General features: G+C 47.6%; 7 protein-coding genes and 2 long non-coding RNA genes across 30 annotated transcripts in view; 6 read left to right on the forward strand and 3 right to left on the reverse strand.

The window, feature by feature from the left end:
* Nucleotides 1–1,579: 1,579 nt before the first annotated feature.
* Nucleotides 1,580–59,746, forward strand: SH3PXD2B (SH3 and PX domains 2B). 6 transcript variants are annotated; one of them, XM_015876205.3, is made up of 15 exons: nucleotides 1,580–1,795; nucleotides 13,074–13,154; nucleotides 29,573–29,648; nucleotides 37,553–37,629; nucleotides 39,346–39,437; nucleotides 46,828–46,853; nucleotides 47,215–47,250; nucleotides 51,144–51,278; nucleotides 52,775–52,879; nucleotides 53,566–53,649; nucleotides 54,562–54,679; nucleotides 55,855–56,081; nucleotides 56,301–56,350; nucleotides 56,639–56,764; nucleotides 57,561–59,746. In XM_015876205.3, exons 1-15 carry the CDS (start codon nucleotides 1,724–1,726, stop codon nucleotides 58,989–58,991), a joined length of 2,736 nt encoding a protein of 911 aa, XP_015731691.2. In that variant the 5' UTR covers nucleotides 1,580–1,723; the 3' UTR covers nucleotides 58,992–59,746. The 6 variants fall into 6 exon arrangements, with proteins under 6 accessions (XP_015731691.2, XP_015731693.2, XP_015731692.2 ...); XM_015876207.3 differs by lacking the exon at nucleotides 53,566–53,649; XM_015876206.3 differs by lacking the exon at nucleotides 47,215–47,250.
* A 116-nt stretch (nucleotides 59,747–59,862) lies between these two features.
* LOC146757931 (uncharacterized) lies at nucleotides 59,863–61,153 on the forward strand. The gene is made up of 2 exons (XR_014935618.1): nucleotides 59,863–60,003; nucleotides 61,051–61,153. It is a non-coding gene; the product is annotated as an uncharacterized LOC146757931 (long non-coding RNA).
* An 813-nt stretch (nucleotides 61,154–61,966) lies between these two features.
* Nucleotides 61,967–166,009, reverse strand: NEURL1B (neuralized E3 ubiquitin protein ligase 1B). Of its 3 annotated transcripts, none has more exons than XM_015876212.3 (5): nucleotides 165,859–166,009; nucleotides 68,950–69,510; nucleotides 66,001–66,708; nucleotides 65,401–65,526; nucleotides 61,967–65,077 (listed from the first exon to the last, which is right to left on the reverse strand). In XM_015876212.3, the coding sequence occupies exons 1-5, from the start codon at nucleotides 165,902–165,904 to the stop codon at nucleotides 64,890–64,892; spliced, it is 1,629 nt and encodes a 542-aa protein (XP_015731698.2). In that variant the 5' UTR covers nucleotides 165,905–166,009; the 3' UTR covers nucleotides 61,967–64,889. The 3 variants fall into 3 exon arrangements, with proteins under 3 accessions (XP_015731698.2, XP_015731696.2, XP_015731697.2); XM_015876210.3 differs by having other exon boundaries at nucleotides 61,967–65,134; XM_015876211.3 differs by lacking the exon at nucleotides 165,859–166,009 and adding an exon at nucleotides 87,663–87,815 and having other exon boundaries at nucleotides 61,967–65,134.
* A 16,904-nt stretch (nucleotides 166,010–182,913) lies between these two features.
* DUSP1 (dual specificity phosphatase 1) lies at nucleotides 182,914–185,504 on the reverse strand. Of its 2 annotated transcripts, XM_015876382.3 has the most exons (4): nucleotides 185,036–185,504; nucleotides 184,767–184,915; nucleotides 184,439–184,658; nucleotides 182,914–183,929 (listed from the first exon to the last, which is right to left on the reverse strand). In XM_015876382.3, exons 1-4 carry the CDS (start codon nucleotides 185,403–185,405, stop codon nucleotides 183,559–183,561), a joined length of 1,110 nt encoding a protein of 369 aa, XP_015731868.2. In that variant the 5' UTR covers nucleotides 185,406–185,504; the 3' UTR covers nucleotides 182,914–183,558. The 2 variants fall into 2 exon arrangements, with proteins under 2 accessions (XP_015731868.2, XP_085375321.1); XM_085519195.1 differs by having other exon boundaries at nucleotides 184,767–185,504.
* Nucleotides 185,505–197,437: 11,933 nt separating this feature from the next.
* LOC116654065 (uncharacterized) lies at nucleotides 197,438–208,836 on the reverse strand. The gene is made up of 2 exons (XR_004308936.2): nucleotides 205,470–208,836; nucleotides 197,438–201,244 (listed from the first exon to the last, which is right to left on the reverse strand). It is a non-coding gene; the product is annotated as an uncharacterized LOC116654065 (long non-coding RNA).
* Nucleotides 208,837–209,693: 857 nt separating this feature from the next.
* ERGIC1 (endoplasmic reticulum-golgi intermediate compartment 1) lies at nucleotides 209,694–259,110 on the forward strand. Of its 2 annotated transcripts, XM_015876083.2 has the most exons (10): nucleotides 209,694–209,815; nucleotides 227,214–227,275; nucleotides 232,196–232,268; nucleotides 240,713–240,807; nucleotides 241,409–241,533; nucleotides 244,161–244,265; nucleotides 248,186–248,246; nucleotides 248,945–249,045; nucleotides 251,719–251,841; nucleotides 255,700–259,110. In XM_015876083.2, the coding sequence occupies exons 1-10, from the start codon at nucleotides 209,796–209,798 to the stop codon at nucleotides 255,805–255,807; spliced, it is 873 nt and encodes a 290-aa protein (XP_015731569.2). In that variant the 5' UTR covers nucleotides 209,694–209,795; the 3' UTR covers nucleotides 255,808–259,110. The 2 variants fall into 2 exon arrangements, with proteins under 2 accessions (XP_015731569.2, XP_085375326.1); XM_085519200.1 differs by lacking the exon at nucleotides 232,196–232,268.
* Nucleotides 259,111–259,763: 653 nt separating this feature from the next.
* Nucleotides 259,764–262,858, forward strand: RPL26L1 (ribosomal protein L26 like 1). Of its 5 annotated transcripts, none has more exons than XM_085519204.1 (4): nucleotides 259,764–260,190; nucleotides 260,831–261,003; nucleotides 261,187–261,327; nucleotides 262,687–262,858. In XM_085519204.1, exons 2-4 carry the CDS (start codon nucleotides 260,836–260,838, stop codon nucleotides 262,813–262,815), a joined length of 438 nt encoding a protein of 145 aa, XP_085375330.1. In that variant the 5' UTR covers nucleotides 259,764–260,190; nucleotides 260,831–260,835; the 3' UTR covers nucleotides 262,816–262,858. The 5 variants fall into 5 exon arrangements, with proteins under 5 accessions (XP_085375330.1, XP_085375328.1, XP_085375329.1 ...); XM_085519202.1 differs by having other exon boundaries at nucleotides 259,764–259,948; XM_085519203.1 differs by having other exon boundaries at nucleotides 259,764–259,938.
* Nucleotides 262,859–263,256: 398 nt separating this feature from the next.
* ATP6V0E1 (ATPase H+ transporting V0 subunit e1) lies at nucleotides 263,257–271,506 on the forward strand. Its single transcript, XM_015876082.3, has 4 exons — nucleotides 263,257–263,428; nucleotides 264,721–264,768; nucleotides 268,605–268,737; nucleotides 271,025–271,506. Exons 1-3 carry the CDS (start codon nucleotides 263,325–263,327, stop codon nucleotides 268,696–268,698), a joined length of 246 nt encoding a protein of 81 aa, XP_015731568.1. The 5' UTR covers nucleotides 263,257–263,324; the 3' UTR covers nucleotides 268,699–268,737; nucleotides 271,025–271,506.
* Nucleotides 271,507–272,734: 1,228 nt separating this feature from the next.
* Nucleotides 272,735–284,336, forward strand: part of CREBRF (CREB3 regulatory factor) — a 19,560-nt gene continuing 7,958 nt past the window's right edge. For 4 of the 9 annotated variants that reach the window (XR_014935620.1, XM_015876077.3, XM_032447500.2 and 1 more), the window contains exons 1-4: nucleotides 273,040–273,167; nucleotides 280,247–280,424; nucleotides 281,264–281,389; nucleotides 282,136–283,213. Coding sequence is in view for 8 of the 9 variants with exons in the window: in XM_015876077.3 (XP_015731563.1) it covers nucleotides 280,416–280,424; nucleotides 281,264–281,389; nucleotides 282,136–283,213 (1,213 nt within the window). In the remaining variant the exon portion in view is untranslated. Of the gene's footprint in view, nucleotides 272,779–273,039; nucleotides 273,320–275,945; nucleotides 276,042–277,198; nucleotides 277,303–280,246; nucleotides 280,425–281,263; nucleotides 281,390–282,135; nucleotides 283,214–284,336 lie in introns of those variants that run through there. The other 5 variants (XM_015876079.3, XM_085519196.1, XM_085519198.1 and 2 more) reach the window with 5 other exon arrangements.

Raw genomic sequence — 284,336 nt, forward strand, 5'->3', positions numbered from 1 at the left:
AGCAAAGCTCCCCAGGCAGAGCCTTGGCCACATCTCTTTGGGCTGCTCAGGCTCAGGTTTCCCTCTCAGGGTCAATTGGAGCTGATCACTATCTCTTGTGGCTCCTAGTGACCAGGGCCAGCATGAAAGGCAGGGTAAACCAGCATGCAGGGCACCAAAGGGCCTGACTTGTCCTGATGCTGAAAGCAGCAGAAAGAGCTCACTGCACACATGGTTTCACACCACTGCTTACACTCACTGGCATCCCAGACATGTGCAGGCTGATCCCAGGGTCCATAGCAGTGAATCCAAGGTGTGTGGGTGATGGCCTCTGTTGTCAGTGTACAGATGGAGCGAGCAGCAGAGCTATCAGCCTGGCTGTGTTGTTTTCAGTGTGCAAAGGATGTTGGGTCAGTCTGTTTGCTCTGTTAAATCAAATTAACAATCAAATGCAGAAGGCCAGCTGTGAGTGCAGATGACCAGCATCCCCAGCACCATCGCATCTGCAGACACCTCACATCCTGCAGTTGCTGCTGAGCTCAGCAAAGTGGCACCCAAAGCAGGAGGGACAGCAGCAGATGTAGCATTTCTAACTCCCCATCTCACTGAATTCCCCTCACCTTGCAGGTTAACATCTGTTGTCTGCACCTCCAAGGCTCTCTGTGGCAGCAATAGCAAAGTTAGCAGCGTAAGAAAGCCACGTTTAAGGAGCTGCTGAGGAGTGAGATGAGTTGTTTATGATTAAATTAAATGCATATGAAAGTTAATGACCTGCCAGTGTGATGCTTGGGTAACTCTGTAATGTAATTAAAAGCCCATTGGAGAGGAGAGCTGTTGGTTATGCCACGCACTGAGTCGCTGCTGGGAAGAAGTTGGTGATGGGTTGAACAGCGAGTTGCTGCCTTGTCTTCTCCCCTGCCAAGGGCATGGCCAAATAGAGCGGGCTGCTGGGGTAGGGGTGTGATGCCTCTGCCCCCAGCTCTGAAGGGTGCAGAGGTTTTCCTGGATAGGACAGTTCTGGAGATCCAACCACACCAATGCTCAGCAAAACTTCTGTTCTCTGCTCAATTCTTTTCTGATATGCTGTAGGGATGCTGCTGTCAGTGCCCGAGCCAGCAAAACCTGGGAGCAGTTGTTGTGGCACACGAGCAGGGTCAAGGAGCCCACCCCCAGGTCCCCTAAGCCAGAAAATACACATCAAACTGGACCCACCTGCATGGCACAACCACCCCCCATCCCAAGCAGGGTGAGCAGCCGCAGCCTGCGCTGTGCCACGAGGAAGCCGGGCCGGCTCTCACATCGGCATCGCTTCGGAGCGCTGCTTTGCAGAAGAACAGAAAGGGTGAAGAAAGAGTGCGGCACGGAGGGGCTGGCGCTGCCCTGCAGAGCCTCTTCCACTCGCACCCTTTGGAAAAGCACCCGGCACAACTTTTGTTTTCCCGTGCCAGCTGTGCAGAGCCGTCCGGTGCTTTTCCACGCCGCTCTCTTTGCCACTCCGACACCCCTCGAGGTCGGGCTGTACACTCGTGGTCCGGGCGGTGCCGCTCGCCCCTTTAAGCGGATGGCGGCGGGTCCGTCCCTCCGGCTGGGATAGGCCGGGGCGGTGCGGGGCCGCCTCCCTCCCCCGGCAGCGGGCGGGCGGCTCGGCCGGGCTCGGTGCGGCGCTGCAGGCTCCGGTCCGGGCTGCGTGAGCCAAAGCCTCCCCCAGCGCCGCAGCTCCCCGCCGGGCTGCGAGGGCAGAGGCATGCCCAGGAGGAGCATCGCGGAGGTGAAGGTGCTGGACGTGCAGAAGCGGCGCATCCCCAACAAGCACTATGTGAGTGGCTCGGTTCCGCGCTGCTCTGTGTTGCTCCGTCGCGCTACGGCCCGGCCCTGGGCAAACAAAGGCCGGGCGCTGTCGGTCCCCTCGGAGCTCCGGGCAGGAGGAGGGTAACGCTGCCGGCTCTGTGCCGCTCCTCCTGTCGGGGTTGTGCCGGGACGCTGCGCGATCCGGGGTGATGGGGGTGGGTTTGTTGAGTGTCCGCGTCCCGCAGTCAGCTCCGGGGCAGCGCATCCATCCGCCGTGTTGAGGGTGTGGGACCTGTTGGCTGCTCGGTGTGAAGGGATCCCGGCTGCTGCCCCCCGTGTCCGGGACGGTGCTGCTGTGATCTACCGAGCTGTGCTCTGTGCCCCTTCTGTGTGGGGAGCACGTTCCTGCACGCTCCAGGGCATCTTCCAAACAGTTGTGGGTTTGCCTCTTTTTCGAGGGGGTTGAGGTTTTTTTTCTTTTCTTCCTGTTTTATTTATTTCTTTATTTAATTATTATTTACACTTCGGCGTGCTTCCAGGCATCCGCAGAGGCTTTGTGGGGGGATCTTGGCTATAGCTGTAGCGCATAAACCCTAATGTTCTCCCCGCCCCACTCGCCTCGGAGCAGGGTGACCCAGTGACACACAGTGCTCTGCGCTGTTGGCTTACGGGAACGCAGCATTCCTCTGCTTGTGCCAGGGGAGCTGGGCAGCCGCAGTCATGGGCTTTTTGGGGTTCCCCCGAATGCTGTGTGGCAGCGAGCAACAGTCAGAGGAGAGAGGTAGCCAGGATTTAGGGTAAAGAGGGCTGATAGCATTCCCCTTGCATCCATCCCCTTGCCTTGGCTCTATAGAGTGGCTGCTGCCCCACAGCCCCTTGCCACCCCTTCCTCCTGTCCTGCCCTGGCTGTAGCTCTGTCAGCCCGGGATCCAGCCGTGCCCCCTTCCTGCTGCATCCGTCCCAGTGTTAGTTACTCATCCTGGCTGGGCAGTGCATCAGATCCGGAGCACCATGTATGTGAGGCGGTTTGATGAGCTGCGTGCAGTTGTGTTTGTGTTGGCAGAGCTGTTGCATCGCCCTCGGGTCCCGTAATGGGTGTGTTGGGGTCACCTGGGGCTGCTCCTCCCCTCTCCCTTCTGGGCCTTCCCATATTTTGCTGGGGCTCCATGCAGCCCTTGGGCTCCTGCTGTCCCTCAGACCCATGTTCCCATTGCTGGGACTTGTAGCCTGAGCACTGGGTGCGATGTGTGGGGCAGGGCAGCCGGGCACAGCATGGGTAATCCCATCAGGCTGGAAAATGGGACAGCAGCACTTTACAAAAGAGAGACGTGTTGCTGGATGGGCAGCAGCTCCTAGGTCTGGATCCTGGGGAAGAGGAGGCGACAGCAAAGCATTTACATGGAGCTCATGACAGTCAGCTGTGCAGCCAGGGTGCTCAGCCAGCTGCTGCCTGCTCTGCTGGCGGCTCAGCCCTCTGCCTCCAGCCTTCCCCTGTACTCATCTTGGACCCAAGTGTGGCTGTATGAGCCAGCACGAGCTGAGCATGGGGAGGGCAGGGAGGGGCGGGCAGCCGCCTGCCAGAGCAGCGCTGGAGTGAATGGAGCACTCGCCTTGCTGGAGGGGATTGATCAGAACAAGGCAGACTCACAAAGCCAGTTAACTGTATGGAATCAATCCTTCTTTTTTTCTTATTTTTTTTTTTTCTTCCCCTCTTCCTGCAAAGAGTGAGAGAGGAGGGGCAGCAAATCATGGCTGAGTCATCTCTTTAGGCTGTATCTGCTGGCAATCTGCACAATCTGCAAGCCCAATTCGGCCGCTAAGTGTATGTGCTGAGCCTTTGCTCTCTCGCATTTGTTTTCTGTGCACGAATGCTTGGCGCTGTCCCTGGAGGCAGCGGCTCTGAGAACCCTTCCACTGTTCTCCATTGCCCCCACTCTGCCCGACCTGTGGCTGACCTGGAACGCTCCCGTCTGGCCTCTGCTCTTCATCCAACAGGCTTTTCTTTGCCTCACAAAGGTGCAGTTGTGTTGGCTGTGTGAGGCCGCAGCACAGAGCCGTGGAGTTCCAGTTTTCCAGAGGAGTGAGATCAAACTGCCATTTCAAAGTCCTTGTTGATCCCTGCAGTGGGGCAGGGGGAAGAGACTGGCTATGCTCAGGCTTTGCCCATCACTTTGGTAATTGGTACAATAAGTATTGTGTAACCAAGAGAAAAACTTGTGCTTTCACAGCACTGATTTGAAGCAGGATGTGTTTCCCCCAGGCTGGGGGAGGGGCTGGTTTAGGAGTATTTGTGTCTTCTCAAAGAGTGATCAGATGCCGTTTTGGTTTTGGGATGTTTTGGGCATCAGAGTTCTCAGTTTTCCCAGCTCTGCTCTCCCATAAGCACAGTTCACCTTCTGGCCCCATCTCAGCCTTTCACCCTCAGATGCCTCCGGAGTTTTGCAGCCCTGCTAGAGATGTCACATCTAACAGTTTCCAGGGACAGAGGCTGCACAAGGCCTTTCCATCCTTCCTAATCCACAGGGATTTCCATCCTTCCTAACCCTTTGTGGCCCATTCCCAGCTGGCTGAGGCTGCTGGGAGGGGCTGGGGATGCTTGGATGGAGATAGAGCCACGAGGAGCATCATTCCCTAGTGCTGGGCCTTTCTTTGCAGAAGAGGCTTGGTTGGGTGAGCATCCAGTAAGGTGCATGGAAGCACTGGAGTTACCCACTGGGATTAATGGGAGAGCCTAACACAGCCCAGTGCCTTCTCCACAGTGCTTAAATGTGTCTTCGTGTGCTTCCCAATCCAAGTGTAAGAGTGCCAACCTGGTGTGCTGCTGCCTCGCTGCTCTCACCCCTGCAGCCAGCCTTGTGCTTCTGGAAGGATTTTACTTCTGTGGCATTGGCATGGTGTGGGGCTGACACATCTGCCTCCTGTTCTTGTCAAACCAGCTCAGATCATACAAGCAGAAAGGCCAGGAGGGGATGGAGAGTGAGGCTTCCAAGTGGTAGGAGCCTCCAGTTTGCTCTGCCAGCTGCAAAACAGCTTCTCAGCCTCCTGATCTGCTAATCCTGGTGTTTAAATTGCAGTTGTGTCATTTGCACCTTTATGCTTTTTTTTTAATTGGACTGTAAGTGGAAGAAGGGGCAGCTGGAGAAATGGTCCTGGGCAGGTGTGCGTTGTAGGCTGAGCTCTGTGATCATTGCAGCCTGTTATTGGAGTGAGGGAATCATAGACTCCTTCGAGCTGGGAGGGACCTTTAAGGGTCATCTAGCTCAGCTCCCCTGCAGTGAGCAGGGACATCCCCAGCTCAATCAGATTGCTCAGAGCAAATGGATCCCCTTCTGTTAGGCAGCTGGGCAGGGGGTCACCCTGTGGTGATGCATCCCTGCAGTTACAGTTGCACTGATTGCAACTCATGTCTCAGTGCTCAAGAATGCTGACAGTGAGAGCTCCAGGTCTGCAGGAGTGAGGCAAACTCCAAAAGCAACGTTTAAAAACATTCATTCTGGGTGACAGGGTAGCGGACTGTCACTTCTATTGGCTGGTCAAGTCTCGCATTCTGATAAATGAATGTTTATTCAGAAAAGACCCAAAACAAAACCAGACTAAATTTTCCTTTAAAGGACTCCATGTGGGATCTTTTTATAGCTCCATGTTTGTTATTCTCTAGCAGAGGTCCCCAAAATGTGGCTTTTGCTTACTCAATATGGACCTTGGTCATTTTCTTGCAAGCTTCAGGAGCTTTCTTCTTAATACAGCCCCAGTTTGCATGTTTTGTTCCCTGTGTTAATAGCCACAGAATTGAATTGCATTCTGGTTCCACAGTCCTACTCACCAAGAATACCTCCTTAACTCATATGGTTCTAAACGTCTGCTCCCGAACACAGAATTGCTTATACATTGGTCAGGAAAGAGCGAGCAGCACGCTGCGTGTTTTTGCTGGCTTTCTGGGCTATGCTCTTACAGAACTTCCTTTCCCAACCTCAGTGCACACGTTTATTGCTTTGAAAAAGGGAAATTTCAACCAAGTGTGCAGCATATTTTGATGCTGCAAGCTCAGTTAACAAGATGGCAATCTGGAAACAAGGTGGTACCCACGTGTGTTTAACCACCTCATTGGGATCTGCGGGTGACTTATCAAAGTAATTAATGGTGTTGGAATTTGATGTTTAGATTTATAGAGTTGATAGGCTCTATAAAAACCAGTTTGACTGAAACCACATAAAAATGTGTGTTATAGTTTTAATTGGGAAGTTGCAAAGTGATAGTGGGTATCTTCTCTGTGGTTTAATTTAATTGCACAGCCAACCCCATTGCTTGTCTGGAATTGATTATTGAGTGTTGGAGAAGAATGCTCAGCTGGCGAGAGGAAGAGAGCTGGTGATCTACAGTCTATTGTTCCTCTGTGCTTTGTATGTATAGAGCAGAAGATGTCTACTGGAAAACTTGCATCCCATGGGCTTGTGTCACAGCCACCCAGTGCTGAGTTGGTCATTGGAGCAGAGCTCCAAAGGGACCAGGCCCTACTGCACTGTGTACAGCTGCTATATATTTCTCTCTTGTGAATCATACTGGTTGCTTGGAATAAAAAGAGCATTGGGGGATGACTCTCCCCAGTGTGATGCTCTCTGCGGAGGGTGACCGTGCTGCTGGCATGGCTGGAATGTCCTGTGGGGAACAGGGGAGGCAGGAGGGTAAAATAAATGGAGTGAAATCCATCCGGTGGCTATTAGCTAAGCTGGAAAAATGAAAATAGACTGTATGAAACAAGGCTGCACCTGGAATGCTGGAGTCTCTTTGAAGAGTTTCTGAGCATCCGGCTGTGGCCTTGAGAGTTTGAGGGCTCTGCATCTCTGGTGTTGTTTTGCTGCTGTATCTCCTCCTGTTCCCTTTCAGCTGGCTTATGCTCTCCTGCTTGTGCCAGGCCAAGGGCAGTGCATTTGGAGCTATAGATGGGGAGAGATTTGGACCCATCCTTGCATCTGCTGTTGCTCTGTTGCACAGCATTGAAGAGCTGCAGGGAGCCTTCCCATTCCTCACTTCTCAAGAGAGTTGGGGCTTCAGGGAGCACAGCCTTTGCAGATGAAACCAAACAGTCAAATGCAAAGTCCTTCATTTTCCTCCAGTTTGTGTTACTTATGGCTGAAGAAAACTTTGAATGTCACAGTTCAGAGGAAGGGCCAAATCCTGCCTGGCAAGTGTCTGCCAAAGCCGGTGCAGATGGTGGAAAGCTGATGTGCAATCCCAGCTGTGAGCCCCAGCTTCAGGGCCAGTGCACTGCCTGCTCCGAGGTCTGTGACTTGATCCTTCACAGCTTTGCTTTGGAGGGCATCTCTATTTTCTGTCTCCTTCATGTAGCAGTGGGAAATAGGAATCAAATGCATCCATATGTTTGACCTTCAGCATGACTCAAAGCAAACAAGCTGATGTGCGTGCTTTGTGATGGGAGCCTGCATCACAGCTAAGCAAGGCTCGGTGTGTTGTCTTTGGGGTCCCTGTGTCCTGTATGGCCGTGCACTTGTGCATAGCATTGCACCCAGGTGACCTTTATGACAGCAGGGCAGGACAAGCTGTTGATGTTGTTGAGGAGGGTACATTGGAAGGGGTGGCTCAGAGCTGGGGGATGTGGTTGGTCTGTAATCAGGCAATACCTGTGTGTGTGGGCTTTGGATGTTTGCTATGACAGTAGGGATGTTCCCGTCCTCATACTGCCTGTGACTACATTACACACTTCTTCCATATGCTCTGCTTTGCTGCTTCTTTCTCTCTCCTCTGCTAAAACAGAGAAACCATGGTGGCATCTGGGATGTCCCACACCTATTGCTTCTCTGCACTGCTCCCAGTGCCATCTGAGCCAGTAGGGCCCTTCTCCCAGCTGTCCCTATCAGCAGAGCAGGGCTGACATGGTCTCCAAGGATGGAGCTGGGGCTGGGGTCCCTCCTGCTCCCATCTCTGGTGTCTGTGGCACAGCAGCCCTCACTCCCCTCGGCAGCCCTGCACTCCTGCTGCAGGGAAGGCTGATGGAGAAGGGCCAAGCACAGCAGCTCGCCGCCAAGAACTTTCTTTGTTTCCAGCCACCTCCCTCTCTCTCTCTTTCTCTTTTTTTTTTTTTTTTTTCCTCTTTTCCTTTTACAATTTCCCACTCCCTTTTCTCTATTAAATTCTGCTTTGTTACGGTTCGTTCCCTCCATTGCTTTGGTTTCACAGCCTGTTTGAATCTCTCCTTGCAGCCAGGCTCTGGGCTCCCCATTGTTTCACCATGTCTTGGGGTGTGGGAGAGGGCGGCTGGAATAAAGAGTCTGATGCTTTTTCCCCTCTGCTGGCGAAAGATGCTTGAAATCTGTGGAGTTTTCCACAGAGAGGTTTATTGTACGTAGTCTCTCTCTGGACTCAAGACCACACAGGCTCAAACCCATTTGAAAGGGCTATGCAGACAGCTCTGTCTGCTGGAGGCTGTTATGTCTGGCTGTACCCTTGGAGCTCTGTGGACAGATGCTGATGCCTGCTATTGATGGGTGCACAGATCTGGGTGTCCTGGAGCCCCATGGAAGCGCCTTTCCATCTGACAGCAGCGTTGCTTTCCAGCCTGCTGCTGTTCACGTGTCTCTGTCTGGCATGGACATCAGAGAGCCTCGGAGCATGAGGGGGAGCTGGCATGGTGCTACCCCACAAAGACATTTTTGGGGCCTTTCCATGTGCCCCCACAGCCAGGGCATTCTTCAGGTCTCCTTGGAGAAGCTGTGGGAGGAGGTAGGCTGCAGCCCTGGGCTTTCCTGCAGCTGTACTCTGCCTTTTCCACGAACTTAAGCAGTCCAGGCTGATTCCTGGTTGTGCTCTGTGCATGTCCTTAGTGTGTTTACATAGGGAGTCCAGAAATGATTATTCTAGGAGGTCACACGGCCTCGTGTTTCAAGAACAGGGAACTATTTTTATGTATTTGTTTTTTGTATCTGTTCTTAATCCCATTGCTTCAGCTTGAACCACCCGCTCTCTGTAGCCCTGTGTGGGACAGCGTGCCTCTTGGCAAGGCGTAAAACTGAGGTTCTGAGAAGTCTTCAAAGTGCTCAGGCACTTCTTGCTATGCAGATCACCAGAAACTGCTGCTATCTGCAGCACTGAGGCTTCTTATGAGTCAGGGAGAGCCCTGTTGTGCTGGCCTTGCTGGCTGCCCTTCCCCAGAGGGGCATCCCACCACAGCCTGCTCCATAGAGAGGATGGATCTCCATCACAGAGCTGGAGAAGCATTCGCCAGCTGCCAGCACGTTTCCCCTGCAGTTGCCAGAGCCCTTTGCTGCCACGATGGCTGGCGGGCGGCTTTTGTTGACAGCTCTGTTACGGTTGGCCAGGTGCCATTTGCATTGCTTTTAGCAACCTGCCACTTCTGACAGTTCCCGTATGAAGGGTTTCAGTCCCACTTTCCACTGGCTCAGTCTCTCTCTGAATTGCATCTCAAGGAACACTGGAGTGGGGGAGAGCTGAGCTGGACGCTAGGCTAAGGGAGAGGCAGAACAGTCTTGGAGAGCTAAAGCATCATTTTTCTGCCTTTATAATTCCCCATTTAGGGTGCTCAGTTTCAAACACGACCAAGAAGAATCTGAGAATGTTGGGGTCCTGATGGTAAACTCCTTGATCAGTCATTTTTATATAGTTGACATACGGCCAATTTCTTGTAACATAGAGCTCTGCAGGAAGTCTAGAGAGCCAAAGCACAACAGTGTCTGTCGGAGTTCAGCCTTCTACATCTGTTGGTTTCCATTCTCTGTAAAGGATTTGTTCCACGCCATCCCTCCAAGGGATGGGAGCAGATGGTGCGCTTTGTGTTAGTATGAAGTGCTGTTCTTCTCCAGTGCTAAACAAGACCCACCTGTACCTCTGAGACTGTCCTTGTAGCTGCTGGTCTCCCTGCCACCCATGGGAGGCCCCGTGGGGGTATGGTGGGCTTGTTTCCTTACTTCAGTGGTGGATGTGGATGTGATGGAGTTGCCCATGCAAGTGCTACTTCTGAAGCCTGAAGCTCAGGCTTGTGGGGATGGCCTCATGCTTAGGTTTTGCAGAGTATGGTGCATGAGTGACCCTGAAAACTCCACACTCTTTGTCTGTGCCATGTTGTAGCTGGACAAATGCTGCAAATTGCATTTCAGCAATATCTGAAGCAGGAGCAGGAGTTCCAGCACCGTTCCTATTACCTGTGGCTGCAGTTCAGTGGGAGGTTTCAGTCCCAGTGATATCTGCAGCCCTGCGCCCTCAGCCATCCAGCCTGGTTCCATATGATGTGCGTGGGTTGGAGCCAGGCAATGGATGGGGGCTCTCAGGGTGGAGCGCAGTGAGGTTTCCTTTCCTGTCAGATGGCAGCTGTTGGTTCCCAGGTTTCACAGAGTCAGCTAGATCCCCTGCACCATGCAGAAACCACCGCTGGCCTGGGCAGGACTGTAAATATTTAGATAGTGTTGCCTGTTGGTTTTGGCCACAGCCCAACCCAAACGATGGGGTTGCAGCCCCCTCCTGGGCCTGACTGCCCACCATCTGCTGGGCTCTCCCACCCCTCCATGGAGCCAGGCCTCCCTGCCAGCAAAGCAGAGCTGCAGAAAAACCATGAAATAACAGTTTCCATGTTGCCCTCAGCTGCACAGCTGGGCCTGGAAAAAGCCTGTCCTTGGGGCAGCCTCTGGGGTAGCAAGCTGTTCAGTGCCACACCTGCAGCTGCAAGGACAAAATGGAGTTTGGGGCTCGAGAGCTCTCATCCTTGTAAAAGGCTTTATGGAGTGACCAACTGCACCATCCATCCCTTTCAAATACTGCAGTTTCCTTGCTAAGTAAGGAACACCTGAGCTTTTTTTCTTCTATTTTATTTTATCTTATTTTATTTTATTTGGTCCTCAGAGCATCACTAATGAGAACTGTCAAAGATGAAGATCTGTGGCATCTTTAGCCAGTGGGTGGGATGGGGCTGTTGGAGTTATTCACAGAAAGTCAGAAGGAGAGAGGAAGTCAGCTTTGCAAAGGCGGTATTTTTATGGATGTTGAGGATTTCCCTTTTCTGCAGGTTTCTTCATCTCTTCTGTGTCCCCAGAGACCTGTCAGCTGTTTAAATGGGATGAGCAAGAAACCATTATCCAGACTCCAGGGAGATCTGCATTCCAGCAAAATAGGAGCGAGCTCATCAGCTGGGAGAAGTGCCCCTTCTCTCCATTACAAGGGTGTAATAAAGCTTGGTGTGCCCTCAAATCTCAGGGCTTTATTACTCTTCTGAGCATTGAATTCATTTTAGCTTCAGCAAATCCACATCCTGATTAAAATCCTAGTCTAATAAGCTGTTGACTCCAAATAAAGGCAGGATAGGAATAAACAATGAAGAAAAGTTGGCTCTTCCCCCTGCCCCAGTGGAAGGCGTTCTCCAGGCGGGCGGCCAGTGGTGATATAACCCTATGAAGTGCTGCAGACTGGTAAGGAACCTGGGATATCAGCTGAGCTTCCAACCAATATGAGCTCATGCTGGCCTGCCGGCAAGTCCTGGAGTAAGGGTAAAGGCAGCTCGGATGATGCTTAGTGTGAAGTTAACGCTTGGTTTGCTGATGGTATGATCCCTGAAATGTTAGCAGCAGGTGCAAGCCTTGAGTTCAGCCAGGAAGAATATTTGTGTCACTGAGGGATGGTACCTGTGAAGATGCTCACAGAGATTTCAGAGGCCACATTGTCGAATGATGGTCAGCCAGGTTGCCTCGCCTGTTAATGTCTAAGTGTATATGCTCAAACATGTGTTGGTCTGGTCTGTTGTACTTGCTAAGCCACTTTTGGTGTTAAGTATATTGTGTGAGCCCCTCTTATTACATATTATACATGCAGGTCTTCACTGTTGCTTTAAGTGCTTTATTGCAGGAGCCCTCTGTTGTCTTTGTGTTAGCATGGTGAAAGTGCAGGTCCTTCAGTTAAAAAAGGTATTTGTGGATGGAAGGAGAGGATTGTGATTAACTGAATAAGGCCCAGGAGGTAAAGCTGGGAGAGTCTGAGTTTGCCTGTTGGAAGGTGATGGTTGCAGTGCCCAGTCAGCTCCCTGCAAGACAGCAAAGGAGCAGCTGTGCTTGAGCTGAGCATCTGCTTGAAAATGAGCGGTCATTGAACTGCTGGCTTGAAAGTAATGAAGTTATTACACTTGATTCATGTCACTGCTTCCTTCTCTGTGTTAGTTTGGAATTGATTGAGGTCTGTGGCTCCTTAGGAGTCCCCTCACCTTGGTAGCTTGAGCTGCATCAACCCTCTGAGAAGAGAATGGATTTCCAGTAGAGTTTTGGTGTGGCATTCGAGTAGGTTTGATTAGCTCAAACAGTTTAGTGTTATGGTACCTGTGTAAGTCTCCTGGTAACTGAGTTTGGCTATTGGACTGGGATGCTGTTCATGTGCCATTGGGAAAAATGTGTGTCTCTTTGGGAGGCGTTTTGAAACTTAAGAGATTGTGTTTCACACACCAAAACGTCACTGTTCTACAAGCCTTCATTCTTGGCTGTGTTAGTCTGAAGTTCCTGGTTGGTCTCTTCATCCAGGCTTCTAAATGGTTTATTCCTGTGTCAGTGAGTTGATATTGGAATTTCTTTGGAACTATGGGAGACATGAGAATAAAAAGAAGAAAATGAACGTGCCCTTGTGCTGCTTATTCAATCTGTTATCAATTAGTGAAGGCTGAGGTTTGCAACACTTGAGAGTTATGTTGGCATCTCACCAAGGGTCATCTCTGGTTTCTGTGAATAACAGGCAAGGACGTTAAATAAATAATTGCCCAACTCTGTTATTTGCTTGTTATCTTTCATGGAAGAATAGTACAACTGGGGTGTTTTCTACCTTTTTTCCCCCCTCGCTGATCACCAGTGAAAGCCTGATTGCATGGTCTGTGAATAACTGAGGATTGCGAGGATTACTTGTGTAGCATTTCACGTAACAGGAGGGTAATTTGCACCCCAGCAGGCTTCAGAAAACAAAACCTCAACGTGACAGCAAAGCTGTTTATGGAAAACCAGATGGAGTTTTGAACTGTGTAGGCTCGAGTTCTCCTCGCAAGTCTCATTCTGGCGTGCAGGATTTGTTGTGTACCTGTAGTTAGGGGTAGGGAGCTGTCTTAATTCCCAGCTTGGAATAAGCATCTTGCAGTCAGCTAAGTCATAGCAATGGAGCTTAGTAATTTAAGTTTGCTTATTTTCTAGTGTTGTTGAAACTATTTTAAGTGCTCCCATGCACTCCCTGGTTGATGCTCAGCCATTTTGCAGCCATTGGAGCGTCAATGGGTTATTTTGTCACTTGTATCTGATTTCTTCCTTTGTTCCTTACAGGTGTACATTATCAAAGTTACCTGGTCCAATGGGTCCACAGAAGTCATCTACCGACGGTACAGCAAGTTCTTCGACCTGCAGGTAAGCATTTCTCCAGTTTCTGTGCTTTGGATTTCAGAGGGTTGAAAGAAATGGGGAATGGAGGAGCATGGTTTGTTTTGTGCTTAGAGGTGAGCACTCCTGGTGTAATCTACCAGAAAATGTTTAGATTTGAGGGAATTTAATCACAGCTTTGGACATGGTGAGAACTATTGGTGATAGGTGGTTGGTTGGACTGGGTGATCCTGTGGGTCTTTTTCAGCTTTGGTGATTCTATGATTCTATGGTTCTATCCTTGGGAAAGCAAGAACAAAGCAACCTCAAGAGCTGCACTCAGTGCCATTTGCAGTGCCGTGTGAGGATTTTGCCTCAGTGTTAAAGTTCATCTCTCCCTCCCTGAGCTGAAAGTGCATAAGGGGTCATAGGTGTGTTTGGGTTCCTCCAGCTGAAATCGATGCAAGTGGTGGTAGGTTGTTCGTTGTTTGTTTAGGGAGGTGTTGTTACAGTTCATCCCAAATGCCATTCCTGTGGAGCTAATCCTGTGCCTTTTCCAAGTGCTAACACACCAAAATGGAGCTGCTGCTGAGAATCACTGGTTGCCAGCATTTTGGGGAGCAGGTAATTGGAAGCTCCATTTAACTGGCACTCACTGGGTTCACTGCCAGCCTGGGGGGGCAGCAGGCAGCAGCCACTTCAGTAATTATCTCCTGGTGTGGAGTGGAGTGTGGAACTGGGAGGAATATGGGGAAGGAATGGAGGCAGGAGGCTGGAAAGGCAATCTGAGACAAACTGGGTTGCAAAAATCTGAGCCAGTGCTCTGGGTGAGCAAGCAAAGGGTGTTCTCCACCCCCTCCTTGTACTGTGGAGATGAGCCAAAGGGTCTGCCTGAGCTTTATGAGCCAAAACATAAACTGAGCTGCTGGAACAGGCTATGTACAGATGCAAAAGGAAAATGCACTAAGTGATCTATGGACCTGCCAGAGAGCTCACTGGCACATCCCTCTTGCCTGTGTGTGGAACTGGGGAGGAAGCTGGGCACCCTTCAGTTTCCTGCTTGCATGAAGCTGCATATATCTCTGCGTTATTTCAGTGGCTGCTGTGCTTCCCTGGGAATGTGGATAGCTCTCTTTAAACTGCTGGGGTTTGGATGCGTCCTGACACAGATACGCTGCTAAAATAACAGCACATCTGGGCCTGCCTAGCAAAGTGAGCCATGAGGACTGTGGATGACTTGGTTCTGTTGGTCTGATGGCTTCAGGTCAGCTTGGAAAGCCTTTTGTAGGCTTGGGTGTGCGGGTGGGTTTCTGTGAGATGACTGCTCCTATCCATGGTGCCCTGCTCCTACCCAGCAAGGCTCTTGAAGAGCCATGAGCATGATCATGGGGATGTCAATAGTGAGAATCCAAGTTGCCCTTCTATGCCCATGCTATTGGTTCACAAATTGTGCCGGGCCAAGGCATGGTGGGCAGTGCTATGTGCTACCATTGGTGCAGGGAAGGGTTAAGCTATGAGCAGCTGCCGGTGTAACCAAGGAAATATGAAAATAAATAAACAGGGAACAGCTGTTGGGCAGTGGCCAGGGCTGGAAGGAAATGGAACTCAGCTCTTCCTTGTCCTCAGCATCTCATCTTCTTTGCCGGTGCCCTAAGGTTGTAACCAAACTCAGGATGTCCTTTGCTGCAAGAGGGACAGAATTTGGGGGTTTGTGTCTGCCAAAGCAGCTCCGGCCTCCAGCTGTGCTCTTTCCCACTTGTTGCATGGTCTCCCTGTTGCTTGTGGAGAAAACAACACGGGGGCATCGTGTCTCTCCTTCCACCCTTCCTGCTTTTGCATCTTGGCTGGAGCTGTGCGTGCTCATTGTCCCCATGGGTTGCTTAGGGATGGAGCTCCGCTGTGAGCACAGGTCTACAAAGCACTCTTGAGCAGATCTAGCAGAAGAAATGCTTTATATATAGTGTGATCCATTTGGGAAAGCTCAAGCCAAACCTTCCCCTTCCTGCTGCCTCAGCATTTTCTTGCAAAAAAAGAAAAGAGTAACCACTTTTTTCTGGCTTTGTTGAAAGAATGAATGAAATTGTGGTTTTTCCCTTCCTTCCCCCTTATCGCACATGCTTCCTGGTGTCCTTACTTTAAACTTGTGGTGCAGTACAGTGGAAATTGGATTGAAAGGAGAGAAGTGAAACAGATCCCCTTAGCGCAGTGGAAAAAAAAGCTGCTCTAGGTAGGCTGCTGTAGTTGCTGGAGGCCTTTATTGAATGACTGCTTTATGATTCTATGCCAGTTTTAGCTCTTTGGGCAGAAATGTTCCATGCTGGAAATTATTCCTGCTGCTGGTTATTAGATTAAAAAAAGGGAAAACAGCAACGCAAAAGAAGTAATTGGCTAAAAGGGTTTGGTTGCTTCTGAAAACATAGAAAGAAGGGTTTTGCTGTGTCCAATCCTGACGATCTTGGTGCACTGTAGGAATAACTGGAGTCCCAGGTGATCTTCAGGAATCTGGCTTTGTGGTTTCCAGGCTTCTCATACTCACAGCTTTGAGAAATCTGGGTAAATGTGTGTTTGGATAGAGAGATTTGTTAATGTAATAGCTGCATTCCCAGTGATCCTGGCTGCATTTTCCAGGCTCCAACCAGAAGCCCAGCAAAGGCTTGTGTTGTTTGTTTTCCAGCAGCAACTCTGGCTGCATTGGGGTGAATGTTGGTGCACCCTCTCACAGACAAGTAAGCCTCCTGTCATGCAAGCAGGGATGGGGAGGAGATGTTCTTGGGTGTCAGAGTGAGGGCAGTGGGACCTGTGAGGGGGCTGGGTGTGATGCTGGTGTTTCAGAGCAGCCCCAGCACCGTTCCATGAGTGGTTGGGGATTTTCTCTTGGTATTACCCTGGTGGGCTCAATGCTGAATCATTTGTCACCTTCTATTGTGGCCAAACAATTGTTTTAGGAGTTGAGCCAAGGAAAACTCATCCACACTTACTACTGACAGCCTCGCTGTCTGTCCTGCTCCAACTGCAACCAGAGGCACCTTCTGTGTCCTTCTGCTTTGTGAGATGAGTGGAAGAGACCCCTGGTGTGTTTGGGCCAACAAACAGAAGTGTCCCCAGATGCTGAGCCCTGCACGACATGTCCCTTGTGGCACTTCTGAGCGTGGCCAGGTCTGTGACGATGGAAAGCCATGGCAGTTCAGTATTAGCAGTATGTAAGGTGGTAGAATAAAATAAAGAAGCAAATGCAGTAGTAAAATAAATAGGTTAATATCTCAACAATAAAGATCTTGCTGGCTAATTAGTGAAGTGAGTCACTCCATGGCCTTGGGCAGTGCCAGGCAGTGAAATTGGGAATGTTTAAACTGAGTAATACCTCCCTCCTCCTATTTACTATTAATTGCAGGAGGAAACCAGGGCATTCGGTTTGTGCTCCAGTGTTTTTCTCCTCTCTGTAGATCTCTGGGTTCCTACCCCATCTCCTCATTGTTTTCTCCGTAAATGTTTTGCATCACTCAGCAATTGATGTAACAGCAACGTTTTAGGGATGAAAACAAAATCGAAACAAGTAACCCTACGTGAATGTATAACTCTGGAATTTGAAACCTCAGGTAACAGTGTGATCTGTAGTAAATTTGTAACTTCAGATACTAACCTCAGTTATGCATGGGTCTCTTGGCTGGAGGAGTGCTTTCCTTCGAACAGGATCAAGCTCTTTTGTAATGCGTGACATGCCAGATGTGAGCTATTGGGAGCAGATGGATGCTGTTCCTAAGAAATATATCAATGAGACTGTTGCTTTCAAGAATGCCAGTTGTGTTCTGGATGCTAATTGAGCCTGGCAGGTACGTTGGAAACTTTGGCTGGCATGGAAACTGGTAATTGAATCTATGAAGGGCTGTCTCTGGTAGACAGTGATCAAGTGTGAGGTTGTGTTGTGCCACAGAGGTGCTCCCAGGAATGCCTGTGAGCAAGGAGGAGGCTGTGACTGTGGGACCCCAATGGGTCACATCAGATGCATTGCCCTGGAGGCATTTAGCAAACCTTTGGGAAGGATCCTCTTCAAACTGTTGTCTGGACTGACAGTATTGCTTAGGGAACAGACGGTGGCTTGCATTTTGTGTTTATTGTGGAAACCCAAAGAAAGAAACACTTTTTCCTCTATTTGTAATTATGAGCTCATCAGCTGCAGTAGTAGTAATTTCAGGTCCTCATGTGACCAAGAGCCACCTTGTCTTGCTATACTCATGATCTGCCCTTATGCCCAAACTCAGCCCTTCAATGCCAGCCATGCTCTTACCAGCAGCTGCCTGTGCTGGCACCAGGCAGGGCTCTATGGCACTGTCCCCTTCCAGCTGCAGCCACCCTGGGTCTCTTCAGCCCTGTTGCCTTTTGCATCTTGGACAACAGAATGGATGTTCCTGCAATTGAGAGAGGATCCAGTGTGTCAGGAAGCCAGATACCAAACCTCCCCTTTGAGCAGGCTTTGCTATTCACACTGCAGCCTGCCATCTCACCACCAAGGCAGAAGCTTCTTTGGCAGGTTGCTGCAAGCCCTTACGTGTCAAACTGTAGTGCAGGGGTACCCTCCCTGGGTGCAGGTTACCCCTTGCAGTCAGAAACTTTTCCTCTAGCTCTGCTCCCTAATGAAGGCTGAAGGAAGAAAGGGTGATGCCCTGTGGCTGCTTCTCTGCACAAAGGTTTAATTGTGAGCCAGGGGAAGGAGACATGACAAAGTCTGGAGTAAATGTGCTTGCTGCATGGTTCAGAGGCAGACAAAAAGAGAATGTTAAGCATACTTAAAAATGGTTCTGGCTCTCACTTGCTGTGTGCACATCAAGTGCGTTTCCCAGTCCTCTGGTCCATCCATATGTTTAACAAATCCTTCAGGTTCTTAGCTGGAAACTTTCAGCCTTGACCCACCTGGAGCTATGTCATCTTGGAGAGAGTCCCGCATCCCTCAGGCCAACAGCTTTGTGTGTGAGAGGGGGGAAAAAAAAACACAGGCTGTTGAAGTGGTGCCTACTTCTATGAGAGAATTGGCAAAAGGCAGCAGTGTGTGCATGTCATCTCTATGGGAAAGGCAGATTAGCTGTTCTAGGGGGGTTTTCACCTGCCGTGCACGTGCAGGAGCGAGGCAAAGAAGGAGCGGGTGAAAAGTCAGAATTGTGTTGATTTAGACTGCTTTAAAATGAAATGTTACATGGAAATGTGCTCAGAAGATGCTGGTTGGCACAGAGGTGAATTGTTCTTGTCAGCCTGTTGGCCTGAACAAAAGAAAATAAACTAAATAAAATCAGGTAAGCCTGGTGCATTGCTTCCAGCACTGTGAGATGCACCATTGTGGGGTGCAGACTCCCCACTAGCCTTCCTCCTCCTCCTCGGGCTGCAGCCCACAGCCAGGTAGGGTGCATTATCTTCCTTCTCCAGATGTAGGAAACAGAGCAGTTTGTCCCCACCATCACCATGCTCCTCCAGGTGTAGCACAGCCTGATTTCTGCTCCATACTTCATGCCTGCTCCAGGCTGGCAGTGCTGTTTCTGACCATCTCTTTGATGGAAAGGCCCTAAGGCAGTGCAGGCACTTTGCTGCTGGAAGATGGATGTCTTTTTGTGTCCAGGGATTGTAAACAGGGCTCTTTCGATAGCTATTTCATAACATGGATCCTATTTCAACACTTTGGGAATTTCTGTTCTCTGGGGTTTGCAGAGTTCAGTGGAATTCAGTGCTGTGTGTGCAGCGACTGCACACAGCCACAAAAATAAACCAGCAGGATCTCACCCTCAGACAGCTGCTTTGTGAAAGACAGGCACTTGCGTGACCAAAGATGAGAAAAAACCCACAACTTCCTATGGTGAGGATCCTGATGCAAAGCACCAGCAAGGCCCTCTCTTTTGTTCCTCTGCCGTCCAGATTTTGCCAGGAGCCACAGACTTATGCACCACACGTAGGAGTACAGAAAAGGTGAACTGTTGTAATCTGACTCGAAAAGAAGAAACAATTTCCATTAAGAAAAGACGGTCGCTGTCTTTGTAGAAGAAGCAGCCTGGATTTTTCCAGCAGCACATCAAAGGTCTTACTCATTCTCTCTCCTCTCTCCCTCCACAAAGAACACGTACAGCCCCGTGCACTTCAGCCTAGTTAAAAGTTGGCTCCCTTCATCCTTTTCTCTCCAAACGTCTCCCATTTATAGCTTTCCAGCATTTGGTAGCGGGTAGCCAAGCACATTCCCCGTGCGTGTTAGCGCCAAGGCAGGTCAGTTGAGTTATAATTGGCTCTTGCTGGCACTCTGACTAGCTGCTAAATTCTTTACCTGGCAGCTGATCAGGGCTTTGAGCTGCTGAGAGCTGTGCCTGATGCTGGGATGCTGCAGCCCGTCCTCCCTGGGCTCTTCTCACCTCCTGATCTCATCACTCCCAGCTGTGCTGAGTTCATCTTCTCAGCTTTACCCCTTCAAGCTGCCAGAGTGGCCACATGGTCCACCTTTATTCAGTGTTCTTGGCACCTGCCTATGGAAACAGGACAGGGAAAGGATGGCACTCAGCTACATATCACCCCATGGGTGTGCTGTCACTTGTGCAAGGAGGAGGCCCCAAGGTGGGGGTGGTTAAAGCTCTCCTGGATGACTTGGAGACCAAGCTAAGTTCACTTGATGGCGATCCAATGTGCTTTTATTTGGCGCTGCTTTCAGTAATGTGGTGTTTAAATGTTGCCCTGTAGCACAAGAAGATGGGCTGCACCCTTCTTTCTGCCTGCCTGGAGGGCTGAGCTCGTGTCCTTCAGCTTTCTATAGGGTAGACCTTGCCATTGGCATCATGCAAAAGCAGCCCTGGGTCTGAAGCATGTTGTTTGATATGAAACCACTACTGGTGCTGCTGGGGAGGGAGGAGATTGGTGCCAAGAGTCAGTCTTTGCCTGCTGAATTCTTAGTGAGATGGCTGGGAGCCATACGCATTGCTGAATGTATGTGATGCAGTGAAGGGCAAGTAGCAGTTTGGAAGTCCAACTGTGAACCAAGGTGTGGGTCTCCGGAGTGATCCTTGCAGGGTCCTGATGGAGCCTGGGGATAAGTGAGGATTTTAACTACCTGCTCTCCCTTTCCATGCTGTGATCCGTCCTAGAAATGGCGCTCTTCTCCTTTTACTTCCCTTGCACACCTTTTCCCTTCACCTCTGACTTTTCATCTCCACCTCTGGGACCCAGCATGGACATTTCCTGTATGTATGGCACTATGGAAGACAACAGCAAAGAATAAGGCAGGTCTGTGCCAACCAGGCTGCTCCATTGGGTGGGGGAGGATGTGTGTGTGGGATCTGCCCTTCATCTGGCTCATGCCTTCCTTCTGCTATGTTGGGATAATATCTTGAGGCCTTTACAATGGTGTTGAGTCACTGAGCAGTGAATTACAAATGATATTTATGGCTGTCTTTACCTGGAAGCATGGGAATCAGAACCTAGACGTTAGGTTTGGTAGCTGTAATTAAGGTTGCTGGCTTTCTTGTTTTAATACTTCTTTTGGTAAGAAGTTTAAAGTTTGGGCAAGAAATAGCTATCATTCAGATGTCCCTTGCTTTTCCAGTGTTGGTACTATCATAAATTAGCCAGGTGAGGTGTGTTCTGATGCACGCAAGAATTCTCTGTGCTCGTATTTTCTTTGCAAGCTAAGCTGGCTAATCACTGGCCATCAGCCAGCACCCAACCCTCTGGAAACTGAAAGTATTTTGTCATAACACACATTGTGAAATGCCCCTCAAAGAGCAGATGTAGGACGGAGGCGATGCTCTCTAAGGCTGATGGATCTCAGTGTGCAGTGCTGCATCACTTGAAGGTGGAGGACCTTCCCACCTGCAGAGCTGCCCACATCCCTGCAGGCTTAGGGCAGCTCTGAGGGCTGGGAATGAGGAAGAGGATGGAGAAGGTGGGACCCCTCCTTGTGTTCTGCTGCAGGCAGAAGTTCACTTGGTTCAGCCGTGTTGTGCAACTCCAGCTTGTCTCAGGCACTGGCGTCTGGAGGGGTTTGGCCGAGGCTTTCAGCCTCACAGAATGCAGCTATCATTTATCTGTGAGTGTTTCTAGGGTTGAAAAAAATGAAGGAAATATCCCTTTATAGGAAGCTTAATTTGTGGCTCTGAGAAGCTGTGTGTTGGGCATCCCCCTTCTCCCAGCTCCAACTACTGGTGCTGGTGGTGGAGACTCAGTTCAGTACGCGTGAAACATTTTCTTGTTTTTAATTTAAAATTAGGTAATAGCTGCTATTAACTGTTGCTATTAACTGTTAATTTAAAAAATAACCTTATTATTGATGAGTCACGATGTAAAATTCCTTTCAATTTTTATGGCTGGATTCTGCCACTTAAATGGCAGTGTTAACTGAAATGGATACCCATCAGCATTTTCCAGCTCCCCACCTCCAGGAACAGAGGTCCCATCCTGAGGAGCTCTGAAGCTTCTGCCTTGGGTTGGAATCTTCCCACCTGCCAGCAGTGCCCCCAAACCATGATGGTTCTTACAGCCATGTACAGGTTCTTACAGCTGGGTTTGGGCAGAGCCTTTCCAGTTTTTCAGAGTCTGGTGAGGCTTTGCTTAGAGAAGAGCTCTGACATTCCCCAGATTTGGGTACTGTTGGGATCTGTGCTCCTTTAGGGGTTTAGTTGTGCTGACAATTCTTGGCATCGCTTCCTCTTCCCCTATTCCTGCTGGGTCCTAGAGGAGCAGATGCAATTCCAGCCATGTGGTTTGTGTGAGCTGTGTGTGTCTGTGGAATCTGTGCTCTCATGAGCACAAAGCATTGGAGCTTCTGCCTGCTTCAAGCTTTGTGCTGGCAGGTCCCAGTGCCCTGGAGTGGAATGAGCATCCCAGGTCAGAGGTGCTCTCCATGTCCCATGCAGAAGCAGTGCTCTGTGTGCTCCTAGAGGCTTCCCTGTAAAGTGCATTAGCTCCTCTGTGAGCTGCAAGGCTGCTCTCCCCCACCAGCTATCATTTAACAGCGGTGCTCTGGTTTTGCAATAAGCAGAGCTTCTTGGCGAGCTCCGGCCCTCTGGCAAGGGCTGTCTGGACTCCGAAGCCCCAAAGCACGTGTGTGTGTGCTGGCTGCTGAGGCTTCCTGCCGAGCTCGGGTTTTGGGCATTGCTGAACTTGGCACCTTTAAATTCCCTTTTCTGTAAGCAGAGCAGTACAAGGCAGCCTGTGGTGCTTGTAGCCACCCAGCCCGGCGCCCTGTGTTCCCCAGGAGAGATGCTGCTGGTGGAAAGAGGGGGGGTGGAAAGCAGCAGGGTCATGCAAAGAAGACATATGTGGTTAATATGGAAACTTTGGGCTTTGGCAGCTAGACTTTAAGGGTTTGCCTTATCTCATTTTTCTGTCCCATCTGTGTAATAGTGGCCCTGGCTCCCATGGAGCTGCTGGTGACAGGCATCTGCATGAGCCCGATGAAGATGAAATCTTCCCTTGCATGGACAGAAAACAACTCCTTACAGGCGTTCTGCTGATTGTGCTTGCTCAGCTGGAAAATGGGGTATGTGTTTAGGGAAGAAACAGCAGGGAAAATAGCTGGTTAGGAAGAAGTCTGATGCAACAGAAAGGTCACGAGGCTTCTGTTTCTGACCAGCAGTGCTCTCCCAAGCGGTTGGACTGCAGCTTTGGCAGCTCAGCCTGTAGCTCAAATGCCACCTCCTTTGCCTCATCACGTTTGGGCCTGCCACAACTATAAAGCTGCCTTAAATTCAAGAAAGGAATGCGTGGCAGTTTGCTTTACCTTGTGTGCTGGAGTGGGGAAGATTTTTGAGAAGGGAGAGGTTGAAATTGCATTGTGAGTTATGTAGGGGAGAAGATAGTGAGCAGCCACCCGGAGGTTTGGGCAGGCACATGGTTGGAATGAGGTGACATGCACACTGGGCAGCTCCTGGTGGCTGGGAGCTGGAATGCTTTGCTGGAGGCTGCCTCTCATTGCAGGGCATGGCATTCAGTGTGAAGTGAGATCTGCCTACAGCCTGTGGGCTCTGCCCCCTCATCTCAGCTGCTCATCAGGCGAATGCATTGGTTGGAGTCATTTGAGTTGGAAGGAACCTTTAAAAGCCATCTAGTCCAACTCCTCTGCAATGAGAAGGATATTTTTCCACCATTGTTTACCTTTCTCCAGCAGAAGCTCAATCTCATGGCTTCATGGTCTTCCCAGCAGATCTGCTTGGGATGCTAGAGGGATGTTGAGTGAACGTGAACAGGCTCTGCAGCCTTCCTTATGGCCACTGCATCCAGAACAGCTCAAGTGCTGGTGTTTCCTCAGTGGGCTTTGGGCTAATGCAGGTGGCACAGCTCTGTCCTGCTCCCACGCCAGGCTCCAGCCAGGGCTGACACATTGTGGGTTTGCTGAAGGGAAGTTCCCAGGGATGGGATCTGGAAAAGGAAGCGGTGCAGACCAGCATCACCCCCGGGTATTGCTGCTCGGTTCCAAAGCATGTCTACTGGTAGGAGTCATTTCCCATGGCTGGGTTGCACTTGGTGAATGATGGATGCTTATTGATTGCTTGGTGGTGTTAATGCTCTGCTCTCGGTTTGCATGTGGAGTGTGCAGCTTTTGGTGCTCTTTGATGTGGCCTGGGACCTGCTGACCTGACATAATGACAGGTAGAGTCTGTGCTGCAATTATCAGAAATGGTGGGAAATGTTTTTAGTAAAGTACTGTAAAGAGAATTATGGCTTCCAGGATGTACCACCTCCAAATCAGATGTAAAAAGCTATAAATATTAATCACCCACTAAGCAGCCGGAGAGAGGCCAGCAGCTCAGTGAGGAGGCCTTGTTAATGGAGCTCAGTGCTGTGGGATTGCTGGGGGCGGAGGCACCTTGCTCTTCTCCAAATGGGAGGTGTCTCTTCTCCCCTCTTCTCTCTTTTCACAGTTTTTAAAGCTTTGTAATCTCTCTCAAGTATATTCTTGGCAGCTCAGAAAACAAGCAGTGAGTGCTTCTCTGGAACTATTTGGGCTATCATGATGTGGGGGATAATTCTGGATCCTATCACTTTGGGGTGTCTCACCTGGTGCCTCACTAAAGGCAGGCTCTGGGAAGGTGCACATCTAATGTGCTTGGATTAGCACTTTAAAAGTTACTGCAGGAAGCAGGGCCTGACCTGACTGAAGCATGTATATCTGAAGACCAGGGTATTCCTCATGCTCCCTTCTTGTCTTGGTTTCTGGCCCATCTGCTGCAGTCATCGCGTGGTGTTGTTATGGGGATACTAGTGACAAGCTCCCATCGCACAGGGAGGACGAGAGCAGGAGGTCTGGGGTGTGCTGGGGCAGGACATGTCTGGGGGTGCTTCCTGCCTGCGCCCACTTCCCTTTCCATGCAAGCGAGTTATTCCCAGCCACTGACATCTCCCTCTGTATAATGTTTCCTGTGATTTCATAGGAAATTTCTCTTGCAGAGGCAGCTGCTGCCAATTTGTGTAGCCCTATTCTCTGACCTCAGTTAATTCTTTTTTGTCGTTGCTGAGCCATGCTTAAAGTTTTCCATCAGGTTTTCACAATCTGGCCTCTATGATGCCATTTCCTAGTGCTGAGGAGGTCAGGATTGCCCTGCCCAGTAATGCGTAAGAAGCATTTCAATCTATCCTTGCACTAGAAGGGCAGGAACTGGACATCATCAGGACACTGCTTAGTTGTGCTGCCCATCAGCTGCAGTTTCTCCTTGAACATCCTTCAGCTCACGCCGAGTGGTCACAGTGAGCTGAGTGTTCTGGGACCAGTGTCTATAGAAGGTCAAAGTGGTGGTGCAGCACCAGCAGAGGCCTGCTGCCTCCCTTTCTCTCAAGGAATGGGGCTGAGGGGTATTTGTGGGGTGAGAGCACATTTGGCTCAGGCCCATCTTTTCACCAGCTGCCTCCTCTCATCGGGAGGCGGTTGCTCTCACAAAGAGGCTCCTGTGACTGCTGCCCCTGCACAACCGGATTGTGAAGACTTTTGTTAAACTATTTTTTTCTTTCTTTTTCTTCAAACTATTTCATTGGGACGTTGTCAAGAGCTGACTGCTCTGCTCTGGCTCATGGCTGTGTCTGGTGCAACACGGATTAGGTCAGCTCTTCCTTGTGGGACCAAAGTGGAGGAATGTGGTTTAACTCTGAACCTCCATCTTGCAGCCAAAGCAAACCCTTCCGATAAGAGAAGGGGGAATTTCCCTCTCCCCACAACCACAGCTTGCACACTGTGTCCTGATCTTATGCAAGAGTGGAAGAGTTTGCTTGCCTTGCCTGAGTATTTCATCACCACCATCCCGTGCTGTTATATCATGCTGTTTGGTGACACGCAGCGTCCCCTTCAAGAGCTGGCAAAGATTTGCTTTCTCTTCTGCAGTCCTGGTGTGAGCCACACAAGATGCAATCCTCCGGAACAGAAAACCCAAGCTTGGAGCTGGCACAGCAACTCAAAAACAGCAAAACCCACACTGCTGCAAGAGTCATTTCATGCCCTTCTGCTGCACTGATATCAGGGAATGCATTCCACCTTGACAGACATCTTTCTTTCCACCAGATAGTGCCTTACCAGCTACCAGTGCTCTGTCTTGTTTGCAGACTCCTCTGGATCTGTCTGGAAGTGAGAAGCACCATCACAGCCCCGCTCCTCCAGCAACCATCCATCCCTCTGGCATTGCACTGTCTGCATGAGCAGCTCCAACTTGGGCAAAGCTCATCCTGAATGTTCTGCTTCCTGGGAGTACTGCTGAGTGTGTACGTTGTCCCTCCCCTAGGATCACCAGCAGCCTGCAGCTCTGATAAATGATTCAATTAGGATGTTATCTTACGGGTTTCCTGTTAATGAAGAAGCTGCCTGGCAGCGTGCTGGCTGTTGCTGCAAGCAGCTGGGGAAGGGCTCCTTGCTCTCCCTGGGTACCCACTTTACTGCCTACCCTGTTAATGGGCCACTCAGCCACGGGCAGGCGTGGGAATGTGGAGCCCCAGGAATGTGGCTGCACAGGCAGTTCTGAGTTAATAGGGAAACCAGCGAACTGATAAGATAAGGCAAATTGGTGTGGGGCAATAAATGCAGAACCACAGCTCTGTGCCCTGATGTGCTGTCAGGAGGAGCCCGGAGGTGCTCTGCTGGGATACCCATGTTGTGGTGCTGGCACAGGCAGCAATGTGAGCACCATCCAGCCCAGCCATCACTGCTAGTGAACCAGTGAGAAGTGCCATGGGAGAGTTCAACTTTGTGCCTAAAAAAAACACACCAAAGTGCTTTGAGCTGCACCCGCTGTGATTCTTGCTTTTTTTGTGCAGGTTTTGTCTCCAGTACTTTTAAATAGTCTCAAAAGTGGAGAAACAATAAGGTTATTGTTTTTGTCCTTCGTTTTCTTTCTCAGTGTGGCTGGCTGCATTGCTGGAAGTGAGGCTGTTTCATGGCCCTGCTCTGTCTTGCTCCACGTGGGTAGTGGTGTTCCTAAGGGCTCTGCAGCTGCATGCTGCTGTTCTGCCCCATTTCTTTCTCCCTCCTGGATCTTGGCTGACTGGAAGAGTTTTCCCTTCTGGGAATGTGATGTGATCGCTGTTATTTGGAGCTTGGATGGAAACGCTGCCTGCTGACATGATTTGTGGGAGTCTCCCCATGCTGACTGCCCGTGTTCCAAATTCCTTGTCTGCTTGGAGTGTGTTTCCCTGCTGGGGCTGAGGAGGAAGGTTTTCTGCAGAGAGCTGCCTGGCCCTCCTGCTGCGTACCTCACTTTCTGCAGCTCATCTACTGGTGTGTCTGTGCATCCCACCCCAGCACCTGTGGGACTGCTGTGCTTTTACCCATCTTCTGTCCTATTTCCAGGGCTCCTGGGCAAGAGTGGTGGAACAGTGTGTGCTGTAGTCCCTGTCCTGCAAAATCAGCTGAGATGGGATGAGCCAGAAATGGCCCAGGGAGCCTTGAAACACTTAGACCTGCAGCTGGGCTCCTCCAGGACTCCAGCATCACTTCAGCACTGAAGCCAGCTTTTTTTCCATGGCTGTTACAGCTTCTCATTATAGCTTTGTATGCTGCTACAGTGGAAGGACTCTCAGCTCGTGACCCAGAGGCTGGGTTTCTGCAGATGTGTGCTGTTGTATCACTAATGCGAGCTGCCTGCCGTGGTTGGAGGAGGCTCTGGGGCTGTTTTCTTTGGAGTGGGTTTCAAGCTGTTCCTCAGCCACAGGCTGATGTCTAGCAAAACTGATGAACCAGCATGTGCTGCTGCCTTCCATGGAGCTGTGTGATGTGGCAGCCAGGCTGGGTGGGATGGGATGAGGGACACTGTCTGCTATGCTCCTTCCTCATCATCCTATTCTTCCTTTGCTGCAGGATCTCGTAGCATCTTTTCCTTCCTTCTTGCAAGGGCAGAGCAAGCAGGCTGTGCAGAGCATCGGGGGAGCCCCAGGCTTTGGGCAGCCACCACGAGAGGCACTTCATTCAATAAGCAGCAGGAAATGGGGAACTTCTGGGCTGGAGTTCTGGCGTTGTTTGGTGGGATCACGTGGCTGGGAGCAGCTCTGGCCAAAGTCACTGTCCAGGCACATGTGCATGGGGAAGCTATGGCCTGCACGTCCGTGCCTTGGAGACTCCTGTTGTTCAGATCCTCAGCTTGCATTCAGAAATGAGAGGAGGGGAACGCTTCCAGTGACTCAGGGATTGCATTGCTAACAGCAATCAGATGTCAGCGTTGGTGACTTGTTTTGTTTTGCTCATCCTGCGCCAGTCACAAGTTCTGAGGGGCTGTTCCAAACAGGAAGAGCAGGGTTAGGGCAGTCAGACCCCATGGTGGCACAGTGCTGGGGCTCACAGGGTGATGGGGCTGTTGGGACATCCTTTGTTTTGGCTGGTGGAAGAATGGGAGGTGACTGCACGCCCGAGGAGCTGCAAACTCACTAAAATTTATAGTGGAAAGAAGCTGTAGGCACAGCACAGTGTCTGGTTTGGAGATGGTTTGTTTTCATTTTGAAGAGAATATTTGAGAGCATTTCTTGGTTTTCCTGTTACGTTTGGGGACTTTTGTTTTAATCACAGTGTAGGAAAAATACCTCCTTCCTTCTGCCCCCTCTTCACTAAACCTCAAGAATTTTATCCTGGTGCATTTGAGATCCAGGAAATAAAATATTCAGTCTTTGCATGTGCCAGAGCTGAGGTGCTGTATGGACAAGGGGGCTCAGTTGCACAATACTTTATACAAGCTTGTGATTCATAGTGGAAGAACCAACAGCCATTAGCTAGGAGCAGACACCCCCTGTAAGCGTGGAAAAGTAGGTGCTGAAGATCAAGATCCAGGAAAACCACGGAGCCAGGCAGGAGGACCTGCCCTCAGGGTGCTGGGACCCCAGTGCCTGATCTTTGGTGGGCAAGGGGAAGGATTTCCCAATGCTTTGTGCCCAAGCAGCAGGTACGAGGGAGCACAGCTGTCTGTCTGTCTGCTCAGTGCTGTCCTCCCTCCAGGGCTGCCCACAGATGTCTCTCATGGGGCTGCCATGGAGATTGGATGATTGTCTCCCTGGTTGTTTTGCTTCCTCTTTGCTTTAAATATTAATTGTGCCAAAGGAGAGTAAGTGTAGTGGCTTCATAGATACTTAGGGCAGTTCCTGGGCAGATTGTCTAGATATTTACATAGAGTGCAGTAGGTTGAAAAGGAGAAAACCAACTTTGGATACCCTGGGGACTAGGGTGCAATTCAGGTGATGGGAGACAGTGCTCAGATCTGTGCCCCAGAGAAAGCAAGGGAGAACTTTTGTCTACGTCCCATTCCTTCCAAAATAGAGAGTAGTGGAACTGCAGAATGGATGGATCAACATAGAACCATAGAATCATTAAGATTGGGAAAGACATCTAAGGCAATCTAACCAAACCACCAGCACATCCCCCCCATGCCCACTCACCCACATCCTTCAGTGCCACGTCTTCTCATTTCTTGAGCACTTCCAGGAACAGTGATTCAACCACCTCCCTAGGCAGCCCATTCCAATGCATTACCATTCTTTCTGAGAAGAAATTTTTCCTTACATCCAATCTGTTAAGTGCAAAGTCCGATCCAAATGGTGTTTTCCATCATGGCCAAGCAAAGGAAGTGCTGCAGATGTAGATCCTGCTGGGTGTTAAGCTCCATGGCAACTGCAAGGGTGTTGTGTGCATGCCCTTGAAGCACCAGTGCAAATACCAAATGGACACCAGCAAGAGTGGGAGTTGTCTGTGACCTCCTTTTGCCAACTGTGCATTCTCTGTGCAGTTGCATTCGATCGAGACATTATTTGTTCTGTGTTGAGATTCTTTTAAACCAATCTCTGAAAACTGTGTAGCACAAAACGTTCTCCAAAGTGCTTCTGGCACTTTGGGTTGTGCATCACTGTATCCTGCCTGATTGCGTTTTGTACAATGTCTCAAGGCACTGTTGGTTTGGAGAACAGTCTCTTAGCCTCCTCATGGGGAGCGAGGCTTTGCATTGTGTGCAGATTTCTGACTTTAATCACCTTTCTTGCATTTGTTTTTCTAGATGCAAATGCTGGACAAGTTTCCGATGGAAGGAGGGCAGAAGGACCCCAAGCAAAGGATCATCCCCTTTCTGCCAGGTAGGAGAGTATGCTCCTGCAAAAATCATGCTGGGTTTGGCATGGCTGTGAGCTTTGTCTCAGTACTGTGCCCACTATAACATCTGTGTTTGTTATCACGGTTCACAGTGGGTGTTAAACCCCTTCCTTCTCTCTCCAGCAAGCATTATTGGGTGACATCAGTCTCTTGCACAGCTTCTGCTCGGAGCAGCCCTGCAGCACTTTGCAGGAGGGGCACAACACAGGGCTGAGTGCAGCATGAGGCTCCCCAGGAACTGCTCATTTGCTGTATTTCCTGTCCCCTCTAATTCGAACTGCTGTCCAGAGGGGATGAAATGACAATTGAATTCCACATATTAAATCAAAATGGTTGACAGCCTCAGCTTCCTCCCATGACGTTTTGTGTTGCACAAAGAAAGGGTTTCTATGGCATGACACGTGCCCTACAGCCCAGCCTGCTGCTGAGGATTTGTGTGCCCAAGTAACAGATGCAATGGCCCATTTCAGATGCTGTGGTGGGGGGGATTGCTTGTGGCTGCCCTTTGAGGCTGATGTTATGGGGGGAAAAAAGAGCCCTAATGTGCCATGCAAAAATATCCGAACTGAGGGCACCATGGGAGTCTTTTGTGCACCCATAACTAATGGGTTTGACCACAAAGTTGTCCTTCCCCCTTCCGCAAGTAGCTAATGGGCATATTTAGAAATGTCACGGTACCATAATCACTTCCAGTGACTGTCAGGCTCATTTAATGTAGCCCTTTGTACTGTGTTCTGCCTCCTGGCTTTTCAAGAAACACAAAGGCATTCAGTGGGGTTGAGTTTTTTCAGACTGGTACAGAGAAAATCATTTACACCCCGCTCTGAGTAAGGGAATCTTGTCTGGATTTCCCACAGGGGGATTAGTGATTCTGGCTTGTCCTTGAGCTGTAGCATCAGCAGAGCACACCTGACATTAATACAGAGGAAGAGCCCTTGCTGCACCACTACTTCTGCCAGCAAACTGAACTGCCAAAGGGCATAAGTTGGAAAAGCTGGACTTAATGTTTGGCTATGCTGTACTTACAAAGAATCCTCACCAAAATACTACTGGTTTTGGGAGGTAGCATTGGGCTCAGGAGGCCTGATTGGGATCTTGCTTTTCGCAGCATGCTCATCAATATTTGCTTCTTCTTCTGTGTGTTGAATTTCTTTGTGTTGTTTTCCTCATCTAAGAGGCTGTGGTTTCCATTGGAGGAAGAAGGGGGTTGAAGTTGCTGGGAGAATAAAGCCTGCGTGTTGTGTGATAAAGAGGTTGGGGAAGTTAGGATGACCGTGCTCTGTAGGAGCTTGTGTCCCCTTTTTGCAACAGGATTAAGTAGTACAGCTTCCCTGTTTGGAGCATCAGTGGGTTTTGTTGCTTGCAGTGGAACCAGGACTTCACCTGTCTGTGCAAGGGGTGATGCCACCTGATTGAGCTCGATGCACAGCCCTGGGTCTCTGTCCCTGCAGAATGTGGCTCTCATATGCTCACATATGAAGATATTGGAGGCTTTTGATTATGTTCAGCTCCCGAGAGTAACATAGTTTTCTTCCAGACCCATTTTGTGCAACATTTTTAGCATCTGAATTTCATTATGAGTGGAGATTTGGCTTTGGAGGCTCATTGAAAGTGTGCTGCTGCCTGGGAGATGGTTGTAGGGCAGTGTTAGACGCTGTAGCCATTGAAGTTCTCCAGAGCCTCTCCTGTGACTTTGTGCTTTGTGCAGCTCTGGCTTTCCTGGCTAAACCTTCAACCTCCCAAACTCAGGGTCACCCCCAGGACATGAGGAGGTGCCATCTGGGTTCGTTCATCAAGCTGCTTTCCTGGAATGGGAACTCTGTGACTGCTCCATAGTTACGAGATCCAGCCCGGAGGAACTCTGTTTGCTTTGTGTCACTTTGTTTCACTAGTGCTATTGGTTTCGAGGATTTGAAGTGTATCAGAAAACACGTCTGTAAGTGCCAAGTCCTTCAGCCCACTCAGCTCTTTCGAAACAAAGCCGTAAGGCTGGGTTCTTTGGAGGGGAGTGGAACCAATTACAGTGTCTGAGGAGTTTGGGGCGAGGATTGTCCATTCTCATATGTGAGCACCAGGCTTCTCCATAGCACAGCTTGGTTGGGTTGAGTTCAGCCTCTCTGCAGCTGCAGCACTGTGCCTGGAAAGCCTCTGCTGCCATATAGGGGAATGTGAAGTGGACTTTTGGCTACTTCTGCTGGCTTTGAGTCACCGGTATAGCCTGCCCAGCATCGTGTGGTGCTGAGGATGGCCCTCTGAAACAGTGCTGGCTGCACCCAGCCTGTGCATGGGATTGCCTGTGGTCCCTGGGGCAGAGCCAGCAGCAGCTGGGGGGAATGAAGGAATGAAGGCCCCAGGGGATGCTGTGTCTGCCTGCAGGACTTCCCACTAAGGGTTACGTGTTTGTTGGCTGGGGAGATGGTGGGATGGAGACCCCAGGAAAGAATGAACTAAAAAAACATATGAGCTCAGTTGGGCCAGTTGTGTAAGAGCTGCGCCAGATCTTTCAGGAAACAGCTTTTATAAGGAGAGCAGAGCCTTCCAAACACCGTACAGCCCAAGTGGCCTGGAGCTGATCCTGGCCAGCTTGCTTTGTTGGAAACGTGAATCAGGCAAGGAGGGGTTGCCTGAGGCTGAGCTCACTTTGGCATAAAATTGCTTTTTAGGAAGCTTTAGCTACAGACGATAGCAAACTCCCAAGAGAGAAGGAGAGGAAGGAGGATTTGGAGGGATCATTTTAAAAAGCAGAAGGATGCCTCCTTTCTATTCTCTTCCCAGCCTACTAACCTCGTTGGCACAGGTGTCACTGTTACCCGCATCCTTTAGGGCTTTTCTCCCAGGACAGCTGTGAGGTTTCTAACAGCTCCCCACAAGGCCTTATGAAGGAGACGGATGACATCCCTTGTCCAGCTATGGTCCCTGACTTTCCCAAGTCCTACTGCAAGCTGATCCAGTAGTGCCCTGAAGAGCTTTACTGGTTTAGTGCGGACCAGAATCCTTCTTCCTATACCCGCAGGAGTCTCAGATGCTCCTCCCTCTCTTTTCTGCCATGGATCATCTCTTCAGATCTATTCTTCTGACCATCTCACCCCATTGCTGAGGCTTTGCCAAACAGATGCTAAGTACAGAGCTCCTGGAAATGCCATCTCCCACACCTGCTTCCCCGTCCATCCTCAGAATGGCCCACGTCGTTGCCTGCTCCATGGGCTGGGACTAATTATGTGCATATTTGGGGCTGCCTTTTTCTTTCCCTCCTTTTTTTTTTCTTCGAAGTGAGTTTGGAACCTGTGCCAGGGAAAATCTGGATGTGATTTGAAAGGTGCAGAGATGTGAATTCTTTCCGAAGCAATGGGGCCGGGGGAGTCCTACAGGGCAAAGCAAAAAGGCACTGATGTTTTTCCAGTCTCCAAATCTCTGGCTTCTTTCATGGCTGTGATCAGCAGGGTGAAGGCTTTAAGGTTCCCTGCCCCTCCAGCTTGCTTAAGATCCAGTAACAGCCTCTGGTTCAAAAAGACTCTCAACTATTTTGCTATGAAATTCCTCTGCATCCTTTTCTTCTGCTCTTTGCTCCTGCCCCCTTTGCCTGGAGAATTCCCGTGGATGGGAGTAGTTAGCACAGCTCTCCTTCCCTACCTGTTTGCTTGGAGGGATGGATCCCTCTCGTGAGCTGCCTGCTCTGTCTCATACCATGTGGAGACTCACATCCTTATCAGCCCCTTCCTCAGCTCTGACACTGTGCAGTCCCCAATGAATCAGTGCTGTGTTTCTCCCCACCCCTCTCCTGCGCTCCTGCAGTGCCCTTTGCTCCCAGTCCATCAGATAAGGAAGGCAGCTTTGATTATCCACAAAGAGTTGGGTTGTTGTTTTTTTTTCCAATCCTGGGAGAGCAGAAACTTTCTGTGAGCGGACAGTGTGTCACATTGCTAAGCCATGTTGTGGGAATGCGTGAGGCTCACAGGGATGCACTGGATGGAATTACTGCCTATCCATTGTGTTAGGTGAATTCCTGACAATGTGTGGTTTGCCTCTGGCCAGGGTGGGTGGAAATGAGTGGCAGCACTGGAGGGCAGGAATGTCCTTGCAGAAAGGGGGAAGAAAGGAGCAGCACATCTACACAGAGCTCTGTAACCAGGGAGCATCATGTCCCAGGAGGCTGTGAGCTGTGCTCACTGAGGGAGTCTGAAAACAGCGTCAAGGCTCTCAATGGTTTTCCAGCCTTCCCTCCCAGCCAGGCAAAGAACAATATTGGCTCCCTCCTGTCTGCCGAGAGCTTAGGGAAGGGAAGGAAGAAATGGAAGCACTGGAACAGAGCTGATCAGATTGTATCAGCAGGTCCAAACAGGAGAGAGAAAAGGTCAGGCACAGCAAGGGGAAAGAGCAGGAGGAGTGCCTGCAGCTGGCATCAGGTACCCTGGGTAGTTCTCCCTTTTGGTGAATCCCCTGCCCAGGGCTGCCCCTTGCTGGGGTGTTTGTGGGGACAGAGGGCAGCTGGGGATGCTGCGATGGTGGTCCCTCATTTGTCCCAGCTGCTTCTGTGTTATGCACAAAGCACCCAGTGGGTGCTGGAAAACCTCGCATAGAAAGCCGAGTACTTTCAGTGTCTTTATGGTGAAGTTTGATTTTGTCTTTGATGTCTTGTTGATGTAAATATTTACGGTGTCTTCCTTCTAATCTAATCCTTCTTGCTTCAGAGCAGTCCTATAATAGTAACCCATTCTGCACTGCTCACTCCTCCCCAGCAGATGCAAGGAGCCAGTAAGTGTGTGAATGTGGTATCAGGTGTAGATGGAGACATAGGCAGGGAACATTCTCCCACCCCTGCACTGCAAATCAGTGAAAAGAGACTTCATTTGCTTTGATTTCCAAGGGGTTGCTAATATTTCAGCTTTCTTTACAGTTTGATTCCCTCTAACTGTAAAGGATGTGTTGTGCTAGTCAGGTATCTTTAGTCAGAATACTAATTAAGAATAATAATGCTGCCAGGTTACTCTTAAAGAACATATGCTTTCAAGACACCAAACTTCTGCTGTGAAGCAAATACATATCAAGGAAGGCAGGTGTGATGCTTCAGAGCAGCTACGGTGATAGTGAGGTAACGTGGCACTTCACAAATGTATTCACTGGGATAAAGTGAGGTGAAGAAAAACACTTCCTAAATTACCAACTTGCTCGACATATTCCCAGGTGATAAAAATCTGCTCGCAGCTTTGTGTGCATGAAGGGCATTGTGTTCTACTGCACTTCCTTGTGCAGTGACCTTTCTTGTGCAAACGAATCGTTGCTCTGTTTGTGCATGCATTAACACTGTATGCAGGTAAATAGGTAAATGGAATCAGTTCTAAGTGCTGGAGATGAGGCAGGAGTGAGGAGGTGGAGACTGCAGCAGCCGTCAGATAGATGTGCAGAACTGCCTTCCTTCGTGTTGTCCCATTTGTACTTGTCGTGCTGGGGCTGAGGGCAGGAGCTGTAGCAGAGGGATGCAAATAGACACGAATAATGCCTTGCACTTCTCTTGCACTGTATGGTCTTCAGCTACATGAAAGGCCCCGGTGGCAGCACTCTTATTCCCATTATGAGGGTAGGGTCTGTAGGAATGCCCAGGAAAACGCTGCATCTCATTGACCAGGAGGGAAGCAATTTCCTGCTCTCTCTTGCTTTTCAAGTAAAGGATTTAGACAGCTGTATTTGGCAGCACTGGAGGGCCTATAATTATGTTAATTAGGCATTTTGATGGGAAAACAGCTTTCTGTTAGAAAATAAACTTCATTGTTGAAGAATACTAGATCTAGAGCCAGTCAAGCGACGAGCTGGGTTTCCTGCTGTTTCAGATGCTCTGTGCCTGGGCTAATTTAAGATCACTTCAGTTGTTGTGATGTATTTATTCCCTCATAACTATATTCTTTTTATTATTATGCACTAACATCTGTTTGCTAAACATTTAAATATTCCCACACCCAGCGTGTTATTTGAGACATTTATAACATGCACACCCAGCAGTGATTCTGGCAGACCTCAGAACTAAACAGCCATTCTTTACAATTGGCAACAAAACTATTCCAATCAGTTCATCTTTTTAGAAACCATCAGTCATTCAAATAGAGGTACGTGCAGCAAATACACCATGACTGCGGATGACAAAACAGTTGAGCATTTCTGATGGAAAATCATTGCTATCAAGGGAAGGAGCTTTGGCCTGGTTGTGGCTCCTTTCCCTCCCAGTCTTTCCAGACAATTTCTGTTCCCAGACTATTCACCCTTCTAAAAGACAGATCGAATAGAGGGGGATTTTTATTTTCCACTGTATCACAAAGACTGCCAGACTTGGCTGTGGCGGGCTGCAAGATGGAATGCGTTTCAGACGAGAGTATTTCCCACTATGAATGTCTCAGCCTTTTGCTGTCAGTGGAACATAAATGAGGAGCAATGCTGGTATGAGCAGTCTGACCCTTTGAGTTTCACTTCAGGGCAAGCACGGAGCTAGTCCTGAGTGTGATTGCTGTGTGCTCCCTTTGAGAGCCCAGTCTTGAAGGCATTCTGCATTAACTGAGCCTAATAGGAGATTTGGCTTCTCCATAATGTTCTGATTCATGCTCTGTGCAGGCTGAAATTGGGTTGTTTTAGTTCTTCTATGCTTCAAAAATGTGTTGGCAGGCTGCACAAGTCATGTACACTGGAGTCAGGCAGTAGTGGAAGGTATTAAAGCTTTGATAGGCATGGGACCATTTTAACCCATCCTTGTTCACGGGCAGCTTGGTAGCATCCAGCCCTGGTTCCAGTGCTGCCACAGCTCCTGGGATTGCTTGCTGGAGGGGCTGAGGGAAGCCACAGCACAGGGAAGGGCTCAGTGACTTTTCCATTTTGTGATGTTGTGCTGTTGTTTAGCTGGTGGTACCTCCTTGATAAAAGAAGAGGCTGCGTGGACAGACATATCCGTTATACGCAGTGGGTTTGGTGGTGGGATCAGACACTCCTGTAGGGACAAAAAGGGACATAGGTAGAGGAGATGTCAGAAGGTGCTTGTGAGAACTTTATTATTGCCTTCCAAATCACCATTTTTTCATGTTATTCTATTGCAAAAGTGCCAGTGTATGTTCATGGAGCGCTGAAAGTCTGAAATCCTACCATGTACCAGTGCTTTTGATCACAGGGTCTCTGTGTGTATCTGTTTCACTGTCCGCTGATGGCTTTTGTCTCATTAAAAGCCAGAGAAGCTGTTCTCTGTGGGAGCAGCTTGAAGCACTTAGGGCTCATTAGACTTCAAAGGAAACAGGGCCATACCACAGGCAAGAGGGGAAGAAGTGGAGTGGCAAGAGGATCCCATTAATGGAGAACAAAAATAAACCCCAGACAGGAAGGAAAATCCTATAGGTCTGACTCAGGGCTGCAGTCCCGACAGAGCAGCTTCAAGGGCTGATTTGACACTGGAGCTGCACAGGGAGAACCCCCTGGCTTGGCAGCTGCCCACACTGGAGCCAAGTGCTGTGAGTGAACCCAGAGCCTGTGGCCAGCAGTGGGGGATGGATGTCCCTGTTGCAGGGGTGTCCACCTCTCTGTCTGGCTGGAGTTTGTCAGTAGACATGTCTACAGACACTTGTGCATGCCAACAGGCAGTATGGTATCAGGCACATGCTCCTCCTTCATTGCCACACTGGTGAGAGGGAGATGAGGATGCACTTTGCTGCTAATTGGTTCCCCTTCTCTACTTAAACACTCTTGCCATTTTAAATATATTTTGTTCTAATATGGGATTTAATGCACAGGAGGGAATGTGCTGTCGGTATGGTGCTTTTTGTGAGATGCACAAGCAAAAGGTCCTGATGCAGTGATTCAGTAGAAGCTGCCCCCAGGCCTTGCACTGACCTTCTCTTTCTGCTTGTCTCTCCCATTTCAGGGAAGATCCTCTTCCGCAGGAGTCACATCCGTGATGTTGCAGTCAAACGCCTGATACCTATTGATGAGTATTGCAAGGTAAGGGAGGATTTCTAGCATCCACCAAAGATGAAAACACCTGTTTTCAGTGTGCTGTGGGGTTACAAGTGAAAAGCATGGAGAGCCAGGACAGCAGATAACAACAGAGTGATGGAGATAGGGTGCAAGGTGAGCTTAGACCTGTGAGATCCAAACAGCATGACACCAGGAAGCTGATGGTGCATGTCACTGGTTGGCTCCAGCCCCCTGTCATCTGAGTCATTAAAATCCACCAGCTCCACACAGACACACAGCAGTAAATTTAATTTTTGAGAAGTGAAGGTCCCTAAGTGAAAAGATGCTGCAGCTGTCTGTTTCAGAATGATGCCATTAATGGTATAAAATATAATGAATCCATTTGACTTAACAACTGGAACATAATGGCTGATGTTATATGACCCACTTAGAGAGCTGCTCTCTCCTCCTCACATTAATGCATTGCCAAGTAAAAAAATGCATACCGAGCCTGGCCTTCTAGTTGCTGCTGTTAACCATAAAGCTGCTGCTGAGCTCAAAGATGGTCATGGGACCAAATTGCTGCAGAGCTGTGGGATGAGCAAAGGGTCAGTTTGAGCAGAGACAGCTTCTCCAGGGCACATTGTGCTGCAGAACTTGGACCTGCAGTCCCAACATGTTCTCCCTGCTCACGTTATTGTTGCAGGGGCTCATGAATGTGCTGGTGAAGAGCAGAAATGCAGAATCTCCCCTGGCCTGCTGAGTTGAGTGCTAAGCAAATCTGTTGTGAACTGCATAGGGAAGATTTTGCTTTCTTGCTGTCCCCTGGTAGAGAAATGGGGTATGTTCAGTCTCTGGGAGAGCCCTGGAAAATGGAATCCGGTGCAGTGAGGTGTATTTGTCTTCAATAAATGACAAAATTGACTTGCTGTGATTCCAACACAAAGCCATCATGGGTTAGACATCATGCTAGTCATGACCTTCTTGTGTTTGTGGCCACAGCTGCGGTAGTCCATTGGCCAGTTGCATCCTGACGTCTTGAAAAATGAGCTGTGGGTCTTGCCTTCTGTCCTCCCATCGTAAGATGTTTTCTGTTATCATCCCCTGCTATCACAGGGTGTGGAGCCTTCTCCACATTGCAGAACTGGGGGAAATTTGGCACGGGAAGGTGTCTCAATCATGGGACGCTTGGTGCTGGGGAGTGGCACCCCCATGGGAATGGCATCCGTGCAGATCCTGTGCTTCTAATAGCCTTTTTCTGCACACAAAAGCCATGGAGTGAGTGATTTTCTCTCTCCTGTCTCTCTCACATGATCTTGTTTGCAGCAGGGCTGTGATTAGTGGTCTGACTGTCTGCTGTGCTGGCAGTGAGTGACAGTATACTGAATGGCTGGAAGGCTTTTGGGGGCCAGCAATTAGGTCAGGATGGAGCCACATCTGATCTGTGCAGTAACCCCAGGGTTTTGCAGATGTGGCTTTGTCTCTGATACAGATTCAGTTGGCCCTCACTCCTTCTGTGACGCTGCTGTGACAGCACATGGAGGGTGAAACGTCTGCTTTGGGATGAGCGCTGCAGCCCTGCTCCATGATTTCAGATCTGCAGCTGTGTGTCTATTTCCCTTTTTACAGTCACCGTTACTGGTGGCTCTGTTCCTTCCTGTGAGCACAGTGCCCCATGGAGCTGTAACCCGCTCCCTGTGCTCCAAGGCTCTTTGCTCAGGTGGCAGTGCTTCACATCACCAGTGTCTGTTTCACCCACAGGCTCTGATCCAGCTGCCTCCCTACATCTCCCAGTGTGAGGAGGTTCTGCAGTTTTTTGAGACCCGACCTGATGACTTGACTCCCCCCAAAGAGTAAGTTGGTTGGGTGCTGCTGCCACTGGGGTGGTGATGAAATACAAATTGCCTTCAGTTTGCCAGCATCCAGGAGTCCGACATCCCTTTAGAGATCCTCCCAGGACTCACAGATGTGGGATTTGGATGCTTTCTTGGGGAGGGAACAGGGGCTGTGCAGCACAGGTGGACGCCCTCACCTGCTTAGCCAACTCCTGGTGTACCATCCCCAGCTGTAAAGTGGGTGCATCGCTCTGGGACCCCATCAAGTGTTGATGTCCCCCCATGCCAGCCAGGTACAGCGCTGCTTTCTGCTTCTAGAATGCTGGTTTCAGAAGCATGGTCAGACTGAAAAGCCTCATTTCATATGGCAGTGCCCAGGCTGGAACTACTAATATCCTCTGCCTCATTCAAGGGTTCTAACATGCCCTCAGCCATGTTTGTGAGCTCCGTCCGTAATCACTGCTGACTTTTTCCATGCAAAACAGAGAATGTTTGCAAGGAATCTCGCGTGCCTTACGCAACTCTGTGTGGTTATAAGTCTTGTGACTATGAGCTGCTTTGGCCAGGAGCCACCCATCTCTTACTAATCACAAGCAGCATAAATCTGAGCAGCTGCTTCCATCTCCTGCTATGCAGCTCTCTCTGTATGCTGCTTGTGACATAACGCGTAGCTCTACTGAAGGTTGAGCAATGGAGGAGGCTTGATTAATTGTGCAAGGATAAGGCAGTAAATTGATTTGACATCATTCTGTATTGAGAGGGTGTGGAGATAGATACTAGGATTTTGTTTTTCTTCTCTGAGCAGGAACATTGAGCCTTTTGGGTCTTTAGGGAAGTGTTATGCTTGTGTGGATTACATCTTCTCTCTGGGTTTTAGATTTTTTTTATATCTGCTTTAATTCCCCCCTTTTTCTGTCCTTGTTTTGCTCTTTTGATTCCCCTTTCTTGGCCTGTTGTCATTCCTTCTGCATCTCACAGTCACTTGATGAGATTGGTCTGAGGGCCCTGCAGCCCATTAACTAATTGCATGTTGTCAGCCAGTCCTCTCATCCATCCTGCCCCACTATTGCTCAGCACTTAACCTGCCTTAATAGTTGTCTCTCAACAAAGACAGCAGCTCAGGGGCAAGCAAGAGACTCAAGAACAACATGAGCTTGTGGGGACGCTGGGTGGGGATTTTCATGGGAATTCACAGCAGATGGAGCTGTTTCAGGGCACAGGGAGCAATAGTCTGAGCCCTATGCAAGAAGCTGATGAGCTGCTTTACAAAAGGAGTTATATACTGAAGTGGCTGGGGTTGGGACACCAGCACACACAGCTGTAGGGTGCCTGTGCTACAGAATTGCTGTATGTTTGGCCAGTGGAACACTGGGTGGATGAGCGGGTGAGGGGCTGCTGAATGCAGCGATGGGATGTGCTGCCTTCCACTGCTCTCCTGGGAGCTGAGGTGGGTTTGCAGTATGTAGAAAGACATAGCAGGTAACTCTCATCCATTTACCTCCAGCAGCAAAACGCTGCAGCATCTCAAGGACGTCTTTGTTGTGTTTCATATCCCAGCCTGAATGCCAGAGGGGTATTTATTAGCTACAATTCAAAATGCTAATTAATAAAAGTCCTTGGCTCTCTCCTCCGGAGAGATTGGTGGGAGCCCTTTCCTGAGCCCTGAGCACTGGCTTGCAGCCAGTGAACCAATAACGGTATGGGACCAATGATGGACGGCTGGGCTGGATCAGACGTGATGGCGTGTCTGGGGTTTGGCCGGATGTCATCATTCATAAAGAGGATAAATACTTTTCTCTGGGAATTTGAAAGGAAGCCAGGCCATGAGAGGAGAAAAAAAAAAAAAAAAAAAAACTGAAAAAAATAAAGCATTAAAAGAAAAATGAAAGGCAGCTTTTATGTTGGGTGGTTGGAAGGTGGGAATGAGGGAGGAAAAAAAGACTGGTCAGCGTGCTTTGTGCCAAGCCAAGCCGCTGCTGATGTGGCACTGTGGCTGGGAGTGTTCCTGTTCCCTGTCCCTTGGTTTCCCTGGCTGACATCTCAGGGCCTGCCCCAGGTTGCAGAGCAGTAGATAATGATGGTGGTGATGGGAGTGTGCCCTTGGGTGCTGCTGGTTGTGTTATCTGCATCATGCTGAGATCTGAAGCCACTTTCAAGAGCTGCAGCAGACTGCAGTCCATGGAGCTGTTTAACTGCAAAAGGTGAATTAGTCCTTGGATCTGGCAGCCTTTGCACTGAAAAGAGGAGGCTGGACAGCCCATGTATCTGAAGCAACTCCTGGGAAGATCCAAGGCTTTCCTTGTGCTCTCCTACAGTGAAGCTTCCATACAGTGTCTACTGGTGTTGAGAAAACCAATGAAAGCCAGTCACTGGTTACTGATGTGAAAGCTGTGGCTTTTCTCAATCTCTCACTCATTTTTTACAACCTCTGGCACTGCTGTTGGCTTGCACGGCGGGAGATAGAGGAGAAGGAGACTGGATGGAGAGGGAAAGAGTCAAATGCATCCTTTTTCCCCACGCTGCTTCCAACTGGGCAATAGATCATAGCTAAAGGCTAAGCTGAGACAGGAGTCTGCAGCGCTAGGGGGGTGGATGAGGGAGGTGAAGCCCTTGCTCCATCCCCTCTGCACACACTCGCCAACTTTCCAGCATCTTCCTGCCCAGAGGGACCACTTCAAACAGGAGTGGGCTGAAGCTGTGGTGTTTCCACTGGCAGAGATGCTCAGTGGCTTTCGTGACGTGGAGCTCTGTCCATCAAGCTCTGGACTGAGATAACTCAAGGAGCCCACAGAGAGCTGCCCAGCGGTGGCTAAAGAGGGGCTGTAATCTGGAGGGATTGGTTGAATTTGGGAAGAGGTGGCTCTGCAGAGCTGGAGTGGGGGAAAGAAAAGAAATGCTTGTGGAATGAGAAGCATAGCAATCTGTGGGGCTGTGGAGTTTTTCTCCCTGGCATTGTATGGAAGCCCTATGAAAGCCATAGTTTCAAAGGAGAAAACTCATCAAATTCCTGCTCACTGCATATCTCAGCAGGTCTGACCGGCAGCAGAATGCTCAGCAGTTGAGGTGGGAAGTTACTCTGTGTGCCTCAACCACACTTTTTCAGTTTCAAGCAGTTTTTAACCACAGCAGAGAACTGCTGGGATAAGGCTGGGGACATCTGAGCTGCTGGGCACAAAGCCACTGCTGAGCCAAGGCATTCAGCTGCTTGCTGCTCACCCACAGGAGCCCAGGTTAACTCTGTAGTGCAGCAAGATCCCAAGGGGCTCTTCAGTAAATGTGTGCATGGTGCGAGTGAGGAGCAATGGGAATGGAGCTCATGGGCTTCCCAGAGCTTTGGAGGTGAGCTCTGGGATGTGAGAGGCATCTTGCAGTAAAGGCTGTTTTCTGTCTGGTAGCTGGGCATTCTGTCCTGTATAAGACACTAAAGGTTGTTGTTCTGAACCAGACACAGTCAGGCTACGGAGGGGGATCTGGGAGCTCTGCTGCTGGGGCAGAGGTCTATAGGAGGTGTGTGGCAAGGAGCTGGGGCACAACCAGATGAGAGCGTGTGCTGCTAATGAGGTTATGCCTGCAGCAAAAGCCCAGCAGCCCTTCATGATTATATTAATGCTAAGGTTCTGGTGCTGGGCAGTGAGGTGGGGGTGGCAGTGTAGTAGTAATGGGTTGCTTCCCACATGCAGACTGATGAGGACTCCAGGCAGTCACTAGCCCCAGTAAATCAGCAAAGGGAGAGCTGAGCCAAAATGAGAGTCAGTGAGATTTGAGAGCTGGTGAGATTTGATTGTGCCAGCTTGTCTCCATATGAGTGATTGAAAGGTCCTGCTTGGGGCCACTGTGCCAGCAGCCATTGGCCGGTGAAAGATTTGTGTTAGGTCCAAAGCACCAGAAGACAGTGCTAGACAAGCGTATTTCCAGCACTGCAGTAGAGAGCAAATCTGTTGTTTTGCCTTATTTCCATAAATGTGAAGAACAGACTCATAACCGGTGTCTCCCCCAAAGAAGTCTCCTTCCTTCATGCTTCCCTGGAGCTTTTCACCTGCTTACCTTTTCCAGTAATGGAGCTGTCCCAGCAGCAAAAGCTTTCCTCATCATGCTTGCATAGTGTCTCAGGGAATGTGGGCTTGAACTCCTGAGCAGGGGTTTAACAGAAAAAGGAGAGCTTAGGTCCCTGCTGTAGGATGCAGTGGTCGTCCCATGTAGGGAGCCATCCCTTTTGCCCATAAACTCAAGCTCCCTGAGTTGACGGATGTTGGTTTGGATAAGGATGTTTGTTGGCTTGTGGCTTTTGAAGCGTGTCCTGCTCTCCAGACAAATTACAGCTTGTATAAGGAACTGTTTGCTTTGCGGTCCTGCTGGTGCCTACGTGCAGATTCACCAGGAGCTCAGGCTAGATCTCAGCTCCAAAATAGTGGTCTGTGTCATTCTCGGCTGAGAACTGTTCATTCCAGGTGACAGCAGAAAGAAATAGCAATGGGTTTGAAGCTACTATGCATAAACATGGCTTGCTGCATCACAAGCTCCCTCCATGAACAGAGCACTTGATTTTCTGTGCTTACAGGGCACAAGGCAGCCTTCTGAGCCCTCAGGTTTGGCTCAAACAGCTCTCCAGCAGTTAAATACAAGAGCGGTACTGGCACTGCAGCCTGGGAGGGGGGTCTCATTCAGTGGAGCACTTGCTGAACATCAGCTCTCTTAAACAAAGCCTTGTTGTCCCCCAGTTCTCAACCTGTCTTGCTTGCATATACCTTGCTAAGACTTCTAACATCTCTATGCTTGCTGAATACTTACAAGCTGAGCTGCCTCCTGAGAGTTATTTTGATGGCAGTGCTGTGTTATAGAAGGGCTTATTATTATTTACAAGAAATAGACTTTTCTTCAGGAAATGTTTTCTTGGAACAGTGACTTCAGACCTATCTCATTTTGCTTGTTGACTGTGGGCTGCATGGTTGGCATTGCAGCAGCTGGAGTTGCCACCCTTGTGTTTGTGCTCCACTGTCCCTCTCCCGCTTAGCTGTAGCTGTGGGGCAGCATGGGCAGTGCTGAGGTCTGCAAGTGCTGTGTTGTGCCAAGGCCTTTGTCCCCACACCCTGCCATGGGATCTTCCTTCTGTGAGTCTGTAGTGGAAATGCTAAGTCGCAGCCTGAAGCAGTGATGGAGCACCTGGTAGAAAGGCAGGGCCAACCCAGGGGAGCTCAGGTGCACACAGGTCAGCCATGTGATCTAAGGGATGGAACCAGGATCCACCCCTTCCCAGCCCTCATTTAAGGGTTGGCAGTGGTGCTGAGGGCATCTCTTACTGGAGATCCTTTTCTACCTGAGACTTTCTAAAGGTAAGCAGCTCTTTTGCGTCTTTTCTGTGTCCATAGCTGCTGTGTTTGGGCTCCTTCTCGTTTGCTGTAGCCATAAACTTTACCACCCTGCTATTATCATCCTGTTATAGCATTACAGAGTCCCACCCCAAGGCAGGCTCTGCTGCATGCCCACTGCAGAATCACCTCTGTGTTGTGCAGCCACCAGACCCCAGCAGTTGCTTAAAGTCAAGCAAGCTTGTAGCAGCTCTTCTCTAGGCACTGTCATAGCTTTCCTGGTTTTGTAATTAACATTTCATGCCTGAGGTACAACCTTAGAAGCCTGCAAAAACTTTCAGCATCCACAACATCCTGACGTAGGAGATAAACACCTTACACCTACGTATTGCTTAAGAACAGTCTGCTGTTTTGGTTTCAAACCTGCCTGCCTGCAGCCTTGTGCTCCTCGTCTCCTTCCTATCAGTGGCTCTAGGGAGGTGCTGCCTGATGCACTGTGGAAGATTGTGATGGGAATATTTTCATATATACACATTTTATACATATAAGGAACATTAAAAGTATTTACTCATCCTAAGTGTTCTCTGTTAGTAAGTTTTCTTTAAGGATTGCACTTGGGGATTATTATGCTCCTGAAGGATGCTGAACTGAGTCTGCTGCACCGTAATGCTACTTGTCTCAGTGTTTTAAGTGGGATTCCTATTACACAATAACCCATGTTTTCAGTGTCCCTGACACTGCTGGAGAACTCTCCTGGGTGTTACCTCTTGGAGAGCTCTGTGTGGCTGCTTGATGTTGCCATCATTATAAGCTGGTACCTTGTGCCTGTGCTGTGTCTGCCTGGTTCATACACACACTGTGGTGTGGGTGAGAGCTAAATGAGTTTCCCAGCAGCAGGCAGCCTTTCCCTCTCTGCTTGGAGGCATCCATTTCCAGGAGGCTGTATGTGCACTCTGCTGTATGCCTTTCTCCAGCCCATGGGAAACAGAGCAGGAGGAAATGCTGCTGGCAATCTGTCAGAGTTTCCTGTCCTGTCTGAGTTCTTGTGCCCTCTGGGGTGGTGGGCTGGTGTTCAGAGCTCTGTCTCTTTGTATCTGTGCCAGTAGCAACCCGGCAGCAAAGTGAAATTGCAGCTCCTTCCTTGCCCCCTCACCCAGACAGCGAAAGGAAGCAGGGGGGTGAGTTACAGCAATAAGCTTAGCAGATGTCAGGGAAAAGCAGCAGCCCTTCCCATCAGTGCAAGGATGCAGTGCCCACCTGCCACCTCCAGCATTCTTTTTGTCGCAATATGGAGCGCTACAGTTGGAGCTGTGGACAGGACTGGTGTATTTGTTTGGGTTTCAGCCTGGTTTGGTGCCTTCGTTTGTTGTCTGTGGTTGTTTAAGGTTTGTCTCAGTGCCGATTTTCTTGGGTTTATTTGCTTTTTAATCATGAAATACTCCAGATTTTATTGTGTCTGAAGAGGGCTGTGCCCAGTGTGTGAGGCTGTCCAATGGCCGTGTTTCTTGCTGGCACTCTGGTGACAAAAGGGACACAAGACCTCTGGTTTCATCTCATCAGTGTGGCCAGTGCTGTCCATAGTGCCTCCTTGTGCCTGTGAATAGCTCCTGCTTTGTGTTCATCCTTTCAACACTACTTTGAGGCATAAATGCTCACCCCTTCCCCAGCCCTGCTCCCCATCCTTGTCCCAAGGAGAGGACACGAAGCACCTTCTGTATTCCACTCTTGATATTTAAAGTGGTGTTTCACTTCTGTGAGAGCTGTGGGCTATGCTGAGGGGGTTTGGGTTTCCCTTGCTCCCGACTGCTGCCAAATCATCCTGCTCTGCATGTCTTTTCTGAGTGACATCTGTCAGAGCAAGCCACTGAGGATTCGGACCAGTGGCTGAGCTTCACTCTGGGGAAGGGAAAAGCATTAAATTATTCAGTGAGAGGGAGAGAGGTGCAAGGCTGGTTTCTGGCCCATGGGGATGTTAGCTGTTGTGAGGGAGGTCAGTAGCACTGCTGGGACCAGCATCACTGTGCTGTCCTGCATAGGTTTCCTGTGGCAAAGAGCCCAGCTGTCCCCATTGCTCTTCTGACGCTCTTCCTTCTCTTTTTCAGGGAGCCCATTGGAAAGAAGAGATCTGGTAAGCATTCCTCCCCTCTCCAGTTTCACCATCTCCTCCTTCCACCCGCAGCCTTGGCCACTTGGTACTACGCAGGGGTCTAACCCCATGATGGGTGCTGCTGCCAACCCTCATGGGGCTCCCCAACTCTCCATGCCCCATCCCTGCCTCCTGGTGTGCTTCCAAAGAGGGGATGGCATTGAGGACATGAAGGCTGAAGTTCCTCATTGCCCCTGCAGGCATCCCATGGAGGGATGGGGTGGCAGGTGCCTGCAGTTCTCCCCATCTGCTCATTCATTGAGTCATACCACTGCAGTCAACCCCACCTTCATGTCCCTCCTCCCTTCACAACGTGTCTCCCCTCATTTTGTTCCTCCATCAGGGTTTATCCAGAGAACGACCTCTTTCCTGCAGAGAGGTAGTAACCGCCGCACGCTCTTTGGGCCTTGCTCTTGCTTTGCCTTTTGCTGTGGGGCACCTGCTCTGTCTGGGTGGGCAAGCCCCTTGCATCAGCTGTCACATCCCCATAGCTTTCTATGGTGGCTGGCGGACACAGGGTGGTAGCAGTGATGAGGTGCAGCGGGCACAGGGCCATGTCACAGCCTCAGGTGAAGGATAGGGTGTTGTGTCCAGCCCGTAGTGTGTGGCCACAGTGCTCTCAGACCTGAAGGAGCCTCTGAGCTGTGAGGTGACCACCATGGGGCTGCAAGTCTCCTGGTGCAGCAGCACTTTCTGCTTCAGGGTTGCACCAGGTTGGGAAACCTTAGGGTGGATGGATGGATCTGGGATGCTCTGCTCCTCAGGAGAGGGGCATGTCTCTGAAGGCCCCTTGGTTGGTGGGTTTCAGTGGTTATCTGAGGGCATCTTACAGCTGCAGGAATTACAAAATGGCACCAGGATCTTTGGAAAGGGAAGCCTGAGCTGTGGCTGAATGAAGTTGCTGCTGAAATAGCTGTGTGATGGTTTTTGAGTCTGATTTTGCTGTATAAGCAAATTTACTTATAGATGGGTGGGTTTCTCTCTAAGACAAGAGAAAAAGAACAGGGAAGACTTGAAGACTGAATTCCACCTTCTTTTCTGTTGGATCTGGTTCACATCCCTCCCTCGAGAACTGCTGGCATCCCAACCTCTTACTGAGACAAGTTGTAGGATGCGTGTGACAGACAGATGTTGTCTGCTCCAGTGGTGGCTCCTGGTTTTGCTCTGTTCTTCTGGGCTAGTTGTAGCTGGGTGATCTCCTGACTGGCTAACAGGGGGCTGCCAGTCATGATTAAAACCTTTGGATAACATCTCAAACAGCTGCAAGGTATGTCTGGCAAAGCTGGGCCTTGCAAGGGTTCTCACAAGCCTTTTGCAAGCACAGGCAGCAGTTTTCACACTAGCTTTCTCCTGCTGTGTTGGTCTGTCTTACATGGCATTGACAGAGGAGATGTGCTGAAGGTTTTGCTTTAAGCCGAGTTATTCTTTTCACTGTGAGCCCATGTGGTGGCAGAGAGAGGCATTTGGCTGTGGGTGGGATGAAAACAGGCTGTGCTTTTTTCCCCCCCATCTCCTCTCTTTTGATAGAGCAGAGGTAAAATAAAGACACAGAATCCCTTGTCTTGGAAATGTCTTTGGTGTGATGGCTCAGTGGGAGCGTCTGCTGGGTAAGGGAGGGGTCCCTTCCCTCTTGCCCTGTAAGCATGGTTGGCAGATGACACAGTGATGTTGCTGAGGGCAAAGAGAAAATGCTTTTTGGGGTGCTGTTTGCTTAGCACCACTGAGAGAGGGAATGGAGAGTTTGGGTAACTCCCAAGCCAGAGCCCTGTCCTGGCAGGATGGGATGCAGCGCTCCGGCACTAACACATAGTTTGGCTGTGGCATATGAACAGTAAGCATCAGAGAAAAGTGTCTGTGTGCAGTAACCCTGCAGCACTGCCAATGGGGGGGTTGGCTGCTCTTCTGGGAAGGTCAGTGCTTCTGAGCACCTGGCAGGTTGCACAGTGGGTTGAAGTGCTGCCCACAGCCTTCCATGAGGACCAGGAGGATGGAGGGATGTGTGTGGCTGTGGGGAGGCCCAGAGAGCGGGATGCACATGATGTTAATTGGTGAGTGTTATTTCCTGTTTATTCCCCATAGTCTGGAGCTTCAGAGACCAATTTGGCTGACTTAGGCATGCCTGATAGCGATCGTTGTAATCAGTCATAGGAGGACCATTCTAAAACTCCATAGTTTCTGGCACTATTTTAGATGATTACGTTTATCCCAATTTAAGAGACTAAGTCTGCCCATAAATAGGATGTTTTATTGTTAACCTGACTGTGTATTTTTGTGGTTGAGGATGATTATGCCAGGTGAAAGCACTCCTCAAATTAACTCCTACTTCTTCCTCTGAGCTTGGTTTACCAGTTGTGTTGCTGGTTTAATAGGTACATTGGAGGATCCAGAATTGCCTGCTGAAACTACAAATAGCCTCAGAGCACTGTTGGTAATTACGGCTGGGGAGGCAGAAAGGAGAGTATTTCTCTCTTCCTGTAGCTGCTATTCTGCCTCTCCAGGGCTGAGTAAATCCTCTGATCACTATAAGCACAAACCTTTAATTGAGTTGGTAAAACAGATAGTCTCCAAATTTCTGGCTTTCTCCACTCCCTTTAGGGGCCTATTTTTTGTTTGGTGCCCCACCTCTGGGTTATGACATTCATAAGCTTTCATTAGTGGTAAACAGATCCTTTGTGCTTGACCAGCTCACCTGCAGCTTTGCAGAGAGCTGTTTATAGCAGAAGGGCATGGACAATTTGCCTTTTCTTCCTTTAACAAGGCTGTCCTGAAAAAAGACATAGTTCATTTAAATCTTGGTTGTGGTCATTCTTACTCAGGACCAGTTTGAGAGGTGGTGACCTGAGGGAGCAGAGAGTTCCAGCACTGCAATTAGATCCCGTCCATCTGTACTCATCCCTCTTGCTCTGCTCATTGTAGGATTGTACCCTGCAATATGTTCCATGATAGGAAAGATCTCTGACCTCTTAGGTGATGGGGAAGCCGTTGAGTCCTCTCGTAGTCTAGCAATGTGGAATTATCTTCCTTCTGGCACCCTCCTGAGCTTGGGAGGTCACTGATGTATCTGCCATGCTCTGGCATTCAGAGAACAGCAGTGATTTCTGCCTCTGATCCACAACTGGAGGCCCCCACAGCCCCAATAAGTCTGTCTTAACAGCTACACTCAGGAGTGTGAGTCTTCCATGTCACTTGTGCTATAATAATTAATACTGCTCTATTTCCAAAGCACTTGGCAAATATTAATTAATTTTTACTGCACCTGGGAGAGTTGGGTAATATAACAGTATCCTCAGCTGGCAGGCTGTGAAGCTGCAAGGCAGAGTGCTGCACTGGAGGCTTGGGACAGCAGGGAGAAGAATACAGGCACTTCTGACACCTTTTTGCTCCTCAGAGGCTTTTGCAGACAGATGGGCAAGTGCTGCCTGTGCTCTTGAGTAACTCTGCTGTGTGCAGAGATGAACATAAGGGTGTGTTTTTAAGGCAGAGTTCGACTGGACTTAAAAGCCCTTTTATAGCGATGCCTTGGTAAGTGATGCCAAGCAAAGGGTGTGGGTCCGTATTCAGAGCACTCTCCTAAATGAAAACGTGTTTGGAAGGTATAAATGATCGCTGCCTTCCTGTGCCCGGCTGGTCCCTCACCTTAGCCTGCAGTGCCACCTTCAGCCTGGCCAGGTCGGCACAGCCAGACAGGGCTCCCTGGCTGCTTCCATCCCTATCAGGTGTCAGGTCCCTTACTGGCTCAGGGCACGCTCTGCTTTCTGTGTATCCTGTCTGTCTGCCCCTAATGGGGCATTTCTTCTCAGTGGACATGGAATTGGGATCTTCTGCAGGAGCTGAGCAACGTTACTGGAATAAAAAGCTGAGACAGCAGATCACCAGTAAGACATGAGAAGGGCAGTGATGGGGCTGCTGCTGTGCCCTGCAGATGCCCTTCTGCCCGGGTGTGCAGGTGTTCAGCCAGGAGCAGCAGAACTCTGTGCAGGCTGTGTGTGCTGAGCTTGGTCTGAGCAGGTCCATGTGCTGGTCCTATGGTGGTGGGCTCGCTTGGATGGCTCTATGTGTGTGAGCAGGAGGTGGGAGCAAGTGCAGGGCCTCACCTGGCTGTACCCATCTCACCTGGCTGCTGGGTTGGTCCCTCTCCTCACTCTGCCCAAGCCTCTGACTCACATCTCTCACGCTGGGGTGCCCGGTGTGTCCCGGAGTTGCTCGGGAGTGGTGTTCTCAGGAACTGCTGCTGACCTCGGCACGTGGCCGGGTTCTTGTCCCCCTGTGCAGGAGCTGACTCTGCCTCGGTCGATCCCTTGGTGCTGGAGCAGTATGTCGTGGTGGCCAACTACCAGAAGCAGGAGAGCTCCGAGATCAGCTTGTGCGTGGGCCAATTGGTGGATATCATTGAGAAGAACGAATCAGGTACAGAGAGCCAGGCTTGGCAGAGGGCTGCAAGTCTGCTCTGCACCTCAGAGCAGGGACAGGAATAGCAATCCTGTACTGTCAGTGTCTCCTTTAATAGGAAAGGAAGTGAAACAGCCTCAGGGCACCTCACAGGGATGTCCTTGGATGGTCAGCTTAGGTAGAATGTAAAGGAAGCTTCAGTCTTCTGGATTTCTGCATGAATATGGACTGGACTTAAGGATTCTCTCTAAAGGAAGGGTCTGATTACCTGCTGTGCTCTATGTGTCATCCATCTTTTACGCTCTAACTTTATTCTTCTTAGTGCTGAGAAATGTGGCTGATGGGTTCTTTGGCCAAAAGGCAGTCCCAGGGCTGGCAGGCTGGTTTTGCAGATAGGGGATGCTAACCATGGAAGAAGCTGCAGTTCCTGCCCACCTCCAGAAGACAATGCTGTACAGCACTCAGCCCTGGCACAGGGGCACCCAGCCCAGCCCTGTGCTTGCTACGGCTTCAGCAGGCTCTTACCCTCTGCAGAGGGAAGGTGTTATGTCATGGGTCCACCTTCTGGAGTTCATTGAAAAGGGGAGTTTATTTTCTGAAGTGAATACAAGTTGCTGAGGGAGTTTAAAGGTAAATTATGAAAAATGATTTATTTTAAAATTCCTGAAAACCCATCCCAAGAGGATTAATTGAACCACCAGCTTTTGGAGAATGAGAAAAATAAGAGGAACCCTAAAGCAAGTGAAACCTATTAGCACAGCCAATTGAACAGGTATGGCAAATCATTTATTTATGAGATGTCAGCTCTGATTTTTTCCCTTCCATACAGGTAGCTGCTGCTTCCCTCCCTGACAATCTAGTTGTCTTTCTAAATGGCTCGCTGGTGGGATTCTGAGAATAATGCCTGGTTGTTATTCTTCCCTCTGAAGACACAAACAGCCTGTGCTTCTCATAACTGAGGAGCATGCATTTATTTTGATTGGGCACGCAGGGTGGCCCAGGATTGCTATGGCCTCTGTGGAGCTGGCCAGGTTTCCACTGGGAGAGCTCACGTTTTAATCCTGCATTTGCTCTTAGCTTTTAAAATTTGCTGTTTCCACAAATGTAAAGAAGGTGAGAGCACAGCAGGAGTCAGTTATCGATTTGCAGACAGTGTATTCATCTCTGCTAATTAGACTGGGTTTGCTGACCCATGCTGAGGGAAAATGAACCATGAAGGGGGGGAAAAAAAAGGAAAGCAAATGAGGTGGCTGGAGTCATTCAGCTCTGAGTCTGTCCTGGTTTTTGTGGCTGTGGGGAGGGAACCATGCACATAGATACTATAAAGCTGCAATTCTCCTTCGCTGCTGTCTGCATTGCTATTCAGATAACACATGGCTCTGTTGCTTTGGGGTGATCTCAGCCTCTCTTGTGTCAGCATGGAGGGGGCAGAGCCCCCCAGACTCACAGTTGGTAGGAAGGGATATGGATTTGGGTTGCTGCCCTTGGCTGAACAGCTGCTCTTTTCTTCCCAGGCTGGTGGTTTGTGAGCACATCAGAGGAGCAAGGCTGGGTGCCAGCGACCTGCCTGGAGGCCCAGGATGGCGTCCAGGATGAGCTCTCAATGCAACCAGATGAAGGTAAGTAAGAGGTGGCTGTAGACAGCTGTCCCAGCTTCTCTCTGTTGTGCCAAGTGGCTTTCAGGACTATAAGGTTCTGTCTGACCTAGTGAGAAAAGCCCTGGGAGGAACAAAGGCACAGGCGCTGCATTTACATCTGCCCTTAACAGTCCTACCTATGCAGTGCTGTACCAGGAGTGAGGCTGGTGGATATTTGCAGTATAAATGCTGCCTTTTCTGTTCTCCTAGAGGAGCTGAAGGCGCCTCCTGCAGGCAATAACCAGCCCTGCCATCACATCTCCTTTACTCCCAGGGAGCGCTGAAGAAGGAGCAAAGGTCCTATGACAATTCCTGTCTTCTAATCTCATGCAGAAAGCAAGAGAATACATGAGCTCGTGTTGTGAGAATAGCAAAGTTGCAGCTTTTCTGTGCAGTAAAACTGTCTACAGTAAATCCAAATCACTCCTGGAGAACACATCCTTCCCTTTGATCACTGTATGCTCAGAGCAACTCTGTAGATTGCTCAGCCCCTTGCTTGGGGAGGTAGAGGTGGGAGGAGGGCTCAAAATAGGGTGGGCCCCTGGCAGGGTCCCAGTGGGTTCAGTCTCTGCAACTCTGTGGTGTCAGCCCTATCTCCTCTTAGACCTGAAGTGCTGTCTCCTTATGTCCTCTCTTATCCTCCTGCTTCCCTGACATGCTCTCCCCAGTCCCATGGAGATACTGGTCCCTTCCCAGGCATGTTGGTCGCCGTCGGACTCTTGGGGACTTGTACACAAGTGGATGGGGTCAAGGTGGACTTTGTAGAGATGTGTTTTGGCTGTGTTTGTTTTGTGCTTGGAGCCTTGTTGCGTGCATGTTTGATTGCTTTGCATGTGATGAACTTGGCTTGTGTCAGTGCTTGGTAGACGCTGTACATGCTCCTCAACCTTCTATCAGGTGCATTCATGTCTTCTACTCTTTACTCTGCCAGCTAATCCTTCTAACATTTTTAGGCTTGTTTTGGGTACACAAGCTGGAGTTCCTGCTTTCTCCCAACACATTTATGCAGATTTCGTGCAACTGCTGCATTAAACCCTGCATGAGCAGTCCCTGCTGTGAGCCATGGCTCTGGTGTTGGTAGCTCATCTGGCACCAAGAGAAGAGCCTGTCTGGTTGAGCTGAATGGGACAGGATGTTTTCTGCTCTAATTCACTTGCACAAAGTGGGTGAGGAATGAGATCTTCCTACAGTTCTGCTCTCCGTGTTGATGAGAGTCGTAATTGCTTTCCCTCCATACAAGGGGCTAATACTGGAAGAACTGTATGTGTAAAAGAGAAAAGGTCTGGCTGTCCAGTTTGGATGTCTTTTCTAGCCCTGGAGGACTACGTTTTTGGGAGCAGTAGCTATATGGGAGAGCAAAGGCAAAAAGCAACTGGAAATGGAAAGCTTGAGCAATGCATGACAGGGAAGAAAGGAAAACAAGGGGCACTCAGTGCCTCCTCAGGCTGGCTGTCAGTGTTTCTATGAAAGTCACAAAGCTTACATTTCAAAATGCATCCAAGTTTCTTTTGTCATACATTTCACTGACATTTCTCTTCCAAATGGTTGTGTATCTTCGTGTGTTTGCACCTATAAGAATTGCAGTTCATAGAAAGCACGTAACCACTGATAGAGCTCAGCTTTCTGTAGAACGTATCTGTGAAACTGCTTTTTCTTTCCAACAGAGGAGAAGTACACGGTTATTTACCCATATACCGCCAGAGACCAGGATGAAATGAACCTGGATAAAGGAGCCGTGGTGGTGGTGATCCAGAAGAACCTGGAGGGCTGGTGGAAAATCAGGTGCTGTCCCTGTGTCTTGCACTTCACTGACGATGCAGGCTATGTGAAGCATATACCATCTGAGGGCAGAATAGCAGAACTCATTTCTCTCCATCACTACGTATTAGAGTTAACTGAAATTCAGGGCTTCAGCCAAGTGTAGTTGTGGTTAAACATCTTTTAAAATCCCCTGGTTTCCTGTGCTGAGGAGGTGGACTGCATCACAGCATCACATGCCCCAGCAGCACAAAGGGAAGCGGTATAAGGGCATTAATGTTACATCTTGCCTCGCTGATTGGAAAAGCAGCAAGCGTCCTGGAGGCAGGCTGGATCCTCTGGCTGTGTTAGGAGGTTCCTGTGGAGAAGAGCCATTCTCTGGGCCAGTTCTGCTGTGTACAGGGTGTGCTGAGGCCAAACGCTCCCAGTCATCCCAAGCAGATACTTGTTTGCTCCCGGAAGCTCATTTCCGCTTCTCTGTGATCATGCAAACAGCTGGACTTGAGCAGGGTGGGAGCATATGCCACCATTTTCTTAACCTTACGCTGAACTTGTGGTATTGGCAGCAGCAGAGGCCCAGAAAAATGTCCATTGACTGTTTGAGCGCAGGAGAGCTGCCACGAGAGCTCTAAAGGCAATTACAAGCTCAGGAGCCTGTGCCATCTGAGCATAGTGGCTGTAGCTCAGCCAACAGGAGAACCTTTGACGCTGGCGCAAGACCCTTGAGCATGGCAGGAAAGCTCCAAGGATGTGGTTTTTCAATCAGGTCATGGGCTGGTTTTTCTCCTACAAAGTGCAGATGTAGAGCAGGGAGTGGATCCAGGCTGTGTTTCATCCAGCAAACAGGTACATCAATCTTAACGGCAGAGCCCTCTGGTTTTCCCCTTTGCTTCCCCTGCCAGTGCATTTCATTCCTGAACTGGTTCCATTGCTGAGATGAAAAGGAACTTGGGCTTCATGCTGCTCCCAACCCTCAGCCCTCTGGCTGCAGTCATTGCTGCAGCTTTCCAGGTGCCCAGGGGACACAGAGCCTGATTCTGAGCAAGTTCATTTCACCCAGGTCATTGCTTGTGTTAGGATCTGACCCTGGGACACGTGGTGGCCCTGTGCTGCTGCAGTGCAGTGGGTTGGTTGCTCCACTGTGCAGGCTTGTGGTGGTACTATGGCTCCATGCAGTGACACTGCCATTGTCACCGCAGGTACCAGGGCCAAGAAGGCTGGGCTCCCGCCTCCTATCTCAAGAAAGGGAATGGAGAGATGTTCTCACAGAAGCTGGGGTCTGGCTCCTCCACTCATTCCTGTGCCTTGGATCTGGATGGCATCTCCCGGCAGCAGGTCGTCACCAGCCGAGAGAAGGATGGGCTCCCTGGCCAGAGGGATGGGAGGTTTGACAACCGTCCCCTGCCCAACGCTGACATCCGCCGCAGTAAGTGGTGGGTTGGGAGGATGCTGGTGGTGACTGGGTGTCAGTGCAGCCTTTCCTGCATGCTTCCAAGCACCATAGCACAAAAAGAAGGCAGAAAGCTCTGCAGGAAGGTCTCAAGGTGGCGCTGCCTTTCTGTTCCCTTTTTTCACTCCCCTTTTGGAAAATCTTATGGAACCAAAAGTTAGACCCTCAACAGCATCTGAAATTCTTCCTTCACAGAGTCACCGAAGATGAGGCAGAGACCCCCTCCTCGCCGAGATCTCACTATAGTAAGTGTATTCTGAGCCCTCCCAGAGGCTTGGAGACCTGAAGAGGGGAGGTATCGTATATGATACCTCATTCTTGTTTGTTCTCTTTGTTTTTTTTTAAAGTATCTGCTTACTGTTAAAGTCATCACTGGAGAGAGAATACTGGGATAGTCAGTCCCTGCTTTGGACCAGTGCAGCTATTCCTGCTACCAGGCTACCTGGTTGCTCTGCAGGCTCTTGGTCTGTGCACACATTGTGGTTCTACAGAAGGTACAACATACTGATGGGTTTTGTTTTTTCTTTCCATAGCCACGTGGTCTGAACCTGCCTAAGCCTCCTGTCCCTCCTCAAGTGGAAGAGGAATATTACACCATTGCTGACTTCCAAACCACCATCCCTGATGGCATCAGTTTCCAGGCAGGAATGAAAGTAGAGGTGAGTCTGTTGCCTGTGTTCCTCTTCACTTCCTGATTCCCATTGCTCTGGGAGCTCTTCTAGGCAGGAGCTCCCTTCACAGACAGAAAGTGCCACAGTGTTCTGGGTGGTAACCCCACAGCAGGAGAGAAATGTGAGTGAACTTTGGAGTCCCTGGGGTAAAACTATACAATACTATATAGTATATATACTATAGGAGGTATAGATGGCATTCTGTTTCTTATTTAGGTCAGGTGTAACACTAAAAGCCCAGAATTGCTTACTTGGCATAGCTGGTTTTGCAGACAGAATCCTTGTTGTAGATGTGAGTTTGCTTTTCATACACTGTGCATTTCCTATGGGGATTTTTCTTCTATGGTTGCCCTGCTTTGCTCATCCCATGTCCCAGTCCCATTTCAGGAGTACACTGAGCCTGCTGGCTGCTGTTCAGTGCAGTGACATTGGGTTGATCGCTCCAACAGTGCCGCACAGTGGCCACTGCCAGCACCCAGCATCCCAGCTGTGTCTGCTGTAGCATCCTTGACTGTAGCTATTTCAGTCCTCAGTCACACACATCCCCTTAGCAGGATTCCCTCCTGTTTGGATACCAGTCATGTTTTTCATGCTGAGCTGAACATGCAGTTGAAAAAAAATTGTTTTCTGGATTTTCACATGATTATACGGTATTTGGATATCAAGTTAGGGAGGCAAAAGCCTCAAATGCGTGTGTCACTCTGATGTTATTTCAGAGATACCAAGCATCCCCTTTTTCACAGAGTGCATGAGTGAACAACTGAGGTTTCCTTTCCTCCTGCAGGTTATCGAGAAGAACCTGAGTGGCTGGTGGTACATTCAGATTGAGGAGAAGGAAGGCTGGGCCCCTGCTACGTTTATTGATAAATACAAGAAAACCAGCAATGCATCCAGGCCCAACTTCTTAGCTCCGCTGCCCAGTGAGATGGCCCAGCTCCGGCTGGGTGATGCTGCAGCAGAAAGCAGTGCCACAGAGGAAGCAACGGGACCGTGCAGGCCTCTACCAGAGGCTCCTCCTAATGGCATGGATTGTGGTTTGAAGAGGACCAAGGACTGGAAGGGGAAAGAGGCTACTGAGAGCGGGGACCTGGCCTTCACTTGTGGCTATGAGGAGATCTCAGACCGGGATATGGAGGAGAAGCCCAGCCTGCCACCCAGGAAGGAGTCCATCATTAAGTCAGAAGGAGAGTTGCTGGAGAGGCAGAGGCCTCCCCCAAAGCCTCCAGGCATGATTTTGCCCATGATCCCCCCGAAGCAGTCAGCAGCTCCAAAAGACAGCAAGAAGCCAGAGCTGAAACCTGAGAAGGGCAAACTCTTCCAGTTGAAGAACGAAATGGGGCTGGAATGCGGACACAAGGTGTCGGCCAAGGAGGTGAAGAAGCCAAACCTCCGTCCCATTGTCAAGCCAACCAAGCCAAAAGCTGAGCCTATGGAGGACAAGCCTGAGCCGATCACTCAGAACCCCTTCTTGAAGTCAAGACCTCAGATCAAGCCCAAACCTGCCGCAGCCCCTCGGACTGACCCTCCTCCAGCTGATGACAAACTGGACATTTGCAGCCTGCGGAGCAAACTGAGACCTGCCAAGTGCCCAGAGAAGCCCCCTGAGCAGGACACCGCAGCCAGCGAAAGCTCCTGCAGTAACCCTGCAGTTGCCCCAGAGGCTTCTGGAAGGTTTCAGGAACGACTGAGCATGGAGAGCAAAGCCCTTCCCAAATCCCCCCCGGGTCCAGCTGTTGTCCCAGCTGCTCGAGATCCTGCACCGCAGCGCCCAGTTGTGCCACCCCGCCGGCCTCCACCACCCAAGAAAACAACGTCTCCTGTTGCCATCTCTGCACCTGAAGCCAGGGCATCCCCACTGCCAGGGAGGCCCATGTTGGTTCCCCCCAAAGCCAGACCCTTCCTGTCTGCCGCCATCCAAGACGAAGCCAAAGTGAAAAGCAGCGTCAGCCCAAAGGTAATATCCAAAGCAGTGGAGAGAGGGGAAGGCAGGGAGAGGACGTCAGCCCCCTTCTCCAACCCGGATGTCTCCAAGGAAGCTCTCTATGTGGCAGTGGCAGATTTTGAAGGCGACGAGGAGACGAACAGCTTTAGAGAGGGGACTTTGTTTGAAGTGCGTGAGAAGAACAGCAGCGGCTGGTGGTTCTGCAAGGTCCTGACTGGGGGGCCCTGCTGGGAGGGCTGGATCCCTTCTAACTACCTGCGGAAGAAGCCATAGCCTGTCCTGTGTTTACACGGTTGGAGGTTCCCTGTTCTTCCACCTGAATATTTAATTAGCATCTTAATTTATAGTTTTCCATAAGGCTGGCTTTAAAAATAATAATAATTGAAATCCCATACATTCCAGCTGATGCCCCTCTCCCAGCTGTGGGCTCCCTCCCACTGCCCTGAGCTTCTGTTCTCTCGGCCTGGCAGGGCAGCCCTATGCCTGGAGTACAGGGGCCAGCACAGTTCTCCATGCTGGGGAGAGCCTTGGTAGATGGGTTTTGCCACCTGTACAGGGGATTCAAGAAGCAGCATCAGCCAGTTTGGTTTGGTATCAGTGAAGGAAATGTGGCCTCGTGGATAGATGTGCTTTTCACAGAGGCTTGGCGTCATGCTGTATGTCATATTGCTTAGTCCACGTGTATAGCGGAGTCATATAGGAGATGTGGCAACTAGAGGGGACTGTTGCTCAGAATGGTGTGTCCCCATAGCTCTGCATGCATGTGCAGACATGAACACACACTGGAGGCACTCCAGGCTCTGCTTTGCTTTCCCCTGCACAAGCAATGGGACAGTCCCATGGTCCCTCCCCACTCCATGATGACAAGTGTTAACTTAAACATCCTCCTGGTGGGAAAAAAGAATAAGAAGGGAAGAAAAAAAAAAAGAAGAAACACGTACAGGTGGCAGGTCCTCTCTGCTGACCCAGGGCACGATGCAGACTGTACCTTGCCATGTTACAACCAAACAAGAAGTGTTTTGCTTCAGTAGCTGAAGAATACTATGCAACGCACAGAGGACCAGAGTGAGCCCAGAAGCCCTGGGAATGAAGAAGGATGCTTTGCTTCTCTTCTGGCACAGTCTGCCCTGCCTGTTGGACTAATAGGGGACCACCTGTTCCCATGACCCACAGAGCTTCCCAGGGCTGGCAGGCAGCAGCCACGTGGGTCTTCCAGTAGGTGCTGATCTTATCAAGTGCAATCCAGAATGTGGGAGCTCAGCTCCTCATTGCATCCAGTTGTGAGGTATGTCTGGTGCTCAGGTGCTCCCTACTTTGTCACCCCCAGCTTTCTCTTGTCCTGTCCCCAGGTGCTTTCTGCTCACCCTGAGTGTTGGTTGGCTTTGGGGGCACCAGGTCAAACAGAGCCGGTTTTATTTCCATGCTGACACTGCTGTCTGCTGGGCCTGATCCTGCTGGCAGTGGTGTTTGTCCCAGCTGGAGAATGAATGTGGTCTGCTTGGCTGCCTCTCCTTTGTGCCACCTTCTTCTCTTGCAGACTCAGAACCACATTTCTCTCCCTTGAAGACCTTCATGCCCTTTGCTTCTGTGGGTTTGTGGCTGGCTAAGTCTGTGTGCCCTTTCTACTCTAATTGCGAGTGCTGCAGATGCACTTCTGCAGCCATATTGTTTGGCTGCTGGAAACAATTAAGGTTTTCCTTCTAATTTGAGATTGGTGGAGCTGAAGGCACTCTGCATGCCAGAGGAATAATACCCACTCCCCTGTTGCTGCCTTCCCTTGTCCCTGGGAATGTGGACTTAAAGATACAACCTTCTATATGAAGAAGGAACATGGTGGTGCCTCTGGGCAGGGTTGCACTGGGAAGCCAATGGGGTGGTTCATCCCAGCCCTATTGTAGCTATTGAGAAGCCCTGACCATTCCAGTGAAACCAGAAGCCAAAGGTTCACTGGGATTTCAACCCAACCCTGCAACAGAGCCACAGTAAGAGGTGTCAATGTGTGAGTTGCATGGTGCATTTGGGAAGCAATGCTGCCTTGTCTCTGCTCTGGTAAAACTCCTTTGCTGTGGCAGTGAGTGGGGCCAGGCTCAGGTAAGGCAGAGCTGCCAAGCATGTGTCCCTGTCCCCTCTGGCTGCTGGCAGTCACAGCAGGGTGACAGCAGTGTGCCCTTGTCCCATGACAGTGCATCCTTGCTCCTGTCCTTGCTGAATATCCCCATTTCTCTCCTTTCTCTGCTTCATAGACCTCACTAATCCCACTGTTCCTCACCAAGAACAATGCTCTTTCTGTTGCTTCCATTCTAAATGAGGGCTATTTCTGCTTTCCTCCCAGACTGGGCCTCAGAACTGGTAGTGCTTCATTTTGCTGACACAAGTACTGTATTTGGCTCATCGAGCACATGACAGCATCGGTCTCTTGTTCCCAAAGAGCTTCCCAGCATCGCAGAGGTGTCATCCTCAGTATGGCATCAGCAGTGGCCAGTTCTTCTGTCTGCAAAAGGACAGCAGCCCCAGGAGAAAGGTGCCAATTTGGTGGCCACACAAGTGTGCCAGCCCTCTGTGCTTCTGTCTGGCTGAGCCCCCAAATACATAGTAAGAAAGAGGAGGTTGGCCCAGGGTAGGTGGGCAGCTCAGTGGGACCCAGTGCCCTCCTTGCCCACAGACCATGCCGGCTGGGGGGGGGGGACACGGGGATCTGATGGTGGGGGCTGGAGGCCACAGCTCTGTCTCACTTGCTCTTTAAGCCGGTGTTTCTGTCCATGTCTCGCTGTACTACGTAAGCGTGTATAAATCTACATTACTGTGGGCGGGTGGGTGGGGGTGGCAGCGGAAGGTAGATGTAGCTGTGTAAATGCCGTATCTATACTTTCACCATTAGGGGTTGGGTTTTGTGGTTTGGGGTTTTTTTTTGTTGTTGTTGTTGTTGCTTTTTCTTCTTTTTTTTAAATTCACTGGGGTTTGGAATTTTTATTTGGTTTTGGGGTTTTGTTTTGTTTTATTTTGTTTTTATAAGAAATAAAAAGAAACTGCTTGACTGGTTTCAAGCAACCCTTGTGACCCCGTCTCTGACTGGCGTGTGTCTGCACTGCTCCCAGCCCTGGCTCTGCACTGGAACTGCTCTGAACAGGATGCAGATATAAGGACATTGCAAGGGTGGTGACATCTAGGAGCCCTAATGTGCACTGTGTTGATTATTGCACTGGTCTGCCACGTTCTCAATGGTTTTTGAAATGCCAGGCAGCCCTCTGTACTTGCCAAAGTTTTATTTGTTTCATAAACAAGTAAAATTATATTAATGTAAAACAGGTAAATGGACAAAAATAAAACACACACGGCACTGATCACGACGCTATAGAGTACTGACATGAAGAAGTGCAGCTTCCCCACCCTCCCCCCTCCAGTCCCAATGAGTTGCTTGAGAAGCCCAATGCAGAGGTCCAATGTCTGAGTCAGCTTCAGCATGGTGTGCAGATCACAGGACTGAATCATAAAGGTAAACAGAAGTAACTTCCCCCCTTCAGGGCAGGAAAAGGGCTCCCCTCACTCTGCTGTTTCTTTCTTAAGAAAAAAAAATCAACAAAGAGGAGCAAGGGGGAAAAATCCATGGAAATAAACACTATTTTGCTACTGTATTTATATATATATATATAACTTCATATACATATATATAAATATATACAAAGCAGGCTTCTCGGTGAACACAAAACTCTATAAAACTACCATTGAATCTGGGTTATTTTCTCCCCTTTTTATTTTAAAAGTCGCTTTAAAAAGGATAAAAAGTGCACAGACACCCTTATAAGGCACAAACAGATCTTCTGTACAAGTCATGTATCATAGGACTGTTTAAAAAGAAATAGCAATACAAGGACTAACAATTAAATCTATCCAAGGCTGCCTCATCCTGGACATCTTTGTGAGAGGCCTCTGCCACCTGCTTCAGAAAATCCCTGTTGCTCTCTGACAGTGGATGTGCCCAATGCTGCCTATTCCCCACTCTGCTGGATGCTGGCTCTGCTCTTTCCCCCCCCCCCCAACCAAGAGCTCACTGGGTGCTGCCCTCCTGGAAATCACTCACAACTGCAGCAGCAAAAAACACCCCTAAACAACCTGCTCAGTGGCTGCCAGTAGTGGTTTGCTGTTTCTCCTTGATGGCTTAAATATAAGAGCTGCACCAAGAAATGAACCATGCATGCAGTCAGTCAGCCCTGCTTGTTGAAGATCTGAAGTGTCAGCCAACCAAATGGGCCACACACACTACTGCGGTGGGGTACCAGCTCCAAACAAAGCAGGCAGATCTGCAACAGGGAGCATGGGGACAGCCACTGGCATCTGTTAGTCCAGTGTGATCCCAGCCAGCATCCAGTGCTCTGAATTCAGCTTTCCTTGAGCTCCTCCTCATGCAAAGAGTTCTCATTGCATCCCATGCACAGCAAGGACACAGGGTGGGCAGCCCACCTGGCCAGGTGTCACCAAGCAGCTCCGTGCTGTGCCCACTGACTACAGCTAGGCCTTGAGCTATAAAGGCCAGGCTATGCAAGAGTGGGGGATCCAAAGGCAGGCAGCCTTGAGGTCACTGCAATGCTTCAGCTGCTGGAAAACAGCTCTGGCTGCTGGATTATGCAAAGGCAGTGCTGTACAGGCAGGGATGTACTAAGTTCCCCAAAAGGGCACTGCAATACCAGCAGACACTCGTGTCAATGGAGCAGGACAGTGGCTGAGAGATCCCATTCTGAAGCAGCCTCTCATCTATACACTAAATGGAAACACTCATCAGCTCTTTAAGTTAAAACAATAAAAAAAAAAGTTTTCTCTGTGCCCTGCCTGCTAGGCACATGTGGGACAGTTCATTGACCCCAGCAAGGGGGACAGCAGCCCCACAGCCCCCACTGGGCTTAATGACCAGGCCATCAGCAGTGGCAGCAGAGAGGCAGCAGCACATCCATGGCCTGGATGGACATGAGCATCCCTCTGTACTCAGCAGCCCTGCAGCACATAGGTTCCTTTTCTGTTTATGGACTGAAATGTGATAACTGCACCTTTCTTACTCACTTGATGGCACACAATCACCAAGCTAGAATGACATCAGCCCCTCTCTCACCCTCTGGTTTGCATCCTTGTGTGGGAAGAAGGAGCAGGGAGGAAGCCTGCAGGAGGACAGAGGGTAGGGGAGCTCCTGTGGGAGCACCAGGGAGGACACCAAGCCCTGCAAAGCCCTACTGCCTGCCCATACATTTCCCACCTCCTCTGGATTGCTGCTGCTCATGGCTGTCTAACATCACAGCTAATAACCATTTACCTTTTAAGTCTTTTAATAGACTCAGAGCTTTTCTTCCCACCCCCCTTGCAAAGCCACGTTTGAACCCTATTCATCCCAATTACTTCTTGCTTGTGGCTGAAACCTCCACTGGCAGCCAGTATTGTGGGCAGTGGGAGCTGTGCTGGGAAATCCAGAGAGGCAGCAGAAATATAGTACAGTCCCCAGAGAGAAGGTGAGCTCACAGGGACTGGGGGAAGAGACATGAGCCAGGCAGGACCCCATGAGACCACAACTGCCCCATGCTGGGAGGAGCAGAACGAAACTTGGGCTCTGTTCTGCCACAAAAAGCAATAGCTGCTGCAGTCAAGCCTAAAGCAGCTCCTCCACATGCCCCAAATGCCTGCTGAGAACTCAAACAAATGACAGTTTGGTTGTGCTACTATTTTGGCCTTCACTTGTTCCCCTTAAATGGATGGGTATTAAATTCTCAGATCACTTTTGACCACTCCAAACCCCCCCAACTGGGCCACGTTCTAATTTTGCTCCACCACAGCACCAGCAGCACAGAGCTGTCTGGGCAATCCAGCAGCACCCAACAAATGGCAGCGTTCCCTCCTGACCACATCAGCCTCATCCTCTGGAAGATCAAAGAGCTTGGCACAGAGAATTTCCCTTCTGCAGCTGGGTCAGGTCCCTACCACAATTCACTGTGCGGGCATGCAGCCCAGCAGCACGGCCTCATGTGATCCTTAGCTCTATTTGATCCCTGAATTGTGCCCTACCAATCAAATAAGGAAACACAGATTACGAGCCACTTGATTACAACTGACCAGCACGATAACCCATAAGCAGGGACGGAAAGGCATGGTTACTGCTAGCGGCTGTCTCCCTTCCCAAGCCCAAGCCGGGCGCTATGGGCGGTAAATCTTAATAACATCTTTGATGACCCGTCGGCAGATGGGGCAGCAGGCGTTGAGCTGCTTCTTCAGCTTAAGACCGCAGGTGTTGCAGAGGCACATGTGTCCACAGGTATAGATCACCGTGTCCACCTCGCTGTCAAAGCAGACGGTGCATTCCCCGTTCTTGCTGCTGGATGGCTCTGGAGGGGGGAAGACGGGAGAGATGGGAGGGCTCAGGGGAGAGCTGGGAGCAGTCACTAGAAGGAGGAGGAAGAACAAGGTCATTCAGTCACCAGGGTGGTGTACACCTGCCTGATAATATATAACATGTGGGTATGGGTCATGGATTGATGGTTGGATGAGATGATCTCAGTGGTGTTTTCCAACCTTAATTATTCTATGACCATCCCCAGGTCTATATTTAAGGCCCTTCCTCCTAAAGCCTTCCCCATACATGCCCCAGCATCCTCCACCAGCCAGTATCCACAACCCACCTGGCAACTGCCCACAAAGCTCTACTTACCGAGCGAAGACTCCGAGGCAGATGATGACCTGTTGACGCTGAAGGCCATGTCAGAGTCACTGTCGTACTGTGAGCCGCTGGGGGACCCTGAGGGCGAGACGGTCACTGGGCTGGACTGCACAGTGCCTGCAAGCACAGGGAGAAGACTCAGCCCCCTCAGAGCAGAGGGACACACAGACACATAGAGCCCTCTACTGAGCCCCGTGGTGAGCTGATGCCAACCCAAAGCACCAGAGCTGCCCTCACAAAACCCACTGCTCTTAACAAAGACAGGAGTCTAACGCCTGTTGGCTGGAACTGTGGGCTTATAAACAATCTTCTTTACACGCAATTCCTCTGAAAACCAGCCAGATGCACACGCAGCTCTCCTGGCTTCCTTACATGCTGTTCATTTTACCTCTCAGATCTCAGCCCTTTCTGGAGGGCTCACAAAGGCAGCTCTGAGACAGCTGCCATGAATTGCTCCGTCCTGCTTGCCAACACAAGGTTGGGTGAAGAGCTGCATATGCTCATCAGTGACCACCTCACACAAGCAGGCAATGACAGCTCATAGCTCCCTTTAACCAGCCAGGTGCTCCCTGTTATTCTTCAATAACTTACCCAGTATTTTGAGCTGGTTGATTACACCATGGATTGTAAAAAACACCCAGAGAGACTGCGAGGTATCCACACACATCAGCATGCCACGGCTCGCTCCGTTCACCCCATGGTGCACCTCGCCATTTGGCAAGACTGTGAAATTGAGGATGTCACCACTGCTGAGAACCGGGAAGGCCCGGTACACCACCCAGTACTCCTTGCGATCCAGGAGAACGTCTGGATCTGCTGGGAGCTCATTTGTCCTTAAAGTACTTGGATCACAAGAAGTGATGCCAAACGAGAGGGCCCCGTAATACGGCAACCCAAGGTGTCCCACTTCCACAAACAGGCTCTCGCCGATGTGCAAAGGGCGGTCAGAAAACACCAAAGTCCTATTGCTCTCTTGCCAGTTGGTGCAGGCGACCATCCGGTCCTGAGAAAAGGTGATGTCAGGTCCACGGGTGGGATGGAATCGCAGGTCTGTGTCCAGAAAGGCCGGGATTCCCTGGACACGCGGCCGCCGGTTGGGGCAGCAGGGGATGATGTGGTTGTCTGTTGCAAGTCCAGGCACCCGGCTCAGGTTTAGGTTTGCTATTTTGGCCACCACTTGGTTATTCTCCAGTTCATTGTTATTGAAGTTGGCTGAGTCGTGGTTGCTCTGGGGAAGGCAAGTGCTGAGACGGGCGTTGCTGAGGCGAGCAGTGGTCATGGTCTCTGCAAACATGCTATCTGTGAGATAAACCCAGCAATAAGGGGCATGAGAAACAATCGACTACTTTTACCACTACTTGTGTTATTATTTCAGCCTATGGATGACCTGAGTTCTGTTATTCTGAATAGAAAAACAAAGGAAAAATTAGATAGAGGTCAACCACTAACAAACAGAGAGCACTCATGTGGAGCAGGCAGCAGAACAGCTGCATCTTGGTACCAGCTGAGATGTTGCTAAATACTCATCTAATCTGGGAGCTCTTTATACTGGTGAGCCAGGAGAAACTACAAACTAGCACAGTCCTACAGTTTTCTTAGGCCTAATACCTTTGAGGAGGCTTTTTGAAGGAGGAAATATCTCATTATCCCAGTGTCCAAAAGTCTTGTGCAAGCTGAGTCTGCAACACAGCGATAGGTGAAGGAACAGAGGAATCATTGTGTATTTATTTTGCATTTACTAATGCCTTACGACTTCAACATGGTTAGGCACAGGTATGCCTAAGAGAGGTCATTCTACATAAACATTTCAAGCCTCACACCTCAGGGAAGTTGACAGCACTACAGAGACTCTGAATTGAATCACGACACTATAATGTGATGGAAAGCACCACAATAATAGCACAGTGGCAAAGTCTTTGGCTATAGCAAATGAGAACAAGCCCAAACGCAGTGGTCACAGAAACACAAGAAAAGAGCTGCTTACCTTCAAAAAGCCTCAAATAAGCAGGGATCTCCAGCAAGAGATACCCTCAGCACCACTGCCAACCTTTAAATAAGGGCTGGGAAGGGGTGGATCCTGGTTCCACCCCTTCAGGTCACTCAGCTAAATTGCATTCACCTGAGCTCCTCTGGGTTGGCCCTGCCTTCCCACCAGGTGCTCCATCACTGCTTCAGGCTGTGAATTAGCATTTCCACTACAAGAGTTTGTCAAGACAGCTCCTTGCTGCAGCTGTCATAATTAAGGTTTTTTTACAATAAGAGTTATTTTCCCCTTTTACAGCAAAAGTCAGCATGATGACTCTTAACTCATTTCTTCACCTTGGCCATGCCAGGCCCAGGGAGGATTTCGGGATTTGAGGAGGTTCAGGAGTCTTCTTTCTCCATGCCACGTGAAGTGACATGTGACATGCTTCCCCAGAGCTGCAAGCTGCATCCAAGCTTCATGATGCTGAGAGATACATTTTGTGCATCTGTATGCTGGCTGCATTTCACAGCTTTATCAACTTGCAGGATGTGGGGAGGAGGAGTCAGAGAGATGAACAGGTCTGTGGCTCAGCATCACCCTGGAGTCTAGGACAGCTTATGGGACTTGGCACCCCGATCCAAACCACAGCAGAGCTCAGGTGCCCCTGGCACAAACCATCACCTTGCACTTGGCCTCCACAGGCAGGATGGAGTGAGGGCAGAAATAAGCAGGGTTTTATCTGTCTAACTATAACCTACTGAGGAAGAAGGACTGCACTAGTAAAGCAGCTGCAGTGGGCAGTACAGCAAACACCCCCTCACCTCTGTGATGAGCACCAGAGGCTGGAGAGTGTCACAGTTGCAATTGCAAGATAAGCCACTGGAAAGGTTTAATTACACATTTGAGACAGAGCAGGCAGGGCAAAGTGTTGTTTATGCGTAGCTTTCTCGGCTGTAAAATAATTGGTACCATTCTGATGAATCTGTGTCAGAGCTGCCTGCCCCTAGACTAACCATTTCACAGCCTGCAGCTGGGACCTGGCTGTAAAGCAGCACCATGTTTTTCCATGCCATAGTAGCACATCTAGCACAGTAAAAGCTGGGGAAAGTTACATGTAAAGATTTCCATCATACAGCTGCATGTACAATGGAGATTTAGATTAGGGGTCAGTGTGGCACTAGCACTGATACCCAGAGCTGTGGGTGCCCCATCGCTGGAGGTGCCCAAGGCCAGGCAGGATGGAGCTCTGGGCAGCCTGATCTGGTGGGAGGCAACCAGCCCACAGCAGGAGTTGCTACTGGGTGTTCTTTGAGCTCCCTTCCAACCCAACTCATCCTGTGATTCTGTGACTCTTAGGACTTCCCATGACTGACTTCTCTGACTTGTCCTGTTTCCCACATCCCACATCAAAAGAAAAATCATTAATTTGATGAACAAAACCAATCAGAAATCAGTTGTTCTTAAGTGTCCCACAGAAGTAATCAACCAGATAAACCATTAAATGCATTTGTTCTCCATGAAGATGCTGCTGTGGAAAGAGCAAGTGGAAGAGCAAGGCCCAAAGACACACTTACCTAATATTTGCACTTCGTGGGTAATTCCATAGACATCTATGAGTGCCCAGAGAGGACCGGAGACTTTAATACCACAGTGAAACAATATTGGCTCCTCATCATTAATACTGTAGAAGACTCTCCCATGGCGGTCAACCCAGAAGGCCAAGACGTTGTCCCTGACAGCAAACCTCTCTGGCAGAGCTTTGGCCCAATAGCCAGGCCGGGTCACTAGGTCTGGGCAGGCGTACTTTGGTATGTCATCAGAGCTCATCTGTGACGGGTCGTGAATGGTGAAGCCAAAGCGCAGGGCCCCGCTCCAGCCATGGTGCACGGCCACCAGCTTCAGCCGCACCTTCTCATAGAGGTGGATGGGCCGGTTGGTGAAGGTGACCCCGTTACAGAAGCTGTTTCTCCTCGTGGCCCGTCGGGAGTGGGCGTCCAGCCGCACGTTCTTGCCCTTGGCGTGGGAGTGGAAACGTGGCGGCTCTGTGACGGCAAGCACTGAGCGTCGCTCATGGCTGCTGTTGGGCAGGCTGTAGTAGGGACGGCTGGAGACTGAGCGGGTCTGGTGGCCTGTGTCTGCAAAGGGAAAAAACAGCCTGTCAGAAGGGCCTGAGCATGGCCGTGTGTAGGCTCGGCTTTGAAACTCCACCACCAGCCTTCCCTGGCCTGGCACTTAGCACTATGCATTGGGAACTGCAATACTTAGGCTTAAAATGCTGTGCTCGCCCACAGCCTGCTCTTTGTTACAGCAATTTGGCCCTCTGCTTTATGCAAATATCGATGTATGTAAATATAGCTCTTGGGTGGAAAGGTTCGCAGCTTTCCTCTACACCCTGCAAAGCTGGGCAAAAAACTTCCTTTTGTTCTCATTGAATGCATCTGACTGCATTCGGAAAGGCCTGATACTTTCAACTGCAGCTCCCCATTTCCTATGTGAAATGCACGTGTTGTTAAATCATCGTTCCAGCTGGCTGGTGCCAGATTCTCACAATCTTTGAGAATCGTTCTTGTTAAGATCAGAGATCTCAACACGAAAGGCGTAAGGAGGATTTCTGCAAGATGTGCAGCCACTGGCTTCTCTGCCCCTTAATTTTGTAATGATGAACAGAAGCTTTTGAGCAACACAAACAAACTGAGACATTTAGCAGCTGCAGGACTACCTCTGCATCACCAGAGTGTTCTTCCAAAACTTTCAGCCCAGCCCTTGGTTCAGATATCAGATCCAACTGGCACAGGAAGGAACATTTCATCCCGCAAAGGCTCGCCTTTACGCAGAACCACCCATTTAAGCTCAAAGCACTTCATAAACCATGATTGTTTGCAGCTTCACAGCACCACAGATGGCACAGAGATCCTGCCATCCTCCTTTTACAGATAGAAGACGGAGGATTTATGGGTGAGATCTCACAGCGTTTGAAGTCAATAGCAATTTTGAGACCAATTTCATGAAGTTCAGACAAGCATGAAGCAGATATGAAAAAAGGAAGACTTTCAGTATTGAGCCCCAGCTGTACGTTCCTGGAGGCTGAGACTCTCCTTTTGCACATTCTGAAGGTAGGTCCCTGCTCTGGGACACCCGTGAGCACCACCACAGTGTCACCACCACTTTGGTCTCTCCTCTCTCACCCCCCATCTTCCCTTCTTTGTAGATTTTTAAAGCAAAAACAAACAGCATCCTGGGTGCTCAAAGTCACGCTGTTAAATATAACACCACATCACACGCACACTTTTCTATTGAGACTTTTTTGCCACGTTTAAAGCCCTTCCTTCAAGCTGTTTCCTCCCTGTGTGCAGCCCCTGGCTTTGCTCTGGGACAAGGGAAGGATTTTTCCTTCCTTTCGTGGGAAGGAACATCCAAAGACACCAGGAGCTGGGGAAGCTGACAGAGGAGCTTGGCTGGGACACTCTGTTAGCAAGCAAAATCAGCTACAGAAGCCAGAGGCTCCTGTTGCCACTAAGCACAACAGGGTACTCCTGAATTATGACAGGCAAATGCAGTGGCTAAATAGAAGCTCTTTTGTATTCTCCTCATTCAAATTGCATGTAACAACAGCTGCTTAGCACAAGGTAATGGTTAATCCCATCTGAACGCTCATGTAAATAGATACATCCCCACCCTAATGCCAGTAGGCGATTTGCCACTGCAATGCCAAGGACAAGGAGTCCTGGGTCAGATGGGGAGGGGAGTCCCTTGCTGTGGCCGTCCCCACAACATACCTTCTCCCTAGCACAGGGCAGTGCAGGAGGACCCAGGGGAAATCCTCCTCATTTGCTCTCACTCTGCCAGCAGGGAATTTTGGGACAGGGTTTAGGGATTTTTTTGTTGTTGTTTGTTTGCTGTCAAAACAGGAAAGCATATTGTGACTGAACAATAGGAAAGTCTCCAGAAGGAAATGAAGGGATCGTTTATTAATAACAACGTTCCCCCCCACACGAACACCTGCCTGTTGCCACCAGCAGTACAGCCTGACACAGCCTGGGGCAGCCAAGCATGGCCTGCCCACCACAGCATGTTGCTGTGTGTTTTGCTCATTGTGTCCCACAGGGGCCAGCCAGCCCAACAGGATGTTTGTGCATTGGGATTGCCCTCATTTCCTAGTTTGAATCGTGTTTCAGTCCCGCTGCTACTTCTCCAATCTCCCCTCTCTGACCCCACCGCAGGGTAATGGGGACCCATACCCCCAACCATATCTAGTTATCATACATTTGAAGATGCTTTGTCTTCTTTCCAGAAGCCCAGTGCACTTATTTCTTAGGTTGCAAGGAGAGAAAAAAGGCCAAAGGGTGGCAAGCAGCACAAAATCCATTCAGTAACGCTCGTTGCACAAGAAAAAGGGAATTCATCCAGTGCACCGTGCCTTATCTTTATGGTCGCTGCTTTATCAGCAACATTAGGACTTTTTCCTATTACAGCAGATAGGTTACTGTTACAACAACCCCGTTGAATATTAAACGAGGCTTCTGGAGATCGGGGCAGGTGGCTTTTTCTTTGAAACAGGAAAATGCCAACAGGTGGGGACAATGTAGGCAAGCTTAATGTCCCTATTGCACACCTGCAGAGCCACCCTCGTGGCTGTAACAGCATCCATGCACTGTACATCTGCTGCACAAAACCAGCCCTGCTTCCATAACCCTGATCGATTCCATCATGTGCCAATTGGAAAATGCAACCATACAATTAATAAATAGCCCCACTTAAATTCCTGTGGTTTGCATGAGCAGCCCAGAGCCCTGCGCTGACAAAGGTCTCAGTCTCCCACTAGTTACTCTGATCCTTTTCTACAGGCAGCAAACACGGGCAGGGAGTGTGTCAGAGCCCTGCAGAGCCACCAGCGTGTACTTCAAGGCTATTCTTTAAGGCGCTGATGCCCTGGCACTGCTACCCAGAGCTGTGAGTTCCCCATCCCTGGAGGTGCCCAAGGCCAGACCGGATGGGACCTTGGGCAACCTGATCTGGTGGGGGCCATCCTAGGGGGGGTGAAACTGAGTGACCTCTAAGGTCCCTTTCAACCCAACCATGCTGTGATTCTATGACATCACTAAATACAATGTAGGTGTGACTTTGATGTGTGGCAGTTTCAGAACAGTGTCTGCCACCCCAAAATCTCCTGAGGTGTCTGGGGGTATCAGCAGGTCCCCCTGCACCCACTGCATTCTCTCCAGCCATGCATCTCACTCTCGCTGTGTACATGCATGAGATCTGCTGCAAAGTTGGCCCCATCTTTATTACAGCTTTTTAGTTCTCCTGCATATAAATAGCACTAAGAATATGCAGAAGACAACGATTAAGCAGAGGAAAAAAATCTCTTCTCCCCCGTATTATTAGTGAATCTGGGTCAATGAGTCTGCAACTCTAGTACTAAACAAATTCTTAGACTCAGTTAAGGACAGACAGAGCAAGAGCGAGCAGGAGAGAGCTGGAGAAAAGGCAGAGTTTGTGCCATAATCCCTGCTTAAGCGCTTTGGTGCACGTGCTGAAAGCAGCAGTGTGATGGATGGGAGCCCTGGGGTGGCACTACATGCTGCACCCCAGCCCAGGGCTCGTGCCATGGCCACACTTGAGAGCCAAAGAGCTCCAAGCTTTCAGCGATCTGAAAGCTATAGAACATGAGATGCAAAATTAGGCTCACTTCATCTGCTGGTCCTGAACTGTGAGTCCATAAGTGTGGTTTGGGGATCAAAATCAATAAGTAGACATTTGGGGCTGGGCAGCAATGAGCTCAGCTGGGGACGAGGGATGGGACAGAGGCAGCAGAGGGGTGGGAAACCCTCTTATTCTCCTTGGTTTTACTGAATGCATACAGAAATGGGGTATTAACATCTAAACTCCAAAGGACTGCAACACTAACCTATTTTTGTTCCCAGTGGTTATTGCTTTGGGCAAGGCTGGGATCCACTCCCATCTTTCGATGAATCACTTTTGTTAAACCAAGTGCACTGTGCTCACTGCCAGTTAGACCCAGCTTAGGCCAACACCCAACGATCTCACTTTCAGCCACAGTTCTGCTGTTACATCACACACCATTTGCCTTGTGCATTCCCCTTCTCCAGTCTGACTCAAGCACAGTCCCACAGCTCTCTTTTCTCCATTGTCTCCTACAGTCATTAGTCTTTGGCTTGACTGCACAGCACAGCTCGAGTGTGGAGTTTCAGAGACACATTCATAATTTTCATGGCACATTGTACCACTGGGGTCTGTCTCACACATACAGACCACAAGCACAGCCTAAGTATAGCCAAAGACCTCACATCCTGGACTCCCAGTGCCAGCCATGTCCTCAGGCCAGAGGAGCTGTGTCTGCAGGACACCCGTTGTGTCACTGCTTCATCATCCTTCATGGGATCCTACTATGATTTTTCTCACAGACCAGAACACAAACCTGGTTTTGTCTCCTTGCTCCTGGTTCCTCTCCACTCAATAATTCCTAATTTCCAAGGCAACTCTTTTTTCTCCTCCCTCCAGCACAAACTGCTCAGAATTCTTTCTCAGAGCCACGCTTCATCTTTGAAACCCATCGCTTTGAAGTTGTGTTTTCTTTCCCCAAACATGACAGTGATTTGTTAGTTATGGGCACACGTGACTGGCGGGACCGCTGACATTGAGATGCTTCACGTCCCCTCGCTGCCAGCAACGCACACAGTGACCATTAATGCGAACAGCCTCCCTCTTTCCATCAAATCTCCTTTCTTCTGACCAGCTGCACCCAGTCATCTGCACTGAGGGTTTATAAATAGTGGCCGTGCCATTCCAACACTAATGGCTTTTAATGAAATCGGAGAATGAAATGCATTCCCTTCGACTACTCTCAGAGCAGCAGTCTTGTCCTATCCCAGAGCTGCAATATAGGGCTCATGGAAAGAGCGCTGTAGCCCAGCACATCCTTCCCATCCAGCACAGGCAGGAATAAAAAAAAGGGAAAAAATGTTGTTGTCTTGGATGCAGGAAACCCACCCATCCCCTACAGACACACCAGGAGGGCAGCTTGTGTGACAGGAAGCAAACAACACGTGAAAAGTTGTAGAGGTGCCTTAGCATAGCTTTGATTCCATTGTTCCCTGCGTACACCCACAATGTCGGTGTTTATATTGCCTTCAGCACCGATTTCGGGCTGTGTACGACGCACACTTATCCCCCTCCCACCCCCAAACAACCCTGGTTGGAGGCCAGCCAGCATCCAACCATGGAGCAGTGCTGTCAGCAGGGCTGTGAAACCAGCCTGACTCCCAATCTCCAATAAAAACACATGAAAATTTCCCTGTAAGCACTGAGATTGTTCAGAGACAGGGCTGCACAAAGGAAGAAAAAGCACAGGTGAAGGGTGAGAGCAGCACTCAAGTGATGTTACGTGAGTAGAAAGGAGAGCCAGGCCATTCATTTCAGATTTCCATTTTTTTCCCCATGACAAAAGGGATAACCCTGCTTTCTCAGGTTTGTTATTGAAGCCACCATCATCTTTATCCCCTCTGTACACAGTGGTTCTAAGAGTCCTTTTCTTTTTCCCCTCCCTCATTACAACTTCTCTAGACGGAGGACAGGAAAGAATTCAGTTAAAAACGACAGAGCTATTTCAGTCCAAACAGGGATGGATAACCAAGACATCACAGTGGCACCCATACGGGGCTTTCATCTGTCCTAAGGGAGACACAAAACCAAGCAAAGGGGTAAAAAAGGCCTCTAGGAAGCTGTGCTCCCAGCAGTCCTGAGCCCAACATGGTGCAGCGTACTTAAACTCTGTCCATAGCTCCCTTTGTATTTACACACAGTTTAAACAGTGATCTGGCAGAGAGAGGGGAAAATGCTTTGGGAGGAACGCATGGCTGAGGAAGCTAAATAAAGAAGTGGCCAGGTCTTCAATCATCCTATATTTTATATATACAAAGGCTGTGATTTCACTAAGCTTTTCAGAAACAATATGCAAAGAATCCAAAGCAGGGCAAAGAGATGGGAATAACTGGTTACAATTAAATTCAGGGGGCAAAGCACTGCTCTTCCACTGGGCTAGGGGAGTCTCCTACAGAAGAAATTTATCTTAAAATCCAACTGTCCTTCCATTCTTTCTTGTTCCTCATCCTCCCCTGTCCCGTCACTTGCTGGATATTTTAGCAGCTGCTCTAAATAAATTCAATTCTGCAGCACGGAAATGAGGATGGGAGGGCCCTGCTTGTCCCTACCGTTCCCGGTTCTCCTTCCTTCACCGCCTTTATTCTCAAGCCATTTGATGCCTCTGCAGTTTTCCATGGTTTTTATGATCTCATCACAGCTGGAAAGCAGGATCATTTGTTAATTATTTTCGTTACCGTTCAACTTGGGGATTCTTTACTTTTTATAACGAGTCGTTTCCTTGCCTCTTTTTGAAATAGCACTTTTTATGGCAGTGTTCCCAACTGCTCAAATCTCAAAGACAGGGATTGGGTTTAATACAGCCCCAGAGAGGGTCTCTCAGGCCAAGCAACTGAAACTGCTCAGCAGGAAAAGCTCCAGCTATACAACTGTAGACGGACACCTTGTCAGGGATAAGGAGACTTATTGCTGGAGACCTCTTCAGATATCTCAAGCAATGTAATGTTGAATAAAAGGAGCATCTGCCTTTGCCATGATTGTACGGTGTTCAATTTAATCGGGCAGCTCTTCTGAATGTTTGACCTCCTCGTCACAAATGTGCAGATGGGATCTCACCCAACTCACATGCAACTACAGTACATCTTTTTCTGGCGGCTTCAGTTCACGTTCAGCTGAAGCTACAGCTTTTTCTAAATACACATCTTTAGAAACAAAGCCAGAAGTCTTCAAAAGAAGCAAGCAAACAAAAAATAAAAGACGGAGGAGAAAAATAAACAGTGGAGCATTTGTTGCTGGTGCAGAAGCAGAGGAAAATGCTGCAGGAAGAAAAGACCAATCCTTCTTCCCTCGGCTGAAGCTCTGTGAGATGTGCGGCTCTGTGCGGCGCTGCAAAGCAGTGTGAGACGGGCTGTTGTGCAACGCTTGGCTGCCGCGTGGCTGAGCCGTGAGATCCCTTGCCATGATATTTACAGGAATTAATCAGAGGAAACAAGAGCCACTTCAAGACGTTAAACTGTCCAAACAAAAGAAAATACAGTCATACCAGTACTGGACACACAGTGACCTCGACCCCTTCCTTCAGCTCAAACACCTTCAATTATTTCAACACAAGAAGGATTTGAGAAAGAGGTTTATTTTTAAGCCCCCGTGTCCATCTTCTCAATTGGATCCCAACACACCTCAAAAGATGCCTTTCCCCTTTTTCTCTCTCTTTGTGGCACCGCATCTAGAAGACAACAAAGACAGAACCCTGCCTGTGTGAGACATTTCCTCCCCTTACTGAAGATAAAACTTCTTTATTTTAGCCAAAAAAAAGAAGGCTAAGCACTTTGTCATTCCCTCCTTCTAAGAGAGGAATTGCTCCTGAGAGATGGGAGCTAATGTGTGAATTACAGAAAGCCCTGCATCCTCACAGCTCAGCGGGGCAGGCAGAGCGCAGCATGGCTTTGTATCACACTTTCCCACCTTTGGGAGCAGAGCTTGGACCACTGCTCAGCAAAGCATGCTCAGAGACTTCGAAACACTTTGCTGAGGAGGTGTGAGCTGCTGCTCTTTCTTACAGCTGGTTCAAATTGCTTTGTGCTCCTCATAGATCACTTAGGCCGATAAAATCTCACTGTACGGTCAACCAGCACACTCCTTGCTAACTGTGCAACTGGGAATTCCAGAAATCACTAATGAAACAATATAAACAGCTGTCCGAAACCTCCAGTTTCCACCCAGATGGCTCCTGTTTCAATTAACAGAATCAAACTTTAATTCAGAGTCCGTCACTGGCCCTGGTTGGGTTTACTTGGAAAAACACACCTATAAATCACAAGAGAAAAACTGCGGAGGGAAAGAATTTGTTTCTCTCTGGGTGTTGTTTTTTGGTAGAGCACAGTGTTATTGTCAGACAAAGACTGCACACCGCTGTGCTGACAGCTGGGAGCCTCCGCTGGTCCCCAGCACAAGCAAGGCTGTGGCACAGACACATGCTGTCCCTCCACTACTTCAACCCTCATGGCACCAAGTGCCCCCCAAACTGCACATGACACTCTCAGGGTTTTCTGATATGGAAACATACAGAAAAAAAGGCTGTCAAATGCATGGAAAGCCTCAATCCACCAAAACAGGCACAAATGAGGGCTGGGTCCTCCAGACCCAGACCTGCAGATCAGTGGCCTAAAACCATCCTGATAGCAGTGCCATGGCATAGCCCCACCAGAAGCAGTGCAGCCCGGAGGTGACGGTGGTGGCATGGGTCCATAGGGGACATCCAGCACGGTGCTGTCACAGCGTGGTGAGTGCACAGCTCAGTACCTGGCTGTGCTTCCACCCAGGACCCACAGCAAGGCTCTGCCCCCCAGGATGTCCAGCTGAGGGGTTGAGTGGGGTGGAAGGGCAGGGAACATCTCCAGGGAGCTAAGAAGCAACTTTCCATTTGTGTTTTGCTTCTAAAGTGCACTTTACATATTTCCAGGAGCAAGAGATATTTCAAAAGCAACGTGATACCCTGAACGTCATTTCTGAAACGGGGCTAATTTCTAGGGAAAATAAATTTTAGTGGAGAAAAATGTGAGTACTTCTACAAAGTGAGACTTTCCAGCTGTTCCATGCAGGGCCTGCACTGGGGGGAGAAAGCTCTTCCCAGTGCTCCCAGTGTCCTCATGGGACAACTGCTTAGTGCTCCCACTGCCAAAATGGAGTGGAGATGGCTGAATGCTTGGGGGTTCCCAGGCCTGGCAGCCCCATATGACAGATAGGAAATAACCCACAGTGCTGGTGGGAGGGGTGCAAGCTGGCACAGCTCTTGTCTGAGTGGGAAAGGGACTGTTTTAACCAATGAATTATGATGGAGACAAAACAAATGAGGTTCTGAAGTTCGGTTCATAGCTGCCCAAGCTTCCACTGTAGTTCTGCTCTGAGGGATCAAACCTTCCAGACAGCATCTGCCAATCTGATCTGCTGTTAAATGGGAGAGAAAAACACTGTTCTCTCCCACCTGCACAGAACTGCCTGTGCTCGGTAATTTGTTGCCTTGATAAATTCAATTTGCTTGAGTTTCCCTTTCTAGATTTGGCTGGTCAAACTAAACCATGAAGATTATTCATGGAAACGCAACCACAGTTGGTTACTAGGATACAAAAAAATCACTCAGTACGTTTCTCCAATGAATAATCCCAGCAGAACACACAGAAATTCAATAAATTATGAATTTCTCTTTCTCTTTAGCATAAGCAGTGCAGTTGCAGAGGTATTCCTTGGAACCTTTTAAAATAAATTAATATCTTTATTACTATGCAATAGCAAAACAAACAGGATCACCAGCTGAGCCCTGCAGGTGAGCCGCATCCTTTGTCGAGACATGCATGTTATTTTGGAACAAAGCAGGGTGCAGACGGACAGCAGAGCCATCACTCCAGCATCTGCAGTACATGCTCATGTATCAGAGAGGAAAACGTGAGCAGGAGGCTGCAATGATTTGGAAGAAGGCATTCTTCCTTCAGCAAAACCTCTCTTCCTGAACAATTCCATGTATACAAAAGGTCTCACCTAACACTGCTGCCAGGTTGCTGAGCCTATAAGTGAAACACAAGTTCTCCTGCCCAGGATGGCAGCTGGCAAGGCGCTCCATGGGAGGCCAACAGCGCTGCTGCTGCAGAGGGGGAATCACTGCTCAGAGTGCAGCCAGAGCAAGGCCAGTGTCTGGCACCCAGACATCACTGGAAACAACACCCAACTTTAGGGATTGATTGGGGATACTGAACAGCATTTGGTCTTTTTTGGTGTGTGGCTTTATTTTGCTTTATCTTTCCCTCACCCTCGTAACGCCCCTAATAACAGCAATCCATCCCCAGGCACGACGCAGTACAGACCGCTGTTCAAGGCTGAGGTATTTAAAGGCACACCAAAGGCTCTGCTGGCTAAGATCAGTTTTTATAAACTTTAACCGAGATGGATTTCCTTGAATCTGTGACTTGTGAAGCATCTGTCCTTCTCCCCCTCTTCCTTTGATCACATTGGCAGCACTGCTGCTATGCTGCTGGCAAACCGCACGGCAATTGCTATTTCAGACTCACAAATCAGACACCAGCGTGAAGATCTGCCTTGTGTTCTTCAGAGGACATCTCCCCTCCAGAAGAGACCAACCGAAATGCTTGGCATTCCGAAATGGCTGCAAGCCCTCTCCCACTGCATTCTGTTTCCCAGCTGACGGGGTCTTGCTGTGCAGGTCTTGTCCCCAGCCCTGCTGGCACATGCTGACATTTGTCAGCCACTGGCCACAAAGAGCTTTGCTGCTTATGGCCAGGTGGTGCCAGGCCATTCACACCCTCCTGCCATCGTACAGTTGGTCCCTGCAAACCATTGCATGGAAGCCATCACTGTTTTACAAGCCCACCCAAAGGACATAGCGCTATTTACAGGTTGATGCTATAAGTGAAACAACAGGCAGTTAGTAAATGATTTCAAGTCTTATGCTTGGAAGCCCTTTCACTTTTCAGGATGAAGTCATCAGGAGTTTTTGATGGCATCCCAATGAGAGCCACAGAACCACCCTGGCAGCATCCCTCAGGAACGTGGTTAATGGGCATGGAGGTGGTGGTCAACACTTGGACTTAATCTTAGAGATCTTTTCCAACCTTAATGATTCAATGATTCCAAGGCTCACCTGGCTCCCTCTCACCCCAGTGGGCCCAGCTGATGAATGAGTTGTTCATCAGGATCTCAGGGATGCAGATCACTCCAGTCCCATATTCCACCACGGCTTTGCTTTGCAGAGCACATACTCTGAGGTCTGCTCCTGTCCCCTCCCCAAAATTGCAATGTTCTTCAGCATTGGTTGGTCTCCTCCTCCTCTTGGCAGCAATTTGGTCACCATCAGGACACCAGTCTGGGCATCTTAACCCAGTCCCAAAGGCCATCTGCAGCTGTAGAGCAGCAGGAGGGGAGGCAAGTTGGAGCAGTGGGTCCACAGCCTCAGTTCTGCTGAAGGATTTTCACTCATCAAAAAAGAGCTCTGCCCAACCGTGTCAAGTTCAAGACCCCAAGAAATTGCAATTTCCCCTCATTAGGAATTATGCTTTCAACTTCAGCATCGCACCGAGGAGATAACTTCTGAACTTCACTCCATAAATTACAAAGCACGTTAAGCTGAGAAGCCAGAGCCCCATGAGACCACAACAGAAAGCGGGCTGAGAAAAGCTGCTGCCACAATGTAGTTATCACCGAGGAAAGAGAGATAAACCTGAACGAAATTATTTCATTTCTGCTGCCAAATGGGATATTCTATCTTTTATCTTTGGCTTGTCAAGCGGGGTTTGGAAGATGTAACATTCGAGTTACGGAGGAGGGCAAAAATCAAACAGCTATTTTCCCTGACATTTGGAAACCTGACGGAAAACTTTCACTCAGGAAATTCTCCCTTGTCTGCCCACCTGCCCTCCATTGTTGTTGTTACACAGGCTGTGAAAAGCTGAGATTTGCTTTTATGTGATCTACTTATTTATCCCACGTAGCTGAAAGACATTATGCCATCGGGAATGCAATCACAAGGAAACAGGAGTCACCGATGAGGGAATGGTTAAAATGGGACAATTCCTAAAATACAAAAGTCTCATTATTATGTAAATATCCACAGTGGAACAAGAAAATGAAAGTGTTTTATGCAAGTATCTAGAAAACAACTCCACAAACACAACTGCATCCATTTTCCTCTCTGTAAAGAATCAGTAGTTCTTTAAAAAAAAAACCCTAAATGTGATTTTCCTGCTGTACGAAAAGCTTTGAAATGCAGTTAAATGGTTTTATTCTTTAAAGAGTCTTCCTGGGTAATTCTCAGCAGTGAGCGAAAAGTCATTGCTGATGTTCTGATTTGGTTTCTTCATGCCGGTGTTGTTGGTGTAGGAGGGAGAAAGTCATAGGGCAGGGAAGGGATGGGGTCTGCTCCTCCCGGTGGGAGAGCTTTGAGCTGTTCTGCTGCCGGAAGGCTGAAAGGATGGGAGAGAAAATGCTCCCCGAAGCAAAGCAAGCCCAGCTTACACAAAGCAGAGGAAGAAATCTCCCTGGACACAGAGGGAAAAACAAATTAACAAGCAAGAAATCACCTTCCCCTCCCTCGCTCTGCCCTAAAGCCCTGCTTCATCTGTTCAGACACCAGGAATTCAGTGCTCAGAGACAACAGGCAAACCAGCTTTGGAGAGAGGAGCTGGCACAGGTATGCCGAGATGCAGCTTTCAGACAGACGTCTCAGTGCCAGTGATTCATGGCTTTTAATGTATAGGAGAAAAAAACGCAGCCATCAACAAGACACAGAACGAGGCAGAGGAAACTGCGCCTCCTGCCCAGCTGGCACACACCTTAATAAGGGACCTGCGGGGAGCTGACACCCTGCCAGCAGCACTGCCTGTGCAGTCAGGTGGGACAGAGTGGTTCTCAGGGCAGTGGCAGCACCTAGGGGCACCAAAACAGGCACATTGACCGCAGCCCTCCAGGACACAGCAAGCAAATGATGTGCATATGCCTCTGGGTATTGCCTGGAGAACCAGCAGCCACACTGTGCTGTGGTGCCAGAAGCCCCAGACGAGCCAGCAGCTCCTTTGTAGACAGATAGGTGCTCACATGAGGCAGCCAGGAGCAGCAGTGGGCACAGGGAGCCAAAACGCTGCGGGCACGAGGGAGGCGAACAAAAGGGATAGGCAGACGGGAAGCCAAAGAGATGGAGGAGATTGCGCACACCTGCCCCAGGAGGAAGTTGAGATGAGAGATGACGTGGGATCACATCTGGCCTCATCGCACCTCACCACCCCACACATGTCCCTGCTCGTGGCTCCAGCCAGCTCTGCCCCTGCCTGGCACATCCCACCTCGTGCACACCTGCCCTGTGTGAGCCTCCCAGTATGGACAGGTTCCATAAGCAGCAGGAGGTCAGTGCTTCTAAGTCCAACGGTGCAGGAGGACAGCAAATGTCTGAAACTGCAACTCAATCAGCTCGAATGCTAAACGCAGGGGGGGTAATGAGGAGCAAGGTGCTTATTTTCGTCCCTAATTCAAAAGCCACTAAATGTGATATGTGAGAAGGATCCTTACTAGAACGGGAAGAAAAGCATGGCGTAAGCTTCCAAGTGACTCATCCTCTGCACGCCAAGTAAACATTAATTCCTGCACATTCAAACTAGACTGACTAAGATTAAACACCTTAAACACACTTAGGCACCTCCATAGGTTGTATAGCTTTCATGGGATGGGAAGCAGCAATTTCCTTTTCCTATGGTAAGGGCTCTCCAGCAGCTTTGCCTACAACCACAGCCCAAGGTGCACCATGGTCTGATGGCATCATGCAGGTCCTTCCCTGTAGCAATCACCAGAGAAATGAAAAAGTGCCATTTACTGAATGCTCTACCTCCTTCATACAGCAATTCCCCTTCAGAGTAATAAAACAGGAAGGAAGGCACCTGCACAGCACAGCCCAGCATGGAGAGCAGTGAAGCGTGCCCTGCTCTGATGACACACTTGGCAGCGTGCTGCCAGTGTCTGGCAGCCCCGAGGGCTGCGTGCACAGCTCAGCACAGCGCTGCCCTGCCGGGTGCTGGCCTCCCAGCCCCACTGCTGCAGCATCATGGATACCAATGGCAGCGTGGAATTAATCACACCAGTTGGCTGTGGCACATTTTTGGGTATGCGCTGTGCAAGGCTGGTTAAAGATAGTCCTCAGTAGGAGATCAACCTGTTCCAGCTCTAAATCACGGCGAGGGCTGAGCAGTTTCACAGGTTTCCTTTTGAAGAGTGGAAAAGCAGAAAGCTACAAAGGCAGCAGTGAATTAATCTATTCTTTGCACTTCTGTGACCTTTCTCCTGGAGATGCTTCATGTCTGCATGTTAATTAATTAACTCTCGTATGCCCAAGTGAGGCAGCGCTGCCTACCTCCCCAACTACAAAGCGAGACGCAGGGAGATAAAGCCACTTGCTCAAAGGTTGCACAGGGAGTGGGCAGCAAAATCAGTGACAGACTCCAGAAAGCTCATCTCCTGAGATGGGAGAGGCAGGAGAGCAGGCAGAATGGGGCTGTTGTGTGGGGCAGCACAAACATCTGTAATCACAGTGATGAACTGGACCCAAACCACAAACTAGGCTGAACAGCCACCTGATGCACTCAGACCTGAACAACCTGAAGTGTTATTGTGTAGTTTTGCTGAAGTCAAGCTGGAACCAAACCAGAAACCTTACGAAGCTGTCACAGCGCTGATAACTCCTCCTACAGTGTAACACTGGCAATTAAACAGCGAGGAGAGACAAGAGAACAGTTTTAAACAAAAAAAGAAAATGCTTCTTGAAGCTGAGATTTTACCCCTGAAAAAGGCAAAGATTTCTTTCCACCCAGTGGTCATTGCTACTCATTCCATTCAAAAGAACAATGTACATTACTATAATGGGCAGCAGAATACTAGCAAGGATACATAGAAATAACACCTTTTACTTTTACCCACAGGCTGAGAATTGCTGCTGCTCTGCTGTACCTGGGACCCACTCACCATCACTACTTGGAACCCATTCAGAGATGGATGCATCAGCCCGAAATAGGTCAATGATAACTTGCTGGGAAAGAGTTCAGCTTTAAAAGCATTCCCCTTAAGGATACAAAATAATGTCTAGAAAATAAGAAATCGAAGCCATTTCTCCTAAAACAAGCCCCATTCTCTCTTGTGTTTACCAGACACAGATGCCACTCATACTTGGTATTCCTCGCAGTTGTGGGAGAAGCGCTGCACCCAAATCCCAGCCGGATTCTTAAAAGGGAATTTGGCTCCTTTGTTAAATACCGACGGCCCTATTTGGGCTGGGATCAACAACTGCATCCCAACTGCAGTGTCCTCTGCTCGCCTCCTGCCCAGCTGTCCCTGGTAGCACTGCAGGACACTTGCTGCTCACTAACTGTCACCCCTTTTATCTCCCACACCTTCCTGCTCCATATAAGGGCTTCTCCAGGTCAGGGAACTTTTACCCTCTCCCAATCTGCCTGTCGTCATAGGGATCCGTGTTCTTCACACCCTCATCCAGCTGCTAACCCAAGGCAAGCAATTAGCGTGGAGAAATTAGCACCATCCGCAGCAGCCCCAGTATCAGCAGGGCCATGGCACCCCGCAGCAGGGAGCACTGCTCCCAGCCTCCCCACCCACCCTGCAGGTCGGGACAAGTTCTGCCCGTTGGTTGCAATGCTGCACGGCCCGTTTGTCACCTGTAGGAGACAGAAAATCGACGTGCCTCAATCACCAGGAATTCACTCTTGCTTAACCGCCTGCCCGCAAACTATCCTCATCAATGGGCAGGAGCAAGGAGAAGGAGGCACAAAGCCTATGGACATCTGAGTGTGAATTCCCACAGCCAGGTCACAGCGTGCTCCGGGAGGGCTGGGAGGTGAGGAGCAGGCGCCTATTGAGGACTAGCACCCAGCACCCAGCTGTCATCGCGATAAGAGCACTTCCACCAGCACGCACCCCGGGGCCACTGTGCAGCGTGTCTGACACATCTCAGCCCTCTTCCATCCCAGTGCCTCCTCAACCGGTTCAAATATAGAAGCTGCCTCTTGTCAGCCCATGCCTATTACTCATTTCAGTGCCGCTCTGGGTAGAAGCCTTGCTGTTAATTTGACAATGCCTTCATCCATTGTGTGTTAACCATGAGGCACTTGGCAAGCACAAGTTTCCCAAGCTCTCGATACAAATTTCTCCCACATCGATGGCGTGTGCTCTTCTGTCATTGAATGGAAACGTGCACAGAGGGGATTTAGAGCTGCAGCGAGCACAGAAAACCTCTTTGAACACATCCTTGTTTAAAAAAATGAACTGAATTGTGTTCAACAGGATTGAAAATGCAGTTTTACTATTTGAGGACTGTATGTTCATTTATGTCATCATCATTATGTTATTATAAAACCCAACCTGCTGACTGTTCGTCTTCTTCAGGAGCTTAAGGATGAAGGCCCCTCTACAACTGAATAGAAACAAAAGTCATTTCCCACCTTCGTCTATTTATGGTGAAGGAAAGAGTGAAAGTGGAACGGCTTCTGCAGGGATATCAATTAATCAGTGTAACACCACAAGAAGGCAGATATTAGTTTGGAGGAGTTTCATTTTCATTTTATGTTTAAATAAACTATTGAATGCCATTGCACTGGGATGAGTAATTCCTTTTTTAGCTAAAACAGGAGTGAAAATGAAGAGCTCAGTTTGTCAGGGTGAAAAAAAGAGGTGTACTTCAGACAAAGAAGAGGAAAGACTTAATTCTGATTATCTTGGGGTAATTCTAAGCAGCTGTGGCTTGTACAGATAGGACTCCAACCAATCATTCCATCTGCTGGAAAAACTTCACCACTTTCAAAACCCCCATTCCAGGAGCAGCCCTAAGCTCACTTCCCTCCCTAACAACATGTGACTAACGAGAGACAAACAATGCACCAAGAAGATCGATATGAAAAATGGCTGAATCGCATCCAACTCAACAAAAACACATTTTTAGACTTTAAAATAACCAATGTCCATAATCTCTTCTGCAGCCACGGGCAGCAGCTTCTTCTGACCGCCATTACTCCATAGCAACAAGACATGGCTCCATGTGGGGATGAGACACGCTGCCGGCATCTTTCAGCACGTCAGCAAACAACATCCAAGTGCCCTGCGTGGTTTTTTTGCGCAACTTGACAAATGGCTGCAAATGGACTCTCCCCAGTAAGGCAATGCTCTGCAGACAGCCTCCACCTGGCAGGATGGGGCTGAGCCTTTCTAGGCCATGAGCACGATGTTAAGAGTTGGGAGGTCTACATAAATCAAGCCCTAAGTTTTGCTATTTTCTTTTTCCCATCCAACTTTTCCTCTTTCTCAACGACTTCTAAAAGCGCCACAAGGAACTCTTTCATCGCAGGGCTGCGGTACCACTGATGTCATCCCTTTTTTTAACTTCACGTGTGTGAGGCTGTGCATGGGAAGGCTGCTCAGCACAGACAGCTCTAGGAACAGCAGACACAGTGCTCAGCTCCTGCACAACAGCTCACAGCAAGACCCCAGCCTCAGCATCTACACAGATCTTTCCTCTGGGAAGTCCCATCCTGACCAGGGGATCATCCCCTGATCCCAGGACTCAGCCCTTGGCTCTCCAGGCTTTTGGCACACATCCCTTGGTATTGCCTCCAGCTCAAAAGCTGACCCACAAAACGCATTTTCTCCAAGGTCATGCACTCCTTACAACACCAATTTGGGAGGTATTTAAAAAAATATATAAACTTCCTCCTCGTGAAAGAATCTGATTTTCCATTTAAATGTAACAGAGAGTGAGAGGAGATACACAAGCTTGCAAATAGAAACCTAATGGCAGGTTCATAGCCAAACCACAAGCCAGAAGCTTTCTTTTGTGCCTTGAAGGTCCCAAGTAGCCTCTCTGCAAGGCACATCCAAATGCAAATCCATTCCTCCCTTTATTTCTATATTCAGCTCTCTGGCTGATTACAGAGAGGCATGTGTGTGCATTTGATAGGTCCTCCCGCTCCTTGAATAAGTTTAATAATACCCTTTTTATTCACGGGAGCCCAAAGTACAAAGGATGCAATGCAGGAGCAAAGAAAAGCCAAGCAAACTAGCTGAAGATATGGACGGGCAAGGACTCAGCGATTGAGTACTGATGATTCTATAGTGACCACCGTCTTTGAGGAGAAAAAAGCCCAGCAATTACAAACTTCCAAAGGAAAAAGGATCTGCACGGCTCTTGTGTAAGAGCAGAATAAGCTAAAAAAGCAGATTAAACCCGGAGCAGGCTACCGCACATTTCAGCGCTGCTTTCCAACGGGTTTCCACTGGCGACTGAGAACAACTGGTGGCTCCCCGCGTTACAAAGTTGCGTTAAAAGAAGAACCGGCAGCAAAAGAGGAAGAAAAGGAGGAAATGAAGCAGAGAGGCGCTGACAGGACCCGCCGGGCAGGCAGGGATCGCTAGCGGAGCAACGAGAGCAGCTCGGGTGGCTCTCACCCGAGCGAAGCCGTACCCCGCCGCCCGAGCATCCCCGCTCCGTGCCCACCGCACAGCCCACGGAACGGCAGCGCGGCTCCGACCCAGCTCCGAGCGGCTCCGCCGGGGTCCGGGGGCGGCATCGCCCCGTCGAGCCCCTCCCGCACCGGGACGCCCCGCAGCCCCCCGCTACCTGCCAGCGTCTTGTGCACCGTGTTGCCCATCGCTCCGCTCGGCGGCGCGGCGGAGCCCGGAGCTCGGCAGGGCCATGGACAGCGCCCGCCTCCTCCCTCCGCCGCGCTCCGCTCCGAGCCCAGCCCGGCCGCGCCGCCCCCCGCCGCCCCGCCCCGCCGAGCCCCCGCTCTCCGCCTTCCCGGGATGCCCGGGGCCGCGCTCCGCCCCGCGGGGAAAGAGCCGGGGGTCAGCGGGGCTCGGGGGCTTCGCAGGGGGCTTCCAGGCTCTGAGCTCGGGGCCGATCCGTCTATCGGCGGTGGTTTCCCGAAGGGGCTCAGCCCCGCCGCAGCCCATCAAGGTGGGAGGTTTTACCCTCCGTACCATTCGTGAGCCCGAGCGGAGGAATTCTGCGTCTCGGTGACATCGCTTCCCCAGTTTGTGGCACTGAGGGCACTAACGGGAATGTTGTGTGGGCAGTTCATCGCTACCTTGAAGCCCACCGATGCCATGGTGACGGAGGACACAGCAGCCACAGCCCAGAGCGCAGCACTGCCGAGACTTGTGGTTCAGTTCTGCCTTCCCAGCTTAGTGTCAATGAGCGGTGGGCTGCACTGGAGATGAGCACAGGGTCCCACTTTCCTCCTGGCCCCACTCCCGCTGAGGGGTGATGCCACCAGGGTTCTCCTCCCCGAGGCTGTTTTCTTATTTTAAGGATGGAGAAATGGGAAGATCAGAGCCACAAAACATGCTGCAGCTGATGTCAATGTGCAGAGGTCAAACTGTGGCCCATCGCGTGTCCTGACACAGAGAAAGTGGGATAAGAGGGTGAGCCCAGCACCAGCAGCCTGGCACAGAGCAGGCTCTGATCTGCTGCAAGAAAGCTGAAATACCACCAAGCCTTTAATCCCTAGATCGTGCTGAACAGGTCAAGTGTGGCTCAGGAGATGAGAGGAGACAGAAAAACCTAATTTCCAGTAGTTTGTGCCATCGCAGGGATTTGTTAGAAATGGGATTATCAAAGGGGACACTAGCAGCTGTTCTTATAAGAGCTTGCCCCCAGCTGCAGTCGTCTCAGGTTAGCGCGTGTCTCCCAGTGCTTCGGTACAAGAGCTGTGGGAGGGCAGAGCTGTGATCCAAGCACAGGGCTGCCCTGCAGGGAGAAGGGGAGGGGAGCAGAGCTGTGCTCACAGAGGGGAAAGTCCCTGCTTCACTCCCGAACGGGAGGCTTTGGCTAATCCTGAGCAATTTCCCCCTGCAGGGAGTGACAGTTGTTTAGGGTTTAACCAAGGCTTCAGAGCCAAAAGCACCAAGGGCTCTGTGGCTGCCGGGGCAGCAGGCATGCCAGCCCTGTGCCAGCTGTGTGCCACCTCCCACAGTCTGTCCCCAGCAATGCAAGGCAGTCACTGCCTGACCCAAGGGTGTTCCAGCCCTTCCTGCCCCCCAAAAAGGGACAAAAATAGAAGACAATGAAATGGCATTGCGTATCCGTAAGGATATGGAGACAGCCTCCAGGAACGCAATGAGCACTCCTACTTCTTGGCATTGTAAGAACGTAGGGTTTGTTAAAATAACCACTTTGCACAATGCTAAACAATAAGCATGAGAAATAGTTGGGTGAGGATGACTTCATCCTCTCCAGAAACCACAGTGAGGAAGTTCAAGGGAACCAGAGGATGACACCGAGCAGGGACTGAAAGGTGAGGCAGAGTCACCACTCAGCTGCAGGAATCAGAGAACTGAGTTGGAAGGGACCACTCAAGACCATCTGGTCCAATGAGCAGGGACACCTACAGCTCCATCAGTGCTCAGAGCCCCTCCAGACTGACCATGGGTGTCTGCAGGGATGGGGCACCACCACCTCCCTGTGCAACCTGAGAAATGCAGAAGGGACATAGAGTGCACAGAGCAGGGCACCACGGCTAAGAGCTCATTAGCATGTTGAAATTATTTCTGCTCCAGCAAGTTTGGGTAACTATCACTAACACACTTCAGTGATTTCCTCTGTAAGGCTGGCAAATGGCTGCTCTGCTGCAAAATCCCCGTCCCTCTCTCCCCTTCATGCTGACCAAGGGATGGGATGACCTGTGTATGTGTCCTTTGCTTTAGTATCCGCATTCTCACTTCCAGCCATAAAAAAGTAATAGCACCCAAGCTCTTCCCAAGTGCTTTTTTATCACTAGATCTTAAATCATTCTGCAGATGAGGTGAGTGACATCATTCTTCTTTTACAGGTGATGAAATTCAGGCACACACAAGGTCTCCCAGTGGCAGTTCAGAGCAGAGTTTTGACCAGAGCAGCCCCAGACAGACCTCTGTGGGGTTCAGCCCATGGGACCAGCTGCAAAGAGCCACACACACTACTATACTGCTACCTCTGCATCTTCCGGGGCCCCCATAACAAATTCAATTCACGGTGATGACATGAAAAAGGATCTGAAGGGCATTTTGTATTACACTGATGTAACACGTCTCCTTCCCAGCTTGCTTTAGTTGCCTCTAAATCGTACAGTGTGTGGATGTGTAAACCAGGCCTCTCAAATCTGGGACAGTAAAAGGAGCAGACAGACGACCTTCTTCCTGAATCAAACATGGACGAATTCCACCTAAGGGTTGTCACAGGCAGGGATGCAATTCAAACCCTCCTACACCACATCAACCTTTCACAAATGGCAGGGGCTGCACCCAGTGGTAACTCTCATAGAAACATGCTTGTACATGTAGTATCCTCAGAGATGGAAATAACTCAAAGTGTTCCCACTGACTGCTACCAACCTCAGGTGTAACTTCTTAGGGCACCAAATGAGTTGCATTGTCTGTATCAGTCCCTTCAGGGCTTGGGTTTTTTAGGATGAGGGTTGTGAGATGTAAGGTATGGCTGTTATCAGCTATCATCAGTTCATATCTAACAGATGGCAGCAAGTGATGACAGGCTCAGCCCTAGTAGCAAGTTAAACCTGATAGATCTGTCCACCCCTGCCCTGCAGTGTAGCCCCCTGCTCCTGCTGATCCTGCAGCCACGTGCTGGGTGTTGCCAGTATGGCCAGCTCTGCTCTCCCAACACTTCTGTCATGTTCAGAGCTGAGCTCCACTGAAAACTTCTCTCATCTGTATCTCCATCCTTTGCTTTTCTCATCTTTAGGGATTGCCCACATCTCCATCTTTAATGGAGGTCAGATTGCTGCTTGCAAGCACTTGCCTCCAGAGCCATACTTAGTGCTGCTCCACAGCCCCAGGACCGTCCCCTCTCGCTCCAGTTGCACACCCCTACACCTTCAGTTCTGCTCCTTCCTCTGTGGCTGTCAATCTCTATGGACTCTTGGAGCATCCATTCTTTTTCATCCCCAGCTCTCAGGAGCACTGAGACTGTCCAAAGCACTTCCATTTCCATCACATTCACCCTGAGCCCTTCCACTCTGAGCAGAAGCTCCTGGGAATTCTCAGAGGCTACAGAAGAGACCCTAGAAAAATATGTGAGGTGATGGTCAGAGCCTCCAGCATGCAAATATCACTGCATCTAAAAGCGTTTGGACCAGAACACAGTTACCCTGGGATGGCAATGGTGACACAGAGCACACCTACAATAAGCACACATCCAGCATCAACACATCAAGCAGTTTCCTTCCTACAGCAAAAAAAAGCTTGTTTCTGCACTGCTGAGTAGCAGGACGTGCTTCTCCCTATGGAAGTCACTCCTATGGAAGCACCTTGTGCTTCCTCTCTCCAAACTGTTGGCTCAGGCAGCTGCCTGGGGACACAGCACATCTGACTGATAAGAACAGCTATTTCTCATCTCCCAGCCTCAGCACCTCTCCTCTGGAAGCAGAGAACTAACAAGCCCCACTCCCTCTCAGAGAGAAACAAAAAAGCTGTTCCCTGAATTCCCATAGCACGCACTTGGGAGGTATTTGTTTAGAAGGGGTGAGCGTACAGAGCGTCCTCCAGCACGGCACCGCGCCGTCCTGCCACCCACACGTTCCAACTGCTGCAAGCAATCGCTTTCCATTGCTTCCCTCCCTGCTCTCAGCACAAGCACAGGATGAACAGGGGGGCCCCTCAGGTCACGCACAAACTGGCTTTTACTTTCTTTCTTTTTTTCCATTGAAGAAATCAAGGGAAGGGGGAGCTTCCAGAGCAACACTAGGAAGACCCGCACCTTCCCAAGAGCTTTGTGAACCAACCCTGACTGATCGGCCATTGAAACCTGTTGGAAACGTGGTTGCCATGAGGCCCATTTAACAAAACTGGAGATGTTAAAGTACAGTTACTGGGAGACAGAGCAGGATGGTGTTGGACTAGAGGTGATCCATTGGATCTGATACAGACAGGGAAATGCAGCGCACAGAAAGGCCCAGCCCCATGGCCAGACAATCCCACTGTGCCTTTGAAAGGAACAGTGTCCATCCACCCAGCCTGACAGTGCTTGCTGTCCAGAGAATGAAAATGCACAACCTCATGTCACTCCCTGCCCTGTGGTCCCAAAGGCACAGCACTGCTGGGGGTGCACCATCTGCCCAGCCCAGATGGATGCCCTTTCCTTTGGCGGGGGCAGCGGGTGGGTTGGGCCCCTGTAAGGAAGAATTTCCAGCTTAGAAATGAACAGAGGCAGTTCCTATTACTGTGTGTGGAATGTCAGCGTCTCCAATCCCAAGCACCGCTGTCAACAAATGGACTCACAAACGCTCCTTCAGCTTCAGCCAAAATAAAAATACCCCCCCACACCCCATTTCTTTCAAGGAAAGCATCTCTAACTCAGCATTCATCACACACATAACAAGCTCTTTTTTCCTTTCCAACCCAGTCTTGTCCATGTCATTTTAACATAAAGGAACTGGTTGTGGGCTGCGTTATCAAATGAGTCATCATTTTTACAAGACAGTATAATATGATTTTGAGAATTCCTGGCACGCCAGCATGGGTTATGCATTATAATCTCCTAATTTTGACTGCACAGCAGTGACCGGAGTGGGAAGGAAGGAGCAGGTTGTCCAAATTACAACTTCTCTGCTGTGTGACCTTTGCAGACAAGTTACCTGCTGTGTGCCTCGCTTGCTCCAGCTGCAAGGCAGAACCATCCCTGTGTGTAGCAGCAGGGTGAGCTGATGTTTGCACAGGAGATCTGAAGAACATTACTGAAGTGCAAATTATTATTTTAACAGGAGGAGGAAAGCAGAAGCAGTTTGTTTTGGATGCAACAGGCTGATGGCCGGCAGTACCACCAGAAATTCCCAGGACACAAGCTCTGCATGCTGTATATCAGTCACAGACTAATTGGGGGTAATGAATGATTTTCAGAAGCATGAGGAATAGGAATTGCTAACAGGAAACCTACTGATTTGCTCTTGGGGAAATAATTTCTGACAAACATTGACACACAGAAGATAAATAAGAACCCTTGCAGTAGCCCTCTCAAACATTGCATGGTTATACAGTCCAGACTGGCTCTGGAGCTGAAAGCACTTATTACCAAAGAGGAAGAGAGGCAGTGACAGGAGCAGGATGAGCTCCTGCTGCCCCCAGGTGAGCCCTGTCCAGGCCATGGGGGTGAGAATAAGGACTGGTTGCCTGGTTTGGCTTTACCTGTGTCATTCTGCATAGTTTGATGGCTTGCTACTAGCAAGGAGCAGCAAGGAAGTAGAATGTTATAAGACCTAAATCCTATGAGAGGCATCTTGGGAGACTGAGAAATCCTCCCAGAGTGAAAAATCCCATTCAGAAGAACTAAAAAATACAATCTCCATTTGTTGGCAGGAGGGTTTCTTTTGAGCTCTCTGAAAAGCAGCATGTTTCTGCCAAGGCAAATGTGTGAGAGCTGGGAGACACCTGGGGTGGATGGCCACCCTTCAGGGCTCACCAAGCAGCAGCATTCCCAGCCAGCGGGGATGGAGAGGTCACTCATGATGAAGGGATGACTACAGAACAGCACAAACATGGGATGTCTGTCTGTGCTTCAAGCTCTCCTCCATTACTCATTTCCCCAGCCAGGGCAATGACTTTCAAATGCAGTAGGTGGTAATAGACTCTGTCTTGAGAGCTCAAAACAAACCAAAACACCCTTATATACTACCTCTGATGTATTCCAAACATGGAACCAACTTCTTAAGTGCTTACTTGGGAGTTATTCCTTTGAAAACAAATAGGAGAAGGAAAGCAAAAGGACGAACGATGGATAGCCCAGAAAACTATCAAGGCAATAAAGATCTTTCACTCCTTGCTCAACCTCCTCAATCTTTTATTGCAAAAGGGAGCTGATCTTCAATGGCTGGGACTTACTGGATAAGCAGGGAGCTCTGTGCCCAGGAAATCCCATGCTTCTGTGACAGCTGTCCAGAGCAAGGCTGTAGCTGGTGGGGCAGAACAGAGCCCACCAGAACCCACACCTCTGTGCCCATCGTGTCTGGACTGTGCAGGGAACTGCACACATCATTGTGGGAAAATACACTCACAGGGGCCAGAGAGATGCATGGAATGAGCAAAGCCTTTTCTTCTGCACATCCTCTGCGCCCTGCTCAGCTCACCCAGCACAAGTGAGGGGAGATGAATCACGGCTCTCACGCACTCTGCATGTGCCTCTGCCAGGGCTGAGCTCCCGGATGCCCCAGGAGGCAGAGCATCGCTGGGCAGGGGCAGCACTGGGCACAGTGAGCAATGACAGGACTGAGAGCAGTGCCACCAAACAGCCTGTGGTTCTGAGCCAGAGCTCAGAGCATTCACTGCTCTTATGAAAAATCCCACTGGGTAAAGGAGAACCCAAACAAGATGAACTCTGGACTTTCCCGTAAGTGCAAACACATCAGGGCTGTGTGAATGTTGTTCTGCTGTCAGCTCCAGCACTCACAATTAATGTTATCTCCCATTTTCCACAAACTGTCCTTCCGGAGCTGTGGCATCGAGCCCTGACGCCACGTGCAGAACACTGCTGCCTTTATCCCTGGCCTGGAGAGCATGAAATCAGTTGACAAAGAATCCAACCTCAGCTGTCCTCTTCAGGGCAGAACAAGACACGATTTATAGGTTTATATACACACATGTCCATCTATTCATCCTCTTAGCAAACAGTTCATGAAGAGTGCCTTAAGCCTTTCTGAATCGGGCAATTCTCTGTGCAGACAATCAATCCCTAACTGAGAGTCTGCAGGGAAAGACATCATGTTGCAGGAATGCTGCAGAAGCTGTTGCATATACTGTTCCCTTTGTTGAGAATAGCATCTTTGCCTTGGATATACTTTTTTTTTTCTCCTTAGCCATTTAATTCCATGAAACGAGGCCCGGTTCCAGCAGGCAAGAAGAACACAGTTAGATTTTGCTTCTCCTTTCCTGAAAGGCTGAGAAACCAGACTTAAAAAATGTGTTTAGTGGGCGTTTGGTGGGACGAATTCTCTCCCATAGTTTGGGCATTTTTGAGATGGAGCGAGCAATAGTTACATTGCATATGGTGCCTGGTTTTCCTTTCCAAGCAGGTAGCCCGGAGAGCTGTAGCTTCCCCTGCCCCCCAGAAAATCACAGTAGCTGTTTTAATTCAGAAAAATCAAGTTCTGCAAGAGGTTTTAGAGAGGGGAAGCAGGATCAAGGCCAATGTCCCCACCCACATATGAGCTTAAGGGTCTCATTCAGTATAACCATCCCTGTAGAGCTGGCAAAATGGGCAACACAGCAATTCTGACCCACTCCCTGCCCCCTTGATGCCATCCGCAGCAGCGATGGTCCCACTGACCACCCAGCCAAGCCTTTTCTCATTGTACTCAGTAGGTGGAAAAGGTGTTGAAGCTTGGGCATAGAGACCAAGAAAACCACAGTGATTCCATCTTAAACCACTGCACATGGCAGGTGTACAGAGCTGGCTCACTCAACACATAGAATGAATCATAGAATGGCTTGGGTTGAAAAGGACTACAGTTATCATCCAGTTTCAACCCTCCTGCTATGTGCATGACTGCCAACCAGCAGACCAGGCTGCCCAGAGCCACATCCAGCCTGGCCTTGAATGCCTCCAGGCATAGGGCATCCACAGCCTCCCTGGGTTGTGTCATACCAGACAATTGCCCACTGAGTTTGTAGAAACACATAAGGGTGCTGTGAAAATCTCTGGGCACCACTGGGAAAGGGCCAGGAAAGCATATAAGGAACACACAAGGGGAACAAAGCTGAAGGATTCCTAATGAATGACATACCTGTTTTTGTGCATTCTTAGTAGCAAATTAGAAAGGAGAGAAAAAGGTTCTAGAAAGCATTTGTAATTCTCAAAATCTATTGTTTTTTTAGGTACCCATTTTAGAATCTTCCCAGGAGATTCAGACCGAAACCTGCTATCTCAGCTATTAAATGGGATTAAAAAACCACCCACCAGACACAAACAACAAAGCAACACCCCTGAGACTCAGCAGCTTGGCCTGGAGAAAAGAGCACTGCAGCCATGAAAAGCAGCTTGAAAAAGACTCCATTAAACAGCTCCAGTTCCTAAATCTCACCTCTACCCTGCACCTGTTGGGCCAACCCTCAGCTCACAGAGCAGCTCTTTGGCACCAGCTCACTGCTGAAAGCCATCATCTCTTTGACCAACACACACATCCCTGCACAGCTCACCTTGATTTACAGCTATTTGCCTCCATTTTAATTTTTAACAGTTTCTGGTGATGAATTCCAATCCCGTGACTGCTGGGAGCACAGCCAGCTCAGGCAGCACTTAGCTCACAGGGCTGTGTCCCAGCAGATGCTCAAGACATTGAGCTTGCCCCCAGTTGAGACCCAGACCATGCACCTGGTGAGTCTCCCTCCCATAAGCAAAGCTGGGATCTGAATTCTGATGCCTTGCTTTCTGTGACTGGAAGCAGGATCCAGGATCTCTCTTGCATTTGGAGATAGGCAATTGATAGACAGCTACTACAGTGCCACGTGGATTTGGGGATGTTTACAAAACTACATAAGCCAGAGCTGTCTAATAAAGGGAGCACACTGAATTCATTACGCCCCCAGGCTGGGTTTGGGCTCAAAGATATTTCAGATGAAGGGGATGTTATGAAACTTAATAGGACATTAAAGCCTTTATTTTGTGGTGGAGAGAACCAGCCTTTTGTCTTGACATTTAACCCTTCCCTTTGAAAAGCTGGAGCACCATCCCAGACTTTGCACACATACAAATAGTAAGAGCCATCCCAGCAAGTCCCTTAGCCAACGTGTGCCTCAAGAGGTACACACCAAACCAGCACCAAAACAGCCCAGGGATGAGGATGCCACATCCCCTGCTTTTGGCAGATGGATTTGTTCATCATCCACCTATTCCAGCTCATCTCTGTGATGGGGTCCTTTGGCCTGGATTGGGTTTGCCCAGGGTTGGAACTGAACTGAGTTCTGAGAGGAATTCAACAAAAAAACTGTCATTGATTTTCCCATGGCCACAAATACACAGCGTGTATTTTAAAACCATCTCTATTCTTATTCTGAATGGAAGGATCCATTCTCACAGCGCACTTTGTTGCTGAAGGCTTTTATCTAAGGAGAAGAGGAAGCAGCATCTGTTTTGTATCTGTGCAATGAAAAGGAAGAGATGCTTTGCAATGCTGTGATACATCCAGGTACTCAAGAGAACACTTTGCAAGACATCGCCTCCTCTTCCTGGCAAGGGCTGAGCCTTCTGCCTTCACTGTGCTCTTGGCTTACTCTGGCCCATCCATCACCTGCCTTTTTAACTTGCAGTGATGAGGAAATTATGCATGTGGGCAGCCACGTGCAGCACAGGGTATAATTCCTAACATCTCTCAGTAAACATTTTTCCTGATGCCAACAGGTGTTCCAGTCCTTCATCTGGACTTCTATGAGCAATGCTGCTGGTATCTCCCTCCAGTTGCTCCTGTCAGCTGTGTGCTAACTGGGAAAGACAACAGGGATGGTTTCTGGGGCATCCCAAGCATCTAGGGGTGCACTGAGGATGTGCACTGACACCACCATTAGCTGTAGGAGCTGGGGAAGGAGGAAGGGATGGGGTCAGTGGCTCCTCATGTTCCCTTGGACATGCTGGGCTGTGTGTGCACAGCCAGCACAGCACAGGGCAGTGTGCTGCAGCCAGGCCTGAAATATGAAGCCATAGGACAAGAGGGTCCCCACAGCAATGCTTACATATACTGTGAGGCATGGAGCATCATCTCCAAGGCTCCTACCCACAGCTCGAAGAAACACAGTTCAGAAGCACTCAGGTTGCGCCTTTCCATGGAGGAGTTCTCCATGCATCTCAGCACTTTATAATGTACACACAAGCCTCAGAGCACTGCTAGGAAGTGAGGGCTATTGCACTGCATTTCTGCATGGAGAAGCCCAACAAAGAGACATCACATACCTGGCTACAGCCCATAAGCCACCAGAAAGTCTCCCTACTTCTTAGCTGAATATGAAAGGGCTCTGTGCTGGGCATAAGCCTCACACTGGGCTCCAAAACAGCTCTCATTTCTGAGCTGTACCAGCCCCAACTTTCCAAAAACCAAAAGGTCAGACCTCATAACTCTGCAGTGGATGGTAGTTCTGGGTTTGCAGCTGTGTGAAGTCCTCAGCAATGAGAAAGGCAGGGCCCCAAGTCAAATCGCTGATTAACAAAAATGGCATAGGGAAAAACAGGATATGTGTTTACTTTCCTTATTTCTTTCTCTGTAATTGTTCCAGATCCGTCCAAGGAAAGCATCCCTCAGGGCTTATCAGAGCAGCCACCGCAAAGGAGAACAAAGGAAACACCAATCATTTCCAGCAAATCAAAAAATGACAAGCTTTAACCTTCAAGAGGGAGCAGATTCCTGCAAAGGGTTTGGCTGCTCTGTCTTTGAGTTTCCTTTTCCCCAGTCCCAGTTTCCTAGCAGAGGTTTCCTCAAACAATAGAGATCGGCATCAAAAGAAAAAAAAGATATTAAAAAATCAAAAACAACAACACCCCTCATTTCACAAATAGACTCGAAGTGGAAAGATGTGGCTCGTCACTTGGGAGCAATCAGTTACACTGAGTTCACGTCAAGCACTGCAGCCCCGCTGTACCACCACAGAGGGCTCTGAGACGCTTCTTGGCTCCCTCTCCCTGTCTGTGAGCAAGAGAGATGTCAGGGGATGAGGACGTGGCTGCAGAGAACTGAAGGCAGTTCTCCCATTCTTGACACCAATTCCCTCTGCACTTTCTCAGCTCATATGCATGCACTCAGATGTACAACAGATGTACAGAGGTCTCTAAAGGCAAAAACAGCTAAATGTCGATAATGTGGCAATGAGGAATTAGCCCAGACATCACAGTTCTCCTGTCAGAAACCCACGAGATGCTGAGCAGGATGGGCATGAATGGGAATTCAGTCCAACCTGAGAACACACTGCTCCACTACCACCTGAATCAGGAGAGGTAAACGAACTGCATAGAAACACATGTCTGTGACTATGAGAAAAGAAACCATGCAGGGCTGGGTAACCAGGAGGTTCCTTAAGAGACAGATGTGAGATACAGCTGGATAGTAACTGCTGTAAACCTGAACTCGAGGGCCTCTTTTTCATAGAGGGTGCTTTTCAAAGCCCTGCAGAGAACAGAAAGTCCTTTCTGCTTTACTCACACATCTTTCCTCACCTAAGGAAAAAACACTAGGAAACTTCAAGATCTTTTCAGGGGAAAAAGGCTCCTTGGTGCCCCCACCAGTGCTGCTCCTGGGCTTTGCAATGGGCTCAGCACAGGAAGGGCACGCTCTGGGCAGGCTTGTTCCTCATCCCTGCTCCCCCTCCACTGCTTCGCCATCCTTTAATCTACCTGGGTTGTGACAGATAAGAAAGATTTGTTCTCTGGGATGAAATGCTTCAGTTGACTGCATCTGAAGCAAGAACTATGACAGGATAAGCGGCTGCTCTTAGGAATGTGCCCCAGCCTGAACAACGGGCTGTGCAGAAGTGTCTGCTCAGACCTCAGTTGGAGCCAGGAGCTGCAGAGCGCTGTTGGTTTGGCTGTGCATGGTGATACTCAGCAGTGCATGCAGAGGGCTGCTTTGGGCAGGTCCCAGAGCCACGGCAGTTCAGCAACCTGCTTCACATGGGGGATGGGTTCTCACTCTTAAGAAAGATGGAATCAAAGGGATTGTAGCCAAGTGGGACTTGAGGTATTTTCCCAGTCAGCAGAAGCCTTCATGCAAGGAATAACTGAACAGGAAGGAAAACAGGCTGGCAAAAGTGAGGAACGGGTCATGAAACAGTAAGAAACAACCTTAGGTTTTGTCAGTGCCTGCCTGGGGAGGTCCTGGCCACAGCCAAGGGCAGCAATGGGCTTCCCTAGGAGAAGAATACAACCACCCTAACATTGCTTTGTAAATAACCATGTGTTTGCCCTCCTCCAGCAAACCCAGCCACTGTAATCAAGGCACCCTGAGTGCTGCTCAGCCTGTTTGGCAGCTCAGTGTTTGAGATGTGACTCACCAACACACTACCAGCTCACTGCATCGCCCAGCCTACCCAGCACAGGCAGGAACATTTCCTGGCAATGGCCCTGCCAAGACCTAGGGATGCTTTCAGAGCAGCTTCTTCATTTTGAGAGGAAAATATGATGATGGTGTGGCTGTGCTCACTGCAAGTGCAGAGTGGATTGGGAGAATGAGAACAAAGCACTGGTCGTGGAGACTCTTCATCTCTCCTATGGATTCAAGAATCACAGAATCATTAAGGTTGGAAAAGACCTCTAAGATCATGTAGTCCATCTGTCCACCTACACCAATATTGCCCACTGACTTATGTCTCTCAGTACTACACCTACCCTTTCCTTAAACACCTGCAGAGACTCTGACTCCACTGGTTGACCTCCATGCATTGAGGGATGCTTTCTGAAGAAACTTGAGCTTCCCTGACCTATTTGCTACAGTTGTAAGCTAGGGATAAACTGCTGGAGACTCGCTTCTATGCTGTGGAGATTGGCCTTCAACAGAGTGATCTGTCCCAGGGACTTCCCCACAGACAGGTGGCAATGACACTGTCATTAATGCCAGGCTCCAGAAGGTCCAGCATCTCCAGACAACGGCTGTTCTCAGCATTACAGACACCCCAACAGGTCACAGGCTATCTGCAGGACAGGGAAGCACCAGGAAAAAAACTTGAACTTGTTTTGGGTAATTGACCTGAGCACAGCACCCATATCTCTGGAGTCTGCTCATGTATCAGCTGCCAGCTCCTGAAACCCAGCTGCAGGAAGAAAAGTTCACATGAGGGAACAAAGCTCCCACATTTTGCTTTACAGGAAAGCTTTGCAATGTGTCCCAGCATCAAACTCCCCATCCTTCAATATCCATCATCTCCAAAACCAACCACAGATCCACTATTTGCTGCTCAGAGGCTCCACATCTACAACTCCAAAGCCTCAGAAGTCTCTGACGTGACAGTGCTTACAGAAATAAATGCTACTCATGGAGTAAAGCCCTCAAAAGCAGGCTGCCAAATGACTCTATGCTCATCTCCTTACCCAAGCAAAGCCCTCAGTGCATGGAGTCAGTGTGGAATTGAACTGACTGAAGAGAAGTAAGATCCCAGGAAAAACTAACTCACGCTTACACAGTAATTTGTCAGAGCACGAAGCCAAAGAGATGCTCTGCTCACTGTGAGCTTTGGTTTTCCCCAATAACTGTGCTGGAGTAGCCATGCTCCTTTTCCTAGTCCAGCTTTACTTCTCACTGTGGAAATGTTTTTTCCTGCCAGAAGTTGATGAAAATGAGGTGAATTCCCTGTCAGAATGATCAGCTACAAGCCATCCCACAACAATAACAAAGCTTTTGTTCCAGACCTCAGAGGCATTGTGGAAAGGAAAGGCTTTTCATCAGCATTTCATGCACTCTGATATAAACTTTGCTGTTGTAAAATCTCCCCTACTTTGAAGTTGCTGTAGTCTCAAAGGAGACTAAATTATGCTAACGAGAATCGGGGCACACGAGGAAGCCTTTCCATAGCAGTTTTTGCATTGTTTGCCCTGCTGTTCCATCAGCTGTTTAATTAATTAAGATAACCTCAAAATGTCACAGACAGAGAACAAGATGAAGCCCTTTGGTTTTGGAGCACCCAAGCATGGCATTGCTCAGCTCAACCCTACGTCCATCACTGCAGGATCTCATGAACATACAGAGCCAGTGACATAAATTCACCCTTCTTCTGATCTCACGGGTCCTTCCCTCCAGGTTGTCTTTAGCCCAGGTCACTTATCTAATCAGCTCGTGCACTTGCACATAAGGGAGGAGGAGCCAGTGTGAGGGCACAATGAATGGAGACTGCTTATTCCAGTGGCACAGGTGCCTTTTGTCCCTGAAGTGCAGGTGTAACCTTGCCCTTGGGTGCTTTCTGTGCCAGCAAAGGCACCCAGTGTGAGCCTGGAGGAGTGCCAGCATGAAAAGCAACTACAGCCATCACACTGCTGTCCTGAGGGGTCACATCTTGCCATCCTGCAGGTTGGTTGATATGAAAATAAACAGTAATTTTCTTAATTTTATATATATATTTTTCCCTACAGGAACAATTAGGAAATTGCCTCCATTTCACTTAATTTCCTTCAATAAAGACATTTGGAGACCGGCCTGTATCTGAGCCATCGCCCCACTCTCTGCAATGGAGAAATGATCCCTATAAAGGAAATGGTAATTAAGGTGAACCAAAAAGACCAGAAAGACAGAAGCTCATTAATTTTATATAGATGGAACTCTAGGTTTCAGGAGGCTTTGAAATCCCATCCACTGAATTATTAGATTTACAATCTAAAGGCTGTTCTCTTGTTATTTTCCCCAGTATGCCTTTTCCTTTCTAAAGATGTGGCAATGAGCAACTGAAGAGAGAGAAGAGGAGCTGTGAGCATCTCGATGCATGAGGACAGAACACTCGGCTCCTTAATGGACAGCAGACCCTTTGGGAGCATGAGTTGGCTCCTTTGATGTGCCATGAGCACCACAGATAGGCCTGAGTCCAAGAAGAGAGTGCTAGGGTAGCTGCCAGCATTATGATTTCTAGGATGAGAATGGTGTCTAAGAATAGTCCATTTGTTCTCCAAAGACCATCCAACGATCGGAAGGAGAGACACAAACCAACACAGAGAATATTTATACATATATGCCCAGAAAGATGCACTCAAGCATCTGCTTATGGCTCCAGGAAAGGGCAGAGCATTGGACATCTGGTGTTTTTGGTGCCTGACATGCACTTCAGGCTGAAAAGTGCCTGGAATTCAAGGACTGAGAGTCACTGCCCAGAGACATCAAGGGACTCCCTCAATGCAAACGAACCAGGTTCCTCTCTCTCAGCCAAGGACTTTCTGCTGTTTGCTCACCTTGTCATGGAGAAGGAAAATTCAGATGGCATTTAAACCATGCAGCCACTAATTAGGAACAATTGTCTTGCATGCTCCTCATCTCTTGATGCCTTTAATTACAAGGTGGGGCCCTTAGCTCCATTTGTCTACTCCCAGGATAAGAAAAAGTTGGAGAGAGTTAAAACATCTCTTCTGGGACAGGTATCCCATTTTCCCTGAGCCAGTCTTACTTTGGACAACCACCTACAGTGTGTATAACATGCAACGTACAAATCTACATCTCTGAACCCGACAAGTATGGGGTAGCAGTGTGTCTGTGCATCTATTCCTGCCTACATACCAGGCCTGAGTTAACACTGCTCCAGTTTGCCCCTTTTGGGACAGTGATGTGCCTGGTATGCAGGGACTGGAGACGAGCAGCACTGGTATGTGGCATCACCCAGCCCCTGATTCCCTCTGCCAGCTCTCTGTTCTCATTGCACTTCAGGACTTCTGGGCGCAGTCACAAGGCATTCAGCAGCAGTGCGGGGTTCAGATGTCTGCAGTCCTTGCTGCTTATTGCCATCCTTCTGCTCTGCCAAAACGTGCCCATGCCCCATCCCAGTTACTTCAGTAGAGCTGCCCTGGGAGTGCTGTAAATCCAGGGAAAGAAAACTTGTCCAGCTTGGAATAAAGTATTCTCCACTGCCATTCACACTGAAGGTACAGTCAAGTAATCCTTGGTGCAGAAGTGGGAATAACCAGTGGTTTATGATACATATCTGCTGCCTTAAATAAAATCTACAGGGCAGCCCATATGAACAGAGCACCTGCCACGCAGTCCCTGTATGAAAGACATTTCCAATCCAAAACTTAAAGATAGAAAGGACACACCAGGAAAAGGGCAATCTAAATATAATTTGTGAGGTAGGTAGATGTAGAATTAACCCCAAATGTGCAATCCTTGTTTCTCTTAACCCAAAGCATCCATTACCCAAAAAACCAAGGGGCAGGCACACACATCCACCATGCTTGTTTTCTACCCAACTCTTGAATGAATAATTGGGGTTTATAAGAGCATTTATTGGTATGTCCTACAGAGGTCAGTGGGAAAACTAAGGATGAGGCCAGGTCTTCTCTGTTTTAGGCCTAGAAAGGGCTATTATAATAGGGTAGGGTCTGAGCCTCCTACTGGCTTGGGAGAGGTAGAAGACAGTGATACATCACCTGTGGGCTGTGTTCACAGCACACACTTCCACATCTCAGCAGCCTTTTATAGGTAAGCTCAGAATAAGTATCTGGTATTAAAATTAAGCCTGTGAGCATTGCTGGGCTTAAGACAAGATCAGAAACCATGTCAGTCCGGATTTTATCACACTGAGAATTAATGATGTGTAATTAACCTATTCTCAACCAAACAGTAAATTGAGAAGATGGGTTCCTCTTGTTCTGAGCATAAACTGTGGCTGTCACCCTAGCCCAAAAAGCTGCCTGAGACTGACAGATTAACATCAGTAAAAGGCAGAAGCTGGAATCTCTAGAGGGTCAGGGATTTTCCAGAAGATTGCATTGCCCACACCTGCATGACAAAATTGAGTTGCATAACAGAGTTAACTGCATTCACTCACTCATGACATCATTTCAAACCACAAATAGAGATTCAGTGATGTGACTCCTGGGACAATGGGGTTTTCCCCTTCCCCACAGAGCATCCAATTTTCAGTGGAATTCATAAGACCATTTCCTGAGCCAGTTCAGCCCATCCCAGCCCATGAAGGCCAAGCAGGACACTGGGGAATACAACCCATTCCAATGGCAAACAGCTTCTTTGTGCTGGGGGAGAGAAGGCAGCACTGCTCAGAGCTGGGCTGGTGCCAGGCAAGAGTGACTCGGTGGGGAGCAGACACTCCATGCTTCTACACATACAGCCTGTTGTTCTGCAGAGCTGCCTTTCAGACTTGTTAAAGCTACAATGCTCAAGCAGACATGCAAAAGATGGATGGATGAGCTAAGATGTGTGAAATGAATGAGTGCTGCTCTCGTTCCTGAAAATGAGACACTTCGCATTTGGCAAGAACACGCAACCAGTCTCTCAGCTGCTTTCCCTGTGGCCGTACCTGCTCAGAAAAACACCCACACTGGCTGCAGAGTTTCAGTCTCTCCTCCAGAGAACAGCCTCCAACAGAGCACAGGGTGATCCCACACAGAACAGTCTTTGTTTCGTGTTGCTCTTCCTATTTGCAGGCAGATGTTTCTCTCTGCCATCCTTAACAACCCTAATGTGACTTTCTCAAGGCATCACTGCTTCAGCCACAGGTGAAGTGCTATAGGAAGTTGTGTGCATCAGGGCATAAACTCCATAACTTTTCCCATAATGGCAAGAAGAGGCTGTGAGATACTGAAATAGTGTAACTATCAGGGTTTTCAAGAGGAATTCTATTTTGGGATCTAGGAGAACAACTCCTTAACCTTTACTCTTGGAAGGAATTGTTGATGATCTCACTGCATGGCTATCAGTGTCCTGGGCCAAATACTCCTTATGCTCTTGGACTTCTGATCAGCTAAGAAAGCAGATGCATGAACTAATTAAAGAAGCAGAGCCTGCGTCTTCTGCTCCTTACAGCTCTATATTCAGTAGCTGGTACACGACACCTTGTGAGCTGATGCTTGTCTGTCTGTGATCTAAGATGAAAGAAACATTCACAAAATATTCCAGGGGGATGGGAGACCAAACACTCTCTTCTTGGGCTGTATCAACATATGGAGAAACAGAATCAATTACAGGATCCCAAATTCATGGGCTGTAATTCTCAGAAATGCTATTACAAAAATAAGCTGCTCTCCTCTGTCTAAAAGCACTTCATACCTGAGATGACATCATGTGGTATTTGTAATCTGATTTTGCAAGAGGACAGACTGTGGCCAAGTTCCATGGGTCTTTTCAATCTGTAATTGCTATAGGATATTTAATCCTATAGCATATTCCATAGGAGACAAGAGATTATAACAGAGCTACGTTAGCTTGACTCTGAAAGAAGCACAGATGATCTCAATGCCATTACCCTATTGCTGTTTGACATAGGCTCTCAAGGAATTTTTATAGGGCACACGAGGAATATCATTAAAAATAAAGCAAACTAACATGTGACTCAAAAAAAGGAAACCTTCTCTTCTCCTGAGTTATTTATTAACCAGTTAAGAATCTGCCAAGGCCTTCCTAACTATTAACAAACAATTCCCAAGATCAAGATGGAATCTCAGACCGAAAGGCACGATTTAACGAGATGAGATTCTGAAATTTATTGCTCCCCTTTGAGCAAACACTGATCTGCAGCTGCACACAACCACCTCTCCCCCACATCTCTGAGAGGAGGGCAGAGCACGGGTTGCTGCTCTCCACAAATACTGCTCCCAGCACTGCAAGGTGAGGCAGGACTAAGGAGCCATAGAAACTGAAGGCAGACAGAAACACCCGATGAGGATGACATTCTCATACACCCACCATTGAGAAACAGATTTAGCTGAGGAAGATGCATGCGACTGCCTGTTTTAATATGGAAAACATACCAAACATCCAGCAGGAAGGCAACAGACATGACAGGCATGGTAGGGCACATCTTGGGTGAAATAATGACCAGGAAACCAAATCTCTCAGCCTTCTGTGCTTCTGAACAAAGCAACCAAGAGCACTGAGCCCTGTACCATCCCTGCTGGGCTCTCAGATCTGCTCACAAGCAACAAGGCTGATGCAAACGCTGAGGGTATTATGTCATGGGCAGCACTGGATGAAACACAACCAATGTAAGAGAAAACCAATAACATGAGTTTGCATTTCTGGAAGTCAACTTAGAGAAACATCTCATTTCAGCTTCTCTTTTTTACCTACCAATTCTAAGTTACAAGGGCTGCCTGTGCTGGCCTCTGCAGCACAGAAAGGTCCACGCATAGACACAGATAGGAGCTGCTAAGTGTCACACATCACATCACCCTCTTCCCAGTGCTCCTTACAACCAGTTCACTATGTGGCCCAGGTTAGCACTGAGAGAAGGTGTCACTTTGGCCTCCAAATCCAGGCACTGCTTCACTCTGTGCCATCTTATCCACAGCAAAGAAGCATGGCACAGAAGATGACTCTGGGACCACCTGGAGTTCTCTATGCAGAGGCTTCAGAGATGGTGGGCAATATATTTCCCCACCAAATTCTGCAGCTAATGCATCTCTCAAGATGCCCAGCTGTGCTCAGAGAAATATCCTTCTGGGCAGCACCAGCAGAGGAGAATGAATCAGAGAACCTGATAAGAACCAACTGGCCCAATTTCATGTCCTTTATGATAATTGCTTGCATGAGTGGAAAAGAATACTAAGTGAATTTGTTTACCACTAGGTAAGTTCTCTATAAAATAAAGAGGCTCAGTTCAACAGAAGGCTCCTTTGGGCAAGGACATGGCATTTAAGTTATGGCTGTGGGCACAAAGCACAAGTCTAATGTACCATAAAGATGTTCTCTTGACCATTATCTACAAAGCGCAATGAATTAGCATTGCTGGAGAGCTGTATTTTGACATTTCACTCCCCCTGCCTCTCTCACGGGTGTCCTTTGGGCTCATCCCAAATTACAGCTGAAAAACATTCTCCGCTTCTTCCTTTTTCAGCCTTTTATTAGTGTTTGGATGTCTCTGTCCTCCCCATGGGGCATAAATGATCTTTGACACGCACGTCCTCCTCAAAGCCTGCGTTATGGCACAGCGAGCTGTTGTGCTGACTAGCAGAAATCTGCCTTATTTTGGTTTGTCTCTAGAAATTTCAAGCAACATTATCCTAGATTTCACCTCTAAGTCAACATAATCCAACTCAGGTTGGATATTAGGAACTTCTTCTCTGAAAGAGCAGCAATGCACTGGAATGTGCTGCCCAGGGAGCTGGTGGAGTCACTGTCACTGGAGGTGTTTAAGAAATGTGGAGATGTGGCACTGAGGCACGTGGCCAGTATTGGTGGTGGGTGGATGATTGGGCCACATGACCTTAGATGCATTTTCTAACCTTAATGATTCTATGATAATCAGTTATTTTCAGAATCCTTCAGCTGAAAAATGCCCAGCCACATTCCTCCTGGAAAATAGGCTCTCCTCCCCATCATCCGGAATGTGTTCTTCTGAACTAGGAACAACTACTCTTTTCCCCATTGATTTAATGCCTTTTCACTTGAAATAGATCAGCTTGTGCTACCTCCTCCCCTTCTTCGGGACCACATGCCAGCATGGTTCTGCCTCATTCAGTTCTTTTTCCAAGAACATCATCAATACTTCCCATCAACACTAATGGTGCCCTGGAAACAGGTCTTGTTAATAAGTAAAGAGTGCTCTGTGCTGCTCACAGAAGAGAGCAGGAATGCTGCAGGATCCCAGCAACACTCGTTTGGACTGCTGTGATGGTTTGATCCTTGATACCAGGCCAGTGAGCTCTCCTTGGCTGTTCTAATTCTGCATCCTCTAAGCTACTGAAATCTCCCAGCTGTATTCTTGCACCTACAGTCATTCCCTGGAAAAAGGATTCAGTGCTTGGGACAGATGCCCTTACCCCACTAACTGGTGGACACCCACAAGCATCAGTCCATGGAGAGGTATTTTAGTTACCATGCCTGCAATGCTGTTTACTTGGAGCAAAAATCAGACCTTAGCTACACCTGTACAGCTTTGACAAAGTCATCAGAGCTGCTTGGCACAGTGCATGACAGCAGAGAGTGGATTTATAAAGTGTAAAATCCTCATTTGTTGAATGTATCACAGAAGACAGTTTCTAACTGCTACCTCGTACTTTCCCCTGGGGCATTCTTGTTCTCTGAATGAGAGACATGCCTAAGGTTCTGGGAGATGAAGATGCTAATGGAACAAAGACAAGACACACATGTTTTCCTCTCTACAATTGCCAAAGCTTTGCAGTTCCTCAGGACGGAGTTTAAAAGCAATTGGAGGCCACATCCAGCTTCCCTTTCCATCAGGATTAACCCCAAGAGTCACTTTTCTCAGGGAGTTTCTATTTACTTATTTATTTATGGTTATTTATTTTAAGCAGAGGGGAAAACAAAAAGCAGGACCAATGGCAGTGAATTTCCACTGCTCTCCTGCATACTGTTAGACTTCAGTTTGTGGATGCAGGATTTAAGAATACCTGATCAATCACAAATGCAAACTGGAAGGGAAATTCAAGTTTCCAGAGCTCATGACCTCTGGGACCTGACCTGCCATTGGGTATCTGTGTCTTCATGGGAGGGCACGCAGTACTAAGGCACATAAAATGCACAGCTGTTATGATGGAGGAGGATTCTCAGAAAGCAAAGCATTTCCCCACACCTCTGTCCAAAAGGACTTTGTGCTCATTAAGTTCATATTCTGCTGATAATTTCCAAAAGCATTGGGTTACCTGGAGGATGCCAAGCGGAGGCACTGATCACCTTGCTACCTCAGTCACATCCTGGTACTGCTTAGGACCCACAGGATCAAGGGAATGAGAGCAAGTGCTGGGCCATGTCCAACCATCACTGATCTCTCCAGAAGTGAAACCTTTTTGCAGTGTTACTGACATCCCTGACTCATTCTCCTCTAAAGGACACTGTGTAGCTGTGCAGCCCCACCTGATTTCCTTTCATGAGTCTTAGTCACTTTACAGCAAAACAAGGATCCTGCTTCAGGTCACAGTATCTACGCAACTATACTAGGTTTCAGAAGACAGCTTTGTAGCAGTCAGACATGTTTGCTTTCATCTGTGCAATAGCATTATGCACCTCAATTACTACCAGCCACCAAGCATGTGGAGCAATGATATTCTGATTTTACCCCACCAATTTCAGCCCCGATTTGCCTGCTGTGTTATTTTCTGTTGCTTGAGAAGGGGTTTGGATCTCACTGATCCTGGAGGGTTTTATGTCTTCTCTGCCTTAATACCACAGTTCAACTGCTGGCCCTACTTGTATCTAATTGTATGTGCCTTACACTATTAGCCTGTTATAGCAGACCCTTCCCACACCACTGTACATCAGCTTGATCCATATTTGATCCTATATTGCAGCTTTCAATGTGTTTGAAACAGGTTCGGGTTGGCAGTCGCCGAACAGGAAACTATGGACAGGAAAACCACTTCATAGAGTAGAATCATAAAATCATAAAGGTTGGAAAAGACCTCCAAGATCATCAAGTCCAACCATCAACCCATCCCCACCATGCCCATTAGCCACGTCCCTCAGTGTCACATCTCCACATTTCTTGAAAGCCTGCAGGGACAGTGACTCCACCGGCCCCCTGGGCAATCATTTGAACATGAATCACATGGAAATTCAACTGTTCTTTCCCAAAAGCAAACTAATAGCAATGAAACCACCCAGGCCCACAAACACCTTTAACTTCTGTTTAACACAGACATGCTTTGCCTAGAATCCCACAGCTATGCAATATTGTACTGAGGGTCTAAAAACCCAAACCTAACTTCAGAGAGCAGTTTGCAGATTGGATGCTATTCTCTGTGTTATTTTAACTTTCTTTCTAGCATGACAGATCCTCATCCATCAAAAGAAACCCCATTTCTGTACATATTTATCCCTAATCCCCTGCCAGGACTTCAGAAAGCGTTGCTGTGGAGACCGGCGTATGGCCACGAGCTCCAGCATAGCACAGAGAAAAGGATGAAGGCTGTTCTGGCCAGCACTCCATGCTGCTCGGGGCACAAAGCCCTGCCTGCTGGAAAGGCTGTGGTAGAAAGCTCTGGGCTGATACACAGCATTTGGGACCAAGCAGAAAGGATAACTACCCCTGATGGCAGAAAGAGTTGCTGTCAGCCACGTCAGAAGCTCAGGGCTCTTTGTGGGTTAAAACTTGCACAGCTGCAGAGCAGAGAGAGGAGTTAACATCCCTTGAAGTCAATGCCAGGCTTTACACCGGCTTCACCGTGCTCTGGATGAAAGCAACATGCAACTCTTCTCCTTCACCCCAGGGCTTTGAATTACCAGACTTTTTTTCTGAGGGGAAGAAGAAACTTGATTAAATTCTCTGCTAGGAAAGAGACCAAAGAAAACACAGGTTCTGAAACCCTACTGGTGAATGTCTTTACTTCTGTGATGCTGTTCAAATCGAGAAGGGAAAAAATACAGGAAAAAAGATTGTCTTCTAAAGAGTCATCTCAAATCAAGACCCATGTTCTTGTTGCCAAGGTATTTAGGATGTTATAAAAGACAGACTTCAGTGGGTGGAAATGAGCAGAAAGATCAGCTGAGACTCCAGTTCCATGCAGAACACAGAATGAGAGGGAAAAAACGTCCCCATGCAGAGAAACACAGAAGATGTAAGCAAGCTGGCTAGGGAACAGAATGGCCCTGATAACAAAAGATCACCTGCTCCTTAACACTAGTTTGAAGGTTGCATTTCCTATTAGGAATTACCACAGAATAGGAAGCATTCTAAATAACCTGAAAATATATTTTTATATTTGGAGGAGGGGGGAAGAGAGAATATATGTAAGTACAGATCCCTGCAGCCAGTAAGGCTCAGAGCCAAATCCACTTCCTGCTGTGCTCAGTCACTGAAGCACTCAGGACTCCAGACTTGCTAAAATTGGGTACCTCCAAACTAACATTTTAACTAAATCCTATTTCCTGATAGCAGAATACATCTGGGACCTCGGCTGAAAAGCTGCCTCTTCTTTTAGCATACGCGGGTAGCTCATGGAAACCATGGGCTCCATCTTGGGTGTTCCTAGATAAAGGAGGTACTGTACAAAATAGAATTTGTCGTGCATGTGAAATTTCATATTAAAGCAGGGGCAGCTGCCTTCTATTCCATAGCATCATGAGCAAACTAAGAACCCTCTGCAAGCTAGCTGACACAGCCCTGCCTCACATGGATTAGGGATGTCCCTAGCTCAGATTATCGACATGCCCAGAGGGGTGGTGGGTGCTCCAAGCCTGGAGACATTCAAGGTCAGACTAAATGGGGCTCTGAGCACCCAAATGAGCTGCAGGCATCCCTGTTCATTGCAGGGAAGTTGGTCTAGATGACCTTTAAATGTTCCTTCCAGCTAAAAACAATTCGATGAATCTAGGACGTTTCAGGACTGGGGCAGCACAGTCATTCAGCTGCACCCCAATACATCCAATAAGGCAAAAAAAGATCTATACATCAGAACACCCAGTCACTGTCTCATTTTAAGTGACTGGGCTACTGTTTTATTGGCCACTGCAAACCCCATCTCCTTCAAGTCCAAACTGTTGTGAAGGAGCCAACACCGTGCTACTCACAAGCCCACAGGGAGACTGTATTAAGCAATTCCATGGTTATTAATAGCACTGAGTCCAAACAAGGACTACCAACGATGTTTAGCCCACTGATGCTAGATTCAGCAGAGAAAACAAGGCCTTTCCACAGCTTTTACAGCATGCTACTGCAAACAAGGGTAGGTAGAGGGACAGAGAGAAGAGAGAAGAATTGCAATCACCTGAGCCATCAGCCCAATCTGTCTGTTTTGATTCCCCTCCCCTCTATATTTAGTGGCCTCACTGTCTGATCTTAATTCCTCCTCCTCTGAGGTCTCTTTCTTCCCTTTTCCCTCAAACCCTCAGACAATTTCTTGCAAATAACCTGACCTCCCCTCCCAAGCAATGCTATCAGCTGCCATCCAGCATCACGTGCTTCTGCTTTAACTGGATCCCTTACACACCCCACACCACTCTCCCCAAGTCTGTCAGTTATTAAAACCTCCTAACAAGCTGCTTTGCATTTAATCCCATCTGTCATCAGATCCTGTTTAAACACCAAGAATTACCCCTAATGCAGCTACTTCCTCAAACATGACAGCTTTCTTCCACTGATCTCAAAGCACTCCACAAGACAAGCTGAGCTTCTCTGAGCCCCTTCATCGACATGATAATTGATGCATAGAGAAATAGGGCAGCCCAAGCTCAATGAATAGCATGGTGCCAGGAGACACGAGGCCCAGATGTGATATCCCAACCTTAACTTGCAGCTACATCTGGCTGCCCACAGTATGCACCTCTGTTTCCATACAATGGGATACAGGCAGGCTAACAGCATATGAAATCTGGAAACACCGCAGGTCAAAGTTTGTATGCATGCACCAGAAAGAAGGAACCTTTTGGTGCCTGCAGAGAACCACGTTGGCCCATACAAGCACTCCCATAACACTAGAGTACCACTAGAAGCAGCCAAACCCCTGTGGGATCTACATCCCTGAGGCAGCATGGATGGCAGGCTGCAGAAGAAAGCTGGGCAACTGCTCTTGTTATTATTCACTAAATGTACCGGAGATGCCTTATGTGCTAAATGTTCCTACCCTGATGATCTTACCAGCTAATTAAAGAAGACTGATGAAGTATGATAGCAGTAATCTGTTGGTACTTCCAAAATGCAAATGGAAAATTGAGGCAGGCGGAGCATATATACATATTACCTACATGAAATAAGGAGTATGAAATTCAGTACAAAGGCTGGTCCCGTTCCAAGGCTGGTCCCGTTCCTTCAGATCAAAACACTCCTTCCTCTCTTTGAAACTCTGCACTAGCATGACATATCAGCAATGTCCTCCTTGCCAAAGTAATTACCTGCTTTGTGATGCAGGCCAACGGCTTTGAGGAGTCCAGGATTACTGATCAGAGAAACTGGTATCTGGAAGCATGAAGGCTGAGAAAGTTCTGCCAGAAATACAGTAGAAGCTGTCCCCATAGAAATGCTGGCCTGGGGCCACTTTTGGACTTGAACATGAATCAAGCCTTCTGGAAGGGCTTATTTATACTTACACGGGTTGATGACACCAAGTACTGGGATACAATGAGAAAGCTGGTTCTCATGGAGTTTTCCATCCTATATTTGAGTTGTTCAGATCATTCCAAAACCCATTGAAAGAAATCCAGTTTTGTACCTTTTGGGCTTTCTCCAAATAGGAGAAATAGGGATATCTCAAGCTATAACTCCAGTTCCCAATATTCCATCCAGATGAAAAATTCCCAGTTAGGTACTCAAAAAACTAATTTGTTATCTACACATCATAACTTCAGCCAAGGAAAGGATTTCAAATTCCAGTTACACTGTTCAGCCCCTACCTTACTAATGTTGCTATAGTAATCATTATGAATACTCAAAATGTTAGATACTACTGCAATTAAATCTTTGGCATCCACCCTTATGACTGGCCATAAGTCTTGTACAAATACCCTGCGATTTAGCTCCTACTTCCCATCAAACTGGAATCCTCACAGAACAACGACTGTCAGAGTCTGACATCAGGAATTACACATGCTTATGAAAATGGAAACAACAAAATGGCAATTTAGGCTTTTTGTGGGATTGTTGTTTCTTTTTTCTGGATTGAGACTTCTCAAGAGATTTAAGTCGAGTCTGACTCACAAGTCTGGACAGGTTCCGGCTTCATCCCAACCTGCTTGTCCTTAGCATGGCAAAAAGGGCTGGATTCTATTTTCACTGACTTCAAAAGAAGGAATATCAAGCCCAACAGTCACATTAAAAACCACAAATCACATTATATCTTTGGATTCTGGTCTGTCAAGCCACAAAACAAACAAGACTCCATCCACATTCAATGATGTTTGGACAAGCGGAATCACAGTTCGATGTTTATCAGATATTTGATGGTTCAACAGCAAAGTTTCTCTAATTGCAAGCACTGCAGAGCTGCCAAGCTTTAAACAAAAGCCTGCTATGTGCAGCCTGAATAATATGAAGTTTGGATGGAACACAACCTGCTGCTCAATGTGCAGCCACCTTGGCATCACCTCGCCCCACAGCCACTCCTGCACAGAGAAGGACCCTCAGCACAGAGGAGCTTTACCGAGAAATGTGCTACAAATGTCCACAAATGGCTAATGGCTTCAGAGCAGAGTCCTTGTGCCTTGGGGAAGTTGTCCATCACCCCACAAGGACTCCCCAGGGATGCCCCTGGCTCAGCAAGTTCTCAGAGTGCAAAGAGCAATATAGAGCATTTCAGAGAATGGAAAGGCTTAAACAAAACCGAAAGGAAGGTGCTGACATGGAAGCCTCAGGTAGGGCATTACTACCAAATCCAGATGCCTAAAATACTTGGGCTGCTTCTCAGAGCTGTATGTATGCACTGAAGGTGAGAAAAAGGCAGTGGTGGAATGGAGGGGAAAACTTCACCCTGTGGCACAGAGCAATTTGTGTTGGGTCCTGTACAAGTCTTCAGGGGCTGTGACTGTTCGGTATCTGGGTTATTCCCTGGGTTATTCCCAGGTTCTTTTTCAAACTGAACTGAAGTTTCCAGCATTTGTCATTTCAGCTTGGAAAATGTAAACTAATCCCTTGGTTGGTTCTTTCTAAAGAGCCTGGAGGACTTCAGCTTCCTGAAAATCAACTACCAAATCTGGGAGGGACAGGAAGATGGAGATGGCAGATTGGAGCAGTGTTAAAATGTTAACAAATACAAAAGCCCTTTTCATCTCTAGACTGAAAGGAAGTTTACCAAAGCCTCTTCCTCCACTACAGATGGAAAGCCTGGCAGTGCAGTGAGGGACACATTCCTTCTGCTGCCCATGGGCACTACACAAAACCTCAGACACAACGAAGGAGTCAAGAAGGGGCCAACAAACAGCATCACCAGGGACTCAAAAACTGTGGATAGGGGGCTGGAAAAAAATAGGAAATAGAAGCAGGTAGATACATACACACACAGATAGGATAAATAATGACCTCCCCTACCACCTGTCAGCTCAACAACATAAAGTCATAGGCAACCCAGCAAAGGAGGGCTGGTGAGATTGTCCTTGGGTAAGCTCAGCTGAGGGGAAGAGAGAAGCAAGGTACCAAGGAGGGCACAATTCTCTCCAGGTTCACACGTAGCAACAGTGCAAGTTTCTATAGCAACACCAGGCTTATTTTTAGCATTAGTCATATTTTAACAGTAACAACCCAGCATAGATCTGTGGTGGAGGGCTGCATTTCACCCCCTCTGCTCCTTCCTTTCCTCCTGGAGATGCAGAAGCACAACCAGAGAACTATTTAAGTACATACATGTGAACTGATTGCACATGCAAATAAAGATGAAAGGTGAGGGCATCAAGTAGAAAACCCCTTCATTTCCCCCAACATGATGTCCATTTGCTGATGTCCTCTCAAGGGGTCCCATAGCCCTGGTGAGGTGCTGAGCACCCAGCCCACAGAGGACAGTTCTGAGGTGTTCTCACATTTCTCTGTAGTCTTGATGAGTTCTCAAAACATACAGGAAAGAGAAGAGGAGTCACGGGTCCTTCTGGTAGCACAATGAGATAGCTGAGTGATGGCATTTCAGATGGGCTGTGTTCCCAGGAGGGTTTCTCCACCACATTGTCTGCAGGTATTTGTGGAAGGAGGGTAAAAAAGCAGCTTCTGGGCATAGGAGGGTGCAGTGTAAAAGAAAAGGTACAGAGCATCTTCCCCAGCATCGGGGCCATGAAGTAAAACACAGCCCAGTTGTGCTGCCTTGGAGAGCAAACAACAGGATCAACCACAACCTGCAGCTTCTATTTATCATAATATGGATATAAAGAAGGCCGAACAGATACAGCTTTTAGGCTCTATAGGGAAGCAAGCATCCTTAGACAAGTTTGGAAATTCTCTTTCTTGTTCTACAAAACCCAGAGCAGCACAAACAACAATCTTGCTTAACAGCTACAGGAGCTGGTGACAAACAGAGCAGATCCATGACAGTCTCGGCCGTGCAAAAGCAGGAATGCAAATTATAACATCTCCCAAGTATCTGTTATCCACCCACACAGCCACAGACGGTTCCTACTGCCACTCAGAGCAAACCAAATCATTAGCAATAAAAATATGTGCAGTGATAATTAATAATTTCCTTTGCACACAGTCTCTTTCATGCAAAGAAAACCCAACAGTGTTTCACAATTCATATCGTCACTGAACTGCAAGCAGCTTTCAGCTTTTCCAACAGGAGCAGGAGGTGTCCATGCACACCTCAAGGGCACCCCCAGCACTGCAAGGAACCTGCTTGGGCTGGGACCTGCAGGCAGGACCTGCTTGTCCTACAGTCATGTCAAAGGAAGAGAGCAGCATCTTTCCCACTCCGTGGGTCCCGACATACGTTAAGTTTGTTATCACTCTGTCACCTCCAAGATAATATGAGCACGCACTGCACTTCAGGCTGGGAACACTGACTCCTCATACTGCAGGCAAGTGGTCCTGTTTCAAGGCTCATGGATCTATGGAGTTAAAAACAGAACATCACCTCCTATACAGCAGCATACAGACCTAGCGGGACCCACTAAAGGGGGATATATTTCCACTGGCAACACAAACCAAATCAGGTTTTAAACAGCTGCCAAGGGAGCCTGATTCTGATTGCACCCATGGAAAGCATTCTTTGCTCATCAACTTCTCAGACTCCCTTTTGTTCACTCTTGAGCTGGTGCAGAAGGAAAGTCACCATGGAACCCTGCTTGGAATAACGGGGAACCACCTCATGAGCTGGAAGCAAGTTTTCCATCCTTATTTTCTGCACTGAATACCATGTTTGTCATGCCATCTGCATTACTGCATCCAATTGGCCATCCCAGCAGATAGCAAGTCAGAGCCACCACTCATTGGTCCCAGCACCACTAAATGATGTTGCTAGAATCTCCAGAAGAGCACAGTGCCCTGAATGACTGGAGAAGTCGGTCCTTTTTTGCCCACTAGCTTATGCAATCTGTGGATCCCCCACATATTCTACAACAGAAAGCAAGTACAAGTGCCCTTGGGGAAAGGCCAAGTTTGCCTTGCGAGTTAATTGTTTGTATCCACAGCATCCAAAGAAACAGAGAAGTTCCTTAGAGACAAGCCTGCTGCCTTGTGAAATTATGGATGCTGCCTTGCCACTTCAGTAAGTACTCCATGTCCCCAAAAAAGGGGAGGTTGATTAAAACAATTTGCTCTTCAGCCTTGGTCCATCTGCTAAAACACACTGATCTTCCCCCAAGAACACTTCAGCAAAAGCCAAGTCAACAGGAACAGAGAAGATGGGAAATAATTAGGCTGTCACCGCCATAAGGGAGCTGTATAAGCTGGGAGAGACAAAAAGGCTGCCTGGCTGCCTGCCAGCAGGGCTGTCATACCCGCAGGTGAGCTAATATTAGGCTCTGGGAATGGAGTCAGGAGAGGCAGCTTGCTCTGCTCTTATGCTGGCTTCTGCACTGCTCACAACCCTGGCCCACGGAGCTCAGCCCCGGGCATCGTGCTGTGTCGGGAGCATGTTATCCTACAGCTATTTTCAGCCGTGACAATGAAAAGCAGAAGGACCTGTGATGCCCCAGCTGAGTGGCAGCCAGAGGAGCTGCTGTCGTCACTGCATGAAATCCTCAGCACCTGCCACCTCTGCCTTTGGCATCTCTCCCCCAGGCTCCCTACCAGGATGATATCATCTGCATTTCTAACTACATTTCAACATCTACCTGACACTGAGTTATGTAAAACCTCATGATTAAGACAACTCGAGCAGGACCCAGAGAACTTCAGGATGCTCCTGCTCTGGAAGGCGGGGATCACCCTGCTTTTGGGCTTCAATCCCTACCACGGCTCTTGGCTGCTGGCCACAAGCTCGGCGCAGCAGGAGGCAGACCAGACCTCGTTAGTTTTTGGCAAGCTCTGCAAGCACTCTGGTTGGAAACGACTGGAGAAAGACCAGAGCTTCTGGCATTTATCCCTTACTTTCCTTATTTCCCCAGGTCAACAGGGCTCGGCTAGCAAAGAACGTGCATTTTCTCCCTGTTAGCCCAGGGCAGATAGTGGCTGTGCAGGGAGGTTAAGATGTGCAGGACCTGAGTTGTAAAGGAGTCCTACAGTGCACTGTGCCCAACAGGAATTAGTTAGAACTGAATTTAAAACAATACACAACTCAATTCCTACCTGGTGGAGGTGTGTCACTGGGCTGCCTTGGATTTCCAGACAAGCAGAAATCCCCTTCCTGAGAAGCCTTTGAGAGCGCTACCCACACCATCTGGTGCTAAACTCACTAAAACAACAGTTTGTTTTAGAAACTAGCAAACTCCTGTCCCAGCTCTCTCGGCATTCAGCTCCTGCTATGGGAGTTTGGCAGAGGCCGAGCTCCCCTGGTGCTAACTCAATGCAAAGACGAGAGCTGGATTTCAGGCACTCACTCTGGGCTGTAGAAATGGCAAGACAGAGGCTTCTCCTGGCCAAAGCTGTCCAGGGGAGACTGAAGGACAGAGTAACAAACATCCTTGAAGGGGCTGGGAGCAAGAAGCTGCAGCCAGCTTCCATCGCTTTGGACGGTCCAAAAGATACTTGCAATGTTAGAGCAGAGCTGGCGTTTCAGGAAGATGATGAACATGATTGTTCCTACAAGATGTGCAGGTTTCTTGGGGAAAAAGACACTCCACAGACTGGTCTGCTGCTTGTTGGAAAGACCTGGGGGTACCATAGGGACTAGCAGTTAGTTTGTCTGCTCTGGATCTCAGCAAGCATGCTAACCAAGGAAATTAAGTGGTAGTGTTCTTTATTCACTCCCCTATTATTTTACACACATGGGATTTTCTCATGAGCCTGGCAGAGTAAAAGCTCTTTCCCAGAAAGAAAATCTACCTCTTGCTCAATCTGGGATATCCAAGGGAGGAGATCCCAGGGGAGGAAGGTGCCTGATTGCCATCCAGCCTCCATTTCTTAAGATACCCAAATTCTGCTCAAGCTCCCCGGCCTCCATTGCTCAGAATACAAAGCAAAAAGCAAGAAGCAGCACATGTCTATGGAAGGCTCTGCTCTCCCACAGTGCATTTCCATGGGGAAGCTGCGCTGGGCTGATGAGGAGCAGCACGCCTGGCCTGCCCTCAGCTGCAGCACATCTCGTCTTCCCTGAGGAAACAGAGAATTTTTCTAATTAAGCTTTAAAGTGATTCAATTATGAGGAATGCTCTCTTGTTGAGTTAAAATCCATCCCAGACAGGAGTGCAGTGAGGCTGTGGACAACTCAGACCAAGTTTTGCTGAGTAGAGGATCATGAAATATCACATCTCAGAAATGGGATTTTTTTTTTTCCTTTAAGAAAGGTGCTGAACTGCAGCCTCTGCAAGTGTAGAAGACGGAGGATAAACATGAGGAAGTGAGACAAAAAGAATATGTAAGAGACACAGACGGGCTTCTTGAGAAGAAGCATACACCCAAGTATTTTGGGCTTGCAGGCATGTGCTGGGCTGTGAGCTGGGGGTGTGCCCCAGTCCCTCCCAGTCTGCTGTGGACAGGAGGAAGCTGGGATTTGTGCAATTACACAGGATAGCTTTTGCCAACACAGTCCTCACAGCCCTGATGAAACTTTCTAACTGGCACATCAAGCCACTATGACTGACAGCTCCCCAGTTAACGCAGCCTCCTGTTAGCTCTGTGACATCCCATCCACAACACTATTTATGTCCTGAGAACAAGCAGACCCCTTTCCTGCTGGGCTGCTGCCTCTGGCACACACATCACTTAGTGGCAGCAGATTGGAGCTGCTGTGGGGCTTGGTCCAGCCTGGGAGGAGCTGCTGGGCCTGTGTGCATCTCGGCTCTAAGGGGACAGCCCTGTGGCTGCTTTCCCGAGCAGGACTCAGCCCACATCTTCTCCTCCCAGATGTGAGGGTGGAGCAGAAAGGCCACCTGGATGCACTCCCACTGCTGCCAAACCAGCCCTCTCTGCAGGAGCACCGAAAGCTACACTGAAAAACCAGAGAATGCATGCAATTGCAATGCTCAATATGGACTAGGCTTGGAGAGGGGAAAAAAACACATGTAAATCACAGACATTGTCTAGACAAACACAGCCACCTTCCAAGATCTCCCTTCCATCCAATGACTCCATTTGCCTTCACATTCTCCAGCTGGCCCTCCCAGCATCCCTTCCCTGCCTGCTGCTCTGCGTTAATGAAGTCCCCATGTAAGTGTTTGGGGGACTCCTTCCAAGCCAGCACACCATACATTAGCAGGACTAGTCAGATGGAAGCACAACTGTAATCTGTGGAGGCATGTCTGAGCCAGCTCTGTATAGATGAGGTGGTACTGATAGGAGCAGAGCTGTGGAAGCAGAGCTCAGTCTAAAATCTGGCCAAGAAGTTGAAAACAAACAAACAAACAACCTCTTGCAGGCAGTGCCACAAGCCTCATCTGCTCTTCACTGCTATCAGCATCCAGTGACCGAGGTACATACATAACATGCTTTTCCACACCAGCCAGCAAACTGCCCTTGAAACAGCTTGGCCTGCTATAGCACGGCTGGGTACAAACCAGCACTGCTGCACAAGCCCTTCCCCAGCTCTGTCCCCACTGTTTCAGTGAAGCTCACACCCTGGGGCAGCAGTGGGAAGCAAGCAGCTTGCAGAGGGCTCCATAACAAGGCAATAGCAGTGGGTGACCTTCCACGACCCAGGCAATTTGTGCCCTACTTAGATTAATCCCTGGAAATCCTGGACCATAACCTCAAGACCTGCCTGCAGCACACTATGCTAAAATTAAACCTAACTTTTTCCAGTGAGCTTTGCAGACCTCAGGCGTGTATTTTTCTGCTCAGAAGCTTTGCAGTTTAACTGTTTGCAGCCCAGAAAGGTGAGCTGTGAATGGACATCAGCCACATGCAAGAACTGCCTCTGTGGCTGCCTCAGTGTGGGCTGGTTGAGGAGCTGAAAGCCTCAGTAGTGCCACCTGTAAATGGAGGTGATCCTCTACCTTCACAGAGCATCTTATGGGCCTCAGGTGAAGACACAAGGAAATGTCTGAAGGTTATTATCTTGAAGTATAATTACTGTGACAGAAGAGACTCTGAAACCACCACTCAGCACTAAGAAGAGATCCTTTCTGATACATTATCTTGTATTTTCCTTTCTGCCAACCCCCAACCCCTTGGTGCGCTGTTCCTAGTTCAGACCTTTGTCTCTCTCCAGCCAGGACAGAGATGGTTTCCTTCCCAGCTGGAGAGTTTGCTGACCAAGAACCCTGCTTTCTTCCCCCCAGCAGGAAGCAGATGCCATGTTCTCAGGAAGGAACGAACATCCTCAAAGTGACGAGCAGTATCAAATGAACAGTTAGACAAGCCACAGTTTGGCCCAGGTTCAGCTGACCTAAATTCTGCCTAAATTCCCAGCCTAGTGTGGGAAGACCCACAGCTTTCAGCAGCATCTGCCAATAGGAAACATCAGATGGAGACAAAGGTGGAAATTAGGCCATCTGAATCTGGGCCAGTTCTCTTCAGTCTTGAGATCCCATCCCTGCTGCTGGGGCAGGATGCCACCAACCCAGCCATGTGCCATCACAGGCCTCATGCTCTTCTCCTCCACTGTACATGACAAAAGCCAGGCACAGCAAGATGGAGACCTGAAACTTCAGCTGAAAATCAGGAGCTGCCTTTTACAAGCAAACTCTTTCTCCATTCATTATTCATCCATCTCAAGCCACGCATGCTGCTCTTCCTGCCACTGTGCCACATTTCAATCATCTGCAGTAAAGCAAATCAATCATTTACACGACTTACTACTTGGCTCAACCTACACACAGCTGAAAAAGACGAGGGCTCTCCTTGAATTGGGACAATGCATTACTGGAGTCAGGCTGACAAGAACAGGATCTCTTTGGCTCATCTCCTGCTACTTGCTGACAGTGATTTAGAAAGGGCTGTTTGACAGTAATTTCCCCTTCACATTCTTATACTGCCTGACTGCAAAACTACCAGCACAGAAACAAAACAGCTCAGAAGAAGGCAATAAACCATTTGAGTCAGGTGCCTCTTGTTTCTCGGCCTGATATTTTGAGTAATTTTTGATTAAAAGAAGGGAAGAGTTTGAAAAACTTGCTCTCAGCATCCTCCCCTTCTTCCCAGAGATGCTGTGCCTGGTAAGGACTCAGTGTGGCCCCAACCTGCCTCCTGCTCAGGGGTACCTGCAGCACCTGAATGCTGCACGGATGGGGGTACAACACTGCACTCCTTGTGCCAGCAACCTGCCTGCTCAGAGCACACTGCCCTGCTTTGGTTAGACGTGGAGAGCTGATTTTTTGGAACCTGGCATATTCTACAGATGTGCTTCTTTGCTACAAAGTCTTTCTGGTGCTTTGCTATTCTAGAGATCTCACTTCTTGCAGTCTTCTACCCAGGCACTAAGCCACTCTGCTGCTGAGCTGCCAGAGGATTTGCTTATACGACTTCTCCCTGGAACAGCCCCGATATCCATGTCAGTCATGATCACACAAATTCCACATCAGGCAGCTTTCTTCATCTGCCTGAAAGTATTATTTTAGCCTGCTGTCACAGAGACACGGAGCTGTATCAATTTTAGATCAAGCTATTTTAAATACCCCGGTCACCTTTTTAAAGCTTTCTTTCCTATCTAACTGCAAGCAAGACATACACCCTCAAGATGTCTGAAATTTCGGTGCAGATCGTGGCAGAAAACCCACTTCCTTTACTGACTGCGCTTCCAAAAATGAAGGACTGTGCATAAAAACTTAGCCATCAAGCTGCATTGTTGCCACAGAGAGAATTACAACGAGGGACAGAAATGGCTGGGATGACCAGGAAGAACACACGTTGGATGGAATAAACTCTCTTCACCACAGTTTGTGTCCTGTGCAGCCCAATGTGTCTCAGTTACAGATACTGATGAACACAGCACTCCTCAATGGAAGCAGAGTCCTTCAACAGTGATCATGACATAAGAGCCCTTACTGCATCTTTTATGATACACTTGGGGATGAAAATCCCTTATCATCTGCCTATACCCCATACCAAGAAGCTTAATCAGATGCGTATCGATAGCTGCAGAGGTTGTTAGATTAAACCTAGCCCTAAATCTAAACCTAGCAAAAAATCTGCCCGCTGTATTTTCCCTTTGGAGACTCGTCTGTCTGTGAGCCTGGAGCAGGAGCTGCTTGGAGAGGAACCCCACAGCCCCATGCACCACTGACACTGGCACCAGCACCATGCACAGGCACAAGGGAGAGCACTGTGGACCCTGCTGCATGCTGTGCCTCACCTCCTCTGTGCTGCCAGAGGATTTCCTGGAGGAGCAGAAGGAATCAACGAGGAGGAGATGAGTAATGGGAGATTCTGCAATGAGGAGAAAACATCCTAAACACACACAGGAGAAAAGGATGGAGGAGAGCAAGAGAAGCTTTCGTCACTTGTGTACCTTCAAGGCAGACAGTCAAGCTAAAGAGATGTCACATCCACTCTTTCTCTTTGCCCTTTTCAATGAAAATACTCTGGTTTGGTTCTGACATTTATCTCATCAGAGTGCAGAGAATAAGCAGTACAACCATATCAGCCTGTCTTCCATACTCAGAAAAAGCAAACAGAAGGAAACCTTTCACAAACGTGTATGTTTCCCAGCTCCCTTCGCACAGTGCAAAGAAGGGCACAGAGCTCCATGTCTTCACTCTTTCCCAAGTCACCTTCAACACAAAGTGTGTAGCATGCTGCAATCCCGACTCTGGTATTAACTGATTTATGGGACTGTATCATTGCTTCTAGGCCAAACAACCAGTGCCTCAGCACAAAGCAATAGCCTCACTGTCTCCTTGCTGCCCTCCTGCTTGTGCGGGCAGGAGGCACTTCCTCTGCACTCTGCTGTGCTTGGCAGCATCTTGGGAATGCTAAGTCAGGCAGACTGCCTTTTAGGCATGGGAAAATCTTGGTGGAAAACATAAATAGATTGTGCATCTTCATCCGCTGCTTACACTGAGCACGTAAACAAAACGAGCAAAGACACAAACACAGCCCCAGCGCTGCAGTGCAGCTCTCCTTTGCTGCCAAAGAGTGGGCACAGCACAAACCCCAGGCTGAGATCCAGCCAGGAAGGGCAGCAGAGCTCAGCAGTTGGTGATGAGAGAGGGTCTTCCAAAGGGTGACTGGATGAGGAGGTGGCAGAGGAGCAGAGAAGGCAGACAGCAGTAGAGGCTGGGCACCACATGAGCCATGGCAGAAAGTCAGAAGAGGCAACAAACCTTATCCCTCCATTATTATTTTTTTTAATATATTTTTATTTATTTATTATTGTTATTTGTTAATTTTACCCCTCTGCATCTTTCCTCGGTCTCATCTACAGCTCTTTGCATTCGGGCCATATTTCTCAATCCCTTGCCTGGCACTGCATGTTGCTCCTTCAATTTCTCCCAGCTCCATCCTCCAAACATTCCTCACAAACATCCTTTTCCCATTCAGAAGGCACTAAGAAAACACATAAGGGAATGCAGGGGGAAAAAAAAAATAAAATCTAAACAAAAAGCAGGGCATAGTAATCTGAACTTGGGATCACTGACGCTTTGCCATTAGTCTTTCCAGTCCCCACCCTCTCAGCTGAATGTTTCCATTTCAGCTGTAGATTCTTTGGGGGGTAACAATACCTTTTTCATTCTGCCTTTGACGCACTTTTTGGGAAGTGATTGAAATCTGAAGTGGATGGGAACAGACTTGGAGTACACAAGAGCCCAGCATCTCCTTATACATCACAGACAAGGGTGCGAATGGCTGCATGCAAAATGCCAAAAAGCAAGATCGTGAGCTGAGCAACCAGCTAACTGGGGGCACAGCAGCTCTCACGCACCATCTGGAGCAAATCACAACAGCTTGGAGCTGGAAAGTGCCAACTGGCACAAGCTGAGGCCCAGCCCTGAAAGCTGCGAGTGTGGCTCTGTCAGTGAAGACCAGCAGGTCAGCTCCTTTGGCTGGAGCTGGGTACACTTGGCAAATAGATTTTCTACAACAAGGAGCCGATTGGGCTGTCCATGTGCTCAGTTTAATAACAAACTCTCCCAATTCCTTCCCTACATGTAAGCAGTCCCAGTGGCATGCCTTTAATGGGCCAAAGATGCAAAAGAAGATGAGGATGCATGGCATGGGCTGCTTGCAGTGCAAGGATAAGAGAGAATGCACTGACATAGGCATGTGCCTCTGTTTGCTCCCCAGCAACCTTCAGAGGCAATCCTCAGATTTCCTGGTAGCTGTAGCACCTTAGAAGTGGGATGACAAGGAGACCACTTGGGAAAGAGAAGACACCTTTATCTCCCAGCATTATGCTGAGATCCCAGAGCTATCAACACTGGGAATCTAGCAATAAACAGACTAGCGTGCGAGGCTTTCTCCTGGCTGCAGCCAAGCATGAAGATCCCTGAAGGCACATGCATGCTCTTTGTAGGGTGCTTAATGCATATGGCTTGTTTGTGGAAGGTCAGCTATGTAACAACAGCAAATTAAAGTGGATGAAGAGAGTTACTAAATGTTTTGCTGCTCTCAGCGAAACCACATCTAATAGATACAGCTCTTCCTTCTACTAACGAGCATCCTTCCCAGCTCACATGTGACCAGTACTAAATCTCAGCAGCTCCATCAGCCTATCCTAACACACGCCTGACCCCTTGTCACTCCAGGCAGTCTGAGCCCTGGTCCCACTGGCACATACACATCACTCCCTCCCTGCATCTCCCCGCTGGTTTCCTTCTGACATAAAACATCAGCAAGCCATCTTCTCACCCACGCTCCCGTAGCAGCTCCGTCAGTTCTGATCCACAGTCTGCTCTGCCATCGCTTTTCCCCTATTCCTTTTCCCTGGCACTTGGACAAAACTCCTCAGCACTGCAACATTTCTTGGTTCATTCCTTCCTGGTAGGGCTGCCAGTCGAGTCGCACTGACCCACATCACACAGCTATTTCTGTCAGGCAGGAGTGTAGTTTTTAGGAAACCAATGTTATTTTCCTTTGTGATATCAAAAGTGATAGGAGCACAGGTTCTTCCTAGGTGATATCAACTTTATCAGTTACTTACACGGCCTCTTGGTTTTGTCAGATGGAAAGAAACACAGAACAGAAAATCAAATAAACAGTAAAAACCTCCAACAACCCACATTACAGTCACTGCTCTCGGTGCAGGACAGAGCTGGCTACAGATGAGCTACAGATGGTGACCAAGCACAGCAAGTGCAGCATGGACCCGTTCCAGATCTCAACATGATAAATTATGCCCTTAATGAGTGGGCCAGAAGACAATAGTGAACTTGAGACACACTGGATCCTAACCAGCTTTGACAGGACAATAGAAAAAGAAATCATAAATAGAAAATTGCTGGAGTGTTTTCAATTTGTGAGAAACCAATAGAAGATTCTGAGTGACCTGACCCAGAGGAAACCTGGATCAAGGAGAAGGTTAAAAGGACTGAAGAAATAGCCCTGGCCTTCTGATATAGCTCCAGCTTGGATAAACCTGGGAAAGCCACATCTTGTATGGAGCTCTGAAACACATACAGTGTGAGGCACAGCCACACGCTGCAGCCCAGCATTGGATTGTGATGGGTTCCATCACTGCAACTATGTGCATTAACGTGCTGTGCACATCAAAGCGAGGTGGTCTGAATGTGGAGAGTTAAACACATGCTGTAACACATCTTGTGTTCACCTCCACATCAAATCATGAGCCAATAATTCTTGATCTATGGCCTAGCATTCAATTTGCTCGGTTAATTTTGTAGCTTAAAAGGCTATTGAATACCTTGGGGAAAGAGAACTACACAGACAAATATAATCTCATCAGATCCTCTGCCCGCTGGCTGCATGTGAAGCATTAGCACGAACAGTTCAGCTCTCCCTGCTATCCAGCAAGCTCAAGGGGGTTGGTTAACCAACAAAACTGCTGGAAACCTTTGCTCTTTGTTCATGCCCACTCATCCTTCTGCTGAGCATCCTCCTTGCAGAGGAAACCCCAACACACCACTGCACTGACAGAACTACGAGGTCCGGCTTCACGCATCACTGAGCTGAGGTGGCCAGAAGCTGCTCAGGATGTGCAGGCTTCAGCATCCCACTTGGATACCTGGCATGGAGGTGCCTATGATGTGTCACTGTGACACCGGCAGCCTTGCCGAGGCAGGTGGTGATGCAGGACCCAGCAGGGAGCTGGGCACCCATGGCCTTAGCACATCTAAGTGCCACCCACCATCTCATGCACAGCAAGAAACTAACTCCCAACTCCAGCTCTCACAAGTCTGCTTTACCTAGCAGGCCATCATTCCCCTCCAGGAAATGCTAGGCATATTTCCCAACCAAGTAAACTTGAACCCTTTGCATGAGGGAAAGGATAAGAGGCAGCTCCCACTGGGCTTGGGGCGAATTCTTGGCAGAGGTTGTATTTCTCATCGCCAATGCAGCCACAACTAATGTTTCCTTTAGTGAGTTATCTTTACAGCCAGGAAGTGGGTCTTTCCATCTGGACAGTGTCAGTCTCTTGGCTGATTCTGCCTAAATGTTAACAAATCCCTGCTGCTGCCTTTATTTCCCCTCCTCAGGGATACTTGGAATTTTTATTTTTCTTCATAACCACTAAAGAATACATATTTCACAGAGTCCTGTGATCTTCTAGAAGGACTAATGGGGAAACTAAGTCTCAGTGGGTCTCAAGGTTATCTGTTTAGCCTAAAAAAAGGCATAATGCAGATCACGAAGCCGGAGGTTGCACAAGAGATTTGCAAGGCCTTAGGGGACGAAAGATTCATTTACCAAATGGATTTCACAGAGAAATCCCACAAGAGAAAACAGATATAACCAGAATACAAACATATTTGCACAAACAATGCAAAGCTCCTGTTATAAATGAGTATTTACTCAGTTTGTGTGAAGCGAGATGGGGGAAGGCTTATTGGCAAGACTGGGTATTGCAGCTGAGTTGTCGTGAGAGAGTAAGGACCCCATTAACCTGACAGCAGCTCAAGCATAGGCTTCACACTCTGCTTTATGTGCACAGAGGAACCAGGGCTCCCGTTTTCTTCTCCTAGTGTGGGCCCAGAGCCAGGAGAGCAGGGATGGATGGATGTGCAGCCCCTGTCAGGGCTGGGGTGCAGGAGGGGAGCACTTTGAGATGATGGTGCTGCTGGGGTGTGGAGAAGAAGCAGCTGTGCCTGCAAGCTGCAAGTGTTCACATTAATTAGGGATGCGCAAACTGCCTGTCAGCCAGACTCAGAGCAAGGGACCGAGTATTTACACCCACAGCCCATCACTGCAGCTATTTTCTTCCCCACCCTGGAAGACCTGAGGTGCTAAATCAGGAGGTCACACAATGGCAGAGGAGCCAAACTTTCCTTAAAGTAGAGAAAAACTAACATCAGGTTCTAGCCTTTGCCATGAGCATCTGCGAGAGGTTTTCATATCCCCCACATTAGCTGTCATTTAGCTGAATGATTCTCATCAGCATCCTCTCACTACTTCCATCCTTGCTGCCTCCTCAGTATTGAGGAACACCAGTGGAAGAAGACAGACCCAGCTCTGCTATACCAAGCAGAGAGCGTGGCTCTCCAAAGGGAAGTTAACAGGACTCTGATGTATCCTCAGGCACCCAAAGCCCACAAGTTGTCTTGTCCTGTCTTGTCTTGTTCCCCTCAGTCCTTACAGAGGGGAAGTTTTCCTTTCTTTTCCCTACCCCATGGCTAGAGAGCTCAACTGAGAGATGGTCCCATAAACACACGCATGGACCAGGTGGAACTTTTCATGGGGTTCTTCATGGGACTCACTCCCATGGGATCCCCATCTAAGTCTCTTTCACACTTATGGGCAAAGGAACATCCATTGTGCAAATGAATAAATCACAGAAATGCCTTTTATTTCCCAGAGGGAAATGACTCAATAGGATCAAAATATCTATTTTTAAGTCAAGTTCATCTTTGCCACAACAAATATTCCATTCCAAACAGGACCTAAGAGGGCAGGTAGTTGCTATGCAACTCCTGGCAGAGGATGGCAAGTCAGAAGGGCACTTTCACAAAACTGAGATCTTTATAAGAAGTCAAAACATTCCCATAAAGTATTATTTTCATTGTCTCACGTTCTATTTAATAATGATATGAAGTTGGCAAACAAACGCAAATAAATAATGAAGGGAGGATGCTTCTTGGAGCAGATGAACCAGGATGTTTAACTGGGGAAATTCTGCCTTCATGGAGAAATATCCCTATTTTCACAAGATAAGAACTGCACTTTTCTAAAGGAAAAAATACAGAACGGCCAAGATAAGTGCCTTGCCAAGTTGGAGCAGTTCACAGACCCACCCCCAGCACAGGACGGTCAGCACCACTCACTCCATCAGCCCATGCAGCCCAGAGCTTGTGGATCCATAACCCTAAAATCACATCCCTATTGCACTCACACTGCTGAAAGCACTCTGGCTCATTTCAGAGTGGAAGCTGACAGCTCAGCCAGACTTCAACATCGAGGAACATAAAATAGCCAGGCACCATTCAGTGGAAAAAGAACTCTTGTCCATATTGTGCTTTTATACATTAATGGGATTGCTTAGTGAAACATAGCTGCTGTTTGCCCTGTAGGGAGGATCCCTGTCAGTGGTAAGGCAATGCTTCTGCTTGCACAGAGCACCGCAAGCTTTTTGCATACACCATAAGTCATGCCTACCCAGATGGAGGAGTTTGCATTGTCTGAGCCTGCTGGTAGCTTCCCAGCTCCACGGGACTCTGCTTTGCAGAGCCTTCAGGCGAGGTTCCAGCAGAGTGCTGCATCCCATGCCTTCACCTAACCAGCCCTCAGGGAGCACATAAAGACTAACAGACAGCGAACGACAGAAACTAGAGGTAACTCAGTGGGATTTGGGAAAGATAGGAGAAAATGTGTGTTGAAAATAACAAACAACACCACCAAATAAAACCCCCACCAAAAATAGTGAGATAGCAGTGAGGAACAGCTCTACCGTGGCTGAGAATCAGCCACTAACACATAAAGGTTTCCCCAGATTTATTCCAGCCATGTGGACAACACCCATGGGTTCATCCTGGGCCACCCTGCACAAGAACTGAAGGCAGCACACTGGGCAAGGGAACACGACCCCTGAAGATGTGCAGCTATTGGGAAACTTCATCCTTCCCAATACACCGTTCTCAACCTCACTACCCATGTAGGACACAGCTCTTCAGTGCAAAATTCCATCAGTTCAAGGTCAAAACTCATTCCTGGGCATTTCTATGCTATCTCTATGCCAAATTCAAGCTCTTAACTTTAATTGCCTTTCTTATTCCCTTCCATGAATCACAGATATCTATTCTCTGTCATTTCAACAGTCAGGCACAACATGGCATTGTAGACGTGACAGTTACTAGAAGGAATTCAGACTGATCTGGGGACAGGCTGACCCAGATTATTCATATCCTGAAGTGACATAACCCCCCTCAGGAAACGCTGTCGGGGAAAGAGAAGATAGTGCTAGTAGCAGCATTTTGGCTCTCTGAGAAGCATGGCTGCATTGATCCAAATGAATAAATCAGCTACAAATGGGCAGTGAAAAAAAATGTTAACATGATGCAAAATGGCTCTAAGTATGCAGGATTTTGTTGGTATCAGCACTCCACAAGACACTGATTGTGCCATTTCTGCAGGTAGAAGGCAGATGCTTCCAGACAGGTAAGAGTAGATCACCCATGTGATGAAGACATGCCTAAGCCATCACTCAAACACATCTATGGCTGGGAAAGGAAAGATTTGCTGGCTCCTAATCAGTCCCCACAACACACTAATGCATTGTTCCTATTAATCCATCACAATGCAGCAAGTGAAAGGCCTGGCTAGGTCCCACTCCAGCCATGAGCTCTTCTCTGGCTACAAACAATGGAAGATGAGTGCCAGCTTCCTTCTCCAAAATGAAGCAAGGAGAGACAAGAAGGCCCCAGTGCAGGCACTCCAGCACTATCTGGCCAGCTGCAGCCATTTCTTGAATGGCTGAATGGCCTCAGGCCTTCATGTGTACAATTCTAGTGGGTAACCATACTTCTAAGACTGAAATAATTTGTTTGAGGATGGAAGACAGGAATCACGTACAGCAGGGAAAGGCTGTAGGTTGAGGCTGTAATAGTCTTATTTCTGCTCAGCAAACCATGCCATCCATATACTGTTAGTCCCACAGACTTCAGGATGTCAGCACAATGGATGGCTTTTTTTCCCTGCAAGGTTCTCAGAAGAGAAAGAGAGGAAAGCAAGAAGACACAGCCCAGCCTCGAATGCAGCTCTGCTGGCTGCTCCCAGATGGGTTCCCAAACCTCCCAGCAGGATGCTGTTGTGCATTATCAGCAAGGCACAACTTTCCATGTACATTAATGAGAAACACTGCTGCGCTACCAATTTGTCTGGCTTGGTCTTGGCAGTGTTTCTAGGTTGGAAATCCCATAGTTCACATAACTGGTCTATTCACCCCGCTGCTTAATCTGTCTTCACTTGAGGAGATGAACTCCATATATAAACATGCAGTGCTGTATATAAACAGCCCCCAGGCCCACGGACAGCAAGAATTAAGCTTTGCTTTGCATATATGTGTGTACATGTATATGTGTGTGTTTGGGAAAGAGGCTATTTGCTCGTTTATTATAGTACTCTGAATTGTAAAATGGAAAGTCTCTGAACCCCAGGCTGGGCTCCAACCTCAGAGATAAACCCTGAGCACAGAGGGGCTGCCAGGGGCAGACTTGCAGGCGGCAGGATCCTTCACTGCTTGTTGTGGTTGGCAGGTCGGCAGAGATTTCACTCTAAAACAAGATTGGGGTGGGGGGGAGGGAAGGGAAAACAAAACAATCTCACCCTAAAACCCAGAGATTCATCCTGAGTTTTGGAGCGGAAGATTAAGAGAGGAGCACGGACTGTGGGAAACACAGCTCCTCAGTGCAGAGCCCCTCCAGAGGGCACAGCCCCTTGCACACAGCTCAAGCTGCTTCCCATAAAGAAATGACAACAGGGAAGATCAAGTTTTCCTGCTCTGTATTTACAGAATTTGCCAACTTAAATGAAAACAAATCCTCTCCGTTCCTTGAGGTCATTTTCATGCTTTTTGGTTGCTGGTTCAATTATTAGTTGGCACAAGCTCCCCTCAAAAACGTCAGGAACTATCAATAAGGGGGAGAAAAAAAACAACCCTAAAAACTAAAAGTGGGAGGGAGGGAAACCTCAGGGATCAGAATTCATCTAGGTCAACAGAAACACAACTGGCTGCAAAACCCTGCTGGTCCTCATCCGAGGGAGGCAGTTCTGGCTGTGCAGTGTGTGTGCAGAGCACGTACATCTCTTCTTTCCCCACCATGAAGACTTAGAGGGGAAACAAAAGGGATGAGAAACCCCAAATTTGGCAATTCTAACTACTCTGTATTTCACAGGGGGGAGTTACTGCAGACTGCACATGGAGCTGGGGCAGGAGTTTGTCAGCAACTCAAGGGACATTTCCGCTGCTGTTCAGGGACTGAGGGAAGCAGCGTTTTTTCCTTGAGAATTTGAGTTTCCTTAATGGAGCTTACTGTGTCAGGCTTGAAAGGGATTGATTTTTACTCTATTCTGCAGACAGAAGGCAATAAAAGAACTCCAGAAAGGACCTGCTCTCTGTCCCAGCAGCAATGCATGTAACCATCATGCCAAACCCTTGTTCTAGGTGCAAAATAACCCTCCATCAACATTATAAATCACAGTTTAATGGCCCAGTAGGCCCTTTTGCACAGCACACAACAAGACACTGGACCAACATTCATTTGTCCCTTTTAAAGTTGCTGTGCCTTAACGCAAACCCCAGTACAAATCATGAAGATTAAATGCCCTAATGTGTAAAACACGGCCCTGCTGTGCTCTCTGGGCTTATTAACCCACACAACACCTGAACACTACCAGCAAGGAAGGCTCTTCTGCAGTAGGAAGCACAACATAAGAAGAGAGAGAGGTACAAGAACTGCCAAAATCAACCACAACCAACTTGTTCCTGAGTGCCTCCAAACTGCCTTACATAGAGCTCCGGTGGAGCAAAGGGGTCCTGGAGACAACAGAGGGAACAAACTGGTCACAGTTTCTTGCCTGCCTCTCCTTGTCCCTTCCCTGAACAAAGGCTGCACCCCAAGAGCACGCACCCATTGCTTAACCCATGCTTAGTAAGATCTAAGCATCAGCAGTTTCTCTGCAGGAGCCGAGTGCAGGCTGGAGAAGTTGAATAGCAAGTAGCTGAGCCCAGAGGCCACAGCCTGACTAAAATAACACAGAATCCTGCTAGGAAGCTGGAGAAGATGGCTCTGCTCCAGGAAGCCTGGATGGAAGTGAGACCTTTCCACAACTTGCAGCATAGCCAAGCCCCAAGCAGCACCCAGGGAGAGCAAGCAGAGGCAGCCCAGGCTTTCTGCAGAACCCAAATCATGTGTTCCAAAATAATCAGTCCAGCCAGAGGGGGAAAAGTGCAGCTTCTGCCCTAAGGGCTCCACGGCATGTTTTAGTGCTTTGCAAAGATGAATCTAGAAGCAAACAACCAGATTGCCAGCTCACGTGCACCCAGGAAGAGCTATAGCTGTCCATTGAGGCCCATCTGTAGGTTACCGAGTGTCATTCAACTCAGACACGTTACTCCAATTCCAGTGCAACATGTCATATTTAGAGCATAAGGAATGACTTGTCCAATCTGCCCAGCCCCATCCATCACAGAAGGCTGTAAACCCCCCCCCACATACACACAAGGCAGTTTCTACCAGACCAGAAGCTTCAGCAGCACAGTCCAACTGCAAATAGAAGAAGCTGCAAAAGCAGGAGAAATTACATAGGAGTTTTTCCTCCAAGAACTCAAAAAAAAAAAAAACCAAAAACCCAAAACTATTAACATTGTTTTTCCAGACTACCAGGACCTCACTGCTACTGTAAGAAAAGAGGTAGGGGTTTTAAGTACCCTGTTGCAATTGTTATCCAACTGCTATATATGCTGGATGCACGCATTCCCAACACAAATTCTAATGGATAACCATCATGCCAAACCCCTGGATGTATTAATTGCTGTTCAAAGGCAGATTCGGTTTTCCTACCTTGGAAGCTGCTGTACTTGCCCCTCTTTGCCTCATTCCTCAGGGACATTGTACCATACATGTCCCAGTACCTTCCTCTGTTGCTCATTCCTCTGTTGCTCACCACTGGAGCAGCACTTCTCATCTCAGGAGCCTCCTGCTCTCACAGCTGTGTGCCCAGGAGGGGCTCAGCCCTGGCTGTCACCCCCCTGCTCCTGTATCCCAGACTCGCTCTGGAAACCCAACACTCAGGGTAAGACCAGGATCAGATCCCCAAAGGAGAACAGCACACTCGTCCACCATATGGGCACAGAGGGATTAATTACAGCTGCACAAGGGGACAGAGTATTCATAACCCGAGCCAGGGCACCAGTGAGCAGGTTTCTGCACTGAGGGGATCATCAATGATGCAAAGGGATACGTAGTTAGTGTAGCTTGACCCACCCGTGGGGCTATAACTCTCCATCCTATTAACTCCTGTCTGAGGTCTGCTGTCAGCTAATTCAGAGCAGCCTCAGCATTGAAGGTTTCCAATTTACAGTGGTTTTCCTCTCCCAAGGCTGTAAGGATCTGAGCCAAACTTCCACCTGCATCCTCCATCACGATGTGAGGGATCAGCCAGGAGGCAGCGGTGCCCCTTGGGGAAGGACAGAGATATTTTGCATGCACAGCCGTGTCAGTACCTGAGGAGATTCAGTTGAGGTTACCCAAATCTCACTGGAAGTAAGCAGCTCTAATTCAATTTCCCAGTGCAAATATGCATCCACCACAGAGAAGAGGTTTGCATTAACCATTAGAGAGTTTCAGATATAAAGAGAATTCCCTGCAGCCTTTCCATCAGATCATTAAGAAACTTCTTATTCTTACCACTGAACAACTGAGATGCTGCTTCTGCACTGGATGTCTTATGATTTTATGATTTTTTTTTAATACAAAATGACTTTCCAGATGTACTAAGAGACATTCCTCAAAAAACCTCCCTGCCTCAGGAGATCTGGATCCATTCCCAGCTCCCACACCAATTCCTCCATCCTGAAACAGTCCTCCTGCCTTGCTGTTGCTCAGCAAGTTCTTTACAGGTCTCAGTGGTGCTGTGAAGGCTAATTATCTAAGGCCACGCATGTTAGGAAAGAAGGGTATGATCTAGATGTCCACCAGATGGTTTAGAAATCAGCTTTTCACAGGGCAGATCTTACTGTTACATCAGTGAAAAACGTTGAGAAAATATGTTATAAAAAGTCTTAATTGAGATACTTAAAGCCTGACCCATTTTTCTCTTATTCGTGTGGATATGCTTATCAGTCAGATAAGAAGCAATGCAAAGAACTTAAAATGAAAATCAACAGGCATGCATTGAACAAGGCAGACATCAAAAAACATTGGCTGTGAGTATTCCAGAGACGCTGTGCATGTCTGCCTTCTATCCCTGTCCATGAGCAAAGGCCCTGCTGTTGCTTCTTTGCAGCCAAAACCTCCACTCAGAGAGGAGGATGGGAGTATTGCCATGGATTTCAGAGGGTCAAGAAAGTCCTCCAGATGGAAAACTCTTTGCTACTCATGTCACGTACTTTGATGAATGGATATCCTACAGCAATAAGTCCGGACAGACCCATTTTGCTTCAAATGGGTAAGAGGGCTTCACACCCCCAGAAATCAGAGTAATTTACATCTAGGTCGCTAGGATGCCCTATGACTTCAGTATTATTACAGCCCCCTTAGGAACAGGGCTTCAAACAGTAGCGGCTTTGCTTTCCTGCATGCATGCGGCCTGCAGGCAAACCACAGTGACAGGCTGCTGTCTGGGACAGTCAGACTGCACCATCCTGATTCCAGTAACGAGAATCACAGATGTCACAGCTAAATTCAGATCAGTCCACCAAAATAAGGAGAAAAAAAATGTCTGTTTCTCTGAACTAACCTTACCATTTCACATACAGAAGGCAAGGCAGGAGATGCACACGCTCCTATTCATGTCTTTTCCCCTGTCATACAAAACATACACAATTTGGATGAAAGCTTGGACTAGCTGAGCTCAGCAATCTGTGCTTTGCAATCCCTGAGAACATTTCCAGCACTGGTGCAGTTTGTTGAGCGTGTGTGATCACAGACATGGTCCCATCCAGCATCTGCCTCCAGGTATTGCTAGTGAGTGTTCAACCTCCCTCCCTTCCTTTCCCTCTCCCCCTGCCCAACTCAGCACCAAGACTTTTCATCCTGTTTGGTTTCCTACCCCGCTGTCTGTTCTGTGCTTGCATCCTATGTGGGATGGAGGCAGAAGCCCAGGCCAGCACATCAGAGCAATGCATAATTAATTGCGACTACTCTAACAGAGGCTACAATTTGGGCTGTTCAGCCAGACACATGCACTCTAGAAATAATTGTTCCAAATTACTACTCTTATTTAGCGAGCTGTCAAGGTCCTGGCTGTTCTTTAGTATATTAAAGCTGAGAGCATAACATGGTTTTTAAATCAGCCTATGATGCATGCTATGGGTTAGTACAGCATGTAATACTTTATCTAGAGCAACACAACCCAGAAAAGCTTTTCAGTTTACAAGTGTAAGCTACTATTGCCTGAAGAGGAGAATTAAATCCATTAGAGCTGACTCAGAGGCAGGTCCTTATCCAGAATGCCAGCCACCCACTGGCAAAGACATGATCTCTATACGTTCAGTGTACGTGGGTAGGAGTGTAGCTGACTGTAGCGGATCCAGCACGTTGCCTCGCTACTACACAGAATACAACTTCATTAAAACCATACAGAAAACATCAGAATCACCACAGTAATTTAGCACTTGAACCCCATGTATTTTCAAGGTGGATTTAATACCCTGAAGGCACATTAGAAAGCAACATTCTGGTTCCTCTTGACATCTAACCACCAGTTAAAGTAATAAAGACTTTCCATATCTGGAGCTCCAAGGTCACTGAACGATCCAAAAGAATATATTCCTTTGAAGAAGTCTCATTCTGCCTTCAGAGTTTTGGATTAAAACCTCATTCCAATCATATCGCCACCAGGACAGATATCTGACTTTTATCTGCAGCCAATATCCATATCAATAGACATACTACTTGTGGAATTAAGCTGATGTTAGTTAGCAACTTACTCATGCTCTTCATCTCCTACTATTTCAAAGTGGCCTACAGCCAAAAGCTGCTAAGAGCTACCAGAATTAGCATTCCATGGGAAAAAAAATTAGTTGCAAGAGCTGTTTGACTTGCCCAAATTCACATACTGGATAACCAGCAGATCTAGACTGTGAACTGTAAAAAATGGCCAAGTAAGAATGGCATGAATGCCCTTTATTTTATGAGTGCTAGACAATCTTACCAGCGAGCCCTTGAGATTAATTAGCTACAGATGTAATAATTTATAACCACTTGGAGATGCTGATCTTAAGCGACTTCACGTGTGTGATCTGCGTGAAAGAAAAAACCCAATTTCTGTGTCCTTTGGAGAATTGGTTTGTTAAGAATGAAAGTACAAAGGCCTTGCTGAATGATGACCCAGCTGCACAAACTCATGGTCACACAGATCCACTTTCAGAATCAGTTTCTCAAGGACTGACACTGCAGTAGGGAGAGAAGCTTGAGTAGGGGTGAGTGGTTCCTCTGTGTGTATGCTTTGCAAAGGGAATTTGCTTTCCTAAGTGTTAAGGATAGGATTTGGAAGCAGCACATCAGTGAAGAAAGCATCCTGATCTCAGGCGCAGGTAAGGAGCTGGGGCTACTGCTAACTCAGCGAGGAAGAATTGAGAAAGACAGCTCTAACAAGGTTAAGAGTTCCTGAGGAAGGAAAGTGATAGCAAGGAGCTGGAGCTTTCACTTCTTTCTGCACCACCGCTATTCCCAGAAACAGTGATAACATCATGCATTAAACAATTAGTGTCTTCTGACCACACACTCCCAAATATCACCTCAGTATCACCTGGGGCTGAAGCAAACAGCTGATAAAACCCCATTTGGGAAACAAGACACTATCTGAGGATGGGGCAAAGGTCTGGCACGTGCCTCAGGGATCTGAGGGTTTTTCTGGGAAAGGCTGGTCTCAGTGAGGTGGGGCAGCAGCTCTCAGCACAGCCCTTTGGCTGCCCATCTGGAGACCTCCATTTCTATCTGCTCAGGTCAGAGGCAAAATGAGTTCAGCAGCCTCATTCCTCCCAAACACAGCCGGTACAACATGACATAATTCAGTATGACAGATCGCTCTCCTGGGCCAAAGCCCAGAGCTGAGAGCAGATAGAGTGCAGGTGACAACCACAGCATCCTCGAGCAGCGGGTGGAAAACCCACAGCCAGGGCAGAACACTGCATGAGCTTGGGGAGCCCCAGCATGGGTGACACTAGGACAGAAGGGAGGAAGGACACGCAGGCACAGCATCATCCTACACCCGGCATCCCAGCCACCACCTGTCCCTGGGAAACTGAATCCAGCCTGCAGCTATTGCTGCAAGTGGGGAATGCTGCAAAACCTCTGAGCACATCGCATGTGATTCCAGATCATGTTGTCCTCAAATTTGCAGAACAAGTACAGAAAGGACCCTCTGTCCTCTCATCTCTCCAGGAAACTTTTCATGTGTTCTGTTATTGTTTTTCTTTTAAATACTATGCACCCACCAAACAGTTTTGGTTCCAGGCAGATTTTTCTTTCTGAAAGAAAATGAATTAGTTGAGATTTCTGTAAGACCAGATCTCCCAGAGGCTTTCAGGATGCTCAGGACAGAGGGTCTGGGGCATCAAAAATGCAGCTGCACCCCTCCAAAATCACCTCCAAACTGTGTGGCTGTGCTGGGAAGTCTGAGGGAGTCACCGTCAAGAGCTGCAGGAAACACAGCAGAAGACACAGATATCCAAAGAAGGTAACTTGAAACCCAACAGCTGGGAGATTTGCACTTTCTGTGCCAATGGTGGGGGGGAAAAAAAAGGAGAAACAAACAGGAAAACCAGTCAGAGGCTCAGCCAGTAGTTCCATTTTTCATGTAATGAACGGAGCCGAAAAACAAAAAGGAATACCTTACTTGTGACTCGTCGTGTCTGTGTCTCATGAATGTGTCTGGATTGCTCTGCAACTCAAAGTGAGCCTCATCTCGTGCTCAAACCCATTATTGCTGCTTTATTTTGGGGCAGCCACTTGCCAACACTGACCTCCCTCCAATGAGGCAGACAAAGAAAGCAGCTCTGGAAGATAGAGCTGAGGTCATCAGAACATGTACCTGGACATACACAGGTGATGGAATGCATCACTTTACCCCACACAGTCCTTGTCCTCCTGGAGTCACACCTTAGGGCTCAAGACAAGTCCTGGATATAACTGATGGATAAAATCTCATGGTGGATTATAGAGCAGCTGCTATACAGGTTGGCAAATTAGGGCACTGTGCTCAGCTGAGCGCTCAGCTCCACACTGAATTACTGGAGAGCCCATCATCCACACTGGGCAAGGGGCTGTGATGTCCTGCAGGGCAGCACCCCATTTCCACAGCCCTCCAGCCTGTGAATTTGCACCTTCATCAGGTGAAAGAGTGATGTGAGAGTCATCAGTTGAGTAGCATCAGAAAATAATACTACCATTTCTCTTTCCTGAGTACAGAGAATGACAAAAAAGGGCTTATTATTTAAAATACCATTTGTTCTGCAGCACTACTGCTAAAGCATCTGGAGCAGACGCTGTTCTATTAATGGATGAGGTCTTTCTGAACACCACAACCATCCCCCTACCAAAAAAAAAAGGAAGAAGGGGAGGCAAAAGAAATAGAGATGGAGGAGGGTTCAAAGGAAGCATCCATTTCAGATCAGAGAAGAAAGCTGACTGCAAGTAGGACAAAAAAGCAGAGATGAGAAGTCACCAAAGCCTATTCATGAGCATGACCGCCTCTCCTCGGGTGTCTTCCTCCAACCATCCCTAGGGAATGCAAGAACACATCCCAGCCTGCACAGCAATTGCACTAGGGCTCTGGGGTTATTTTTATGATAGAGTTATTACAGCTCTTGTGACTCACTGACTTGCAATGATGGCAGTTTGTTGTTTGATCTGTGCTGACCCAGGCATCCAAAGAAGAAAAAAAAAAAATAGGGACCCTGGGGAAAAAAAATAAGTTCCACTGAAAACAGTGAGGCAAAAGGAAGACGGGTCAGCAGGGCAGAGCCTGGTGCTGACCCACACTCACAGCACCAGTTCTGCCCTTGGAATGCAATTTTCACAGCTCCATGCTGTCTGTGGTTTCCCAGGACCCTTTACAGCGCTGCTCCAAGGTAGTTATTGCATAGAGGTGCATCAGAGAATGTCAGAACTGGCTTTCCAGGATAGAAGGGGTAACAGGAGGCAGCTGGTAAGGAGGAAAGCCAGAGTGAGCCCCAGGGTGCTGCTGTTTGTGCAAATACCAAGGCAGGCTCAAAGTGTTGCATATGACTTCCAAGTGACTTTCCTATATGAGAAGATGCAGTGACACCACATGTACTTCACCCACATCATGACTTGAAGGCTGATTTTCTAATGTTGACATGAAGAAGCCACCCAGTGACTTAGGCCACAGCAGCTTTTTCTTTAATACCACAGAAGCACCCAGGGTTAAACCCAGCACAATGAATTTGCTGGTCGTTCGCTCTTCTTTACTTACATAAAGGTGCAAAACAGAGCTGCCCTGGTTTCTGCTCCATATAAATCATATGGCCAGGGAACGAGGATCATTTTGACAGTGAACTAATACTTTGAGTTGCTATTTCTGTTCCTTTGTTTGTCCAGACACAAAAACTCAGCCCTTTGTAGTTCCCAGATCATAACGTCTATGTTGCATGAGATCATGTTTGTGGTTTTGGACACATCTTTTTTTAAACAGCGCCTATTGAATTCCCTCAACTCAGCACTTTCCTTCCTCTTGCCCTCGGTTGATCAAATGATATCAAACAAAGCCTGGGGGCAGCACATAAACATGTCCCATGTGCTTTTAGAATGCCAGAGGAGGCAGCTTGCTCTGCATGGTAACTTTTCAGGTGGGTTAGTGGAGGACAGAGCGCCTGGCAAAAGCAGCCCAGGGCAGCTGGGACAGAGGTAGGAAGCAAGAAGTGAGCAGCAGAATAGAGAAGTTCTGAAAGAGCTGGCAATAACAGCAAGGACAAATAGGATAAGACTTCATCTAGGCAAAGATAATGAATTCCTTGCTTTGTACATCACAGTAATCCGTCAAGAGATAACGCTGGGCAAGGAATAACGTCACCAGGCTGGGAATACAAAGCAGAAGAAGCTCGAGCTCTTAAACAGAAAGAATTTGCTTTCAGGTAGCTTTGAAGGAAGGGCACGGAGATGCCCTGGGCAGCATGGAGTCAGGAGCAGAGGTCCTGTCCCAAACATTCTGTATGTTCACAGCCACCCTCCTGAAGCTGTGGGAGAGCTAAGCACTCAGACAGCCTTGAAGACCAAGAACTGTTTGGGACAGAACTGGGAGGCTCTCTCAAGTGCTGACACTGCAGAGGTGCAGGGCAGCAAGCCAAAGCGATACTTAGTGTGCAGCAGAACATACAGAGAAAAGGGTTTTAGAAAGACAGAGGTTAATTCACTCAGACAAATCTCTGATTTCCTGGTGTTCCCACAGCTGGATTTTTCAAGAGGAAAGGGGGTCATAAAGCACTGAAGGAACAGAAATCTCATCTCTGGATGCCAGCTCACATCCTCCCCATAGGACCATAAATACCATAGCCTCCAAATACAGTGTGCAAACAGGAAAGCATTAAGTCATGAGATCCAATTAGCAGTCTCCATCCAACACGTTCTTAATGAGTATTTCTCATCAGCATCTCCCCCTGTACATGCAGGGAGGTGCTCTGGCCCCAGCCCCATGCAGGGGCTGCCACCAGCATTGCACAGCAATGGGGACCATTAATAAAGAGTTGATGAGATTCTAAACAACCACTACCAAAAACTTTGACTCGCTCCAACTTTTCCACTGACAGACATCTTAAGTTTTTTTTTCATTTAATTGATACCTTATTAAATCCCCTATAAATAGAGCTCGTGAGCACAGAGCTTGATGCTGGCAGGGGCTGAAGACCAGGGCAGCACTGAGATGCCCCAGGGAGGAGAGAAAAGGAGCTCACTCAACTCAAGTGCACCACTCTCCATAGGGAGTGTGCCAGCCTGCCATGGGGAGCACTTGTGCTACATGAGACCTTCTTGCTCTCAGTTTACCCTGATGTCAGCTTCAAGCAGCCCCAGCCCTGTCTGCACTGAGATGCTGCTGGGCCAAGCTACCATCCTGTAGTGCATGGAGAAGTCCCGCAGCACTCATCTGCAGGAGGGACTTGGCCTCCTCTAAGTGCACACGTCATTCATCTGGCAGAACTCCAACTGACCTCAACGGATGAGAGACACAAAACATCTGCACCCCATCATACACTTCTCAGCAAACAATTTTGTTCCTTAAGCTCTGTGCTCCCGTACCCAGCGCAATGGCCAGGACAACTACCCTCTCCAAATTAACCAGCAGCTCTAAGCATCTTGTAACACCCATCCCACAGCACCTCCCCAAAACCCCATCACATCAGCTCCATACTCAGGACAAGCCTGTGCTGAGGAACCATTTGAATGTTGGGTATGAAACACCATTTCACCTCCACCTTTGCTTTGATAAAGACATGTCTACAAGGCTGATCTCTGTATTTAAGGGTGCAAAGCTGGAAACTGCCTGACTGCCATTTCCTAGGTGGGAAATCAAGGCATAGAGGGAATACGTAGCGCATCCAAGCTCCCAGGGGAAGCAGGAGAAAGAGAAGGGGCATGCTTACAATAGAGCATCCTTCCCCTCCTGCCTTCAAGAGCTTTGCACCCACTTCCCTTCCTGAGAAGAAGAGCATTAAGAAACACAAAACAAACAAATACAAAGGGATAATTTGGTTCCTTTGCATGTACAGCTGCCCTAGCAATGACGGCTACAGGGCACAGACCCCGCAGGGGCTTCCACCCAGAGACTCCTTGCAGAGTTTATAGTACTTCTCATGAGGCGGTCAGAAAGCTACACATAAATAATCACATGGAATGTTAACTGACTGCAAATTGCTTTTATTCTCATTAACCATTGTTGGTTTAGATCTAGTAGAGGTCTGGGGTTTTGTTTTTTTTTTTTTACAGTCGCTATCTGATAACCATATGGAAAACTTCAGAGCGTGTTCCCAAATTAAGCTCTGTGAAGCACTCACTGGAAATTAACATTACCATTAAAGTCATACGCAAAACCAAAGCTGAGAAGTAAATCATTACTGCACTAATTTGAGGCGGAGAACTGCAGCAGAGAAGGAAACTGAGTGACCCAACCAGATGCATGCAGTAAACCAGCTGCAATGCTACATATCGCTATGTCAGTGGCACAAAACTAATCAGCATTTTGGACCGAACGTGACTTCCCTGTCACCCCATCCTCCTGCTTCAAAAACAAAAGTTCTATTAATGCTTGAAGTCCCTGGGGAGGCCAACAAAAGGCCTTAGGGCGTAGACTGAGATAAATTCCAAATCAATTGTAATGTGTTGATATTAACAAAACACAAAGTGACAGCGCTGTGCTGCTAACTAATAATACAGTGTGTGTGGGGAGAGAACCAGTGGCACTCCAGTGGCTTCATGTCCACAGAGCACTTGAGATAAACCAGGTCCTGCTGTGCCATCCCTGCAGTTGGTGAGCCCACCACAGGCACACACGGCTCCTCCAGAGGAAGAGATGCTGAAACAACCAGGGATTAATTGCGGCCCCAAAAATGCACACTGGGAATCTCTACCAAAGCCAAACACAACCACCGATGCTGCGCTCAGACACCCGCTGACCTCCTGCTGCTGCTATACGATCAGCTCCAGGTTTGTGGTGGTTCTTCTAGATTTGAATGAAAATAATCTTTGGCTGCATACACACTGATCACAATGCCATATCCAAAAACACACCCCACTTACAGACAGGCAGTTTTGTTAACACAACTAAACACTCTGGTTTATGCCCACGGGTTGCCTGAACGTATGTTGAAGTTACAGCGATTGCCCAGAGCCCTCCCATCTCACCACGCTCTGCAGACTGTGCTCCCACCACCCCACTCCGCAGCACCCAGGGGTGCACAGGGCTGCCAGCAGCTGCACAGCAAAGCCCCTCTGCTCCATGCAGCTCTCTGGTGCAGCTGCACAGGGAGGAGGAAGAAAAAAGAAAGAGAAAAGTAGGAAAAATGAAAGGAAACTCGGCAGAAGCGTTGATCAAAGGATTTTCCCCCACATCCAGCCTAGTCTTCATGGTCCCTGAGCTGCTTTGCATTCATCAAAATACTCCTTGTGCCAAATCACCTGCTCCTCAGCCATGGCTCTATCTTACACTGGAGCACAAGGAGGGATAGGAGGCCCCAGGTCCTGTTAGCAGAGTCCCCTTGGGTCCATAGACAAGTGACTCATGTTCCCCTCAACCCGCTTCCCTCCATCCACAACCAACACAGTCCCTGCCTGCTGTACAGAGAGGGGCCAACCAAGCCAACTCCTTTATCTACCCATTTTCATTTTCTATCAGACATCTCCCAGCATTCCCAAACCATCATCCTTTATTTCTTTGCCTCACAAGCTGTAAAAATAACCCAGGCTGCAAAGCTTGTTCCATGTTTATAGGGCACTGTGGAAACTTACAGCTCAAGATAATTAACTTTAAATAAAACATTAATCGACAGTAAATACAAAATAGAGTACAGGTTGGGGATATGCTCCGAAATCCGCTGGTGGAAATCAGTGCACTGAGGGGACAAATTGGTAACATCTATTAATGGGAGGATCTTGCAGGATTAGGCAGACTAATAAAAGTGATAATAATTAACAACATCAGTCACATAAAAAAAAACCATAATTGACTTCCAATTGCTTCTAACATTATTTTTCTAATGAAGTTGCTGGAAACTAATCAGAGTTGGCTGGATGGCTTATCAGGGACAGCCACAGCCAGCAAGATTAGCACAGTGTGGTTCAAACAAGGCAGAGCTGTGTGCCCTCCCTGGGGCAGGAAGGGAGCCCCGGGCAGCCCACCCTGCACTGCTTCCATCCCCAGCACAGGGACACTCAGAGACCTGGCACAGGAAAATGGTTTTCCTCTACATCTCCACACTGATTTACTTGTGGCTGTAGGCAAAGGTCCTGAACTCCTCAGGGTCTGTGTCCCTGCTGGTCCATCCAAAACACACCCCGCTATCACGTGAGATGTTTCATTAGCCCCAGGGATCCCCCTCACTCATTTACCAAAGCAGCCGAACTCCCAGCAACCACAGGGGGCCAGGATGATGAGGGTGACATGGAACATCATTTGTCCCTCCCCAGAGGAGCAACACAGCTAATTGAGCACTAACATCCTCAGCATGACACGGTGTCACACGCTGCCATTCCCCTGCCCGATAGCTTTCATCTCACATCACCTTTTTTCCCCATTCAGCAGCAGGAAATCAGCTCCAACAACAGCAGCCCTCATCAGCATCTACCCAGAGAATTAAGAGAGGACATTCCCACCCACCTGCCCCTCATCAACCTCAGGGACCAGGAGGCTCAGACGTGCCAGTCATTGTGAAAATCCCATTCATGCTGGCTCAGGGCACCCCAGGCAGAGCACGCAAGTTTGTTATGGAGAATCCAGATCATATTTTTCCACCTAAACACTATCTCTTTTGCACCCTCTCCACCCTCCTGCCCTTCCTCCCTCCCACAAGCTGCAGGAAGCCCGCTGGGTTTCTCCCTGCCTAAATGTTTCAGCTGATCTTGTTGCTCTGAGACGCACCAGTTGAGTGCTAGGAACAGACAACAAATCCTGAGCTGCATGGCTAACTATCAGCATCTGCATCCTTCATTAAGGAGGTTGGGAAAGATGCAGCCAGCAGGAAAGCACAAATCCCTATTTCTAATTGTTTTGTGCTAGCAGCAAAACATTTATTCCTCAGGATTTCCGAGAGGCAGAAGAGGTGAGCGAATGGATTGCTCAGCACCTCCTGTTTACTGGGAGGAGATAGGAGCAGGGTGAGCTGAGCATTTCTTGTTCATTGCCAAAGCACTAAGAGCTGGAAGATATCCAGCTTTCATCCCTTGTCTTTAAGAACAAAGGGGACCACTCCCTGATTCGGGGGAAGCTCTGCAGGTTGTGACATAACCAATAATGGCAGCAAGACCTTGTGGTGATGAACATCACACCTTGTCTACCTACCATTTTTCCTCCAAATCTCTGCAGACAACAGGGAATTTAGTACAAGGATATTCAAAGAAGCGAATCCAGAGCAACCACCATCTTCTGATAGCTCTCTACTTTTTTTTTCCCCTCTTAACTTCTCATTTTGCACTCACATCCATTGCTTTCAAATGGAACAAATCATCTGTTGACATCCTTGAGGCAAAGGAAGTTGCCAATGGGCAGCTTTTCCAAAGAAACCAGCAAGGCTAACGTGACACACTGAACATTTGTAAGGTCAAAAGAAATAAAGGTATGTGGGGGATAAAAGCCAGCTCTTAAAAATAACAGTAATGTCAGGTTTCATAACAAAGCAGAGCAGCAAGCACAAATTACCCTGCAAGCCACCTTTAGGCTACAGCCATCTATTCTTAATGACTAGGCTCAGATGCACTGTTTATGCCTGTTGCCTTGGTGCAGCTGCCAGGTCATGAGGCTTGCAAATGAGGTAGAAGGAGGAAACCCCACAGCCCTGTGTGATACATCTCCAACCAGCTTCCAGCCCTTACCTAGGCTACAGGGATGCCATAGGTCTACAGAACCACCAGGAAGCCCTGTAGCAGCACCAGCACCCAGTCAGCTCCCATTACCAACACAGGACTGGCTCCATCCATAGGGAAAGCTCACAACACCTGAGCTTTGCAGCCAGAGCCCTGCCAAAAGTAATCATCCCTCTGCACCACCCTCTGTCCTGCTGCAACAGCCTCAGCTCATGTGTTTCCCAGGACAGAGAATCCCATGGGGATGCTGTTTTGCCTCGTACCCCCCCACACACACAAGCCCTCTGCTTGCTCCTGCCAGACCACACAGTGCAGGCATGGCAGGCGTCCCCATGTCCCTGCACAGGGCCAAAGCTCTGATGTCCATTAAGAAGATGTCTGCTTCCTGCCTCTCAACTTTCCTGATTTACAGCTGCTAAAAATTCGCTTCTTCAGGGAGCTGGGCCAAAAGCAGCAAACTGCTGCTCTTTCTCTCTCCTGGGGGCCCAGAGCCCAGCACACAGAGGAGGCATTACAACTATGTAACCTGGGGTCACACTTCACCCTGGACTCAATTAGCAAGGGTTAAAAATGGAACAAGTCTTTACTTTCCCATAGGAAAGTTGTACTCGGCTACCCACTGCCTCCAGGGCCTGCTGACACTTGAAGAGAAGGCAGCAGCATCCTCAACTCCAGCAAAGCAAGGATTATCCCCCAGTCCCACCACCACATCCTGTTTGTGCAAAGCATCACTAGGTTCCTGAGGTCCTGCTGCAGTGGGAAACACCCATCAGCCTGCACACAGCAGCCATTGCATCTCATTGCAGCCCTCACTCCCCCACTCATGATCCTCACAAAGGGGACAGAGCTGGTAAAATATCCTGTAGGATGTCAGACACCTCCCTGCTGATGCTGCACATCCCTGTGGGCAGCAGTTTGGGTACTGCAGCCACATCAAAAACCATCTACAAAAGGGCTCTGGTACCTTGCACCACATTTTGCCCTTCCCTGTCCCACTGACTTGCAGCCACGTGAACAGCAGACTCAACTGAGGAACTTCAAAAACTGGGGCAGATCTGAGAGGAGACTCTTGTCCCAGCACCAGCTGACCACAGGACACGTGGCTCTGCAGTGTCACATCTAGAAGCATACATGGAAGCTTTGATCACAAATGTGGGGGCTCCAGCCCTGGAGGTACCCAAGACCAGGTGTGATGGGGCCCTGCACAGTCTGACCCAGTGGGGGGCAGCCAGCCCACACCAGAGACTGGAACTGGGTAGGCTTTAAGGTCACTTCCAACCCAAGCCATTCTCTCATCCAAATCTCACTCAGGGATTCCATGGAGACAGTGTTTCTGTGTAAGAAAAAAAAAGGGGCAGCCAACACACAGCAGAACCAGAACGGCTCTCTCCCTGTGTCTGCCCACCCCCAAGGCCTCTACGAAATACAGAGCAGGCACACGGCTGCTGCCACCTCCAGATCCCGCAAGGGCATCCAAGGAAGGGATGATCAAACCCACAACTTGTGTACAAGCAGAGCAAACCCAGAGCATACCTAAAGACAGGAAACTGCATGCAGAAAGAGGGAGAAGCCAGGTCCATATATCCAGTTTCCTTATGAGATAGGATGTTGCTCTGACAGTGCACACTCAGCAGCCAGCCACCTCCTTCCCTGCCCAGCAGGACCCCCTGCAGATGCACACCCCAGAGTGCAGAGCCTGGGCTTCAACTCATGCTGAATGGAATCCATTTGGGAAGGTCTGGGCTCTTTGCCACTACCCTGTGCAAAACACAAGCGCAATCACGTTTGCTGTACTCGCTACCACCCATTTACCTCCTGCTGTTCTTGTGGGCTGCTGGCTTCCTGCATCAGCCAGAGCTCCCCTAAACACAACACGATGTGCAGCAGAAGAAAAATGGGAGAAACGTTTTAATAGCACAGCAGTTGGGAGCAGAGTGAGAAAAGGCAGCAGCCCTTTGACTGGAAGGGCTACACAGCAGTTTGGGAGGTTTCCCAGCTGCACTGAGGGGCATTGGAGCAGCTCATGCACAGTGCCCAGACCAAAGGGATTATGTGTGATGCAATTAAGCAGGAGGAAGAAGAGTTCAGTGCACAGATACACAGCAATGAGTCTTACTGAGACATACCACTGCTCTTTCCCCATGGAGCCTGTCAGCTCACACAGCCACATTGCTGCATGCAGCTAAGAAAACCCATGTGTGCCTTGCGCAGCCCCCTACACTCTGCAGAGCAGTTCTGCTTGGGGCCATGCCCCGTGCACACCCTCACTGCAGCAGAGCTACAAGGATGCTCAGGCACAATGACCATCACCTGGCAGAAGGTCCACGGGATCCCCTTACTGGGACAGGGCTGCAGGTGGTCAGTGCTCATTGCAAGTCTGATTTCCAGCAGTGCCAGGTGGCTCCCATGGGACATGTCCCAGCACCCAGCTCAGGAGGCATTTGGAAAGCCCAACCCCAGGGTAGCAAACCCCACAACACAAAAGACTTCAGAAAAACACTTGTGGCAGCACACGATCCTCTCTCCCCCCACACACTGCAGCATATATGATTTCCACCGCAGCAAAGGGAGAGATCCATCAACAATCCTCCTTCATTTTTCTCACTGAAAGCTGCTGGCTGCAGGATTTGGCACCACAGAGCAGTGGCACAGCTCACATGGCTGCACTGAGGGGCTCAAGCTCCACATGCAGCCCTGTCCCCTGACTTCAGTCCCATAGAACACCATGCTCAGTTCTATTGCTCATAAAGAGGGATGAAATTAACCTTTAAAGGTTGTATTCATGTGAAACAAGTCTAAAGCCAAACAATGACTTGGCAAAGAGTGAACTGGATTACTGAAAGCAACGCATTTCAGTGCAAGCCTTATTTCTTCTTTATTTTTTTTCCCCTCCTCCTTTTGAGCCTGATGGTGGATTATTTTTCCTTGACACAATCCCGCCTCCGCTGTGATAGATGACGGCACATTTAGTAGTGTTCAGCCAAAACTTTTTATCTCCATATGGAAGATGGATGGATGAGGACTCTGAAGCCCGTATCAATCCCTACAAGAACAAACAAGGATCCAGCCCAAACCCCCTCCCCAGGGTTGTTTAAAATACACAGAGCACGGGGTCGAGGGCAGGATTCTATGAACCCTCATCCGAAAGCATTTGCAGTGTTCATGGAGCAGAATGGAAGGAAGCTGCCCATGACCTGCAGACATCACAGCAGCAGACACAAAGGACCACTGGATCTTGGGCAGGCGCTGTGCACTGCCTGCACCTTCCCATGCTGGGAGCAAAGAAACCAAATGGCCACTAAGCAAAGCAGCAGGCACCCCACCTGCAGCAGTACTCAGAGGGTGGGCAATGCACCTCATTAAAAACACCTCAAGCTTCTCGTGCAGGGTGCCAGAGGTGTTACCTAAACAGTCATAAAAACTTCTTGGGCCTTTTCTCAGGTACAAAATCCAGCACTTCATCTCATAAAATGCAAAAGGCCCCCCAGTGTTTACACAAAGCTCTGCCAGGCTGTTCAGTGTGAGCTCCGCTGCAGCACTGAGGATGACACCCAGCCATCAGCACCTCCTGCACAGCCCCATGTGGCTGATGGCAGCTCTGCAGTCACTGAGCAGCACCGTGACAGCCCCAGCCCATCTTGGTACCATCCCCAATGATGTGTTACCATCCCCACCACCTGCAGCCACTCCAGCCCACCCAGCACAGCTCTGCTCCCCAGGGCTCCTTCCAAGAGCCAGGGGCTGTGGGTGTCCCATGGCACAGGGATGAGGATTTTGGCCCAGCAATGAGGCATTACACATGGGAAAGCCTCTGGCATCTCCCATTGACAAACGTTATCCCAGCTCAATGGCTTACAGTCAGCCAAGTAAGCACAGCGTGTATTTATTACTCCCAGGAAATGCTTTCGTTTCTTCTCCTCCCCCCCCCTCCTCCATGTTCATTTCAAGACAGCAGCAGCAAGCTATGAAATGCTCCCTCCATTCGGTGCGGCTATAGCCATGGAAAGCAAGCGCGTTGGTTGGGCAGATCATTATCCCTTCATGCACAGGGCTGAGGAAGGGGGTGGCAGTCTATAATGACGCTAATTAAGTCACTAAGTGTCTCAGTAAAAAGCAGGTAAGGCTTCAGCACAAGGCAGAATATTCCATTAAGGAAGGCTTCACCATAGACACAATGCTACATAATGGGATCCTGTAATTATGCCTGCACTGCAGAGACTTTAAAAAAAAAAAAGAACCCTGTTTTACATTCTCTAATGCAAACAGCATGAAATGATGTTGCTTAGAAACCTTTACACTCCTACAGTGTGTGCAAAAAAGTTATTCCAGACATCTGTATTTAAAATCTAATGTAAAAACAATCCTACTGCACACACTCACACAGATTTTGGCTTCACGTTGAGTGATGAAGCCTATGAAATGTCAGAGGAAATTTAAATAATGAAAAAAATGGCACATGCAATTCTGAACTTCAGCAGCTTGTTAAGTCATTTCAGGTTATGTCTGGTACTATTCCACCTCACCCATTCACGTGGGGCTGTCGCTGCTGATTGATGCTGCTGTTCGTACCAACACACACTTGCAGGACTGTTATCACCTACACATTCCTCCTAACATCAGCTAAGTGAGAAAGATGTTTTCCTGTCCAGAGTTTCAATCCAGAGCACAGCACTGCCCAGGTTCCAGAGCTAGGGAACCTTGTGCAGCACAGCAGGCACTATAACGGTATGCACGCGATTTCAGCAAGACCAGCTTTGAAGGAGATGAGCCCCAGATGTGTCCCTGTGGGCTCTGGAGTGATGCAGAATGCAGCATGGATGGATTGCCCCATCACCCCTCCCCAGTCCCACAGCCCATATGCCTGTGCCTTCCTTTGCATTATGCCCTGCTGGCAGAGGGGAACAGGAGGTAAGAAACAGAATCATTCAGGTTGGAAAAGACCACAATGATCATTAGCCAATCACCACTGAACCCACTAAACCATGTTCTTATCAACAGAAATAGGCATGGTGAGAGATGGACAGGCTGGCATTCACCTATTCTACAATATTCTATGATGCCATAGAATCACAGGGCTGTAAGGGACCTTAAAAATGGTCTTGTTTTGACTTGACATGGGCAAGGTTGCCGACCATTAGACCAAGGTGCTCTAAGTCCCTATCTAGCCTGGCCTTGAACACTACCAGTGATGGGGCACCCTATATGGAAAGTCTCCACTGATGGGACACTGGAGCATCAGCTACTGTACCTCTGATACAAAGGAACAACTCAAGTAGGAGATATCTGAGCTGTACACAGAGCAGCCTGTCAGTTCCACTGTTGCTGCTCTCTCAGCCACAGACCCTCGGGGCACTCTGCTTCTGCCCTGTGTCCCTCACCCCCTGCTGGTACCCAAAGAGCGACCAACTGCTCTCACCCAGATGCAGCAAAATCAAACTAAGGATGCTCTGCAAACTTTTAGTAAAATAGGAATGAAAAATATCACCGTTGCAATAGTTTTTTTACTTCATCCAGACAGCAGATGCTGGCCAGCTGCTGAAGACAGAGAGCTGGCAAATTCCCCACCATACACTGCTGATCTCCAAGTGGAGCAAACAGCAAAGCCATCCTTCCTAAGGAGAGCACAGCGAGCAGCGGGGCTGGGCAGCTCTCCCTCTGCTGGCTGCTCTCCTTCAGCCAAGGAGATAACAGCATTAAAGACTCATTCTTATTTTAAACTTGATTGATTTAAAAAAAAAATATATATATATGATAAGTGTGAGCACACACACTCGTTCTGTGCACCACCTAAGCCACCAGCACCTGGGAGATGGAAGGCTGTACCCAAGAAATGATGGCTGTGATCCCACTGTTGGCTGTATCTGTGCCACAGTGTTTAGGAGCTGCTTCAAGACTCAATGCTCACAGCAGAGCAGAACTCTTCCCAGCCAACTCCAGCAAAGAGTTAAACACATGCAACCTGTTGATTAATTTACAGGCAACAAGCTGCACTAATAAAGCCCCAGGGACCTTAATCAAGCTGTTTGCTGGATGCCAGACCACAAAGTAGGAAGATGGGCAGAGCTGTCAGGATGGATTAGTGTTTGCCCACTGGCAGCATTTCTCCTGAATGAGAGCAGGGGAACACAAAGGGGAAATGAAGAGCCCACTGCTGGCTGGCAGAGGGTCACAGGGCCGGAAGGCTGCGGGAGCTCTGCAGCCCACACAGGGCAGTTAATTGCAGGAGATGATTTCGCATCTTGAGTTTTACATTCACCTCCATTGTTTGTAATTCCTTCCGAGAAGTGGGAAGGAGCTATTTCTTGGTGGTGGTGAAAAAATATTCCACTAAATAAGGTTCCCTGGTCCCCGTTCTCTTCCTATTCCACAGTGAGCTGAAGGAACAACTTACAATTACTTATAATTTAACCCCACTTTCAAAACACATGTTGGGATGAGGATATTTTGCACATTCAGTGTAAGTTCAAAAAGAAACATTTCCTTTCATTATTAGAAGGTTTGACCTGGGTGCCTTTTTCTTCCTGCAGCATTTACTGCTCTGACACAGCACCACTGGGTTAACGCAACAAAACCCAACCAAACCCTTCATCCCTTCAAGCTGCAAGGAACCTGATTGGAATAAGTGCTAGAAAAACCCAAGAATTACAGATCTAAACTCTATTCCTGGTTACACAGAGGAAAATCTTCAGTTTAAGTAATTATAATGTATTTAACACAACAGTCCTTTCCATCAGCAGTATGACCCTGCTTGCAACCAGAAAGCATCTTTCTTGGAACAGCCTGTTTAACAGGTTGCCCTGTGTCCAGGTGGGTGTACAGGACTTGTAATATACCCAACTTAAACAGAAATAAGCACAACAGACCAAAAGATCTCTTGCTAATCCCAAAGAGACAAAACAGGAGCAGAGAATTGCTCAGCTGTCTTTTACTCATGTCAGGTATGTTTGAATTAACCCCATTTTCTCCACCAGCTTTCCGCTGTTCCAGCCATCAGGAATGAAATAACCTGCGGGCATTTCTGCACCTGGTTTAAATTCCTACAGCTCCACTCTTATCAGAACAGCTTTGATCACTTGCATCGAGGTTCTTCCTCTCCTGTGTTTACAGCTCCACTGAGCCTCACAAGCAACTCAAGAGACAGGGTTAAGACACTGACTCCCCATGACTTGTACTCAGGGATGAAGGAAAAGACAGATATCAGCACTGAGCAAATGCAGCTGAGGATTAGCAAAAGCAATTATGAAAAACAAGTCATGGAAATAATGATTCATCGAGAGTTAAATCAGATGTTGGGCCCAGTCCTGCCCTCTGTGGATTTGGTGACAGCAGTGAGAATGTTAGCCCTACAGAGGTAACTCTCAAAGCTTTTTTAATGTCCATAGCAGTTGGTGCTAGTTGTATAGCAGCATCTTTTTTGCCCACCCCACCTTTCAGACAGCCTGATACCTTGGCAAATGTTATCCTTTTCACTCTAAAGATATTTCTCTTCTGAACAACATTTTGGGTTGAAAAGAACCACTTCAAAACACAAGTACAATAGGAGAAGTGACAAGAAATTATGGCTTGTGTTAATCCAGAATCCCCATTATAATACCCTGACTACACCTGCATACATCATTGCTCAGCAGATCTCCAACATACTTTACAGAATACTGGCAATGGTCAACGGCATCTCGCTACAAGGGCTGGAAGATCAGGCCCAAAGCTGGGAAAGGGCTGGAGCAGAAACCTGACAAGGACTAAGGAACACCAAACCCTGGGTTGAACCTCTTCACACCAACCAAGCAAAATAACCCTACTCTGATACTGCCAGCTCTCTATCTGCCAGTTTTCACACTAAAACGTCACTATTAAAGAGTAAAGTCAAGCATCAAGTCAGTCACTAAAATAAAGACAAAATAAGAAAGCTCTGCTTGAAGTCCCCATCCCACTCCACAGTCAGCAGCCAAGACATTCCCCACCAGCTACAAGCTTCCTGCATAGCCTGAAAGATTGCAAGTGAAAAGCCAGTAGATCTCTCTTGTCCAGTGCAGCAATTTGATTCCCCCAGGCTGTAAATCCTCCATCCCTTAGCTAACACAAGTCTCTGCCAGGAAGGCATTAACACCATGATGACACACTGCACCTGCCCCACTGTTTCAGCTCCAAATCCCTTGCTGAGGGACCATGCCTCTCAGGAGTAATCTGTGATGCTCTTCTTTGAACTGAAAGAGCTGGTGAGGGATGGTTGTTTGTGCTGCGACCAGTGAGGCTACAATTGCCAACAAAGAGCAGGCTTTGCTCACAGGCTACTTCAGCCTTGAGCTGTGCTGCTCAGTCTCCTCTCATGGCCAAATTATTTCTTGGAGACCGAGGCACAGTGTTCCCAAAGCAAGGGTAGACCATGGGAAGGGCAGAACTGCTATTCCTGTCCGGCTCTGTTCCCATTAAACAGACTGTTAGGCTATTTCAGTGGTTCTGAAACAAAACCCCAGGCAACGCTCTGCCATCAAACAGGAGATAAAGCCTGGGCTAACTGAGGGGGAAATCAATGGTAACAACTGAAATGCAATTTTCCAGCAAAAAGCTAGAATATAAAGATAGCAGAGGGAGTCCATCATAAGAAAAATAAAGACTATTTAGAGGAGACAAAAATCAATGGGGAAAACGGTGGAGGGAAATCCAATATTCAGAGCTCAGATCACACAAAAGAGTAAATAGACAAAATATCTATTTTTCCTTCTTGTAGTCTAGCAGAAAATGATACAAAAACATAGAAAAATAATCTTAGAGAAGCAGTGGAGAGTGCCCATAAATTACAGCTACCAGATAGCTGGAAACAAAGCCAAACGAGGGAGGTTATTTGCAGGAGAATTTTATGTGGCTCTGTGGGTCACCTCGATCTCCAGCAGCTAAGGAAGAAAAGGAGGGGACAGAGAAACTAAATTATTTATGTCAATCAGGCTTTACTGTCACAGCAATACACCTTTCCACCACTGCGCTTTGCTAGGATTAATGATCAGGCTCTATCTGGAAGTAGGCATGAGAAGAAGAAAAGTTGAAGTAATTTGGTGTTGGAATAAAAAGATGTCACCCAGCTCAACTAACACATGCTGGAATTCAAAAGGAAACATTCCTGGACTAGCAGAAGATGCACTCTTAAGGGGAAAAAAACAAACAGCCTTAGAAAAAGAAACTCTATGGGGTAGTGAGAGCTCCAGCTCTACTGGAAAGGGTATCCAGAATCGGCAGGTCAGTTTGCATAGTGCCACTGCCCAATAAACTAATCAAGATGCTAATGAAAAACAGAGCACCTTCCTGTCTGGGGTTCACATAGAGACAAGCTAAAGCCAAAACAACTCTCACCAAGGAAAGGGGATGGGGGAATGAAGAAGGCAATGCAGAAGGGCTGACTGACAGCATATTCAGATATTCACATGGCCCTCAGTGAGACCCTTCAGAAGAGGCTGCTAAAGAAACCTAGTAGTCACAGCAGAGGAAATGGGTTAAGGATGGGATGAGGAGACAAAAATGAGGTTGAAATAAACCAGTTAGTGATGTGCACCATGTGAAATAAGGCTCACAGACCAAGTCCGTGGCAATGGAGCGTAGCATTGAAAACAAAAAGGTCATCAAAACCAGGGGTGAATGAATGCATCCACCTTAAGAAAATTGAGCAAGGGAAGCAGAGTGAGACCCCACTCCACCTCTCTCCTTTCCAAAGAAGTCACTGGTTAAAGATTTAGGCTGCAAAATGAAGGATCTGAAAGTCAATAATTGTCAAATCTCATACCACGAGATCTTAATTCCTGGTTGCTCATCTGGTACTGTGAATGCAGCAGGTGTTTGTATGGGGGGGGGGGGGGGGGGGGGGGGGGGGAAGAATGCATTTAAGGGTAACCTTTGTGTGTTAATCTTTGTGGCCTTTCAGTGTGTTTATTTTTGTTTGGGCGTGGACAGATTTGCTGGAGGAAATGATTTAAAAGACACCATATAATTGCACAAAAGTGCATTGTGTTTCATTGCAATCATCCTCCCATTAAATACATGGCTCAGCGTCAGCAGCACTCAGGCTCCCATAAAGTGATGGGACTCGCTGCTACGCATGGTCGCACCCCCACTGGCTTCCACCTCACCTGTGGTGGAGTAGAGGTGGGCAGTTCTTCTTCCCTTTGGCCCTTCCAGGTTTAAGGGAGCCCCAGATAGAGGCCAAGGGAGGAATAACCCAAGATGCACTGTCTTTAACAAGTTATTACTCCTGCACACTGCCAGGGAAAGCTCTAGAGCAGCAAGGTGCCCACAGACATTTATCACTTGCAGCACAGGTGTGTGGGGACACACAGCACATCTGAGAGCCAGTAAGGCAGCACCAACCCCACGTGGAGCCCTCACAATCACGAAGGGAACAGGCCACACAATTATCTAAATAGCAGGACTAACCACAGCTATAAAGGATGTTGATAATAGGATTTTCCTAAGTGCTTCTAGGGCGGTTACTGCTGCCCTTCAGAAAGCATCTGAGAGATTCCAATGACAATTAGGGGCAGATCACTTCACCCATACATCTATCATACTGTGAACCCTTGGCAGAGGTTGGGGGGTGAAGAGTCCCTGCAGCAATGTGAGCACCTGATGAAAGCTCTGTCCCACAGGCTGCTATGCTGAACAATGTGGGTGGAGGGGGAAGGAAAGGGTCGCTTGTGGTTTCCACTGGCACCAAATGTGCTACTGGCACTTTCATAACTTTTTTTTCCCCCCCATAATCAAGATAGTGAGGCTTTTTTTTTTCTTTAAATAAACAAAGGGCTATAATGAGGCGTCTGTGCTGTGCTATGTCTGGAGCCTCCAGCTTATCAGAACCAGCACGGGACACAGAACTTTTGTTCCTTTGATCAGGAAGAGAAGTCAGCAAAGCACACAGACCCAGCCTGCAGCGTGGGATGGAAGCTCCCCATCTCCAACAAATCCTGGGCTTAGCAGGGCAGCTTTAACTGCAGGATCACGCAGACATTAGCAATCAGACAACTGCTGTGGCCACCCCAAGCTCTGCTGTGAGACTTTGAGCACTAAGTTATGAACAGCACAGAAGGCAGCCACAGATACCATCTCCAACTGCATATTTCTGGCCCTGAGAACACACTTTCCCCAAATACTCTGCCCAAGGGGGTTTCTCAGCATCCTGCCCTGGCTCTCATATCCTTATCCTGGGACTCCCAGGAGATGATCCAGCTTTCCCATGGTCAGAATGGGTGAGCAGCAGGCGCCAGGCATCCAACACCGAGCTGGCACAGGGCCACAGCACTGGGACCAGGAGGGCAGCAAGGGCCACATGGGGGACAGCCCTTTCCCTGTGGGGTCTGGCTGCTCCTGGCCTCTTGCCCACACACTGCTGAGGAGGGGGATGCTGAACAGACACAGAAAAGCAGATAAAACTGTCTGCCCTGAGCGTGTTTACACAAATGCCACTGGTTTACGAGGAACAGCTCTAAGACAACATACAAAGAAACACCCTGTAATATATTTGAAGTTGTTTTTCTTATTCTTTTGAGAAGCAAAAGGTTAGGAACAAAAATAGAATGAGGTAATTTAACAAAACAACTGCTGCTTGTTTCTCTCATCCTGCATCTCTCTCCTCATCCCTCTGCCAACCCCATCTGCCCCAGCACCCATTCCAGGTGGGACATCCTCCCACTTCTTTTGGTAAGGAGCACCAAGGATCTGAAACAAACCTGCAGCCAGGAAGGGGAAAGGCCCCAAACGGCAGTTGTCACAGCATGGCCAGGACAGACTGGCTCACATCTATTTCTGCACATCAGAATGAAGGAAAGGAGGGGTAAAGAAGCTGCTCCCACTGCCCACCCTGGCATCAACAGGGCCCTGAGACATCTTATCATCACTGTTGGATGTAAGAAGATAACAGCAGCCAGCTACCAAGCCCACAGACATAAAGAGAAGTGCGGTTTGTCAGTGAGATGCATCTCATCCTCCCAGACTTCAGGACAGCACCCCAATTCATCACCAGGCTGATGGCAGCTGCTACAACCCAAGCCCTTCCCAAGGGACAGGGACCAGGCTGCACCCCACGTCCCAGCCCATGGCAGGAAATACTCGGGTTATTGTTTCCCTTCTGAATTTAAAGAGGATTGTTTGTCTCAGCCCCATTAACAGCCAGCAAATTACAAATACAAAAAGAAAAAGCAGAGCAGCTCATGGGCTGCAACCAACCTGCTTTTCCAGTTCATATTGTCTACTTTTGTTTGTTGAGAGTCAAGCCTGGGGAGAGTGAAAAACATTTCCTGCCCCTACAGCATCCCACTGCCTTCAGTTCCCTCTGTGGGGCATGAGCAGGTGGAGGGTTCCAGCCCCACCTGGCAGCCCTTGGCTAAGCAGCCCTTCTTCCCCAGCTGAAGGCAAGGAGTCCACATAGGGCCTTGCACTCCCTGTCAGCGCCACAGCCAGCTGTGTTTTCTCAGAGCATTTGGCAGGTGGAAGGTTTGGGTTTGTTGGCATGTGAGTGCCACGCGCAGGAGAAGAGACGCACGCACATCTCTGGGAGCTGGGCTCTCCCATTTGTAAGGCTAAAGCAGAGAACAAAACCGGTTTGACAGAGAACAAATTAATTCAGCACGAAGACTTCCTAAAACAAAGTTTATGTCGCTGACACATGAAAAATAGATAAATCCTTGCAGGAGATTACTTCAATGAGGCCGAACATCCATCACAGTGCTGAAGATAGGAAGCTTTAAAATGCATGCAATATTCTTAACACCCTTAGCTTCAGGAAAGCAGCACAGTTCAGAGATGATAGAAAGGATCCCAGCCAGGACTCCTGCCCCAAGCTTTGAGGGGACTGCTGCCACCAGAATAGAAACCCTCCATTAGAGTCTTCATCCTCATCCCTTTGCCCGGCACCCCTCCTTGCTGGGAAACACAGCCCTACACACCAACACTGTGGACAACCCTCTTTTGCCATGCTCTGCCTTCTTGACTATACTGGTATGGGATTTAACCTTGAAGGACATGCAAGAGTTACTTCACTCAGCATCAGTGTTCTGTTTTAAATGCACACTTACTGCCCCATCTCCTCAGCAGAGCTCTATAGATTTTCAATTGGGTCCTTCAGGATCCCACAACCCTGCTTGGTTTGCAGGCTGCCCCTCACACCTTGTGCAGGTCCCATATTCAGCCAGGTTCTCCCAACCTGTGGGAGCAGCTGCAATTTCTAACAAATCCCTTGTTTCACCCTTTCCTCCTGGAGAATTTGCAGCCTCTGTCCCATGCCCCAGCCTCAGAGATCCCTCTAGTGTAGCCTTTAGCAAGTCCTCTTGCATTCATCCTATTGCCAGCACAAAGATGTTCCAGCTTAACAGCCTCTGGGATAGTTTTGTAGCTGCTTCCAAACAGGGCACATGTTGTGACACTTAGCATCCATATTTATAGCTACAAAGTGTTTTACGTATGTATTCACAGCCTCATTATACAACCAAGGGCACTAAAGGGCACCACCAGTGCAGGAGATTCATCCAAGAATCATACAGCAAGACAGCAAAATCGTGAGTGGAAGATAAAAGCCTCAGCTTCCAGACCCAAAAAGAGCACACAGGAGGGGGCTGTGCAGGTTACTGAATTGTACAAGCTGCAGTGCATTGAATATATCACATCTAAGTACTTCCTATTGCCCAATTACAGTATTTAGCCTCATACTACAGAAATCCAAGATACTTTAGCAACAGCCCAAAGCCTCCATCTCCCAAACCCAAGAGTAGATCATATCTGACCTTTGCAGGCATTCTAAATCTGTAGTGTGAAGTGCACATTGTATTTCGTAAGGCTCCTGTATGTGTTTTCCATAGACACAATGACACAAAAGAAGTAGAGTCTGAGAGCCAAGCCATGGAAAGACGGTGGCTTTAAATAGCCTCTTTGTCTCGCTTTTCCTTGCTGAAATATTGCATGTTTAGAATCAAGCTTCGGATTTATCAGAAGCCCCAAAATAGAGACAATAGAGGGCTGGGTGAATTTGAGCGTCATTTTAGGTCTTAAAGTTTCTCATTGCTTTCTCCCCTCATCCTGTTTCACCTTCCAGACCTTCCAGGGTCCCAGAGCCCAAGGAGTGATCTCTGCCAGAAAGGAAAGAGGTGCACAAGAGAAACTGCACCTCTACAAACACAGGGCTGGATTGCAAAACCAAAGCTGCTGTCCTTGATGGGGGATAAAGCTTTAACAGACTTTCAGTCTGGTACCCAGATGAAGTCAGAAAGGGAAGGCTTTCTGAGCACTAAATTAATGGGAAAACTGTCAGGAGAGTAACAGAAGCAATAAACATTTATGTTCCAGTTCAAGGCAAGAGCAGACGTTTATAACTGTGCTATTTGAATGTCAAACTCTGTGAGAGTCCTCTCTAGTCAGGGCACGGGGATGCTCCTTTTTAGGAATGTGCAGCAGCCTGCAGAGAAGATAAGGCACTTGCCCTGAGTGAAGAGCCCCAGATAGGGGTGTACCAGAGTGACATAATGGGAATGCCCTCCTTGGTGTATTCCCATCTCCTGTAGGCTGTAATTAGTCATTTTATCTGGGTCCTGGTACACTTGCCTGTGCACTGACAAGGAAACGCAGCATGTATTCCCTCTCATAACCATTGTTCATTTATCACAAAGGTAATGTAGATCTATCAGGAAAAATACATGTAAGACTATCATGTACAGCAAGGTCCCAAGGTGCCAGGTAACCCAAACTTAGAACTGCATTTTATAGTGTGCTGAACTGCAGCTCTGGAGCACTCTGTTAATATATGGTATAAAATGAAAGCATTGAGCAAGCCATGCTTAACACAATGAGAATTATCCATTCTCTCCACAGCTAAGTGAGCCCACCTGCAGCCCAGCGTGTGCAGGTTAGCTCAGAAATGTAACTGCTGTTCATCCATGCGTGACAGGCAATGGATGGAAACACAGTTCATGCAGGAATTAACTATGGCACATATTATTTGGGCAGCTGGATATGATGACTTGGAGTTAGCACAATGGTGAGGATAAAACATGAACAGATAAGTTCCTAGTTGTGAGTGCAAGACATCACTCGAACACTGGTCTTAAAAGCACACAGCTTAGCCAGCTTCCCTCTGCTCACCTCATGCATAGCCATACAGGTGAGGAAGGGGCAGCCCCAGACCCTGGAAGGGATTTGGGGTGGGGGTCTGATGGCACCTAAACCATAGGAATGGTTCCTTCACTCTGGCTGTACAGCTTTGCTCAGAGCAAGGGGAGAACAAAACCTTCAGAGACAAAACTCTCTTGTATCTGCAGCAGCAGGTCCACAGGGAACATCTCCAATAGGAGGAACCTGGGAGATGCAAACAATCCAAAGCTGCTGCTGTGCCACAGGGCTCCCTGCTGTCCTGAGGGATGCACAGTGCCCCTGGAGGACACAGCATTTGGTCAGCAGAATAGAAGGATGACTTAGAACAAAAATATATTTTAAAAAGAGAGAAAAAAGAAAAAGGCAAAGACAGGTGGCATACACAGTGAGTCAGAGGCTCTTGTTGAAAGGTGAGTGCCTTTGGATAAAGATATAATTACTCTCTGAGGATCTGTCTGCCCATTGCAAGCTCTTCTCCAGGAACTAAACCAGACACTGGTAACTGACCTTCCTGAACAGACCTCGACTGAATGGCCTCGTCGAGGCATCAGCCCACAGCTGCTCCTATTAAACACTGAACCACGTAAGCATTGTTCTGCTGAGATGCCAAGAAAGGCCCCTGCACTCTGGGCTGAAGAATTAAACATCCACACAGACATGAGCAATGCTCACACCCACAGGATATCAACCACTACATGCAGGCGCATGCACCAGTTAGAACCCACTCTCAGGTGTGCCAGGCTGCCAGACAGCATTAGCACTCCAGCAATAGCAATACCTTAAGTGACTGCTTCTCAGCACCCTTCTCCTAGTGTGGATGAAGCTCCCCCTAACTCCTCCCGGTCGGTCCTGCTATCCCGCTCACAGAATAGATTTTCCTTTCTTTAACGTCGGCTGCCCTCTAGTGAGAATCACCACCGTGGCACCTTGTTGTCACCGGACCTCAACCAGCCACAAACAGGGGAGTCCAGGCCAGACATACCTTATCACCCAAGCCTATGGTCTGCACAACCATCGTACAAAGCCATATTTATAAACCATACCTCAGTGACATCTCCAGCTCTTAAGGGAAAACCATATGAAAGAGAGCAAATGCCAAATGGGCACTGATGCACCAAGCCCTATCACAGCTGGGGCAGACACACTGCTGGCCAGGACACCTCTTTGCACACCTCAGCTCAGACGGAGAACGGCACAAGCAACACAGGATCACAGCAGAAGGGGATGCCAACAGCTGAGATGAATTAGGTAACCCCTGAAATCTCCCTATCCGAGCTCAGGCTGCAGGATCTGCAACATGCAACCCCCATGGAAGCTGCATTACATGCAAGTGGCACAGCTGGAACTTCAGCTATGGGATGTATAGAATACAGTATAGAAACCAGCAGGAAGTTGTGCAGTGCTGCTGGCTTTGGAAAGTTTGATGTTTGGTGGCTGTATTGTTCAGAAATACAATATACAAATTACTGCACGTTGAGAGTTTTACATATTCTTCCTTTCTCAGACCCTGACAATCAACTCCATCTTTGTTCTAGTATCCAATACTGAAACTAAGTGCAATTATTTATCTTCTTTGCTGAGCAAACAGGAATGCGAGCAGTAACTGTTGACACAATGTATTATTGAGGTCTGACTTGCCTGACAGTGCATTAACTTCAAAAACGTTATCTCAGGTGCTGTTTTGCAAAACTCACTTTATAATCAGGACTTTGGATTTCAAATCAAAATCCAGCACTGGGGAGCACGGTCACATATCAGTTAGAAATAATCTCCTACTATAAAGCAAAAAGATAAATCTAATGGGGACCGACAACCCCAAAAAACAAACACAGCATCAGCAACTCTCAGGAAAAGAACTACAAGGAGGAGGGGAACCAGCAACCCAACATTGCCCACGCCCAAGGCACATATTCACTGGGAATGCAATCAGCACCAATCCTTGGCGTTAGCAACACCCTGCAGAGCAGCAGAGACCCTCCCTTTAGTGTACATACACACCTGAGCTCAGTATTGCCACACACACCTGGGAGCAATAGGAAAAGGAAACAAGGATCAAAAGCCATTGGTTCTGTTTCTCATTCTGCACTGCCTGAAGTCACACATCTCCTGAGATGATAAACCTAAATCTGCATCAATTCTCCCAAACCCTGCTCTGCATTCCTCTTTCTCCTGCAGTAGAAACATGGCATCATGTGAAACAGCCAAACACGGAACGCCTGGGCCTCTGCAAAAGCATTTGCTAACGATCAGAGAGGAGAACAGTGTGACCTCAGGCTCCTGGTTCCTGGCACAGCCCCAGGGTGACCGTTCTCTGCCCTCTTGCCACACAGCACTCACACTCAGGTGAGAGCATCCAGCAACGCAGCTGTACATCGCTGCAGAACTTGCATGTAAATCACAACACTTGCATTAAATCACGGCACTGGCACAGTACCAGGAGCCAAATAGTTAATTGTCCCCACAGAGGAAAATAAAAGAGACACTTAAAATGGCTCAAAAGATGCCCTTAAGCCGCATCACCCTGCGAACAGCTGGAGAATCACTCCCATTTCTAACAGTGCCACTAAGAATCAGGTGTGAAGAATGGCAACGCCTGACTTAGAACCGAGCTCACGGCAGGTCACACACATCTGGAAGCAATATGCCAATCCCGAGGGCACCGAGCCAGGGGGCCGTTAAGGAGAAACAAGTTCGGTCTTGAAGTTCGTTGCTTGTCAAGAGCAGCAGTGAGAAGACCCAGGCAGCACACAGAGCGGGCACAATCAGCACACACGTTAATCGAGGCTTCTCTCCTTCCACCCCGCGTTATTTGCTTTATGGAACGCGGGTTGGCTGAGCGCAGTTATCAGCTCCCTTCAAATCCAGCCAACCAGGCTGCCGGCCTTCTTGGCCGCGTTCAGGGCTCATAAAAGGCAACAAAACCCGACACCCGCCGAACAAACAGCGCGAGTCCGAGCGCTCTGCCAGCTCCGTTTCCCAGCTGTGCTCGGCGGGCGGTTTGGGAGCGGAGCGCTTCGAGAGGGGCTCGGTAGGACAACAGCGCGATGTTCGTGGGGACGTGGGAGCCCCACGCAGGACAGCCCGGGGATGAGCAGTAATCACAAACACACGGACAGCAGCACTCCTGCCCTGCTGGCGGTGCACACACAGCTCACCCAAGCACACACCGCAGGCACTCAACCTGCAGCCAGCACGACCGTCATCCGCGCAGCCCACGCTCCGACGGACAACACGGGGCAGCCCGTTCAGCTCCTCACCCTCTGCCCACAGCCAGACCCGACCCCCCGACACGAGCGGTGCGGGGACACAGTGTGGCCGTCCCGCACTTACCGATGCTGACAGCAGCGCCGTGCAGGACGGACTCGACGTTCCCCATGGCAGGACGGTTCGGTTCGGCGGACGGGCAGCGCAGCGCAGCGCTTCTGTCGCCCTTCGGGTTCGAAGCTGCCGCCCGTCCCGCCCCGCTCCGCCACCTCCAACCGCAGCTCGCGGGCGGAGCTCGAGGCCGGTCGGGGCGGTCCGTGTCCTCAGGTTCAGCTGTTGGTGCTGCCGATACCCAGCGCGATCCCCGACGGCTGCTCCTCCAGCATCAAGCGCTCGGTGCTTTGGATGCGCAGGCGGTGGGTGTGAGGCCCCATAGGGAATGAAGGCAATGGCCATCACTCACCCAGTGCTGATTCCCGTTTATAGCTGCATGCAGAACATTACTGGATGCCAGCAGCTCTGAATTGCTTAGGTGAAGATAAAGACGCATCCCACCTTGGTGACCAAAGACGCGATAATGAGGACACAATGTGCAGATGAATGTGCGGCTGCCTTGAGACAGGGAAAGGGTTGAGTTCTAGAGGATGGGAACAGCAATGTGTTCACAGGAACACTGCTGCCATCTTCCCCCCAGCATCACCGTGTCCCTTATCAGACAGCGTGGTTATGTGATGAGAGCCCCCCGAGACACGGATGTCTTGTTTGAGTGTGACTGGGACAAGTAGATGCTCCTTATCTGCTAATGCACTTCTTATCTTCTCCATTAGGTGGGAGCAACACAGCAAGGCGTCTATCGCTCCAGCAACCGGCAGAGCTGCTGGTGCTGTCCTTACACGGCAGTTACAGCCCCTCTCACCGCCAGGTTTGGGGTCACTCGAGCAGTTTGGGTTCCTAATAATAGCGCTTGGAACACAAACAGCAACAGCGCGACACAGAACTGCTGATTTTGTGGCGTCCTTAGCAAGCCCGGACTAGCAGCAGGAGGCGAGCTGGAGCCCTGAGTAACTGCAGCAGCGACAACAAAAGGGTGCCTGGTTCACAGACTTTCTTAAAGCAAAGGAGACGTCTTTCTCTCTTTGTTCCCAGCAGACAGACATGCTGTCATTCCTGAGGAGGGTGAGTAGCACCCTGAGAAGCTTTCCCAGCCCTCTAATAACAGGGACGTTGCAGCTACCTAAGCAGGTGCAATGGGAACCTGAATTCAGAAGCAGCCAGCCCGTGGCTGCCTACTCCCAGGTGATCACCCCACTGCCAGGGAAATGGGCCCTGCAGCCATCTGACTGGCATGCTCAGCATGTTTCATTACTCAGCCATCTTGTTCCCTGCAGTTTAGCCGGGACCTCAGCCCCTACAGCCCCGGTGAGTATTTCCAGATGGATCAGAACAGCCTCCTTTTATCTCCAGTGTGTCCCAGCCCTGCTGGAGCAGCTGGTGGGCTGTCCTCAGGAGGAGCAGGAAGCTGAGCAAACCACTCTCTGTCCCTCTCTCCAGGCGTTTGAGGCAAGCTGAAAGGAGCCCAGCGCTCTGCTCTGAGGGCAGAAACAGAAACCAGCAGGGAAGGATGCAACACCCATCTCCACTGAGCTCCACCACTGAGGAACTGCTGCTGGGACACAGGGTTGCCAGGAGGTTCAGCTGCTGGTCCTGGCAGAGCTGCAGTCTGGAAAGTGATGTTGTGGCTCAGACAAAAGGCTGTCCAGCATCACAGTGCCTAAAACAGCCCCCGTCTCATTCTGCGTAGTTCCTGTGTTGGTGTCATGCTTTGGAAGAAGGCCTGATTAGGGTAGATTTTCAGACGATATTTCCACAGTTACAATATCACAAAGAGAGCAGATTTCCCGTGCAGATTTGGAGCCAAATTGCATTGATCCTGACCTTTTTTTTTATTATTTTTATGAATTCTTCTGTGCTTATTCAAGCTCTGACCTTCCTACAGTTGCCAAGAAGCAGTCTGGCTAGTAGACACCACAGTAATGATTTCTTAAAACATGAACATCTGTCCCCATTGGGATCCAAGCTGAAGTTCACCAGCTCATTTCATACTAAGACCACCGAGCAGCTGTCAGGCAGCGCTAGCCCTCAGCATGCATTACTGGACTGGAACCAAGAGTCTTCAGAAAGGAAAGCTTTAGGTCCCATAAGCAATCACACCTCAGCTCTAGGGATACAGCATCTGCATCACAAGGCAGCCAGCCATTCCAGCTGCACAGTGCAGCCCACAGCTTTCCCAGCAAGAAGCGAGGAGCCTTTGGAGCTCACTCACACACTCAGCCACTTCTGCAGGGGTGGGTCCAGCAGGGACAGGGCCAGCCCCATCTTCACTCCTGCAGAAGCAGAAAGATGTGTTCTGTGGGTTATGTGAGGCCAGATCCCCTGAGTAGCAGGACAGTGAATTACCTCAGCGAGTAACAAAACATGCCCTTTGCATTCTTCTTCCCTTAAGCCCTTGCTCTGGAAGCACTGGAAGAATAACACAGTACAACAAATGAACTGAAAAGAAGAGCAGATCTTACATAAGCAGAGCACTGCAGCAACCACCCAGGGTACATCCATGTCCTCTGTCCAGTCCCTGCAGCTGTGTATGGTTGCACACAATGTTACCGTGTTGCCTGTCTTTGGGTGCCCATGAACTGGCATATAGTTAAGTAGAAGTCACCTTGATTCCATGCCCCATCGACAGCTGAAGCAATAACGATATGAATGCTTAGCTTCTGACATAACTACTTTGTTAGCAGATCTCAAAGCACTCTGCAAAGCTTGATCCCCAAACCACAGGGAGAGTCCCCCATCCCCAGGGATCAGGAGGAGCAATGCTTCCCTTGAGGTCTCTCAGCATCATACAGTATGAAGCCCCATGTCTCCCAGTGCTGTGGCATCAGGGCATGCTGTTGCTCAGGTTTTACATGTTACTCCCCCATGCCCTCAGTAAGATGCTGCTGAAGAGCAAAGAGGATACATTAAGTCACTTCACATTTTTCAGTGTGAAACTCTGTTAAGGGCCACTTGCAGAATGACAAAGAAGTGCTCTTTCCCTGAACACCAGCTGAGTGATGTGACAGATCAGCCTCCCTCCAGCATCTCTTGAGTCCTAACCTCAGATGACTTCACCAAGCAAAGTCTTGCCAGCATTTTCTCCCCTTGAAAGCACAAGATAACGATAACAACAAATCCTGCGCTCAGGATGTTGCGGGAATTAAACGGACACTTATCTTTAAGAACATAAACGGAAAACAAAAAACGCTCTGCAAGCATTGTTGTAGCTCCGTTACATCACCAGCACTCTCCTCCTTGCAGATCAAGCAGGGAGCCAGGCCGGGCCGATCCCCGATCCGACAACTGCCGCTATGTCCGCTAGAGGGAAGCTCGTCCCTACGAACCCGCAGCAAAGTTCTCGAAGAACGAACTGAACCTGCGATTTATGGAGTGAGTTCGGGATGACAACAGTCCCGCTCATCTCTCCGGCAAGTGAAAGAGTTTCTCTTGCATCCTAGCTGATGTCGCTTGGGAGTCGGCTCGTTACATCTGCTGCTTGCCCACAGCTCTGCGAATATCTCAGGGTTCACCTCTACGCATTGACATTGCTGTTCTGGATGCAAAGAACTGATGACAGGACAGCCAGCGCCAGCAGAAGGATGGCATCCGGCCATGCTCCTCACAGCCAAACACCTTCACACTGGTGCAGCACTTTGCAAGAGGGGAAAAACACCGGGGAAGGTTTCAGTCTGGGGCAGCATTCAGAGTAACCACAGTGCTTGGTGAGAGGAGGAAAGACACTGTCAGGTAGATGTGCCTTCCCTTGTGCAAAGTCTGCCCTAGGATGGGAGAGGGCAGGAAGGAAGGAGACATCCCTGCTGAGAGCATAGCAAACTTTTCAGACATGTCTGGTAGGTCAGACATCTTCCCACCCCTAAATGTCATCTGATAGAAGCATGGAAAAACAACAAGAAAAGACCAAACAACCCCACGCAGCTGCAGGCCACATGGAATGAAGTCACTGGCTTTGCCCCCCACATACCAACCAGCTGCACAGAGTCATCCCATTTTGTGCCTCGGATGCAGGAGATGGCAGAAAGACATACAGGGATGGAGAAGAACATGCTGCTAATTGCAAATTGGTTAGTACTTGTAGAGCAGTACCCAAGAGCAGATCTCAATCACAGTTCCAAGTTCTATCAGGCTGAGCATGACAGGATGATATTTCTATGATGCTTTTCACCCTAGAGATATTTCAAGGGTGGACATGCCTATTCCTAGCCCAGGACAAGTGCGTTGTGAAATAAATGCTTTTTGAGTTCCATAGCACAGGGGAATATGTGCTGCTCTGAGGACTACCATGTGCCCTGTGCAGGATGTCCTTATCAAGAGCTGCTCCCTGGGCCCATTCATCCTGTTCTCTCTGTCCCCAGCTGCCCACAGCCCCCTCAGTGACATTGTTCTGGCCTAACAATATCCAGGAATTGCAGATGAGTGTCCTTAAATTCAGCATGGAAAAAGATGTCTATGTAGGAAAGAAGCTCCTTCTAAAAAACACCATGAGCAAGGTAGCCACATTTAAACTCTTGGCACCTATTTATTTATTCATTCTGTGGGAGCTATTTTAGAGCGTGTTGTATGAGAAGGAAACTAAAAAAAAACCCCTCTCAGCTAATGTGACAGAAAAGCTGGACGAGACAGTCCTCTCTGAAGGAGGGATCGTGTCCTCTGTGGGTGTGCTGGCTTCCACCCACTGCTCTGGTGTGAATAGGAACAGTGGTTTGGCAGTAACAACAGTACTGTGCAAGAGTCCATGGTAGGAGAGAAAGAGCATCAAGTCAGATTTGCGAGCATTGGGGTTCTCACAAGTCTTTCTCCAAGACTTAAAACTAGTGTTTGGCATTTTCCTCATAGCACCTTGAAGACAAACTGTTCATCCACCTCTTAGTGCCATGAAAGAGTGGCATAACATTGCAGGTCTCAGTGCAACACCTGAGAAGTATTAGAAGGGCTGGAAGTCCAGATGTGTAAGGTATGTGGCTGCAACTTCTGCTTTGGCTCAGCGTGAGTCATTCAGACTTAGTAGCCTCTCTTTTAGAATGGAAAAAAGTAGTGGAAAATGTGCTGGGGAACATTTCATCGCATGTGGAAGCTGATAAAAGCAGTGGCAGCTGCTGCATGGAGCTGGCAGATGGACTCAGGAGACACAAGCCCCATTTCTCTCTCTCCCCCCCCAAACATCACAGATGATTTTTCACAAGTTACCTCATGACTCAGTCACCTCTTTCCTCTGTGTAAAGCTGATGGAGACTCACCTCAACGAAGCACGTCAAGATCTACACTGATGTGACTACTGTCTGAATAAGAGCTTGAGATCACAGCACCTTGCCGTGTCTCTGCGGTGGTCACTGTGCTGACGCAATGTGTAACAGAGTGGCTACATGTTTGCTGGCAAGCCAGGTACATGCACATCAGGTGTAGTCACTCAGCAGTGCCGCTCTGTGGTGACACTGTTGGGGGACATGCACACCCATCAGAGCTGAGGTTTCCTCCCCAGATTGCCAAATTTGGGCTGAAGAGAGTTACCTGACTCGTTTTTGTTTCATTAGCAGGCTCCAGGTGTCCTGTATCTCAGCATCATCTCCTTAATGTCTCAGCATGGCTTCTGACTACAGCCCAGTGAGCCATAATCTGCTTTTCCTTCCTTAGCTCTTTCTGCAGTCTGCATTTGCTACTAGATTCCAACTGTAAAGCCCTTGAGTTGTCTCAGCACGTGTCTCCTGGGGTCCTGGGATCAGGCAACTCTGAGACCACACGGTTCAGAGCTTCTTACTGACACAGGTGACACAGACAATGGCACCACAGGGACAAGTCTCACCCCGAGCACATGGCAGGAAGGGGCCCAGCCTTGCAACAGGTGCCTTTAAAACCCAAAAACAAAGATCAAGCAGCAAGTAAGAGTAGCACTGTGGGCTGCATTTGCTGCGCCGTGAGAGCTTATTTCACGTGGGAAGGGGAAGTGCTGGAGGTTCTGCAACCAAGGCATGTGGGAGGAGGCAGAGAAGGAAAGCTAAGCAGTCCTGCTCTGTCATGCTGCTTCAGAATATGAGACCCAGCCGGCTGAGGTGGAGGTTATAAATGGCTGGGCAGCTGGGGTGCAGTGAAAGGAAACAGCGTGTCCTGCAGGACTCAGGGAGCTGGAGAATATATGGCCAGAAGGGTCAGGAGAGCCAAATTGTGCAAGTGGGTTCTGAAAGGCCAGCCTGTTTTGCTAACTACTAATAGCACTGGAAGTTACGATAGCATTAATCTCAGCTCTTGCATCAGCCAATCCATCTGCCTCCCGCTGCCCAGCACCGTGTTTGGAGTTGGGCTGGGGCTGGTCATGGTTTCTGTCTGTCCTGTGCTGGATGAGCAGAGGGCAGGACGGTGCCTCTGGGTGCCTCCATGGGACAGCTGTGGGTTGGCACAAGAGCTCTACCTTTTGCCCCAGATGTGGGTTTGGATCCAGAGCTCCCTCAGCACCATGCAGGCATTGCCATGGCTGCTGCCAGGGCCCACGGCTGCCTCAGGCCTCTGCTGACAGGCTGGGAGCCTTCAGAGCACCCAGCCCGGCCCATCCTTTGCCTTCTTCTGCACTGCAAATCCCAGGCAAGCCTGAAGAACTGGTTTGGGTTCTCCCAGTGCTGGTTTTGCTGGCACGGGTGCAGGCCCTGCTGTTGCCGTTGCTATGTTTTGTGGTGGTTAAGCACGGCGTGCTTCCCACTCCAGGCGCTGACGTGAGCCCTGTTAATCTGGAAGGAGTTAAAGCAGCCCTGCTGGGAGGGACAGCACAGGGGCAGCTCCACTGCTCCGCTCCGCAGTACTTGGGGAAGGCTCTGGCCCCAAAGAGACTGAACTGGGCTCAGAACCTTCCCAGAGACAACAAATATGGGGTTGAGGGGTTGTGTGCAGCTCCAGGCTGAGGCTGTGAGCCTGTCCTCAAGTCCAACACCATACAGAAACCAGCTGAAGCTTTCAGGCTGTTTGCTGTCACAGCACGGCAGCGCTGGGGTGTAACTGCTGCATGGAGACCCCCAGGCACTGTGCCTGAGTGGTGGATGTCCACAGCCCTGAGCAGGAATCTCCAGACAGATATCCTTACAGTGTTTCACCACCTTTGGGATGTGGGGGGAAGGGAGCGACAGTGGAGGTGCAGACACGTCACTCCAATGCATTTGTGCTGGAGAGACTTGGGGGTCCCCCCTTCACCTCATCTTCCCTCTTCTCTAACAGGAGAGTAGAAGATGCTCCATCCCCCCCACCCCCTTCTTCCCGGCCCCTCTGCGTGAGCAGGGGGTGGCTGCAGGGATTGCAAAACCTTGAGCTGTGCCATGTTTGAGGCTGGTTTTCGCCAACGTTACCAGGGCACCGGTGACTCATTCTCTCCAAACTTTCAGTTTCAGCCTCAAGCGCTGCCTTCCAGAGGGACCTGGTGTCTGTTGTGTGAGTGAAAAACTCTGAGACATCTCAGCACTGTGGCTCTCTAGGGCAGAAATATCCATATACAGAAATCATCCCAATAATGGCCAGTGCTGCCTTGACCTGGCAGAAGTCTGGCCCCAGGAGGCAGATGTGGAGGGGATGAGCGTGTGGTCCCATCATAGAAACCTCACTGCAGCAGCCAAAGCAATCATTAAGTGTCCTCCAAAGGCAAAAGAAGGAATGAAACAAAGTTGCTGCAAAAAGGAAAATGTTTGCAAACAGAGGAGCAACTCTGTAATGAAATGTTTCTTATGTTCAAAGTGATCTCTGGACATTATTTCAACCAATACCAGTCCATAGGTGTGGGACACAAGGGCACGGGTGCCTTTCTTCATAGGGACCCTGAATTCCAGCCCAACCCCACACATCTCCTTGTCCTCTTTCCCCAGTCCTTCCTCAGAGCTGCAGGGCTCTCTCCTCCTCACGATGGAAAAGTACAGCCCATTCGAGAAGGCTCTGGATGAACTCTTCGGGGGGGGGGGGGGGGGGGAGGGAGCTGCTTCCACCCTCCAATGTGAGAAGAAATACAGGCCTGGAAGCGTGCCACGGCAACAGGCTTCAATAATAGCCTGAACGCCCTGCGGGACGCGAGGGGCCCCGCTCAGCTATGGCAGGAATGTCCCCGGCTCCCTCAGGAACCCGCCGTTCCTTCCTGCCGAGCCAACGTCACCACCGGCCGGCAGGAAGGCTCCTCCGCCCCGGGCCCTGCGCAAACAGCCCCCCCTCCAGGGGCTGCAGGGGGAGAGGGGCACGCGTGGGGTCAGCTGGCCGTGCCCCTATGCTGGGCACCGTAGGATGTTAGAGCTGGCCAGAGATGCAGGCAGCTCCGAGAGGCACAGGGGGAGCTGGTGGTCTCACACAGCCCTCTCTGGTGTGAAACTTGTCCCCTCGAGGGTCCTCACACAGCCAGCACCTCCCAGGAGTTTGGTGAGCCACTTCTTCACTGCTGCATCCAACCACTCCGTTCCTAACGGATGTCTTGGGCTCTTGGAGCAGAGCTGGGTGGGATGGAGTCACAGCAGTAAGGTGGTCACTGGCCCGGTTTGACCTCCCCTCCTCTGTGCCCAGCCCCAGGTGATGCTCCCTGCCCTGACATGGGGCTGGCAGCAATGCACTCCCCACACATCACCTGTGTGCAGGGACAGCTCAACAAGGAAAGCAGTGATGACACCTCCCATGCAGGCAGTGATACCTGCACAGTCATCACAAAGGAGGAGCTGGCTGCTCAGCTGGCAAGCAGGATCTGTAGCCACCCAGGTATCCTTTGCACCTTGCATGGGTTCTGCATCCCTACTGCATAAGCAGCCCCCAGCAGAACAGCATAATGGCCAGGCCATCACTTTTTATAGCCTGTGATCTATGGGACCCCATGTGAACTTTGTAGCAGAGGGAACAGCCATTCAGGCAGCCCAGGATGAGGATAAACACATCACAACAGCTACCAGGCAACAGGGCAAACAGTGCAATGCATCCAGGGCCCAGCCCCATTGCTGTGACAAGTGGCAGCTCAGCCGTGGCCATTGTGCTCATGCTCTTCCAGCACAGCCAAGTCTTGTTGCTTCACTGACTCTCAGAGTCGCAGAGTTGCCCTGAAGTGGAATAGGAAAATAAAAAGTATGGGGAGGGCACAGAACTGGTCCATTTTTCCAGTTCCTAGTCCCAGAACAACTGTTTCCCTGTGGAAAGGAGACACAAGAGACTTCTGACATGGTGATATCTTACACCTGCTTATGTCGTGACGGGAAGGCCAAAATAGGAGAGAATTGATCCACGGGACCCCAGGGGTTAAACTGTCCCTCAGAAGTGCCAGAGAGAAGCAGAGCAACAATGCAGCTCAGGCTGCAATAGCAGGGAGAGGCTTAGGCAAACAGTGACGAATTTCAGGCTCTCCAGCGCTGTCAATAGAATCCTTAAATCACCAACCTAAGATGGCGCATGGCTTTGCAATTTTGCCTGAACTCAGCTTCACGTTCCATTTTTATTTCTGCACTTCCCACTTCCATCAGGAATAAATGTATGGAAAGCTGGGAGTGCTATGAGACCACATGCAGCATCTGCCCATGGGAGAGAAACACCAGAGCTGGAACACCTGCGCACTGCCAGCCTTCAAAGGGCTCTGACATTGAGCAACAGAGATTTTGGTGAGCCTCCCAAAACAGAAGAATAACTTGAAAACAATAGTGCTGCTCTATAATGCAGAACTCTCTCCCTGAAGGTCCCAGCATGGCCGAAGTGGTCAGCTCTGAGAGAGAACCCATATTCCCCACCTCTCACCTTGCTATGACCCTTTCTAACCTGATCTAGGTAAGCTGTGCTCACCCTTGCGTATTAGAACCTCACCTCCCTATATAAGAAGAAAACACCACCAATAGAAAGTGACCTCCCCGCAAGCCAGTTCTCCCCAGCTCCCCTTCAAATGCTCAATGGAAAAAGCCTGGTGGGTGTGTGTTGTCACCAGCTGGTCATCTGCCTAATTAAAGCTGACAGCAGTAAGGCTTAGCATCTCAGTCTTTACTTCAGAGAAAAGTAAACCGAGTTAGAATAGCAGGAGGTGAACTGGTGTAAGTAAATCATGGTAAGAATCAATGATTTCTGATTGTCTGCTAAAGGACCATCCAAAAACTCGACAGACATTTCTATCTCCATCACATCCACACAGATGTGCCCTTCAGAAAGGGATGCATCTTTCAACGTGATGTTGGGCGGGCCTTAGATTGCATGATCAGAATAATGGCAAATTCCTGAAAGCCTTAAGGAAAGGAGCTTCCATCCTTCCCAGAAGCCTTTATGTGCTCAGCAGCCCACCTGTGCTGTAAGAATAGGAACAATTTCAGACCTCCAGTTTCCAACGTAGGTGCAGAGGTTGTGCTGCCATTGGTCTGTGGCCATGCATGGAGACTTTTACCTGCAGAATAGGTTGCTGCACTGAACAGGCTGTGGGTTATGATTCCATCCATCTGCTCAAGCACCTGAAAGCAGGAGCAGAGCCATTCCCTCCCATACCCTGTCAGTGTAACATCCTTACAGTAAAGAAACCTGCAGCACTATTCAGGGCATACTTGATACTACTAAAAGGCATGTAGTAAACAAACTACTTCTGATTAATTCCTTCATTGGAATTTCTTTAAGCTCCGGCAAAAATAAATAAGTAAATAAAGATGTCCTGCTGCCCTTGAGATTCAGTCAATCTGGAGTGAGATATGGGTCCTAAATTGGTTAAAGCAAACAGCAAGTTTATGCTCTGCATTTAGCATCCCTGTTCATCCTTTTAGCCCTGCTAAATGTATTGAAATCTGAAGCTCACCCAGCAGCCTGTTTCAAACAAATGCAAAGCCCTGTGTTGTCCTCAATACACCCCAGCTGTAAACCAAACCCAGCACCTTAAAATTCCTCATCCATGAGCAAATCACTGGCAATGAGCACCCAATGCTGGCAGAGAGCACTGAGCTCTGGGTAAGACCTCCATAGCCACCAGCCCTCCTTGCTTTTTTTGTCCTTCTCTTCCAGTTGCATCCAGTTGTTTCTCTCCCTGACTGCGTGCCCAAACCCACACATTTCGTATGAAAAAATCCCTGCATCCCCCACCCAGGAAGATCATTTTGCACCAGAAATAGAGCACGCTATACTTGGGATGCAGCCCAGGCTCCTTAAAAATAGCTTGGCGTGTTGTTCACAGTACCACGCGCAGCTCTGCCAGCTGCCTGGACAGACAGACAGGGTGCCAGGGGGCAGGTCCTGCCCACACAAAGCCATAAATGACCATGGTACTCTTCAACAAACCAATTGGCACCCAGCAGGGAGAGGTGGTGGGCAGCATCACGCTGCATCCCAATATTGCGTCTTCCTCCCTCCCACCCCCCGGCCATGTTCCTGCCTCTCCTGGAAGGCATCAGCTGCAGATAGCAGCCCTTGGAGCCCAAATGGAGCACCCTGACGTCAGCTGGCCCCAGAGCTTGGAAGGGAAGCTGTACACAGAGGAACAAAAGGCATTTATAAAAGGCCACCTTCCTTTGGCGCTGGTGGACAAGGAAAGGGCGAGGGAAGGTGCTGAAACCCGGGGTGTGCTCAGTGCAGTGTGCTGGCAGATATCCTGCGGCGAGGAAGAAGGGAGACAGAAGAGCAAAAGACAGGGAGTGACAGGGTGTTTTTTTCCTCCTTGCAAACAATTTTGTTCTTTTTGTTCCTCCCGGTCGGTAGGAAAGGGTGGGAACTATTGTTTGGGGCCGTGCTGCACAGCTGGCTCCTTGTGAGGTTTGGGCAGGACATCTTGGGATCCCAACCCTTGGCTGCCTCAGCAGCAGTCCCACCATCAACTGTGCCCATCCAGCTCTGAGCACCCTGTGCTGCCTGTGCCCAGAGCTCTCTGCACACCCTCAGCGCTCTGCACACAGCAGGCCATAGGAGAAGCAGCAGACACACAGGTGTGGCTGTCTGAGCCCACTCAGCCCCCATCCCTCACACTGTGACTATCGACTGGAAGCTCTGATCTCTTGCAACACCAGAGCAGAGCGCGGCGACGCAGGGGGAAATTCCACGTGTGCTCAGACACAGACAGAGTTCGCAACTGCTGCTGTCACAGCCGACATGCGTGTAGAACTGCTGACTTCTTGCTCTGACAGCAAGCAAGAAGAAAACATCCTCTAATGAAACATTTAAACCAGCACTCACCCAATAAAAACCGCAACCCACCAGTTCATGCCACTTGTTTATAGGCAGACCACACAGCCTGGGCAATGGAAGGGAAGATGGGCACTCGAAACCAGTAAGAAGCAGAAATGTTCTCACCTTGCTGGTGGACATCTTATACATATAGGTTGTTTTCAGTCCTGTGTGCATACGCAATCACATAAAATAAATGGCTGACACAGTTCTAAAACATTCATCATGCAGAAGCCCCTGAAAAAAAGCCACCTACAATGATCAAGATTTCGTTGCAGAAAGCAATAAAGAAACTTGTGCTTGGTCTGCAAGTTAATCAGTTAGTTAATGAACATCTGCAGTGTATATCCTCCCTGAATTAGAGCAACCTGCCACCAGAACCACATGGTGCTTGACTCCATGGAAGGCTAATGAACCCAGAACAAGATTTACAAGAACAAGATACTGATGCAGAAACAGATTTATCAGAGGTGATCCTTCAACAAGAAGACGCTGAGAAGAAATTCCCTCTTTCCAGTATATCAAAGACCCCAAATTGTTATTACCACAGTTGTTGGTGGAAGAAAAGAAGCTCAGTTCAAACAAACTGAATTAATATCAGAAGTTAGAACTCTAAATCACACTGTAGTTTATTTTCTTTTTGTACAAGTGGGACTTGTTTTCAGCTCTAAGAAAGACACACACACACACAACTTCTCAAGTATCCCTATTTGTAGACAAGTGGTTACTGAGTTAGACAGTGACTACATCATATCAGAGCCCTCAGGGACTTTATTTTTAAGTATGCCCTACGGTTTGGGAACCAAAAGGTACTGAAATGAGGGGGATTGGTGTCACACACAACCAGTTTTTGAGAAATGAAGCATTTTCTGTGGCACTTGGGATAGTCCCTGCATGGATTTTGGAACAAACCAGCTGTTGAAGTGGCCGGTCCCACAGACCTCAGTCATCCACCCAGAGCACACAGCAAGCACTGAGTCAGCCAGGGAAATGCAATGGGGATGTTAACATCCATGCTCCATCCCCATCTCCACACAGTGTACACGAGCATCCCCTCTTTTGGCTCTGCTGAATGCCCTCAGCTCTTCCAACTCCAGCATGGCACTGAGGGCAGGGCTGCCCCCAGCAGGGTGATAGCAGTGGAAGGGGAGCTGGAAGTCACCTGCGGGCTGTGCCGGGTGTCTCATCGCACCCACTCATCTGCCTCCCAGCAGCACCAGGGAGGGGAAGCCCAGAGCGACTCATTTCTGCCTCGCACAGGAAACACGCAAACGTGGGACCTTGAGCACGCTGTGCAGGAAACCCCCGGCCCGGCAGCATCCTGGGCTTGGCCTCATCCAATGGGCTGTGCCATGTCCTGGCTGTGCCGTGGGTGCTCATAGAGCTGGGGGCACACACCATCCCACAGACGGGATCCTCAGCCCCACAGTAGCTGGAAACCCTGGGAACCACAATCCCAGCATGGGGAATAGCTCTCAGAATAGGAATTATTTACTCATTCCAGTGGCAGAGTAACCGTGCCCCCTCCTCCTGGGTACCAGGGCTGTCCCACAGGTATTGCCCTCAGCACTGCATGGCCTCAGACTGAGCAAAAACAGGACAGAGAGCTGAACTAGATCCCCTGGTGCTCCCTGGCCAGGCTGACAGCCTTACAGCAATACCACATAACTCAGCAGAGCACCAGGCCCTACCTCTCTTTCCCTCCTTTAAGACCTTGGTCCCACTTACCCCCAGTGGGTGCTAACTGTGCCCACCTGTTCTTGGCTGTGCTCTGCACAAAGCAAAGAGCACGTAGAGGGGAGGTCACACGTGTCTGCACGCAGCACAGAGCTCAGATCGTTTGTTCTTTCAGCATCCGTGAGTTTGAGCCTGGGCTTTAACTGTTTCCCTGACCTCCCTTGAGCCTTGGATTGGAGTGGATTTGGGGAAGCCAGGATTGCACTGAGATGCAATTTCCAATTGACTCGCAGTGTCCTTTCTACTGCCCTGGAGCCAGATGGTGAAAAAAAAAACAGGTGCTAAGCAGGTGAACTAGATTTGCCTGTGGAGATCAGGATGTAATGTTCTTCTTCAACCTAAATGCATAACATAGCCTTGTGGCCCTGCTGTTCTGACTGTAGGGTGACTAATGCAGGATAGTCCCTAAGCTTCAGCTCACCCAGCACCTTTCACAGTGCTGATTACAACAGAAAGGCAAAAGCCCTGAGACAAGGGGATTACCCCAGCACTCTAATCTGGAGCTCTGTCTGTTTGTCATGAGATAACCGGGCACTATGCATCCCCTACTCCTGCTTTTTACTGGGGGTGTTACGTGCTGTGTCCCTACAGGGGTCCTGTGCTACCCCTGGGTCATTGGGACCATCCATAGGTCTGTGCTGGTGGGAGATGGTGTATGGGACAGCTGTGTGGGGCTGTCCTTGCTGCACTGACACTGAGGTTCTGTCTGTGCCTGCTGGCTGCTGCTTGCCTTCACGGACAGCCACCAGCTCTGGCCTGGGAGGAACAAAGCCCAGAGCCAGTTCCTGCAACTACAGAGTGTGCTTTTCTATCACTTTGTGACAAATTGGTTTGTCAGCAGCAGGAAGTGATGTTAGCACCATCCCCAATGAAGGGAAACTCCTCGTGGTTTCCATGGGGACATAAGCAACTGTATAATGACAGCTTTACATAAGCTGAAACTCTACACACTCTTGTTGTGTGCTCAGTTCCTGGGGGGTCTCGGGATGGAGAGAAGAGCAGGAGCTCAGCTGAGTACTACCGGCATGCAGAGAGACAGGGAAATGGAAATTCCAAGCTGTAAAGACCACACAAGGTGAATAAATAAGGGAAAGAAAATGGAAAAGATCCCTCCAGCATATTCACAGGGAGTTCAGTTCAGCCACATCCATCCATCTATCTCCTCCAGTGCTATGGCACCGGTGCAGAGCTGCCACTCTCCTTCTTTTGCCTGCTGTTCCCCATTATCCTTCACCTGTGCCAGCCAGGAGCAGTTTGGCCTCCAGCCATGGTCCCATCCACAAACAGTCTGCAGGAACTGGGGGCATCACGGTGCTGGGGGGGCAGCAGGAGGTCACTGCACAGCCCAGGAATGTTGCACTGAGGTGGGGGGCTGCACCTCCAGCTGGTACAGGGCTGTGCTTTGTGCTGCCACAGCTCTGCCCCCATCAGGTGCCTGCTTAGGTTAGAAAAGCTGATCTGCTGCCAGGTAATGAGTTTTATTGTTCCAAGAAACACATAAACAAGCTCCCCCAGCTGACGGGGAGCGGATTTCTGTTTGAACTGTGATTAACAGGCAGGACTTTTTATCAGTTGCGCTGCCAGGGCTGCCAAGGTTGTATTTTTCCACTGAACAAACCCTGCTTTGCTTTGAAGGTGAAAGCTTGTTCCACAGGTGCAGAAAGGCTCATGTTTTCAGATACAGCCTTGTGCATCTTACTGGGAGCACAGACCCATGGAGCAGCTCACCTGGCAGGTGAGGGGGAAGGAAAGGGCTTTGCAGGGTGGGAGAGACCTGGGAGGACAACTTCCAGATTCTTCACACTGCAAAGATAACTTTCTTTTCTTCAGCTCCTGGTGCCTGTGGAGCATTCCTTGCTCCCCTTTGCCTGCTCTGGGTGCTCTATCCTCAGTGTCAGGCTGCAGCTTGCTGGCTGCCAGCGGCTGCTGACGACAGAGCTGCGCATGTGGCTGCGCTTTCAACACAGCAGTGCCTCACAGCAGCCCAGCCTTCAAGGGCACCTTCTCCTCTAAGAAGGCTCGTGGATTTAGCACTGTCAGTGCTCCAGGTAACGTGCAGGGTTTCAGCAGGAGCTGCGCTCAGTGCGTCCTCAGTTATACGATGAGACTGCAGCTGCCTTGTGCTTAACAACCCCTACCTATAAGCTTGGACTTTGGATTGTAAATACTAAGCTGCCTTGAATTGACACAAAGAATCATAACCCTCTGTTGTTTGCCTCAGCAAATCCACTTTTGATGGGGCAAGTGCAGCGCCAACTCTTGAATTTCAGACATGGGAAGACTGATGCTCCCCCAGGCAGAGACAGAGCACCCAGCATCCCGGAGCTCTCCTACATGCCAACAGCTGGCACTGCCATCACCACATTAAGAAAGCAAGCCTCCAGCTGCCCAGCTTTCTCTGGTAAGACATGTCACAGCAGCACTGCTCTCCCCAACACGTCACACAACAACAGTATCACACCCAACCCATAGCAGCTGCCCTGCACTACTGGCTGGCACCCCACAGCTGCTGCCAGCAGTGCTCATCCAGCTTTGGTTATACTGGATACAACTCCTCACATTGCCTCAACTTAAGCACTGGGTGAAAGTCAGCCCAGTGGGGAAGCTGCAGCAAGAGTTTATTCCAGTCTGGGTACAAAATTAGGTGACCGCGGGTTACCTGATCTGTTGTTATGCCCTGGTTTATTTACAGATGGTACAGTAAGCCAAATAACTCACTGTAGGGATCAGAAGGAGTTTGGGTTGCAAAAAGGAATTAAGAGGCAAGACAGAAAAAGAAAACACCCTGGCACAACCTCATACATGCTGGAGATCAGTTGGCAACAGGCTCATTTTTAGACTTAACCTTCAAAGAAGCAATAAGGAAGCTTCTTCCTTCCCAGGAGAGGACTCCTTTAAACCCACTGCAGTCCATGCTCAGCTGGTTCCAACTCTTACAGCTCTGCAGCCACCACCACAGCCAAAGCCACCCCACAGCTGAGATCTGGCCCCAGCTGTCTGCCATGGCATGTAATTATACAGGGACAAAGGGCTCAGGCTAGAGAACAGCAGAACTTTCTAGTCAAGTGTGAGTATTTTAAAGCTCATTTTTTCTATCTAGTTAAGACCCCACTTAATCACATTGCCTGAGGTCAAACTCCATCAGAAACTCAGACTTCTTTCCTTCGGAAGCTTCTAAAGTTAAGCTCAGGGACAGTAAAACACACAAGGTTCTGAAGTATATCCAGCTTTCACTAGAAATATCATAATTTATTCTGTTTGTATAAAAAGTTATTATAATCAAGTAACAAAACTATGTCTTCCTAAGAAGAAATATATTATTTCACATCATAAATAAATCAAACATACAACCCTTGGCAACTTAAGAAGCACTCGCCCAGTGCTTTCATGTCAGTGCTTGGAAACAAGAAGAGCCGACAGATATATACACACAGGATTACAGTACCAAAAAAAATACTGAGGTATTTGGTTTCTCTAGAAATGCAACTTCAGGTTCATGAAGGCAAAACAATGAACTAACAAAAATAAATAAATAGGACTGTCGTGAAAGGGGACAACATCAGTGTTGCTTAAAGTGTCCAGGAATGGGAATACTGGTGAGGCTACTGAACATGCAGCAGGCTTAGGACAAACAGAAGACAAGGGGAACAGCTCAGGAAAACGCAGCATCCTCTGATCTCTGCGAAGGCATCCCAATATTGGCTTCAGGAGCCAGCAACACACAGAACACTGGTTGAGCTCCTCGTGTGTACAACAGCGTTCTAGGACAAGTGGATGGTTCCCCACAGGACAAGTGGCTGATGATACTGTCCCCATAGTTATTGCACTTCTGAGACAAGAATTGTGAGTTCTGGTCACGCTTCTGCCTGCCTTTCAGCAGCTTGGGGAGGTGGTGATGGGGCTCTGAAGGTAGCTTAAAGCACTGGATGAGGTGTGAACAGGGATGGAGACTGGGAAGTTGAAGACTGTGGTGGTCGATGCTCCTCTGTCCAATACTGACATAGCAGGGCTCCCAGCTTCTGCTGAGCAGTTGGGGGCAAGAACCTGCGACTCAAACTGCAGCAGCTGCCCCATGAAGCTGAAGTTTGGGGAGATGATGCTCCTTCTCTGCTTCACAAACTCAAAGGCTTCATCCAGCTTGACTCTGTTGGTCCTCATGAGATAAGCGAGGCAGATGGTCGCCGACCGGGAAATGCCAGCCTGGCAGTGCACAAATACCCTTCCTCCATCATTTTTAACAGAATCTGAAAAAATTAAAACGCCCAGTTAACAAACAAGTCCCACTGCCTCTGGAGGTGGGAAAGCAAAGGCTGCTGCTTTCCATCTCTTTGTTTCATCCCCTCCTTAGGAGCCCAATAGGTGAGCCCTGTGCTTTGGAGACAAAGAGCCTTTGTCCTGAGGGAAGCTGCAGTCTAGCTATTCTCATTCTGGGCTCCAATTCCAATTATACTAATAGCTCCTCCGGGTCACTTTAGCAGTCTTGCAAGATTACTTTAATACTGATCCACTTAAATTCACTAGCACTTTTCTAGAGGATACCATTTCTCTTGGCTCGAGGTTTCTAATGGTTTGGCAAAGCTGAGATTATCCCTCTCTCAGCCCAGAGAAAGTGATGGGCGCATCCCCTAAGAACACCTAAAACAAAGGTTCCCCGATCCCAAACGCAGGCAGCGCTGGGGAGCACAATGCCCTAAAAGCCACTCCCGAAGGGACGTCATCCGAGACAAAAGGATCGCAGGGAAAGCTCATTTACCTATGAAATCAATCGCCTCGTTAAACCAGGAGCTGATATCCGCTTTGTGGTTGTCCTCCACCGGGATGCTTTTGTACTGGTAGTGCCCCTCGAAGTGGTTGGGGCAGTTGGCCGACACGTTGATCAGCGCCGTGATGCCCAGCGCGTCCAGCATGTCCTTACGGGAGGCGTGATACGCGCTGCCCAGGTACAGGAACGGCAGGATCTCCACCGGCCCGCCCTGAAACAAAAGGGGCAGATGCCCGGTTAACATCGCTCGGCGGATTTACGAATCCCGTCCTTTCGCTCACGAGCGACGGGGCAGCCCCAGCCCGGATCCCGCACTCACCTGGTCGTACAATGGGGTTCCGCAGGAGCTGCACCCCGAGTCGGCGCTGCCGGGCGCGCTGCTGGCGCTCAGGGGCAGACTGAGCCCGGTAGGGGCGGCGGGTTTGGTGCACAGCTCGGAGCAGGCGGCCGAGAACGCTTCGTATCCTCCTGCGGGGCACAGGGGAGAGAGGCGCGGGGTGAGCGCGGCGTGGAGCGGGGCGGGCAGAGCCCTCAGCCGGCGATACGGCCAACCCCATCCCGCAGCGGCTTTTGGGGCCGCGCACTCACCCTTAAGGAAGCAGATGCGGGCACCGCGGGTCTCCCTGCACAGCGTGCCGAGGGCCAGCAGCAGCGTGCTGTCGCGCTTGGGCAGCTCCAGGTCGGCGCTGCGCTCGTCCAGCAGCACCACGGTGTGAACCTGCCCCTGGCGCAGCCGGGTGCGGAGCTCCTCGTTGGGTACAACGTGCTCCAGGGCCAGCACGCCCTTAGCGCGGCGACGGACGATGGTGCTGAGCCGCACGTTGCAGGAGCCGCGGATGTGAGCGGCGTTGAACGAGAAGAACGAGCGGCAGTCGAGGACGAGGCACTGAGCGGCGCGCTCCTGCAGCAGCCCCCGCAGCGCCTCGCACTCCAGCGCACACACACGTAGGTTCACCATGGTCCCGTGCTCGGTTCCGTCCGGTTCGGATCGCGGGGAAACAAGGCGCTGGAGCTCGCGGAACAACGGGATCAGACGCGGCTGGACGCGGCTCAGCGCGGCCCCGTGCGAACCCACCCGCCTTATATCGTGGCGCGCCGCGCCGCCGCCGTTTTCTCAATGGGGCCGGGTCACGTGATCCTGGGAGCAGACGTCACCTTGGAGGCGCGCCAAACAGGGCGCGCCCCGGCACCGCCGGTATGACGTCATCGGCGCGGGAGCGCGCCGGCGCGAACTGAGAGGCGCGGGGGCGCGCTGGTTTGTGTGTGTGTAAGAGTATAGACATACACACATAGATAGGGTTACATGTTACACGTGCCTGAACATACACACATATAAATACCCAAAACTATCACATTTCTCTACATACAGGCACACACCATGGATATATATACACATACAAGTGCATAAACACACATATACACACATATAAATACCCAAAGCTATCACATTTCTCTACATACAGGCACACACCATGGATATATATACACACACACACACCATGGATATATATACACACACACACACGTATGTGAGTGTGTTCACATGTCCAACAGCAGCACCGTGAGTGGATGCAGGCGTGGGAGCAGTCCTACAGGTTCTCCTACAGCATAGAGATAAGCGCACACAGACAGGGATTGGTGTTTGTGCATAGGCATATATGCGTGTACGGACACGTCTACACATCAATATATATACATGTGTGCGTATATTTGCATGTATATGTATAATGTAAACGTATTGAGAGCTGTTCTCATGTTTCATATGTAAGGATAATCTCGCAGTAGACCTGGGGAGGTTCATTTTCCGCACAGCAGGTTCCCCAGCAGTCAGGGCAGCCCAGTACCCGGCAGTGAAGCCATTGGAGCTCTGTTTTTCCCCCCTTGGTGTTGTCTCAGCACTTCCCAAAAGTCTGCCTTTCCCCGTGGGCGCTCAGCTTCCACCACAGCACTCAGCTGTTTCTTGCTTTCCGCTTCCCGTCAGCGCCGCATTCACTTCCCCTGCCTCCCCAGCACTTCTCCCCTGCCCCACACGCCAGCACCATCCCTGCCTTCAGCCCTTCTCCCCCAGTCCCTTCCCAGCAATTCCTCTTCCCCTGCTCCACCTGCGTTGCTCCTTCCTCGCACCATTCAGAATCTCCAGCGTTCAGCAGCTTTCTCTCATCACTTCCTTTCAGATTTCCTTTCTTCACCCCAGATCCCCCAGCCATCCTCTCCCACCCCCCTGACAGTTCCCCATCCCCCAGCCCAGCAGCCTGTCGGTTCTCAGCCTTCTCGAATTTTCCAGTTGCTTCTCCACCAGTTTCCACCAATCTTCATCCATCCTGACCTAAAACCAGCCCGGCACCTCATCAGGTTCAGTGCTGCAGGGCTTTCCAGGCTCCCCAAGGGTGTCAGGAGGAGGAGACACAGGGAAGGACATGGGTGAATGAGCACCAGCTCTGAGCTCCTGCTTACTGCAGAGATGTCCCTGCTCTGCTGAGCAACATCGGGGTGTTATTTGCCAGAGCTGCAGTCTCAAAGCAAATGTGTTTTTTCAACGCATTCTTTAAAAATAAACACTGGATTGTGCTTTTCATTCTATTTATTTATTGTTGTTAAAAGAACAGCAGGTTGGAAACAGACTGTGGGAGAAACATCCATATGCTTTCAGTGGGAAATGACTTTGCCTGACCACACAATCACTGCTTGGTTTCTGGGAGGTGGTGGCCCATTGCTGGGTGTGAGTAGTGGGACCTGAGCAGCCCGATGGGTGATACACATCCCTCCACACTATGGAGACATGGGAGGACCCATGTGTGCCCCTGCGATGTGCTCCAAGGCAAACCTTCCCAAAGATGTGATATCTCTGTGACAGTACATGGCCAGATCACACTGATCTCTAAGATCCATCCCAGATCCAAGGAACAGAACAGTAGGAGTGCGGGCTGAAGAGGGCATTTGATACCTTAATGGTGCTGTGCCTTCTTGGTGCAAACCAGCCATGGCTTGCAGATGCAGGCATCCCTGTGCTGCTGACCATGCTTTCTCTAATAGTCCAAAGCTTCTCAGTATCCCATACAGAAAAGAACACTAAAAGAATGTGATTTTTTCGCCCCGTTTGGCAACTTTAACACTCCCATGTTTAAAGCAGCTGCCATATCTGACACCTGCACAGCAAAGCATGGTGTTCTCAGTAGCAGCCACCTTCTGGTTGTGCTGCCAACCAACCTTGTCCTGACACCATATGTACTGTGGGACAGACACCCCAGGCCAGGTACCCAGGCTGCTGTTTGTCAGCACAGGAGGAGTTCATCTGTGGCCTCTGCAAAGGGGAATCTGACTCCATGAGAGTGCACAGCAGTGGCCATCACTCTTGCATGGACTTATTAAATCATGAGTCTTTTGAGTCTGCTCTTGTTTACACCCAGCACGAATCAGGAAGAAAATTCATCACGTGTGGCAGTGTGTACTCAATCACTTATAACCCTGGACTAGCTATTTCCTTGCTTTACTCTATTTTTGTTTTCTTTTCTTAAATAAACCTGCCAGAAGAATGAAGGAAAGGAAAATACAAACCAGAACCAAAGAAGCTTTCAGGAGCTCAGCCAGACCTGAAGGACTTTCTTAAGGGTTTGATTTCCTGTCTTAACAAAAGCCAGGAAGCACAAAATTAACCCCTTCCTCCAAAAGAAATCCATGTTTGCTCCCAGGCCACAGTGCTATTGTGAGGGTAATAATAGCAGCAGCAGCATGAGGCTGAGCCAGGGCCGGGATGTAGGCAATGCTTTTTCTCAGCAGGTGGGACTCTCAATTGGTGTTATCCTGAGCCTCCACTATTCCCCGGGCTTCAGCAGTTCCCATAGAATCATTAAGGTTGGAAAAGACCTCAAAGATCATGAGGTACAACCACCAACCCACCCCCACCGTGCCCACTGACCACGTCCCTCAGTGCCACATCTCCACAGCTCTTGAACACCTTCAGGGATGGTGACTGCACCACCTCCCTGGGCAGCTGTGCTAGTGCTGCATCGCTCTTTCAGAGAAGCTGAAGAAGTTCCCATGTTGCTCTGCCAAAATATTTACATGTCTGTAATGACACGAGAGGCCCATAGTGTGATCCTCTACTTGTGGGATTCTGCTCATCTTGGGAAGCCCCATCAGTGATTCTGAGTGCTGTCATTGTCTCAGCAGGACCTGGACCTCTCTGGCTTTGCTCCTGGACTGTGAATCTCCCGATGTTTGGCTGCGAGGGGAAGGAGAGGGCTGCCCACAGCTTCTGCACCGACACAGTAGTGCCAATTTGTTAGCAGCTTGGTGACAAGCACAGATAAGCCTTAACAAGGAACTGGCCCATTGCATAAACCCAGCAAAACTGGCTGGTCAGGCCTTTAACCACTCACCCATGGCCAAAATCAGCCCGGAGCCATTCCATCAAACACAGCATGACGGCACCGTTGGAGCTGACCGGAGCCTGCGCCTCAGTGCCCGTGGTGTGAGTTCTGCCTCAGTGGAGATGCAGAGCATCGGCCTCAGCCCTTGAGACAGAGCAGAAAAATGCATGTGGGAACACTTGGAAAGCGTGCGGGATGCATTGCTTCTGCATGTGTAACATTTTCTCCGAATTCAGTTTCACAACACAGCATTTCCTTTTGTAAATATTTGGACAGATTTCACATGGGCTCAAACTCAGAAGAAACAGAAGGGAAAAGAAAAAGAAGACGGGAAAGATGGGACAGAGAAAGAACAGAAAGAGAGAAATAGGAGGCAAAGAGAAGGATCAGCGATGGAAGGTCACAGCAAGCTGTGCATGAGCAGCATAGAATTACCGATGAGTCACACTACAATGAAAACAGTATTTTTAATGCATTTAAATCCCAAAATAGAACCTTTTCTTTTTGCCGGAGTTTGTTGTGCTTAAAGCGCCTTGGGTTCTGCGTGCTGAAGGATGGTGTGCTGTCATGGAGGACAAGTCCTGGATATAGATGTATGACTGAGGAATGAGAGAACACGTGGCACCTCCTGGTCTGAGAGCCAAGGGATGGAGTGCTCTGCTATGGACCAACCATCTCTGCTCTGTAGGACACCAGGCAGGAGCTCTGCTTTCTCCTCTCCCAGTGACTCACCGAAGGGCTCAGGGCGAGTTGCTGCTTAGCACTGCGCCTTAACATGATTACAGGCATTAGGCAGCCAGGCTGGGATACCACGGGTTTGATATTCCAAATCATTAAATACCTGCTTCCAAAGGAAAATCGCTGGGAATTAGTGGTGCTGATACAGTCCTCAGCACCGGGCTCAGCTTAGTAGGGCAAGTGGTTTTTAAGCAATTTAATCTTACACTTAATTGCCTCTATTAATCTGCTATGAATCACACACCAGGCCTAAGAGTATTTATTCAATAAAATCACCGTATTTGTTAGGCTCCCATATTTCGAGATGAAAGGTATAAGGTATATAATAAAATACACTTAAGGGAAATTATTCTTCCTCCTGTCAGAGCGGGTGTTTTCTCACCAGCATTGTCTGGTGGCCAGCACTGCAAGGCAGGGCTTCCGTGGGAGGAGGGTGAATTTGAATAGAAAACAAGTGACGTACCCCGCTCTGAGAGCAGGGAGAGGCGTGCTCTGCTACCCAGAGCTGAGCCGCGGGGTTATTGCTTGCCATGTGATGTCAGTGTTTTGTGGGCGCAGTGACTGTGTATGAGCTTCCAATTCCCAGAATCATCAGCTCTCATAAAGATTGCGATAAGGGCTGCCGAGAGGCTCTGCGATTGGCAGGTGGTTCTGCTGCTCTTATCTATGGGATCTTTATGGGGAGATGGAGGCTTTGCAAGCGTGCGTGGCACACAGGCAGGTTGGGTGGATAGAGGCGGCTTGGAAGAGCTTGGGACACTCAGGGCTAAGGCTGTAGGTTTAGCTGTAGGCTCTCACAGTGTGCTCTCAGCACCAATTTTGCCTGACTAATGGCACTGAAAGGGGTCATTAGCTGAGAATCATAGAATAGAGTTGGAAGGGACCCTTAAAGGCCATCTAGTCCAACTCTCTGCAATAAACAAGGACACCAACAGCTCCATCAGGTACTCAGAGCCCCTCCAGTCTGACCTTGAGTCTCTGCAGGGACAGGGCACCCATCACCTCTGGGTAATCTGTGCCACTGCCTCACCTCCCTTGTCATAAAGAACAGTCATTCTTATAGCTAATCTAAATCCCTTTTCTTTAAGTTTGAAACCATTTCCCCTTGTCCTATCACAACAGACCCTGCTGAACACTCTGCCCTCTTCTTTCTCATGTCCCCCCTTTAGGTAATGAAAGGCTGCTCTCTGGTCTGGCTGGAGCCTTCTCTCCCCCAGCCTGTCCTGATAGGGGATGTGCTCCATCCCTTGGATCATTACTGTGGCCCTCCTATGGGCAATAGGTCTGCATCTCTCCTGTACTGAGGACCCCATACCTGGACACAGTGCTCCAGGTGAGGCTTCAAAAGGGCCACAGTTCTCATGTTCTCATACTATGGAGTAACGCTGCACGGAGCCTTAAGAGTACACTGTGTAAGAAGATATAAAAAATACAGAACCGTACAAAGGAAACCAGGCATGAAGAAGTGCCACTGTACATCACATTAACACGCTCCGTCTGAGCCTCTCAGTATTCTATTTTCTGTGCTTTCTTAGAATGAGCTTCTAAACTGTTTATAGCCATTCTTCGTGTTTAATATGTAACTGCTAAAAAATATCCCCGTATCAGTAAATATAGAACTGCTTATTCATTTTCTGCTATGCAGTTTGTTAGAATATTTGCAATATGACACGATTCTCTCATGTGATAGAGTGAGGTGATGCTTGCGTGTAATAGCGGTTAGTGAAAACACACTATTAGTCATAGCACAGAATAACACTTGACTGTTTTGAATGTGAAAACCTTTAGGCTGTGGAAAAAAGACAAATTCTGGCCCATGTGTTGTTTTCAGAAGTACATGAGAACCTATAGGGCAGAGTGAGTCATGGAGCAGTGTCCCAAGTGCCACTCCAGCTGGGCCAGGCTGCGATGCCCGGGAGGGACTCACACAGACACACTTCTTAGGGAGAGATACAAAGGTGAAAAGAAACAAAATCAGAAAGCCCCCACTGGGTTTCAGAGCTGTGCTGAGATGTGCGTTATTGAGGTGCATTGAGTGGAAAGCAGGGATGAAAATTCAGGTGTTTTCCAGAGCCCTACCATAAAGATTTCCTCGTGTTCTTATGCACTCCTGCTGTGAGCAGTCAGCCCTCTCCTGCAGCCAGATGAACCATGATCAGCTCTCGGCCTGAGACACAGCTCTAACGGGCTTGCTGGGAAACCTTAGGGCTGAGTAACTAAATAGAATAAGGAGCTTCTTTAAAGCAAGCTATGCTGGAGTTACCTCTGACACAATCCCTCGCTTGAATACACTGATTGAAAGCACATGAGATGAGGGTCAGGGGCTGAACTCACAGAGTGGGCTCTGATGGATTTAATGATTCAAAGTCCTCTCCTCTTTCTCCTCTCTGCTGGATCACTTCACACTCTGGGTCCCCCAGTGGAGTGGGTGACATCGATCCTCCACACTCCTTTTTGTTAAAAAAGGGGAACAAGAAGTGAAATTAGCTGCAAGAATCAGGCGCATTCTCAGCTGGTAAATACAAGAGGAGCATGAATCATCATATAGAAATGACGAGAAGGGATGGAAAAGGTAGTGGTTTGGGAGAAGAAAGTTGTGCTCTACACGGCTGATTCAGCTCGCCGGACCAAAAATGAATCATCAGAATATTTAAATCATATTACCAGTAAGAACACACACAAACCCCCCCATGCTCTGGAAGCTTTGTTATGGAAGAAAGTTGGTAGCGGGTAAGAAAAGAACAGAAGGGCATCTCCATACCTGCACTGCGCTCGGGTTGGTGTGTGCAGCAGCCAGGCAGAAGCATCATCACAGCACCATGGGCTGGGGTACATTGTGGGACAGGCCTGAGTGGGAGGTTTAACACTGGAAACGGGGCTCTTCTGGTCTACTCATGTCTGAGCCCAAGGTACAGTGTTAATGAAGCTGCAACACAGGAGATTTCAGGCAGGCTATGGCAGAGATAACAGATAGATTAAAGGTGGTTTAAATCCTGTTGTTTTCCTCTCACCCCTATGGTACAGCCGGGCTCAGCTGGGATAGAAGAGCCCTGGTGTGGAGATGTTCCATTCCATAGTGAAGGCAGCACCTCCCGTACATAGCACAGCAGAGGCAGCAAAGCAGACCACAGGATTCTTTTACATAACGAGTTGCAAAGGTTTTGCAGGAAGCGCCTGGTTGCTATAAAGTACATCTGTGTATTCCATTACAGTTTGTCATGTTAAAACTCTCGATACCAAAATAAATGTACCTGTTTGATAGCTGGAACCCTCAGAGGGATCACAATGAGGTAGAAATCCATCTCCAAATATTTTTAGTGTGTTTTCTTGTTCGAATCTTCTAAGTTCCTTTCCACAACCCCAGTTTAGCCTTCAAGATTTAACACTAAGGAACTACAGCTTTCAATCTCTGCTAGCAAGCAAGAATCATAACAAAGATTAGCCAAAATTCTGACAAGCTATTTTTAACATAAACTCTTAATGAAAGAATGTATATTACTGAAGTAAACATGGACAGGAAAGGCAGAAAGCGAGAGTGACGGGCAGAGAGACAAACGCTGCTTTGCAAAGAAGCCTTCAGAACATCTGGAACGTTGCAGAGCAATGTTATTTACCAGGGACGTCAGCCAGTCCCCGCGCAGATGGTTCCCATTAGTGTAAGATCAAGAGACCAGCAAGGCTAAAAATATGTGTTTGCTTTTTTAGAAACTTGGTCTTCGTTTTCTGCGCCTTAAAAATAATAATCACTGTTACGCAACTTCTGTAACTTGGAACTGTTTTCTTGGAATATTGTTTGGCATGCTGGCTGGGCTCAGGCCCTGTGCCATTTCTATTACTCACAACCCTTCTCCCCAAGGACTCCATGATCTGTCTTTTACTTAGAAATAGGAGGATGGCACATGAAGCTGATGCCGATGACTTTTGGTTGCAGCGTGTCATTGACAATATGCTGAACTGCTGCTGAAGCCAGATTCTTGCCTGGGTGTAGTGTTTGCAGCTCTCCTGGGGCCCATCCGAGCACCACACAAAGCCATCAGGGCACTGTGGGGACCACAGGGCTGCATCTCCATCACCAGAGCAGCAGAGAAGAGAATGCTGATAAAGAATCACAGAATCTTTAATGTTGGAAAAGACCTCAGAGATCATCAGATCCAACCCCAACCCATCCCACTGTGCCCTCTGACCACGTCCCTCAGTGCCACATCTCCGTAGGCCTTGAGAACCTCCAGGGATGGTGACTGTACCACCTCCCTGGGCATACGTACAAGCCAGTCTATGATTACACAGAAATGACACAACTGAAACAGTAAAACTTTCAGGATTGTTGAGAAGATGCCTCAAGCTCTTCATGTTTAGTGTTTCAAAGCACCTTACACGCAGCAGCTGAGTCTGAATGAAACAAAGAGCTGAAACATGAATGTAGTCTAAGAAAAAAACTGTTGACTGAAAGATTTGATCTCTCAGTGGAACCAACAGCTACACGAGAACAGATGATCGGATTCTGCCCTAATTGCCTTTTCTCTTGACACGTACTCTATAAACATGAGTCTGGGGGTCTTCATCAGCCTTTTCTGAGCAGGGCAGTGCAGAGTGCACCTGCTGGTCTCCTTGTCTCAGAGGAAATTCAACTCAGTTGGCTGCCGTGATGGCATGGAAGCCTCTTGTCTTGCTGTGATGAAGCAGAGGCAGCCCCAGCAGGCACAGGGGAGCACTTGAGCATATCAGAATGATTTGCGGCCCACACCCATAGCATTAAATTCACCACAGGACAAGAACAGAAGCAGATGCAAAAAAAACCCCAAAAGTCTGAGCTAGCAGGAGGGTGGTCCAGAATGAGTAAATGAATCCCAAAGGCATTTGGTGACAAATTCCAAGTCCTCTTGTAGGTGGATCTCTTTCTTTTTGATCCACCACCATCCCCTTCTCGAAATAACTTCAGCCCCACTGCTGAGTGCCATCCAGGCTCTGCTCTGCTCGGCAAGTGGGCGACCTCCTGTGCCATGTATAATTCAAGTATCCAATACACAAATGATTGCAGACAACATGCAAGTGATGTCCCACATCCTGATGTTAGTCATCCCCTTGGGGGAACTCACCCCTACAAAGCCAGTATCCCAGAACACACTGTGTTTCCTAAGCTTCACTTTCTAAATGTTTCAACAACAGCAGAAATCTCACAGCTCTTCTCTTGACAATGACTCTCACTTAAAGCTGACGGAGTGAAACACTCCAGTGTTTTTCCCCTAAAAATAGCGAATGAATTATCCGTGTTTCGTTTTATTGCTGCATAACAATTAGAGGCATTAGTTTAAAATATTATAGCAAATTACAGAGAATCTTTCATCAAAAGGGATTAAAGCAGCTTGCAGATTAATTAAATCTCAAAATAAGACTGAGCTAAGCTTTATTATGGGAGATACTGAGTTCTGGGGATTCATAGGGGCGAGAGGAAATCAGGACACCTGGCGATTTGGGACATGGGGCTTGTACAATCCCTGCAGGCTCTGTGCCTCAGCTTGTCTGTCTGTAGGAGAAAGATACTTAGCTCTGTTTGCAAAGTATAAAAAAATTCCTCTGGCAAAAGTGATGCTGATTGTTTATGTGGCAATTACAGCGCCTGGGCGTAGCGCGTGGGCAGAGATGAGCTGACAGACGCATCCAGGAGTCGTGAAGCTGTTCTGTCTCCCATCCAATTTCCCAGGCGTGACAGGCTGTAGCCAGCACCCTTCCCCAGACTTTTAAATGCTGGCACTGAGCAGTGCTCGCCATTGCAGCTCTGATATCTCACAGCCTTGGGAAGCGACGCCATTCACAGCGGCTTCCCCAGGTACCATCCTATGTTGAGGGCAGTTGGGGTGTTCAGGAGCTGTCAACAGGAATTAGGTGCAAAGTTCCCTTTCTGTTTCAGTTAAGAGGGACCTTCAGCACCATACAAGAAAACTTCTTCCCTTTCCAGGAGAGACTGGAAGGAAAAACCCACCCAGCTCTTAGAACAGCTCTCAATGGAGAGCTAACCTAGCATTAATCTCAAGTTGTCCCTTTCAGAGCACTGACTAATGGCAGCTTATGAAAACAAGAACTGATATCAAATGCCTTAAACAAAGGTCATCTCCAGTTGTACATTATTTAAACAAGCTCTGTAGAATCATAAAAGTATCGATGACTAAACCTGAGCAGCCCAACATCACAAGACCAGTGATAAAATTATGAGAATCAGAAACAGAAAAACAACCCCAGTGTGGTGTCTGAGTGGATGGGTCAGCAACATTTGATTCTTCATTGCCAAACACATGAGGAACACACTGAAACACTCAGTCCAACCTCACGTGACAGCAGGGCCAGACCAGACAGTGCTTCAGAGAATCAGAGAATAGGAGAATCACAGAATGGCTTGGGTTGGAAGGGAGCTCAGTCATCTATCTCCAAACCCCCCTGCCATGGACAGTGTGAATCTCCACACAAACAGAATTTGTGGTGTCACTGCTAAAATTTGCTGGTTTCTGTTTGCTTTTTAGTGGATGAAGTGGTATTCTGGAGAGAGATCTCAGTGCTCTGTGGTGTGCTGAGTTCTGATTGCTCTCCTACATCAGTACAGGTCTGTGAGTTGGGGGAATCTGTGTTGGCCAATGTCCACTTTTCTTGTTTAATGATGCACTGGAATTAAACTCATTTTCCTCTAAAACAGCCAGGAAGGGGTTCCCATAACACACCAAGATGCCTCTTGTTCTTCTCTTATAAGCTAGATCTTATAAGCTCTCTTATAAGCTCTTTTGGAAGCTAGAGCTGCACCTGATGAAGGGCAGCACTGCTGGTCCCAGTGCACTGAGGCAGAAATGGAGCCTGAGGAGGCGAGTGGCTGGGGGGCAGGGCAGCATTCTGGTGTGAAAACACCTTTCTTCAGCTAAAGCGGTGCTCCCCATGGGCTGCCTTCCCTCTTACCCAGCTGAAGAAGAGGGGCATTGTCAGCAATGCGGCCAACAGAAAAGCCACAAACGTCACTGCGGCTGTGCTCAGTCACGTTTGGCAACCGTCAGGAAGCCACTTCCCCAGACAACAGTTGTGCAGTTTGGGGCAGCAACGTCCACAAACAAGCCCTCAGTCACACAGGCCTACAGTCCCAGCTCCATCCAGAAGCAGCGAGATGTGCCCAGTGACCCACAATTCCTCGTGGGATGTGACAGAGTCCTCTCTCCCTCTTGTCTCATCCTCATGCAAACAAGGCACAGTGTGATGAGCAAAAGCAAAAGCAAAAGCCCACAAGGCTCTGAGCTGCCACTGCCACCACCGTCAGCACTCGGCAGAGCTGCTCGGGGATTTGGCTTGCTAATGTCTGAGGAGCTGAGATGAGAGTGACTATGGAGATCAGAGACAGGAGTCTGGGATGAATGTTCCTGGATTGCTTCTTATGGCGCATGTTCTCATCGCCAGTCCTTTGTAATTGCAAAAAATAGTGCCTTGCAGATACCTTGAGGAGACTGGAGACAGACATATGCATGTCATCATCAGGAAGTCTGTCTTGATAGTCAGCCAAGATCCCAGGGGAGTGTGCATTATTTATTATTATTATCATTATCACTGCCACTAACCTTGTTTCCCTAGAGATCTGACTCCAGTATTAATGTATGAGACCATATCCTGGAGTTCTTACTCTACTTTTTTAAACATTTGCTCATACAAGCCACCTCTGTTTTCTCTGGGAACTATGGCCAGTAAAGACTGGGCTAAAGTTCTCCGGTCACTGCTCTACCTTTTTTATTGCACGCTTCATTTGAGAGATGTATGACAGGAAAGCAAAACCTGGACGTACTGCAAAGTGTCTGCAGAGAGTGCCTGGCTCCCTGCAGACATCAGCTCTATTGGAGAAAGGCAGAAGAGCAGAAAATCAATAGCAACGAGCAAAATTGTTTATTTATGCAACCACCGAGTTACGAGTCCCAAGCTTTTTGCATATTGCATGTGCAGGAACATGATGTCAACACCGCTGTGCTGCAACAGGAAGCAAAAGATAAGACTTGGAGAACCATCAGCTTCCTGAGCACCAATCTGTCACTATGGTTTTGTTTATGTTTTACCAAGTATAGGTTGGCATTACAAATCATCTTGGCAACATTAGTCTTTCTTTTTTTTTAATGTCAGAAACTTGAAGCTATTGCAAATGCATCTTTTCTCTCAGAATTCTCACCTCAGTGGTTTGTGATGTATGGCCACAATGCAGAAATTCTGGCCCATTCGCTGGATGACAAAGAGAAACAGATCCCCAAATGAACCATGATGTGCTGGTTCTAATGAGTAGGCATTTCAGAATACATTTCTAGAGACCTTATTTGTCCCAGAGATTCATAGGCCTTCTGTATAATTGTCAGATGACTATGCAAATATTAGCGGTGACATGACAAATCATATTGCCTCACGTATGGAAATGAGGTGAAATCTAAACTTTCAATCTCTTTGTTTTCATTATTCATCTAACCTTAATGGCAAGCATGAGAAATATTGCTGTAAAATCCATTGAGTGCCTGCTTTTCCTTTTTCTCTAAGCTGAAAATGAGAGGGTGCTTCCTTATTCTGACAGCCATCTGAGTGTCACACGTGCTGCCAGTGGTGTTCTCTCATCCATCACAACTGAACTGAACCATTCAAGTTCCTGGGGCACTGATGTTCCCCATGAGGAGCAGGTTGAGATGCTCTGTGCTGCTCATCGAAAGGAGCAGCAGCCGGCACAATGGAGCCACTGATTAATGAGAACAATTGTGGAGGATTTCCTATTATGCCAAGCTTCAGAGGAAAACAGTAAGCAACGCAAAGGAAATGAGTGCATTTGCTGAAAATGAAAAGGTCACCCAGCCACAAATTTTCGGCTCTGATATACATGTAACATTTTAACTCCCATTTTTATCACAAATTATAGCTTCCCAAGGCCTGCAGGAAGTTGACAGAGAGATTGGAAGGTTACTGGGTGGTGTGAGAACGGAACTAACTGTGATTTACAAACTTGTCATTGCAGCATATCCACTTCTGAGTGATGAAGTGCAAAGCAACCACCCTAATAGCAGCCCCTTTGCATCCTCATCATAGAGTTTTAAATAACAGCTGAGACTTGAGACCTCTCTCCTGAAAATACCCGGCAAAGCCAGTTTAACAGAGTACAACATGGATATGCAAAAATGGGTATTCTCTTGTGAATTGCAAATTATGTCGCAACTTAACAGAGCTTCTGCCAGATGCTCCTTCACGCTGACGTCACTCAACGGCTGTAAATGTGGCAAAATCCTTTAAACAAAATATGGCTCCTTTGTAAAAAAAAACATACGGGACTCCTGCATTTCATCCACAGTGCTTCCATTGCTGCCCTGTCTCAATCTAAGCCACCTCAACCTTAATTCCCTTGCTTACAAAGCAGAAATAATAGCATTTATCTTTCTGTTATGGGACACTGTAAGAAGCGGTGAATATTCACCGAGTGTCTGAAAGGTCATCAAGTTAGCATTGCTGGAGCAAAAGGACTGTTTCTACTATTTCAATAGCACCAAAGGGATTCATATTACTTTACATGTGTCCGAGTTCCCTTAGCTTTCACATAGCCTATAAAAACAACTGTGAACCTTTTGTGATGGGTGAGAACAGAAGCTGGATGCATCACGATGCAGATGTGAAGGGAGTTCTGTGTTTAGATAGGAAGCACGCAGCGCACAAAGAGTGAAAGCATGGAAGTATTGCAGTTAGTGGGGATGCTCACAGAACATAATAAAATGCAGCTACTGGTACAGCATTTATTGAATCTCACAGAGCCTCACTGACACATAACTAAAATTCCAAATTGAAAACCGTATCTCAGGACAAGACTGATAGGACAAAATTTCAGTCTATGGCTCTTGAATTTACAATGAAAATCCATTAGTGACTCACTTTTTCTAAGGATAGAAGGCAGCATACCTTATGAGTCAGCCTTCTGCTGAGAAAAAAAAGCATGCTGGCTTCAATGGGCAGAGAGATAAACCACTGAAAAGAGCATAATTATCAGCCATTACATTGGGGAACAGAGTGGAGGACAGGCAATGGAGAGAGCAAAAATATATGAAGGACTTAGCTCACGGAGGAGCTCTCAGCATCATAAGACCAACCTTTAGAGGATCAGTGAGAAATATGAGCTGAATCACTTCAGCACCTGTCTGGGAGGTTTAATGCAGACTTCTCTGGAAGTCGGAGCACACAGATTAGTTCTGCAGCTGCAATGCTAGCAGGAATAGGGTTAAAATAGGTAGGTCTGGTTGCCACATGCAGAGACCTGAATAAGGTAGAAAAGGGGGAAAAAACAGTCAAAAGTAAATGAACTAAATATACTCATCTTCGTTAAATTAGGATGACTGTAATGTATGATCTGTAATTTTAGTGTTCACAATGGATTAGAAGAAAACGATTGTGTTTCAGTCAGATGATATCTACAGGTTAAGGAGGAGAATCGGGTGTAAGAATGTACACAGCACTGAGAAATGCTCAGAAAGGATTTGAGGGAAGCCACCTGTACCTCACCCAGCAGAACAACCCACAGTATGCAAAGAGCCACTCTTCTGTGAACTCAGGGCTGGTGAGAGATGCTTTCCATCTCTCATTTCAGCTACTACTTCCTTATCCAAGCAGAACTCCAACTGAAGTCAATCAAATCTTGCTTCTAATTTTAAATGATGTATACAATGCAAGACAAATCCTATCTAGTGAGCAATTTCTTTTCATATCTTTTGTCTCTCTGCAGAGTTGTGGGTGCGTTTCTGTCTCTGCAAGCAATATGCACGCACATGAGTCATTGCACCCTAGAAATCCAAAGAGGTCGACATTTTGGAGTTTGACATTGTCCTTTCATATTATTTTCACACTAGATTAATTCCACCATCTTCGATGAACTTCAGCATGAATTTTTTGGTGAGTGAGTCAGAGAATTTGGCCCTCCACCTGGACTAATATTATCTGTGCCTTTGGATAGACACAATTCCACTGCACTGCTCTTTAGGGCTTTCACTCCTCCTCATTGCTCTTGCACAGGATAGCTGCCTATGTGAGGCTGTTAAGAGGGGCCATGAAACATCATGTCACTTAGCAAAAGGGTATTTTTTTTGTCACGCTTTGGATAAGCTAAATGAGATGATTAGCTATGTCACACTCAGATGACCCACACATCTTACTAAAAATGACTACATCCCAAGGAGAGAGCAATTTGCTGAAATTCTTCACTTCCTCTTCATCTGGCTCCCCTTCAAAGTTTACAGTCAGTGGCTCAATCACTTTTGCAACTGGCAGCAAAAGGAGACAGTAAACTTTCTCTACATATTGCTGCTGGGAAGGAATCTTCAGCTTGGTGTTCCAGAGGTTTCCCATTCACATTCACTGCTGGTTTTGACCTAATGTCCTCTCTGGGGGAACCACCAGGTCTCACCCCACATACCCACCCTGGCTCAACAACAGAGGGGACATGGGAACACGATGTCACTGACGTGAACTTTACGTGGCCTCGTTGGTACAACAGGAAGCAACAGAAGATGTTCTTCATTTACATAAAGCTCCAGTCATGAGTCATCTCTATCTTCTACAGCTCCAGCCTGTCACACTGACGAGCCTCGGGATGGTGAGCGTACGCAAAACGCCATTGCTCAGTCAGATGCCCACAGACGTCGGCCTGGATGTTTCAGCACCTGCACTGGGGAAATAGAAAAATGTAAAATGGGCACACAAAATTTCCCTGCAGTGTGGGAAAATGGTGCGTTTAGCTTCCCTGACAGTGGAAGGGAGCTATTCGCTAACTGTTAACCTACACTAACACCAGTGGAAGGGAGCTATTTGCTAACTGTTAACCTACACTAACACCAGCCTTTGTCTCAGTTTTAAGCCTTTGGGTATCTACAGTTGAACATCCATCAGTTGTCCATCTCCATCCTTCTGGAGGAATGTCAGAGGTTAGTTAACATAATAGCGTAAATGATCTAACATGCAGAAAATAAAGGTCAGAAGGCTGCCCACTCAGAACTGCTTAGAAAAAATCATCTGCAGAACAGGGAACAGAATGAAGGGATGCTGTCCTGTACATCAATCCAACCATTACCCAGCTAAGAACATCTTTGGCCACATCAGCATAAAAGGCCAATACATTTACAACAGTGTGAGTAGGCACTTGTCTGCTGTAACTCCTCTGAAGACAAGAATGGATTGCAATCTGTTTAAGATACAGAGTTCTAAGGTCTCTGAATACCCCACATTTTCTGTGGAGTGGGGTTCCTACTCTGAACTGCCTATGGAGGAACCTTTCCCTGCACATAGCTTGAGAGAGAAAATCTAGGAAAATTATTAGATGAATGTTAACCTTTGTGAATACCCTTATAACGTGGTTTTACTTCTTGATGCTGCTCACGCTACTGTCTCTAGCAAAAAACATCCAGCAATATGGAAAAAGGGCAGTGGGGAAATTCCATTGAAATAAATAGAATTGGAAACTTCTCTCTTTTTTTTTTTGCAGAGGGCTGTTCCGATGATGATTTCAGGGAAGAGAGTGTGTGAGTAAGAAGAAGATGATGAGGAAGAGGTTGGGAAAAAACAAACAGTCTAGTGCACACCCTAAGTGGATGGATAAAATTTGCAAGTAATTACTGTAGGATGGAAACATTTGGGAAACAGAATGGAAGAAAGTGAAACATAAATACTGATAGACTCGTGGTTTAGCACTGGAAAACTTGTGATGAACAGGACGGTCATCTTTGCTTATATGTTTGTTATATCTATATTAAGAATCTAACCAAAAGGCAAAATATTGTAACATCAAACCCAACCAGATGCACCAGGGTTTATTTCTTTCAGATTGACACTGTGATAACCAAAGCCTATACAGATTTCAGGGTCAGCACAGGCCAAAGAGTTGCTCTGGACGTTATCATTTTGGCTGCAAATGAAGGCTGATGAAATATGAATTTCAAGAGAACAGAATATGAATGTTTTCTAGGCCTTGTGCTATTATAGAACTTCATCAAATACCAGTAGATTGTATCTGTGGTCCCAGTCTGCCCTTGTCTCAAACATATTCTCTGATACTAGAGCTGAAAGGGTATAGGCATCTTATTTCACACCATAGGATGCTGCAGAGCCAAACTACATTAACATACAACAGCTAAGATTAATGTTTGGAAGTGGCCCAGTCTCTGAGTCAGACTGATCCTTTCCGTTCATAAACTTTAAAGTGCCAGGAAAAAAGTTTAGAAGTCCAATTAAAATAAAACCCAGATAGCTCCACTTCAGGCTTATCATCACTGTGTGAGGAGGGCAGCATTTCACTCTTCCTCTGTGAGTTGCTTGAGCAAGAATCTCAAAGTGACCTCACAAGAGACAGGCTGAAAGGGGTCTCCTTTGTTAAGGCTGAGAATGGAGACTGAGAAGCCTGGCTGGCAGATTTTTCTGTGTTTGTTGCTTTATTCAACTTGGTTTACTTATTTCTCCTCGTGCACACTCATTTGAAAGGGATCTTTCTTTTGAGTTTGGTTTCTGTTGAACCATCTTCCCAGCTCCCCAGATACATCTCCAGTCAGCTCCTGTGATAGCATGAAACTTCTTATTCTTACCTCTCAGTTCCTGCACCGGCTGTGTATCTGCTCTCATTTCTTCCTTATTCCCTCCTGATGATTATTCACATCTCAAGCAGGTTCTCTCTTCATTCTTTCATATCTTTCCACTCCTTTTTGCACGTTTTGTGTGTTTACAGCACTTGCTTGTTCTCACTATCTCCTTTGACAATAAAAGACAACCCTTGGAGACTATCTCCAATCTGGAGTCTCTCTTTGGCCAAACAGCAGATGGTTGCAGACAGCAAGAAAGATAGATGCCAGATTGGATCCTATGACATCTGAAATTGGCCACCCAAAACTAACCTCCCTCCTAATCAGAGGCCCTAACAATGGTGTTTCAGAGATGCTGAGTCCACAGACTCCAGGTGCAATCAATACAGGCCAGAGTCGGCCTCCTCTGGCTTCATTCTTTCTAGATTACAAAAGCCTCTTTTTGGAAGATTTTCTCTGGCCACACCCTGACTTCTGCAACAGATTGTTTAGCACTGAGAAAACCTTCCCAATCCGCTGACCATCATCCTGCTGGCAAACAACCAAAGAAGAGTGATGAAAACACAAGTGTTAGTTGCAGGAGAGGCCGCCTGCTAGCAATTCACAGAAGCAGCAATTAAAAATCCATATTCTAATTATGACAAAAATGAAAAAGAGTAGGATTCTCTTGTCTGTGGAGTCCCACTGGGCTTATTCAGCTCCCCAAATGCTACACAATATCTGGAGGAAACCCCTGAGAAAGCTGATAAGGCAGCAGCCAAAAGTAAACCGGCAAAGTGCTATTCAACATCTCACTCCAGTTCTGATGGATCCAATGATGGATGAGAATGCTAAACTGCAACACCATGACTGGGTGCCCACGGGCTGCTGCTGAAGGATTTGGCTGGTTTTCCAACTAAGCTTCCAGTGTTTTCTTTGGAAAATTCCTCCTAGCCAAGATTTTGGCTCGTTTAACTTGTTCAGTGCTGGGGGGGCAGTGAGTGGCCCAATGCTGTTGAATCCTCACATACATGTTTCATTGAAAAGCACCACTTTCCATACATCACTGAGTACAGAATAGCATTCACTCTGTCTGGGCAGCCACCTGAGCTCAGCCTGACTTCACACTCAGGATACTCATCCTGCCTTCCACAGCCCAAGCTGAGAACAAACCCACCCACCCTGAGGTCACTCTTAACACAACAAACCAAGCACTCGGCATCACCAGCCCTTGTTGAGCTCTCACACTGACTCCCCACTGACACTATGCTGGTACGAGGTCTCTGGGAGAGATCCAAAATAGCACTCAGGCACCGAAGTGCAACTTGTGCAGACTGCTGGCGCCGGTGCTCCTAAGAGCAGCCCCGGAAAGCCTGTCCTCCCCTCCCTCAGCTACGTCAGATGCTCTAAGAGCCTACAGCTCCTGGTGAAAGCTTCCTCTGGCGCCTAAAGGTCTGCTGCCTTTCTGTGCCCAGCAGCCTCACTGCTCTGCCTGGGCTGAATTCTCATGCCTACTTCTCTCCCAAAATATGGTGGGCTTTTTTGCCAGTAAGGAAAGGAGGACCCAAAGGACCCAATCTACTAGGCATGTTGTGATTGAACAGGACACCAAGGACAAGGCTGAAGGGAAGGAACTCTTGGAAGTGCTTATGTACTTATATGTATTTAACATTAATAAGTCATGGACCCCCCCCCCCCCAGCCCAGTATCACCAGTATCCCAGCCCTACCATTACCACCGTTTCCAAGAGAAGGGCCCTAACCAGCCACTCTATTCCAGCACAACAGTTGGCACTCCTGGTCACACAACAGTTCAGCTTTCTGACACTGGACTGAGAGCCCTCTCCTTTCTTCCCCTGAATGCTTGAAATTTCTCACAGCACTCCCTATAAGTTCAAAGGTCCAGAAGTGAACTTGGGAGTATGCAAAACAACAATGGTGGATTATCTCCCAGGAAAATTTCCATGGAGAAGTCTGATTCAAGTGTCAATGTTAAATGTGACTTACTTAAAGCCATAAATGATCTCTTTTTGGTTCCATATCAGGGTCTCATAGGGATATCCTCAGACAATCCCTTCTCCCATGTATTTCCTGCTGATTGATACAGGCGTCTCACTACTCAGTGTACTAGCCATGGGCAAAAGTCCTTAGGTTCCTAATTATTCCTCTCCCAAGTACAGGGAATTTAGGCATTTAACACACTGTAGAATAGTCTTCCCTTGAATTACTGAATTAAGTGAACTCCTTTAGATGCTAAACTTCAAACTGTTCTTTGTTACTAATTGAAATCTCTTTGAGATTCGGCCCTCTGTTTTTTGCGTTCAAAGTCCTTGATTACGTTGCTTACCTCCAGTTAATGGTTAACATGCATCCGGTTAACTCCATCTCCTTTGGCCGTGACCCTGCACACGATTTCAGTCTCCCGAACTGCACTGTTCACTGATCAGTACAGAGGGGCTGTGTGAGGCAAGGCTGACAGCAGCTGGAACTTATCCGCAGAGTTCATTTCCACAGTGGAAAAGGAAGCAAACACAAAAAACTTACTGTTCACTGTGGCTTTGCCATAGTAAATACCTGACATGCCGAAAACTAAAGCAAACAAGCAAGCAAAGAAAAACCTTATTAAACACAGGGTACGTTTTCAGGGCTTTAAAAGCTGAAGATTTCCATTAGCATTGACCAGTTCAGTGCTCGCTCAGTGACATGGGGCAGGGAAAAGGCTGTGTGGCTGTGTGGGCCCCCTCCCATATACACAGACACACACACACACACAGCCCTGGGATCCATAAAATGATCATGTTGTTGCCTCTGTGTATTGAGCAGGAAGAAGAGAGGTTGTTTTCATGCTGTTAGGGAAAAACTCAGACAATGAGGAAGGACCTTTGTATAAGTTGAACAGATATGAATTTATCCCGCTGTCTGTTCAAGATTCAGTCTTGTAATAGATTTATAGCTATAGAATATAGGATAATGACAACGGCATCCTACACTGCGTGAGGATGTGACTTAAAGCTCACTTCTTTGCTCCCTGATACTTGGAAAACGCTGCCAACAAGTAGCTTACTAAAATGCTAAGAGGAAGGGCTGAGCTTTCATTACTGATTATACTTAGCACAGCACTTGTGTTTGAATTCTTCACCTACAGGCGCATCCTGTTCCTTCAGAAATATTTCCTCACATGCTGTTATTTATATTTCTAAATGTTTTATAACTTTTCTTCTGTTCACTCTCTGAAATGTTTTTTCCTTTTCCTGAACGGCAGTTGTGTTCAATGCTTCATGCAGCCAGAGTCACACCCTGCAGAATACAACACATAATCAAGTAAACACGCCCTGCGTAGCAATGTGCTCACTTAAATCCCAAACCCACCCTGACACAAGTGCTGCAAACATATCCTGTGAATACACGCACAATGGTAAAACATTGTGGAGTGCATAGCCTGTCACACGCTGTCCCAAACAAAAAGCTACAGTTCAGCTGTGAGCAAACACTGCTGTGGCAGAAGGGGCGAAGTGAATAAGCGCTGCACCTTCCTTAACAGTCATTGTACATTCCCAATTGATGAACAAAATGAAGGTGACCTAAACGATGACTGTATGCACCCTGCTTTACCCTTAGCAAACAATGCTGCTCGTGACCCAGTCGCAGCACTTGCAATACGTTCCCAGCTCAGGAGTGGTAGTACAAGCCAGGGGCTAACATAAAGCTCAGCCATGTGTATAAAGCACAAACAAAACAAAGGAGGACATCATACAAGGGCATTTGAGATTGTTTTATTGTGCAGAATCATGGTGAATGGGTAAAGTCCTCACTGCACTTCTTTGAGAACAAGGAAATTTTAACAACTTAGAGATAAAAAAGAAATCAACACAGATTACTATAAACTACATTAACATGCGGTTAGAAGCAAAGAATAGCATTTTCTAGGCATTTTCATCTAGAAACCGGGAAGATTTAGGAAAACCAGTGAAACAAACTGTTATTTGTAAGAGCAAGTTTACGGGCTATCAAGATGATTCAAACAAAGCAAGTGTGGGTCACTTGTTTCTAGGAAGGAGGCAGAAGTTTTTTTTTTCTATGAAGCATGAGTTAGGAATCCTGGTAGTCATCTATGATCTGATTTATTTAGATGAAAGTGAACCGAAATCAGGACAATACTCCTTTTTGTGAACAGAACTATGAGCACAGATTTAGGAATGGGGGGGAAGAGAGGGAGGGGGCATTTGCTAATTTTAGAGGTGAATCTGATCTTACTCTGTAGCTTTAGCTCATCCAATTCAACCCTCTGCTTCAATCTGTTCCCTGGTGAAAGAGTCATGAAAAACATTACTTGCTGATTTCAGAGTTGTTTCAATTAGTGTTATTAATGCTGCTCAAAGAGAAACAATAGATAATTTTAGGGCTGCTGTTATTAGTAAACATTCATCTATTACCTACATGAAAAAAAAATAGATAACATTTAAATCAGCTGTCAGTATCAGTTTATTTATTCCAGTTCTAATGATAGGACAAGCGCCTCAAATAAACCCAGGCTTTCAGTTCTCATTCTCATACACAACATGATCTGAGCAGCCGCACCCAGCTGGACTGAGGACAAATTCCTGTGCTTATCTCAGGCTCACTAGAAGTCTTATGTAATTAAACAATATTGTGATGAGGGTCTTATCTCAGGGCATTAACTTCTTCTTCCCTCGGCAAGGACGTAAGTGGACTGGATCAAATTGGAAAGCTGTCTTGGCGCTGCTCTGGGTGCATCATTTTCTTCAGTTTGACCTTTTAGTTGGAAACAAAGCTTCCCACTGAGAGCTCTCACTGTGTTGCATTCTCAATCCTTGGGTCTGACAGAGGAATGAGTGTCCTCTCCATTTGTCTACCCTACAGGTTAAATAGTTTTGTAACCACTTTAGCACTGCCTTGGTTCCTGAGCTGGTCTTTGCACAAGATGGTTAATAATAGCTCTAACACACAGGGGCCTTGCCAGGAGTCCAGACTAGCACTGGGTTGTGCAACTAGAACTTGATAGGCACTGCTTTACTGCTGCTTTTTTGTTTGTTGTTTTGCTTTTCCACTACAGATAAGACCTCCTTGGCTACACCTACACAATCAATTTGACCTCTTGAGAGATGAGAATCATCCCATTGGTTTCAGCAGGTTGTTCAATTTGGGAGCACGATGCACAGCGTGGCAGGGTTTGGTGGCTGACCAGTCTGCATTGTGCTGAATGCACTTGCACAATGCAATTCGGCTAATTTAGATCTCTGAGATCAAAAAGCCAATTAGGCTTATCTGTTCCCTGGGGGTTTTTGAGGGATTGTGCCTCGTTATCTCACCCCAGGACTCCTCCACTTTATGTATCTAAATACACACACAGCATATTCAGATAGCCGCCATTTCATTTCCTTAGAAATGTCCAGTCTTCCCAATAAGCTTCTGGTTGCTTCTACCTTCCTCAGTATGTATTTATACCGCCCTCATTACTGTGATATTTATTCATCTTTAATGCATTTCTTCTCACAATTACCCTCCGAGGAAGAGCAGAACTGCTTTAATCCTCTTGAATGTAAGGGAAACCAGAGCTTGGCCCACCTGGATTTCTTTCTCTTGCTCTGCTTTTAGGCTGAGAAGACAAAAGTAGCTATATTCCATTCCTGTGTTATTCCTAACTATTCTATTCCTAACATTGTATTGTATTGTATTGTATTGTATTGTATTGTATTGATTCTATTCTATTCTACTCAATTCAATTCCATTCTATTCTATTCTATTCTATTCTATTCTATTCTACTCTATTCATTCTATTCTACTCTACTCATTCTATTCTATTCTACTCGTTCTATTCTATTTTATTCTAATCTTTCAATTCTATTTTATTCTATTTTCTATTCTATTCTATTCTACTTTATTCAATATTCTATTCTATTCTAATCTTTCTATTCATTCTATTCTAATCTAATCTTTCTATTCTATTCTATTCTATTCTATTCTATTCTATTCTATTCTATTCTACTCTATTCATTCTATTCTACTCTACTCTACTCTATTCATTCCATTCCATTCCATTCCATTCCATTCCATTCCATTCCATTCCATTCTATCCTATCCTATCCTACTCTACTCTACCCATTCCATTCCATTCCATTCCATCCCATCCCATCCCATCCTACTCTATCCATTCTACCCTATCCTATCCTATCCTATCCTATCCTATCCTATCCTATCCTATCCCATCCCATCCCATCCCATTCCTGATTCTATTCCTAACACACACGGTACCAAGGCACCACTTCACTCCCTAATTGATCACAGCTTATCTACAGCAGAAAGTCCCCGACTGAGGCTACGATGTGGATCTGTTAAGGGCACAAGCAGCACCGTGAGATCAGCGATGTGCACCGCATTAAACCTGGCAGTGCTGCTGCTGGTGGTGGTCACTTCAAACCCTGACCCCAGCACACGGGGCCGAACCAGCATCATCCCAACACCTCCCCATCTCCCGCCGCTGCCCGTAACCCGGCTGCGGAAGCTCCGGCCGGTCCCATCCGCCCAATGGGCTGAGCGCTGCGGGGCCGTCACTTCCTGGCCCTGCAGCCGGCGGCAGCGAGGCGAGAGCCGGGCCCGGGGGGCGGCGGGGCCCTCAGCCTGCCCGGCACCCGGCACCACCAGCACCAGCACCATGCCCTTTGATTTCAGGAGGTGAGTGCGGCCGGACGGGGCCGGGCTCGTCGCTGCTTCGAGAGCAGGTGTTGTAAAACAGGCCGGGCCCGGGGAGGAGCGGCAGCGCCAAGTGGGTCTGGGTCGGGGCGTGGGAACCCGTGGCCCGGCGTGTAATTATCGTTATATAATGGCGTTGTGTAAAGCAGAAGGAGGAGTGAGGAGTTTCGAGCGGCCCCGGGAGCGGGGGGTGGAGAGGCCCCGGGCGGCGGTGGGGCCGTGGGGAGGCGGCCGGGATCGGGCCTGGAGGGCGGGGTGAGGCCTGCGAGGGGCTGGGGCCCGAGCACTCAATGTACATTCAATGTGCACTCAGTTTACACTCAGTGTGCACTCTGTGCACTCCCAAAGCGAAGCTAAGGGACTCCTGTGCTGCTGTGGGGCTGCAGTGATAACCGCAGGTTTGACCCTTTCCTAAATCAAAGCTGTGTAACTCTCCAGTGCAGAATGCACTTATCTGTAGGAGCCTTTTCATGTAGGTTCTATCCTAGCGTTAGGATTATCATAGAAATACACTGATCTGGGAATTGAGGCCTATGAGATCTCACTTGGGGTACTGTGCTCTTATGTGAACAGCTCTGAGCACTGATGGAGCTGTGGGTTTCCCTCTTCACTGCAGGGAGTTGGACCAGATTGCCTTTAAGTGTCCCTTATGACTCAAATGGTTGAACTCATGTTTTGCACATAGAACCACCATAAGCCATGCAGAACTGTCCCTTTGACATAGAGAAAATAGCACAGTTCTGTTCTCCCATACAAAAGCTGTGCACTGTGTTTCTGCTGTAACTCTAAACCAGGCCTCTCATTTATACAGGATGGCAGGATCTTGTATGTGATCTGTGAGGCACTGTTGAACATGGAGCAGTTGCTTCTGAATGAAAACTTGCTGAAGCTGGAAACAGCATCTACTGGATCATGTGGGATCCGGGTCCCAGAGCCCTGTTTCTTCCTTTGTATAAAGCTTGGTAGAAAAACTCTTCTCAGCTTTGGAGACATTCTGCCAGCTGCAAGCCCTGGTGCCATCTGTTTTCAGACTTGTAGAATACACGAACAATGAGGGATCCTGGGTTGTGGCTGTTGCACATAATAGCAGATAAAACGTTATTTCAGATGTCTTAAAAATGTGAGTTCTGTTGGATCTCCAAATGCAGCTTCACAAAGAGTAATCATCTTAAGAGAGAGCACTTGTGCTGTGCTTCAGAATGGTGTAAAGGTGTTGAATAAAAGCTCAGTTAGTTGGATTAATAAGTTACAGAGACATCAGTTCCCATCTGCACTTTAAAGATTCACAGGTGCAAGTAAGTTCTTTGTCATCGAGTTGGAGGATTAGAAACAGACATGTCAAAGCACCTACTCACACAGTGTAAGTGTACTGAAGTTCATCTTTTCTGCAGAGATGAGACTTCAAAGGCCGCACTTGGTATAAACCAAGAACTTCATGGTACAGAGAAACTAATGTCACATACAACAAACTGCTTTCCTCTTTTAGCAGCTTGAACAGAGCTCAGGAACAGCATTTTTGCAAAGGTTAGAGACAGTCTTTTAGCTCTTCTGCTCATTGTGCAGTCAGTGGAACAAACTCTGTTGAGGTTGGAAAGTTTTATTTGAGTAGGTTAAGAATGATGCATGCGTTAAAAATGTGCAGCTACTTCCTGACAGTGATATAACACGACGGGCTGAGAGGAGGGAAGTTTCCACCTGTGGTGTATTTCTGAAGGAAGACGTGATGGTTTCTGTCATTTAAATGCAAGGATTTTCTGTCAGGGATTTCAACTGGATGTTCCCTTTGCGAGGTACAGTTTGGCACTCTGTCTTTACCGTAACACTTCATGTGTGTTACCTTATGAATGAAGGATTAGAGTTAGATAAAGAAATTGCACCTATGTATCTTCTAGAGTCCAAAATTTAGAGATTCCAAGTAGAAAGATATTCTTTTTTTTTCCAAAGCCTGCAGCTTTCACCAATGAAGACCCTATTCTCCATTAGTTGAAGTTTAAGAAGGCATTTCTGGCCATTTGACTTAATCTTTCCTATCTCATAGACTTACGGGTTCAGATTTGCCCCAGTTGGAGAACACAAAGTGCTTGGATACATTACTTGGAAGGATTCTCCTTGAGGCAGAGTCTGAGGTGTCCTGGTTGGTATCAGATGTGGAAACAGCTTGTTTTATCACTCATGCAGCGTATTTATTTTTCAGTAAGATTTCTGTTTTCTTGGCTTATCAACGTTGCCAATCGATTCCTTTTGCCAATATAAAATGCATTTCAATTAGAAATAAAATAGTATTTTTGCAGTAAAAGAATTTCAAGTGCATAAACAAGAGTTTTCTTCTGAGTGTTAGGCTGTTAATAATCCTTTGCACTTGCCCAGTGCTTTCCATTTGTCAGAGCATTTCACGTGCCCTAATCTCTGCTGTCCTTTGATGGTTGTAAGGAATCGAGTTTCCATTTTATAGACTGGAGGCTTTGGTACAGGTGTGTTTTGTGCACATTACAAGACATCAACCCTCCTGCAGAGCTCCTGAATCAGTTTGTATGTACAGAAAGTCTGGTTCCTTCTCAGTTTGTAAATCATGTTGTCGCTTCTTGCCTTTTCCATCAACACGCTGTTGCTTTTTCCTTTCCCTGGTTTGTTAGTGCTCATCTCAGCAAAGCTTCGTACTTATCTGGGGATTTTGAGGTGCACATGTGAAACAGAGAGGGTACTTTACCCTTGAGCATTTAAGACAGTGTCACCTGTGTATTTGCAGCTTCTGTAGTCGTTAAAATCATAATTAGATTAAACTGTATAGCTTGGGTAATCTTGAATGGTGATTGCAGGCCAGAAGGTTTCTCACATGTTACGTGATCTGCTCAGCAAAAGACTTAGCACTGGAGAGCAGCAGTGCTGGAGTTCAGCTTGCTCTAACACTGAGAGTTACAGGAGTAGTAAGTGACTTCTTTGTGCTGGAAGTAGACATGGTGGGGAGAAGCTTGCTGCAAGTTCAGTTTGCTTCTGAATCTGATGGCTTTTCTTGGCATCTGCCTATTTGCATGACACTTACTGATGGCTTTGTTGCAGTTTCTGAAACTCCTCTACTGTGCTGGCAGCTGTAACTGGGCTGAGACAAACAAAAATAGACAATTCCGAAATCAAGTTTTTGTTCTAACTGGGGCGATTCTCAGTTGTGCCCTGACCACTTGTGCAGCAGAGAGTAGCAAACAGCTGCACATCCTTATTTTTATATTCAACCAAACACTTCAGAGTTTATTTCTCACTACTAATTCTGACGCTTTGATTAAGACTTCTGTTGTATTTTTCCCCTTATGCCTTGGTATCCTAAATGAAGTACTGTTTTTCACCAGTATGTTGTGCCTGGATTTTAGAGGTCAGGAGGAAGGAACCAGGCTTAGAAGGGATTTTGGTTTAAGTGCTGATTTAGAGTGGAAGTTCTTAGTGGCAGATTTATTCCCTCTGAACAGCACAATGGAGTCCACAGTCAGTTGCTCCATGGTAAATCTGTAATAAATGGTACCTTCTACATGTGTATTCTGATGGACTGCTGAACAGTGTTCTGGTTGTTCTGGGCCACGGGCAGGTCTTTGGTTCCCATTTGTGTTGTTGTTTTTTTAAAGTCCAATCATCCAGTCAGCTGAAACTGACACACTTTCAGCATTATTGCCTTCAGGAGAGGGCAGTGTGATTAGGAATGTTTTTAATTTCGACCTACGAGTGGTGATGGCTAATAGGCAAACTGATGCCCGAGACAACTGGCCTGGCATGGTTGCGAAACTGGTGATAGAAACTGCTTCAGCAGCATCAGGGAGCTCTGTTTGTCCTCCTTTGATTCCCAGGCAGATTAGTGAGATCAAGCTGGCAGATAGTAGGTGATCTGCAGTCTTAAGAGAAAAATCTTTTTCAGCACTAAGCCACCCCTTTGACAGAAGGTTCTCACGCACTTCTGAGCTTGAGAAAAATAGCTTGCTTTCAGTCTACAGGCTTAAGGAAAGGAGCAAAGCTCTCTCTCGTAATCCTACCATTTTTCTTTTGACAGATTTGTGAGGGTCATGACTTAAAAGCTTTCTTGTAACACCTCAAATCTCACTTCAGCTTTTAGGGGAGTTGTTCTGCTCATGTGTGAATGTTTGCCAGTTGTAAAGCTAGAATAGGTGAGATGTTAGGAACAAATACTATTCTCAGAGGGCAGTGAAGCACTGACATTGCTGCCCAGAGCTGTGGGTGCCCAAGGCCAGGTGGGATGGGGCCCTGGGCATCTTGATATGAAGGGGGGTAACCAGCCCACTGCAGTGGGTTGATATTGGGTGATCTTTAAGGTTCCTTCCATCCCAACCATGCTGTGATTCCATGTAAAATGCTGAGTGACATTCTGGCACTGCCTAATGACTGTCAAATGCCAGTGGAAACGTACATATTTGTTCAGCAGTTTAATTTGCAATCTCTTTGTGGAGTCTCAAGCAGCTCAGTGTTTCTCATGGGATCGCAGTGCTCTGTGCTCCATCCACCTGCGCTCCCTCTCAGCTCATTGTTTAACAAGCTGCACTAGTACATAGTGGTTCATTTGGCAAAGTTACTTGCTGAACTTACTTTCCAAATAAGCTGTCTCTCCTGTAGAACTGCACGCTGGTGATTGCAGCAGGTATCACCTGTTCTTGGCTGGAAGATCGCGGGGAGGACACGAAAGAAGAATAAGAAGCCACAGCCAGCTGGAAGGGTTTCTCCTGGTTGGATGAGTTGTGCTTAGAGCTGTGCATGCAGCAGTATCGAGAAGGTTTGCATGTGCCCTATACTGAGCTGTGTGTGGTCATGCTCGCTTCCACAGCCACAAACCACAGCCATTTATAGCCAGTGGCCGAAACACTGCTCTGTGTTGGTTAACTAGGTGCCTCTGTACACATTGCAGGGACTGCACTTTTTTGTTGAGCTGTTTTAATATCAGCTGCCTGCTCCTGAGCAACTGGTGGCTCTGTGAGCATGCTCCTGGTGAGCGTGTTCCACCTCAGTATGTTGTGCAATGCTTCACAAGGCTTCACAAGGCTTCGTGGGCTGCTGCCTTACGTAACTGCTGGTGCCAGGCCGTGCCATGACTAACTGCATTTCAACAATAGCCCTTTGAGGGCACCTGAAAGATTATTCGGCAGTCAGATGGGCACATAGCAGTTGTACAGACAGAGCCTGTTGATGCCTGTGCCACAAATAACCAATTATACATTGAGTGTAAATATTTCTTCCTAAGTCTTCTTAATACGTTATTTATCTTAAAATAGCTGGAGTGGAAAATTGTTCTTGAGTAAGTACAGGAATATTAAATTCCGGCTCTGTAGGAAAGTTCTGTATTGTTCCTTCTGAACTTTAACTGTCCTGCTTTGTTCCCTCGTTGATGACACAGATGCTTTCTTCATGGCATCATAGTTCGTTGCTGTGAAAATGACTGAATCACAGTAAACAGAGCTGAAGCAATACTGTGGAGGGAGAAGCTGTGGAAGTCGTTGAGCTTGTATTTTGAAGAGTGCAGGAGTATTTTTTTTAGGTATGTAATTCAAATGTCAGAGGTGGTAAGAAAAGAACAGTCTTGCAATGAGGGAAGAAGTCGTGGAATCATCTGGTTTTTTTGTCTTGTATCCAAGCACAAGCTCTGAAATGTCTATGGATTCCTGCACCAAGGCAGCTGCCCCCAGAATGGAAAACTTGTGCCAAAAAGCTGTTAATAACGATCTTGTCTCGATCTACAGGCCTTCCTTATCCTGATGTGTTGGTGTATTTCAGTTGTGATCATGGCAGGTGTGCACCAATGAAGTCCGCAGTTAGATGGACTGTGTTTGAATCGAGTGTGTTTGGATAGGTTTTGTTTTGCCTATTCTATTTCTTTTTAAGAATGTTTGCAGATGCAGTTATGTATCTGGTTTAGTCCAGATAAGCCAGAAACACAGACTGCCTTTTAATGCAGGAGACATCAAAGTGCCATGTTAACGTAGACAGGCATGCAGAGCTACCAGCAGAATTTCAGGCTCTCCGGATTTCTTAGTATTTATTTAATAATCATATCCTAAGGCAGATCACATGTTTTGTTAGTTGCTGTCCACATCCATAGACCACTGTGTACTGTGGATAAAAGGCTGGAGAGCCCACCACAGGACCAGCTCTGCCAATAATGTAAATAGGATCATATTTTCAGATACAGGTGAAATCTCAGACCTTCACTGATTTCACAACAGTAAATCAAATGTGACCCTACTGAATCTGGTTGCTGGAGTGTGACAAGTTGTATCTTGACCAGCAAGTGCTGGTAAACCGGGTGCCAACTGCACATTATGGGTGTATGATGGGTCTGTCATTCATGTATTTCTGGCAGGGTGGGATCACTATGGCTATTTCTTGACAGCTGAGTCAAAACCAGGAACTTCATCTGGAAGCCAGATGTTACTTTCGAGCTGTGCTTCCTCATAAGGAGTACAATTGTAAACATCTAAAAGATAGCACTGAGTTCTAGAAGTATATGCAGAAATTCTCCCAGATTGGAATATAAATAGGACAGTCTGAACCAATCACTTTCATGAAATCTCTTGCTGATGCAGAAGAATTTATCATGCAGTAGAGTGTGGACTGGTCTTTGTGCTCTTAAGCCTTATGAAGATGGAGCTGTTTTCTTCACTTTATTGTTCTCCCCCTCCACTTCCCTTCAGCAGAGGTTATTTGTCTTCAGGCAGTTCTGTGTTACGTAGAGTAGTGCAGTGCCAGCCTCACATTTGCTGTCCTGGCTTTCAGAAGGCAGTGTTCAAAAAAGAAAGGCACAACATTCTGATGCTACGTTAATCTCATTTAATTTAATTGTGTCTTGTTTGAAGATGTTCAGCTGTAACAGACAGAAACAAAGTCTTAATGTTTTTTGATTTCTAGAAACTATGAGAGAAGTATCTCTTATTTTTCCCCCTGTGGATGTGTTCTGGTTTTGCTCTGAATTCCACAAATAGGTAATTTCTGGGTAATTATAGTTAGAGTTTTGTAGAGATCAGGACTGTCTGTGGGGAGAGCTGAGAGGAGGGGATGTGCTCAGGCACTGAGGCCAGCAGCACTGGGAGCAGCAAGAGACTATGGGTCAGTGTGATAGAACTGGGGGAGCAAGGCAGGGAAGAGAAGCTCTGTTCTGAGGGGTCTTTCGTTGGAAAGGGAGCAAAGTTGAGGACCAAGAGGCTCACAGAGGGAATGGGTGAGGTACAGGGCTGGGGGATGCGGGGGAGTTGCAAGGAGCTGGAGCTTCTGAGCTTAAAGGGGATGGAGGCTCTGCAACAGGATGGCTGCAGTTTACCTGGGCTATTTAAGTATGTGGACAACTTAATTAGCTTGTGGAGAGCCGTATGTTTGATCCTGTTCCTCTTCTCTCTTGCCCCCTCCTCTCTTTCTGATTTCCAGAATACGGTACTGCCACGCAGACGTCCACTTGTTTTCAGCCCAGTGAAGGGCTGGGTCCCTTTAAATACCAGTCCTTTTACTTGAACATTTTTTCTTCATGACATTTTTCTCCCATTTTGATGAAGCAAAGTGTAGTTTGCTCACTTTATTAAAAATACATTTCTCTTTCATCCTTCATTTTGACGCCTGCCTCGCTGCCTAAAAGGAAATAAAATGTTTGCTGGCAGGATTCCACCATTGAGTTTCTCAGATTATAAATACATTCCTCCTCCTAATTACCTTTGAAATATGCTTGAGCCTAACATTTTATTCAGGAAAGAAAACACAAAAACACATTAAAAAACCCCATGTTATACTGCTTCCTTTCTTCCATTCGTCTGTGGCATCTAAAATAGTTTTCACTTTGGGGTTATTTCAGTAATAGCAATTCCTGTGTATTCCTGGGCAATAGAAAACAAGGTCCTTACGCACCGAAAGAACAAGAACACAAAATTCAGAGCACAGCTGACAAGAAGGTATTATGCAGAACAGGACAGAGGAGTAAAGGAGGCTGGCTGAAGGGAGAAACCAGCAGGAATAGCTCCTTGAAAAGAAATCTGTATGAACGGAAGCTGAATCCATTCATTTTGTGCCCTCTTTATATAAGTGTTGTGGGGATTCATAGCCTTTTGTCCTAGAAGTAAATGCTTTTGTTATTTCTCTATATAAAATCTTTCCTGTACCTGCTAAATAACCAGAAGCCCAGATGACATAATGCCACAGAAGCTGCTGCTGAGCGTGTTTCTCTCGGCCCCTTTCCCTAAATGTCCATTTACTTAAATGCTGTGTTATATAATGAATGACAGTCCTCATGGCTAACCTTGTTTTCTCATTCTTAGTGCTCCTCCTTGTTTCAGAAACTTCCTCTGTTAGTTTCATTATGTTCTTGGAACTCGAATTAAGAGGGAGGAGCCGGCTGGCAAGGAAAACCATTCCCTCATTTCACTCCTTGGCCTTCAAGTGTGAAGAGTCAGCAGTCAGGAAAAACAAAAAGAACATAAATAAAAGATACTGGAGAATTCTGCTTTGAAAAATGGTGTAATGTGAGGATGAAATGTAAGTCATGTAGGGCTTAAGGGTTCCAGTCTTTTCTTGCTTGCAGTATGGATAAGCTAGTTTAAAACTGCATTAGTTCCTCCTTGTCCAGTCCTTGGCGTACCAGAACTGGCTCCAAGTAGTTCAGGATTAAACAGTTTCCAGTGTGATTTTGAAGCCTTGGGCGTTTGTGCATCAAAGCTCAACTTCTGCACTATTTGTGTTAATGCCCCATTGTGTGTAAATGAGGACTAGGTGATTACTTAACGTTGTTTGTGTATTATCTGCTGTTACGCAGGTAATAATCTTATTAAATGTGTTAATGACTGCTTGGTATTTACAAGTATCAGTTTATTAGTTAGGCATTGAATCTGAATTTGCATCTTGAACTTGCGTTTGGGGCCGAACTTCAGTACTTATATATAATGTGATTACATCCTATACATCAAGTTCCGTTAACAAGATCACTTATTTTACTTTACACATGCTTCAAAGTTTGGATCCCAATTCAGGAAACTGTTCCTAATCAAGGCTGTTCACAGACATGCACTCTAGGTACAGCCCTGTGTCTGAACTGAGACTTGGCTCTTGTGCTGTGTATCTACTTTGTTTTCATAAACATCTTCCCAGAGCTTTTACTCCTGGAGACCTTCAGAGATGCTGGGGCTTTGATCAGTAATACTTCATATTTCTGTTGAGTTTTTCATCTGTAGGTTTTAACGTGTTTGGTGAAAAGCCGACAGATGTCACCAGCTGCCACTCTGCAAAATGAAGAAGCTGAAGTAGAAAGACTTAATTGACTGGAGCAGCAATTACAGTGAGTCAGTGCTGGGAGCAGAAGAGAACTCCGTTCTATTCCCATTGCTGCGCCCATTGCATGGGATGGCAGCGTGGCTCTGTCCCACAGGCTGCCTTGTGCTGCTCTCTGCACATCATGTTCTCATCTGCCGTCAGACAGGAAACACAGAAATTTCATTTCAACAAAGAATTAACAATCGCAAGAAGAAGAGTTCAGAGTTGGCGGTTCCGATTCTCTTTCCCTGCCACTGACTTCCTGCAATTGTTCTTCGCTGCCTATAAAAGAGGGTGATAGATTTCTCTGTTGGAAGCAGAGTTGCTTTGCCTTAGCTCTGCTAGATTGGGCAAGAGCTAAACGTTCTTGCAGGTGTCACAGAGGTACTTGCCCTTGGGTGGACAGAAAAGCAGCAGCATCTGAAAACAGGACTTCTGAAAGAAATCTTAAACTACCATTTTACCTACTAATTGAAACAATACTGCTTCCTCTGTGTGTGTAGGGGAAGGTGTTAGGATGAGGCATCTGTCAACTTCTTTTTTGATTTTCATGCTTTTCCCCACTTGTCTCACATGTCCCCCATGCTCTTGACCCACAAGTCAATCAGGGGTCTCCGTTCCTTCCTATGGCTCAGAAACTGCATCTTTTCTCCTCTCATGCTTTCTTAAGGTGGGAAATTGCTCCGGGCTGCTAGTCAGAGCAGGTCTGGCTTTGTTTTATAGCAGCTTACAGACACCTGGGGTGCACAATGCTGCCTACACAAGTGGCTGTGTCCTTCTCTGCCACCTGCCTGGCCGGCTGCGCACTCCTGCCTCACCCACGGGAGCCTGGTGACGTCTGGGCCCTATCTGGGTCAGTAGGCAGAGGAGAGGCCTGTCCTCCTTGTTCCTTGATCATCATTGTCCCAAGTACCAGCTCTTCTGGGCTTATCTACTTTACTATTTTGATAAAATCAAGCATGCTGTAGGTAGGTACATGCAGTGGGGTAATTGATCTTTCAGGCCATCTCCAGTGCCGTAGGAGTCAGCCTGCTGTTACACTGTTGAATAAAATCATTTTAACAAGTAAGGAGCATAATCTTTTTCTCTCTAGGTATGGTCACAGTGGCTCTGGGTATGGATTTAACAGCTGTGAATGGTAACAGTCCTATCAGCAACTTCAAATGGGTGACTGAGATTTTATTTTTAAGTAGATGGCTTTTTGTTAATCATAAGAACAAACTATGTGTGCAAACCCGACTGTGCTGTTTATTCTACCTTGACGTTTAATTTGGCGTGAGCAGTCAGACTGAAAACTAAATTGGTAGGTTTGTTTTTTTCATGATACAAAAGCAACAGCTTTGCTTTGAGGGATCTCACTGTGAGTGCCTGACGTGCTTCGAAGAAAAGGAACAAAGCCAGAGGGGTCCACCCTGTGTTAAAGGCAGCAGTTGTTTGTGTATAAGCCTGCTGCTTTCCTTGGGAGGTGAGTGGCCCCTAAGAAGGTTAAAAGCTCACAACCTACAGCTGAATGCATGGCAGCTCCTGACATTTGCTGTTGATATCAGGCCTGCTCTTACTGCTCCATAACTCAAAGGCTGTTAAGGCAGTGTTACTGACAGGCAGGGATGAATTGTCCCCAAGCCATTATTAGAGAGCAGTGACCCAAGGAAACAGAGGAATGGTTGCTGCCTGTTAAACAGCTTTGGTGTTTTGGTGGAATATTCTTTTTTCAGCTCTTAGCTGAATGATTCGATTTCTTTGGTTAAAATTCTTTTGCTCTTCTGGTAGCACTGGAGTTTGTCCCTCTGTCTGGCTTGGTTAAAGGAGTATGAGTTGTAATGCTCTGGGGCAGCAATTTCTTCCCTTCTCTGTCTCGTGCCTACAGCCTGAGAATCTGTTGTACTTTCTGTCCGTGTTGTGGAACATGAGGAGGTGGATGGGGCTGCTGGTTACTGGATGTTTCAGTGGGTGCTTTCAGTAACCCAGCATTTTTGCAAGGTTGCTTCCTGAAACTTCAGCAGTGTCGTTGAGCACAGATTCCACAATACCTCAAGCTGCTGGGGTGGCAGGTTTTTGCTGACATGTTTTTTTCTTCTGATTCTTGTTAGGTGAGGGACATCTCTTCGCCCAAGCAGAAAATCACAGGGGTGTAAATATTCCCTGACACAAAGCTGCATGCCTTTGGTGGGAAGGTTTCTCTAGAATTACTGCTGGGACTACAAGAAGGGTATTTCCCTTCTGCCATCAGTTTCCAGCCTGAATGAGCTTGCTCTGACAGCAATGTGCTGCTATACTCATTTTGATTCCATGAATTCAGGCAGAAGGTATCCAGTGTAGACACAGTATTACTGTCTTTTCCTTTTCCAACCTGCACTGATGGCTGGGGGCAGAAGGAACATCCTGAGACAAACACAGTCACAAGATGCTGTTCTCCCCTCTGTAACACCCACCTCCTCCAATATTCTCCTGGAGAGATAAAATGGAGTCTGTGTGCACGCAGTTGTCTTTGAATGTCAGATGGACTCAGTCCAACTTATAGTGAGCTTCTTCCTGCTTCCCATGTCCTCCTTATAAATGACAAAACATTTCATGCAAAGCGAATTGCAGAACTCTAAGCTGTAAGTGGTATCTCTGGTAAGAGCCTTAATAGCAGCAGGTACTGAGTGCATCATGATCTGTAAACTCTTCTGCTGTCTCCAGGGATGCACATTCCAGTTGTGGTAGCAGCAGTAATAGAAGTTACAAGAGTAAAAGATGGTTTGTCTCTTCTATGGCATCTGAATAAAAATTGTCAGCTGGCTGGATTCACTGATGTCTGCATGAAGTAATTAAAGAGTATAGTGTAATTCAGAAGGGTGAATCCTAAAGATGAGTTAATTTAGCGTGTCTCAATAGTAGGTGCTTACAAAGATGTTTTCTAAACTGTTAGCAGACAGAGCTGCCTTGGGCTGGCTATTACTGAACAGGGAATGTGTGAGGGGTAGGTGTAGCTGTCCAAGGCACTTTGATGGCTCTACTGCTCCTGGAGTCCCTTCCACGGTGGATGTAGTTGCCATCAGAAGCAGCCTGTGGTGGTTGTTTAGATTCAGTAGATGTTCCTAGAAGTGCACCATGTGGTGGTTTTCCTACTCATCCGGATAAAAAAAGTGAAAACAACAAATAGTGCTTTGCCTTCTGTACATGAAAAGGACCTTTTTCTTTCTTTTTTTTTCCTAAGAATAACTTTCTTAGTATCTCATCTGCGTAAGATACCTCTGTGTTGTATATTTCTTGAACGTACGGCTCAGGGTACAGGGTGTAACGGGAGAAGTTGTCTGTTCTATGTCGTAACCTCACTTACTGGTGAGTATTCAGTGAATGAACTTTGTGAGGAACAGGCGAGCTTTGTTGTGCTAGTCAGGAATTGGCGTCCGTGTGGAGAAATACTGACATCAAGCCCTCTTGGACTGTTTTTACTTGAGGCCTGCAGCCATGCTCTGAATCACCCTTCTTTGGTTTGCGAGAACGACTTGATAAATAGGAAATAAGAGCAGCAATGTTGCACTTGAATGTACCTCTGGTTTGTAGGAGCTGTGCTACTGGACTGTTCAGCTGATCACTGTCACTGATCACAGCACCGTATGGTATGGGACCTCCCTTGGACTCAACTGGGTCAGCTGTCCTGGCTGCATCCTCCCCAGCTCCCTGTGCACCCCATCCCTTGCTGGCAGGGCAGCACTTGTCCACTACCTGGTCTCCAACGTGCGACATGCTGGAATACAAACTCCAGCTCAGCAGTTCTTCTGATTTCTTGCTGTAGTAACAACAGAGTCTTTACAGTATTTTCAAAGTTACCTTTCTGCATTTATACTCAGTAGTCCCCACTCTCCTCCTCCACCCCCACCTTGTTTAGTTGAATCTGCTGTAGAATCTTCAGCTGCTTGTCTAAGAAAATCACCAAGTTACGTTTCAGCTGTTACGTGTGCGGTGCCTGCAGGTTGCTTCCAGTGACACTTATTTGTTAACAAGGCAAATTGGTTCAGTAACACCACATTCCTCTTCTTCAACAAGCTATCAAAGCTACCGATGTCTTGTAGAATTAAGGTTGTTTTTCACTGTGCACTGGGCCAGCTATAGGGAGTGAGTAACGTCACCAGAAATTAAAGACCTTGGTATCAAACATGGCATCTGCTGAAAAACATTTGCTGCTTCTGAATGCTGGTTAACATGGGAGGTGGAGGAACTGAGCATTGTTTAAACACCCACATTCTTCTCTGTAAATGTGAGCCATGGACCCTTGATGCGAAGGGTCTTCTGTTTTCTTCCTGCCCTGATGAGGGCTGTGCACACTTGAGGCTTGCAACAGATTCTAAGAACTGAAGAACTCTGTTTGTCCTTCTCTGATTTTAGCTCCTTTACCTATCAAAGTTTCCCCTTGCTACACAGCATTCAAATTCAGCCAGCACTGAGCGCTTACAAGTATTGATTTTTTTGTATTGCTTCTTACTCTGGAGAAAGATAACAGCAGCTTACAGAGATGCTACTGTAGCATTATACTGAAGCTCCTTTCAGACTCCCAGGATAATGGAAAGGATTTTTCTGTTCGTGGTGGTGGTAATCTTCAGCAGAATGATGTGTTTATTACCTAATTTCCTGATGTATTTCAGCTCCAGACTTGAAGCTGTTGAGGTGCGTGTGAAGCATGCCATGCAGGATGCCCTTCCTGGAGTAGCTCATCCCTGCTCTCAGGGCAGGGATTTGAAGTATCCACACTAAAAATCATAGAATCACCAAGGCTGGAAAAGACCTAGAAGATCATCTCATCCAGTCCAGCCATTCACCTGTTACCAATAGCTCCCACTAAACCATGTCCCTCAACACAACGTCCAGTCGTTCCTTGAACACCCCCAGTGTTGGTGATTCTGTTTGAGCCTCTCAGTGGGAAGCTGCACAAGGATCGTGCTCACTGGTGCCATTGGATCTGTTCATTGACGCTCCTGTCAGGGAGATGAGAAGGTTTCTTGCTATGTCCTCAGCATTGGATAGGAAAAAACTGTAGCATTCGCTGGCACTAGTCATGAGCATTGGTTCCATGGAACTCTGACATTACCAAACAGCATCTTTTTTTGTTGACATCCATGCTGCCATTGAAACAAAAGACAATAGATACACTGGATGTGTCAGGAAATTCCTTTGTAACACTGATGACAGCCCAGTGCTATCTTTAGCTTTGTGCTCTGGTACTGCAGGGTCCAGCCCTCCCTTTGTGAGGATCTGCGTGACCTGGAGGAAGAGCTTTCACAGTAAAAACTCTAGTTGTTTCTATACTTACGGCTATGTCAGCTGATGGACTCAAAGGTGTTCCTTCACCTTACAAGTCTTGCCTTTCTGAGTAAAGGAATAAAGTTGCCAAAAGCCTGGTCTATAATAACCTGCTGGCCAGCCTGTGGAAACTGTGCCTGCGTGCTTTGTAAGTGCAAGGTCATGTCTGCCTTTGTGAAAGTGGCGTTAACTGCTCCAGCTGAGTTCACTTCACAGTTACTTGAGGTGATGAATGTGCTGGAAATCTACGCCCTGATTGTTAAGGATAGAAGTACAAGCACATCGAGGGGGATGTTCACAGCATGGTACAGCGTGTCTTGCTGCTCTATGGGCTGGTACACTTCTGAACGTCCAGTCTCCCTCCAGTATTAGTAATACCTTCCATTGTGTCGAGTGTGCTGGTATCAGGCAGCTTTTGCAATAGAGAGGGCACAAGGTTCCTCTCTGTTCCCAGCAAGTAAATACTCTTCCAAGTGACCAATGCTTCAGGAACCTTAAGGCTTGCTGGAATTTTTCCTGCAAGTGCTTACAGGAACATCTGACCTGAGGGCAAGTAAAACCTGTTCACTTTTCCATGCATGTAATTCCGCATCCTATAGGCAAATCAGATCCAGAGACTTGCTTAAATCTCTTAGCTGTGTGTCATAGTCAAGGAGGGAGATAGAGTATAATGTAGTTGAAGAGGCGGGAAGCAGAACAGCACATCAAGAGGGTGAACTGCCTTTTAAGCACTTGAAGCCAGCTGATGAGCTTGGCTGGGAACCATCGATCATCAGCTTTCTGTAGTGCCTTTGCCTGTTCCTGGCTTACTTGCACCAACTTAATTTGTTGGTTTTGGGTGTTATTTACATGGTTAAAATAGCAGGCAGAGAAGAGAGAAGCACACTGTGACATCAGCTTTCCACTGAGTTAAAAGATGGGATTATTTCGTTAATCCTGTGATGGATCATCTTTTTAAAACCAGTAAATATTTCTGACCGTAAGAAAAAATTTCCTTTTATAGTATCCCCAGACTGCTGTTTTTCCTGACTCCAGTGTGGAGGTATTTCCCATCTCTAATTGTTCACTCATACTGAAAAGCTCTTGCATTTTCGTGTGCTTTCTCTCAGTTCTTTTAGCTGCGTTGATGTATTATTGTGACCATATTATTGTGACCATAGCGAGATGCTGCCAGCTTTCAGCATTTTATGGGCTGTGAGCAGGAAAGATCAGCTACTTCCTCTGCCCGTGAGACCATGATGTCACCAGCTTCTCTCGGCTGCTTTATCATCCGCTGCTGCTGTTGCTTTGGTGTATGTGGAAAGAATGTAAACAGCACTTTCCAGATGTTCTCAGGGCAGCTGGAGAACCATAAAAGGACTCTTTGCTTCAGGAATATTACTGATCTGTTTAGGCAATGGTAGGGAATAGAGTCATGAGAACATATAGCTTTGTGTGCATCCAGTGCAGCGTGCTCTGTCAATTATATCACATGAGCAAGAGCTGTGTGCAGTTAGCAAACGCCGCTCTGTCTGCTGCTGTGGCCCTGTTAGCTGTCTTTGGAAATGCTACACGTGCTGAGTTCATCCTCATGAGACCCTGAACAGATGGACTCTCCGTACTTCATAGGTGAAGCAGTGGTTCATCAGGACAGTTAAGTGATTGCATAGCGAGTTCAGGATGTGAACTGCGTAGGTGATGTTCGTGATACCATCCTTCCTTCTCTCGTCCTTTCTTCCTCCAGTTTCACATCCTGAATAAAACGGCAATAGCATCCTAACCTAATGTGTGGCAAATGCTCACAGTGTGCTTCCAGATTGTACCACTGATTTATATAGGTGCGGAATAAAGTAAAGAATGCCGATGTAGTTTTTGAGTTCTCTGTGTAACATTTGGTGTAGTAGGAAGCACTGAATCAATGCAGAGCTGTTTCCTCTTGGTGCCATAGAGGGGAGGAATTTGGAAGTCGGCGTCTCTCATGCCTGTCCAGGACTGGAAAAAGCATCAAGTCTCACTAGTGCTATATCCAAAGAAAGTCTATTCAGGGGGAGAACCAGTCACTTCCTTCTTTAGGGTGTGTGTGTGTTTTTAATGCATTAATTAATTTTTATTGAGTGGTGGAAAAACTGATGTCAAGAGCTGCATTGCGGCTGGACATGCAGCAACACAACGTGGTAGGAAATAATACAGCAACATCATGAGGGCAGTGAAAGTTTAACCATGGGTAGTTTAAAATAGCAGAGCTGAGCCATATGGATATTAAAAGATATGACTGAATCAAAACAACTGTCTAATATTAAAATGGATTTTGCAAACTTCTCGGGTTAATTTTTCCTGTGTATCCAATGTCCAAGGGTCAGTTTCTTGCCTTAACATCATGATTTCTGGCTCTGGTTTTCGTGAGCCTTGGCTGCCATGAAATACAGAACACAAGTTGAAATGTTGGTTGTGTCTTGCTGGTGTGGTTTTTTTTGCCAGGCCTTTATATTCAGGAGTCTGTAGAGTATCCTTTTCCTTTTACGGTGGTCTGGAAGCTTGTCCAGCACGACTTCTTCCCTGGCACCTGTAGCAGCTCAAATTGCAAAGATCCATGGCAGCAAAGCCAAGGGAGGCGGAGGGAATTGCTTTGGAAACTGGAGCCTGAAAGCAGAGCAGTTACATAACTGTACAAAAGAAAAAGGACTTTTTGTTTTGTTTTGCTTTTCCTTCTCATATCCTTCTGCAAACTCAAAAAAAATGTTGTTGGAAAGCTGGATGGAAAAAACTTCAGCATCGTTCATCCCTGTGGGGACGTGAAATGTATTGAAATATTCCACCTGGTTTATGGCTGTTACTTTTCCTCTTTCAGGTTTGACATCTACAGGAAGGTGCCAAAAGACCTTACACAGCCAACCTACACAGGGGCTATTAGTAAGTAGCACTTCTTTTTGCTGTCCTTGCATTCCCCTGAGCTAAAATTAAAGATCTTTTGGCTTATGTGTCTTAAAGGATATTTTAAAAGGGATATAAAAGACTAGAAAAGATGTCCTTTGTTGCTAAGACAGCTCTTCTTACTAAGGTTTCAATAAATGATGGAGGAATTTACATGGATTTGGACTCTGGGCATCTAAAAGTAGCAAGGGGATCTTCTTGTGAAAGGGAGCTCCTAAGAGCTAAAGCTGGAATACCCACTGTTAGATACTCAAGTAGCTATAGAGTTTTTGCTGGAGTCTTCCCTGGAATAGAAGCTGTGAGTCTGCTCCAAACACTGGGGGAGTGAATGAGTTTTTTGGCCTGTCTCTGATGGGCATCTCTTCATTGTGAAGAACGGCTCGTAGCTGTTGTGTTCACAGTTACGTTTCTTATTTACTGAAGAGATCTGAGGAACCAAAGTGCTATAAATAAGGAATCCTGGTTTTGGATTCTGGTTGCATGAAGACCTGAGTGGATGGCAACATGCCGTGGCCATCAGAAAGGTTGGTTTGGGCAACACGTATTTCTGTCACAGTGTACTTAGGGGATCCATCTGATATTGTAGATGAGCAAAGATCTTATTTTATTGTCATTCGTCATGCTTTTAAAGGAGAATAATTAGTTTGTCAGAAACCACTGATAGCAATCCACTCTCACTGCTGTGTATCAGCGCATAGGCTTCAGCTGATACAAATCTCTTGCCTCAAGCCTCTTTTCCTTCCTTCCTCCTCCTGAGGTAGGCTGTGGGCTGAGTAATGCAATTTCACACAATTATATCCAGTGAGCGCACTGTGCAGAGTGGTAAACATTGATCAGGTTGGTCCTGCCAAGTCTGTAATTAGGCACCTATTGCAGCTTTCCTGTTCCATTGAACAGTGACTTCCTTTGATCATATAGTTGTGCTCCATTCATCCGTTTTTGTAGATGGGTCAGTAGCCTTGTATGTCATTGCTGACGTGAGTGATGTCATATCCCTTGGTGACAACAGGCACCAAATAGAACTGAGTCAATAGCAGTGAATCAATGGGACACAAAGCAAAGCCTTTTTGTGAGCTAAAGGAACTCCTTGCTTCTTACTGTGAGGGTAGTGGAGCCCAGTGATGTGGAGTCTCCAACCTTGGGATATTCAAAACAAGTAGACCTGACCCTGAGCAACATGCTTCATCTGACCCTTTTTTTTTCAGGGGCATTGGGTGGGTTGATCTCCAGAGGTCCCTGCCAGCCTCAACTATTCGGTGTTTCTGTAAAGATAACTTGTTATTGTAAATATTTACTTTCAGAGAGTCCTTGTTCCCTCTGTTATCCTGACCACTGAATTCCCTCGATTCACTCTTTGCTTTGCTAAGACAGTGAACAAAGAGCTTGAGTAAAACAGTTCAGTAATTTAGAGGTATATGAGATTGAGCGTTTTGAAAGAACACTTTGAACTTGTTTGGTTGATCCTACCTTCTCTTCTGTTTTGGAAACTAAGAGTTCCCACACTATAACTGAGCTGCCTTTGAGAATTTGTCTTGTTATGAATCACCTGCAAAAGAGAATGTTTTAGAAACAAAAAAACCCATCAAAGGCCATCCAGCAGTATTAGGCTTTCAGATCTGCAGTAAACAGCTTAAGTGATAAGTGTGTTGTGGGAAGGCTTGGAGGCTGTGACTCTTACTTAAAATTATTAGCTGACTTATTTCTCTCTATTGTTACTTGCAGCTTCTCAGGCTTTGATTTTCTTCTCTAACTGGTTCTCCTTCTTTTTGTCAGTGTTTGCAGAGAGGCTGATAGAAGCTTTTGAACCACACAGACAGCCAACAACCTGTGGTAGCTTTGCATGTGAGGATCCTGGATGCAGCTTTCCTAATGGGTTTTCTGTCTGACCAAGTCTGTGACTTATAATTTGAAAGCCAGTAATCTGGAGTGTTGTAGGAGTCCATGAAGGAGACAAGCCCATTGCCATGGCAGTTTCGAGCCTGGGAAGGTCTCATGAGTTTGAGATAAGTGCTTCAGGGAATTCAGATGTTAACCATAATAGAGGCTTGGAGGTAGGGGAAGGTGCTACTCTTCTTTACAGGGTTGATATGAAACAGCCTGTAGTATCTGGCTATTGTAGTCTGTCCTGTGCGATTTCAGCTGAGACTTCAGAATCATTTCTGGTGCTTTCTGGAATAGGAGCAGATTAAAGCAGGATTCTTCCAATTGTGTTTGTATTGGGGGGGAGGAGGAAAAGCCTTTTGTTTACTTGGTTGGGGGTTTGTTTGTTTTTTGTTTTGTTTTAGAATCTTGAGGTTTATTAGAGAGGAAGGAATAGATCAAATTACAAAAGAAAAAAGATGTAAGTACCAGCACTGCTTCCAACCAACAGGGGTGAAGGGGCCAACTGCGAGGAAAGAGGCAGCTCCAAATAAGTGTGGAGGTATTTTGATGGAGAAGAGCAGGCAGTCTGGAATGCAGGCAGATTCAGTCGCCAACTGGAGGTTTCTGTTCTGTAGGCTTTATAATTTCGAAAACACACTGCATATATGATACTTCAGATCTGTGCAGCAACCCTTCTGTCTACTGAAAACTAGTAGGAACAAAGGAACCCCATAGTTTAGTGTGGTGGGGTTTGCACAGAACAGTACACACACAGACTACTCAGAAAGGCAGGCAGTAGTTAGGCATCCCTTGTTCTTAGTAAAAATCTCTTCTTTCAGACAATGTTCCAGTTCATGTGCCGCTAAGACAGTCATGCTGTTGTTAACCCTCTTCCACCAGGTGCTGTCCCAGTCCTCACAAGCCTTCTGACCCTGGTGCAGTGTGTCTATGATGCCAACACACGGCTGTTTTAACAGACCTGATTAACATGGTGACGAATTGGCCATGTTTGGCTATGTAGGCAGCAGTGGCACATGCCCTGGCTGTCTGACAGCTGGCATCTGGACAGCAGCAGTCTGACTTCTTGAGAGAGAGGCCTGCACCTCGAACAGCTGCTGTAGCAATCCTCCTGCTTAACAGTCAGTGCGGGTGCATAGTTTGCATGCATGTCTTGTATGCACACATGGTAACGTTATCCAGAAATACTCTGTGCTGTTTGGAGGCTGGAGTTTTAAATACACATCAGGAAATATCAAAGTTATGATTCACATGTCATTTGTAACAAGACCCAATCCTTGCATTTCATAGCAGTTTGCTTCATTGTACAATAAATACTATTAATTTTATGCCTTAATATAGACAAAGATTCACTCCTTCGGTCTGTATGCTGTTAAACAGTTTGCATTTCTTTCATTTATCGAAGTGTGGGGAGGAAAAGTCAGGAATGTGCCTAGATGGCGGTGTGTATCAGAAGGGATATGTACATAAGGGTGAGGATGTAGAAGCCAACGTTGATAAAAATGCTTGGTAGAATTTCTCTTCTCCATGCCCATGACGCTCTGTGCTTGTGGCTCAGCTGGGTTACAGCAGTGTGGTGGTCTGTGTCTTCACAGCCAGGACCTGGGGGTGACTATCTGACCTTCTGAGGTTTCTCTTTTCTGCTGAATATCCCCATTGGCTTTCCATTTTCCTACTGGTCTTTGGCTTTATTTTCCCCCTTTTATTCATCCTTCTTAATGGCTTTTTGGCATCTCTTTTAATCCCCCACACTTCCGAGAGGGTCAGTGAATGAATCCACCCTTGAAATGACTCTGATGAAGAAGGGGAAGCTGTGTATTTCTCTTTCCTCAGAACTGCAGGCTGACTAATCTGAAGAATGAGGCGCAGGGCTTTAGGTCACTCAAGGGTCTATCTCAGTATTTGCCTTAAGTACCTCCACTTTCCTTCCCATGCTCTGTACCAAGGACTGTGGACAGGCACAATAGTTTGATTAAAATTGCTCCCCAGCCAGTTGTTGCTTGAGCCTCTGGACGAAAAGATATTCAGGCTGCGTAGGTGATGTGGAGTAAAGCTGAGGAACATGGTTTTTCTGACACGTTTCTCAATCTTAATTAATGACTGTGGTAAAATGGTCATTTCCAAGGAGTACTTGGTCACTGTTACTCTGCTGAGACTGAGGGGTGAACCAGACTGTGTCTGCTGTCATGCCGTTTCCCGGTTTACTCTTTTGTGTAATGATTCATGATGAACTTGGATATTTTACTTAATACAACCCCGTCTCCTTGAGTTGGCACATCCGTGTCTAATCACCCCTACTCAGTGAGATTCACAGCCATTCCTTCCTTCCTTCAAGTCCCTCCAGTATAGGAAACTGACTTACTGCTGCATGAGCGTCACTGTACAATGTTTTGAAGTTTTCTGATGAAGAGGAACAAAGGACACACCAGAAACTTTTGGCTCCCTTCTTTTAACTATAGGTTGGCTTTCTTAGAACTGGCATAGAACTTGCCCAGGTTCTTAGCAATGGCTTTGCTATAGATTTTTCTTGTCTGAAGAGTCAGTGTGTTGCCAAATGGAGAAATAAGAGGAGAATGAGGCGCTGCTTAGACTAGTCCATTATCACAGCAGCCTCTGCAGTACCAGTTCTGTCTCACATGTTGCGCAGGTTTTAGTGTAATAAACTTTAACATGGAGCAAGGGCTCCAAAAGAATTACTGCTGAGAAGCGCTTCTGTCAAAGGGGAGGGAGAGCTGGTTGACCAGCATAGTGTGTTGAAGGTGAGGAACACAGGAGCCGTGGCAAGATGGAAAACATAGTGGAAAAGGTAGGCTGAGAGTTAAGATAGCCAGCAGGATGCTGGCAAGCCATTGAGGTCACTGCTTGGATGGCCTGGTGTGAATCATTGTCTCTACAGAAAAGTTGCTAGATGCGTCTGGGTGGTATGTTTGCAGGAGGAATAATTTGCCTGCGTGAAAACAGTTTGTGTCTTTGTTAGAGATATAAACTAACCTTTTCCTCAACTTTCCTCTTTTCCAGTCTCTGTCTGCTGCTGTCTCTTCATACTGTTTCTCTTCCTGTCTGAGCTCACCGGATTCATAGCCACTGAAATGTAAGTAAAACCATGTTTTCCTTTGTTTGAATGTATGTTTATATATGTTTTTTTGCAGATATCCTCCATTATCTTGGAAAAACGTGCCGGTAATTTCACTAGCCAATTAGTTCTCTCATGGTTGAGGATTCCTTTTGGTTGAGTTGAAATTCTCAGTCATTCATTCAGCTTTTTATTTTACTGAGAATGAATATTTTCATCGATCAATTTGTTGGGTTTTTTTCTGTTCTTACGCTCCCGCTGCCTTGAAGTTAACTTTTCTTGGTAACTATTAATCTAAGTACCTTTGTTTGGGGTTCTAGGAAAACTTGTCCATACTCCTACTGACGTGGCAGTGAGCTCACCCGACTGTGATGCAGTTTTCCTGGAGAGTTAGGAAGGGCGGAACTTCAGTCAGATTGGCACGATGGTCCACAGAGCCACAGATGTCACTGCCGAGCACAAAAGCACTGAAGTGTACAATACTTCTATGCTGTATTTTGACCAACTGCACTTTGCGTTGGTTCTGATCACCCTGTACCTTTTCATTGTTTTTGTGCATCTCTGACTTGGATCAAGAATTTAACTTAAAGAATCATTTTAACCCGGAGTAATGTTTAACCTTAAGACAATAGTGCAATCTGGCTTTAGCTGATTTTTATGCCTATTGATTGCACTTTTCTTTCAGAGATGATATCTCATGTTTCTTACTCCCTTACTGTTTCTTTGAATTCAATTCCATGCTTTTTTTATGTAAAATACTGGGCTCACCTTATCAACCTACTTCTCTCAGGAGCTTTGTGATTCTCTGTGGCCTCTTTGTGCTTGTTTCATATTGTGACTTTCTGAACAAGATGATGCATGAAGACACTTAGAGGTGCTCTGAGTTGTGAGTACTGAGGATTCTTGCTGAAACCTCAGAGAGTTGGTAAGCTGTCTTTCCCAGAAGGGGCTGCTTTAGGAGGAGATGTTTACCAGCACTAAAGCAGTAACATTTTAGGGAGGATGTCATGGAAGTATCAGAGGCGAATGCAGGAAACTGCTGTGTCACGGACTGTCCAACACAATAGCTCGCTGAACATGATAACCTCCTTTTGATGAGTTGTGGGTCATCAATTCTCTCTTGCTGGGAACAGTTCGCCCACTGTGTTTGTGAATAGGCTCGCTCCGTTACAGCGGAAATACTTCAGAATGACACATAGCAGGTTCTTCCCAGTTCAGTGACTTCTGAAGTAGAAGTACACTCTTCTCTTTCCATTTCTTACTCATTGTTTTCTCTTCTAGGAAGCCCGTAGCACTTTAGAGGTGGTCAGAGATGCTGCTGACCTCTTCTGATTCCTTTTAAAACGTGCTACTGACACTACATTGTGAGGCAGCATAGTCTCATGGTTCGGCACATGGGTGCAGATGTGTGGAGCTGTATGTGGTCTGAAATAGTGTGGGAACTTTGTATACCATCATTAGAAACCAGGTGATGGCAGGTAACGATGGAGATACTAACTCAGAAAAATGTTTTGAGCCTTGTTTGCCAAGAACCAAACACTTCTCAAGATGCGGAAGATTCCTTTTGCGCAAACGGTTTTATTTTATCACCTTTTATTGCAAGCTTCAACTGTATCAAGTTTCTTTTATATCTTTTGTATCTCTTGCACAAGATACTCTCCCAGCTTGAAATTTCCTAGCCACAGCCAGGATTTGAATGATTGACTAGAGTGTGCTCTTGTACAGAGTGAGTTTTCCTGCTTGGCCACTGCCAACTGAATTATAAGACTGCATCAGTCTTTGTGTAATATTTCCCCTAAAGCAATCACGCACTTTTTACAAAGCCAGATTGCGTGGAGGTAGCTGCACATTTTTGATGGCGAGTTGAAATCAAGAGCACCTGGTCTGGTTCCTTACATCAGAGACAAGTCAGGTTCACTGATGTTAATTTGTGCTTACCTCATAGCCCTGTTACGCCCAGTAATAGTGTGTGGAGTGTGTGTGCACTGACATGCGGCTTCAGGGCAAGGAAGGAGCAACCTCAACAGCAGTGGTACCCACAGGATCAGCTGTCTGGCTTACCAATGGGTTTCTTTGGTATCTAGATTTGAAGAGAGTGATTGGTATGATTTGCTGAACTCAGGTGTTATAACAAGAAAATAAGATCTGCTCTGCGCTACACTGGCTCCTAATACTAGCTGGCTTCTCCCCACTGTTGGACTTCCTTCTGCATTCGTATGACTGTAGCAATTTAAACTCCTGTTATTACTAGAAATCTGTGTGGTCACTCTTGCCCAACTTCAAATCTCTTTTTTCCTTGACCGACCCGTTGTCTTAGTGCTTGCAGTCTCAGCTTGTCTAGGTGGCAGAAGGCCAAGAAATTACACCTTCATCTTGAGGATAGCAGTCATTACACTAAATCCAAACAGATTATCGATGTGGGGAAGACTGTGCATAACAGCTATGTCATAACTTAGTGTGTGGGTATGTCTAATGAACACCCAGATCACGTCTGTGGCAGGGAAGCTTGCTTCAGCTAGGAAATTGGATTAAGATACTGTACACATTACAGTGGACATGCAGGAAATTAATGTGGCATCGGTAACACACTATAAGTGCACATCCTATTTTGTTGCTTACTAGCTTCCTGTGTAGATGAGTCCAGAAACAGGCTAGAAAATTTCTGATTTCACATGTTAAAGATCCATTGGAGGACCCTAGCAGGCAGTCCTGTGAGTAGCTGTGAAAGAAGCTGAAGCTTGGTTCTTAGATGGGACTGCATCCTTTCCAGGAAAAGCATTGTGAGGGAAGAGCTTTTTCTTCTTCAGCTCAACCACAACCTATCATTGCAGTTAAGAGAAGGGTGAACTCTGGAAATCAAGGATGTTTATGATTGGTATTTTCTATCCAAACTGAGAGTGACTGAAGACTTCTGGACAGACAAAGCAAGATCTTGGATTTAACTCCCCATTTCTGTAAAAGACAGATAAAGCAAAGGATGTCCACACTCCACATTGGAACATCTGCAAAAATGACGGTATCAAACACACTTGTCCCACTGAGCAAATGACTCAAATGGCTGAAGACATGAAGCTCAGGTGTTAAATGTGTCAGGTATTTCCTGAACAGGACGGGCAGTAGGTTGAGGTTGAGGGCTAGGACTTGCTTGGCCTACCTTTAACAGCCTTCCTCATTCATCCCGCTGTTATGTTGCAAATCAGGAATGTAGAGATCACCTATCTCATTTCTAATTAACCCAGATCAGTTCCAGAAGTTAATAGCTGGCAAGATGATAATTCTGCAGTTTTATGGCTGTAATTAGGTCATGAATTATATTCTGTATGATCAATAAGAGTTTTCCAAGTATCTCCATTAGGAGGAGAGATGTAATTAAGTAATCTAGTCTGCATTGCATTAGCAGTTAGGGGAAGGGGTAGGAGGGTATGAGTGTGCTATTTGTGGTATGAATGTGTCTGCTAACCAACAATTTATCTGGCACAACATACTATATAGAAAGCAGCAGACTGTTTCTGCTGGCGTTGTTGTTCACTGTTGTTTTTTGCTTGTTTTTGTTTGTTTTAAATGAAGTTGCTGGCACTGAACCGGCTCAGGTGACAAGTTTGCTGCTTGGGTGTCTGTGTCCTCCTGCAAGGCATCTTGCAGTTAGTTATGCAAGCACAATATCTACAATAAAAAGCTCTCAATATAACCATAACTTACCAGCAATGTCAAAATCAACTGTTCATTTAAGGTGACCAAATCATTCACTGAAGACATCGCCTTGTTTTAATCTTCTTGAAAATATCTTTGCTGATCTGTGAATGTCACATAGTCCAGCTCTGGTGCCAGGGCTGCGCTACACACAGCACAGCTTGTCTGTGCAGGCTATCAAAAATGGGAGGAAGCAAAGCTAGCTGCTTCTCAGACTAATATTGCTTGATTACACGGGGTTTGTTTGCATGCCCTAGACTGATCCTGCAGTAAAGCAGAATTGTTATCATACCTTGTCATCTTTTCTGTCCCTTAGGCTCTCCAGGGTATTTGTAATGTGTCTTGTGGCTTCGTCTCATAGTGATTTCTCATAATGACTTGTAGGGTCAGACTGTAGCTGTTGTGAGCAGCACAGGGTGATCCTGGTGCAATAAACATTCCTCCTGCAAGAAATGGTAGCCTCGGAGCATGAGCTGTCTGCAGCGGGAGCACGGTGCTACAACTTGTATGTTCTGATCTGGATTCCAGACACTAAGCTGGAGGTGCGGGTTCAGTTCCACTGACTCATCCGGTTGAAGCAGATGAAGTGGTAGAGCAAACTCAAACAGCGGGTAGAGGATGGCCTGGTAGTCGGTGGGGAATGGGAGCTGTAACCCTGCTCTTGCCATGGACTGACCTTGAGACAGACACTTTTCTGTAGGATATAATACTTAGCTGACTACCTCAGAGGTGTTAAGAAGCTTAATTAATGTTTGCGTAGTAACTTGGAGATTACCTAATAAAAGGTGTTATATATTTGTGTTGTTGTGCCATTTGTCCTAACGTCCATGTATAGGTTAGCAGGAAGCGGAAGGTGGTGTCATGATGTCATTTGCAATTTCTGATTCAAATCTACGTTGATGTCTTTGGAAGCCTTCTTCATGCCTCCTGGAGAGCTGTAATTCCTTCCGTTGTAGGACATTGTGTTTTCTGTGCGTCACATCTAAGCCAAGGACATAAAGTGGGACAGAGACCTTCAAATGGTGAACTGATGAGATGCAGGGCAGAGAAGAAGCTTGAAGGCAGCAGAGCAGTAGATATGCACAATTTGTTACACAGCAGAGAATTTGCTTCTTGTTTCTTTGCACAAGTTGTGAAAATGACGTTACAGTGGGTTTTTTTCTCCTATATTATGCCTTCTCTTGTTTGGCACAAATGAGGAGGAGGTGGTACAGGCTGTTTAGTTTAGGATGGTTGTGTCTGTGGAAGGTGAATGATGAGAGCTGGAATGGCAAGCAGAGCCAAGAGGACCTGGAGGATTTGCTTGAGAAAGTCCCTTGAGAGAATCTTTGGACTCCCTCAAGAAGAAGTAATTATTTTTCCCCTCAGGCTTAGGGGCCTAGAGAGGGCAGAATTCCTCCTGGCATTCAGAGGATAAGGTAAAAGGCAGCTTGTGGAGTAAGTGGCTGTATTTTCTATCTTTATGGCTGATGGCTGGGAGGAGTGAGCCTGGCTGTTTGTTGTGAAAGAGGGAGAAAAAACTTTGCAATTTGAAGCAAAGGCGAGGCCATGGAATACAGAGAATGAGGATGATGTGCTTTGAGAGCACCCAGGCAGAGCATGAAGTGCTGAACAGCCTGATGCCTCGTAGCCCCTCTTGTACTCACAGGACCATGGGCTGTTAGCCATGGAAGTGCAAAGCATCTATTAGTGGCCAGGGTTGCTAGGTTGGAATAAGTTATATGAGAAGTTTTGTTTCTGGGGAAACAAAGCTGTTGTGTCATAGAGACACATGGAGTGTGTCTAAGCATGGAGAATGGCTCTGTCTGTCTTTGGATAAAATCTTAAAGAAACACTAAGCCCTCGTGCTGCTCTCATTCTGTCTTGCATACCATTGCGAGATCTGCAATCTTAGCCAACTCTTTCTGTGTAATGCTATGAGTTTGTAAGCAAGTGGGATGAGCATCTATCTCCCAGCAGCAGCACTCAGGAATGGGAAGTATTTCAAAGTGGCTCTTTCTAGAAGTGAAGCAGATTCTTTCTGTGTGGATCACCGCTCCTGCTGCGTAGGGATTCCTTGTTTCCTTGAAGCAGCGATGGGAGGCCCTGCTCAGGGTAAGGTGCACTTTTAAGTGTCCTGTTGCCCTATTACACATTCATAGCTCTGCACTTCACCTCTGCTTTATTGTACCCCTTTTGTTCAAGTGGACTTTCAACAACAACCAGTAAAATACCAATTCCTACTTCCTTGGGGTCTTTGAAGGAGTTATGTACCATCTCTAGTTTTACAGTATGACCCTACATGCTGCCTCTCTAAAGAGCTATAGAAGCAGCTGTGTTTACAGTGTCCTTCTGCCTGACCTCATTTTTTATTTCCCTCATGACCATCTCATATTCACTGTTAGGTACCGTTGCTCTAATCATGGGATACTTTGCATTCCAGAACGAACAGCAGTAAGTTAGAGCCAGCTTCTTTTTTCTGCTGGAGACGTTATCCTCGCAGGGGGAGTTGCTGGAGGTGCCAAATGCTGCTTTCCTCGACATCCCAGGATTGTCTGGTGAAATTATAGGAAGGCTGTGTGCAGTTTGTTTTCCTAGCCCTGGGTAGAAGGCCAGTAACTGAGACGAGAGCACCAGACCTGACTTAAACAGCAATGGTTCAGGCAGAGGTCTGTGAAGTAGCAGCCTTGACCCTGGGTGTCTCCTTTACATGTGAGATTTCCAGAAAGCATTTTGGGAGTAAAATTTCCAGTTTGTTGAAAGAGGATGAATCTTCTTTTGAAGTTTGCTTTGGCAAGTTTACCCCGTGGTATGTTCCCACTGTGCCCCAGGGTCCCCTTCATGAGATGTACCTCAGTAGCAGAGCAGGTCAGTGCAGAACGTGGTTTTGAGCCCCTGCTAAAAAACCTTCTGGGAACATAGTTAAGGAGAAGAGCAGGGTGAAGAGGAGGAGGAAATGTCCGTGAGCCTTGACCAGGAGACAGGCTGGAAACAAGTGGTTTCATGACTGGAGCTCCAAATGGGAAGCCAGTGTCCCTTATCTCTGCAACTAATGGGCCACATGATGTGGGCACAGTGGCCTACTTCTCTTTGCCTCAGTGATCCAGTCTGTGATTGAGTGACCTCACTGCATTGCCTTCCTATGTAAAAGCTTCGAGAGGCTCCGTGTGTGCAGTTTATCCTTTGACTTCTACCGGCAGCCACTTCTTGCTCACTTATTGCCAAAAGGCCTATAGGCATTTGCTCACGCACCACACCTGGGGGCCCATTCTCTGACTTGTTCAGAACATGAAATTTGCAAATACAACCTTCTTAGTGTTTTACTCCAAAGAACTGGGCAGCATCAGCTGAGGTGCCAAACCTGATGTCCTCCTGTGATGGCTCTGACACAGATGCTCCCTTTCATCAGGAGCATGGAGAGAGATGTGCTTTGGAGGAGTAACACCTCTGCTGCATGGAGTACTCCTTACCACTGTATTTGGACATATGACTTAATCCCAATCACTACCTAGTCTGCCAGTGATGAATACATAGTTAGATTTAACACATTCCACCTGGAAGGAGAGGGCTCAGCCAAGAAGCTTCTAAGTAGGTCACTGATGAGCAATCTCGCCTCTCCCTCTGTGTCATTTTTGTTAATCACTTGAAAAATACGTTGAGTAATGATTGCAAGCAACTTGTCAAGCCAATTAAAAACAGAGAAAGGTAGGGCTGTGAAGCTGAAGACAAATGCTGTGCTGGTTTTAAATGAGTGTCTGCAAACCTCACTGACCTGTGAGTAATTACCTCAGAAAGAAATAGGCAGTTGTGTGTTTCTCAGTCTGAAGACTTGTTTCTTCTGAATCCATGGGGCAGGCAGTTCACCGTGGTCCAGAGATGTATCACCAGGACAGAATCGCTTTGATTCTGTCTTGTTACTGCCCTTGATCTGGTCTGTCTATTAGCATATATACTCTTCGGCAAGGGCTTGTCAAAGGATTTCACACACTTTGAGCATTAAACAAAAATAACACAGAGCACTTAGTAGCAAAGATGATTTCTTTTATGCAGCTTGCTTGAACATAAGTTCCCATACCTGTATTATTTATCATGCTGAAATTCTCAAATCTTTCTTGAGACTGAACAGTGTCAGACTTCAATAGAGATGGAGCTCTTGGGTACCCTCCGCATCTTTTTTCTGGAGAGTGTTCTCTAGGACATGTGGCTGTGCTCGTGTTGGTTCATTTGGTTTATATTTTAGCTGTCAGATGGATTGTTTGTGCCAACAATAAATATTTATACTTCTGTATCCCTTTTGCTCTATATCTCTATTTTGTCTTCTGTGAAATCTGTTTCATAGCACCCACGGTGCTGGCACATCACTGCTCTTTGGGAGGCTGTTGCTTAGTGTTAGATCCTGCTGTCCAGGATGTTTCATCCCATCTGTTTCCTGACTTGAATCCTCTTCTCAGTTTTAGTTGTTGCTTTTGATTAGAGTTCATGGATTGAAATGAAATACTAAGGGAGAAAGTTGCAAGCAAGAGAGAAGTGAAAGAGGAGACCCTGGCACCCAACAACAGAGCACCGATGATGGGAAGTGAAGAAAAAGCTTTTGTACCTGACATGGTCAATCATATGTGAGGGCTCTTATGCCCTGTGGCGTGCTGTGCTATCTGCTCTGTGCTTCACAATCTCTTCTTTTTCTTTCTTTTTTACTTCACATGCGAGGCTGGTTATTTGGAGTTTGTTTTTTTTGACCCTTCACGTTGAAAGCAGATATATGTATGGACCCACTTGTGTCTTCTTTCCTCTAGAGTTAATGAGCTGTACGTGGATGACCCAGACAAAGACAGTGGAGGTAAAATAGAAGTGAGCCTGAACATCAGTTTACCAAATCTGCATTGTGAACGTGAGTACCTTCTTTCTCTTACCTGTTTTAATTCATATCTGAATAGGCCAGAATTTGTGCAGTGGCCCTTCTGTACCAGGATGTCACATCACTGCAGCCTTTGCCAGTACCCCATTACTTGGTATTCCAGGTGAGGGCAGGCCACCAGTTTTCCTGGACCCTGTGCTCTCACTGCAGCCTGTGTTAGCAGCTGACACCCTTTGCAACCTTCTTCAAAGTCCTTTCCCTTTTTGCAGTGACCTCTTAGTGTCTGGGAGCCAGAAACCTCACAAGTTTTGTTTGTAACTGAGTACACCAGACAGTTGTTGGCTTTTCACAGATCACCTGCCCTGTCTACCTGAACTTTTCCTGTTTATACAGTTCAAATTGAAGTTAACTGGCAGGGCATAAGACACATGTTTCTGTCAGTCTGCAAAGTTTGGTTACAGAGTTCATTCTGGTATAAAGGTATTTGACATATGATGTTATTTTATTAGCACTCTTTACTAAGGTGTCAGGGAAAATGATGTGGACTTTTTTCCAGTAAAACTGTGCCTACTTTTCCTATACAATCTTTCTGTTTTTCTCTTTTGACTTCTTTTCTTGTCTCCCTCCCATGCAGTAGTTGGACTAGACATCCAGGATGAAATGGGAAGGCATGAAGTGGGTCACATAGACAACTCGATGAAGATACCTCTCAATAATGGGGATGGCTGTAGATTTGAGGGACATTTCAGCATCAACAAGGTGAGTAGGAATGACAGTGAGTTTGGCCTGGCTCAGGAAATGCTTGTAAGATCTACTTGTAAAACACCATGAAAATCTGTGTCTCTCACCTTCAGGGAGTACATTTAGGGAGTCCCTAATCAGCAGGGGAAGTTGATTCTCTTGGTGCTGCAGAACAATATGGGGAGAGGAGGCTGTGTAGTTAGAGCCATACAGGACATGTTAGATCAGGCTTAGTCTTACCATTCTCCAAAGCAGGTAACCTGGATAGCATTCCTTAGTAGTAGAGTGGCTCTGTGTTGTGGCCAGTGATGTCTCTTTGAGTGCAGCATCCTAACGTATAGGGGATGCATAAACACCTGTTGAATGCTGAATGGCTTCTGTGCTCACTTGTCACAACTTTTGCACCTCCAAAATGTGACTCACTATGCAGAGGTCTTTGGCAGTGTCTCTATCCAAGTGCTGTTTAGTTCCAAGAGCTGCAGAATGACAGGAATGTTCCCTACTAGAGGGTGCCAGCATAACAGGAACGGCTCCATGCTGAGGTGTTTGGAGTACATGCACAAGGCTTGTGCGCATGCTTTGTAGGGATGCTTTGCCTCTGCCTCAAAGAATGGAAATCCAGGCCTGGAGGAGGCTCCTCTCTGGGATGGGTGTGTTCAGGATTGAATAATCTTGCTATGTAATGCTGGAGATGACTAGGTGGGGTGGGGGAGGCAGTGGTGGGGCCCACCGATGTCCTAAGAAGGGCGCACCCTTTATACACGCCTCCTCATGTACCACAGGCTACAAAATCCTACTTCCTTCTTCCCCGCCCAGGTCATGTTAAATCTCATCTAAAAATAACAGGCAGAACCTCTTACTGATTCTGTGACATGGAAGGGATTAGGGATTAAAAAGATGATGTTTCTTTCCTCACCTCTAAGTCACCAAAACTACTGGCAGCTGGTAGCCCACAAAACTGGGAAAGGGCTTCTACGAAGGTAGGTAGTTCTCGTTCTGCTAATCCCAAAAGCACAGTGCTAAAACAGCTGGGGCTTTTTCTGCTGTACGTGGTCTGTTCTGCTCCAAAAAACTCTTAGCAGGGTGCTGCTGTATGTGAGCATGAGAAACTCCCTTTTCTGCTTCATTTGTGCAAAACCACTAATTGTGTGGTCTCATATAGTGGCTGGGAATAGAAGGAGGGAACTTACACCAGGACTTCTGGCCTCTCTGAGGCCCTCACATCTGAGGGGAAAGAAAATCTTCAGTCCCTTGGCAGGTATTTGACATGCTTCTGTATGAGCCAGCATCTAGAGTGGGACGTGGCCCTGCTTTGAAACATGACTGTGCGTTGCTGTTGGACACTGTTCTGTGGGGCTCTTAGCTTACATAAAAAAGACACACCCCTTTTTAAAGAGCTTATGTGAAGTTATAGGAGTAACTCTTGGTTTGATTAGAGCCTAGGCATATGGTAGTACATGGCAGGGCATCAAACCTGGAGTGGGAGAACAAGGTAGCATTGTGTACTTACTGCAGACTGCCACCCTGTTTACTGAGCTTGTGGATGACACAGCTCATGTCCACACCTGAAAGTGTTCCCAGAGTACACTGCTGCACATCAAGTCATTTAATTTTGCTTTCCTGAAAGCACATGTAATCAGCATGTGGCCTCCCTTGGCACTGACACCACAGTCTCTACAGCAAGAACAATGGGCACCTGATGTGCAGTTGTTTTCCTGCTGTTGTCTGAGACTGATTCTTAGTGCCCTTAAAGGCTTTGCAAGTCAAGACCATTTAATTTCCAGCCCTTTTCTCCCTAGGAAAAAAAGTCTTGCACCCTCTTCAACAGTGATTGAGTTGGATTTGTTGAAAGACTTCCCAGTGTAGGGGTAGTGACCTGAAAACTGGGTTCATGCTGGAGTGATTCAGTTAGAATGACACCAGTGCTCATTTTCTGCCTTGGAACTGAGTCCTTAGGTGAAATCTGTATTTTTTCAAAGCTTTGTATTTCCCTGAATTACAAACAAAAACCAAAAGCAAATAGAAAACCTCATATTGAGAGAACCAGGAGCTAAAAGCCAGCTATGAGCCAGGGCTACAAGATGAAGATCTGGCTTTGTTTGTCCAGGATACCCCTAAAACTTTGTGGGTAAGAATGGGTTTTATGTATGAAGAAAACCACTGATCTTCTGCAATGTGAGGTATATTATGATTGGTACTACTGTAAAAATGCACAGCTTTCTTAGGATGTTCTGCAGCAGTGGTCCCATTTACAAATGTGAGATGCAGGAGTAAAATGTTAAGCAATTGTTGATTTGGAGACTTGGATCGTATTTTAATGGGAAAGAAAGACATAGCCTGAAGTGTTAGGAATCCTAGAGCTGGGAGAGATCCACTCATCACTTCCTAGTCAGCAGCTGTAGCAATGAGAGCCTGACTCCTGGGATGTAGCAGATCTTTGCTCTGTGCGCAGTCTGGTGGCATTGGTCAAGTGCAGGAAGAAATTTCAGAGCATCTCTGCAACATACCAGGAGTTGTCCACTGTTAAGTGATACCTCTTGCCAGGCTGGATGGATCTAGGCATTTCAATTTCATATCACAAAGCATAGCGATGCCTTGAGGGATAAAATGAGAAATCCTGTCTTCCTTGTCTTGACTAATTTTAGGTCCCTGGTAACTTTCATGTGTCAACGCACAGTGCCACCGCGCAGCCTCAGAATCCTGACATGACTCACGTCATTCACAAGCTCTCATTTGGGGACAAGTTACAGGTGAGTTTGCTTCCCTGAAAAATCCCTGTCTCTAGGGGACTGAATGCAACCACAAAAACTTTGATACTGGATTGTTTGGTTTTATGGAAGGGCCACGTACAGTGTGAGGAGGACAAGAACAAGCTGCCTGGATAGGCAAGCCGATCCCTTGAATTCATGCAGTATACATTCAGTCCAGAAGAGTCTGCAAACTTTACATGCCATTACTCCAGGGAAGAGCAGCGTTCATCATAGAGTAACTTTGCTTTCTCCATCTGAAACTGAAAGTGCCTTTGGAAAACTGTAGTTGTGTTCCTGCTAGGAGTGGCTCTTTGAAATACCATGCAGTACTGTTTGGAGTATTAACTTAGCAAATGTACCTTGACCTTCTTTACATAGAGTATACTGAGGGAAGACGTATGCATTCTACTGTCTAACCATAGCACCAGTCAAGTTCTTTTTAATGTACGTCACCGTACTTCTATAGCAGACACCTATTAGCCAAATTTATTCTATGAAACACAAGTCTAGCTTGTGTTTCACCAGTTCCCTGCTGGGAAGAAGCTGAACGCGTGCACTTGCCCTGTGGATAGAGTTTCACCAGGTGTTGCAAGTTATGTAATGATTCTTGATTTCTCAATGAGGACAGATTACAGCATTTCTCTAGCCTACTTCCAAGGAGGTAGCATCACAGGTGGGAGTTGTATATGTGCACACCCAGTTTGCAACTCACCCAAAACATTGCTTACCCATAGTCTCTCTGTAATCTTCTTTCCTCAGCACAGACGTCTCATTAGTCTGCTTCTTGTACACCCACTTCCAAAACCCTTTTTCATGCTAACAAGTCGAAGCGTTGCTTTGTAGTCTTCTGACTCTGCTCCCGGCTTCTTTTAGGAAATATCTTGTGTGGGAACGCTGAAATATTAGCATATAAATAAGCTTGGCTTAATGTCTGTAAAGCACACTGAGATTATGAGAAATATTAGGTAAGTGCTAATAGGGAGTTCTGCAGTTTGTGTGGGAAATCGACGCTGTAAGGCACTGTTCCCATTGTTTTATCATGAAGTCCTTGAGCTGCGTAGCCCAGTTCATGGTATAGCTTCAATTCACAGTGCTGAAAATAAGTATCACTGGGATGAGAAACTTGGACAGTTGGGGGCGAAGGAGCAAATGTCTTCCATGTTGGTAGTGAGAAACCTGTTCAGCAGACGTGTAGTTGACTCATGATTTGGACAAGTTTTTTCAAAGCCCAGAATAACTACTCATTGTCTGGCATGTAAGTGCTGCTGATCCTGTAGGCAAACATAAGTTTAACAGTACAAATTAAAGAAGGCTGTGTTCACTAAACAGGTGCTATCAAGACTCAGCAAGCAGCGTAGACAGCCAGCAAGTACTGAGAGCTCTAAGGCTATGTAGATACATCTTTAAATATTTAGCTGTGTCTCCACCTGCTTTGATGTAATACGTGCTCATATTTCTTAAAGGGAGTGAAGAGCTTGTCTCATTCGCTTGTGTCAAATGCTGAGACCTAGTTCTTTGTAGGATGTTGCTTGCTCTGCCAGAATTATCCACTAAGGTACATAAGGAACAGCCTGTTTGAAATAAAGATTCAAATCCTGTCTGGCATTGAATGATAATAGCTAATGTATAATAGTGGCAGGCTTTGTGTTGATTTTTTTTTTCCTAATGTAAACAAGACCAGAAGGTTATTGCATGACAGGTAACCAAGTGAAAAGCTGGAGGTCCCTTCCAACCCCTGCAATGCTGTGGAACTGTAAAATTCTCTTGAGTGCCAGATTTCCCTGTTGAAAAATAGTAGTTTTTAACCTTTGCAAGAGGGCTTCCCTTTTTACTTGTATAGCTGCAAGTTATTGTAGATAGATGTTAGGCTCTGTCTGATTAGTCAAGTTGTATATCTTTGAATACCTTCGTAGAAGCTAAAGCCGAGGATGCTGAAGGGCCTGGCAAGGATCTTGTGGAGGTCTGTATTGCGGGAGGACCAAGAGTTGGCTCTAATGAACAACTGATTCGTGTTTTTTTGCTTCCAATACCTCTGCTCAAAGCCCTGGATTTGGCCTCAGTACTGCAGTGCAGTCCTGAGAACGCCTGGCTATACACCCTTAATTGTTTTCTCCTGCAAAGCAATTTTGTTACTGTGGCCAAAGTTTTATTGCTTCTTGAAGTCCCTCCAGGTACTTAACGAGGTACAAACAAGTTAATGTTCCCCCAAGGAACACACCTGTGCGCTTTGTAGCACAGTGATTAATTAGCAGGCTATGGCAGCAAGTACTGTAATGGGAATCCAGAATATTCCACAAGGAGAATCATGGTAAAACGTCAGGCTGGGAGTTACATGTTACATGTGCTATCTGTGCTGCAGGTGCAGCAAAGGACCTGATGACACAGAAGCAGGCAGCTGTGGAGATGTCTGTGTGGAAGCCCTGTAACTTGCAGCTATACAAACTTGTTCAGTAAGACAACAGAGCAAACAACTCTTGTGTATAAACAGAAGTATGGATGCTGGGGAGCCAGGGACTAAAATATGCAGATACCTCACAGGACAGACACTGTTGTTTACTGAGCAGCAACTCAAATATTTATTGTTTGAGTGTTTTAAGGGAACTTCACCATCTCTGGCTCAGACATGCAGTAAGCTACTTAATTCTCAGCAGCACTGAGAGTGGAACTTGATGCTGTAGCCCAGCCTGGTGGCTTCTCTTTCTTTGTAAGCTTTTTATACTGACACTGCCTGTGTATATACAGTAACCAAGTAAAGAACATATGGACCGCAGGTATAGTTTGGAGATGGTTACTGTTGTGCAAAGTGTTTGAAATCCCTGCAGAGTGGCAGATGCTATAGAAGGTTCTGTTGATGCTTTTTCTCAGTGCCAGCACCTTGCAAGTTGAACTTGCTGTTAGTTTTGTGTCTTTAGTTTTCTCTCTAGGAAACTAGGTCAGTTGCTTCTTCCTCCAGACCATCACCTACTCCATTGCATTCAGAACAGAAAAATAGCCATGAGGATCAGAGAAATATATTCTCATGCTGTTAGTAGTTAAGAGAACCTGGGAAGAAAATACTTGTGCATTGTCCTGTTAATGAGTTTTACGGCATGGCAGCTCACACATTCGTGACCAAGTACTTCTTCTGAATGTTTCTTCACTATTTTCTGGTTTAAGGACAGGAATCTCTAGATTGAGGTATTTGTCGTTTCTCTGTAGCTTACTCTATGTTTTGTGAGAGATGCAACATCTCACCTACAGCTCTTGCTGTGGGTTTTTGTTGTCTAGAGAGTTCACAAATTGATTATTCTGTTGGTTAACATTAGATTCCAGATGATCAGAGTATGTGGAAGGTATGGAGTGGAAATCCTGTTATTCTGGGCAAACAGATATTTGCATGCCTGGGACCAGCTGCAGGAAATGCTGAATGGATGGCAGTGTTGGCGTGTGACCTTCTCATCTCCAAGGGCATATTGTGCGTGGTGTGAGAGCAGGGCTGATGTGTAAAGCTGTGCAAGCCAAACTGCTCTGACATGAGTTGCCTTTGCATGAAGACTCTGTAGAGTTTATCCTGAATCTGATTCCCATTTATTTCTATTTAGCCTGATAGGTAAATTTCAACGTTAGCTATGCAAAGCTCTTAAGTAATATTTCTCAGTGAAGTTTCATAACTGGCCTTTTCCAGCTGCAATTCCTTTAGCTTTACAGTGGCTTTGAGGAGTTTCATCTTTTAAGACATTGTGAAATCAACTTTTTTCCCCTGGAACCAACCCTTGCTTGACGGACACTGAGAAATATTTCGAGTCATCTTGTACTGCATTGAGGCTTTGTTTTTGGAAAGGCTGAATCAGGCCAGTATCCTTGTAACAGGATACGATAGGGAAGCAAAGGTCAAGATTGCCAAGTTGGAAGACTTCTTCACATGTCTTTCTTCTTTCCAGGTCCAGAATGTTCATGGAGCATTCAACGCATTGGAGGGAGCAGACAAACTCAGCTCAAATCGTACGTATTCTTGGTGATTACAGATCTTAGCTGCTCTCTTCAGGAGGGAAAACAAAGCTAATCATGCAACACTGATGTATCCAGAAGTCCTTAATTTGCCTCTGTAGCCAAACCCAGAAAACGGGAGGATAGTTTGTTTTTATTTTATTGACCTTCTTCATGACCAGCAACAACAACAAAAAAGGAATTTTTCTCTTATATGTCTTTGTGTTACACTTTATCAAAGGATTCTGCAGAAAAGTAATTTAAATTCTGTTTTAAAACTGTTTCAGCAGATAGAAAATAGAGAATGGCCCTAACCATTTAAGTAATGAAAAAGGATTGAGTAGTTGTTAAGCAGCTGTGAGGGAAGGAGGAGAGAGAAGGAGGTAGAGGTGGGTGCTCAGAAGAAATGGGACCACACAGGTCTTGGTGCCTCAGCATTTTCTGTCAGAAGCAGCTGAGTGAAGCTGCAGTTCTAACCTGAGCCTCGTGCTTGATCTCACCAGCACAGTGAGATCATTTTTTGTGGTGCCAGTCATTTATAATTGCAAACAGGAGTTTTCTAGTGACCCAAATATACAAGATAATGAGGAAGGAGATACTTTTTCTGTCAGTTGACACGTTTTAGTTGATTTCCCATGTTTGCTTTGGAATGTTATGGAGGCTGTGATTCCTTTCTCTGAGTGCTAATGTATATTTTCCTTTTGTGACCACAGCTCTAGCCTCTCATGACTACATACTGAAGATAGTCCCAACAGTTTACGAAGACATGAGCGGCAAGCAGCGATACTCCTACCAATATACGGTTGCTAATAAGGTAAAGAAGCAGTTAGTTCTTGGAAAAGCTCCTCATTGCAGCCCAGTGGATGCATGGGGGATCGTCATTCATCCTTCTTCCTCTCTCTTACACATCTGCTCTACAGCCATGTACATTTGTTTGTAGGTGAGCAGTAGCCTCTGCTGGGAGAAGGAGGAACTGAAGCTCTTGAGAGCAGGGCTTGCTGTTGCTGCTGCTGCTTACTAGGACTGGGATTGTGAGGGCAAGTCAGAGCAGATATTGGTCTTCTTTTAGAGCACAGTATTGTTACTCCCAACTATGTCAAGTCAATTTAGCTCGTGTAGATTTCTGTAAGATATGTGGATGATTTGTATGTGCTGATTGTGTTTTGAGTCAAGAGGGATTTGAATGGAAATTGGAATCCAGCTGAACATGCTTCCACATTGTTTTATTAAGCAAACAGTCTCAGTTGTGATGGATGTGTCAAACAAATAAATTGTCAGAGCAACACTGGAGCTGGCTTACAGAACTGTCAGTCAGTTTAGCTGACCAAGGGGACAACTTCCTTAAAGATTTTATAACTGTGGTATCCACAGCATCAAAGTATGTAACACTTGACTAGTTGGCATCATCCACTTTATTATAGTGGATAATTACAGTTGTTGTAACTTTATAATTCTTGAATATAGATATATACAGAAAATAGATATAAGTAGATGTCATAATAAAGTGTGTTGGGAAGCTGGAGGACAAAGTCCTATTTAATTATAAAGAAAAAATTTCTCATTCAACTAAAAACAATTTGCCACTCAGGTGCTAAGTGAAAGTCTAGAATCTTTTTCTAGTGTCTGTGACTACTGGTGTGTCATAGCTGAGATTCAAGCACACGTTCATTTGGACCAGTTCTCAGCTTAGTGTTCCTGCCTTGCGGCTTTGGGGTTTGCTTGTACTATGTGTCCCAATGACTTGGATGTCTCTCTCTGTTCAGCTTACAGCATGTTTTTTCTGCTTAATGTCACTGTTGCTGTTCTGATAAGACTCTTGTGACACAAGTTGTGAAAGCAATTTGGAGAACAGACAGCAGGAGCTCTTGACACTTCTGTGATTATGGTTGGAAGTTCAGCCAAGACTGACTCATTGTGGCAGAACTGTTGGTGGGGAAAAGGGGAGAGGAAAGAAAAAATGAAGCCGGTTCTGTCAGAATGGAAGCATGGAAGAACAGTTCTGCTTCTGTAGTTTCTCAGTAAAAATAGAAATTCATGTGTCACTGCATTGAGTCTGTGACTCCCGTACTTACTAGTGGGAAACAGAAATTGGAAGCCATTAGAACAGTCTGCCATAGGTTGGCTACTGTAATGAGATGAAGGAGGTGTGGCTGGCTGTCTTCTCTCCCCCTTTACCTTCTAGGTCTTCTGTTTCCCTACGTAGCCAAATAGCCACTATCATAAAGTACAGTGCAGAATGTCTGCACTAAGAGCCCTGAAAACACTCAAACTAGGCACTGCAGCACAGTTCTGCTATATTTATTGTCTTTGAGGGGAAAAAAAAACACTAGAGGGAAATTTGGGAGTTACATATGACCAGTTAAGGAGATTGATGCTGTTTCGTTGCTTCCCTCTGAGCTCATGAAGAGTGAAGTTGTCTTATTTGTACTGTGCTCATGGGTGTTCTACTGCTTGTCGTTTCTTCATCTTTTCAAAGTATATGAGCTTGTCTTTGCCTCTGCAGGGAGGAGAAATGAAACTGAAAAGGTCATCTGAGCTGGCAGTCCTGTCATAGGGATAAAAGAAGGGAAGAACAGCTGGGTGAAGATGCAGGGTGTGCTGTGCACATGCTGCTGGCTCTGTACTGACTCCTCAGCAGATTTGGTTTCTTTTCCTGTTGAAATCAATGCCCTGATCTTTGGAATTGAGAGCACAGACAAAATATTAGCTCCAAAAGATTTGCCAATTGATGCTAAGCTGATGCTAGTGTTTGCTCTATGTTAGCATTGCACTCTGTGCTTTAACAGAGTATCGTCCCATTGCTGATACATTGCACTGTAGCAGTTATTACAGAAATGGAGTAAATGAAGTTATCACTGGAAATCTAAAGATATCTGTCTTCAGCCAGCTTGAAATATTTCTGGGACCTTGTGACAGGTTTTTTCTGTATATGGTCGCATTCTGTTTTTCAGCATGATTTTTAAATGTATGAAATGGGTCTTTAGAGGCTCCGTTTTAAATTGCTCTGCATGCATAATTCATACTGAGTGGACAAACCATTCACGTTGTTTGTTTCAGTGTGCAGGGTCTCACAGACAGGAATTGCTGATGGCTGTTCTGAGTGCACAGAGAAGCAGGGATTTTCAGGTTCTTGCAAAAGTTCTGTTTGCTTGATGAATTTTTTTAATGATTTACATACTGACGGTACAAAAACTTCATCTGCAACCATTAGCAGACTCATATGTAAGTAGAACAGATCTACGCTAGAGGAATCAGTGATAAGCTGTTCACTGCTAAGCACCATCACTCTGTTCCCAGCTGTATCGCAGTCAGGATATGATGAAATTGCTTTCCTTTTTGATAAGAAAAGAGAAAAGAGTGTCATACCAGAGTTAATTGTTTACTTCTTCAGTTGATCTTTAGTACAGAACAGTAAATTAGGGACCAGACACTGTATGCAGAATGGGATTGTTCACTCTGTGTCATTTTCCTCTGCTTTCTTTTCTAGGAGTACGTCGCCTACAGTCACACTGGTCGCATTATCCCAGCTATCTGGTTTCGTTACGATTTGAGTCCCATCACAGTGAAATATACAGAGAGGCGACAGCCTTTGTACAGGTTTATCACATCGGTGAGTTACTGTGATTCTCCTTTCTCCTGCCTGCTTTCCACTTCACTTCTGAGCCTTACTTTCCCAGAACTGAGTTTCTGCTTCAGGGCATTGTGACATGATTGAAAGAAAATAGTACATCACCACGCTTGTACTATGAAGTGTAAGTGAGGTAACTGGCTAATCCTATACTCTGACAATTTGATTTAATAGTTAGGCACAAGAAGAAAGAAAATGATCCTGTTCCAGAAGTGCCAAACTCTGTCTAGGTAGGGTGAACATGATTGCAACATGCCAGAAACTTGGAACTAAACTAACAAGGTATGCAATAAAGCAGGCTGCAATAAGCTGCCTCACTAATGATGAGGTCTGACTTGCAGAGAAGGCAGGGTGGTTGTTTAACTCAGTATGCCTGCTTGGTTTAATGTGGGTATACCAGTTCCAGGTGTCTGCTCCCAGGCAGAAGTGGAGAAGAGCTACATCATAACATTCCAGAGGTGTTTTCCTGACCAGCTATGTTCCGATCCATCCAGATAACATCATGCAATACCCATCTCGGTATCTGTAACAAAGCTGTACTGCCCAAAGTGCTAACTAGACTAAAAGTTATTTCAAGATCTTCCAGACCTTTAAAAAATGTGTCCTGAGGAAATTGGCTTAAAATATAAACTGTGGTCTTTTTTTGCCAGTGAGGCATGGTAGAATGTAAAGCAGCTAATGAATTGGCTGGAATGAAGACCTTGGGTTTGATTTTTAAACGGTTTGATTATGTTAATAGAAAGTAACATCTAAACAGTATGGCTGTGTTGCACTTAAGGATTTCGATTCTGGAGCTTCTGATGAACACTAAGTGCCTTTCACTTAACATCAGAGATGTGTGCGATCTCTGGTATATACAGATACCAAGATAAAGAGGCTTGAAGCAAAACCTAACTGTCACCATTGAAGACTTTCTCTTCTTAGCACATCTGCCTGGCTTCAAAATGTAATCCTAAAAAAGATCAAACTTCAGCATTTTACCATTTGGCATCTCGTACTTCAGTATTAAGTACGAACATGACTTGTGGCATCAGTGGTAGCACTGACTTACATGGTGAATTTGCCATGGATCCTGGGGTTAACCACACACAGCTGAAGCAGTGTCAAACATAGGAGTTTGAGCCTCCTAAACCATACTGCTTAAAATTAAGGGATTTCCCAGTAAAGAGAAGTCATTCATGGATTTGTGGTTGAGGTTATGGAGAAAAGGAGAAAGTTTTGCTGCTGAAAATATTGCATTCATATAAGTGGCCAAACTGATAGAAGGGTTTTATCATGAGGTCAGTGCAGAGGCTGGAAGGGGACGGCAGGCAGAAAATTAGACAAATTTCTGGTGTAGCATTCAAAATTCAAGAGAAGAATAAAGATTTTTTCCTGATATGAGAGGACCGGTCAGCCCACTGGGTATGAAAGGAATTAAGAGGCACAGCAGCCTCTGCACAAAAATAATACTCTGTTAAAAAGCCTCCTGTGTATCCCACATCGCATGGTCTCTCCATTCTGTAGTTATTACATTCCTCTATTCCTTTTCCTTCCTCTTTTAATGCTTAGGCCCGAATCAAACTCACGGGGACGAACACACATCGTTCCTAGTATAAAACACCATTAAATATGAGTAAGTGCATGATGCCTGACTTCCTCCAGCGCTGGGAAGGAGCAATGCCCTGTGAGCATTCACATGGCAATGATTGGGAAGTGCGATGGTGCAGCTTCTGTGCTGACCTTGAGACCAACCCCAGCACTGCCTTTTTTTGTCACAACAAAGCAGAGCTGTGTGCGTGCTGCCAGGCAGGCTCCAAGCAAATACCAGGTGTGTGTGACTCATAAACACTGTGCAGTACAGAGCAGTGCAGTACAGATGAATATATATTTTTTCTCCCCTTGCAGTGCTGCACTGAAATCAGATTTTCCAACTGTATGATGCAGAATCGTAGTGTTGGACAATCTCTGTGTTTGTGGTGTAAATATCACGTCAGCTGAGCTGCCCAGAACTGAAATAACCCAACTCCATTGCTGTCATTTTCCTCATTAGGTCACCCTGCGTCACGTTGTGGATGGGGACAGCAGGCAGAGGGGGGCACAGAGGGCTTGTCCCCTACAATTACTAGCATTGCCTTGGGCTGGTGCTCTGGTTTCTGAAGCCTTTATCTTCTGTAATGCCAGCCTTCCTGTAAAAGTCATGTTTACCTTGCCTTGATATCTCTGCTGCTTCTCCTCATCTCACTGAGCTCACTGAACACAAATATCATAGTTCTAAATACGCGTGTAAATGAAGGGTGTGTTTCTTTCAGCCTTTGCTCAGCATTAATGACCAGTTTGTTCCGTAGCCACTGCAAACTCCCTGCTGAACCCAATGCTCTTGTTCTCCCGTTACTCTTTTCTGTGTCACTTTGTCCATGGGATTTAATGTTCTGTGGGGACACTCAGTAGGTCCAGTGTGGCTCCCTCCGTTTCCCCTCCATGCCAGTTGCATTGAATTTCCCTGCTACTCTAGTTTACTAATCTGGGCTTCCTCGCTCTCCCTCTCAACTCCTAGATCACAGTAAGATCCCGTGTCCTGATGCAGGCCTTTCTCAGGAGATAAGCTCTGTGTCTTGCCCTGGCCTTTCTGGCACAGTGTCTCTTGCTCTCAGAGCCACCTAATCCTACACAATGAATTACGTGTGAAAGACCAAATTCAAAGAGCACCGCAATTATGAAGGCGAAAATGTGGGCGTTATGAAATGCCAGGTCTTGTGTAATTATAACTTGGCTGTTAAATGTTATTAGGTTTCATTACTCTGTATCATACTTTCCATGTGAGCGTAGCCTTGTTCGGTGCATGCAGTGGGGCAAGCAGCGTTTCTTCCCATCACTCAGGGTTTGCCTGCTGCTTTGTTTCTGACAGGTGCTTTGTGTGAACCTGGTCCAGCACACAAGCTGTGTGTATCCACAAGGACAGCTATCGTTATAACATCAAACACTTCAGAAGCATTTTCCTTCACAGCTTCCTTGGGGGGCAGCTGTTGTCCTTATTTCATAGCTACAAGAATGGAAGCAGTGTGCTGTGAAGTCTGAAACTGGTGCCCTCTGCTTTGGGGTGCTCCAGGCAGAAATACCTTTCATTTGAAATGTCAAACTTTGGTGTTTTTGTAGCATTTGAGAACTGACGTGAGCTGTTACGAATATCAGGAGACAAGTTTTTTCCCTAATTGTCTTCTTGAAAATGATTCTGTGTTTTCGCTGATTTGGGTGGGTATTTTTTTGTTGTTTTAATAATTCTACCCAAGGCATCTAGCATGGAAAACTTTGTGCCATAAACAGTTAAGTTGGCAGTGCTTTAGTAAGCAGCGCTTGTAATGGAAAGTGTTAGACAAGCTTAGCTGTAGGTGTCGTTGGTAGCGACGTGCTTCTGTTAGTCACTACCCTTAACACACTATTTAAGTGTCTTTTGCCTGTCTGCAAATGCTGCATCTTGTGAAATAGGGAAGAGACTACAAGGCTGTGATATTTATAATAGAAAACAGAAGTAGGAATACATGAGCAACACAGGGCTTCTAGAAAGCTCTGTTAGGTGGAGGTTAGTTTAGAAAGGAACAGGATTCATTCTGTACTCTCTTAGGAGATGGGTTTTATGATTGGCTCAGGACGCAGTGATTCCAGATAGCACCAAGTTATTCCATTGTACAGAACAGTTTTCCTGAGTGAGTTATCATGTAATTACATCCCCGGTACCATTACCCCATTCTTACTGTGCTTCCGAAAGACACCCAACAGTAGGTAATATCTTTACCCTCGGTTTCAAGCTGCGTAAATGTTTGCTTCATCACTGACATTTGTTTCCTCTTTCGTACTTTTCAGATATGTGCCATCATTGGGGGAACATTTACTGTAGCTGGGATCCTTGACTCCTGCATTTTCACAGCATCAGAAGCCTGGAAGAAGATCCAGCTGGGGAAAATGCAGTAGCAGTGAAACTCTAAACTAGTCTTCAAGGACAGGAGCAAGGATTGAGAAACCTACCACTACCTGTTTTTGTCTTTATTTTCTGTTTGATTGAATCAGTGCGTTTTTCTCTAATCAGGCTGTTCAGTGAAGACCTCTTCAGCTAATCAAAGAAATCTCCACGCATTTCAGAGCTCTGAGAGCAAAACAACAAAAACGAATGCAATCATGTCTTGGATTTCGATTCTGTACCCCCAGAAAGACAAGTTGAAATGCCATATATGAAATACACTGTCAGATCTAAGTAAGGATAATAGCATCTTCTTGGGGAGGTTCCTATGGCAGCACACAAGCTAGGTAGTAGATTGCAAAGAGTTAAGCTGTCTTGTGGCACTTATTGGAATTTGTTGGATTTGCATGATTAGACAATCGACTTATATGTAAGGCAGAATTATACATTAGGAAGGAATTCCACCCGTGGTGCCAAAAAGGTGATGTATCTGTTGGTGAGGAATGGAAAGTGTTAGTTCCCATAGCAGACTTTAGAGACAGAGGGCAGAAATAACATCAAGAAATGTCACATGCTTTTATGGAAAGCTCTTTGGTTCAGATATGGCCTTTTTCATTAAATGAGCGAATTTGAGGAGGAGTTCATCCCCCAGTTACCCTTCCATGGATGCTTTGTGGTCCAGGCAGAGGAGGGCTTTTTACTCTGGATGTAAAAGTGATTTCATTTCTTCCCAGAAACTGAATATCCAGTCTTGTGTTTACAGGTGGCATGAAGTAAAAACCAAACCGAGCAACACAGTTTTATGTGGCCTTTGCTTTGAAAGGGAATAGTTGTCTTTACAGTGTTAGTTTTTATTCTTTCTCTCGGTTTTCTTCTTGTTGGGTTATTTTTTTAATTATTATTTTAAACACAGACCACCCAGAAATCAGGACTCGGCACTTCTGCATCATTATTACTGTTGTTATTTTGGAAAGCAGTTTGCCATTCTGTGTGTTCAGAAAACAAAACAGCGCAGCCTTCTGGATGAACGAGCACAGCTTACTGTCTTGCTTCGTGTGTGTATATGGAATACACCTGTACAACACAGAAGTCTGTCTTTTCACGCTTTAAGGTGCCTACCTGTTTCTTTACTATTCAGCCAGGCATCCGTTCTGAGCCCTACACTGACACTGTTCACCCACAGGTACAGCAGCAGCGGGGCCGGCATTCCCACAAACACCCCTGCTAGTTGTTCTGTTCTGTTCCTTAAAGTGGTACTGCACTTCCATGCCCATTTGTTCCTCGTCTTCTGAGCCCTCCAGTAACTGGAGGCACAAGGGGAGAACTATTGCCAGGTGCGGCTGCACGCAGTGGTTGACGTGAGTTCACCACAAAGTAGACCAATGCCCACTGGTGCATTTTCCATGGCCTCCTAGATGTTCCTTGGTTAGTAACTGTCTCTGCATGCTTTGTATGTGTCTGAGCTGAAGATACATGGATTTTAAGCGTTTCAGAATGGGTAAAAATCCTTAAATCAATGCTATAAATTCTAAGATGGGTGCGGGATTTCTCTTAGGTAGTGTCTACTGTCCATTGCCCTTTTCCTGGGGGCAAAAGTATCCAAACATCATGTTGGAATGATATGAATCTTTGAATTATCAGTGTTAACTCTAGAGTCAGATGCATTTCAGAAGTATTCCTAATACGTGTCTGTTGAAATCGTCCCATTGCTTTGGAAGTAGGGAAGGTCTCCAGTTTAATCCACATACACACACATAACAAAGAAAAATGAAAAGGCCAACAAATCCCTCCCCTTCCCCCCCATTCTCTGCCCTGTAGTGACTTCTGACAAGTTACAGCATTGGAATTATTCCCCGTTCTTATTATGGACCGATCGCTGTTCCTTTAGGTGTAAACTGGATTGTGTAACTTCCTGTATCTGTTAATGTATGGATAGATTTTATACATTTTTTTTTTAATTTTTTTTTTTTCCATTTACAAAAATCAACTTGAAAACGAGATGTTTGTCTTCATTTCAATGCGCGTCCGTCTGTCCGTGAGCAGAACCCACGAGGTGGCAGCGATGCCTGCTGGCAGCCTGGGCTTTCTCCATTGTAATTCCTGCTTCATGCTGCCTGAAGGATTCCCTCCAATGCGCTGCCACCAACTTAAAGCAAAAACATCCTCGTCTTTCCCTCTTGATTGTGCTGAATCTTTGCTCGTACCTTGTGGACCTGGTGGATTACAAGGGTGTAATTTTAACGTCTTGCTGAGGCACCTCTGTAGCACAGCGGGTTGTGCTCTCAGTTCTCTGGAGCTTTGTTCTTCAGAACAAACCAGCAAAGTTGGTTGCAGGTGTCTTTGTGTCTCACACCCCCCCATGTGCTTTTTCTGCCCTCCTCTCTCCAGATGTAGCGCTGCCTTCTGTGTGCAATCCAGGCCAGTTCTTTATACCAGATCACTGGGATTGTTTGGCTGTAATTGGAAGTAACAGATGCATCCTTCAGTTCAGTGCATTTGCTTTCGCTGCCAAAAGTCCCGCTGCAATCACGTCATCAATCACTTTTTGTTGTGTTAAATATGGGGATCAAATTGTACTCAGCTTCTGGCAAAAGAAACAGCCTGAACCTCAGTTCTGTGGGTGAAGCCTCTGAGTGCTGCCAAACCAAGGCTGACTTTGGGTTCTGCTGTACCTCGGATGTGGCATCACTTAATGTTGCTGCACCATTTGCTTTCAGAATTCACTCTGTCTATATACGAAGGTGAGGTGGTTACTGCTGTAGCAGCACTGCCCCGTGCATCAGGTGTCATTACATTTCACTTCTATTCTCAAACACATCCTAGCTGCAAAAGGAGCATAAGTCTGCTTTTAAACATCAACGCAAGCAAAAATGTTTTCAAGCTATCATGGAAAGAAAACCATTGTTTGTAGGTGTTCATCCATATGCTTGAATTTGCTCCTTCCAATCCGTGTTTTGACAGAAGTTTTTGTGGTTTTCCAAGAGAAATAACCCTGTAGGAAGTAAAACACGAACAGCTTGTGTATATTCTGGTTTAAATAAACCTCTCTGCAGCTCCATCGCGCAATAAGAACGTGCAGTGTAGGCTGCTGTGCTGGAGTTATAACTGTAGCTCTATTTCTCAGCAGTCCTTGTGAGGAGGGGCAGGGATTGGCATCCAAGGCAGCGTGTGAAGCACAAAGCTCTCGCATCTTTACAGTGGAGTTTATTAAGGAGCCCTCACGTTTCCCTTTTAATTTGCAACCTGATGTTAACAAACCATTAGCTTTTTAGTTTCTAGTTCTGTAATGAAAAAAATAAAACTCTTCTGTGTCCGGATCGGCTTCTTATTGCAAAATCAACCTAAAAGGGTTTTGTGGTTTGGTTTTAATTAATTTCAATGAATTGAGCTTTATCACACGATGAAATCGCTTCAAGCCGGGTCACCCTGCAGGGTTCTGTTGTAACCAGCACTGAGTCATGGCTGGACGTCCAGAGCTGGGTTTGAACAGCACCAAATGTCCTCAGTCCTCACCTCTATTTATTTCTTTGGATGAGGTGTGTGCATTGTGCTCACAGCTCCATTTTGCTTCTCTCACATGGTGTCTAAGCAAATCTCGTCCTCCTTCTCTTAAATATCCTTTTAACCTTTACTTCACAACGCGTTTTGTAACGCATCGAGGCAATTAGCAAAGATTAAATACCCCACACAGTGAATTTGGACACCACATTTGGTGCAGCCTGGGAACTCGAAGCCCCCCGAGGTGCTGTGCTCTCTGAGGGTGGTTTGGAGCATTTCTATCTGCTGTGAGATGGAAAATAAACTTCAATTTATTGAAGAGAGAGCAACAGCAAAGCGGCCCCATCAGCTGCAGGCCGGGTACCAGCAGCGCTGCATAGTTGACCTCCGGCCGCCAGGGGGCGCAAGTCGGCTCCGTCTCCTTTGCCTCAGGCCCCAAGGCCGCTTACGGAAGCGGAACAACTTCATCCTTCTTTTTCCGGGCGACCATCGCGGCTGCATCGGGTGAGGATTCAGCGCTCGGGGTGAACCATCGCAATCCGCCGCCATCCTCCGTGTGTCGGCCCCGAGCTGCTCCCCGCTGCCCGGGCCGTGCTTGGGGCTCCGCTCCGGACACGGTGGAGCCCGATGGAGGAAGCGAGAGGGGGGTGGGGGAAGGTTCGGTCTCGTCGGGCCTTAGTGCGGCCTGGGCATAACCGGGGGGTGCTGTGGGCTGGGCCGAGCTTAGTGAGCCCGGCTGACAGCGCGGTGTGCTCGTCATTGTGTCAGCGGGGTGTAGATGTCACAAGGCTGCGGACATTAAGAGTTAGAGATGTGCCCTGCTGTGTGCTGCAGGGAGTGCTGTTATGTCCTATAGGGATCACTCAGCTTTGTGAGCATCTTGTCGGGGGAAGCCTGCAGTACGTGTGATCTTAAATCAAGTGGACAACAGTGTGACATTAATAAAGCCAGGCGGGTGTCCTGGCTCGTGTCTGCAAGGAGCTGTGATATATGGGCACTGTGTGTTATATGAAGCTGTGTTGAATGCACTCGGGCACATCTGTCCTCATTGCAGCCTTTCAATACCTGAAGGGAACTTACTCCCAGGAGGGGAGTAAACTCTTGGAAAGGGCTGACAATAGCAGGACACGGGGAAATGGTTTTAAGTTAAAAGAGGGAAGATTTAGGTTGGATGTTAGGGGGAAGCTCTTCACTAGGAGAGTGGTTAGGCCCTGGAACAGGCTGCCCAGGGAGGTTGTGGATGCCCCGTCCTTGGAGGTGTTCAAGACCAGGTTGGACGGGGCCCTGGGCAACCTGATCTAGTAAATGTGTATGTTTGGTGGCCCTGCCAGGCAGGGGGGTTGGAACTACATGATCCTTGAGGTCCCTTCCAACCCGGGTCATTCTGTGATCTGTCAGTCCACAAAGCCATGGCTTAAACCTTGTTTGAAATCTAAATGGGATGGATGAAGTCAAAGCTCATCTTAAGTTCTGTTTGCTGTACGTGTAGTGATGATAAACGTGAGTTCTGAGCCTCTCAAACTGCTTCTCTCCCTGCAGCCAAAATGAAGATCAACCCATTCGTCACCTCGGACCGCAGCAAGAACCGCAAGCGGCATTTCAATGCCCCGTCCCACATCAGGAGGAAAATCATGTCCTCCCCATTATCCAAGGAGCTGCGGCAGAAATACAACGTGCGCTCCATGCCCATCCGCAAGGACGACGAAGTCCAGGTAGCTGCGATATCTGATGTTTAAGTCGTGGGTTTTAATCATGTTTTGCTTCCTTAGGAGCGCAGTTGTTCATAGAACGTTATCACGACTCTAATCGATGTACTCGGAGATTTGTGCTGTTCTCTAAGGTCTGATGTGTTTTTGGATGTGTTGGGAACGAATCCTTTGTATCTCCTCATTTAGGTTGTCCGGGGACATTACAAAGGGCAGCAGATCGGTAAAGTGGTCCAGGTGTACAGGAAGAAATACGTCATCTACATTGAGCGTGTGCAGCGGGAGAAGGCCAACGGCACCACGGTGCATGTGGGGATCCATCCCAGCAAGGTACGGGGAGCGAGGGGACTCTGCGGGGCATTGGGAGGCATTGCCAGCTACTGAAACTGCTGCTTGTGTGGGTAGGACTTTGTTACTGCCCGTGGAATAACGGATTGAAATGGCTTGGGGTGTGCATTAGGAATAAACAAGTTTCTTACATGCTAACAGAGAAGTCATGGTTGGAAGCAGGAGCTTTCTGAGGCCTATTTGACAGAGTGGCCACAAACTGAGGGATGTTCCAACAATATTTTCTGGAAGAGGTTTGAGTCCATAAAGCTTTGGTAGATTTTTAAATGGATTATTTAGGGAATGGATCACTTAGAACAATCGTTTATCATTCCTACATGGCATGTGTGCTGGTTTAAGACGTGGTTGAAATGTTTAAATAGATGCTCAGAACAGTGACTTGTTCTTGTGACAGTTGTGCACTAATCTCATCTGAATCTGGTTTCAGCACGGAGTGATTCCGAGGAGTCATAGAATCACTGAAGCTGAGAAAGACCTTTAAGATTCTCTAGTCCAATCCTATGGGCAATACTTCCCCACTGACCACGTCCCTCAGTGCCACAACTGAATGGTTCTTCAACACCTCCAGGGATGGTGGCTCAGTCACCTCCCTGTGCAACCTGTTGTAACACCAGAAGGAATTTTTCATAGCACACAACCCGAATCTCCCCTGGTGTATCTTGAGGCCATTCTTCACTAGTTACAAAGGGGCAGAGGCCAATTCTCCACCTCACAACCTCCTTTCAGGCAGTTGTAGAAGCATTAAGGTCTCCCTTGTGTCTCTAAACAATCCCAGCTCCCTCCATCACTCCTCATAGGGGCTGTGCTCCAGACCCTCCCAGCTTCACTGCCCTTCACACACACTCAGTGTATTTCTTGCAGTGAGCCCAGCCATCCTGCAGTGTTTAGAGTGAGTGAAAACCTGGCAAAGCCTGTTTAGACCATAATAGCAAATCGTTTCAGAGTAAGCAGGAAGCCTGGCCAAAAAGCTGGTTTGAAGCAGGTGAAATCAGTGCTTCAGTCCTGTCGTGTGGGCACGTACATTGAAGGGCTGGTTGGAGCAGGTTTTCTGATGTAAACGGTTGTTACTTAAGGGGAGAACAGACTGATTCCAAAACAACAGTGGCTTGTGTACAGTGATAACATTGGAGGCACAAGGTGACATTGTGATGAAACCAGCGTAAGTATCATTGGATATTACTCCTGTGTTAAATAATGGGTAAAAACAAGGCTCCTTCACTGCTGTCAATGCTCCTGTATTGGAAAATGGGCTTTGAAGGAGCTTAGTGTGAAGGTTGCAGTTGTCAGTGCACATTGCTGTGCCTGCAGTGCTGACCCCCGTGTTATTTTCCCTTCATGCAGGTTGTGATCACGAGGCTAAAACTGGACAAAGACCGCAAGAAAATCTTGGAGCGTAAAGCAAAATCCCGCCAGGTTGGCAAAGAAAAGGGCAAATACAAGGAAGAAACGATCGAAAAGATGCAGGAGTAGATGGTTTTTTATTGGACGTCATTAAAGAACTGCTAAAATTCAACCTGCTGTTGTGTGTGCTCTCCTTTAGGCTGCGGGGTGTTTGGTCAGTGTTGCAGGTAGTGGGGCCTTCACAGAATCACAGAATGACCCGGGTTGGAAGGGACCTCAAGGATCATGTAGTTCCAACCCCCTGCCTGGCAGGGCCACCAAACATACACCTTTAATACATCAGGTTGCCCATGGCCCCGTCCAACCTGGCCTTGAACACCTCCAAGGACGGGGCATCCACAACCTCGCTGGGCCTTGCTGCTCAGCACCCAGCTGCATCACGCCGATACCCCCAAGCAGGGCTGTGCTTTATGGAAGGGAAGCGGTTCAGCTCCGGCTTTCAGACCTTCAGGTTCCTCCCACCGGATCCTCCCGTCGCTCTGTTGACGTACCGGCCGCTGATTGCCCGTCGGTTCGGGGCGGGCCGTCGCTCTGAGCCGCCGGGATCGGGCTCCGCTGGGCTCGGCCTTATCCCCGCCATGGCGTACGGTGGCCTCACGGTTCCCATCATCGCCATGACCGTCTTCTGGGGGGTGGTCGGCGGCGTCCTGCCGTGGCTCGTGCCCAAGGGGCCCAACCGCGGGTGAGTGGCCTGAGGGCGGCGGGCTCCTTCTCCTCCATCCCCGTCTCGGTACCGCGGGCCCGGCCGTGCCGCTCGGTGCCCTTCCCTCAGTGCTGACCTTGGCCTTCCCGGCCCGCAGCGCCCGGTCCCCGCACACGGAGGGGCTGCAGGAGCCGCTGCGGGGTCTCAGAGCGAAGCTCGGGCAGGAGGAGCCACGTTCTGTCTGTCTCTTTCCCATTAGGACGCCATGACTTCTTGTCGCTTCCTCTCTCTGCCATCCCTCTGCTCTGCAGGTACTAACGCCGCTTTCTCTCCGTTGTTTGTCTATCTAACCCTGAAGGATCTGGTCTCAGCCCCATCCTTTCGGCTCGGCTGTTTGCTGCCTCTTTTGGGGCCTGAAGTGGGTTTTGTGCCTGGAACCTTTTCTGTTCTCAGCAATGGCTTTGAAGCACCTTCTAGATGTGTCCCTAAGCTTTGGGAAGCACCAGCAGATCCACCTCCAGTTCTTCCCACGTTTGATCATTTAAACTGGAGCATTGCTGTCTCCTGATGCTACAGTAACACTGTATGTGCTGATTGCTTTTCATCTTAAAGAAGAAAATCCAACCAGAAAAGCTGTGTTGGGTCAGGCTGATTCATTTTCTAGCAGAAGTCAATATAGATCTTAACTGGCCCATGGCTTTGCATTGGGTTATGAACATATGCAGGCTGTGCAGCTCCGTGGGCTCTGTTTGGGAGCAGACAGATGGTTGTTGATGGAGAGAGTGAGAATTCTTTTAATCTCTGTCACAAAGGAGCTGGATGTTGCTGTCCTAACAAGAGGTGAGGCTGCTCAGGTGTATAGAGGGCAATCCCTTTAGGGAAGATGAAAGAAACCACCCTCCGTTTTCCCACTGAGTTCTATGGGCTGTATGGATCCCTGAGGGTTAGAAACCCTCATTCCCCTCCCTCCCATTTCAAGATGGTTTGTGCGCAAAGCTGCAGATTCATTTCTCTGCCAGTCTCAGGAGAAAACAGTTTATTGTTGGCATCAGAAAATCCAGCTCTGATGTTTCACTGCTGCAAATGGCTGCGAGATGGAGCAAAGACACTGCATAAGGTTTTACTCCTGCTGTACTTGTGCCTGGCCAGGCTGTGTCAGCTGTGCCCATCCACGGCCTCTGCATCTCACTCAGCTGGGAGAACTTAGAGCTGATGCTGAGTCAGTTGCATGTGATCAAAGCAGAACTCATTGCTGGTGGTTATTCATATGGATCTTGTGGTCAGTCATAACATGAGACCTAACCTGCTGTGCCTTTCCTTCCTTTCTGCAGCGTTATCAACACCATGCTGGTGACGTGTGCTGTTTGCTGCTACCTGTTGTAAGTATAAATACACTTTGCCTCTTCATCAAAGCACGTTTCCACTGCATGAAACTGAGCAGGAAACATGAGAAAATGAGTCAGATTTTGACTTGTGCTGTTTTGTGACACCTCTTAGCATTCCCTGTCCTATAGACCTCCAGTGCTGCCCAAGGAAATGTCTTTGTGCTGATGCAGAGTGCAGTAAAATAAACCAGAATTCTTCTGCTTGTCCTCTGACACCTGCACTGAGCCAAGCTGTGTGTGCCAGATCGTTTGTCCCCCTTGTGATCCTTTGATATATTAATAATTTCTGTTTTAAATGTGACCGCTGCGTTCTGATGCTGCCTGCTTTCTCTGTATGACAATGATGAGTAGACGTGCACGCTGACTTACATTCATTATATACTCCTCATAGTGTGTTTGTGCAGAGCTGAGCCAGCTGTACCTGGGCTCTGCAGGACACAGATTTCTCTCTCTGGATTGTTTCTCTGTGTTCCAGGATTGGGGCTGGGCTGCCTGCAGCTGTACAGACCTTTGATTTACACTAGTTATGTGGTATTCAGGCTTTATATAGGCTGTGAAGGCCTCCCTGTCCAGCACACCAATTATTTAACAGCCTCACCTTGTGCCAGGTCCCAAATGCTTGTATAAGTGTGGGCTCCTGGGTGCTCAGCTGCGGTGTTCGGGTGGCTGTAGGATTCAGCTGGCAGCGTATGTGGGAGTGCTTTCCTTGGTGGTGTTTAAGTTTCTGTTTCTCACGGAGGTTTTATGTTTTAACAGAAATAGCCACCTACTCTCCCAAATTCCTCTTGCTTCAGGTTTTGTTCTATTTCTTTTTCTCCTTGTTCTTTGAGGGTGGGCAGTGGCTGTGAAGTCGGGGCCCTGTGGCAGCCTCAGAACCCTCAGCAGGGTGCTGTGGGGTTTGTCACGGAGCTCCTGTAGCATTTCACTCCTCAGTTTAGTGGCTTTTGCACTGAAGCAGATCCATTGCAAATCTCAGTGTGACTGATAACCTGCTTTTACCTGGAAGTGGATGGGGGCTCCCCTGCCTTCCTTCTTCATCTCATCTGTTGTAACTTGGGTTCCATGTTTCCTTTCTCTAGTTATGCCATGATAGAAGGGAAGCAGCACGTTCTTATTAAGCTATTGATAATGATACCCAAATATAATAGAAGTTATACATGAATTGCTCCAAAAGTAATGCCCGCTATTTATTCCCATGGAAACAGCAGCAGCTGCAAATAACACAGTAACGCTCTGATAGAACAAATGCTTGGCTCCAGATCGCTGCTTCTCAACACCATCACCTCCATTAGCTGTGCCTTCTTACCAGCAATGAAGGAGAGCCTTTGTGCTGCAATCATAGAAATTGGACCTCCATTTCTATTAACTACTTTTTAAAGTCAGTCAAATTCACCTTGCATGTATTTCTGTGTTTAGATTTAAAGGATCATTCTGAATAACCACGTTGATTGCATGGCATTAATTTGCTTATTCTCTGCAAGGGTTTTCCACGTGCGAGTGTGTGATCTGTGTACAGATGATGTACCCAGCACTTCTTGAAGGACAATATACAAGCCTCGGGAATCTGATAAAAGAAAAATCCAGGCATCTGGAGTGATTGCTGCAGAAATCCTGGGCTCGCATCGCTTTGTGAGGTGCTCTTCAGGTCTGGATCTATGTTGCTGTTTACAAAGCGGTGCCTGAAGCAGTGCCATGATATCCTGCTGCCAGAGGACAGGATGTCTGAGGAGCGATACGGTTTGCTGCTGATTCGGAGAGGATTAAAAGATGCCTGCCCAATTTGACATTTAAACAGAGATAACAGGACCTTAATTTGTAACACGCAGCACAGACAGATGGCACTTATGGCAGAAAGACCTTTCAGAAATCTTTCTGCTAGAACAGAAGGGACTTTAATTTCCTTGTATGAGCCGGGTAATTAACAGTAGCGGTTGTAACCGGTATCCGGCAGAGCTGGAGGACCCGTGGGTGGCTTGAATGCCATACCTGATTTTAGCAGCTCAGGAACACAAGCTGTTGCATGCCAAGGCTCGCTTTGTTTTACTTGGAATGCTGCATTTTGTATTGTGTTGTCACGATACGTTGCTGTATCGAGCAGCATCACTTCAGCAACATGTAGGGAAAGCTTTTCCTTGGCTTATCTTGAGTGCTGGGGAGCCACAGGGCTCAGTGTCTGGCTGTGCTTTCAGCCCTTTGGTGCCAGCAGTGTGAGGAGGAGCCGTGTGCTATTGACCTGTAGTGCCACTGTGGCTCAGAGCTTGTGCATCCAACACAGCCCCAACTAATGGCTTCTGGAAGGTGCCCGGTGCTTGCATGGAGCGTGGCTGTACAGCTGGGTCGTGCCAATACTCAGAATGTGCTTCCAGCTCGTTTAATTCCCAGCCGTGCTGGGCTGCTCTTTGGAAGCATGGAGAGGTGAGAGATTGGTGCACAGAGTTCCTTCAGTACAGCGGGAAGGAGAATAATGTGCTTTAACAGGCTTTTGGTGTTCCTGTCCTCCTCCCACTGCTCTGAGCTCAGGGTGCTGTAGGCAGATGGCACAGTGCTCTGGCACCCCTTTTTTCTGCCTCTAATTAACCACTGCAAAATAAATTCCCTGTGATTTCCAAGAGCTAATTTGCTTTTAACCTTAATAGCAAACCTGAAGGATGGCAGCCTGAATTCTGCTGGCTGCTCCCGTTGGTGCCTTGCTGCTGTTTCAGCTGCTCTGTGAATGCTGCTCTGTATTGCAAGGCTGGTGTGGCCGATAGGCTGCTGCAGGCTCCGCTCTTCATTAACAAGAGCCCTAATTTGTGCAGAACTAAAAGCAGCATAGAAAATAAAGATCTGTCCGTTGTAAGAGGATGGGTGCGTTTTCTTTAAGCCTGGCCAGCATCTTTCCCTGTGGCTGTTCCAGCTGCCTCCCAGCTGACCTGCGCCTCGTTTGCTGCTCAGAGCATCAAGGTTTGTGTGGAATTTTCCATGACTGCCTAAGCACTCTGATACATTTGTGGCAGCTCCCATTACAAAGCCGCTCTGCTTTTTCTCCTCCTTACAAAGCGTTCTAGAAATAGCAGATAGATGAACCAGCGCGCGCACTAAATGTGTTTATACAGTTAGTATTTAATGTAGATTTAAATCCCTGGAAGCATTCACAGCTCTTTCGGAACCTTGTAATATTTACAAAGCAAATGTATCTCGTAACAGTGGAGTATTTATTTCTGTTTAGTTTTCCTGGATGTTTTCCACAGGCTGCTGCATTCCTCGTGTTCTGGGTGGTGGCCGTGGCTCCTGCGGTGCTGCTTTGTGAGCTGCTCCACTGACAGAATCCCTGGCTCAGACCGCAGGGGTTTGTTGGCACATTGATTGATTATTACTTTTTGTTCCTGTGTGTTGGCTGAGGACTCCAGGTTTACCAGAGGGGTCTGCACTACAATGAAAATAATGGGAGTGAGAGTAGTTTACTTATGTATTTTTTTTCCTGTCCTTTAAAGGATGCTTCAGAGGCACCAAGACAAGGGCCAACTCTTTTCTGTTTCTATATTCTGAACTCATACCTTTCATGTATCTTTCCAAAGAAGTACAATGGAGAAATGCTGTCAGGTGGTTCTGTATGGCTGCAGGCTGATCAGGACCACATCTATCAGGTGTGGAATGGTTCACCATCAGGTCTTCATTGACTTCATCCAGTGTGCGGATGAGCTGGAGCACGACTTTGATACTGCACCTTCCAAAGCACTGTCTTTCCCCCTCTGATAGTACATGTGCTTCGGCCCATCCCTCCCTGTGCCATAAGCTTTGTCCTTTGGCTGATGGTTCTCTCTCTCTCGGGTTGTTTGGTTGTCTTGCAGTTGGCTGATTGCAATTCTGGCTCAGCTCAACCCCCTCTTTGGGCCGCAGCTGAGCAATGAAACGATCTGGTACCTTAAAGTTCACTGGCCTTAAGGATGGCGGTTCCCTGCTGTGCTGCCCTGCACTGACTAGGTGAGTACGGTCAGGTCTGTTAACATGTTTGGTGTGTTAAATGGCTCAACAGCAGTGTAAGCAGGGGGGTTCAGAATTGAATGACAGATGAGCCCGCTGCTGGAATACTATAGTGGCATTCATTGAGACCTGTCCTGGTGTGACCTTATTAAAAACAGCACTATGACTTTGGGTATCTCTGTGAGGGCAGCATTTAGAATTAAATGTTGAATCAAAGGTTTTGTTGTGGAAAGAAGTGCCCATGGTTTTAGTCCTTGCACTGGTAACATTTAGTAATTCAGCACACGTAGCTTTTTTTACCTGTCTTGTTTCTATGGGTTTTCTCCCACTTTTACAGTTCAGTTGCCTATTCCTTTGCTCTTATTGCTTTAATTTCTGTTCATAGAAGTCCAGCGTTAGCAGACGAATGACAATTGATGTTACAGTTCAATTAAATGCTGTAGAGCATTCTGTAAATCTACCGTGAATCAAAGCTCCGCAGCTTCAAAGTAGGAATCATCTGAGCTGTGGCAGCGTCAGACTGTGGGATGTGTGTATGTTTGCATCTCTTTTTTAAGCATCAAGCAGAAGCTGAAGGTAGACGTGGCCTTGCTTCTGGTAGAGGCTGTGTTTAATGCATCAGTCAAAGTGAATTTCCCAGGTGCATTTCCATTGTGTGTTAACATATAACGAGTTGGCAGAAGCAGAGAGCAATCTATTCTGGTAGTGGGCACACACAGATTCCTGAATCCCACGGTTCCCTGAGACCTAAAATTGAACCGTAGTTTTATCTGAACAAGTAGATGCTTTGGATTTTAAATGTGGGCTTATCTGGCTGATAGATGAACTGTGTGTTGTTAGCAGCAAAGACAAACGGGAGTTGGGTTACACAGTCTGTAGACTAAATGTCTGCAGAGAGGATCGGGGTTTACCCTGCTCTGCTCTCACCCCTTTGAGAGCAGTGTTTCCCAGAGAGCTGCAGTACATTTGCACCATGGAAGAGAGGGATCTGATGCAGTCTGGGTTGGACAGAACACTGATATGAGGAGCTGATGTTTTTTGGCTTTTTAATGGAGAATTCAAGTTGGATATAGGGCTCATTGTGTGATATGAAGTAGTGCTTTTTAATCTTAGATGTGTCTGGTTCCATTGACTTCATTTTGGAATAAAATGAAAGTTAATTTACGTCAGGAACAAGGCTGCTTTAAGAAAAGCATAGGATGATGGTCCACTGTTAGGTACCATGTTCTTTCTTGCCTTGATGCAGAAACAAGCTGCTGCTGTCCGTGCAGTGCTCCATGGTTGAATTAGAATCACTTGTGCAGTGCTGGGTGAGCCTGGCTGCAAGGAGGGGCTGCAGTGTCTGGCGCTGCTGTGCGCTGATGCACTTAAAGGCTCTGGATGAGTTTCTCACTAGGCAGGAGCTGTCAGTTAGATTACATCTGAAGGAGCTGCGTTATCTCTCTGACACTGCACAGCACTCCATAAATGCACCCAACCATTTCTGGTTTTGACCAGTTATTTTTGGCTTTTAAGATGTGCTTTCGCAGCGTTCGAGTTGCGTACACTGTGTTCATTTCTGCCTCCAGTCTCTCTTGCAGCTGAATTGTGGATGGATGAGTATGGGCAGGGTGCAGTTAAACCGAATGAAATGGTATCTGCCAGGGAACAGAGACTGAGATTAAAAAGGAAGAGAATATAAGCAAACCTGTTTTGCTTTACTAGTAGAGCAGGCTGAAAAATACTTGTGGGATGCTTAGCACAGCCTAGTGAGGAGTGCCTCCAGATGCTGACTTGCTTGGTATTTCTCTGGTCACTATCCCTCTAATTTAAATGATGATGATGTCTGAGATGACTGTCTATATAACCATGTTTGTGGTTTGAGAGCAGCGCATAAGAACACACGGCTGAACTACATATGGGCGTATAGGCTCTTTCCTTTTAGTCAGTGAGGTGTAATGCCTACTGAAGTTTGTCACTGCAGTCTGTGTTGTCAGACAAGGAACTGCCTTTATGCGAGTCCATCTAGATGACTGGGTGACTTTACCACACACGTATTTAAACCTCTCTGGTGGCACAATAGTTCTGCCAGCTTATAGCATAACTAAAGCTACATGCAGTAACTTCAGAAAATTAAGCCATGAAGAAAGAAAGGAAGGAGAGTCTGATCTCCTACAATAAATTCCCTACAGCTCTCAATAGGTTTTAGTGCGTTTGTGGAATACAAATAGTTACAGATAACTTCACAACTTCAACTAGTTAATCACCTCCATGGAAGTGAATTATTAAATTGCCTTTTGCTTTGCAGGTAAAGAAGAGATTTCCTTCAGATGAACAACCTCCACAGATCCAAAGACGCCCTTAACATACCTGGTTGGATACCAGCCCTGCATTAATGCCTTAACACGTATATTACTGTGCTCCAGAAGGCTTGTTGAAAGCCCTCTATTTTTCCTACTTTACCTCCTAACAATGTGCCTAATCTGACTCCTCTTCAGTACTGTGCATTTCTATCTGTTAACTTCAGGTATGATTAAAGCCTTTACAGGGACGTTGCCAGCTTCCCTGTGCACTTTACTTGCTTCGTAGCAATGCTGTATCTCAGAGGTTTGTAGCTGTTCATTCCTGTTCTGTTTGCACTTGAAACGTCTTTAGAGGAAACGAAACCGTATGAGGAGAGAGAACCAATGCTGCCACATGTTGATGGCATTTATTTTTTAAAAGGAGTTGTGGTTTTGGGAAATGTGGTCTTAAATTTCTCATACTGGGAAATAAAAGAAATCTGCTTTATATGGATTGCTCTGGGTGCCGTGTTTAACTCTCGTGTTGTTTGAGCTGTGCAGCAGAGAGCTGGGCATTCAGCTGGGGGTTCAGCTGTGGGCTGCAGCCTTGCAGGGGGAGCAGGCTGCTGTGCAGGATTTACTCCCTAACCTTCTTGGGGGTCACATATAGTAATAAGCAGCGTGGAGTGAGCAGAAGTCACAGCAGTGTTGTTAGATGGAGTCACACATGCGTATGGGATGGGGGGCACGTGGATGGAGGGCTTCAGAAATACAAAGCCTGCTTCCATTCATGGCAGTCTACACATCTTTCTTACCTCCTTAAATCAAGTCCAGATACCCAGCAGTTTTGCCTTGCTTTGTTTTATTGTCACACACAGGGACGGAGCATTTTTTCCTTCTGAATATGCCATTAACTTGTTTGCTGGGATGGTATTCATTACCGTACAGGAAATTCAGAAATCCTTACAAAAGGGCAGTACACGTGGTAATCAGAAACAGGCAGCGTGCACTGCAGGAGCACTAACACTTGGTAGTGGAAGTAAGTGGGATGGCTGTCAGCACTGGGATGGGGATTATTTGTTCCCCAAGTTAGTTAGCTTGTATTGAAAGCTGTATTTTAACATGAGCTGTACTCCACTGTGCCACGTAGTCTGTGACAAAGAATCCCTAAGGAAATGGGAACCAGAGTGATCCTAAGGAAACAGAGGTGCCTTTCCATTGTGTGGGGTGGGGGATAAGATACGTTGAAGCATTTCTCCTTCCTTCCATCCCTTTGTGACATCAAGATGTTGTTAGGGAGTCTTTAAGTCCATGGATCTGCTGTCAGATGTAAAGTCAGGTGAGACAAACCCGAAAGCAAAGTAGCCATTGATGAGAGGTGCTATTGTTACACTGCCTTTGTAACCTTTAGGTTCCAGGCGATCGCTGTTGAAGATAAAGGAAAAGCAAATCAATTCCCGGGCTGTGTTTTGCTGTTTTGCTGCTGGTAAATCTAATGCTAAGAGCTAATTAAAGCAAACAGACCATTCTTGCGTTTATATTTAGATGCTTTCCAGATAAAGAAACGTCCCTTCGTCCGAATGCTTCATATTGAGCAGATCCCCACCAGTACATGATTCAATAAGGCAGGAGATAATGCTTTATTCCTGTCCTGCTCTGTGATCATTGCTCTGTGTGTGCCAGGAATTAACACAGCATCTGAGAGGGGTTTTTTACTTTGTGTGACTGCAGGAAATGAGAACAGACGGATCCTGCGGCCGGTGTTGGACGCACAACGCAGGTATCAAAGCTCTGTGACAGCTTCTTGCTTTGTGACAGCGGAAAACGATGGGAAATGTTAAAATATCCACGAGGAAAGCTTGCTAGAGCTTGAAATAGATGGAAAGGCTGAGGACACTCATCCTCCTGCCCGGATGAGCGCTAACAACGTGACTGAGTATGCCCAGCCCTATGGTTTCCTATTGGTCAACACAAAAACGAGCAGAGATTGGTTGCTATCACCTTCCCCCCCCTCTTTTCCTCCCTCCCCACGTGAGGGGGCGAGTCACGCGATTTCCGGGAACCCGTCAGGAAGGGACATAAACAAAACAAACCCTAAAGCCGCATGGAGGGGCCGGGCAGGAGCCGGAGTCAGCGGGGCGGCGCCCCCTGCTGAGCCCACAGCGCCCGGTGAGTGCGGGACCGGGGGAGGAGGCTTCGGAGAACCCGGCCCCGACCGGCAGCTGAACCCCGGGGAGGAGGGAGGGCAGAACCGAGGGCTCCGGGCAGCGCAGTGTCCGCCAACAGCCCGGCCTAATGCTGCGGGGAACAGCGTTGTGTCGGTACGGACGGGGCGGTGCTGGGGGAGGAAAGGGCTGTGAGATGGGCAGGGGGTCCGGAACGTGGGGAAAGGGGTGTGTCGGTGTGTCTGCACGGAGCGGAGCCGGTGTCTGTGTCCGGCCGTGGAGGCTGCGGGGCTGCGGGGGTGCGGCTGGGGCTGCCCGTGTCCCTGTTGTCCGTCTGCGGGGCTGTCAGTGTCTGTGCGATAGAACGGAGCGCTGCTATGAGTGCCGGGGGGCGGCGGTACCTTCCTCGCTGCTCAGATCGGCTCCTGCCGTGAGCTCTTGTTTTCACCGCCCGGCTCTGAGCGCTGCTCGCGGCCGGACCCGGCTGTTCCTTTGGGCTGGTGGCCGCTTTCCCTCCGCCTTCACGTGTCGGCTCGCCCTGTCGGCTCTCCGCTACTTCGGGGCGGTGTTGTCCGGCTGCGGGGGGAGGCGGGGCGGGACCCCCCTGCTCGGCCGCGGGATTTATGTAACCAACGGGGGTGTCGAGGAGGTTTATCGTGGAGCGGCCCGACCTGAACGGGGCTCTGCCTCATGGGCTGAGGGCAGCGAGACACGGGGTGAGCAGCCCCGGCTCCTCGGAGGGCAGCGGGGCAAAGGGAGCGCGGAGCGGCGCTGCCGTGCGCTGAGGCCGGGGTGGGAAGGATCGGCGGCGCCCCGAGGGGAGACGGAGCGGGAACGTGCGGCCTGAAGGAGCGGGGCTGAGGGGGAACCGGGTTTGTTTACATGTCGCCTCAACCGAGCTTGAAAGGGCCGCTGGGCCAGTGAGTGACACGAGCGGCGGCCAATGGGAACGAGAGTGTTTGAAGCGCGAGCCAATAAGCGTGCGGGGAGGGCGGGGCGAGATGGCGGGCGGGTTAGGCTGCGCTCGGCTCCGGCTGGTGGGGCGGCCATGTTGGCGGGGAGGTGTGTTAGTGGGTCAGGGGCGAGGTGCGCTGCGCTCCGCCCCCGGGGCTGCCCCGATCATGGGGGATCCACCGGTGTTATTCGGTGTCACTGCGGTCCGGTTATGAGCCATGGGTTGTGGAGTACTGTGTCCAGGTGTGGAGCCCTCAGTACTAAAAAGACATGGAGATTTTGGGAAGGGTCCAGAGGAGGGACAGGAAGATGATCAGGGGCTGGAGCACCTCCCCTATGAGGACAGGCTGAGGGAGTTGGGTTTGTTCAGCCTGGAGAAGAGAAGGTTGCGGGGTGACCTCATTGCAGCCTTTCAGTACCTGAAGGGAACCTACACCCAGGAGGGGAGTAAACTCTTCGAAAGTGCTGACAATAGCAGGACACGGGGAAATGGTTTTAAGTTGAAGGAGGGAAGATTTAGGTTGGATGTCAGGGGGAAGTTCTTCACTAGGAGAGTGGTTAGGCCCTGGAACAGGCTGCCCAGTGAGGTTGTGGATGCCCCGTCCTTGGAGGTGTTCAAGGCCAGGTTGGATGGGGCCCTGGGCAACCTGATCTAGTAAAGGTGTATGTTTGGTGGCCCTGCCAGGCAGGGGGTTGGAACTACATGATCCTTGAGGTCCCTTCCAACCCGGGTCATGCTGTGATTCCCCCACGAGTCTGGCTGGGCTCGTTCCCGACCCACGACTTGGTGCTGCCATCCCCAGCCGCTGTGCCTGCTGTCCCCCCATAGCCACGTCCATGGCAGCGCCTTGCAGAGCTGCTCAGACATCAAAGATCATTGAACGGCATCACTTCAATCTGTCGCTCTCCAATATAAACACGTGCTGGTTTTTAGGCTTCCCCATCCATCCCACTGAGCTGTGCCAACCTGTCAGTGAAATGTTGGCGGTTCAGAGCAGTTTGTTGGAATCAAGCGACAAAACAGAAGCAGGCTCTGGTAGAGTTTGCTTTCTAACAGCTTAAAGTGTTGCAAAGAAGGAGGGTTACGCTTTGGCCTAGAGTCCCTTACCCATGTCAGCTATTGCTCAGCGTATGTCCCTGTAGTGGCAGTCATGGGAAGGGGCTTAGAAACTGGGGGTATTTACTTTTTGCACCTTAAATGAGGAAATAGATTAGAATCAGAGTAAAATCATAGACTCTATGATGATGGAAGAGACCGTAGACTCATAGAAAGTCCTGGCTTGGAAGGGACCGATAGGGATCACTGTGTGCAACCCGTAGCTCCCTACAGCATCACCAAAACCCTGTGTCTGAAAGCAGTGCCCAGCCATCAACCCAACACCACCATTGGTTTAGCAGCAAAGATTTCTTGTAGCGATCAATGCTCAGCAATAGTTGTTTTCAGAGCTCTCTCACACAGCCCATACGCTGCTTTGCGGCCATTAGCTCACATGAACAAAATAATTGCTCTGTGTTTGCTAGGAGTGTTACCTGCTGAGGAGAGAGATCTGATGTGGGGGCATTGAACTGCTGAGCATCTCACTATGGCTTTCTAAATACCAAGAGCTGCAAAAAAACCCACCCTTTTTGGAGCACAGAGGTTGGAAGTCCCTTCAGGATTAACGGCAATCGGGAATAAGTAGAAGCTTGTGTCTGACTGATAACGTGGTATAAACAAGTTTATCCCTTGGTTTCGGTTCCTGTGACTCTCACTCTCTGTGTTAAGTGGTTTGTGAAACGTAAGTGAAGGATCATTTAGAATAAAAGCTTTAAAAAGAAGTGCTTGAAAGTTGGTGTTACCTTGAAAATTAAGCCGGAAAGTTTCTGGCAATATTAACTATTAGGATTCAGGCCCTGCAGTAATACCTCCCCTCACTGTGTCATGGTAAGCAAAGAATCCTCCTCCTGTTTTAGAACCTTTCCATTGGTGTGTGACTGTGTTGGCTGATGGTGCTGCTGTCTGATTTCTGACTTGCCCTCCTCGTTTCATCTTTTAACTATGAACGGCTCTTTAAATGAAGTACTCACTATAGTTCTGTCTAATGTAATGTGCATTTCCCACACTTGGCCCCAAAGTAATAATAAACTCTCAGTCTTTGTTCCAGAATGTACAGAAAAGCCACTGCTTCTAATAGAACATCCAATTCTGGGCACAGCTGCTAATAAATACATAGGTTCAATACAATTGCATACGTGCTTTATTTTTAAATCACTTTTGTACCTCATGCATTGTGATCAGTTATTGGCATTGCTTATTTGCTTATGCAGTCGTGCTGGTCTGGAATACCCCTATGCAATGAGATGTCTGGGGTCGGCATAGAGGGGTGCAGTGATCTCAGCAATGCAGTGCTGTTCTTATGGTCATTCAGCTCTTTGACCTGCAGTGCTGTGCGTGCTGTTGGAGTGGGGAGGTTCTGTGTATAGCAGTGTTACTTCAAGGTCCCAAAGCCTGTTTGCTCTGGGCATGTAGAGCTGAAACATAATGTGAGGGGAAGATCAGTAGAGGAAAGGGAATGAAGACGGGGAAGCAGCAGTTTCCGGCCCTGAAGGGAAGAGGTTTTAACAGAAGTGAAACAGTCTTTATATCTTCAGTTCTTTTAAAAGGCAACACTATCAGACTTAAGATCTACATGTCTTGGGCAGCTGTTATTTATCCTTTGGGATACGAAAGGCAAGAAGCAGAATGTGTGAGGTGCTGTCACTGTGTTTTAGTGACTACACAGCAGGGAATGGTGCTGGGGCAGGATGAAGCTCAGGACCTACAGACAGACTTTACTCAATTGCTACCATAAAAAAGCTCCAAAAAAAAAGCCAAAATGCCCCTCTGAGCAGTTCTGTGGTGGGGAGGAAAGGAAATGTGTTGGGTTTTGTGTTTTCTTTTAAGTCTGGTTAACAACCGAAGATTAATGTAGAAATAAGGAGGGGGAGAACAAAAAAAAAAACACAACACAAAACAACCCAAGAATGTTAGACGGAAACAAAACTAAGAAAAATATGTTCTGTGCTTGAAGGCTGAGCTGAGCAGAGTATGTTCTGTAATAGGAAACAGATTGGCAGCAAGTGTGGCAGGAAAAAAAAGTTCGAAGATGAGCTGAGAAGCTGGTGCTCCTCTTTCTGAAGCATCCCGACACAGCAAGAGGTGCCTGGTACGTAATCGTTCCTCTCATATATGTGGCAGAGGTTGTGTGCCTTCTCTTTGGCTGAGTTTTGCTGTAGCCCAGCACTGACAGGCTCTCATGACGTGCTTCTTATTGTTGTTATTACTTGCCTGAAACATGTAACTGTGACAAACCGGCGCTGTGTGATGCACAGCTGCTGCCATGGAAAGTGTAATTGTTGGCGTAACGTGCTCGCAACGAGCATTTAGCTGCTGTGATAATGGGCACTGTGCAGGCAATCAAATGGTATCGCTGCGCTCTGCGTGCTTTTCAGAGTGTGCAAAATGCACATCTGAATTGAGACAGAAATAGCAACTTTGGTTATACCGGCGGTACAGATGATTCATACAGGTGGCTGGGGAGGAGTTTCAGACTCATCAAGCTGTAAGGTGTTGGTTTGGGTTTTTCTCTTACAGGGGCTTTTCTGGAGATAGCCTGTAGTTGTTGGGGGTGTTTCCCTCATCTGGGGAGATGGCACATGCATTGTAAGTGCCATCTGTCTCCTTGATGCTGCATGCTTCAAGTTTAGGTCCTGCTGTCTGCCGATTTAAAGACAACTGCATCAGTAATGGCCTCTAATAAGCCTGGCATTAGAGCCTTGAAGTTGAGGCTTGCTGGGCACTGTGGGACCTCTCTTAGGCTGTTCTGAATGTGCATTTCCAAACAGTAAGTAAAAATACAGAGGATTTTTACTAGGATTTGGCCTTAGATTAAAGAATTATTGACTCTACGCAGCAATTTTGAGTTACTTTTTGACTAATGGAGGTTTTATCCACGTATGAGCTTTGTCTACATGCATGCCTCCATCACTGCCCTCGGTTCCTAAATGTTTAATGGAAGCAGGTGTTCCCAAGGCATCCTGCCCTTTCTCATGCTCAGGTCCATGAGCCAGCACTAGGCTCCACCACCTCCAGCCACTGTATGAATGGGATGCCATTCTTACACAGTGTAGCCAGGTCAGTTCAGGGAGGGTAACAAGTATTTTGAACATTTAATGTCTGTTTTCAGAGCTTGGAAACAGCTCCAGATCTCCCTTGTCCTGACTCCTCGCAGCATCTGTTGGTTGCTGTCAGTAACAGTTAAGTTGAATTCCCTTTTAGTAGCTGTGTATAAAGGACAGTGGGATTTCTGGAGGGTCACGTTCTGACCAAAACATGGCAGTATGTGGTAATGACAAAGCAAACTTCTCCTTTCGTTCCCCCATGTATCACGCAGTGGCCCAATGGATGGCTGTTCTGCCACATGAATGCAGATGTTGTGGCTGTGACCTGGTGCTGGCACCAGAGAGCATCCATCTGATGTGCTATTGAGAAGACGTCAATCTGCTGCTCTCTATGGAAAGAAAGGAGGATGCTGCTAATGTATTAAATCTGGTATCTTTCTCACCTCTTTCCTCGCATATGGGAAAATAGTTCATTGGTTTTAAAAAGCAGCTCCTTTCTCCAGCATTAGGCCAGGCTGCAAAGTGTGTTTGTCATTCATGCCACATTTACAGTGGAGGAAGGACTGGTTTTGTGGCTGTGTAGCCTTTGCCGTGCAGATGAAGATGGGGTTGTTTAAGCACGTTGCCCTGGGATGCAAGCTTAGCTTTTAAATGTCACTTTAAGATAAGTCAAAGGAGTTCCCTGGAAGCCTTAGAGCAAAAGGAAGATTGGGTCAGAAGGAGCTGGCTGCTAATGGACACAGGACCCTACGCAGGAGCACTGTGCCTTGGCAGCAGCAGCTCGGTTTTATTGAGAGCTGTAATTTGTGCATGACTGGACTTGCAGCTTTTGTTTTCTTCCCTGTGCTCTGATATTTGAAAAGCAGCGTGTTTTGATGAGTAAAGATGGTTTGTGTTTTGTTTCTTTGCACAGTATCTGATAGAATATATGCTGAATTTAACAAAATAGCTGAGATAGTATCTGAGAGCAGGAATAACCTCTGCCATGTGCTGGTGGGAGGAGGCAGCTCAGCGGCGTGGAACACTTTTACTTTTGCTGTTTGCTTTTCACAGTAAGCAGATAAACATAGCCTGAGCAGATTGCACTGAACTGACTGAGGAGCAATGTCTGGCGAAGAATTCTATTCAGAGAAACAAATGTATTTTCACTGTTAACGCTGAAAACCTGCAATGTGGTGCTGCTGCTTTTGGATTGTGGCCTTCTGATGGTTTTTTTTCTTAAAGGCACTTTACACAGCAGTAGGGGTATCACAGGAAAGCAAGGCAATGGGAAAACAGCCTCTGTGAAGCCAGCACAGTTATATTAGATACTAATTAGATACCAAGGATTCTCTCTTCCTTCCTGTCCTTCCTTTCCTTCCTTAACACATTTTTCTACTTCCTGTTACTTGCTCTGTTGGGCAGTTGGCTCTTCCTTCCCTACACTTGTGGACAGTGATTGTGCTTGCTGCAATTCCTCTGCCGCTAGATGCTGCTGTGTGAGTGATTGATAGAATCTTATCTGAAGCTGCATGGATTCAACTTGTAAGAAAAGGAGGAGTCTTGTTAGTGGAGCTGTATCACTGCCTGTTCTGAATCTAATCTTATGAGATGTCTGAGACGATTTTAGACTTTATTGGCTCGGTTGTATTAGTCAGAAAGGTTGTTAATTTCTTCTGTGTCCCCAGCAGTGTGCTGGATGTTATTTCCAATTAGGCAGGCTTTTCTTTTCATGTGTCTGTGGAGTTCATGGTGTAGGTAGTGAGGAAAAAAGGCATCGTAATGTAACTCAGCCAAAAAGGGTTTTGAGAATCTCTGTTCTTTCACACCTGTGCCCTTCCATTAGGTGAAAAATGGCAGGGAGAAAACCATTGTACATTCAAGCATGGGGAATAATCACTGTTCAGAGAGAATCTTTGTCTTTAGTTTACTTAGGCAGCTTTTTAAGCCTTGTCTTGTTGGTGATGGAGCACTCATCTCCTTGGGGTTTGCCCTGTTTATTCTACACAGAAAACTACAAACAGAAGAGCTCCGTAAGAGTGAACTGAAGTTACCATAAGGAAATATTTCATTACATGGACTGTGTAAACTCCCAGAGACAAAGGTAAAGCTGGAAAGAAATCTACAAGTGAATAGAACAAGAAGTTTGGAATTGGATTTGGGGAATCTGGGCTTGGAAATGCCTCAGGTAAGTCTGGAACGTTGTGATCATATTGGCTTCTGTGCATTTGCTTCTGTAAATTGCTTTCTTATTTAAAAAAGAATGGAAAAAGCATACGAGCAAATTTGGCTGGCATCAATGGGGAGAAATTAGGAGAGGTTGAGTAGTATATAGTTTTTAGTGTCCTGGTGGTGTATATGGTGGAAGCTGTGGGGCTGCTCTTGGTGCTATTTGTTCAAGCATCAGCTGTGCTGTCTACTGGATGGGGGCAGCTGCCTGGAGAAGGGCCCTTTCTTTCTGCAGTGGTTCACACAGCAGCACACTGAAGGACTTCCTGCAGTGCAGTGTTTCTCCCTTTCCAACCCTCAGGGCGAGTTTGTCTGAAAGAGAAATAGAGGTCTGGAATTGAATGTAGCAGCAGTTTGCTTTGTGTCACTTGTTTGCCTAGCCATCCTGCACAGTGTTTGTTTGCAAAATTCTGCTTTGTTCTTAGGAGAGACAACCCTCTTGATTTAGTTACACTTTGCTATTGTTACAGTCTCAGGTAGAAGCTTTACAAGTTCAAATGGTTCCTAAGACCAGCTGCTTTAGTACGCAGTGACTCCTAATAGGGTGAAGGCCTTGCAAGCTGGTACTCCCTGGTCTTGCCAGTAATCACTCTCCTCTTCTGCACATGCTGATGTATCCCTAATCTTGGAAGACACCTAACATTTTCAAACTGACAAAACAGAATGCTCATCTGTGCGTTAACACCTTCCAATAGCACAAATTCAGACACTTGGATATGTAATACTCGTGTTTTATTGAAGTAAAGAATATGCTTTTTTATGGTTATGCTTCAACATTCTCTTTCAATTCTGTTGCAGCCCAGTGTGAGTGGAATGGACCCTCCTTTTGGGGACGCCTTTCGGAGCCATGTGTTTTCAGAACAGACTCTGATGAGCACAGATCTCTTGGCAAGCAGTTCAGATCCAGACTTTATGTATGAACTGGTAGGTCCATTTTCTGTGTGCGCATTCTTCCTTCTTGACTAACACCCTTAGTTCACGTAGTAATAAAGGGGTATTTGCTCAGGAACGCTGGGTGGTTATTCATTACTGCTTACTATGACTGGGGTAGAGCCTAACTGCTTGTTAAAGCTGGCCATCAGGAGTGGCTTGGTACACAAGTATCAAGTGCTGTGTTGTTGTTACGTCGTGGTGATGAAGACTCTTCCTTACAAACAATCTTTTCTTCAAGAGCACTTGTGTGCTACTTCACTCAAGTTGTGGATGCAGGGGAAGCGAAATCAAAGTTGACTCATGAGCTGCTCACAATAGAACTTGTTTTTTCCTGCACGGAAAGTGAAAGGTGGTAAACCTGAGTGATTTCTGTTATTCACATAACAAAGTTTGACCTAGATTAATGGAAACTAGAACATGTTGCCTGTGATATTTTTTTTTCATGTTTGAAGTACATGAATATTGGTCCTATTCTAGTTTCTAATGACCAATTCAATAGCAGAAAAAGAATCCAGTGTATTTGACTTGTATTTCTAGCAACCCCCCCCCAAGGTTCTGCTTCTGAACCAGGGAAACTTTGTCGCTCAAAGAAAGTTGTTAGTCAGAAGTTGAGATATCTTCACATCACTGTCCTACTCTTCACTTGAATTAGTCTTAGCACGTAAGTTTAAGTAGAGGACAGAGATGATTTGATACTACTTTTCTATCTTAATTTTAACTTATGTTATGTTGCACAGGACAGAGAAATGGACTACCAGCAAAGCTCCAGAGACAACTTGCTTTCAATGGAGGACTGCAAAGACCTTGAGAACTTAGAGTCTTTTACGGACATCCTGGACAAAGAAGCTGCTTTCACCTCCAAGTGGGAGCAGTGGGACACGTACTGTGAAGACTTAACTAAATACACTAAACTAACCAGCTGTGATATCTGGGGAACAAAAGAGGTGGATTATTTGGGCCTTGATGACTTTTCAAGCCCATACCAAGATGAAGAGGTGATAAGCAAAACACCTACTCTGGCTCAGCTTAACAGTGAGGACTCCCAACCTGTTTCAGATTCACTCTATTATCCTGATTCACTCTTTAGTGTAAAACAAAACCCTTTAAATTCTCTGTTACCCGGAAAAAAAATTGCAAGTAGAGCAGCAGCCCCAGTCTGTTCCTCCAAGAACATTCATGCTGAGGCACCTTTGTCGGACTATGTTCAAAAGGCAAGCAAACCCGCCACACAGCCTGCTTCCAGTACACAAATCATGGTGAAGACCAATGTGTACAGTAATGAAAAGGTGAACATTCATGTTGAATGTAAAGACTATGTTAAAAAGGCAAAAGTGAAAATCAATCCTTTACCACAGAGCAGACCAGTGCTGACCCAGACGCATGCGGATGCAGCAAAGGAAAATACCTGTTACTGTGGTGCTGTAGCAAAGAGACAGGAAATAAAAGAGACCCCACACAGCCACTGTACGCCTCCTATTTTGCCTTTTAAAGAGACTCAAGAACTGCTCCTCAGAGCACCCCAGGAAACTCCAGGACTTGTTGTGGGGGAGAGCAGTCTTTCTGCCGGCACGTCAGTGTCAGATTCATCACAGAAAAAAGAAGAGCACAACTATTCTCTTTTTGTAACAGACAGTGTGGGCGAACAGTCGGCCAAAGGAGAACCTGAAGAAGATGAGGAGGATGAGGAAGATATTGAAGATGAGGATCATGATGAAGGATTTGGCAGTGAGCACGAGCTGTCTGAAAACGATGATGAGGAAGAAGATTATGAGGATGATAAAGATGATGACATCAGCGATACTTTCTCAGAACCAGGTACCAGCAATGTTGGGGTTTGTTAATACCGAGGGCGATGAATTTATCTGCCAAGAGGGAAAGAATGCTTTTGAATGCTTTGTAATTAGAGATGAACACTTAAATTGTGAACGTTCATCACAGATTTTATAAGTGCTTTTCACAACATAATTAATGAAAGCTACACAAGGCCTTTGTTTTCCCTTCTGTTCTGGAAGGAAAAAAAAAACCACATTAATGGTGGTCATAAGCAGAAGTCACAATAGGCAATACAGAAGATTGAGCTTGTAGCCAAAAGCCATAGAGCAACTACTGCAATTGTTATCTCCTTTTTTGTGGTTTGATGATAGGATGTGCAGAGCTTTCTAGTGCTTCAGTGGGCTGTGCTAAGGTTGTATCTCTTGATAGCTGGCACAAAATCATAGTCTGAGTGAAAGTGTTTCCTAATTACTTAAGTGCTTCTGTGGTTATAGAACCATTTCTCGGTGGTTTCCAACGGTGATATTTAGTGAGTCTTCAAAGAACATGGAATTCTTCTCTTCTGCGAGTAGAAATGGAGCATTAACACCAAAAATGAAAGCTAACCTTCAACTAGAAGGTAGCAAAGTGGCAGCATTTTATGAAAAGAAAATCTACAGGGACAGGACTGTAACCAAGCATTAGCCTAATTGTAGAAAGTGTTATTGTATTCACATTTTATACATGCTCTTTAGTAGAGCATAAGAATTAAAAGTATTCAGACATTTGGCAGTGTGTAACACTGTGGGGGGGGGAATGAAAAACAGCTGAAATACTCCCTTTTTAAAAGCAGCAGCTTCCCTCAAGCACGCTGTTGTTTGTCATAAAGAACTCTCCAGTTAAATTATTTTCTAAGTAGATTTCCCGAGCTGGCGTTAAACCTGTTAAGTATTGTGTTCTTTGTGTTACTTTTTCATGTACACAACACATATATATTAGCATTTTAAAATCTCTTCCTCCCTTCTTCTGAATTGAGCTCTCTACTTTCTGAGGTCTGAGTAGCTATTAAGGCTCCGTGCTGCTCGCTGTGCCACGCAGCGCTTTGCAGCCCACGGAGGCTTGTTGCACAGAACAGCTGGTAATCTTGAGAAAGAGATGTATGAAAATGTTGGGCTCTCAGCTGGTG

This window comes from Coturnix japonica, chromosome 18, assembly GCF_054131305.1.
Source record: "Coturnix japonica strain WE chromosome 18, WE-NBRP24, whole genome shotgun sequence".
Taxonomy (NCBI): Eukaryota; Metazoa; Chordata; class Aves; order Galliformes; family Phasianidae; genus Coturnix; species Coturnix japonica.

Excerpts from the sequence above, each read along its gene's own strand:
- SH3PXD2B (XM_015876205.3), top strand. The coding sequence starts at position 1,724 with ATGCCCAGGAGGAGCATCGCGGAGGTGAAGGTGCTGGACGTGCAGAAG. Across the intron at positions 52,880-53,565 it reads CTCAATGCAACCAGATGAAG|TCCCATGGAGATACTGGTCC; the intron begins GTAAGTAAGAGG and ends TGCTCTCCCCAG. Across the intron at positions 54,680-55,854 it reads GAGGGCTGGTGGAAAATCAG|GTACCAGGGCCAAGAAGGCT; the intron begins GTGCTGTCCCTG and ends TTGTCACCGCAG.
- NEURL1B (XM_015876210.3), bottom strand. The coding sequence starts at position 165,904 with ATGGGGAACGTCGAGTCCGTCCTGCACGGCGCTGCTGTCAGCATCG. Across the intron at positions 69,511-165,858 it reads CGGCGCTGCTGTCAGCATCG|ACACAGGCCACCAGACCCGC; the intron begins GTAAGTGCGGGA and ends TTCCCTTTGCAG. Across the intron at positions 66,709-68,949 it reads CCACGAAGTGCAAATATTAG|ATAGCATGTTTGCAGAGACC; the intron begins GTAAGTGTGTCT and ends TTTATCTCACAG.
- DUSP1 (XM_085519195.1), bottom strand. The coding sequence starts at position 185,405 with ATGGTGAACCTACGTGTGTGTGCGCTGGAGTGCGAGGCGCTGCGGGGG. Across the intron at positions 184,659-184,766 it reads GAACCCCATTGTACGACCAG|GGCGGGCCGGTGGAGATCCT; the intron begins GTGAGTGCGGGA and ends CTTTTGTTTCAG. Across the intron at positions 183,930-184,438 it reads CGAGGCGATTGATTTCATAG|ATTCTGTTAAAAATGATGGA; the intron begins GTAAATGAGCTT and ends TAATTTTTTCAG.
- ERGIC1 (XM_015876083.2), top strand. The coding sequence starts at position 209,796 with ATGCCCTTTGATTTCAGGAG. Across the intron at positions 209,816-227,213 it reads ATGCCCTTTGATTTCAGGAG|GTTTGACATCTACAGGAAGG; the intron begins GTGAGTGCGGCC and ends TTCCTCTTTCAG. Across the intron at positions 227,276-232,195 it reads AACCTACACAGGGGCTATTA|TCTCTGTCTGCTGCTGTCTC; the intron begins GTAAGTAGCACT and ends CCTCTTTTCCAG.
- RPL26L1 (XM_085519204.1), top strand. The coding sequence starts at position 260,836 with ATGAAGATCAACCCATTCGTCACCTCGGACCGCAGCAAGAACCGCAAG. Across the intron at positions 261,004-261,186 it reads GCAAGGACGACGAAGTCCAG|GTTGTCCGGGGACATTACAA; the intron begins GTAGCTGCGATA and ends CTCCTCATTTAG. Across the intron at positions 261,328-262,686 it reads TGGGGATCCATCCCAGCAAG|GTTGTGATCACGAGGCTAAA; the intron begins GTACGGGGAGCG and ends CCCTTCATGCAG.
- ATP6V0E1 (XM_015876082.3), top strand. The coding sequence starts at position 263,325 with ATGGCGTACGGTGGCCTCACGGTTCCCATCATCGCCATGACCGTCTTC. Across the intron at positions 263,429-264,720 it reads CCCAAGGGGCCCAACCGCGG|CGTTATCAACACCATGCTGG; the intron begins GTGAGTGGCCTG and ends TCCTTTCTGCAG. Across the intron at positions 264,769-268,604 it reads GCTGTTTGCTGCTACCTGTT|TTGGCTGATTGCAATTCTGG; the intron begins GTAAGTATAAAT and ends GTTGTCTTGCAG.